Consider the following 243793-nt stretch of genomic DNA (forward strand, 5'->3'; position numbering starts at 1 on the left):
ACTGAAAACCTGCTCAGGTGGGTCTCACCTATTGCTCCTTTTGCAACATAATTAAGCAGTTAAACGAAATGGACTGACAGATGGATGAACAGACAGATGCATTCGGCAGTTCACATTTCACCTTCTTAGTTATTATGCACTGCACTAAAGAAGCGAAGATTTTCAGAATTACCTGGTAATTTCCTGAAAGTAGGCAGATTTGGATGAGAACTGGGAGATGCTTTGAATACACACAAGTTTTATAATGAGATACAAGAAAGCCGGAGAATGTTTGGTTAAATGTGAAGACTGACAGACCGACATTCAGAAAGCCGGATAGCTGTACTGGATTTCCAAACTGCCATCCTAACAGGGCTGTATGGATATTTTAAAGTAACATTTCTGGAACTCAGATAAGCATCAGGTTCAAGGATTCTTCATAAAATGACCCTTAGCATCCTTTTTATGAGACTGTCATACAACAACAGATTGTTTTTAGTCAGAGGCTTCTTCAGATCCACTGTAAAACTGACCGCTAGAGCCCACAGCCATCACCATCTGCAACGACTCTTGAAACCTGTATTATATAACTTACAGCAACATTTTACTTCCCTTTGGGATTAATATAGTATTTCTGAACTGAATTAAACTGAACTGAATTGAATTAAAGGCCAGTATCCTAATGAGGTTCACATCCAGATTTGATTTATTTGCTTTAATCCAGTTAGAGCAATTAAGTCAGGTTTTCAATGACACAAGGTTTTAAACATTTGCTTGTTTCTTTATACTCCTTTAAACATTCTAGTGACTTCGCCAAGGTGTTTTTAGCACCTGATTACGGTACATAAAGAAAACAAACCAGGCCAAGAAACAGTTGACTAAAATTAACAAAGATGTTTTGTACAAGGTAATATGTAATTTCCTGTTAATCACAAGGATCTGAAAGCACAAACCATTGTCCAATAAACTTTAGTGTGTGAACTGTCAGAAGCACACAAACTGATAGTAAATAACAGGATGGGGATGAAGGCTTGAAACTCACTTATCCATCTTCAATATTTCTTTATGGCTCTTATGGGACAGCATGTGGTCTGCTAGAATACGCTTCAGGGTAAACTTATATATATTTCTCAGTTGCTTTTGTTTATTATTTGGAACAGATTTATTATCATCTAATGAGGAGTTTTGACTGCTGGAGCCATTTCCCGGAACCCGATTCTTCAGGAGAAACAGCCCTGTGGTGGAGGCAGTAACATTGGGATTCTTTGGGCTTTCAGTGATTAATATTTCTGACTGATACAGATTTACAAACTAATTGTGGGCCAAGAAAGTATTGAAAAGGTAAATGTTAATGTTTGATTTTTTTTCACTTCAAAACTATCCATACAAGCGTATACAAGTATCATCAGGTTTTCAGTTATGCTAGTGTAAGCTACTTTTATGAGACTCTTATTTTGATGAGTGCTACTTTTGTGAGACTCTTATTTTGATGAGTGCAGTAAGACAGGAAAGGGGAAAAGAGTAAAAATAAAAAGAGGTTCTCTGCAGTTCACAGTTGTAGTCCCTCCTTCATGTAAGCTTTATAATGTCAGTGGTCATCATCCTAAGACCCTCAATTACACTAGCTAGATCAATTTCCTTGTTTGGACGTTTTGAAGGGTGCTTTTCAAACAACTGCATCTCTGATGAACATAAGGAAGAAGCAAACATACCGGAATATTAAATTTCTTAAATGGCACAGGGTAAATTCATAAAAAGGTGTTACCAGTGATAAATATATATGTGCAAGCTACCAGGAACCTTTTATTGCCACTGTTGCCATCTTGCTGGAAGAAAATACCTCATTGTTGGAGAAACTTATGTTATGATGGCTATTAATCACCCATTTTAATCTGCCATCTTTTGTAACAGCATACTTGATAAAGAAGTATGTAATACTTGTATACCTAAAAGATTCCCATATGCAATAAATAAACAATTTAATAATATTTAAACATTTTAAAGCTTATCAGAGCTTTAAGCTCCAATTTTTCTAACTTCCTGTGGCAGCTAGCTGCACAGCAGTGCCAAAACTCTTTTGTGCATAAACAAGAACATGTTCTGGTTCAGCTGTTGCTTTATTCCTTTTCTCCCGTTGAACTACATTACACTTGACAATGTTCATGTTACCTTCTCCACAGTGAAAAATTTAAAATCTATACAGCTGCTTGTGTCAGGTTTATGTTCAGTTAACTTGCAATTTCTTTTAACCACCACAGGAGGGGGCTGCAACCGTGGTAGACCCCCTACTTCACGCACTGATAGCTAAAGTTGATACACTTCAGAGAATATAATTTTACTAGTATCCACCTCAGCTCTACAATCCAAGCTTTGGATGAACTATGAAAACAACTTCCTGTCATTAAACCAGAACTGCATGCACTTGAACAAACTGCCTTTCACAGAGCAAATATGTGTGATAAAAATCTGGGAACATTTGCTTTTACACCTTAAAGAGTATTATATAATCATATTAGTCCTTTCACCTTTCAAAACTTGGAAGGTCTTCTTATGTACGCTAGAATATTAGGTTGCTTTATTGATCCACTGCCCCAAACAGAAAGGCTATGAACAACATAAAACATTCTGAGGCATATTGGTACTTACACAGTAATAAGGTTGATTGCAAAGTAGACATTGAACCCACTCAGAGCCCTAATACAACACATCACCAGGTTTTGGTTTTAATGTCAATGTCAGGAGAAACAGACTGTGGCTGTTCATGTATTTCGGGACCTTGGAAATTTACCCAATCTGAATGCCAGTTACTTCAAAAATATGATTATCAATTGAAACAGTCCGATTTGCTGCAACTTCTGCTGCTAGCTCCTTAACCAGTAATCGCATAGCAGCAGGCTCCAGTAAGTCCAATGTTTTTAAACTGTTTTGTTTACAGTTTCTTTTAAGCCTTACCCTCCAATGAGTGGGTTCTGTCGGGTCATACTAGCTAAACAAATCGTGGGGTATTGGAAAATACGCTTCACAACAAAAGATTTTTGAAGTAACTTTCTAGATTGTAATCTGTAACATAACAGGTAGCTGTCATAAACTAATACACAAGGAATATTAAGTGAAATAAATTACAAACTTACATTTCCAGATTTTAGTTAGTATCCAAACTCAAAACACCACTTTTCTCCTGATGCCAGATTTTGTCCAAGTAAAAGGAAAAAAAACAGAGTCTTATCTAAATTGTTTTGCCGGAATGAACTGCTTTTCACTGCACACAGCAAGGTCATCTTCGCTCTGTTCTAAGGTGGAAATTCCTAAATCACCCTTGTCCAAAGCAGAAAACTTTATTATAATTTTAGAACTAACACAACTGCTTCTGTACACGGCAATAGTACACAAGAGTTTATCTTACAGGATGAGTTGAAACTATCACCAATGCATTATACTGATGACAATTGCAAAGATTTTGGAAAGGATTTTGACCCTCATAATCATTATTTTCTCCACCACGGACACCAACTGCTGCTATTATACCAATGAAAAGTTTAATCAGAAATGTACATCCAAGGACAATCAGTCAATAATCCACAGCAGATGTTTTTATGCAAATGTTGATCATATTGGAGAATATTTACTTACATTGTCAAAACCATTCAATATCATTAGTATCTGAAACCTGGATACAGATTCGGGATATTCACCTTGATGGTTATTAATTTATATTTATGAACAGAAACAAGAAAAATGGAGAAGTGGGGATATGTGTTGATAAGTCCTTGGAATTCAGACTGTTGGGAAAAGTGACAATTGCCATTGATAATGTATAACAATAGAAATATGCACAAAGAAAAATTTGAAAATCTTTTAAGTTGTAGATACTGATCACCTGGGTCAGTGCAGATCATTTCAGGGACTGCATGGAGAACATGTTTACTGCAGCATAAAACAAGGTGTTATTTATATGTGGAGACTATAATACAGATTTGCTCACTATCAATAACCATAGGCCAGTCATTCTCAAACTGCAAGGAACAGCCTTGGCTTTTTTTTGTCCAGAAAATACTGCGTACGTGCAGAACTCATGTGAATGTCAGAGGATTTGACTCATTTGGGGGTAACACAATACATGTAATGACCAGGGGAAACACAAACCCATCCAGAGAGAGTCTTTTGACTGTAACATAGAGAAATATATTATAAGGGCAAAAGGAAAAATACACACGTCAGAGTCCTTCAGTAAGGACTTGCTGTTTTGTAAGTACGTTGTAAGCAGAGCAAGAGCTGAACATTTATTTGGCCTTACAATAATTACCTGACAACACATGACTAAAATGATAAAACTGAGTGGTGTTTGCGCTGGTTGAGCACAGACCATGGGAGGAAAACGCAAAGGGCTGCAGACACTGATTAAGGGGGTTTGCCAAATGCACAATGGACTCACTGTGTAATACACAGAGAATCACTAACAGTGCAGCAGATGAGTCCTGCACTTAATGAGGTTTTCGACAATATTATTCATGCGGTCAGTTTCATCATAACAAGACCCCTTGTTGGCTCGGGTGAGGGAAAGTCTTAACGAGGGTGTTTGAGCTCCAACAGTATATTTGCATGTTTCTGGAGGGGAAGCGCATGTATAAAGTTGCAGCCAAGTTCACTGACGAATATTTTTTTTAAAGAAGCTGGCCATATTTGGAAAGCTGAATTAAATCTCCCGCTTCAGGGAGAGACAAGTACTTCCTCACCTGGCAGACAAGATTAGCACCTTCACTGGAAAGATGGAAATGTGGGGCAAACGCCTTGAAAGGGGAAATATTAAATTCCTTGAGATACTGACTGAATTTATTGAAAGCAATGATCTGAATGCCACCACAGTGATCCCCAGTCTCAAGGATCTCATCTCCTCATTGAGAAGATTCTTTAAAAAACACTTCCCACTCAACAGTGCTCAGTATGACTGGGTTTCAGATCTCTTCTTGGCACCAGTACCTGCTGTTGAAGAGGACCAGTTCATAGAAATGACGTCTGACTCCTCCCTTAGACTCAAGTCCATATTACAGACATTGGGTAACTTCTGGATTGGTGTGGACAAGAAGCATCCACTCATTGGGTTGTGGAAGTATTCTACTTCCTTTTGCCACTTCCTGTCTCTGTGAGGTTGACTTTTCTGCTGTTGCATCTCTGAAACCAAAGTACCAATCTGAGCTTTTAAACAGGATGTAAGGTGCAAATGTGAGTTTAAAACCCACAAAGTCAGAAGTACAAGAAATAACTTTTGTATAGTGGTAAGTTTAAATGTGGAGATCAAGCATTATCCAAACATAAAACAGTTAAAAGCATTATTCAGGAATGTGGTCATCACAGCATATAAACATGGGAAATAGTTATTCATCTTTTATCATTGGTTATCGCTTATTATTGTTACTATCATTGCCACTGCATATTGACACAGATAATTTTGAGTGAAACTACTGATGCTTGCTTATACTGGCATACAAATATGATTTATAGATATTTTTGCTGAAACTTTTTTATGGAAGTAGAATGTTATAATTAGGCCTACAGTTTAGGACTAGGTAATCGGAATAATGTTGTTGCTGGAAAAGCAATGGATTAAACATAAGTTCATACTTATACCAGCTCTGTCATGATTCCAGCCCTTCAGCTCTACCTTGACTGTGCTGATTACTCATTGCCTTCACCTGCACTGGCCTGCTCCTATTTAAACAGCTGCTCGTCACCAGCTCAGTGCGAGATCGTCTGTTGCCTCAGTCATAGCTTTCAAGCCTTGATTCATGTTCCAATAGAGTTTTTCTGGTTTTCTGATCCTGCCTGTTTTTGACCACAGATTTTTGCCAAGTCCTTCTGCTGTTTGGAAGAGTTCTGACCTGCCTGTCTCTGACTCTGTCTTCGGATTACTGGACTACCTTTGCCTGAAACCCTCCAGTGCTTTACCCCGGATTGTCTCACGACTCTGCATCTTGTTGGACCACTTGTTGCTGAATATTGGACTATTTGCACAGACACCAGGCCTCCTGCTGCTTTCGGCCATTTTGTATCCAGGACATGGCGGCTGATATGACACGCCCCAAGTCTGACGTCACAGGACGCTATATATGGAGGCCTCCATGTTGAAGACCCCGCTTTCCAGCTGGCAATCTTGACGGGTCGCCACGCAACTGGAGCGTCCTTGGAAGTAACAGAGATCCCACATGGAGTTTTCAGTTATTTCTCTCTCTCGTTGGCCAACGAACAATTCATAACTGAGGTTTCTGGACTAGGAAGGCCAGGAATTTCACTTTGCCGATCGAAGACGTGAGTTTAACACGTAACTAAAACACGGAGTTCGAGGAAACAAACCGCCATCGTGTTTCACCCCTAGTCGACGGCTGATGGTCAGATCCTATTTATTCCTTTTCGTCAAGAAGACCAAAGGACAGGACTAACCGCTCTCTTGGAGTGTAACTGCGGACGCGCACAACACTCAGCCCCCCTTTTTCCTCCCACTCGCGGACCCAGAAGGAAACTTCACCAAGTAAAACCCATCTTTTATTTAATCTTTTATTTCTTTATTAGAAGGCCTGGGCAGGGTCAGAGGTTGTAGAAGCGTTCAGAATCGCTGGTTAGGATCTCATGTGTTCTGAATGATATGTGCATGTAACCTTGCTTATTGAAACTTTGATGTGTTATTTTGATATCGGGATCCGCCGCGGTCCTAGAGCTGCTTGTGTTTACTATCTGAGAGTCAACGCGGGTGCGTTGTAAGACTGGACTGTTAAACGACCTCATGGTAAAATTCTCCCATTTCCCCTTTGTCTTCAATCTCACTGTGCTAGCTTGCCGCCAAAAGTTAGAATCCTTTGTGCTCAGGAGTTGGGGGGAAGTTTTATGATCAGAAGATCATTGAGTACAGTCGGAGCTGCGCTCCAACCCCCCACCACTCGCCACCACACCACTTTCCATATTCTCATTTCCTTCTTCTGTTTTTGCCATAAACTGCTGGTTGATTCAATACATACCCACTGCTGTTTGTTGAATTTTGCTTAGTTAGATGTGTTACCCCTGTGTTTGTAGAATTTTGCATGTTAAGTAAGTGGAGATTAATAAATATTCACATAGATAAAGAGAGAGCGTTTTGTGTTCATTGTGTGCGAAAGTGATTCGTCGGTCAAAATAAGGTTAACGTTCCACACGTTTCGGCAGAAACGGTCGATTAAACAGTGACATCTGCGGCAATAGTTATTAATTATTACGGAGTATTTAACGGTTGTAATTGTCAAAGGCGTTGAGCTGCAATCACAACACCAGAAACATCTCTGGTCTCGATTCATAAATGAGGATTTTGGTTAGGAAGTTGATTTTGTCAGATTATGATTTGTAATTATAATCATTGATCAAGATTAATCAATCAATAATCATAAACCCAACAATCTGGTTGGTGGAAATTGTCCCTGTCCCCTGTTTGTTCCCAGAACACCCAAGACCTCCCGTTGTCCACTCCCCCTTCCTCCCCGGCTGGATTCCGGTCCCCTGTGGAACCTCCATTCCTGTCCTCCCAGTCTGACCACTTCCTGTGGAACCCCATCAACCCAATTATTTTAATAATAAATCTTTTGGTGAACCGTTCTCTTGTCTGGCTGCGTTTTGGGTTCTGGCTGATTTGCTTCATCGTTACAAGCTCCTTGGATTGTGTAAATATTCTTTGTTCTTTGCTGTTTTTCTGCATTTGTAATATTTTGTTTTTTTGTTGTTTTCTTCTGCAATTTTGTTTTTCCTTTTATTATGCATTCAATAAATTCAAAATTCAAGCTTTTGGTGTACTGAAACTAACAAACAAATGCAATGTTAAACCTGACTATCAAGAATTTACAAATTTCATTCTACATTCTGTGGTGATAATGGAGGCTTTGTATTTTGTTCTAATGCTCTGGTAGTTACAGATATGCTGAAGCCACAGAAACTGTAAAATAAATATGTTGTCTTTTCTTTGAGAGAGTTCTTGGAGACAAAATGTGCTTGACTCCTCTGTTATTTAGTTGTGGAAGGATAGTGATTTAAAATCAAAACAGAATTTAAAATTGTGCCTGTTCAGATAATTTTATTCCTCTGCAGGATTAGGAAGGTGTCTGATGCATTGGGTAGTTGCAGTTTTTCAGACCTAAACAGTGTTAGACCCATCCTGAAAAATTCCCATCCACGTACACAACAGACTCCTTTTCTTTCCTCCCACCTGCTGCCTTTCTTTACTGTTTTCAATCACTGAGATGAACGTTATGGTAGAGCTCCTTTTTCATGGCTACCCAGCAGTAATGCACAACTTTATTACAATAGTACGAAGATTAAACTAGGTTTTATCAATCCCAGGCCCACTAAGGCCAACAGATGCAGATTACCAGTTGAGAAATATAGACTCTTCTAAGACTCTAAATAAAAGCTGACAAATAGGGTGGAGGGATCAGACATCTGCTGAAATCTGTAAATATTTGTAATAGTCTTGAATATTTAGAACTGGGTACAAGTCAGTCTATATTGTATGAGGAAAAAGAGCTATGTTTCTTTTGTTTAAGCATGTTATTCACGTGTAAAATTGTTTTTTGAAATAAACAACATTCCTCCTACATGATTTCTTGGCCTCTTTTGTTGTGTGCCCACTGAAAAACACCCACATGTCAGGATCGTGTGTGGCTGATCCATTCAAGACAAACCAATTTGTGCACGCTCACCAGCCAAAGGAGTCATCTTCACTGACAGCATGCCGTATCATAAATACAGTGCATTGCAGAAGTATTTGTACTCCCTAAATATTTTTACATTTTGTCAGTGTGCTTTATCAGGATTTTAAGAAACAGACCAACACAAATTATTGCATGTTTATGAACTGTAAGGAGATTGGTATGCTATTGCATGATTATCTGTAAAGAGATTAGTAGATGTTTTTCAATTTTTTTGTAATTAAAATCCTAATAATTCACCTGTGTGTAATTTAACAAATTTGACAAATCCAGCTGTTCTGTTAAGGCTCTGAGTTTGTTAAAGAACACTTGTAAACAAACCAGGAAACATACTTGAAAGGTCATAAAGGTCAGAGGAGAAGCTGAAGGCAGGGTTATATTCCAAGCTTTGAACATCACACAGAAAACTGTTCAATAAATTATTTTAAAATGAAAAGAGTACAGCACAGCTGCAAACCTACCAAGGTATTAACTTCCAAATAAAGTGAGAAGCCAGGCTGGGCGAGCCAAGATCTGTGCTGAGCAGCAGCACAGATCAACAGCTCAGGTGGAAGAATCTGTCGTTTGGACAACTATTGGATGATCCTGCCTTCACAAAAAGCCAGTGTTGAAAGAAAGCCATAAGACATTTTAACTTACATGCCTACATAAGTGTAGGATAAATTAGTTCTGCAAAATAAAATAAACACACCAACCCTATGGTGAAACATCGGGGTGACAGCATAATGTCATAGGGATGCATTTCTTCAGCAGGGCAGGGAAGCTGGTCAGAGTTGATTGGAAGATGGATGGAGCCAAATTCAGGGTCATCCTGGAAAAAAACCTGCAAGAGGCAGCAAAAGACTTGAGACCGGGGCACGGTGTCACCTTCAAGTCAGACAATGACCCTAAACATGGAGCCAGAGCTACAATGGATTGGTGTAGATCATAGTACATTCATGCGTTAAAATGGCCCAGTCAAAGTGCAAACCAAACAAACCAAATTAGTATCTGAAGCAAAACTCTAATATTGCTGTTCACAGACATCATTGATCCAAATTGAAAGAGCTTAAGCTATTTTGAAATGAAGAATATTTCAGTCTCCAGATGTGTGTGGTTCAAATATGCCCCAAAAGACTTGCACCTGTAGCTGCAGCAAAAGGCAGTTCTCCAAAGTGTTATCTCAGGTCTGATGTATAAAAGCACACTCCAGACATGTTCTCTTTCTATTTCATGAAATTTTACTTCCACTTTACAATTAAGAACTACTTTGTGTTGCTGTACCACATAAAACGTTTGCAAGGCACTGTAAGGCAATAAAAAAACAAAACAAAACATGTAGCAAGACATCACTACTTTTTCAACAGCCACCACACATTATTAGTTTTTATCATCAGTCTGTCTGTGGCGGTGTGCATCCTGTAACACTATTATGTGAACAAAGTACGACTCACATTGAATCGAAAGTCAATAAGAAGTCAATGACTGGTCTTAATACTAGGAAGAATGAAAAATGTCTTTAATAAGTTCAATTAACCGGATTTTCTAAAAGGTGTCTTTTTTTAATAGAAATCAATTGTTTATTCTAGGTGACAGTGAAACACAATCAAAAGTGGCATACAACATTGAAAGAACATGCGGGAAGGAAGAGAGACAGTAACACTGCTCTGTGTGACTGCTGAAAAGCCAGGGTATGACAGTCCCTCCCAGTGTTTTGATAATCAGCATCCTCCGAGGTGATATTGTCTGCCACTCTCAAATGCAGAACTCTTCTGATGCATTCATAAGCTACCATTGAAGAATGGGATGTAATGTTCCTTAGTTAACAGAAGAACCTTGACTTGAGGGGAACCCTGATGCCCACTCGCATCTTTATCTGAATTAGAGAATTTGTCCTGATCATATGGTGCTGATAAACATTGCAGCTCTAAAGTAGGTCAATAAGACAATGTAAATAAGGGGTTCCAGGTAAAGAAAATCGAAGGTGGCCTGTTAGGTTTCTGCTTAGCATTGAAATTAGCATTGAATTGTATACTTCTTCCCATATTCTGCAAAAGGATTTTATATATATACAGTAGTGTGCCAAAGTCTTAATCAGGTGTGAAAAAATGCTGTAAACAAAGAATGCTGTCAGAAATATATATGATGATTGTTTATTTTTATCAATTTACAGAATGCTAAGTGAGCGAACCCAAGCATACAGCCAAAGTTATGAAGAACTATCTTCAGCGTAAAGAAGAACAAGACTTAGTGGAATTGATGGTATGGCCCTCACGGAGCCGTGACCAAAATGATTAAGACTTCCATTTTTGAAAGCATTCTTTGTTTACACTGTTTTTTCAAACCTGCCTAAAACTTTTGCACAGTACTGTACATCTTTTTATTCAAAACAAATTATACTACAATACACTCAAATCCAAAAAAAAAAAAAATCTGCTTGCAGAACCTGGATCAGCTTGAAATAAGATCAGTGGCAGTTGTAGGAATGGGGCACTGGATGAGTCCCTCCTTCTGCCATCCCATAATCATTCAAAATGCATGAAATCATCTCAATTTTTAGGTGGGAATTAATGGAGTGCAGTCCTGCGCAACGCACATGAAGTAGTCTTTCTATTCATAGCAGCAAGCAGGGGGCACCAACTCCATAGTGACTGCACATACATAAACTAATAGAAAAATTGTTCAAGGCACACAAGCATATAACGTATATTTGTTATCTGGTGCCTGTGCACCTCTTTCTTTTCTAATCCCACCCTGGGCAACTGCCTATGTAGCCATTTCAAAAACTGCCACCGGTGGCAATCTTCCACATCATCTGACTGGGTGTTGAGAGGACAGAAAAGAAAACATTAAGCACTTACACACAACCAAGAGTAAGTTCTTCTGGAAGCAAAACAAAAAGTACACAGAGGTATTGGCAGCAACAGTTCTGTCAAAGACTCCAGACAGAAAAGAGGATCATCTAACCACAGAAATCAGAGACAAAACGAATGCTTGCAGCAATAGTGTTGTCATTTTCTCTGTCCAGAAAAGCAACATCTAAACACAGAAGCACAAAGTCAGGCATGCCTTCCGATTCTTAGTTTTTATTTAGCCTTTATTTACCCTGGGTTAATACAAATGAGATAAAAATATCTCTTTTACAAGAGAGACCTGAACAAGGGGGCAAAAGCACAGTTATAACTATGAAGAAATGCAATTTATAATAAAACATTTCTCATATAAAACACTTGACTGCAATGATTTCAGCAGAGCTTTATTGGCATCTAAAAACTGGAATGATTTCTTGCCTAGTTTAGTTTGAACTTTGGGAACAATAAACTGTAGAACATCCATTGGTCAGAGATTGTGGCATTCATTTTTCATTGTTGAAAGACAAGACATAAGATGAGGCTGATTCCTAAAATGGTTTTGGAAACAAATAAATACAAATAACTGTGACTTTGGGCAAAAAGGAACATCCAGTTAACTTTAGCATACAGCGAAGAGTACGGGGGCCAGAGTTAGTAATGAATCTCAGTGACCTATGATACACACAAGCTGACTTTTATTTTTGCTGAAATGACATCAATTGAGAATGACTTTCCACGGTTTTCCTTTTGAAGACTTATACATTTTTTGCTGACATACTTTTTTAAAACTCTCTATTTAATGTTGGATTTAATCTAACATATTAGTTTACTATTTATTGCAATCCCTCATTTTACTCGAACGAAACATGTCGAAACAACACTTGTTTTCTCTGTAATTTGTGAACAGACCACAGAGGACAAAGTAAACAGCCAAGCCAATGATTTATGGAGACAGCAGACAATAGAGAAATAATGACATGACTTCTGTCTTGAGCACGCCTGATGGATGAATCTGAACCAGCTGTTCATGGTTGAAATGTTGGTGACTGAATTTTTTGAGAATGACATTGCTAAAGAAGAAATAAATTCTGTGTATGTATTTAATGCTGTTTGTTTGGAGCTCTCCCACACATTTATGATGTGCTTCAAGTGATGTGATATACTATTGATCCTGAGAGGATCAGAGACAGTAAAGAGGTGCAATTGAATTTATCGGATCACTCCACTCCTTCAAACTGAATACTAAAGAAATTAGAAATTCTGTTAAATTTTGTCATGCTTAAAACAAAAGCTGATTGTTTAAATTTATTTCAACCATAACATTTTATTAAATATTATCAGGACAGAAAAAACTGCATAAACTTGTCTGAATATTAAATGTCCAGATATACTGACATTTTGTGTTTCAAACTGAGAGGAAATTAATTTCCATTTTGGTTTGGGTCTTGATTGTTTTCTTCCATAGTAATACAGAAAGATTTATGCAGAGAGGACTTCGATATAACCACGTTGTCACATATTAAATGACCTCACTGACTGATGCACACTGCTATCATTTTGAACACATATCTTTACACAAATGATTCAATTATGCAGAATAAGCAACATGCGTACAATCACTGTTGGGTCTTTTGGCTTCCTATTACGCTGCAACACCTACAAGTAAACTATTTGCCATGTAGAAATGTAATTTCTTCTAAAATCAGTGTTTCATTGGTTAGTGATGCTGGGCTGGTTTTGTTTTGAACACAACTGCACGTGTTATTTCCTCCTGTTTCTCTGGTCTGCTGGATTGACTGAGCGTGAGGACCGGAGCATGTAAAGGTTTACCTCTCAGTGGCAATCGCTGATGCCAGAAGGAACAAACACAGATATTTTTGAAAAAAAAAGCCATGTTTATGTGCATATTGATGATGTATTATGAGTCTTACTAATTTTAATTTAAAATATCCAAAATGAAAATTGATGTCCTGATGCTGCTGTTTACAAAATTATTACTGACGGCATGATTTTCATCTATTATCTACGCAGTTAAGCTTTTAACTGGAAAAATCTGTTGCTTAATATTATCATACATATTAACCTTTCCTCTTAAAATGTCTGCCTCCTAAATCACCAGAGCACCTCCCTGTAGCTTGTTACAGACGCATAATGTTGATGTTTTCCCTGAAAAGTTACAGTGCAGCGTGGTCTGTATAAGGAACACAGATCTGTTAAACAGCCTTGATACCATTTGTCTTTCAGGTAAACTGTCAGCCCACTTGAAAGCAGGTTTGCTCTGGCTATCATTGTTTAATTTAAATGTTTGGCTATGACTCTTTACAGAAGAATAAGATAGAGCATCACTTTAAACAGCAAATAAGTCCTCTTTCAAAAGAAAATGGAAAAAACCATTGATTATACTCCAATATATTGTGATTTGATGGAGAATGCTCTTGGGTTAGATAGGATCCTTACAAATAACATTAAGCAAAACATCTCTGGTGATATATATCTCAATTTTAAAACCAAAGTTGACAAAGAGAGAAGTTATCAAAACATTTTAAAATCTTTACAATAAGGTGGAGTGTAGTAGTGTCACATTTAAAGCATAATAGGTTGTATATTTGGATGGATTCTATATAAAATACATCATTACTCTGACACTGCCCCTGGTTTGTGCATCTGCCATTTCAGTGACATTCATGTATTACTGCAGCCCAATTTCTGAATGTCACTATCTGTTTTGCAAGATTGAATTTTTTCAGGCCTGAAAAATCTAATACCCTCCTCGTTAATGACAAAAGACTTAGAAGAGATGATTGGATTCTTTCAATGAGCTCTGTCTGTTGCAAAAAATCAAATTGAATTTGAAGAAAATTTGGTCTCCAACCAGTTGGACTTTATAGCAAACCTGATTTGAAGTGGTCTTTCTTATAAAATTCAAAAACAGTAAACTAAAGAGGTTATAAGTGTTGGCAGTGAAGATCTGATGAGGAGCAAAGTCCAACTATTAAAGAAAAGCTGGACAGTTATCATGGTGAAATATCTTTTTAAAGGCTAGCACATGGTTTAGTCCTGCTGGCTCATAGCAATATGCATGTGAAGTATGAAGGTTCTCCTCCTGCATGTGTGCTCCCAGCAGGTACACTGGTTTTCTCTTACAGTCCAATAACACTCATTTGAGGTTAACAGTAGATTTTAATTTGCCCTTTGGTGTAGATGAATGGTTATTTGTTCTGTGTTGTTCCTGTGATGGACTGGCAAACTTTCCAGAGTGTGCCACACCTCCCACAAACTGACCTGTGAAGATAAATACCTTTTTTAAAGCTACATGTTGAGTTTGAGGTTTTTGAAATGGAACAGGGTTTTTACCCAGATTCAATTTGCTTCAGTTTTGTTCATCTAATTTGTGTAGTACTGCACAAGACAAACTTTTCAAGTTCAAAACCAGAAATATACAATCAAAACAATCCTTTACAATAATTTAGATGGATTCAAAGTGACTAACATGGATTCCTGTTCAATCAAACTTATAATACAATGCAGTCAAATACAACTTATAATGGCAACTGGTAAAATGTGTCTATCTAAGGAAGCGCCAATGATTGCATTGAGTCATTGACTTTGCTGCAAACACTCCTCCTAAGCATGCATGTGGTGACAGAGGAAAGGAACGACTCTCTTTTAACAGGGAAATACCTAAGACAACATAGATACACAAAAACATTAAAGCATTAGTCCAAGAGGGTTTAAAGCTGTAGTAGATAACTTTAGTAGAAATGTATTTTTTACATATTTGTTAAAACTGTCACTAAGTCCTGACAGGGGAATATGAAACAGATAATAAGTTTAAAAAAAAATCAAACCCTTCTGGCTCCTCCCAGTGGTCCTACCGTTATTTGCAGAAATACACCGCTCCCGTTCAGAAACAACCAATCACAGCCAGGAGGAATGTCTTAGCAGTGTCAATCACGCTTGTGTATAGGCACACACCCCTCCCCCTTTCAACACAACATCCTTCAAGATTGCCAGTCTGCTGTAGCTGTGCGAATTGCACTGTGCCAATGATTTCAGGACCAGGTTTGTAGTCAAACTATGGGCAGGCCATAGTCATTGTAAATTGTTCAAATGCATATCGTTAATGTTTCAGCCCTACCACTGTTATTGGTGGCACTGCTTACTAGCCTGCACATTCACGGCAGGCTCCACTACGATGAAGGAGCTATGGAGGGAGGGCTGTAGCACAGCAGAGAGCAAGGGGGAGGGACCTGTAAGGTGTGCTTGTTCAAATTTTCAGGCTCCACAATTTTTCAGAACTCCCTATTGCATCTTTAAATATATTCTTTTAATGAAATTGTTAGGTGATACTTGTATCAGCAAAGTGGTTTAATTCTGATAGAAAATGACTCAGACATCTCCCAAAAGATACTAAGACATTTTACAAGAGGTATCATTTAAAAAAAATTGTTTTGATTTACGTTTTAACAAATATGGCATGTTAAAAATTATATACAACCTCCCTAATCTTCAAGGGAATAGTCTAAATTGGCATTAGAGCAATCAAACTCTCCTAAAAATTGCTGACAAGGATTTTGCATGTATTTTTGTTCATTCACCTTTGGTGATGAGCTTTAAGTCTTTGAGGTTGGAAGGTCTCTTTGGCATCACCCTGATGGGAGGGGCACTCTGAAATGTTAACCAAACCTCCAGGCAGAAGAAACTTGTTGGTAAAATTAAAAGACTTCTTTAAATAAAAAATCTGCCAGAAATATGAATAGTTTTGGGGTATACCATGTGTGAATAGCTTTTCAAATAAAAATAGAGTGCTTGCCTCTTTATCATTTACCGAATATGAAATATTTGTCATACTATGTCATTACAAAAGAACTTTAGTTTTCATTGTAAAAACAGTGAAAGACAGACAGGACAAACAACCACACACACACTCATTCGCGCCTAAGGGCAATTTAGAGAAACCAATTAACCTAATAGTCATGTTTACCAATTTTTTGTCATTTTGTCCGATAATTATTATTGTGAATGCATTCAGTATTCAGTCCTGGTGTTGTTAAAGATGTTGCTTTAATATTGGCAACTGGTAGCTAGCTTCTTTGATAGTGTCCTTTAATGGTGGAGTTTGGGGCTGCCATTGTTCGTGTGACTACAAGACTGTGAAAACAACAGCTTCCTGAGCATTCATCCAATGGAAGGGGTTTGTAAAGTAAATTATGTGCATTTGATCAGTACTTTACTCCCCACCAGCACCCCTCTATTTACAATAATGAGCCCGCAGATACTACAAAAATTTTTTTTGTAATTTACCAAAGATTTTTGCACATCTTAAGTGAGGGAAAAAAAACAAAAATCCTATTATGTACTCTGTACTCGTTTTTGTGCGATGCTCTTTGTTCTGCTTGACACTTTAGCCTTCTTCTTTGCCAGATTTGATTTGTGTTACCACAAATCTAGGGTCCTTTTCAAAGCGATGCACTTTTAATTGTTTTTATATTTAAAACATGTCTTAGTGACAATTGTTATTCTAAATATTATATTTATGCACATGCTGTGTACAGTCTGGCCTTTCTTCTGTAAGACAAATTTATCTAGACCTCCCCCAGCATTAAAAACACAAGACCTTGGTGAAGTTGTCCCTAGTTCAGGAGGGATATGTAGGAAACCATAATGATAGAAAAACATAATTTGACTTGATTTAAATGTAGAAAATAATGAAACTACATATGATCAACTTGACTAAAACTACTGAAGCAACAAGTTCTAAGGAAACTGCAACACTATTAAATCTGAGACATGACAGCAGGCTTTCTGTTGATTGATGTGTCATTCATATTTCGTTTTAAACAATACACTCAAACCATGTGTGACAGCCTTAGTCATGAAATCTTAAAAGCTGGAAATAACAAATAACAACTTTTCATAAAATTGACAAAAATGATTAGCTGACTGAACGGCTGCAGAGTTATTTGTCTGTCATTTAACACAAACATCTCTTTGAATTCAAAATTTCAAAGGGATACAGTGATTAATTAGTTCTACGTTTCAAATTCTTCTGGTAATGGTGCTTCTTTTGCATAGTTTTTATAACTGAAATGTACTGAAGGCTTGAGAAAAGATTAAAGTGCCAAAGAATTATGAAAGTATGGGAGGTGAGGACTGTAAGACCAGTTGAGGCAGAAAAAAGAATTATGTGTACCTCCCTTTGTTTTTTGCAATATTATTTCTTAAAAAGGTCAAGGAGATCATTAATTAGAAGAGAGAAAGTTAATGAATTGAATTTCTAAAAGTGTTGAGAAAATGAGGAAGTTTGAGCCTGAAATGAAGCTGATGATGTGGACAGAAAATACCAGGAAAGGGCATGGAGCAAAAATGAAACTCCCATTTATACAGAAGGTCATGTGTCTGCACCATCATTAAATTTTGGCTACTGATCAACTCAATTTCTGCAGCCTTTTACAACATGGAAAGAATCCCATCCCATTCACTCTTTGCAGAGATTTGGAGGCAACAATATGAAGCTGACAGCCTTCCATCTTCACACTGAACAGCAAAGCAATCACTTTCCTAAAACCATTTAGGATTTTGTAGAAAAGGCCTTCAGTCTTTGAGGCAACAGACATGGGACCATAATATTTGGATTTGAGGGTTGAGGTAAATTGCTCTTCATTAAAACACATTAAAATAACACACTTACACAAGAGAAACACAGCATGCATTTCTGGTTGTTTTTCATGTATTATTGAGGAGACAAACATCTTCACATTTCCATTTCTGCATGTAAATTTATGTTTAAAAGTAAAAACAGATGACAGGTTTTACTGAAAATGAAAACAGCTGTTTTTGGCAGTGTCCTTCACTGTTACAGATACATTCTTCCTTTAGTGTTATTCAAAGCAGATTTTATATAAATTTCTTTTTTTTTTTTTACGAAATCAACCTGAAATCTACAGTTGAAAATCAAATAGAGAAGGGCTATTTATGTAATTAAAACATAAACAAATAAAGAAATATATAGACTTTATCGATCTCATAGTGGAGAAATTGTCCTCTGCATTTAACCCATACACTGTATGTAATACATTATTGATAAAATTAATCAAGAAAACATCATGGAAGAATGTTTTGGATAAGTTTCACCCACATAAAGTTTCTAAAAATATGAATTCTCCTCATAGAAGGATACCTTTTCAATTCAATTTGCACAAAATATCTTGTAATCCTTTAATCTCAAGTGACATTACTGTTGGGACCCACAGCCATGGATTGCAACAATAAAATCCGGTACACCAGACACCAGATGCCACTGCCCGTATAAAATCCCCACCTTCCCAAGGAACCGATCTCTTCTACGCGGGTCACACAGGGACTTGGACAGAGAGACCCAGCGCGCTAATGTCTCTTTCCTGGCAAAAGACATAACTCTTCAACTTGATCCGAGAGTGTCATACGATCATCGATCATATGCATTAAGTTAAGTACGAATGAATCACTGTATGTGTATCCGGTATTCATTCATAAATGGGAGAATTAAGCTACAATCGTGGCTTGACTTTTCTCTCTGAGATTTACAGAGATGAACTGTTTCTAGAGAGTTCCCAGCATGACGCCGAGTGGAGCAGTTTCCCAAAGCAAGAACAATGGAACGCGTCACTGTGGTAACGTGCAGTGTGGTCAGCGGACAGAACGGGCGGCCCAGCCACTGCTCCGGAGGTTAGCTGGAAGCTAACCCTTTGTTCACAGAGCTCTCTTCAAACTTTGTCGTCGCTCGGACAACTCCTCAGCATGGTTCATACGAGGTTAGGGTTTGGGCAGAGAGAGAGATATTTAGGATGAAATGATTTACACGTTTTTCATTTTATGAAGTTTGGTTTTGTTTGTGTGAAACTCAGCTATCTCAGTGCTAGCAGACTATCTGCAGCACACGTACTCAGTTTTTGGTGTTCTGTGTTTGTGTGTTTTTAAAGTTAAGACAAACTTTACTTGAAGGGTGATTTTAAACACAGAAGATTGATCATAATGCGCCGTCGCGCTTATACATTTTAACCCTTTTATTAACGGTATTTTAAAGGTGTGTGTTTGAGTCTGACGCTAAGCTATCAGGTTCTTTTGTTAGCTTTAACTGCTAACAGCTAAGAACACGTGCTTGCATACTTAAGCCCATTTCTCCAGAAAGATTTGGTTCTTTTCCAAAATACCTCCCTAAATATTTACTATTTCCTTAATATTTTTTCAGATATTATTTTAATAAATAAAGGCAGCTAATTAAACACCGTTGAGAATTAGTCATCCAGAAGGTTGGTTTTATTCAGCAGATCATTCTTTAAAATATTATTTTATTAAAATAATTTATCTGATCTTGCATTGTGAATGATTGTCTAAAGGTGTATTGATTATTGCCTAAGTTAGTATTGGAACTAACTTAACTTCTTTCCAGATTCTTCAAGATAATCATTGGTTCTCAAACATAAACATTGCATGGTAATATTGCATCACTCTTTTGGTCATGATTTTCAATCATCTTTAATCAACTTGTTTATATTGTACATAGCCTATTAGTCTTCCTTATTCTTTTATTCTGCTTGGTAGTTTAGTTGGATTGTTTTAACATAGTGAAGAGTTTGATTGAAATATGTTTGACTTTGAGTTGACTTATTTTTGTTAAATTCTTGTATTTTAAGAAATTGTGTGAATTCATTCCATGTGTGTGCAGAGTTTTGCTGTTCAATAATGTCAGAGCTTGGCTCATCCCTTTTGATTTTGTCCTATTACCACTGCCTTACTGGGCTGGTATTCACAGGACAACCCTTAACAGGCCAAAATATTATTTGATAAAATATTAATATTAAATAATCAGATTCATAATATTACCATGAAGTCACCTGACCTAAACAGTCGATGGAAGATCTATTTTTGGTTCATTTTTAACCAAAAAATTTTTTTCTGGGAAGAAACCCCATATTTTTGGAGTATGTGCTTTAAACTTGCAGAGCTAACCCAAATTATCTCTCACCTACACTGTTTGCACAACAGTAAATACTTCCCTAACAAAGTTAGAGGAAAACCGAGCAAGAGCATTTAAACAGGTTTAACCTGCATAATATTAAGCTTATCAGTGAGGCACTCCCTGAAACTGGGCTGGTACTTTTTATTTCTGCAGACATATTTTCCCAATTCATTAAGAAACATGTTTCTATGTAATGTTTTAAGTTTGGAAAGTATCCTTATCACAATATGCAATACACCAGAAGTGAATAATCTAATCAAATTATACGTGAAATTTAACTGGATTTACCAGTTTATGGGATGAAACTGGATTTATAAAATAATTTAGATGATGTGATGTGCATAAAGTTTTATGAATTAGGCAATTTAAACAGGAGGTGCAATAAAGGGTGACAAAATATTAGAAATATTGCAACATGGCGTTTGTTTTGTGGTTTCTGAGGTATTAACAATGCTGGGTCAGTTATGTGGCTCCGTTTTAGAATATAGGAGAGAAGAAGTACACAATTCGTTCTTCATTGGTTTTCCTAATGATTGTATATGACAACACCATTAAGAAATGAGTCCTCCCCAGTTCTCACTAAGACCTTAATGAGGATACACAGTGGCTTCTCAAAATCCTTCGACCAGCTTACACAGAAAGACTTTCTTAGATAACATTCAAGTTTGTTGTGAAAAATATAAAGTAAATACTTGGTTATGCAAGCAAGCCATTGCAGACTGCTGATAGGTGAATGTTGGTATATGTCCTGTTCAACCCAAATGTTTGATTAAAAAGTTACCCAAGATATCTCTTAAAATGTACCTCACATGGAAACATAGTTATACAGTGTAAAGGAAAACGGATTTTGCCATTGTATCATTTGAGCAAACCTGTTTGTGAATTTTCTTTCTTTTTGTCCGTGAGAGCAGGAGCATATCTATGAAATATTGAGCAAATGCAAAGAAACTGGCATGTTTTGGAATAGCATAAAAAAGCTCACCTAAAGCTGTGTTAATGTGACAATTTCCATTTCAGCTTCGTTGAAGTCCTCCCTGCATGTGCATGTAGGTATGAGGTCTTTATGTAGATGCTTACTGTTGTCCTCCAACCAGAACGTCTGAATGGAACAGCTGTAGGCCAATAGGAATATCCGTCTTTTGTGAGATTGTCTGTAGAAAAGAAAAACACTCAGTGAAAACTCTCAGTGAAAAGAATTTCTGTCTACATCAATATTTTTTCCTTAGCTATAAATGTGTCAGCAACCACTTATCGGTGTTGCCTTAAAAAAGGCTTTACATATTAAACACTGAAGCTGTCCTGGTCCAGCTAATATCATTATCCTGCAGAATCTGGGTTTGTTGTGTACTCAATGCAGGGTTCTGCAAAGATTCTGGAAGCCATACCTGCTGACAGAATTATATTGACCATGAATGCAAACTTAGGGGCTTGAGATATTATGCAAAAGCAGAAAACTAAACTTTATGGATGGTTTAACTTTATATTAAAGGTAGTTATTATCCAATTATTATGTAAGCACAGAGTAGACATGATGCGTTTATTAGACTGATAGGTAGTACATTTGTTTTGCAAGTTGAAGTTTGGATATAATGAGAGCGGGGGTTTCTTAAAATTAAAATGCTTCTTTCTTGGAGCACACTGAAAGTCGGGAGTTTGCCAGCAATCCCACACAGAGCTTTTGAAATAGTTCAGCAGCTAGTAAAACACTTGATCCAACACCTGCTGAAAAGAAAGCCACATCATGTTAATTTGGTGGTTCAAATGCAACACGGCATTCTTTTAGTATTTGCAATTTCTCAGACTGGATTTATGTGACTTTATGCACCCACAGACATTCATTCTCTGACGCTGGGAGCCTCTGAAGGGAAAATAATATCAACACAAGACAAAAAGAATGACAGAAAAGATGGATGAGGCTTTGAAACGGCTTGGTGGCTGGAAGGCAGGTGGGTTACATCGAGTAGACGTGCTGAGCTGAATTTTAATGCCTTAATCAAAGGTTAGACTTGGACACTATGAACTGACCCAGATTTGTTTTGATAGCCCTATGTCTCATGAAGACCCAAGACCATTACACATTAAAATTCAATTCTGCACCAAGCTTCTAAAATGCTATCAGAATTGCATGTTTATATGGAAAACAAGCAGATTTTTTTGCATTTCTTTTGTTTCATGCAATGAGTGTCCACTATTACCCGTCTTCAGTGATTTTTTTCAGAGTACCTTAACTCAGTAGTGGTGATTATTGGAAGTTTTTTTCCATAGGCCAGATCATTTTAGCTAAGACTGGTGGAGGAGAAAAAGTTATCTCCTTTTGCTGCAACGACGGCAGAGCTGAGCTGCTTCCCCCACAAAGTCAGGATTTAATACAGTTTGTTTCATTATCTAAGACGTTTTTGTCATCCACGATTAAAAAACGTAAATTTTAAAAAGTCCTAAAACAAGTAAAATCCATCCATACATTGTTTGTGCCCCCTTATTATTGACAGTCAGCAACAGGAAAAACAACCATGCATGCACACAACATATATAGGGGGAATTTAGAGAGACCACTTAACAAGTCATGTGGGAGGAAGTCAGAGTACCTGGAGAGAATCCACGTATACAATGGAGAGCACTCACAAATTTATCTGTATTTATGAAACTGAGTAACCAGTTTCTCTCAGTTTAACAGCAACCTTTGCCAGACTGAATGAAAAACTTAGATTGAAATTTTCGTTTTGTAAATGTAACAAATATTTATTAATTTAGCAAAATCTAGCCAATAGAAATAGAAATAAACCACCAAGTAAAAACACATTTCACATTTTTTGAATAAGTGAAATTAAAAAACCCAGCCACCAGCGAACTGATTATTATATTTAATTTCCATTTGGGATTAATGACTTATTTGAAATTGAATTGATATGAGGTTAAAAAGTGTAAAAAGATGGGAAAACAGTGCTTTCAATAAAACCTTGGTTTTTCCTATACTATATTTCAATGAATGTTAAAAGAAAAATATGCCTTTTACCTTTAAAATTTCACCCTCCTGGTTTCACTTGCATTGAGTGTTCAATAAACATTTAACATTATTTGGAAAGTGTGCATTGGTAAAAGTGTCCCACCCCCTCGCCCCCCAGCTGCGTGGAGCTGCATGGTAAACTGCAGCATCGGTTAAAGCGTGTGCACAGAGTAGCGTAGGAGGACGCGCATTGGACGGCACGGAATGGTCACATGACAGTGACAACATGTGCGCTTTAAAAGAAAGGAAAAGAGAGTTGAGCATCAGATGAGGGTCGGGAACAACGTCTGCAAACATAACTGCGCCTCATTTTTCAGCAGGCTGCTGCGCCTCTTACCTGCTTTTTAAATACGCATACTTTTTTACAAGCACGGCAGAAATACGTAAATTATAGAGTTTCTGCAGAATTAAGCCACAGCCCTTTATTGCGCTCATCTTCATCACAATAGAGGGAAAGCTCGTCCTCTCGGAGATTCACTCTCATCAAAGGTAAGACGTTTTAACTTTTTACTGCAATTTTATGGTACATTTAACGCTTTTTTCTGTAATTCCTATGAATTGTTTGAGGTCATGTTGAAGAATTAATGAACAACCAATTTCACATAGTATTCTTAAATATGAATCTGGTGTGCTGTGGCTCAATGTGTGCCTCTGTCAAAAACATTACAACAGAGTATCATTACTTGGAAAGTGCTGCAGACTGAGAGGTATTTTGACGCACTAGGACGACCCAGTTAAGATTACTGCAGTAGCATCTGAAATATTAGATACTGATATCTAATTAATTCTGCTTTTTAGACGTCAGATTAACATGCCCTCGGAGAAATCAGGAAAAAACTGGTTCCATTTAGGAAATTATGTTTTAAACTCTTGAACATGTTGCTGGTCAGGAATCCCTATTAAACATACACTATATTGCCAAAAGTATTGGGCCACACCACCAAATCAGTGAATTCTGGTGTTCCAGTCTCTTCCATGGCTGCAGGTGTATAGAGTTTGGTGTGGAGAAACTGTCCTGCACAGAGTCCTGACCACAACCTTCCTGAACACCTTCAGGATGTATTAGACAAGGCTGCAGTTCTGGTTCTCTCATCAAATTATGAACACACTCCTAAACCTTGTCGAAGATTTTTACAGAATAGTTAAAGTTGCTATTGCTGGCAACAGTGGGTCCATCAACAAATTGGACCTTAGAGATTAAGAATGGGATGTCATCAAAGTTAATTCAAGGAAAAGTACACAAACAAATACTTTTGGCAACATAGTGTACATTAACTTGTCTTATTGGTTTGAGGTTGGAGTTTGGACCAAATTTGAAGAGATTGTGATAGAATTGAAGACTGAGAAGATTAAAACCTTTCATATTTTATTTTTCTTGTGAATGGTTCCCCTAAAAACATTTTTTTTATCTCAGAAGTGCTTGTTGTAGTTGTTATAAAAGTATACATTGTGTGAAGGTTCAATTAGCAGGGTAAGAGCACAGTTTTGCTCAAAATATTGAAATGCACACAACATTATTGGTGACATACCAGAGTTCAAAAGAGGACAAATTGTTGATGCACATCTTCCTGGCGCACCTGTGACCAAGACAGCAAGTCTTTGTGATGTATCAAGAGCCACGGTATCCAGGGTAATGTCAGCATACCACCAAGAAGGACGAACCACATCCAACAGGATTAACTGTGGATGCAAGAGGAAGCTGTCTGAAAGGGATGTTCGGGTGCTAACCTGGATTGTATCCAAAAAACATAAAACCACGGTTGCCCAAATCACGGCAGAATTAAATGTGCACCTCAACTCTCCTGTTTCCACCAGAACTGTCCATCGGGAGCTCCACAGGGTCAATATACACGGCCGGGCTGCTATAGCCAAACCTTTGGTCACTCATGCCAATGCCAAACGTCGATTTCAATGGTGCAAGGAGCGCAAATCTTGGTCTGTGGACAATGTGAAACATGTATTGTTCTCTGATGAGTCCACCTTTACTGTTTTCTCCACATCCGGGAGAGTTACGGTGTGGAAAAGCCCCAAAGAAGCGTACCATCCAGACTGTTGCATGCCCAGAGTGAAGCATGGGGCTGGATCAGTGATGGTTTGGGCTGCCATATCATGGCATTCCCTTGGCCCAGTACGTGTGCTAGATGGGCGCGTCACTGCCAAGGACTATCGAACCCTTCTTGAGGACCATGTGCATCCAATGGTTCAAACATTGTATCCTGAAGGCGGTGCCGTGTATCAGGATGACAACGCACCAATACACACAGCAAGACTGGTGAAAGATTGGTTTGATGAACATGAAAGTGAAGTTGAACATCTCCCATGGCCTGCACAGTCACCAGATCTAAATATTATTGAGCCACTTTGGGGTGTTTTGGAGGAGCGAGTCAGGAAACGTTTTCCTCCACCAGTATCACGTAGTGACCTGGCCACTATCCTGCAAGAAGAATGGCTTAAAATCCCTCTGACCACTGTGCAGGACTTGTATATGTCATTCCCAAGACGAATTGACGCTGTATTGGCCGCAAAAGGAGGCCCTACACCATACTAATAAATTATTGTGGTCTAAAATCAGGTGTTTCAGGTGTTTCCTGTATGTGGATACAACAAATAAATGTCACTCTCATTTGGTGGCACTTTTTGAGGGATGAACAACTGGAAACAGAAAAAGTGAAAATCACTGTGAAAATATTTGCAGGACTTGACTGTTGAAACCGGTTACAATGGCTGGTTATAAACTTTTTAGTTAACTATGTTTCATTTATTTTCAACTTAATTTTCCCTGAATCATTAAGCTGTTTAACCTGCACAAACTGTTGAGGCAGAAGTTAAACACTGTTGACTTGTTAGACCTATTGCACTGGTGCCTTTATTCAGTGGAATGAAAAAGTATTTACTGACTTGCAAATGTAGGTTCCCTCTGCTTTTTTGTCACTTAAAAATTTTAATATTAACAAATTCAAATATCAGACATAAATAACCTCATTAAATCCAAAAGTCAGTTTTAAATAATATCTGTATTAATTACCAGCAATAAAAATTCCAAACACATAGGTCTATATGTGAAAAAAATATTCTCCCTCTTGTTAAATCTTAAATTAACCGTAATTAACCACATTTCTGTTGGTTTTACTAGTTACAGCCAGGCATAATTACTGCCACATATGTACCTCTGACAGAAAAGCTAAAACAAATCTGTAAAGGGAGCAAACACTTTTCGTGGTATTCGTGGGCACACTTTATTGCATTAGGGCTGTTTTAGCAATTGTCTAGCCATGATATTGTCCCAAATTGTGTCTTTAAGGAAGAGTTGGTGAATTGGTGTATTTGTTTAAGTTGATAATCAGTGGAACATGCTTCTGATGGTATTCTAATGACATGTTCGCCTGATGTACTGTAGACTGCTAGGTCAAACTAAAACCTGGCTATAATGCAGGAGGTTCTAGTTCTAGTTCAATGTGTTCTAAAATCTTTTCGGTCTAATTTTATAATGGCTTTAAATAGGTCTTTCTCCTTTTTATTGTAACAGCTTGTGTAGTAGAAGAATGAACTCCAAATAATGATTCAAAATCCAAACTTTATTATTGAATTGTGCAGTTAGATAATACGTCTAATATTACTGTCATCTTAATTTGAAAGTCAGGTAAAATAGTGGGTTTGGAACCGACTGGCAACATAGCTCATGATTCATAATACGAGTCAGAAGGAGAGCTCTTTGGCTAATTCACAATTCAGTTGTTTCTCTCAGTCTAGACTTTGTCTTATGAGTGGCCAGCTAAACATTTGATTAAAGAAAAACATTTTTATAACATAGGCTGATACAGAGCTTTGCATTTAATATTTAATAAAAAATAGTAACTGGACAAGACTCAATTTTCATCATCTCATATGGAAGCTTGATTAACAACATCTTGGTCTATGTAGTCATATATTACTGTTTTCTTAGACAAGACAGCACTATTCACTTTTCTAAAATCAGAATGTTTAAGAGTCTACCATAAAGACATACCAGTACTTATTGATGACATTTCTTGCACTAAAGGTAATTTTTTACACTTTGAGACTTGCTTTACTCAAGGTTTTTTTTTGAAGGTTTTTACTTAAGGGGTCTTTCACAGAACTATTGTTGCCATTAACACTGTGTACCGTGTACTATTTCTACAATAACTGCCACTGATCTTATTTCAAGCTGATCCTGGTTCTGCAAGCAGATTTTTTTTTAAATGGCAGCCGTTTCTCCCCACGGTCTCATGCCTAGTCAGGATGAGTTTTGCTACAAAGTCAATGAATCAGCTTGGGTTGATTAGATGGATAACTTTTTTACCATCATTTGCATTATATGTTCAACTGAATTTTAGTGTATTGTACTATAATTTGTTTTGAATAGGAGATGTACAGTACTGTGCAAAAGTTTTAGGCAGGTTTGGAAAAATGGTGTAAACAAAGAATGCTTTTAAAAATGGAAGTGTTAATCATTTATTTGTATCAATCAATAAAATGCAGTGAATGAACAAAAGAGAAATCTAAATCAAATCAGTATTTGGTATGACCACCCTTTGCCTTCACAACAGCATCAATTCTTCTAGGTACACTTGCACATAGTTTTGAAGGAACTCGGCTGGTAGGTTGTTTTAAACATCTTGGAGAACTAACCGCAGATCTTCTGTGGATATAGGCTTTCTCACATCCTTCTGTTTCTTCATGTAATCCCATACACACTCCATGATGTTGAGATCAGGGCTCTGTGGGGCCACACCATCACTTCCAGTAAGTTTTGTTCTTCTTTACACTGAAGATAGTTCTTAATGACTTTGGCTGTTTTCGTTGTCCAATGAGCTTACCCCTTCCTCCTACCTCCCTATTTCTAAGGAGATTGCTCAATCCAGCTCTCCATCCAATAGGTCTGGACCTCCGTGAAGCTGAAAGGTCTTACTAAGCAGGTTTACTGAAAGTTCTGTTTAAGCTGGTGTCGGGAGATGATACGTCTAACCTCTAACAGCCTGCATCCAGAAGACTCACCCTTCTGCAACTGGAGGTCAGAACGACCGGGTAGCCCACAGCAGTCATCCACTCCTCGACAGTCACTTCAATTAATGGCTGCTCATTCCCTAATCACAACTGGCTCTTGGTATATGGGTTAGGTTAATTTTAGTGACTCGGCATGAGCCCCAAGGGCACTGTTTTAACAAGCTTGGCTAAGGCAACCTATAAAAACCTCCTAAAATCTCTTAGAACCAGGCAACAAGACATTTTACCACCAATGATGAGCCAACAATAAGGTGACTCAAATAATTGAATGATAATTGAATGATTTATCTAGAATTTTATATGCTTTCTTTAATTGGTAATGCTTTTGCAGGGGTCAGTAACAGCTTAAATTCGGCAACACAAAATAATTTCAATAATAGAAATGAATCAATCAACTCAACCTGTCTTACCCTGATGCTGAAACTAGTGAGTTTGGAGAGGCTTTGAAGACGGAGGCTCATCCATGCACCCGATGGGGATGTTTCTTCTGGTAACAACGAGCGATTTCTTGAAGAAAAGATGGCTTAATCTTCAGTTTTCTTCCTCTAAGTGGACAGGCACTGATGTTCCAGGTTTTGAGGGTCAAACAGGAACTTTGTTGTCATATGTCTCAGAAGACAGTAGTTTCCAGAAGCTGAAGAGTTGAAGGAAACCCGGAGACATGAATGAGGTTAATTCAGGACTTCCAGAAGCCTGAAACTTAGAGCAATCAGTTGTTCACCGATCAAGTTCACTTCTGTTGTCTGGATAAAAAGACTGTAGATGAAATCAGATTTTTAATTTTGAGGCACGGTTCTTCCAGGGCACACGGGTTGATCCTCTTTTCTAATGCAGTCAATCAGCTGGGCTGTGTCTCTGGTCCTTTTCCATCTGAGCTTCTTTTCTCCATCCGATCTTGTTCGCTGGTCTTCTGCGAGGAAACAACCGCAGTTCCCTTTTTTGGCATTGCTTTTATAGTGCAGATGCTCTTACTGGTCAGCCCTTTGTTAGGCTTCTCCATTATTGCGCAACATGCTATTGCCCAATACTTAGTCATGGTCATTGTGACTTTCTGGTGCTGTTTTTCGGCCTTGAAGATATCAGTAATAGCCACGCAGCTGGCTTCTTGTTGGTCTTCAAAAGATTTGCTGTCAGCATGCAGCTGGTTTTATCCTGTTCCTCCCTTCTTCGTGTTGTTTGTTGGTCTTCAAAAGATTTGCTGTCAGCATGCAGCTGGTTTTATCCTGTTCCTCCCTTCTTCGTGTTGTTTGTTGGTCTTCAAAAGGTTCGCTGTCAGCATGCAGGTGCCTCTCGTCACTCCTAGTCATCCTACAGTTCTCTCCCTAATCTGCTCAGTCTTAAACTTTACACAGTATTATACATTCCATTCTCATCTTTCTGCATTTACACAGTTACAAAATCATCACTTCATTCTTTTTATTCATACATCACAACTGATCAACATTATCTCTCTTTCATATATAGCTGATTGAGAATTTTAAACCTTAATGTTTTTTATTTTAATTATCAGTTCTCCATCATATTTCAATCATACATCTTTTAACTTGTTGTTTAACTTGATAATCAAAGATTTACTCATTTTATTTAATACTTGTAGAAAATGGAAAATCATTATACATCATTTCCTTGGATACACTTGTTCATACTTTTGCAAAAGATAAGACAGTTAATATGTGACTCCATACAGGCCTCTCCAGTCTCTCAGTCCCAGAATATGAGGACATGCTTGTTTCATTCAACTGTGTATTTTAATAATTGTTGCATGGATTACACAAAAGGGTATTTATTGTACTTTTTATGGATTTAACTGTGAGCAGTTAATGAATGTTGCATGGGTATGTTTGGGTTCGCTCACTCAGCATTTTGTAAATTGATAAAAATAAACAATCATCATTTATATTTCTGATAGCATTCTTTGTTTACAGCCTTTTTTCACACCTGCCTAAAACCTTTGCACAGTACTGTATATGTAAACAATGCTGATCATCCATGCCATAAACATTTCTTACCTTGAGAGGATATAAGTGTAATAATATAAGTGCTTCCCGTATATATGACTAAAACATTCTGGATGAACAGATGATGTTTACAAAATATTATAAATTAGGAACATAACCGAAAGCTTACATAAAGTTAAAATGATCTTTTCAGTCAAAGGCACAATCAGAATACTAAGCAAATAAATGTCACTCTCATTTGGTGGCACTTTTTAAAGGGTGAACAAAAGTAAAAGCACAGATTCTAATGGCTTTCCACAATAAAAGCAAATCTATTTCTCAAAACACCATGTTGAGAACTTGATAGATTTAGTCAACCCCCCCTCCGTTGACATGAATTTTATTTAATGTCTGTGATGATGCAGTTATGCTAATCATTAAAGTTTTAACACTAAGTCAACCCTTTGCATCAATCAGTATATTATGCAGATACTTTTTGGATAAACGTGGAGGGCTGAAGGATGTACAGGTCCTTCTCAAAATATTAGCATATTGTGATAAAGTTCATTATTTTCCATAATGTCATGATGAAAATTTAACATTCATATATTTTAGATTCATTGCACACTAATTGAAATATTTCAGGTCTTTTATTGTCTTAATACGGATGATTTTGGCATACAGCTCATGAAAACCCAAAATTCCTATCTCACAAAATTAGCATATCATTAAAAGGGTCTCTAAACGAGCTATGAACCTAATCATCTGAATCAACGAGTTAACTCTAAACACCTGCAAAAGATTCCTGAGGCCTTTAAAACTCCCAGCCTGGTTCATCACTCAAAACAGAAGAGGGTAAGACACAGAAAGACATTTCTGAATGAATAGGCTGTTCTCAGAGTGCTGTATCAAGGCACCTCAGTGGGAAGTCTGTGGGAAGGAAAAAGTGTGGCAGAAAACGCTGCACAACGAGAAGAGGTGACCGGACCCTGAGGAAGATTGTGGAGAAGGGCCGATTCCAGACCTTGGGGGACCTGCGGAAGCAGTGGACTGAGTCTGGAGTAGAAACATCCAGAGCCACTGTGCACAGGCGTGTGCAGGAAATGGGCTACAGGTGCCGCATTCCCCAGGTCAAGCCACTTTTGAACCAGAAACAGCGACAGAAGCGCCTGACCTGGGCTACAGAGAAGCAGCACTGGACTGTTGCTCAGTGGTCCAAAGTACTTTTTTCGGATGAAAGCAAATTCTGCATGTCATTCGGAAATCAAGGTGCCAGAGTCTGGAGGAAGACTGGGGAGAAGGAAATGCCAGAAGTCCAGTGTCAAGTACCCACAGTCAGTGATGGTCTGGGGTGCCGTGTCAGCTGCTGGTGTTGGTCCACTGTGTTTTATCAAGGGCAGGGGTCAATGCAGCTAGCTATCAGGAGATTTTGGAGCACTTCATGCTTCCATCTGCTGAAAAGCTTTATGGAGATGAAGATTTCATTTTTCAGCACGACCTTAAGACAATAAAAGACCTGAAATAGTTCAGTTAGTGTGCAATGAATCTAAAATATATGAATGTTAAATTTTCATCATGACATTATGGAAAATAATGAACTTTATCACAATATGCTAATATTTTGAGAAAGACCTGAAGGGTCAAAGCTTTTGCATTTAAGGACCATAGTTTGTCAAATCAAATCTGTTAAAATAACACATAACTTTATGCTCCAATGTTTAAAACTAACCCAGACTGGAAGGTTAAAAATATATTTGACGACACCCAGAGGCCATAACTGACACACCCGGAGTATAATTTTGATCAATTGGGGTGGAAGGGTGCCAGTTGTTACTGAGTGACTGGAGGGCTTCCTGAAATATTCATGAACAATGCCTTTTTTCTCTTGGCTTTTGCTTTTCAATGACAATTGTGATGACACAGTAAGCTTTGAACATGCCCGAAGCTATAGCAAAGCCTGTCTGGAAATTAAATAACCAAATTTGATTTTAATTATTGAACAAACAGATAATGCATAAAAACAAATGTAAATCTAGAGCTTGTTTTGATTTCCATTTCCTATTTATTTTATGCCTTTAAAACAATATCTTTATAAAAATCTAGATATTGCTTGTAAATCAATATTGTCTAGTTTACCTAGACAATATTGTAAGAACTCCAGCTATTCAATTTATATGTAAAAATCATATGTTGCGTGCACTGGGGGCTGTGAACACATTATCGTGTTAGGCACAGCCTGTCAGATGCAGTAAATGTCTCTGACCATGGGTCTGTTCTTATGACCAACAAGCGACCTACCTCGATTCACACATCCACACACAAATCGCACATGCACATCTGTGCTCCCGTACCTCCCTTAAAATGTCACTTTGAATCCCAGTTTTATTTATGCTCCACCGAATCAAACAAATCTCTCTGTCTCAGAAACTTAGCTGACATTGATTTGCACAACGAATGAAGCAACAAGAAGGACATTTTAGTATCTAAGCAGATAATCCATTATGAAAGAAACTTCAATTCCAATGAATCAAATGTAATGCTATGAATGTATTTCTGTTTAAAACTGTCCTCTATTTTGCTTTCCCTGATGAAATTACAGAGCAACCATGTGACAAATTGCTGCTTAATTTATAGTAATGACTAAATGGTTCACCCGTGGTTACAGTAAGAACCTCCTGCTGCTGCAATGAGGCAGGATCGATGCCGCTGTCTAACAGCAGGACATCCATTTCCTCAAAGCAAGCTGAAAAAAATAAACTGGCTAGTATAGCTAGTGCATTATGTTGAGAAATATATCAGGATTACCTGTATGAGAACAATGCATCTGTCAAAAAACCTTTGAAACAGCAATAAAATTAGTCCCTCAAGCTGACAGTTTAAAATCAGGCTGCAAATCTCTACTTGCATATATTGGATATTTAAAAATTGGCATTTTATGCTGACTGGTATTTCATGTAGATCATCTGTGGCACCACGAAGATAAAAAAGTCAAAAAGGTATATTAGAATTCATCCTGTTGAAGCCGATTTCTTATGAATGATTCACTTTATAGACAGATGGAAGCACAGGACAAATCTGGATTTTTGGATCTTCCAGTAATGGAGAGGATTCTGAGTGTATACAATAAATACCTACCAGACAACTTTTAAACACTTCTAAGGAACGTGTTTGAGATTCTTCTCAGATTTCTTTTTTTAGCTTCTTTGCTACTTAGGTGTTCTTTGATTACTGTTGCAACTGCAGTTCAGTGACCAGGAGTCTATTTTCCTCCAGATATCAGCATTTGAGCAAGGACACATCGCTTTATCAGAATTCTCTTCTGCTCACTCATTTGCCTGTACAAAGCATTGTTATCACCCAGACATTTTTCTGACTTCAACAAATTCCCTTGTATTTACATTCTCAGAAAAAAAATAAATAGAATGGAGGACATGATCTGTTTTATCTTGATTACTTGCAGCCAACTCTTCCATTGTCTGTTCTCTTGAGGAGCAGCACTGCCTGGTTTTAAATTATATGAGGCAATGTGTGAAGAGTTACAGGCGAGCAACTCTTGAGTATCTGTGAAGTATGTCCAGCAGTAGGTAATTTTAACAGCTCAGATATACAATCATGAGTGCAGCCCTTATTAATGTGCACGGATGACCAACTATGCACGTTTACGTCAGGTTAACACACATGAGTATTTTATAGAAGTTAAGGGTGACTGAATTTTTTTTAGAACATAAAGATGCAAAGAAGATGCTTGGACATAGATTACTTTAGTATTTGCGAGTCTCACTAAGAGTGCAAAAAGTAATTAACCTGCTGTTAACCATTTTAGGGATTTCAAAGAGGGGTTGCCTGTCTGACTTCTTTACCTAAAGCTGAGTCACACTGCAGCTCTATTGAGTTTCTCAAGGGCTTTTTTTGTTTCTAAATGGCTGCTGACTTACATAATACCAATTTGTTATGTAGTGAGACAATAAAAACTTGCTTAACTGTTATGGCTGTACTGATCCTTATTTAACCCAATAATATGGCATCAAAACAAATCCTTGTGGTATCAAAAATGGCATAGAGTATCGAGTTTAAAATTTTTTGTATTGTATGAAATCCTATTCTTAATCTATGAGGTCCAGTGTGTTGATAGACCCGTGTATATTCACCCCAAGGTGTCATTATGTTCAAAATAGCTCAGACCCACATACAGAGAACACTCAGGAGGAGGAAGTAAAATAAAGATTGTTTATTGAAGATACAGTCAGGAACGGAACGGACGAAATATTTCACTGTAAGGAGAGAAGTGAAGAGAATGGATGAGTACGGGTAACAGAGGGAAAAACGAAACTAAGAGTAAACCGTTATTTTGATACTGAGATCGGCTTACTGAGTTATGATGGTCAGGTCGCCAGGGGGAATGATATTCAGGATCCAGGTCTTAAGCAGGTATATCCATAGAGAGTTCACTTGGTGCTGTTCTGTGGAGCTCAGGTTACAGTAAACAAGTTCGATGTGCGGTGGCTTACGTTGGAGAGTGGACAGTGTATGCTTGTGGCTTGGCTCAGGAGACAAAGAGGACAGGAAGCTGCTAGCTTGGTGCGAATCCAAACGAAGGTAGATCACAGGATAGGAATCCTCAGAATGAAGACAGGCTTGATCATCCTGAGTAACTTTGAAACGTAGTCCAGAAAACTCAGTGACATAGATCCAAAGCTTAGGCTTTCAAAATCTGCAGATCTGCAGCAAAGAACAATGTTAAACGAGGTTGAAGTACGAAGCATAACTTGGAGTGTGGCTAGAGTTTGTACCACTGTGGCAAAACACTCTCGCATTGAAGTGCTGGCAGCCTCCTGCTTAAGTACTCCTCCTGTCAGTGGAATAAGTCGCACCTGTCACCCAGCACACCTGAGAGCTCCAGCACCACCTGAGAATGAGCACATGTAGCAAGCACAAAAAACCCAAACACAAACCCAGATCTTGACACAAGGTAATTATATAAAAAGAAGCTTAAGAGACTGTACAGGAAGGGCAAATTTGCAGCATAAGAAAATAATCCAATACAGTATAGCATACTCAGATTCAAAGAAATGTGCCACTGAGTAGGGTAATTAAAAAAATTACAAAAAGTGAATGTATATTTGTGCATTAAACATCAACAACAGATTACTGACAAGAAATGGAAAAACTACAAAAAGCAAATAACAAATGTTTGCAGCCTTGGGTTTGTGCTGGCCAGAATGACACATTCTGGATGGACTAAATGTGTAACGCCTGATCCACATGCTGTTCCAGACCTCCAGTTGATTATAGGGTTGCCTGGTATTGTTTGAAAATAGCCCAGGTCTATTCAAATGGTACTGCTGGAGGCATCTATTTGTAGCTTGAGTGGCATATAGTTGCAATTTTCAAGTTCTTATTTCCGATATGTGTATATCATAAAATGTCCAGTACTATAGAGACACTTTCAACGCATGCAGTGACTACAGCACTACAACATCTTTTTTTATATACCAACTGAAGCAGCCATGATTTGCTTTCCGCATACAGTGCTAGGAATATTAAGTCCTGTTGTATTGAAGCACAAACTAGATCAGGTTATAGTGTTCATAAATTGATCAGTCGCATAACGTATCAAGATAACTCTGAACTGTGAAAAGTTTTCCTTTCCAGGGGGATGCATATGCACAAAAAGAAATCACATAGATTTCTGCCCATTTCACAACATCCATAATTTATTTAAAAGCAACAAAAAATTGGACACTTCAATAAAAATTAACATATTGGTGAGAAAACAAATCTAAATTTAAAGTTATCACTGAAGCAATATCTACTCACTTCTGATTAAAAGTAAAGAAACTGCGTAAAACACACTTAGAAACTAACAACCTTGATCAAAATAACAACTTCTAAGGCAAACTCTACAGATTAAAAAAATAACAAAATTAAAACCAGGGACCAAACTCTTAAATAAACAATAATTAAAACTGTTTAAAACCTAAATATTACCAGGAACTGGTTGGTTAAAAAAATCTTCAGCTTTGGCATAATAATCATAAATAATAATAAAACCTTCTTCTTGTTCTTTTTGTACAACTTTACTCTATACACTATATGTACACTATATTTGTTTAGCTTCTGCAAATTACTTGGCACTAAGTTGAAAAGAATAGAAGTTCTCATGATGTTCCTTAGTTTGTCCAACAAGTTTTATTCCAGAAAAAGCTATTTTTTTTAAGTCATCTGCTGGAATTTGTGCAAACACCAACAACAGCATAATGAGAAACGATATAACAATGAACTTGGTGATAGGCAGATCATAAGTGCTAAAAGGTTCTGTTTAACTTGTCATCTACATTACAATTGATGATGCAGCTGCTGCAATGCTAAAAAACCAACTATATGTTTAAATCCAGAAGTAAGTAACTGATTCTTAAGGTTTGTTTCAGTAGAAAACAGGTCCTTATTCTCTTTATTTCAATTTCAGATTTTTGTTTTTTACTGGAAGTATTCCTTATGGCATTCATACCAGATGGTCACTAAACCACCCTCCCCTGCCTGGTGATGGGCAAGCAGTGTAGCTAATCATGCCAAAAGTGATGTTAATGAGGGCAAAATTTAATTTAAATGTTGCAGAAATCTTTAGAAACACTCTGCAGAACTGCAAGAGAATCTGATGATAATCCTCATCAATCCCAGATCGATCCCGTCTGTCATGCTGAGAGCTGTTTATCTGCTTGGCAGGATCTACTAGTGGAAATGATTTGCAGTTTTTACCTGTTATAAAAAATAGAACACAGAACGGTTACTTGTGCTGTGATTCCCTGGAAGACACGATGGGGTAATGGATGGCTCTGGAACCCGTTGAAAGGTCGGAAGCCTGGAAAGAGCTCACTGATACGAGTCATCAGAATCTCTGGGGCTGCTGGGCAATCCTGGCAGCTCGGTTCCTCCCATTATCCATGCAGCATGAAGGCCCTGGCTGTCTCCCAATTGTAATTAAGTGCTGTAATGAGAGTCACCTCCAATTCCACAAATAGACCGAGAGAAAAAAACATTAAGTTCTTGTTGAGCCTCTCTCAGTTACACTATCTCATCATTTCTATTACTTTTATAGATTTTATAAGTTTATGTACAAATACCTGGAATATAAATATTAAGCTTAGTAAACCCATCTAGAAAACTAAGGGAGATGGGATTTTGCTCAAAAACAATCCTACTAAATGAACTTGGAAATATTTTGGTATTTTGTTTTAATTAAACATCAATAAAATAATTCTTTTTACTTTTACATTTTTTAACATCTTCAAAATATTGCACAGCATTTCCTACAGCCTTTAACAGAAAACTGCAAACCACATTGCATTTAGAGATCAGCAGTTTGCTTTAAACAATGAAAATAAGACACAGTAACTAAATTTATTGCTGTTACTTTTAAATTTAACTGTACATACACGGAACGTTGGCTTCCAATCATGATAAATATCAATTTCACACTGTAAAGACAACTTTAAATGACACTTTTGGCTTTTAAAATTAGTTTAGCTTGGTTCCCATGGACTTAAAAGGATTTTATTTAAATTGAAAGGGCAAAGAACAAGCAAGATCTAATTAGTCTGTCTAAAAATTCCTCCAACCTCTAAGGTCTTTGGAAAGCTGGTATAGACTGATGCAGAGATTCCACATTAGAGTGATTAATGTACAATAATGACAATAGGACCAGTGGTTCAACATCTAAACCATCTGAAAAAACCTCCTTCTGTCAGCTGTAATAAAATTAACCAATGCTAAATCCAGGCCAGGGTTAGAGTAGTGAAGTGAAGCTGAATTATTATGGCATAATGAGAGAAATTCTGGGATGGGGGAGTCTCAACCCCTGTACATCGCATACAAGCCTGCAGGAGACATGAGTCAGAACCCACAACTGTGATGACCTGTTTTCCTGCATTTCACTTCATTGCCACAAGGATTTCTAACTCTATAATTTTTTCCTCTACTGTAATAAAGCTGTATGTTTTGGAACTCTGTTTATGTTGGCACTCTTTTAAAAAACGGTTTATATGCCTGCTTTAGAGCTAATTTATCAATGATCTTTTACTGTTTTGTAATAAACTAAAGTAAAAAACAAATAACAATTAAGGATTTGTTGCTTACAGAAAATTTTTTGCAGCAATTTATAAGTCCATTTTCACATTAAAACATGGCCCAGGTAGGAAATGTGTTTGCAAATTTGTTTTTAGCAAACTACAAATCTACATGCTATGATCCATCAGTTATAACTGCATTTTTTTTCTATCAGTCAATTGAAAGTCTTGCTTTTTCTCATCTATGCACACCTCACAAAAAGCAACATAATCATTCATTTTTAAAGAAACTGTAATGCCTCATGCAGGGTGCTAATTTCTGTCTCTACACACATTCTGACAGTTGTACACTCCCCAACGCATCATGCAGAGAGCATGCTATTGTGAAATGTCACTAAGATAAGCAACACTGCCTTGCTTCTCCCCAGAAAGGAAAGAGAGGAGGAAAACACAGCTATAGTGAGAAGGAATGAAGGCTTTCTGCACTGCAGATTTCCTGCAGAAGGTAACTTATCGGGTAAGAGTTACATCAGTAGGAAGCTAGTTAAGAGACCAGAGCACAGTTTATTTCATCTTCATGCACTTCCTGCCATGACAGTGACAACAAAGTTGGCCCTGAGGCTGTGATGGATTCCTTAGGCAAAGATGTATTTTAACTTCAGCCTGTCATGCATAAACATGAGAAGATGAGAAATGGCTGTTTCAGTCAGGAATATAAATGTGCATCTGAATTAATTAGAATATTATCAAACATACATTTATTTTAGTACTTAAATACAAAAAATGAAAGTCATTACCCATATAATTTATTTCTGTTTATATTGATGAATACGGTTTACAGCTAATGAAAACACAAAATTCAGTTTCTCGGAAAATTAGAATTTTAGATGAGACCAACAGGGGAAAATACTAATACAGAAATGTTATGCTATGGCTCACATGATCATTTAGGAGATCTACTGACTTGACAGTTATTCAACAGACACCAAAAACCTCCACAAGGAAGAAAGGCCACAAAAGGCCACTGCTAAAGTTCGCTTTTCACAGTGTGCTGTATATGCTTATATTAATGTACGTTGAGAGAAAGGAGAAGTATGATAGAAAAAGATACAGAATTTTCATTTTACTTGGAACTCAAGGTCCAAGAGTCCAAATGAAGAGAGGAGAGGCACAGAATTTAGTCTGTTTTTTTCCAGCAGAACCTGGCACTTGCTCAGACTGCCAAAAGCACAAATAACTCCTCTAATGACCACGATATCACTGTTTTTTAATTGGCCAGCAAACTCACTTAAAAAATAACTCACATAAAACCCATTGGCAATCCATGGAGTATTTGGAGGCAAAAAATAATAGAAATGTTTAATGATGATTCGAATATGCTTATTTTTTCTAAGAGCGATCTATGTAACTATGGTCAAATTCTAAAATTTTATTGAACACCACAGTAAGCTAAAACATTGTGAGAAAGATGATATGTCTTATTTTGATCGTGTATTACCTCCTTCAATAATAACTGTATTAACATTTATATTTGCATAAAGAAAAAAATGTGTTTGGTTCCCTATGTTTTATGCAGCTTCAAAGGTGCCACTACAGTTTGAAATGTTGGTGTTGTGCAGAGAAAGAAATTACACCAAAGGTGTAATGTTTGTTTTAAGGTGCTCAGGTATTGGTATTGCAGTTATATAAGGCTTTCTTTACTATTTTCATTATCGTGTCTTAGCATATCGTTGTTGGCAGAAAAATCTCAGTTTGGAGAATAAGGGAAGAATTTAACTATGGAAGCAAATCGTTACCATATTTCAAATGAAAAAGCATTTTCAGAAATGCTTTTTCATTTTAAGAATGTGGCTGCATTGTTTGACTCATAAATGAAATTAGTTATCTATAATCCTATTTGCATTTTAATTTTCTTCTTCAAGACTGCTCATTCCTTCACTAAATTAAAATGAAAAAGAAAAAGACATTTGAGATTTATTTTTTAAAATATGCCCCAGCAAATAGATACCAAAATTCAATTTGAAATGTAAAATTTGAAAATGAAAAAGCATTTCCAGAAATGCTTTTTCATTTTAAGAATGCGGCTGCGTTATTTGACCCATAAATAAAATTAGTAATCAATCATCCTATTTGCATTTGCATTTTCTTCTTCACAACTGCACATTTTATGCCATAATCAAAAAGAAAACAAAGCAGACATTGCTTTTTCGTTTTCGTGGTCTGCCCGCAAAGTACTGCCCAGAACTCGAAAACGAAAAAGCATTCCGAGCTGCGAGCGCAGAAGAGTGACGTCAGCAGCCGCTCTTCCTCAGCTCCCTGCTGACCGAGCTACCCATCTTGTTCGGTGGGAGGCGCTGTGCACGTCTGCAGTGCATTACATTGCAAACGTGTCGAGAAATTGATTGAATTGCAGCAGGGCCGAGCTCAATTAGTGGCAGTGGCAGGCAGAACTGGTAGTTCCGGTGGCAGGCTGTGGCGGAATTGCCACACGGGATTCCGCGAGGATCCCAGAAGGTGCCAGACCTGCCGTAAAAGCTTGCCAATGCGGTTGCCGCTGTTTTTGTGGAAGCTGATGCTGATTATCGGCAAATGGGATGTCATTATTGTTATAGCCTGTTACCTTTACATAATGATTTCATTATTGATTATTATTTAATAAACAGCTTCAAACCCATAACATAAGGTGATTGTATTTACTTGACATGGAAAATAAATAGCACTATGTGTATGTGTGACATTTCTGGAAATGCTTTTTCATTTTCAAATTTTACATTTCAAATTGAATTTTGGTATCTATTTGCTGGGGCATATTTTAAAAAATAAATCTCAAATGTCTTTTTCTTTTTCATTTTAATTTAGTGAAGGAATGAGCAGTCTTGAAGAAGAAAATGCAAATAGGATGATTGATTACTAATTTCATTTATGAGTCAAACAATGCAGCCACATTCTTAAAATGAAAAAGCATTTCTGAAAATGCTTTTTCATTTGAAATATGGTAACGATTTGCTTCCATATTTAACAGGAGTCAAGATGAGATTGTAAATGTGTGAAATCTGGTACTCTGTTGTGCTTGTCTGATGGCCATTTCTTGCCAGTTTCCTCCATTTGCATGAGAGATTATAATAACCATAGCCCTCAGTGGGTGCAGCAGGACATGTAGGAGGTCACACAGACACAATCCATTTAATTATTGCCCCTGGCTAGATTGCAAGGCTAAGTATGCCTGCTAAATTTAGGCTCTGGCTGATAATTACAGATAATTGCAGAAATGGTTTCATTGCCTTTGAAAAATAATAATAAAATATTGGAAGTAAAATATGTACAATATTAGGTGTAAAAAGGACATATGTACATATTGTTCTTTTTTTCATTTCTTTTAGTTCCTCTAAAGTTAATATTTTTATGCTTAATGTCTGTACGCTTGCAAAATCAATAAAGCCGATACTGGTTCTACTGATTGTAGTAAAACAATATAGTATTTCCAGTATTCTTAATTCTCTCAAGATTCTCTCAAATCCTTCATATTGAATCTGCATTATTGTTTTATTTAAGTTGTTTTGACCAAATTTGATGTTTTCTCAGAAAGGTAAAAACCGATTAGATTGTTTGATCTTTGGTGATTCTGTCTTCTCCTTAGTGCACAAACATTGACATCTTGTTCTCCGTTTCTGCTACAATGTTTGTGCAGCGACAAGAGGACTTTGTATGATGAAGCTTAACATGCATTACATGTTTTGCATGTTTTTCTCTTCCCTTGATGACAGGAATACAGTTTGTTGGTCAAACATTTGCTAAACTAGAGTTCTGAATTTATAAAAAATAGTACCTAAATCGTCAGGAACTATGAGTTACAGCAATGAAAAGAAATCGCTCACATTCGGCATTTTATTTTTGATACCTACCTGAAGGTCTGTTCTGGACGATGCTTCCTACGTTTGCTTAATTTGAATGTGGATCCCTAATGCCGTGTATTTTGTGAATTTTAACACTTAAAGATTTTGTTTACCTTAGCATGTGTTGTATTGTACACCTCCACCCTCTGGCTGCTCGTTGTATCTTCCACTCATCCCCCAAATGTTTTCAGTCCCTGCAGCTCTCAGAGGCATCTGTCCTTGCCATCTGCATCTTCATGTTAACTTTACTTTATTGTTGCATTCTATCCATTCTCAGGGGGTGTTAAACAGGGCATACAATCATAATTTCATTGCCAAACACTTATTTATTGAAATTCTAACTTTTGTTATATCATATATTCAGAAATCCAAACTTCATTAACACATTGCATGTTTGTCATTTTGTTTCCAGCTTTGTTAAACCAAAAGCTGCACACAAACAATTGTTTAAATGTGCAGTTTTAGCTCAGGTTGGAGTGTTTGGGATGATCTCCTGATCCTCATCCTCCGCCCTGATTCGATCCGTGTTGATTTTTTGGTTTGAGAGGGATAAAAGCCGCCCTCAACAAAGCGAGACTTTGCAAGTGTTGCTCTTTGTGCTTCAGTGTAGGAGGTACTCTTATCAGGAGGGTTTTTATTTGTGGCATAACTTTATAAACAGCATTGACCACAGTTGCTAGTCACAGCAGGCATGGTAAGTTATTTTCTATTATAAGCAATGGGGCTGAATGAAATGACCTGCCCAGTATTTGCGCTCAGATCTTGCAGTGGGTAATACCAGAGATAATCTGCAGAATCAGTGGTTTTCCTCCAACACTTGACAGAGACAGTCTCCATCCTCATTTATCCCATAATTCCTAAGGCTTAAGTGGCACTATTCTCCAATGTGCCAGAATATTTTTTTATAGGCAGAGAGCTCCCTGTGAGTATGACTTCCCTTCCTTTGTGAACCTTCCCACACATTCTCCCTGACTGACTTTTAAATATGGAGAAAAATATTTCATTGTTTAAATGTTTCCATTTAACCTGTCACTGACATTAGTTGAAGGAGGTTAGCAAAAGGACATAGCAAGCAAGCACAATGTAGAAAGCAAGAAAATATATTTAGTAAATGATAACTAACACGCTCAGGTGTTTTGATGGTGGAAATGTCTTCGGCATGTTTGTATGCCGAGGGTGAAATCAAATACAACAAAGCTATTTCAGCAAACGCTGGAGGTGAGCTGTTAATTCACACAGAGTAACTCTACGCCGGAGCTATACTGAGATGCAGGTAGGCAGATTTTTTATGTTTATTGATCAATCCAGTTTGTCTTTTTAATTTGGTAGTTGAGCAGTTCTAACACAAAGTGAACAAAATATTATTCAGGGGAGCCGTTTTAATATTTTTAATGAAGCTTCTGTGCTTTTTTCCCCTCGTAAACCTGGTTTACTCTGTGTTTGTGTCCTTTTTTCACGTCGTATTTTTTATTTGCTGTGGTATTTTGTAGTTTCTCCTGATAGGCGGGTTATTTATATACATTTCTTTTCCTGTTTTGATAATTTCCCCTGAGGGACAAGGTTTTTATTAATATAGGCCATGCTGTTTTTTTATTCATAAGGGTTGTCAAAATAATATTTTAATATAATCTATACTAAAACAAATTATGCAAAGAAACTCATTGGCATCAAAATCAATATAAACTGACCCATTTGCCCTAGCTGTCCCGCTTCTTAACAGGGACAGTCAGCCTCTCCACTCCCTGCAGCCTCACCTGACCAAAACAATGAGTAGCTGGAAGTTTTAAACTCTGCTTACATGGCGAGAATATCCAGAAAAAAATAAGGTCACAAAAAAAGCACCTGCAGTCCTTTTCAGGTTTGATAAATCGCATTGCGGGTGGTAGGTAATTGTATTTGCATATCCTTCACCCATACATTTGCGCATTTTGGTCATTAACTGATGTTTTGCAGATTTATGAAGGCAAACACGCTAAAAACTTTGCAGCCACTGTTTGGTGGATTTTACACACGCAATTTGATTTGCACCTGGTTTGTAGATCAGCTTTGCGCATGCATGCAAACCAGTTTGCAAGTGTATTTGTACATGCAAACCATTTGAGGATCAGGCCCTATGTGTTTAAATATTAGCTTCATGGACAGAATCCAGTGACAGTTCTAAGTCAGTCTGAGTTCCCCCATTGAGAGGGGCTTCAAATGGTGAGAGTACAGTCCCCTGTGGTGCTTCTGTGCTGCTGACTACTAACAGGTGTATGTAGCACAGAAATTATTCTTCTATACTAATAACACACTGGTAAGCAGAGTGATTCACTGGTTAAATAGAGTCTGTACTCAATTTTACCTTGTGTATCAGGTATGCCAGGCAATCCGTTCAGATTTAGAGACTGGAGGCAACCAACTTTGACTAAGTATTTCATATAAGCATAACGATGTTGTGTAGATGCCAAGATTGAAATGTTGTTTTGAATCAATGCATAAAGTTGGGGAAGCTGTTGCTGTGTGGGTAACAAGACTGTGACAGGTTGTCATTGATTTAGGGGGACTCCTACAATTGCTTTCCCATTTCAGAGGGAAGCTCTTCCTTGAATGTCTGTCAGGGTTTTGATAGATGAACATAGATACGTTGATTGAAGCAGCAGTCTTTTTTTACCTGGGGTGAAAAGTTTGCCAAATTCTTTGGGTATAAAGTATATTTGTTATGGTAGGCTAAAATGAGGTAGCTGACACTTCCCTCCTCCTTTGTGCCTCCAGTGAACTGGTTGTGGAGACACCACCAGGGGACTCAAATACATCATGTTAACTGCTCTACCTCGCACACAGCCTCAGAGATTTCCCTCTAGAGATGAAAATATTAGAGCTATCTTGCCCTGGGATCTGTTCCTGTCCTGAATTTATTGCTCACTAAACTGCAGCTGACTGAAGGTTAGCTGTTAATCCAGCAGTGCACAGAATGCATTACTGACTGTTTTCTGGAGTCCGCCTGTGCCTGTTGGATTGACAGGAAGATGTACTTTCAATACACAGCACACATGCAATCTTTCACAGTAACCAGCTGAGCATGCTCGGGCGTGGCCGATAGCCAATACAAAAAAAAAGAGCAAGATGGCTGATATACAGGTCCTTCTCAAAATATTAGCATATTGTGATAAAGTTCATTATGTTCCATAATGTAATGATGAAAATGTAACATTCATATATTTTAGATTCATTGCACAATAACTGAAATATTTCAGGTCTTTTATTGTCTTAATACGGATGATTTTGGCATACAGCTCATGAAAACCCAAAATTCCTATCTCACAAAATTAGCATATCATTAAAAGGGTCTCTAAATGAGCTATGAACCTAATCATCTGAATCTACGAGTTAACTCTAAACACCTGCAAAAGATTCCTGAGGCCTTTAAAACTCCCAGCCTGGTTCATCACTCAAAACCCCAATCATGGGTAAGACTGCCGACCTGACTGCTGTCCAGAAGGCCATTATCGACACCCTCAAGCAAGAGGGTAAGACACAGAAAGACATTTCTGAACGAATAGGCTGTTCCCAGAGTGCTGTATCAAGGCACCTCAGTGGGAAGTCTGTGGGAAGGAAAAAGTGTGGCAGAAAACGCTGCACAACGAGAAGAGGTGACCGGACCCTGAGGAAGATTGTGGAGAAGGGCCGATTCCAGACCTTGGGGGACCTGCGGAAGCAGTGGACTGAGTCTGGAGTAGAAACATCCACAGCCACCGTGCACAGGCGTGTGCAGGAAATGGGCTACAGGTGCCGCATTCCCCAGACCTGGGCTACAGAGAAGCAGCACTGGACTGTTGCTCAGTGGTCCAAAGTACTTTTTTCGGATGAAAGCAAATTCTGCATGTCATTCGGAAATCAAGGTGCCAGAGTCTGGAGGAAGACTGGGGAGAAGGAAATGCCAAAATGCCAGAAGTCCAGTGTTTGTACCCACAGTCAGTGATGGTCTGGGGTGCCGTGTCAGCTGCTGGTGTTGGTCCACTGTGTTTTATCAAGGGCAGGGTCAATGCAGCTAGCTATCAGGAGATTTTGGAGCACTTCATGCTTCCATCTGCTTAAAAGCTTTATGGAGATGAAGATTACATTTTTCAGCACGACCTGGCACCTGCTCACAGTGCCAAAACCACTGGTAAATGGTTTACTGACCATGGTATCACTGTGCTCAATTGGCCAGCCAACTCTCCTGACCTGAACCCCATAGAGAATCTGTGGGATATTGTGAAGAGAACGTTGAGAGACTCAAGACCCAACACTCTGGATGAGCTAAAGTCCGCTATCGAAGGATCCTGGGCCTCCATAAGACCTCAGCAGTGCCACAGACTGATTGCCTCCATGCCACGCTGCATGGAGGCAGTCATTTCTGCCAAAGGATTCCCGACCAAGTATTGAGTGCATAACTGTACATGATTATTTGAAGGTTGATGTTTTTTGTATTAAAAACACTTTTCATTTATTGGTCGGATAAAATATGCTAATTTTGTGAGATAGGAATTTTGGGTTTTCATGAGCTGTATGCCACAATCATCCATATTAAGACAATAAAAGACCTGAAATATTTCAGTTAGTGTGCAATGAATCTAAAATATATGAATGTTAAATTTTCATCATGACATTATGGAAAATAATGAACTTTATCACAATATGCTAATATTTTGAGAAGGACCTGTATTGGCTTACCAGTGGTTTTCACTCCTAGCTGGGTGTTGTTCATTGTCTAAATTCCTTTGTTCTACAGTAAACGGGACTATTTTACATCTATTATGAAATTTGGACCTTGACAGTGCACTTCTATCTGTCTGTCTGTCCGTCCGTCCGTCCGTACATATCAGAATCAGAATATATACTGTAACTCAGGCAGCTGTAAATCCAATTTGTGATCATCTTTCCCACCCTGAAGAGTTTTCTCAATCAAACAGGTTTTGTTTTGTTCATTTTAGTTGACACCACATCAACCAGGCCAAAAATGTCAGGGACAAATTAGACAAAATAATCTTTTTTCTGAGCTGCTTTTTACATTTAGGACCTGATCTTCAAAAGGTTTGCGTGTACAAAACCACGCGCAAACCTCTTTGGGTCAGCAAAGCTGATCTACAAACGAGGTGGTAATTGGATTGCGTGTCCAAAATCTGCAGAATTGCGGGCAGAAACCTTTTAGCGTGTCTGCCTTCATGAATATGCAAAACACATGATAATGACCCAAAATTCATGGGAGGAATATATGCAAATGTCCTCCCTTACCATCTGCAATGCGATGTTCAAACCCTGAAACGGTTTGCGGGCTCAATTTTTGCGTGTGGATTTAGCACGATTGAAATACAGGTGCTAACTTGGATGCAAAAATGTCTGCTGTCACTTTGGCCAAAAGGAGGCATAGATAGAATGACAGATGAGAATCTTCTGTACATGTGCCAACAGACTTCAGTCAGTCAGTCATTTTCTACCGCTTATTTCCATAGTGGGTCGCGGGGGAAGCTGGTGCCTATCTCCAGCAGTCTATGGGCGAGAGGCGGGGTTCACCCTGGATGGGCCAAAAGACTTGGGTTGTCAAAAATAAAAATATAAAAAATAGATGAGAATAGAGGTTTACATGTAGGATTATCTAAGCTCTGATTTGGAGCCAGTCACAAGCAAAGGCTGTACAATTTCTCCTATGGTAAAACTCCTTGCAACACTTCATTCAACATCATTCCAGCGTAACATGCCATGACATACTTTTGAGAATATACAGGGGAAGATTCTCAGTCATCCAGGATGGCCTCATTCATGGTAAATAAAAAAAAAGGTTGAAAACAAAACAACTGGACTTCAGCTGTTTGGAATGAGCTGTTTTGCACATCTAAATTCCCTTTGGATGAAGGGCTTTCTCATCTAAATTCAGCTCTTTAATTAAGAAAGTCCTTTGCATGAAGAGCGAAATGTCTTCAGCTACAAGAACTCAAGTCCAGTTGTTTTGGTTTTTTTACATTTTTGAGGGTTTTGAGAAAACAATTTTACATGTACCACTTTTTTTATATTTTCTGTTAATAAATGTATTGATTTAAGAATATTACCAACCAATCATGAGGGCACAGACACATTTGCATTTTGTTATTGAAACTCAATGACAAAATTGTCATGGTGGCTTAGTACTGGTATTAACTCCACAGTGAAACACCTTCTGAGTTTCCATTAACCTCCACAATAGGACTGCCTGCTAATTTTCACAGCTCCACTTTGGCAATAATTGATATTCAAGATGTGTGTTCTTGCAGCTTCCAGTTGAATTCAGTATAAACAAACTCAGAGGTTTTGGGTGTTTTAATCTGCTCTGGGATATGTGCCACATTAACCAACTCAGTCAATCCACAGGCAAAAATCGCATACTATTATTTTGTATGAAACACGCAAAATGTGATTCAACAAGGGCTGAGTCAATAAATGTTTCAAAATGAGAAATTTTAGCCAATAAACAGGTGACATTAAGCAAAGGTGTCCTTTCTCCAACAGATGGCTTGCTCATTTCTTAGTGATGCAACACATCGCTCTGATGACTCCTGCTCCTGAAAGGAAAACAACATATAGTGAAAGCTTTTTATGCATTTGATTTCTAGAGATATATTTTATTGTTTTCTATAGGAACAGCTGAAAAGAAAAGGACATTTTGCAGCTTGCAGATAAATTAGAATCTAGCAATTTACATAAATCAAACCGGAACATGTTACTGACAGCAAAAATAATGTAATCTCTGCTTTTGTTACACATGTTGAATGATGGTGCTGAAATACAGTCTATTTTTTATTTTATTTTATTTTTGCATGTCATTGCAGGTGTATCTGGGAATATGAAACTGAATCTGCAAACTGTCCAATTCAAAATTCAAGGAGTTAGCAATACCACATGTTAAGATATCCTTACCTAATCACTGTTAGAGCAAAGAACTTTGTTGTACATTTCATGTGAACCATTTTCAGATGTGTTCTGTTTTAGCAAGTGGTTGTGACCTCTGGAAGTCATGTGCTCTCAACCTTAGGTCAAGGGAAAACAAGAGAAATAGATAGTAGAGAATGTCCAGCTCATAGCTAGAGATGACAGATGAGCCTGTCAAGATAGGCATAGTCGGGGCAACATCTTTCAGTGTCATGCTGTGTTAATTCCCGTGTGCAGCAGGTAGAACCGATAAAGATATAGTACATTTTATCTGCAGGTAGAAAAAAAGATTACATTCCAAGGACATTTTTTATTTTCATCTCCAGAACAAAAAGATGTGAGAGATTTTTTATCATGCAGTATCTAGGTTTAATAACCTTGCTAGCGTGGCCCACCAGTGTTCTTTCTATTCTTCGAAAACATGAAAGAAAAACATAATGTTTGGAAGATGTGTGCTTTAGCTGCAATTAACACATCTTTGTGAAGTCTAAACAGTAAACATGCCCAAGCCAGGTTGTAGAGTAAAAATGAAAAGCAATATCTTAATAACCAGGTTGTATTGTAGGGCAGCAGAAAACTGCCCCAGTAGGGAGATAGGGCTGTTAGTTTAAAGACTCCTTTCAACGTCCAGGGTTGGGCTTTGTGCTGAAAGGACACAAATCATTTCTACTTGCTGCAGTTTTTCCAAAGTTCTTTTTTCTGTCAACTCAGTTTAATGTCTACCACAGTTCATTATTTCTGTTATCTTTAGTTTGTATAAGAAGAATCATTATTGCTATTGTTCAAACTTATCGATTCACGTTGTACCTGTTAAGCTGTATGTGGTGTGTTTAATTTTTTGTTTTGTCTGATCACAAATAAATCAGATATAGTTACAGTTGGTATAGTACGGAGCCCGCGAGGGGACATGGGGGAATTTTTTTCTTTTGCGTTCCCACGCAATACTTTTGCATTCGCTCGCAATACTGAACTCTGGACAATAATACTGCACGAAACCACATCTGTGACACTTTATTTGCTTATTACTGCTGCATGATGTGTACATTTTTTGCATGCCACATTTGTTTTTATAGTGAGTTGAACAGTTCTTTTTATCCTATCTTTTAATCTTATTGTTGACTGTGTGTTAACCTGCATATGACAAATAAACCATATCAATGCCATTTCAGTGCTGTTTGTTTTATGAGCTGTTTGTCAAATGTGCTGCTGTTCCAAAATGCACAGCTTTCTCAAGATGATTAACAACTTTTGTCAGCGAACGCAAAAGTATTGCGTGGGGACGCAAAAGAAAAAAAAATCACCCATGTCCCCTCGCGGGCTCCGTACAATAGTGCTTCCACTTGAAAAATATTCTTTCATGTCTTACCTTAACACAGGTACCAAACGTTTGCATGTAGACCTTGTAACTGTGGAGCTATTCTTGATTTATTTCAGGTATGAAATTTCGGGTGGAAATCTGTAACTGTTAAGAGATTTTAAAGGATTTATATGTTTTGCTATTTGTGTTTATTAAAACTTTATTTTAGGGTATTTAACTGTTCATGTTAGAATGTTTTATGCATTAATGTTTTGAGGTACAAATTAAATCAACCAAAATCCACCTGAAATAATTCCCAAATAGATTCTGCTAATGTCACCGGTCAAAAGTTTTAGAACGCCTTTCTCATTTAATGGTTTTCTTTATGTTTATGACTATTTACATTGTACGTAGATTCTCAATAAAGGCATCAAAACAGTGAATGAACACATGCAATTATGTAGTACACCAAAAATTGTAAAATAACTTTAAATATGTATGTTAAGGACATTCTTAAAGTAGCTGCCCTTTGCTGTAATGACTGAAATATTAAACTCTGGCCGTTTCTTGATGAACGTCTGGGAAGTTCTTTCAAGACTTTGGAAAACCATTTCAGGTGACCACCTCATGAAGCTCATGGAGAGAATGCCAAGAGAGCAAAGCAGTCATCAAAGCAAGGGTGGCTATTTTGTAATAATCTAAAATATAAAAATGTTTAGAGTTATTTCACACTTTTTGTTTATTACATAACTCCATGTGTGTTCATTCACAGGTTTGTTGTCTGGTGAGAATTCCAATTAAAATAGTCATGAAAATAAAGAGACCCATTAAGTGAGAAAGGCATTCTAAAACATTTGACTGGTAGTGTATGTAATCTTAGCTTCAATCTAGGGGTATTTACAGTACAGGAATCAGATGTTCATGTTGTAATGTCGACTGAAGCTCTCTGAAAGCGGAGCCTTTGTTAAACTAAATTGAGAGCAATTGCAAGTATGTTTTAGAAAAGATCGTTATCAAGCAATGTAAAAGTAACACTTTTTTTTGGCCTGATTTATAACCATTTTCGTGCCACATCCTGGAATTGTTGATAGACCTGCAGGTGGCTGTGGTGATTGAAGCTGATTGAACTCAGCTGATTGAAGCTACATGAATGACCAAGTCTAATGAAAAATAAGTATTCCTCTTTGCACAAAGGGAAGTTTTCAAGTTAAGTTGTGGTGGACTTAAAGTGGCCGTAGTACACTTCCTGGTTTACCTGCTTTAAAGCCACTGTCCAAGGCAGCAGCACTAATCCAGGTATTGACAAGGAGTAATTCTCCTGTGATTATAACAATAAACTTTAACTGACAACGTTCATGAACCCTAAAAAGGGAAAGTATTGTTGGAATTGTTACTTTTGCTTGTCTTTCCACTTTTTCCCATGTGAGCAAATGCTGCATTTCTGTTTAAAAATTTAATTAAGTGCAGTTATAGTCTACTGTTGAGCTGTGCAAATGTACAACTATGCAATTAGTGTAGTGAAGTGGACAGTTTAATAATAGGCAAGTTTATTTTTAGAGCACTATTTGTGTTTGTAAGACTCAGACTAAATAAGGTGATAGATTTATAGTCAAAACACTATGATGGATTTGTAATAGTTTTCTGGTGACCTTTATTATCATCACAATAAACACTGCAAAATATTGGGATAAAATCTTAAATCCATAATACCAATGCCTACCTCAGACCGCAGTGGAAATGCAAATATTGCGACTGAATTAAAAGTTGTATTATAATTCCAACCTCTACATAATAATATTAATATTTCTTCTTGTAAAAATGTGCGTGTTTACTTTTTTGTACCAATCAGTAAAACAGTAGAAAGATATTTTATTTTGTAAGACTTTCTTGTCCTTAGAAACCTGTGTTGCTGTGTGAGTCAGATAAAAATAGTTCAGAAGAAATAATTTTTCTGTTTTATCTTGTTGTCACTTCTGATTTTATCTCACCGTCCACACAAACTCCTTAATGCTTGTACAGGCACATCAACATTTAGATGGAAATATTGATTGCACAAATATACAAACATAACATTTAAAATCCCTGCTCTGAATACAGTTTAATTTAGCATTTTTATATCACCACTGTAATTGACATCCTGCCAACGATCCAATCATAAGCAAGGTTATCAAAATAAAATCATAAAACACACAAAAAGAAGCTGCTGGACAATTTTTCTTTACAGTTTTACTCTAATCAGAATATAGTCATTGTTCCCATGTAAAGAAACAGTTCATTTATGCAGTCAGTAATTCCTTGTATCCATGAATGGAATCAATCTGGTATTTTACAGCATTGCCTGCAGCCCAAGGGCCTTGCATGGTTCTCTGTTAAACTCATTACAGGCTTCAATATTTAATGGTATGGTTTCTCTGGGGAATATTGGCTGCTCCAAAATATCCTGATCCTACCATTGTTTAATGGATTGCAATCTTTAAGTGCTTTCCTGATTGGCAAGTTCCAGAACCTTACATCACCAGACTGTCTGCATATAAATAAATAAATAGATATTCATGGTTCATATTCTGATATCACATTTGTTTTATTTGAAACAAATAATTGGTGATTTATTTGAACATAACAATTGCCCAGCTATCCATCCTAAATGAGCTCAAGGAATCGAAGAAAGGTCTTTCTACTGGCATTATCCCTCGTGAGCAGTAGTGAACTATACTGTATGAAGTAAATCAAAAGTTTTATTCTTATCAGTTTCAGAAGTGGTGTTTCTGAAATAATATCTTCAATCAATGTAACTTAAAAAAAAGCTGTTATGAAAGTCTGTCTGATGTTCCTGCCTGAAATTTGATTATTTCTTGGGGGGGTTCTGTTATGATTTGTGGGTGTTTTTGGGTGTTGTTGGTCTGTTTCACAGTTAAGGTTTTGAATCGTTCTTCTGTTTATTATTTCCCTGGTTATGAAACATTTTCTGGATCATGCTCATGTCTTGTTTTCTCGATCATGCCATGCCTGTCTTGCTTGCCTCGTCTGCCTGTTTTGTTCCTCCCTCTTCTGTAGTGAGTTTTTTTATTAATAAAATCATTTTGCACTTACCATCATGCTGCCTGCTTGTCTGCATTCCGGGGTCCTTCGTTGTACCACGCCTAACAGTAGTATTAAATGTGTAGATAGGATTCCCTGGATGGCAAGGTTTTTATTATTTATTTTATCAAAATAAAATGATGAAAATAAACTAAATTACAGTTATGAAGTGCAAGTCTGACATAGCTGGGGAGGAAGAATTAATTGCATGGATGGAGAGGTCTTTATTATTCAAGATACACTCACCGGCCACTTTATTAGGTACACCTGTCCAACTGCTCGTTAACACAAATTTCTAATCAGCCAATCACAAGGCAGCAGCTCAATGAATTTAGGCATGTAGACATGGTCAAGACGATCTGCTCCAGTTCAAACTGAGCATCAGAACGGGGAAGAAAGGTGATTTAAGTGACTTTGAACATGGCATGGTTGTTGGTGCCAGACAGGTTATTCTGAATATTTCAGAAACTGGTGATCTACTGGGATTTTCACGCTCTACCATTTCTAGGGTTTACAGAGAATGGTCCAAAAAAGAGAAAATATCCACTGAGCGGGCGCAAATGCCTTGTTGATGCCAGAGGTCAGAGGAGATTGGCCAGGCTGGTTTGAGCTGATAGAAAGGCAACAGCAACTCAAATAACCACTCATTCCAACCAACGCATGCAGAAGAGCATCTTTGAATGCACAACATTTCGAACCTTGAGGCGGATGGGCTACAGCAGCAGAAGACCACACCGGGTGCTACTCTTGTAAGCTAAGAACAGGAAACTGAGGCTACAATTTGCACAGGCTCACCAAAATTGGACAATAGAAGATTGGAAAAACGTTGCCGGGTCTGATGAGTCTCGATTTCTGCTGTGACATTTGGATAGTAGGGTCAGAATTTGGCGTCAACATGAAAGCATGGATCCATCCTGCCTTGTATCAACAGTTCAGGCTGGTGGTGGTGGTGTAATGGTGTGGGGGATATTTTCTTGGCACACTTTGGGCCCCTTAGTACCAACTGAGCATCGTGTCAACGCCACAGACTGAGTATTGTTGCTGACCATGTCCATCCCTTTATGACCACAGTGTACCCATCTTCTGATGGTTACTTCCAGCAGGATAACGCACCGTGTCATAAAGCACGAATCATCTCAGACTGGTTTCTTGAACATGACAATGAGTTCACTGTACTCAAATGGCCGCCATAGTCACCAGATCTCAGTCCAATAGAGCACCTTTGGGATGTGGTGGAACAGGAGATTTGCATCATGGATATGCAGCCAACAAATCTGCAGCATCTGTGTGATGCTATCATGTCAACATGGACCAAACCCTCTGAAGAATGTTTCCAGTACCTTGTTGAATCTATGCCACGAAGGATTAAGGCAGTTCTGAAGGCAAAAGGGGGTCCAACCTGGTACTAGCAAGGTGTACCTAATAAAGTGGCCAGTGAGTGTATATATCTATAACCCAGTTGAGCTTGACAACTATTGTAAAATAGTAATTCATTGATTAAAATGTTGATTTAAATTAAAGTGCTTCTGGTTAAAACCATGAGTGTGTGCCAATTGTGCAAAAACATTTTATTGTACAATCTTATGTAAAATGTTAAACAAGTTTTAATAAAGAAGTACTTTAACTACAATTTATACTGTTTAGTCATTACATCCCCACCAATATCTGATAAAACTCAGACAATATGCTGAAGTCCTTCTGAGGGTTCATCCTTGGCATCATTGACAGCAGCAACCACCACATCTGCTGACTTCCCTGAAAACAACAATAGAGCAACAGTTCAGATGTCTCAGAAACAATCCGTCACAGCTGCAGTCATACTGAAAAAAAGTGATAAAATGTGTTGCTTTGAAGGAAATAATAGGAAGAAAATTAAAAATGCTAATTAAGATGTTGAGGGTATAACAAGAGAAAGGTTTACAGTCTAATTATACATATCACTGTATTTTTGGTTTATACAGAATTTTATATATTTAAAAATGTATATGTAAATAAACCCTTTATAGGTTGATTGCCTTACCATGGTTGGTTATGCTGCATTTGGATGCACCAGTCGATCTGAGAAAGGGATCAGAATGTATGGCTTCGCTAAAAAATTAAACACAACATGCATTGCTGAGCAACTAAGTGCAACGTTCAGCTTGGATACTGGACAGGTGAAATTTGAAATTGTGACAAAATGACCTCCACCTCAAAGCTTATCACGCTGCACCAAACCTTTGGTGCCTTGTTGACACAGAAAAATATAGTGGTGTACGCACAGCAGCTATGAAGGTTGCTAGCCTGTTTGGTTCAACCTATCTTTGTGAATCAGCCTTTTCTGACATGAACTTCATCAAGAACAAACACAGAACATGCCTCACTGATGCACATCTGCAAGACTTACTCAGAGTTGCAGTGTCAAGTTACGCCTCAGATTACAAAACACTGGTGATCAGCATGCAATGCCAGGCTTCCCACTCACAGACAAAGTAACAGATACCAGATGTTCTCAGTGGTAACATGGCAGTGCCATGGCAAAGTTGAATTAAATTATTAAAAAATCGTGACAAATATGTTTGTTAAATGTTTTTAAATATGGTAATTTTGTAAAAAAAACAAATGCTGTAGATTTGGTGATAAATTTGGGAAAATCTGTAAGTTGATTTTTGTATGTTACATACATAATTGATCATCTGTACAAACATGGTGCAATGTAGTTCATGATTTGTTAAAAATTGTTAATGGCTCGTGAAAATGTAGAAGTGGTTATTTGAAAATGTAAATACTTGAAGAGATTTATAGAAATAAAGTGTTTGTATGGATATTTATTTTTTCCTACCTTGTTAAATTATTGTTAATTATTGTGAAAAATCATTAACACGATCAGTGTCTTCACATAGTTGAATATGATTAATTAATAAGGTTAACATATAATTAAAGGTAAATTTAGCAAATTTTGATTTCACAAGTGTGTATCAAACTGGTAGCCCTTCGCATCAATTGGTACCCAAGAAGTTCTCAATTTCAGAAAGGTCGGTGACCCCTAATCTAAAGCATTCTAGACCGCAGTTTATTTTTCCTTTCCTTTCTTTCTAAAATCATTAGTAAACCTGAGTCTTTGATAACATGCCAACAGTTGAACTTCAGAGGTTGGATTTTAATTGGTCAAAATATTCTAAATTGTTTACAGGGTCCAGGTGGAAACTGTAGTTATGAATTGTTTAACATTTCCCACATACAGGTCCTTCTCAAAAAATTTGCATATTGTGATAAAGTTAATTATTTTCCATAATGTAATGATGAAAATTTCACATTCATATATTTTAGATTCATTGCACATTAACTGAAATATTTGAGGTCTTTTATTGTCTTAATACGGATGATTTTGGCATACAGCTCATGAAAACCCAAAATTCCTATCTCACAGAATTAGCATATCATTAAAAGGGTCTCTAAACGAGCTATGAACCTAATCATCTGAATCAACGAGTTAACTCTAATTATGTGTTTTTTCATACACATAATTAAATTTAGCAAGAAATATATATTTTCTTTGGGCAATTTTCTTCAGACAGAATTGTCTCTTTAAAGAATCAGATGTAGAAATTCCCTATTGAATTCTAGAGAACCTCAAAGGGTCAGAGTGAGCACTAATGGGACACCACCTTCACCATCAGATTTAGTGAAATGCCACATGGGGAACAAAGGCAAAACAAAGACTGGCTTCACCCTTTGATGTCACATCTGAAGTTCAGGACCATTGGCAAGGGATATAAATCAACGTGACACAGTGATCACACTACTGCGACAGACAGTGTGACACAAAAGACAAATTTTCTTTCAGGTATGGTTTCACCAGGCTATTCACTTCACTGCAGTTGTTACAGGTATGGTTTCTGCATGGGTCTGATAGAGCACAAACCTTTTAAGTTCAGAAACATTTTAAAATGCTTTAGCAATTTGGTACAATGGAGTGTAGTGGGAAAGTCTGCTGTGAACAATTAGTAAAATTGCTGTTTATCAGTTCCTACATTTACATGCAGTGATGTAAAGATAATATGGAGATGTATTTTTGTGCTTGTGTTTTAGAAATTAGCTCTAAATTCTAATCGAATTAAAAAAAAAAAATCTAACTGAATCTATCAATGATATTTAAAAAAAAAAGCAATTTCATTTGTTGATGATATGCAGGAATATTAGGATAGTTACACAGTTAAAATACATTTGTTTAACTACATTACAATTGTTTTATGCATTAGTTTTAGTTTTATTTGCAATGCACTATAAAGCATACTTATAAAGCATACTATGTATTTAATACTACCTTTTTGACTAGGTTTTTGATAGCGAGTAATTTTAACAATCTCACAGGGCTTGACATGTTTTTACAGCAACAATTGCAGGAATTCTCCATCAGAGCCTATTACTGGTGCTGTCAACCATTCAGCTGCTCTCAGTGCCATGGACAGCAACACTGACTTCTTAGTTTTCAAGTTCAGTGTTGCTTTGGAGAGAGCAGAATCTTTTCTTTTGACACATCTGTGATTGGATGTTTTGTCAAGCTCAATGGCTCCATGTCCACAATTTCTTTTATAAAAAAAAAGTTTCTTCATTGACTATTTAAGATGTCTGTTCGATACAGGCCATCAAGTTGTTCATCTTACATGATTCAAGTAGAGTAGACGAGAAACTGTTATCACGTTTGCAGACAATATCAAAGTCCTAAATTGTGATGGTGTGTGTTCTAACCTTGGAGGCATCTGTAGGTACTTAAAGAGTTCAACCGCCTCCCTCCACTCTTCAGAGCTGTAACTGTCATAGTGATGAAAAAGCCACGAAGCCATGACGATGTCTGCTTTACATGCCTTAAATACATATTCCAAAAAGCAATTAGAAGAGATTTTTTTCAAGGTTTATTACTTCTTAAACTAACATTTTTGTCACTAAGCTACACCATGTTCTAGAGTCATGGCCAAATGTTTTTGTATTTATTTTTTCAATATAATTTCTGTTATTACTTCGTAATGTTGAAGTGTCTGTATCTCCCTCCTGGCCCCACCAGTATCCTGGTGCTAGGATTTTAAAAACCCGGTTCATTAAACTTTGCAGCAGCTAAATAAAACATTTGCTGACCTGTCAAATCAGTGTATTTTTGTTGTATGTAGGTACTAGAAAACACAAATTTACTGAGTAAAAGGTTGTTTAAAACTTAAATCCTTAAGAAGGATTTGTTGTTAATCTTAACCTAAATTTTAAGTTCTGCCATGGCAACATACCTAAATATTAAATTAAATCTGAATCAGATGGGGGCCAGTTGCACGCTTAGCTTACCTTAGCTTAGCTTAGCTTAGCTTAGTGACAACTGCACTGATGACATCACATGCAGTGTCAGCAACAGCTAAAGGTGGAACGTAAACTGTTGCCAAAATAACAATGGTGAACTCTTTGGGTAGATGAAAACTTAATGCTGACAGTTCAATATCTGGACTGCAGAGATGACACTTCGCAGTAACATGTCTAGGATTACACCATCTGTTGTTCACAAGTACTGCCAGTCCACATCCTTTACGTTTGCTGCTCCTCTTTAAATCTCTGTCTGCTTGTATGGTCAGAAAGCCTGGCAGAGAGACACTGGAGTCATGGATATGATCTTGCAACCATGTCTTAGTGAAACATAATATATATACAACATAATACTGCATTCCCGATAGGCTGGGTCCTTTGTACGGCTTAGAGTTCATCTAACGTGTTTCCCAACGACACATTCCCCATCATGGTGAATGGAAGAGATGGTTTGAAGTTCCTCCTTCTCGCTCCTCTCTTTGCTCCTGCTCTGCATCCTGCATTCCTTTTCAACTCTTCAGGGAATTGGGGGTTGTAGTTGAAGTATTATTTTAGCAACCCCGTTGCCGTGGTGACACATCATAACAAATGTCCAAAAGTTAAAAAGTATCAGCAAAAATTGTTCCAGCCGGACAGCATCCGATACCAGAGAGGATAGTCGTCCAGAAAAAAACCCATTTTATCAACTGCAAGAGGAATTTAAATTCTTAAAAAGAATATATGACAATGAAAAGTAATAGAGCTACTCCAACCTGCTGCCACCTTGAGCGGTACAATTCTAGAATTCGGCTTAAAGGGATTAGACATCAACCTGAAAGTATTCCTAACTCTCAAGTGAAGGTCATTTTTTGCTGTAGACTGACACCTAAATATGTGGGATTTGTTAAGAACAACTACATTAAAAATACTGAATATTCAAATAGACTTAATCTGGAAAGCTCCAAATATGTTTTCAGTTGTTAAAGTCAATATGTTTTTAGCGTAAAAGGTATTGTCCTTATTTTTTTTTCATTTATATTACTTTAGTATTGTCAAAACTAATATTAACCATCCATATGCCCAAATATGTTGGAAAATGCAGACTGTTGCAAATGTCCTAATTATTTTCATATAAATGAAAATAACACTTTGAAAACTGATGACACATCTCTAACACAGTATCATTTAACCTTGTGCACAGAATGTTTGATCATGCTTGAACTGGAACAGTTTTAAAATGACAACACTACAGAAGCTGGACTTCCAGACAACAAGCTCATGTGTTCACTGAAGGATTGTTTTGATGAAAAATTAAAGATCTCCCTGTTTGTTTCTGACCCTCTGGAGTTGATTAATCAAAGTCAAACCCTTACTGAGTATCTGTTGCTTCTGTGTGTGAAAAGTCATTAAATCCAGGATGTTGCCTACAGGCAGGCTGCTCTCCTCCCGCTAGACTCGGGCGTTGTTACATGAAAAATAAGCTTGGTTTTTCTATCCCGCTGTGTCTTTCTATTCTTTGTTCTAATGGGCTCTTGCTCTTGGTTTACACCCTGAGGATGACTCTGATGTCCTGCTGGGCTTCTTCAGTAACATTAAAACGTTAAAATTGATGCATTTTGCCCTTACTCCACATTTTTCTAAGGGAACATTCACAAATTCTCCCTCTCTTGTGGTCTGATTTCTGTGTTCATATTACATCTTCTGTCTGTCTGTCTGTCTGTCCTGGTCTGGTCTGGTCTGGTCTGGTCGTCTCGTCTCATGGCTTCCTACCTCCTTGCCCTGCGCTCTCCCACATTCCTCTGTTATCATTGCCTGGAGAGGAGTTGTGAAATTTATGACATTTAAGACCTGCAGGGGCTGGGTGATGGTACACAAGAAAAGTCTTCAGAGTTTCTACGAGAATCCATCTCTCTTTGATGAGCGAGTTATACAACGTCAGCATCCCCCGATGATCTTGCCTTTGCAATTTGTGGAAAAGAGAAATAATTTTCATTTCCTGCGTTTGGTACTAGAGCAGTAGCTACCTCTGCAATATAACCCACTCTTTCTAATGATTTGCTTAACCTGGAATGGGATATTGAACAGTTTCATAAAGATGAGAGGAAATGAAACCAGAATCTTTGTTTTTGAACTTGTACGCCTCCCATTACTCCCTGTAAGAATTATGATTATTGATTAATTGATATTTATCAGGAATTATAATTTAAAATCATAATTTGAAAAAAATTTATTTCTTAACCCAAAACCATTACTTACAAATATAAATCAGAGATGTCCTCTGGTGTTGTGATTATGGGCTCAAAGCTCTTTAATAATTACAATTAGCTATTCATCATTAATAATTGATAAATTATTAACCAAAACCACAAAATGTCACTGTTTATTCAACCGCTTCACCAAAGGTGGGGGAACTTCGACCTTGTTTTGACAGATAAATCATTCTTGCACAAAATAAACACAAACACTTCTCTTACTTAAATATATGAAGATTTATTGAAGCCAAATAATTCTGATATACCATTATTCTGGTCCAAAAACCTTCACCTAACTAACAAGCACTATTCTACACAAAGGGGATAAAAATGACTACCTAACAATAATAACAAAAGAAAAATATATATGCATTTAGGGTCTATGAAGGTCAAACCAGCAGTTTTATGGACAAAATGTGCAATTTGGGTTAAATGGAAAGAGAAATCCTCCTGGTGCTGATGTCTCGATTGCAGCGATCAGCTGATAAAACAGTGGGGCCACGCTCCTTTAGCCGTACAGCTGATTGCTCCAAATCTCAAACAAAGAGTCATAAAACTCTGAGGCGGGAACTCCGTGGAAAACAAACTCCAGTAATAAAACTGGATCAAAGGAATGGTCAAGCGAGGCCCAGACCGCACTTGCTTTGAATGAAAAAACTTATAAAAGTCCAACTTCTAACTCCTGGCTGGGGATCAGCCGGACAAAAACATGAACACGCACGATTGAGCAGCGCTTGCTCAGCAAATCAAAACACAGCTCAGCATAAAACACTTAAATCAGTATTGCATGCAACAAAGTGATACCTTGGATTAACTACTGGTGATTCTAAATCACCTTAACTATGCCTCATCCTGCCCAGACCCCTAAATGCACCTATCCAATTTAATATGAAAAGAACGAAATTACTTTGACGCTGATTTCTTCTCTCCACCAGTTGAGGATGGGTCAGGTCTGAAGAAAAATGAGGGGGGATCACGTGTCTGTGATCACCTCAAAGGGAAAAAAAACTGTAAACTTCTCATCCATCCAGGAGGGGAAAATATGAAGAACCGTTTAGCAAAAGTTCACCTGCGAGCTTTTGTCTCTCCAGATATGCGCCTCCATTGCGTCGTCCTGTGAGACACGCGGGAAATGGCAACAAAACTTTTTTTTTTTGCCGGATTTATAATCCCGGTGACGTCAGAGCTGCGATGTCTGTTGAGCTGCGCATGCTCCACTGTGCGGCCAAAATGGATGACTCCAACACTCCCCCAATTACTCTTTGCTGAGAAAACTCATCATCATCTCTGGTTTGAAGTAGGAAGTAGATTATTTTTTCCTTTAAAATGAAAGTTGTCCTACAGAGCTCTAAAACAGTCCATCAGGCATGAAGCAGCCTGAGAGCATGGTTAAAAGGGAAGAGTCGTTCACTCTAAGGCAACTTTTTGAGTATTCTGGTTTTTCCATTATTTTACTCTAGTTTTTTTTTCTTTCACATTTAATTCTGCATTAAACATACAGGTTAATAAGAAGCTGTGAATCTGAAATATTATATCTTCCTCCAAAATTGTATTTATTTAGTCATTGGAGCAGAAAAACAAAATAAATAGACAAGTTAAGCAAAATGTATTTATGTATTTTGCTTAAAAACAGTATTAAAAAAATAACTGCCATCATTTTAAGCTACAGAGATAGAGCATGCTGTCCTTACAGTGCAGTCAGGGATGTTGTTTGGTGCGATGATGGTAAATATTTAATGTTTCTGTGTCCTGCTTTGCGGTTCCCAGTTGGGATGAACTCTGTAACTGTGCAATAGCTCCTTTTGCCTTTAGGGCAACATATAATAGCTTTAGTTCCACTTGGAGGTGTGCTAACTATAACCTGGGGGAAAAGTGGATGTTTGGACAGCTTTTCTTAAAAATAATGTTTTTATCATATTTGTATTAGGCTGCGGTATTAAATGACTTGTCTAAAGAGAGCAAAGAAATAGTTTAACATTTTTTATGCAAATGAGATTTACAGGTCCTTCTCAAAATATTAGCATATTGTGATAAAGTTAATTATTTTCCATAATGTAATGATGAAAATTTAACATTCATATATTTTAGATTCATTGCACACTAACTGAAATATTTCAGGTCTTTTATTGTCTTAATACGGATGATTTTGGCATACAGCTCATGAAAACCCAAAATTCCTATCTCACAAAATTAGCATATCATTAAAAGGGTCTCTAAACGAGCTATAAACCTAATCATCTGAATCAACGAGTTAACTCTAAACACCTGCAAAAGATTCATGAGGCCTTTAAAACTCCCAGCCTGGTTCATCACTCAAAACCCCAATCATGGGTAAGACTGCCGACATGACTGCTGTCCAGAAGGCCACTATTGACACCCTCAAGCAAGAGGGTAAGACACAGAAAGACATTTCTGAACGAATAGGCTGTTCCCAGAGTGCTGTATCAAGGCACCTCAGTGGGAAGTCTGTGGGAAGGAAAAAGTGTGGCAGAAAACGCTGCACAACGAGAAGAGGTGACCGGACCCTGAAGAAGATTGTGGAGAAGGGCCGATTCCAGACCTTGGGGGACCTGCGGAAGCAGTGGACTGAGTCTGGAGTAGAAACATCCAGAGCCACCGTGCACAGGCGTGTGCAGGAAATGGGCTACAGGTGCCGCATTCCCCAGGTCAAGCCACTTTTGAACCAGAAACAGCGGCAGAAGCGCCTGACCTGGGCTACAGAGAAGCAGCACTGGACTGTTGCTCAGTGGTCCAAAGTACTTTTTTCGGATGAAAGCAAATTCTGCATGTCATTCGGAAATCAAGGTGCCAGAGTCTGGAGGAAGACTGGGGAGAAGGAAATGCCAAAATGCCAGAAGTCCAGTGTCAAGTACCCACAGTCAGTGATGGTCTGGGGTGCCGTGTCAGCTGCTGGTGTTGGTCCACTGTGTTTTATCAAGGGCAGGGTCAATGCAGCTAGCTATCAGGAGATTTTGGAGCACTTCATGCTTCCATCTGCTGAAAACCTTTATGGAGATGAAGATTTCATTTTTCAGCACGACCTGGCACCTGCTCACAGTGCCAAAACCACTGATAAATGGTTTACTGACCATGGTATCACTGTGCTCAATTGGCCTGTCAACTCTCCTGACCTGAACCCCATAGAGAATCTGTGGGATATTGTGAAGAGAACGTTGAGAGACTCAAGACCCAACACTCTGGATGAGCTAAAGGCCGCAATCGAAGCATCCTGGGCCTCCATAAGACCTCAGCAGTGCCACAGGCTGATTGCCTCCATGCCACGCCGCATTGAATCAGTCATTTCTGCAAAAGGATTCCCGACCAAGTATTGAGTGCATAACTGTACATGATTATTTGAAGGTTGACGTTTTTTGTATTAAAAACACTTTTCTTTTATTGGTCGGATTAAATATGCTAATTTTGTGAGATAGGAATTTTGGGTTTTCATGAGCTGTATGCCAAAATCATCCGTATTAAGACAATAAAAGACCTGAAATATTTCAGTTAGTGTGCAATGAATCTAAAATATATGAATGTTAAATTTTCATCATGATATTATGGAAAATAATAAACTTTATCACAATATGCTAATATTTTGAGAAGGACCTGTATTATCCCATTTTCAGACTTTATTGACTGATTTTTAGACCATTTCCAGTTTTATTTATTTATTTAAAACTCATCTTCAAATTGGTTATGTCACCCTGTTATAATTAATGTTATGATTGCTATTGTTATACGAGGAGTCAGCTGTGAAGCAACAGTAAAGTAAAATATTATTGTGTTTTATTTCTATTGCTCAGAGGTTTTTCGCAGTTTTCCCAACTCTGCTGAGATGTCTGTTTCTGGGTCTCTCCAGAGATTTTCTACGGATCTGGAAGAGGGATGCATAAATCATGTTTACACACAGAAACCACAAATAGGGTTTTCCCACTACACATCTGTTTGAACGGATTCAATGTGAGGTGACAATAAGCACATTTTACATATTTGTAGGGTTTGTGTTATAGACTTCTTTAAATTGCCTTATCGGATCTGATCTGCTAAAGAGAAATTAGGACAAAAGAGCAAAACAAAACATTTGTTTATTCATTATGGGGGGTTTTTTGGGGAGGGGGGGTCACCTTTCATTAATTTATGTTAAAATGTAATTAAGTCACTGCTCTAGCAGTGTTGAATGATTTTGCAATATAAAAAAAGAACAAATATTTAGTTTTATTGACACAATATGGTAGTTATCTTTGGCAATGTTTGAGGCTTTCAAAGACCATTGAAAAATAAAAAATCCAGGGGATTTTCTTTTGCTTGTCATTCTGGAATGAGACCTTTAAAAAAACCTAATTTGGATTTCATATACTTTTGCATCACTGTTACTTCACTTTTTCTTTTAGTTGCAGTGAATACATCTATTTTATGCAGACACAGAGAAATTCCAGTGCCAGTTAATGGTTATAGATGGAAATGATTTGTGCACAGGCTTAAATGTTCACTGTTGTCCTGGTTCGCCTGGGTGAATCATATTCACAGATTGCTAAACTGAGTGTGCAGAATCCTGCCTTTTACTTTGCACACTATTTAGTTTTAAAATCACAGATATTTATACATTTGGCCCTTGGGCCTGCAGAGAGTTTTCCCCTGATACAGCTATGTGATTTTTTGTTTGTATGGTAGGAGTTGTTGTGTGGTTGAAACGTAACCTTTCACACCATCCGTAGCCTCTGGGCATTCTCACTGAGAAGACCGCAGATAGTGGTTCCAACCTTTCATCATTTCAGAACAACATTACACCACTGTGCTTTAGGGCTCTTTAGATGGCGGACAAATCTGATTTTGTGCTGTAATAAAATGCTGCCTCGAATGTCAATAAAAAAGTCAGTTGAACACATGGTTTGGTTTCACTGTACTTGCTTGTCATTTATTTATAGATTTAAATCAATATAGGTTGCGCTCCTGCATGGGTTATTATTTGAATTTTTGTCTTTGTAGGGAGTTAGTTTAAACCATATTTATGTATTTTTCACTGATGCAAATATTAAGATAATTTAATTACAGTCATGCAATCATCCAATTGGTTGAAGGATTTCTGAGTTTATGGTCATGGTACCAACAAATGTGTGAATACAGTGTGGCCCACACAACATTCCAGTGCATTTTCTCTAAGGCACACTGATCTTGTGAGCTGAGAAATGAAACACTTATTATTCAATGAAAATCGCAAAATAACAGTCTGCAAAACAGTTTCTTTTGTTGTTTTAAGATGAACAGGAACTCAAAGCTTGTGATGTGTCAGAAGTTGCAGTCATCGATCATTGCAGGTTTCTTTGCCTTTTAATGAGCGTATCCATAATGCCCCTACCAAATGTTTATACCACATCCGTAATTAAAGAAATGTTTTAATAAACTACCCTAAACTTTTATCCCATTCCGCATCCCCTTAGTTGCCCGTGGGCTGTTATATGCTTTTCCACTGGTGGTGCTGTTTATGTAAACTGTCTCTGCGGACAGTGAACAGGTTGCTCACCTTTGTTCTTCCTCACCTCACTGCCTTTAAAAGGGGACCAAGAGTGTATGAGAGAGAAGAGAAAGAGGTTTCATCTCTAAAAACAAAAAAACTAAAAGCTGGGATTTTGCAATAAACCCTCAACTGAGGATTATTTCGCAATGCCTTAACTGTATTGCTTATAGTCATTGTTGCAGCTGTAATTTTACATGTTTTACATGTATTTCACAGCCTTCAATTTCAATTCCAACTCCAGATTTTTTAAACTGTGGTTGCACTCAGATACAAAATTAAAAACTCTCTAAACTGTGAGGAAATACATAACATTAGCATACAGTACAGACCAAAGGTTTGGACACACCTTCTCATTCAAAACGTTTTCTTTATTTTCATGACTATGAATAATGTAGCTTCACACTGAAAGGGATCAAACTATGAATTAACACATGTGGAATTATATACTGAACAAAAAAGTGTGAAACAACTGAAAATATGTCTTATATTCTAGGTTCTTCAAAGTAGCCACCTTTTGCTTTGATTACTGCTCCACACACTCTTGGCATTCTGTTGATGAGCTTCAAGAGGTAGTCACCTGAAATGGTTTTCAAACTTCTTGAAGGAGTTCCCAGAGATGCTTAACACTTGTTGGCCCTTTTGCCTTCACTCTGCAGTCCAGCTCACCCCAAACCATCTCGATTGGGTTCAGGTCCGGTGACTGTGGAGGCCAGGCCATCTGGCGCAGCAACCCATCACTCTCCTTCTTGGTCAAATAGCCCTTACACAGCCTGGAGGTGGGTTTGGGGTCATTGTCCTGTTGAAAAATAAATGATGGTCCAACTAAACGCAAACCGGACGGAATAGCATGCCGCTGCAAGATGCTGTGGTAGAATCCCCAACAGTGTCACCAGCAAATCACCCCCACACCATCACACCTCCTCCTCCCTGCTTCACAGTGGGAACCAGGCATGTAGAGTCCATCCGTTCACCTCTTCTGCGCCGCACAAAGACACGGTGGTTGGAACCGAAGATCTCAAACTTGGACTCATCAGACCAAAGCACAGATTTCCACTGGTCTAATGTCCATTCCTTGTGTTCTTTAGCCCAAACAAGTCTCTTCTGCTTGTTGCCTGTCCTCAGCAACGGTTTCCTAGCAGCTATTTTACTATGAAGGCCTGATTCACACAGTATCCTTTTAACAGTTGTTCTAGAGATGTTTCTGCTGCTAGAACTCTGTGTGGCATTGACCTGTTCTCTAATCTGAGCTGCTGTTAACCTGCAATTTCTGAGGCTGGTGACTTGGATGAACTTATCGTCCACAGCAGAGGTGACTCTTGGTCTTCCTTTCCTGGGGCAGTCCTCATGTGAGCCAGTTTCTTTGTAGCGCTTGATGGTTTTTGCGACTGCACTTGGGGACACTATCAAAGTTTTCCCAATTGTTCGGACTGACTGACCTTCATTTCTTAAAGTAATGATGGCCACTCATTTTTCTTTACTTAGCTTCTTTTTTCTTGCCATAATACAAATTCTAACAGTCTATTCAGTAGGACTATCAGCTGTGTACTGTATCCACCTCCTGCACAACACAACTGATGGTCCCAACCCCATTTATAAGGCTTGAAATCCCACTTATTAAACCTGACAGGGCACACCAGTGAAGTGAAAACCATTTCAGGTGACTACCTCTTGAAGCTCATCAACAGAATGCCAAGAGTGTGCGGAGCAGTAATCAAAGCAAAAGGTGACTACTTTGAAGAACCTAAAATATAAGACATATTTTCAGTTGTTTCACACTTTTTTGTTCAGTATATAATTCCACGTGTTAATTCATAGTTTTTACACCTTCAGTGTGAAGCTACAATATTCATAGTCATGAAAATAAAGAAAACTTTTTGAATGAGAAGGTGTGTCCAAACTTTAGGTCTGTACTGTATATTTATTATATTAGGCAGGCCATGTCCGAGAAGAGGGCTGCACAGTGCAACAGTTCATAGCACAGTTGCTGTGCAGCAAGACGCATGCTCGCAGTGCATGCATGGGATCTTTCCAGGTATTCAAGCTTCCTCCTACAGTCCAAAAACATGACTGTTAGGTTAATTGGTCTCTCTAAATTGCCCTTAGGTATGAGTGTGTGTTTGAATGACTCAGCAGGAGCTCTGTATTTTTCTTTGCAAACTCAACATTTCATCCTAGCCATCCATTCTGAATATCCCATTGTTTTAGAGTTTGGATCCAAAAAGGTTTACGTCATTGTTGAGGAGATCTGTGTCCCCAGATCACAGCAGCACCCCTGCAGAAGGCGGACCTGCTCAACATCAGGGGATATGACATACAGAAACGGCCTCCGTTAGGAGCTTCAAAGTGCAATTACACACAAAACAATTTCTAGGTAGATAAAAGTTCTGTGAAGTTATATACTGGAGAGAACATTTTTCAGGATTGCACAGTCAAAACATGCCTAAATGTGCTTTACAGGAAAATAAAAGGAACAAAGGTAAAGAAAGACACATTAAAGACTAGAAATACATTAAAAAAAACTGTGAAATTTAAGCATTACGTAAAAAGAATTATAAAATGTGCATTTAAAACGAGTTAAGTAGGCAAGACATAAGAATGAACTTACATATTACTGTATGTGACCTGAAAGCTTCACTAAGCAGTAATGTTTTCTTTCCTGATTTAAAAGAGTCTACAGTTTCTACACATCTTAGGTTTTCAGAAAGTTGGTTCCAGAACTAAGGAGTTTAGAAAGTAAATACTCTAGGGCACAGGGAACAGGTCAGCTGACAGCCTTGTCTGTGCCCGGGACAAGATAATCTTAGAAAATTAATATTTACCATTTAAGAACGAAGTTAATACCTTCTACACTTTCTTTCTCCTTTCATTTTCTCCCTTACTCTGCTCTTCCCTTCTCCCCCTTTTGAATCAAATATCTGGTAAATCATACTTAAAATTTCATTACTTTTTTGTTTCATAAACTATGGTACATCATGAAATAAATTAAACTGCAGCAGTGTCTCACTAAATAAACCTTAACACCTGATTTACCTGTAAAGGAACTCAGCTGAAGACCTTTCCTACAGAAGTTTTAGCCCCTCTGAGTGATTTTTGTTGTAAGGCACAGATATCAAATGCATTCATGATGTGCTGCAGACCATGAAGTTAAATATTTATGAAATAATGAATATTTCAAATGAAAAATAATAAATTCTACATTTACTTATTCAAGAAAAAAATATATTAAGAGATACATTTTGGCTTTCATACATCCTGGGTAGTCCAAATCGCCTGTATTTTAGGCTTTTGCTTGTGTGAGATGTTTAGATTTCAGATCCAAACGCCATGGGTAAAAACCTTCCTTAAGCAGTTGAGGTTCTACGGGACTATCCTCTGTATCCTCATTTCATTCAGCTATAAATACTGTGTGCATGTGCAGCAGTGAGGACATGCCTAGTAGTAGCGTGAATCTAGAGCAAGTTAGGAAACCACACAGCCATTAATGTTTACCAGCCTCCAAACATTACTTATCGGACCTGATCTAATTATAACTTCCACTGGTAAAAATACACAACAGGTCTCTGCCAGAAACTGCTGAGTTTCTTAGCACCATTAGAGCAGAGGGCACACAGATGAGGGATCCAGTTGTTGCCTGTCGGTGACAGTTGAACCAAAGATAGGCTTTACCTGCAGTTTGAGGCGTTTTCCTCATGTGACAGTTGTGGTAGCACTTCGTTAAAGGGATGCAGTGGCTGCCTGACCCGGGGTGGACAGACAGATTTACGCTGCGTATTGTCCTCTTCCTGCCAGTAGCACAGCGAACATTTTACGCTTTACAGAGCGGTTTAATGAACTCTGTAAAGTGTCAGCGGCAAGTCAGAAGTTGCATCAGCAGCCAAACCATCCTCGTGTTTGGGATGGGATGGGAGGGGTTTCTTGACTGCTATAGAAAGGACAATTAGGAAGGATAAATGAGCTTATACGTAACTTAATAATAGGCGTCTGTTTTTCTTTCCAAATATTTAGAAAAAAATATTCTTTATCATAATTTCATAGTTAGAAGGCCCCAGTTCTGCAACCCCCTCTTCATGTCATGCTCCAAGATCAGGATCAGCCACAGCTCCCAGCACAGTTACAAATTGATTTTTTCCTAAACTATCTGATGAACCAGTCATCATCTTGGCTCAAAAATCTTCTCTCTCTATAAATACACATTCTATTCGCACTGTGCTATTTACAGTATCACCTTATAAGGCTAAATATATTGTCCATGGTATTGCCTACAACAGTTTGCACACTCTTTAAGGTCCATTCAGGTAATTGCAAACACCTGGAAGTAATAGTTGTTCATCATGTGTCTCTGGTATGTACTATAATTGTTTCTACATCATTAACAGTTTCCCAGCATACCTTGTAAGTGTCGCCCACTGGCAAATAGCTGTAGAAACATGCCTGTGCCAGTCATCAGGTTGGTGGTGAGGTGCTGTACACATTTCTGCTTTCTGTTGTTATTAATAGATGTAAAGCTTTGAGTGGAAAAGGGCACACACCTTGTTTTTGTGTAAAAACATTCTTTAAATTAAGTTCCAAAATAGGCAGGTTTTAACTGTCACTATACATTGTCACTTTCTGTTTCTTGCTCTTTACTGGACTTGATTTAATAGTTTTGTATTTATCTACCGCTTCAACGGTAAATATCACAGGGGGCAACCTTTTATTACTCTCTGTTGACAGTCAAGCTCTCAAAGTCAAGGCCGACTTGCCTTAGACAGACCTTTCAGCATTGCCACCACGTCTCCTGGAGCCCGCAGACGTACAGTAATTACATCAAGCTGCCCTTTTATTTTCACTTCACTCAAACAGATATCTGAGTAAATGGCTTTTTTTTTTTTCCTCCGCTGTTCTTGTATTCTTTAAAAGGTGTCTTCTGAAAGACATGAGGGAAAAATAATAGCAAACAAAGACCCTGAAACTACACCAATGTAGAGACAATAACCCACTTTGTCACTAGATGACTGGCTCTGGAGAATTAGCTTGCTGCCGACATGACATGTAAGCTTTGGTCTCAGTTGAGACAAGGAGATCTGATTGTAAAAGGAGAGCATCAATGCCTCCCTTTCTCCAACTTTTTTTTCAGAACATATCTTCAAAAATGAATCATTGTGATTAATATGGAAAAGCCCAAACAGAAGAGATGACATCTGAGCTTTGAAAAATAAAACAAGTTATCCTGTAGGTTTCCTAAAGCTATCTATTCAAAACAAATAAATCCTGCCTTACTAAAAGGCTACTGCATCCAGACTTAAATGTATGTGACATAAGCCCTTAAATCTTAATCTTTATACAAAATGAAGGTTTGTTTGATGTAAGCAGCTGAATTTGCTTCAAACATTCGCCATAACTGCATGATTGTTTTTAAATGGGAATATCCCTATGGCAAGCATCACTGAAGGACAGTTAGTCTCTATGACAATTCATAAAGAATCTGAAGGAGCTTGGTAGGGACACAGTGGATTTAAGTAGCACAATCCCATCATGATTTGATTTAAGGTCCATGCCTTTGCCAGTGTCCAGTCAGAGCTAATCAAATTCAAAAAGGTTGACTGGCGAGTTGTCAGGGCACCCCTGCATTTGAAGTCATTTGCAATATGTGATGGAAAGAATCCTGTGTGTGTGTGTGATGGGGGTGACGGCATTGGGGTTGAGGTGGGTATAGGACAGTGACTGCACTTGAATATGACAAGGCAAGATTAGGCTAAATGACATTGAGCATGTAACTATTTTCTGTTGGAAGAAATTTAATACTTGCAAGATGGGAATCTATAAAAAGATTTTCTGGGTGAAATTCAAGCTAAATTATTTGTCAGGTTACCTTTTAACCAAGGGCATCTTTCAAAGGATTAACTTATGAAGATGTAATTTCTAATGTGAACCTAAAACTTTATTTCTAAACTAAAATATCTAATGTTGCAAATTTCCGATGTTTTGTAACAAAAGTAACAGTGTTTTGTATGTTACTTTATACCTAAATCAAACTCAGATATTAGTTGTTCTATTTTGTCTTGTCCCTTCTGTTTTAATTTGCTGAACTGACCTCATTCTTTGTTCAACCGGCACCTTTAGCTGATGTCATAATGGATCATCTGCCACCATTTCACCTGAACCCTAAGATCCCCTTCTGTCACACTACACGTTTTTATATCCTTCTTTACTGCATCCATGAACCATCTCTGTGGTCTTCATTTGTCCCTCCATATCCAGCATCCTTTATCTAATATATCCACTATCCTTCCTCTGAAAATGAACAAGTTTCTCTGCACCCTGAGTTGTCCTCCAATGTATTAATTTCAACAGACCAATAATATTCTAATTTTCTCTATTTATGCATTAAAACGCTAAGGAATATTTAAATAAAAACAGAATTTACCATAATATGCAGGCCACTTGCTTAATGAGTTTTTTTAATGTGAGATAACCAATATCTCCCCCTGGTATCTGGGCTCTCTTAAAAAATTCAGGTATGTGTCACAGAAAACAGCTTTAATTATTGTTCTCACTGTGTTATGTGTCCTGATGGAGATTAGATAGAGAATATCCAGACATGAGAGAGAAAAAAATGAACTGCAATCAATCTGGTAAAAAACAGAACATAGAGGAACCAGAATAGAGTGCTGGGTAGCTCATCTGGTGCAGCCAGTGTAAAATCTACAGATGCTTGTTGCAGTAGGCTGAGCTCAGACTTGTGACCTGACCTTTCTCCTTACTCTCCTCTCGCAGAACTTTTAAATATATGCATAACTTTTCTATAAGAAATGTGTATATACACTGCTCAAAAAAATAAAGGAAACACTCAAATAACACTTCCTAGATCTGAATGAATGAAATATTCTCATTGAATACTTTGTTCTGTACAAAGTTGAATGTGCTAACAACATCAAACAAAAATCATCAATGGAAATCAAATTTATTAACTAATGGAGGCCTGGATTTGGAGTCACACACAAAATTAAAGTGGAAAAACACACTACAGGCTGATCCAACTCAGTATTGTGTGTGGCCTCCATGTGCCTGTATGACCTCCCTACAACGCCTGGGCATGCTCCTGATGAGATGGCGGATGGTCTCCTGAGGGATCTCTTCCCAGACCTGGACTGAAGCATCCGCCAACTCCTGGACAGTCTGTGGTGCAACGTGATGTTGGTGGACGGAGCGAGACATGATGTCCCAGATGTGCTCAATCGGATTCAGGTCTGGGGAACGGGCGGGCCAGTCCATAGCTTCAATGTCTTCATCTTGCAAGAACTGCTGACACACTCCAGCCACATGAGGTCTAGCATTGTCCTGCATTAGGAGGAACCCAGGGCCAACTGCACCAGCATATGGTCTCACAAGGGGTCTGAGGATCTCATCTCGGTACCTAATGGCAGTCAGGCTACCTCTGGGGAGCACATGGAGGGCCATGCGACCCTCCAAAGAAATGCCACCCCACACCATTACTGACCCACTGCCAAACTGGTCATGCTGAAGGATGTTGCAGGCAGCAGATCGCTCTCCACGGTGTCTCCAGACTCTGTCACGTCTGTCACATGTGCTCAGTGTGAACCTGCTTTCATCTGTGAAGAGCACAGGGCGCCAGTGGCGAATTTGCCATTGCTCGTGTTCTCTGGCAAATCCCAAGCGTCCTACACGGTGTTGGGTTGTGAGCACAACCCCCATTTGTGGACGTCGGTCCTTCATACCATCCTCATGGAGTCTGTTTCTAACTGTTTGTGCAGACACATGAACATTTGTGGCCTGCTGGAGGTCATTTTGCAGGGCTCTGGCAGTGCTCCTCCTGTTCCTCCTTGCACAAAGGCGGAGGTAACGATCCTGCTGCTGGGTTGTTGCCCTCCTACGGCCTCCTCCACGTCTCCTGGTGTACTGGCCTGTCTCCTGGTAGCGCCTCCAGGCTCTGGACACTACGCTGACAGACACAGCAAACCTTCTTGCCACAGCTCGCATTGATGTGCCGTCCTGGATGAGCTGCACTACCTGAGCCACTTGTGTGGGTTGTAGAGTCCGTCTCATGCTACCACGAGTGTGAAAGCACCACCAACATTCAAAAGTGACCAAAACATCAGCCAGAAAGAATAGGTACTGAGAGGTGGTCTGTGGTCCCCACCTGCAGAACCACTCCTTTATTGAGTGTGTCTTGCTAATCGCCAAAGATTTCCCCCTGTTTTCTATTCCATTTGCACAACATCATGTGAAATTGTCAATCAGTGTTGCTTCCTAAGTGGACAGCTTGATTTCACAGAAGTTTGATTTACTTGGAGTTATATGGTGTTGTTTAAGTGTTCCCTTCATTTTTTTGAGCAGTGTATATTCCATACATTACAGTAAAAAAGGAAAATTTGTCACGATGTGGTTTGGTATTGGACCAAAGCGCAGACAAGAGCTTGGCAGCAGCATTTCAAAAGCAGTCTTCAGCTTTATTCAAAAATGTCAAAAACGTAACAAAAACACTGCAAGTACTAACCAGAGTTAGATCCAAACACTTACATAAATACTGCAGGAAATCATGGCATGGACAAGGGCAGAACATGTAGACGTGAACGAGTTGTAATGCAAGGAACCCCCAAAGCATAGCGAAACAAACCAACTAATATACAGAGAGAGACAAAGGCAAGTAATCAAGGAATCAAGAACAGGTGAGACAAGGAGGCAGAAGGAACAGATGAGACAAATACAAAGATTGAGCATGAGTGAAGTGACTAACAATAAAGAGAAACATAGGCCAAGATAAATAATCAAAAGCATAAGAAAACTAGAATAACCATGAACTAAAGTAAACAGAGAAACTAGAGGGAACATAGGAACAACAACAACCTAAGAACAAACAAAGAGCCCATAAAGAAACCCTAAGTACGAAAGTAACAAAACTAAAACACTGACTGAAATAAACAGGGAATGAAGCAGGGAATGTGAGGACTAAATAAATACAAACCAAGATGTAAGGATAACTAAAGCTGGCCTAACAGGAGGAGAACTAGAACTATAGAAACTAAACATAAGGGAACTATGCTACAAAGAATAGTATGAAGGGAACAAACACAGAATATAAGTAAACCATAGAAGAGGAACCAGGACGAGGAAGAACAGAGAAAAAAAAACTAATAAACAAGAAGAGTGCACAGTGAACAAATACCTAACCATAAATAAACACTAGGAGGCAGTAGAAGGAAATAAACAATCAGGGGCAAGAGGAAATAAACAAACAACCATGACTACAAAATCAAAACAAAATCCAAAATGTCCAAACCCTGACAAAGTTACACACTTTCTCAGAATAAGTAAAGAAATGTGACCCTCCCAACTGTTACCTTAGTGACTCTTTCTTAAAGTTTGTAAGTATAGTAATAAATTGAGAGCTCATCAACAAAGAAAAAAAATCCAGTTTCAGAAAATATGACCAGCCTGGTCTTTAACCTTGAAGTGCATTTGTGCTGTTTGCATAACGTCTCTCTTTTTTCCACCAGGGACATTCATGGATAAAGGACACTTATGATTCACATCAGGGGGATTGCTCAATAAAATAAAAAAGCAGAGGAAATATCAATATTGGAGACTTGTTGAAAATGTTAAAATCTGTACGCTCTTGCTGGCACAAATAAAAAGGTAAACTATTTAATTGATTTCTAGAAATCATCATCTTTGTTCCCAGGACGACAAAATTACAGGCAGACTTGCCACGTCTTTAATTGGCTAGATAATGAAACTACATAGAGTTAAAGAGGATGGCTTGGCAATAGTGCACACACAAATACACACACACACATAATAAGGGCTGAGTCAAGGAGGGAGGGGGAAGGTAACAGTTAAAGGTGTTGGGAAGTGACGTTAAACAAAAAGAAACAAACACGTATGACTGTCTGTAGCTTTGCGTGCTGATCTGCACAGCTCCGTGAAGCCTCATTAGCTGCGCAGCAGGATGTCTCAGAGGAAAAGGAGTTTTACGTTTGGAGCTTATGGAGGGTAAGATAATAGAGGACTTATCTGTGTAATGGTCATTTGATTTGGGATGCTTTACTGTTTGCCTTGCTTTACAATGACACTAGTGTGTGACACACTAAAGAACTTGTGTCTGATTGCCATCTCAGGAGAACTGAGAAAGTGTGAGACAGCTGCTCAGGGAGCTGTTCTGCACCTGCCCAGCAACCGCAGAGTCAGATTGCAAGGTCATCCACAGTCAGTGTTGGGTCCTTCAAATTAACAGCTTTAACTATTCATAGTGAAAAACAGCAGAAATACTAAACTAATACGATGAGTTTATTTATGTGCAACACCAACAAAGGGAGAATTGAGAGGGATTCTATGGATGCCTCAAAAGGAGGGCAGTTTGGAAAGTTGGCTGCTCTCAAGAATATCTCATAGTAACTTTAAGTAATGAGCGGGTTTTAACGGCTTTTTCTTTGAATTTTTTACTCGGGAAACCAAGTGCTACCTAGGTTCAGAAGATTTAATAACAAAAGATCATAAGTTAATTTCTAATCAATAAAAGACATGATCTTGAACTGTTCAATTTAAGCCACTGAATAAAGAACATGTTGTGGCATGTAACAATGGTTCTGTATTTATGTTACTACTTCATGGGAGTAATACTTTGATTTAGATGCAGTGTATAAGAATTCATAAGGTATTAAATATACTATCACTGATGTAGACTACAACTATTAGGTTCTTCTTGATTATGAAGAGAACACCCATTAGAATCAGTTGCCATTTCTGGAGCAGAGATCAACTTGGATGGTAACCTGACTGGACAAGCCAGAGAAAAGCAGACACAGATTTTAACAATTGGAAACAAAAACACTTTGGGAAAGTAACAACTTCTCCCCACTTCAGTCAGAGTCTGTAGCTCTGGATGCGGAAATGCTTTTTATATTGGAATGAATATTAGGTGTTAGAGGCGCAGAGTCCTTTCTTCTACTGGTCGGCTAATTATTCATTTATCTGCATGGTGGCATAGTTGCTAGCACTGAGAGTGTATGTGTGTACGCATAGTTGGCCTCTTGCCCAAAGATCATCAGACATGCCACCCCTGCCCGACCTTTTAAGGACAAGCAGGCATAGGCTATGGATGAATGGATGAACATCTGCTAACCTATAATAGAAATTACTTGCTTCTCTCCAACCAATAGCTTTCATGCCAAATGTTTTAATAAATAAAGAATCATTTTGTTGGGATGCTTATTACTTTTTAGTTTTGTTCACATAGCTACACAGTGGATTCTATATTTATTTTTAATATTTTTAAATCTTGAGCAAAAATGTTGGAGTCAAGAAACTGCTATAGTTCAAGACTGTAGGCAATATCGAGTAATCTACAAATAAAATGGAAGCCAGTTTTGAATAGAAAACAATATATGCTATATTGTTATGGTTTTGCTGCATTGAGATAAAAATATCTTTTTTTGTTGATTTACAGTATATTTGCCTTGCTTACCATCCTCTTCAGTCTACATGGTGGCAGATAAACATGGGTTCTTGTCCAGCCTTGTTTGTTACAGCTCACGATGTTGTAAACTTTTAATTATTACTTTAAATGTAGATATGGGCAAGTTAAAGTCACATATCTGCTTTACTTGAATGCCATTTTGAAGAGTGGCTAAGATAAATGAAATGAGCCTCTATTTTTGGACCCTGAAAGTGCTTATACCTCATTTTGCTGGGCTAATTATGATCAGGATGAATATATCATATGTATATCAAAGGAAATTTACCCATGTGTATCATAAGGCCCCTTATTTTCTATGGAATTCATATTTTCCATATTTGTTCCAAGTATTTTAATATTAAGGTTTTAACTTGCAGCGATATGTTTACAGACAAAAGAACAGAGAAGTACTTGTGCTTTCTGCTACATTCATTCACATTATCATTCTTGTTCATTAATATTTATTGGTATTATTTTCTTTTCTCTTCTGTTTAAAGGTTTTTAGAGATGCATCAATCAGAATCTTCTTTCCAATTTTTATTCTCCGTCTTTTGTAAGGCTTTGAGCTGCGGATACAGACTTTAGATGATTCTGATTTCTCTTGAAGAGCTTTTGACTTTGAATGCAATTAGCAGTGTTAGTTCAGCTAACATATCTAAAACAGTGGTCTTGGAGGGTATTCCCTAGAGAATGTGGATCTTTACCTTAACTCTGATATTCCCAAAGGACTCGCAACATTTTTAAATCCAGCAGGATCCACGACGGACAGGTTTAAAGCTCAAGAGGATAAAGCAAAGCATCTTTGGTTGATGCTTTATGTCAATTTATTCTGAAACACCTCACTGATAAAGAAAATAGTTGTTTGCATTTTCCTCTTGCAGTAACAGCTTCTACATTAAAGAATGTTGTGGTCATTGAGACCTGGTAAGATTTAGTGTGAAATGGAAAAAAGCCGGTTAGTTACATTTCCATCCAACCAGTCACCAGTCAGAGAATATTAAGGTGAAAAAGCTCTAATTTTGGTCGCCAATCAATTTTCTTGGTGCCTCTTTAAGGATTATACTTTTGTCAAATTTGACAGCAAGTTATTATATTTTTCCAAAGTAGATGGGCAGAGTTTAAAATATCTGTTGATTACAGAAATACAGTAAATATAAAACAATAGGGACAGATAATTTAAATGTAGGCAGCTGTCAGGCATGAATTAGCATGTTTGTCATAAAAAAATTAATTACTTTTTCCACTTTGCATTTTAATACATCTTGGTGCTTTACTTTGCTTCCAAATTCAAGAGAATTTGCCCCTGCTGCTAAAAGCCTTGTTGCTGAAAACGAGTCCCTCTGAGGAAATAATTGCTTAATAAATAACCGGGAAAGAATTGTCAAACAGAAATGGATCGAGCTGAGGCCTGAAGCATGACATTTCTTTCAGGCACTGTCTTTGAAGATGCTATTTGGTGGCAGGGTAATTTCCATGTGAAATTGAATTCTAATTGCTGTTAGAAGATAAAGCTGTTCACGTGTCGTGTTCGAAGCAAGGAGAACGGATGTACAAAATAATAATTAGAAATTGCATCCTATATCTGCTAGTTTTGTTGTTTACAAAAGCCACCTTTAGTTGAAGACAAACTTCAGAGCAAACAAAGTGGTGAACGAAAGATGATATTGGCATGGATGATAACCTGCAGTTCTAATCAAAGGTACACCAACACTCACTATAGGCCTAAATTACATTATTCTGGGTCTTTTAAGGATTCATTTGAGCCATTCATTTTCATAGACGACTAAAATAATTTTTCAAAACAAGAATTGGATGCACATGTTTCAATTTCATTTGTGGATTTTATATCATAAATATATATGCAAACATCCCCATTAATCCACTTTGTGTAATGCAACAATACATATGCACCAAAACAGACCCCTAGAATGATTTAATCACCAGTAGGTCTGCAGCTAAGTGTTGTATGAATATGAATATATTATTTAATATTAATACTTTAATATTTTATTAAATAATATTTTGGTCTGTTAGGGTTGTCCTGTGAATACCAACCCAATAAGGTGGTGGTATTAGGACTAAATTGAAAGGGATGAGCCAAGCTCTGACATTATTGAACAGCAAAACTCTGTCTACACACAGAATTAATCCACACAATTTCTTAAAATACAAGAATTTATTAACAAAAATAAGTCAACTCAAAGTCAAACATTTTTCAATCAACAAATTCTTTACTATATTAGAACAATCCAACTAAACTACCAAGCATAATGAAAGAATAAGGAAGACTAATGGGCTATGTACAATAAAACAAGTGAATCAAAGATGGTTGAAAACCATGATCAAAAGAGTGTTGGAAGTATGATTATTGATTAAGTAATCTTGATTGATAATTATAATTAAAAATCATAACCTGACAAAATCAACTTCTTAACCAAAATCCTCATTTATGTTGTAATTGTGGCTCAACGCCTTTGACAATTACAACCGTTAAATACTCCGTAATAAATAATAACTATTGCCGGAGTTGTCACTGTTTAATCGACCGTTTCTGCCGAAACGTGGGGAACTTTTAACCTTATCTTGACTGACGAATCACGTTTACACACAATAAACACAAAACGCTTTCTCTTTATCTATGTGAATATTTAATAATCTTCACCTACTCAACATGCAAAGTTTTACAAAAAGGGGTAACACATCTAACTAAGCAAAATTAAAGCAAACAGCAGTGGGTATGTATTGAATCAACCAGCAGTTATGGCAAGAATGAGAATATGGAAAAGGGGTGTGGTGGTGATTGGAGAGTGGGGCGCAGCTACACTGTAACTTCTGCTCAGTTCATAAAAACTCCCCCAAACTCCTGAGCACACAAAGGGTTATACACTTTTGGCGGCAAGCTGGCCAACAGTGAGGTTGAGGACAAAGAGAATGGGATTTCACCATGAGGTTATTTTAACAGTCCAGTCTTACAGCGCACCTCTCAGGTGTTCAGTACTTCACAAAACACGCACAGAGCTGGGAGCGCCGTTGCTTCCAAGTAACACGCAGCACATCAAAGTTTCAATTACATGTACATACCATTCAGAACACATTAGATTCTAACTAGCGATTCTCATCGCTCTACAACCTCTGACCCTGCCCAGGCCTTCTAATAAAGAAATAAAAATAAAGGATGGGTTTTACTTGCGGTCGTCTTCCTTATGAGCGGTGGGGGGGGTTGAGCGAGGAAAGGTGGGGAGTAAGTTAACCGTGCGTCCACAATTAACTTTAGGAAAAGCAGTCAGTCTTCGTCTTCTGGGCTTCTTGGCGAAAAGGAAAAATATGATCTGACCTTCAAAGTCGACTTGGGATGAAACATGGTAGCGGTTCGACTCCTCGAAACTCCGTGTTCTTAGTTATGTATTCAGCTCACGTCTTCGATCGGCAAAGTGAAATTTCTGGCCTTCCTAGTCCAGAAACCTCAGTTAGGAATTGTTTGTTGGCCAACGAGAGAGAATAAAGGAGCTCCGCCAGGAACTCTTCTCTTGAAGTGATGCGCTTCAGTTGCTAGTCCGGTTTCCAGCAGAAGGCGGCGTGTTCAACATGGATGCCTCCATATATAGCGCCCTGTGACGTCAGACTTGGGCGTGTCATGTCAGCCGCCATGTCCTGGATACAAAATGGCCGAAAGCACCAGGAGGCCTGGTGTCTGTGCAAGTAGTCCAATATTCAGCAACAAGTGGTCCAACAAGAGTGATGCAACATTACATTGCAATGTTAATTAGGTTGAGACACTTATTTCAGTTTTACCTGATGACCTTTGTTTTTGGGCGGCATGGTGGCGCAGTTGGTAGCACAATTGCCTTGCAGCAAGAAGGTCCTGGGTTTGATTCCTGACCAGGAGTCTTTCTGCATGGAGTTTGCTTGTTCTCCCAGTGTATGCGTGGGTTCTCACTGGGTACTCCGGCTTCCTCCCACAGTCCAAAGACATGCCTGTTAGGTTAATTGGTCTCTCTAAATTGCCCTTAGGTGTATTAATGAGTGTGTGCATGGTTGTTTGTGTGTTGCCCTGCGATGGACTGGCACCCTGTCCAGGGTGTACCCCGCCTCTCGCCCATAGACTGCTGGAGATAGGCACCAGCTCCCCCGCAACCCACTATGGAATAAGCGGTAGAAAATGACTGACTGACCTTTGTTTTTGCTGAAACAATTCCTTACTTTGATGTTTACATTTTGGCTGAAGCAATAAATTTAAACATAAATAAATTCAAGAAAACATACAAAGTTGTACACTTTTTAAGGCATCTCTTTCTGATGGCTTCTGAGGCAAACTAACCTGGCAGTTATATGCAACTATAAAATTAGTGAAGGGCATGGCTGCAGGTTGTGCTTTTGTGGGGAACATAAGACACTTTGCAGAACTGTACATACTCAAAAGAGCAAGGTTTTTCATTTTTGCTTTGTGTAGCTCTTTTTAGGCTTAAAAAACTCAGGGAAATATTGCTAGTGGCCACGATAACAGCTGGGTAACTTCAGAAAATGTTTCAGAACTGTCCTCAGTGGCTTCTCTCTTATCTTTTTAACAAAGGACACACTGAGAAAAAAATTAGATAATGCTGTCATGGATTTTTTTGTGAATAGATTTAGGTTATCAAAATATATATAATCAAAATATTAAATCCTGATTGTAGATTTAGCATAGGTGCTTGAAGGACTAAGAGTTTCCAATACCAGATGAATAATGTTATCTGGAGCACGCACAAGGATTTCAGTCTTTTCACAGTTAACAGAAGAACGTTTTCAGCTATCCAACTTTTTTTTGTTGTGCAAGCACTTATGTAAAACATACAACCTAAAAACCTGTTGAAGCTTAAATGAAATGTGTAATTGAACATTGGACATGTTCAAAATGTGCCCAAAAAGTATCATGAACATAGAAAACAATAGCAGCACCGATAATGACACTTGAGGTGCCCCATAGTGGAATGTTTTGTGACCTGTAATTTGTGACATATTTATTGGACCAACAGGACAGGTCCAATAAATATGAAGTAAACTATTTCAAAGCAGATCCCAACACACCAATCAATCCCTCAGCCTGTTGATCGTGATCTGATAAACCGGTCCCGCACAAGCAGAACAGTACAATTTCCCAAATCACACTACATAAAATTCTCATTTGAGACTCTAAGGCTAAGTTCACACAGAAATGCTGCCCAAATTCAATTTTTGTATGTGATCCATATCCAACGTTTTGATGGCAATCTGAAGAGCCCAATTCCAATTTCTTCACCTTCAAAAAAATACAAATTGTGCCAGCTATCTTTTAGTTGAGTCATCTCTGCAGAGAATATTTTGAATTTCCAGACTCATTTATTGTGGCACAAATAAATATAATCTCCCCAACACCTTTGCACTACTGCAGACCAATATCTTTGCTCTGTTTCTTTAGTGACTTAGCATTTAGTGTGCTCATCCCAAGCTCACTCTGGCATATCAAGTGGGTTCAAGGGCGTAACTTTGGGTCTAGCATTGGGGGACTTAAGCTCTCTGCCTAGTTATTTATTTATTGAGTCACTTACTTTTGTAAAAGGAGTCAGGCTAATTTGGCGTTCCTGTTTTAGAAATTCATTCAAATACTTTTACAGTTTTTACTTAACTTTTCTGTTCTCTTTGTATTTACTCTGCAATTTTTCTGCTCCACATCAGTTTAACGTTTAAAAGGCTTACTTTTACTTCATCTTTTTCTAACACAGAACCAAATATTTAACATTTTTAGAGTACCCTCATATTCATGAATACTGCATTGTGGTGTTTTGGGGTCTCGAATTGATTATTTGTATTTCAATTCATTTCCATGATTCCACATATGATTAATTTCAGTTAAGAGCTCCATCGTGGTATTATAAGTAGAGGCACCACCAGGAGCATTTTCAGGGTCTGAACCATTGGGGTCTTTAGCCCAGGCACTAAATTATTTAATTTTCATCAGACAGCGTCCCAGTTTATAAATCACTTAACGTTAAAGTAACACAGGACATGTTGTTGCAGCTCTCTGCCTTGACTGGGTTTTCATTGAATGTAAATTCTTGTGAATCAAACAAAAATGCTTCACAATGAGTTGACTAGGTTTTAATTTTGTGTTAGTAGTTGACATGAAGGATAAAGAGAAACAGTTTACAACTGATGAAAAAAACATTTGGCTGAAGCAGATAATGACACATTTTGTGATATTTAGAAAAAACTTTCTGCTCAGTCCATCGGACTAAAGTTGTTCTTTAACTCACTCAAACTATGTTCACTGTGGCTCAAATAAATGTACTTATTTTCTCATCTATGTAAATGACTTTTTAAAATTTCACTCTCTCACTCCCTCCCACCCCTGAGGCTCCATTGTCATAATTTCTTACTTTTCCAAAAAAGAAAACTGGTATAAAATTAAATTTTCTTAGATTGTAATGGAATGGTAAGACCCTTAACACATTTATTTATTTTAATTATGCTGTAAGCTATCCCAACATTTCATTAAAATATGTTCCTTCTTTCATGAAACCTGCTGATTTACTGCCATCTCTCCAGCCCTTCATCCACTTAGTCTGTTGTTCTCCATTGAGCCATTAGTTCAGTCTTTACTATTAAACACTATCTGTTGAGAAATACAGGTCCTTCTCAAAATATTAGCATATTGTGATAAAGTTCATTATTTTCCATAATGTCATGATGAAAATTTAAAATTCATATATTTTAGATTCATTGCACACTAACTGAAATATTTGAGGTCTTTTATTGTCTTAATACGGATGATTTTGGCATACAGCTCATGAAAACCCAAAATTCCTATCTCACAAAATTAGCATATCATTAAAAGGGTCTCTAAACGAGCTATGAACCTAATCATCTGAATCAACGAGTTAACTCTAAACACCTGCAAAAGATTCCTGAGGCCTTTAAAACTCCCAGCCTGGTTCATCACTCAAAACCCCAATCATGGGTAAGACTGCCGACCTGACTGCTGTCCAGAAGGCCACTATTGACACCCTCAAGCAAGAGGGTAAGACACAGAAAGACATTTCTGAACGAATAGGCTGTTCCCAGAGTGCTGTATCAAGGCACCTCAGTGGGAAGTCTGTGGGAAGGAAAAAGTGTGGCAGAAAACGCTGCACAATGAGAAGAGGTGACCGGACCCTGAGGAAGATTGTGGAGAAGGGCCGATTCCAGACCTTGGGGGACCTGCGGAAGCAGTGGACTGAGTCTGGAGTAGAAACATCCAGAGCAACCGTGCACAGGTGTGTTCAGGAAATGGGCTACAGGTGCCGCATTCCCCAGGTCAAGCCACTTTTGAACCAGAAACAGCGGCAGAAGCGCCTGACCTGGGCTACAGAGAAGCAGCACTGGACTGTTGCTCAGTGGTCCAAAGTACTTTTTTCGGATGAAAGCAAATTCTGCATGTCATTCGGAAATCAAGGTGCCAGAGTCTGGAGGAAGACTGGGGAGAAGGAAATGCCAAAATGCCAGAAGTCCAGTGTCAAGTACCCACAGTCAGTGATGGTCTGGGGTGCCGTGTCAGCTGCTGGTGTTGGTCCACTGTGTTTTATCAAGGGCAGGGGTCAATGCAGCTAGCTATCAGGAGATTTTGGAGCACTTCATGCTTCCATCTGCTGAAAAGCTTTATGGAGATGAAGATTTCATTTTTCAGCACGACCTGGCACCTGCTCACAGTGCCAAAACCACTGGTAAATGGTTTACTGACCATGGTATCACTGTGCTCAATTGGCCTGCCAACTCTCCTGACCTGAACCCCATAGAGAATCTGTGGGATATTGTGAAGAGAACGTTGAGAAACTCAAGACCCAACACTCTGGATGAGCTAAAGGCCGCTATCGAAGCATCCTGGGCCTCCATAAGACCTCAGCAGTGCCACAGGCTGATTGCCTCCATGCCACGCCGCATTGAAGCAGTCATTTCTGCAAAAGGATTCCCGACCAAGTATTGAGTGCATAACTGTACATGATTATTTGAAGGTTGACGTTTTTTGTATTAAAAACACTTTTGTTTTATTGGTCGGATGAAATATGCTAATTTTGTGAGATAGGAATTTTGGGTTTTCATGAGCTGTATGCCAAAATCATCTGTATTAAGACAATAAAAGACCTGAAATATTTCAGTTAGTGTGCAATGAATCTAAAATATATGAATGTTAAATTTTCATCATGACATTATGGAAAATAATGAACTTTATCACAATATGCTAATATTTTGAGAAGGACCTGTATATGTTGGAGAACATGGAGCCTCATTCTGTACCTTTCTTGGACTCCCATCTTTTGTTCTGTTGTCAGTACAAATATTACAGTGATTAATTAATGAATACATAAAGTGGTGTGTATGTATTACATTGAGTAAAACTGTATCCTTCTTTAATGAGTTTAGTTTATATATTACATATTACACATATTATTCAGAAAATAAAGCAGTGAACTAATTAATGGTCCACCTGTGATTAACTCTGATTTATTTCTCATTAATTCTGCACCTTTAAACAACCCAGAGCTGAATGTTTGGGATCAGAAGATATGAAAGAGAAGAGGCAGACTTACTTTTGCTCTTTATACTATGTCTTACTGGCACCAGGAGATATTTTTCTGATTTATGGAGCAACACCGGTTTCTGTCTACATGTAGAACTGAACTACAGGACCGGCTGCAGCCATGAGATGCAATGTGGTGATCTGAAGGACCTTTTAATGTGTTCAGTAACTTTAAGGTTAAATGCTTTGATTTTGACGATTTTGACTAAGGTAAAGGATCAGATATTTTTCACATGACAATGCAGATCCAGCTGGAAGCTCACAGAGAGGGTTCCTACTGTTTTCAATCACGGCCAGAACCTTTAACTTCACCTGTAGCTCAGGTGAAAGTCTCTCATTATCACTCTGATGATGCTCATTAGTGAACCTCCACCTCATATCTTGCTGGGTGAATAACTGATTAGTGCTAGCTTACAATTAGCCCATTCTGAGACAGCTCTCAGATATAACGCTAACTTTAGTCTGGGTTAAGCAGCTCTTCTACCACCTGTTCCTGGGTGCACACACCTACCAGGCTCCCACTCTCTGGTTGGCTCTGCGGCTGCTCTGAAATGAGCAGTCTCCACTATTGTGGCCCTGTTTGATGCGCTCAGTGTATCTTTTTGGGTAATTAATGAGGCAGGTCAATGGTACTGGACTTTTATTTGCGTGGGGGGCGGGGGATAGAGTATCCAAGCTATTAGAATCTGAATATTCTTAAAAATTTTACATATAAGCACTTTTTTCTAGAATTATAAGAATTGTACATATACAATTTACATACTAAAGTTGGTACGAATTATATATAATGCAGTTAGTTCTATACCTATTAGCAATGGTGCAATAGTTGGATGCATTGAATCAGGAAGATGTTTATTTTCTAGTTTAATGAGACACAAGTAAGTAGCCAGGAAAGCAAACATGCAGAAGTATATACAATTTGCTGCTAAAGAGTTTGCGTCTTTTTTATGTTTTAAATTTGATCATCTTTTGATGCACTGAAATTTAGAATTTGTGATCTTATCCTAATCCCAGAAAACACTTTAATGCCTTCTTCAAGGTATCCTGATCATCAAGGTTATCCACCTGCCTTAGTCCGTCTTTATGTCTGAATTCATTTTAGATTTGACTCACTGAAATATTTTTCTAAAAGAACACAAATATAATTAAAGCATGCTTTATTAAGTAATACACAAATTTTATAGTGAAACTGTAATTTTGTACTGCATTCTTTGCAGTCAAATTTAGCCTGGATATCACTGTGATAACACATCTATCCATGGTCAGTAGTAGTCCGTAATAAAGGCCAGTAAGTTTTTGTTTGCTTTGAACAACACAGGGACATGGGTCTCAGCAATGTATCCTGGCTGGAGTGGATGGACAGCAGCCATCTATTTATCCTCTCTTACCTTCATCACTTCTTTGTCTTTTCATCACACTCTCCCCCTCGAAGCTGAGCTTTGAAAAAAAAAATGGTGTCTTAATTTATTGGACGGAAACTTTAGCACTTGCAATATAAACTTCATTAGTCTGTCACAGCTGCTCACAAACAATGCGCCAACACAAATCAAACAATGTTGTCAATGGTCGGTAACTATTCTAACTAAACTCGTTACTAACTAAACAGTGTTATGAAGGGTGAAACTAGTGAACTGTTATTTGTAGAAGAACGGAATTGAAGTAGAATATTTTTTGCAAGTTACCGCTGTTACATCTCACCGTCAGCAGCACTCTTCTTCTGGTCTTTATTTTAGTGGTAGGGTATGCAAAGCTGCACTCTTCTTTGTAGACATCGAGTTTGGCTGCCTCACACAATTGTAGTACCTCCTACAGTACCCTGGTGGAGCTACTGAGAGAACCACGTGGTTCAAAGGTATTGTTTTGATTATTTTTTTATTTTATACTTAGCAGAAAAATACTGAGGTTCGGGCCTCGGTGTCCTCAATGGTAGCTATGGCCCTGAATGTGAGCAGCCATCTGCAATGACCGACTGGGAGTTTGAGAGAACACACAGAAGCACTGATCCAGGAGTACCTCTATGGGAAAGAAAAGTAAAAAAGTAATGGTAGTAGCTTCTTTAGTGGCTTCATCTAGGAGAGAAAGACAGCTAAGCAGATAAACTCTGAGCCAGTTTTCAAGTCCAAAGTATGAAAGAGAGCACATAAAGTTAGTCACAGCAAAAGTTCAGCCAGTAGCTATGTCTAAGAGAGAAACAGGGTTAAACACTGAACACTCATCTGTAGAAGAAGAACATTAAGTTGTTGGCAGCAGCAGCTCAGCCGATGTCCCCCTCCAGGAAGGTGCCAAAGCCACACACAGAGCTAGGTTAGATGTAGCTTCTAGAAAGAGAAAAAACAGAGAGAGAGAGAACATAGAGTTAAAAGCTGAAATAACAGCAAATAACACAAAATTTGAGAGTAGCATGAGAATGTAGCAGAGTGAGGGTAAGTGGTCATTATGTCCTCCAGCAGCCTAAGCCTATAGTAGCATAACTACAGAGATAGCTCAGGATGACTTAAGCTACTCTAACTATAAGCTTTAAAAAAAAGGAAAGTTTTAAGCCAAGCCTTATTAGTATACAGGTTGTTCCCCTTTTAAACTTTCAAACAAGTTAGAACAGCACAAAAATGTAAAACGTCATAATGTGACTTTATTTCCTTCATTCCTTATTTCAGTGTATGATATTAGTTGTTTGCAATTCAAGGTTATTTTTTTATGACAATACAATGTAACAATTTGCAAGAATAACAAGGAGGTGCTAACCATGACATGTAAAAGTGGATGATGTGCATTGTTTTATTTTGCACACCTGGCACATGGCTGATTAACAGAAAATATGTCCCCTACAGGAGAGCTGTCTGTTGAAGCAAAACAGATTGCAAACCCATTTAACATCAGTCCAACATGTGTAGCATAAGATCCAAGTGGCTACCACCACTATAACATTAAAAGAAAATGTGTATAATATTTAAAGAAAATCAAGGGAAACTGGGGATAATTTAAAAGGAAAACACAGAGGTAGACCAAGGAAAACGTCAAAGCAAGCTGAAAGCAAGAAGAAGTGCAAGCTGCCCTTAAAATAGAATATGCTCAACAAAAAAATAAATGGTGGTGAACAAGGAGGCAGTCTTTGATTTATGCAGTTCCAACAACACACGTATTAGGAGTTAGCAGCTCCTTGACATCTATTTTGTCTATTGCATTAGAAACACTTTATATATTTACAAAAATATATTTGTATTTCCCCTTCTGTATATTTATATTTTAAATTTCTTCAATGACAGCAAAGTGGTGCTGGAGTCAAAGTCCTTGTTTATGTGCACAGCCTTGGCGAATAAAGCTGATTTTGATTCTGAATCTGACTGCAATTAAAAGTAGATTCATTGAAACATTTTTGGTATCCTTCTACAAGCCTCTCATATAGTTTGCTAGGATTTTGGCCCATTCCTTCTCACAGAACTGGTGTATTCAGGTTTGTAGGCCGCCTTGCTTAAACACCTCACTCTTTCCGCTAATCTTCTCTGGGACTCAAATAATGGCTTTGAGATGGCCACTCCAAAACACTGGCGTTGTTGCCCTTAAGCTGAGATTGGTGGTACTCTTAGGGATATAGTACATTTTAAAGGCCCATTTTCACCCAAGTTTTACCCTTCTGACTGGTGCTTTGAGATGTTGCTTAAATGTTTCCTCATGATCCCATCTATTTTGTCCAGTGCTCCAGTTCTTTCTGCATCACTTCTTCACTGTAAAATTTGGGATGGTGTTCTCAGGCTTGCAAGCCTTCCCTTTTTCATTACGCCCAAACATTTAAATTTTTGTTTCATCACACCACAGGACATGTCATCAAAATTAAGGTCTTTGTCCATGAGTGCATTTACAAACTGTAAACTGACTTTTTATGTTGCTTTTTGAGTAATGGCTTTTTCCTCCCTCAGTGGCGTTTCAGCCTGTGTTGAGCCCACTTGATTCAATGTGGAAAATTACACTTTTTCACCAGCTTCAGACACCATGTTCACAAGGTCTTTTGCTTTTGTTTTGGGGTTGCTTCGAAGCATGTTTATCTGTGGGACCCATCTCTTTCCTCAACAGTATAATGACAGGACATTCCTATGGTGTTTACACTTGTATATAATTTTTTGAACAAATTAAAGTAGCTCCTTGAGCTATCTCAGTGCACTGTGTAACCTTCTAAGTGTTAAGTTATAATAACAGACTTAAAGCAGAAAATATTTAGTTTGTTTTACTCAAAGAAAATGTTATGTGTCTTTAAACTGCATTTACATTGCAATTGTAGAAAGATTGACCTTAAGAGACTAATTGCGACATCTTATTCCCTTCCCTTGCTAAATAAGAATGATGCGTTAATGTTTCCCCCTTGTTTTGTTCTTGTTTCATCAAGATATATTTCATAAGAATTCATCTATGCACATATTTTAAAAAAAGAATACAACTAAGACCATTTTTAATATCGGATTCTAACGTGTTGCAGGCCTTCTCAGCATCGGTCTTTCCCTCAAAGGTTTTTCTTGTCACTTTTCGTGTACTACATTCTAGTTTAAATATTCCCCAAAGTTTGATGTGTTGGAATTATGATTATTGATTAATTAATATTTATCAATAATTATAATAAAAAATTATAATTTGAGAAAATTAATTTCTTAACCAAAAATCTTCATTTATGAATCGAAACCAGAGATGTCTTCTGGTGTTGTAATTGTGGCTCATCGCCTTTGATAATTACAACCGTTAAATACTCAGTAATAATTGATAACTATTACCAGAGATGTCACTGTTTAATCAACCGTTTCTGCCAAAACGCTTGGAACTTTAACCTTATTTTGACTGACAAATCACTCTTGCACAACATAAACACAAACGACTTTTCTTTATCTACGTTAATATTTATTAAATCAACAGCCTGATACAATCCGCTATCTGATTCAATAATCTTCACCTAATCAAACATGCAAAGTTCTACACAAAAGGGTAAAATATGTAACTAAAACAAATAAACAAAACAGCAGTGGTGTGTATGATATCAAACCAGCAGTTATGGCAGTTATGGCAAAATAAAAGGGGAATATGGTTGAACGAAGCTTTGGGAGCGCAGCCCGCCAGAAAGTGTAGCTCAGTGAGATACAGGCAGTTATAAACCTTCCCCCACCACTGGGGATGTTCGAGAACACAAAGGGTTATAAAACTTTTGGCAGCAACTCATAAAACATGAAGTTGAAGACAAAGAAAATGGTTGATTTTCACCATAAGGTTATTGTAGCAGTTCAGTTTCACTGCGCACCTGCTCTCAGGTGTTTGCACAGTAAAAGCACAATCTTGTGAGACTCGGCGGCCTCAGAAAACAACAGTAATCACGTTTGAAAAGAACAATGGCATGCACATACAATTCAGAACACATTAGACTTTAAGCGGCGATTCTACATCGCACTAAATCTCCTTTACCCTGCCCAAGCTATTCCTAATAAAGAAATAAAAATAAAAGGTGGATTTTACTTGTTGAAGTCTTCCTTCTGAGGCAGCGAGTGAGAGAGAGAAAGGGGTTGAAGAGTTCCATGCGTCCACGGATACTCAACCAAGCAGTCCGTTTTTTTCCTTGGTGGATTCCGTGGCAGAAAAGTAGAAACATTATGACGGACCGTCACTAGTCGACTGGTACAAAACAAGGAGGGAAAATTGCGTCTCCTTGAAACTCCGTGGTTTTTTGGTTACGTGTTAAACCCACGTCTTCGATTGGTAAAGTTACAAAACTTACAAACCTTCTTATTCCAGTAAGTTTATTCGCTTAGTTTCACGTTGGCCAACGAAGCAGAATAAATTAAATCCACGCGGGACCTCGTCTCCAGAATGATGCGCTTCAGTTGCTGGTCCGGTTTCCAGTGTAAAAAGCAAAGTGTGGGCCGTCTCATAGTCCGTTTATATAGTTCAGTGGACCATTGGAACTGGGATGCCCCGTCTTATCGGCCGCAGTGGCCGCTAGGATTTGTAGGACAGACTATCCTGCGGTACAAAATGGCCGATGACGTTGGAAAGGCATAGTGGCATCCAGCAACGTGCAAGTGGTCCAATATTCAGCAGGCAAGTGGTCCAACAGATGGCTGCAAGAAAGTGAAATGTATTTGAGGAAATTCTAGCTCACTTCAATCTCTGTAAAATTTTGCAATGTTGCACAGTTAAATAAACTGACAGAAAACAGGGAGTTTAAACAAAAATTCAGGATGAAAGAGTCACTTTCACCGCCTCCACCTTCCAATGACTCTTCTGTGCGTCTCCCGGCCTTCCAATCAGCATCCTGTCCATCTGATTCTCCATCCAATCACCTTCCAATGCCTTGCTTTTAAAGGACCTTCAGCTGTGTTCATCCTCGCCTGTCAGCTGAGCTCATCCCTCCTCCACCCCACCTCCACCATCTTCCTTCACATCTACTCCCGGCTAACTCGCTCCCTGGCCACCAATCCACCACCAGTGTCGGAAAAATTTTTTGATTGACTTCACACATTTTATCAGGTTTTACCAAACTTAATCAGAGCTGTAATACCTCATTACAACATACCTCATGAGAACATATTTATTGCAATACAAAACACAAAATATGTACCGGTAGTATTTTTTTAGGCGAAATGTCTTCAGGTTTGCTAAATTTGGTTTATGTTTCATGCTATGTCACATTTTGGAAGAGTGTCATGCCATCCATTAGTAGATGGAGGTGTGGTTGTTTATGCTGTGTCCTATTTCTCTCTCCTGTCTGGTAACATCAAAACATCGTGCAGTCTGTGTCAGCAGCGGGGACAAAAAGCATGCCTAATGTTGACTGGCAAACAAATGTTTCCACTGATAACAAAGTTCAAGAAATGCAGCAAAAGAACAGAGCCCTCAGCAGCACCTGACATCATGATTGTGTTTTCATATGAAATAGATTTTAGTCATGCAGAAAACTGAGTCAGATCAGATGATTATGGAATTCCTGTCATTTCATTATCTAAGATTTTATTAAATATTTTTGAAAACCAGACAAAGATGTTGATGTTTGGCAACAACTCTTTTACCCTTTAGCTCTTGTCTGCCATTCAGTGGAGTGGGTATGTTTACTCAGGAGTTACTGATCTCTACATCTATACATAGATCTATTATACATAGACTATAGTTATTATAATTAGACTAATTATTATTATTATTCATCATCATCTTCTATACCACTTATTCCATAGTGGGTCACAAGGGAGCTGGTGCCTATCTCCGGCAGTTTCCGGGCGAGAGGCGGAGTACACCGTGGACAGGTCACCAATCCATTGCAGGGCAACACAGAGACATACAGGACAACCAACTTTTCTCACACTCATTCACACCTAAGGGCAATTTAGAGAGACCAACCTAACAGTCATGTTTTTGGACTGTGGGAGGAAGCCAAAATACCCAGTGAGAACCCACACATGCACAGGGAGAACATGCAAACTCCATGCAGAAAGACCCCCGGCCAGGAGTCGAACCCAGGACTTTCTTGCTGTAAGGCAACAGTGCTACCAACTGCGCCACCGTGCAGCCCCTATTTTATTTGTGTATTTATTTATTTATGTGTGTCCTGTTTTTTTTTTTTTTTACTTATTATTATTACTTATTATTAATGTGAAATTTATTTTGAGAAACTGAATATGTAAAACCTTTAGATTTTCACCTTGGCCAACTAGGATAGATAATGTAATGACTCATTTCATGGACCATTAAAAAAATCGAAGAAACGCAAACCATTTATGGAGTCAAATGTATTGATTACTTCAAACAATTGCCATCGGTTCTGCGGAAGCCAGGATCAGAAATAAATAAAGTAAACAGTATTCCAATTGTGAAAAATAGTGGAAATTCATCATGTGGGACAGTTACAGACAGACAGACAGACAGACAGACAGACAGAACTGAATCTGTATACTGCATTGATGTAGCATGAAAAAGCTAGAGTTGGAATACCAGATATTTTGGAAATGGTCTAACACATTCTGTATACATTCCAAAAGTTGAGCAGTGTGTTTTCTCCTACTGTATAGCCCTGGCACACATCTCTGTATGTGATGCCTCAGTCTAGATAATTAGGACACTTGTCTTTTGAGCGGCAGATTCTCAGTTAAAATCTCACAGAGCAGGTGCATTTATACGGAGACTTGATTACACACAGGTGGATTCTATTTATCATCATCAGTCATTTGGGACAACATTGGAGTGAGTTTGCTGCACTGAAAGTAAAGGGGCCAAATAATATTGCACGCCCCACTTTTCAGTTTGTTATTTGTTAAAACATTTTGACACATCCAATAAATTTCATTAAACGTCACGATTGTGTCCCACTTGTTGTTGATTCTTCACAAAAAATTAGAATTTCATATCTTTATGTTTGAAGCCTGAAATGTGGCAAAAGGTTGAAAAGTTCAAGGGCGCCGAATACTTTCACAAGGCACTGTAACATTGTCTGAGTTTATGTTGAGATTAATCAACTTGTATTTCCAAATCTGACCGTAGCTCACAGGATAACCTGGATTAAACCAATTTAGAGGTTCATCTTCTTTTTATATTCATATTTAGGTTGGTAGTTAATGAAAATGTAAAATGAGAATCAACTGAAACGTTATAGATTTTTGTGACTGAAAGGCCTGTGGGTCAAAATACTGCAACTGTGTAACTGGATGTTTGGTAAGAAACATGTAATAACCTTTAATGGTTAAAAGTGGTCAAAAAGTTACTTCATTTCAGTTATTGAATAAAAAGTGAAACTTGTATTTTAAAGATTCATTGCAAGTATTTTAGAAGTTTCAGAAGCTAGCTGTGTACACTGCTGCTTCAAGTCCCCTTAATTGGAAAGTTGAATGGAAGAAAAGTGTGCTAGAAAAAGGTTGCAAGAGCTTTCTCAACACCTCAGCAGTGTCAGAAGCTGATCATCCTAATGCCACTACACACTGACGCAGTAATTTATGCAAAGTATACTCGGTACAGAGTAGTACAAACACTGTACAGTACATGGACTGTACAGTACATTTCAGTAGGCATTTCCGTATTACAAAAAGTTTTTTTATTGGTCTTATGTTATATACAATTAAATGTTGGGTTTTCATAATCTTTAATCATAAAAAAGTAAAAATACTTATATCGCTCTCTGTAAAGTTTCTATAGCTGTTTTCAAATTAGTGAAATAAATGATATTCCAATTTATTGAGATGTATCCATTTTCTTACAACTCCAGCTGTTTTCATCTTGCAGTAGAGCCCAGGCACAGATGTGTAAAAACGCCAAGAAAAGTAACATCATTTGAAAAACATTCCCAACCAAAAAGATTACAAAGTCCGATACCTCAGACGAGGGAGTTTATTTCTGTTTATCCTGCTGAATGTTATTTGTGCAACACATAGCCATCAACATTAGGAAGTACATCTAAAGTACATCTGAACTCAAGTTTCATTTGAAATGCAAACACCGGTGGCTACCTGTATTTACTCCACTTTATAGTAAACACAATGTGACCAACAATCTTAAACACATATGATGCCAGCAGAAACAGAAGGTAAAAAAAGAGCTGCAGGGCAAAGTCTAACAGCTAATATAAAACACTCCAGAGGGTGACTGAGAGATGCTCCCATTTGGGCTGATTAGTTCTGCCCATCAGGACCTAAAAGGTAGCACAAATTATCCAAGAAAGCAAGAGACATCTCTCTATGCAACAACGCTAGTTCAGCTAAGTATAGGTTTATTTAGGAAATCTAAGCTAAATAGTCTATGAAGTGTTTAGCGGTACTGGTGGAGTTGAAATATTAGAACCAGTAATGATGAAGATGTAGGAAGGAAACTTGTAGGGGAAAAAGCAATCAAACAATTTATATGATAATATCACAGCCATATTATTAAAGCAGTCAGATCTGACACTTCCATGTTTCATTGAACTGCAGGTGTCGTCTGTTATTGAGATCTGACAAGTTTCAGGCTTCGTGTTTGAAATATAATCCCTTCAGGAATTACTAATGTTCTTTTGCATTAACAGGCTAAAACGATAATAATTATTTCTGGCAGCAGGGACATTTGCTCTAAATGTCTAAGCTCCGTTTTTGTTCTCTAGGCTCCATAATGTCCTGCTGAATGTATTGGTGGAAAATGATATTAAACAGACTTCAACATTTTTCTTAAGATTATTGCGAACAAAGAGAGAGATCTGAAGCTGTTTTGGGTGGCAGAAGGTGCTATAATCTGTTATGGATAATGGTTGGAGACAGGAGCAAATGTTACATGATCAGTCTCCAGTGTAACATTTAAATTTGGAAACAAGGAGACACTGTTGACACATCCGTCTTTTTTATTTTTTAGGTCCAATCAATGTGTTGATCTGTGTTCTAGAAACCTAAACAACTAGTCAGTAACTTGTTGGTCACCAGAAACTATACAGGTCCTTCTCAAAATATTAGCATATCGTGATAAAGTTCATTATTTTCCATAATGTCATGATGAAAATTTAACATTCATATATTTTAGATTCATTGCACACTAACTGAAATATTTCAGGTCTTTTATTGTCTTAATACGGATGATTTTGGCATACAGCTCATGAAAACCCAAAATTCCTATCTCACAAAATTAGCATATTTCATCCGACCAATAAAAGAAAAGTGTTTTTAATACAAAAAACGTCAACCTTCAATTAATCATGTACAGTTATGCACTCAATACTTGGTTGGGAATCCTTTGGCAGAAATGACTGCTTCAATGCGGCGTGGCATGGAGGCAATCAGCCTGTGGCACTGCTGAGGTCTTATGGAGGCCCAGGATGCTTCGATAGCGGCCTTTAGGTCATCCAGAGTGTTGGGTCTTGAGTCTCTCAACGTTCTCTTCACAATATCCCACAGATTCTCTATGGGGTTCAGGTCAGGAGAGTTGGCAGGACAATTGAGCACAGTGATACCATGGTCAGTAAACCAGTGGTTTTGGCACTGTGAGCAGGTGCCAGGTCGTGCTGAAAAATGAAATCTTCATCTCCATAAAGCTTTTCAGCAGATGGAAGCATGAAGTGCTCCAAAATCTCCTGATAGCTAGCTGCATTGACCCTGCCCTTGATAAAACACAGTGGACCAACACCAGCAGCTGACACGGCACCCCAGACCATCACTGACTGTGGGTACTTGACACTGGACTTCTGGCATTTTGGCATTTCCTTCTCCCCAGTCTTCCTCCAGACTCTGGCACCTTGATTTCCGAATGACATGCAGAATTTGCTTTCATCCGAAAAAAGTACTTTGGACCACTGAGCAACAGTCCAGTGCTGCTTCTCTGTAGCCCAGGTCAGGCGCTTCTGCCGCGGTTTCTGGTTCAAAAGTGGCTTGACCTGGGGAATGCGGCACCTGTAGCCCATTTCCTGCACACGCCTGTGCACGGTTGCTCTGGATGTTTCTACTCCAGACTCAGTCCACTGCTTCCGCAGGTCCCCCAAGGTCTGGAATCGGCCCTTCTCCACAATCTTCCTCAGGGTCCGGTCACCTCTTCTCATTGTGCTGCGTTTTCTGCCACACTTTTTCCTTCCCACAGACTTCCCACTAAGGTGCCTTGATACAGCACTCTGGGAACAGCCTATTCGTTCAGAAATTTCTTTCTGTGTCTTACCCTCTTGCTTGAGGGTGTCAATAGTGGCCTTCTGGACAGCAGTCAGGTCGGCAGTCTTACCCATGATTAGGGTTTTGAGTGATGAACCAGGCTGGGAGTTTTAAAGGCCTCGGGAATCTTTTGCAGGTGTTTAGAGTTAACTCGTTGATTCAGATGATTAGGTTCATAGCTCATTTAGAGACCCTTTTAATGATATGCTAATTTTGTGAGATAGGAATTTTGGGTTTTCATGAGCTGTATGCCAAAATCATCCGTATTAAGACAATAAAAGACCTGAAATATTTCAGTTAGTGTGCAATGAATCTAAAATATATGAATGTTAAATTTTCATCATGACATTATGGAAAATAATGAACTTTTTCACAATATGCTAATATTTTGAGAAGGACCTGTATAAGACTCCTGCTTTACTTGCACAATGATCACCTGCACTGTTGTATTGCTCTTGCATCTTATACTGCTCTATATTTACTCTCACTCACTTAAAACTGTGCACATATATTTATATTATATTGTAGATATGTTTATACTGTTTAATTTGTACTGTATTGCACCGACTACGCCAAAACAAATTCCTTGTATGTCCAAAAACTTACTTGGCAATAAAGCTTTTTTGATTCTGATTCTGATAATGATTTAAACTAATGTATTTGTAGAAGTGACTTTCAAATGTGAAATATAAAACTGTACATTTCAGAATATTCTTAGCTAAAAGCAATGAAATTAAGCATGTGTAACATTTGTTTTTTATATGTTAATAGTTAGGAAGCAAACAAAAGCTGTTCAATGAACAGCATTTAAGTTCTGTCTATTCATCAGCTGAAACAAGATTGTTAGGAGAATTGCTCTAATTAGCCAGATGGTATTTGATTTTACTACTTTGTCAATAAATAGCGTGTGTGCCTTTGTGAGTGTTGTCGCATGATCTTTGTAATTATTTGAATTGGTTATCCCCAGGGGGGATGGCAGTGGCAGTGTTTTTTAGTAGATTTATTATTCACAGCCAGTGTCTGTTTTTGTGCAGTTTTAAAGATCATTCCTCCCAAACACAGAAATATTGTAAGAGAGTGCCAACCCTTCAAAAGAGAGACTTGTTGGGGAAGTGTGGTGGAGAAAAATAGTCACTCTTTGTTTTGTCTGGCATCCTTGTATTTCCCATTGACTTTATTTCCTTCATTTGATTTCAATATTATCTTTCTTCATTGCGCATTTTAGTCCATCTTACAATGTAAGAGCAAAGTTGTGCAATTTCTATAAATAATATTTCTTATTATTTGTCAGATGTATATCACTTATTTATGCATGCTCTACTTTTATTCTCTAATCTTGATGCTATTTTAAAGAAAACTGTTGCATGTTCTTCCGTTTAACCATATCTACACTCCAGCAGTCTGCCTGCCTGCAGCTGTCAGGCACCACTTCCCGTGTTTGAAACAATCCCACTCCAACTCCACTAAGCTTGTAGCTGGCAGGCAGAGGATTGTTGGAGGGAGGTAATAGGATAGATGGAAAGCATATTCCTCTGGCTTTAAGTCACATTCCGAGATCCTAAATCTGCTGGTTTCAAAATTATGATGTTTTTTGCAAAATTGTGTGGAAAAATTAGTCCTTATGATTATATGCTCACACTTGAATGACATATCAAAAGCAGAAGACTGCCTTTTTTGTCCTCTTGCTGCATTGCACTGCAGTTTTCCTACAGAAGGTGTGATGAGACTAAATAAACACGGATCCAGAGTTTGAAGGGTGGAGGTACTTAGTCAAAGGTATAATTTCTAATTTTTTACTTTCTCTCTAGAGTTGACACGACCTTCTCCAGGACCAGGACCTTACGGTGAGTCTTTCTTGTCTATAAAAAGCACTAAAACACATCACAGAAATGAGTTTTCCGCTTCATTAGCTACAGAGTTTCTTTGCAGATTTTTGAGAATAAAATGTTTCAATTTTTACATGGTTGTCATTCAATTTGATAAAGTCATAAGTAATTTTACAGCTTTTCACAACATTATCTTTTGTTCTGTGCACCTTTATGTTGCTGACATCTCTCTTCGCTGTACCAGAACAAAGTTTTACTTTCATACAACCAAAGTGCATTTTAATTGTACGGTCATGTGAACTAGCTAGAAATAAACTATATATCTCTCATATATGTCATGTAAACTGTAGCATGTCATGTTAGACTGTAATAATGTTGATAACCTAAAAATATTATAAAATGAATGAAAATTGTGACCTCCTTATTGAATGATCATTATCACATAAAAACAACCCCAAGGGGATGTCTGAAGTCTGAATGTTCCTCAGGATTAGATTTAGTTAGAATAGAAAATATGTATAAAAAATTAAAACTAACATTATAAAACTATAATAAGAATCACAAGAGCTTGTAATCAGTGGAAAATGTGTTTTCGTTTTTATGCCCACCCCCGCAAAAAGTGTTCCATAAATCATTTGACATTGCATTTGACATTGCAATTCCAAGCGGCGCAGGAGAGTGACGTCAGTGGCAACTCTTCTTCTCCTGCCCCGGACCACACCATTTCGCAACTTGTTCGTTAGGGAGTGGTGCGTGTTGTCCCCGAGACAAAATGAGAGCGCGAAGATTGTGTTCAGAGACAGCGGGAAATCACGATTTCTAAATCTGTACCAGAGCTGCTAAGGGAAGCCGCAGCTGCCTTGGAACAGCAACAAAATCTAATAGTATGTCTCTGCAGACCAGAAACCACACCGGAATATGTATTATGTAAGAGCTACTGTATACATAAAAACATTCACGTGCTTCAACTGATAGCAGGAAAGTCAAGTCCTGAGAAATGTCAGAAATTCAGCAAACGATTATAATAATACACATCTATTATTACTATTAATACTATCCACTAATAATGCTAGTAATGATACTATCTATTAATATTATTATCTATTACATGTACACACATCCACAGCTAATACAAGTCCTGATGAATTTTGTATAATAATAACATCATGACTTCTTTAAATTCAAACATGACTTCAGATGTGTGACCCTGATGGATTCAGAGGGATGTGGTGGAGAGATTGAGCAATCTCAGATCATCTGCCTCATGGCACCTTGATGGGTCGGAACATAGTGGTGGACGGCTCCTTTCGGTTCAATGCAGGACAGAGATATTTTGAAGATCGTTCATTCCTGCAGCCATCTGGCTTCCTTCTTATCCTTGTCCTCTTTTAACCTTTTTAAAAGCAAAATGTAAAATGCAAATGAAGTTTGTTGGGTGCCTCAAAACTTTGAAAACACTAGCTTAGACCAGAACTTTAACAATTTCTGGTCTGCTTACTTGTTTATGCCCAGCTCCTGTTCAGACCCAGCTGTGTGGGATTAAATCAAGTTGTGGGTTGCCCGTTCGAACCCCCATTCCACCTGTCTCAGTCGTTGGGTCCCTGAGCAAGACCCTTAGCTCCAGAATGCTCCCTAAAGTGATGGGTTAAAATGTAGTTGTCTATTTCTCCATTGTGAGATCAATAAAGTCTAAATTATTATTATTATTGCTATTAATTAAAGCAAAGGTGGCTATTTTGAATAATCTAAAATATAAAAATGTTATTTCACACTTTTTGTTTACTATATAATTCCATGTGTGTTCATTCAGTTTTGTTGCCTGTGGTGAGAATCTGCAATCATGTAAATAGTCTTGAAAATAAAGAGAACCATTAAGTGAGAAAGCGTTTCTAAAACGTTTGACCGGTTGTGTGTGTGGGTGTGTATGTGTGTGTGTGTGTATCTGTCTATCTATATATATATATATATATATATATAAAACAATACACAACAATAGTTTGACGGTGTTAAATAAGCAATTTGTTTCACGTTTAATTCTTACTTTCCGATCGCCTTCCATGTTGACTCGGACAAGGAAATAGATGGCGCTGTCGAGAAGAGATCTAGAACTGCAGGTCAGAAACTGCAGTCTTTGGGCCTGCAGACACTTGTTTCTCACAAAATCAGCTGCAAACACAAGGAATGTGCGATGGTATGTGGGAGCTTCATGTTGCCTGCAGGTAAGCCTAATCATGGAAACAAAATGTGTGTCTACCTGTGACACCTTTCTGGAGAGGGGAATTGTCCGAGCTTCTTCGGGCAACAACTTAATGCTCACCCTCTACCGATGATCCACATAGCCCTGTCTTTAGTTTAACTCTTTCTCTCTCCTAGACATGACGATTGACTGAGCTTAACTGTAACTAATTATATGTGCTCTCTTTCAGACTCTAACCTTAAAAACGTGCTCAGAGTTTATCTGTTCATTCTTTCTAGGTGAAACAACTAAAGGAGCTACGTCCATTAACATTTACTTTTCCTTCCCATAGAACGTACTCCTGGATCAGTGCTTCTTTGTTCTCTTTGTGTCTCTGCTCTGTACTCTAAAACTCCCAGTCGGTCGTGGCAGATGGCCGCTCACACTGAGCCTGGTTCTGCTGGAGGTTTCTTCCTGTTAAAAGGGAGTTTTTCCTCTCCGCTGTCGCTACATGCATGCTCAGTATGAGGGATTGCTGCAAAGTCAACGCCAGTGACTGTCCACTGTCTCTACATGCTCATCTGGGAGGAGTGAATGCTGCAAGTCACTGACTGGATGCAATCTGCTGGGTTTCCTTGGATAGAAAAACTTTTTATTCAATTTGAATAAATAACTAACTCTGACTGCACTGTTCAATGGTTAGGATTAATTGGAATGTATGTACCTGACTTTTGTGAATTGAATTGAATTGAAATGAATTGAGGGCTGCACGGTGGTGCAGTTGGTAGCACTGTTGCCTTGCAGCAAGAAGGTCCTGGGTTTGATTCCTGGCCTGGGGTCTTTCTGCATGGAGTTTGCATGTTCTCCCCGTGCATGCGTGGGTTCTCACCGGGTACTCCGGCTTCCTCCCACAGTCCAAAGACATGCCTGTTAGGTTAATTGGTAACTCTAAATTGCTCTTAGGTGTATGAATGAGTGTGTGCGTGGTTGTTTGTGTGTTGTCCTGTGATGGACTGGCGATCTGTCCAGGGTGTACCCTGCCTCTCGCCCATAGACTGCTGGAGATAGGCACCAGCTTCCCTGTGACCCACTATGGAATAAGTGGTAGAAAATGACTGACTGAATTGAATTGAATTGAAAATGATTGGGCTTTCCTCCTCCTCTCTGCCACCTAATGTACAAGATGCTTAATATGAAGGGTTAAAGTAACAAAAATTTACTTAATGAATTAAAGGTATAGGGCTGCACAGTGGCGCACTTGGTAGCACTGTTGCCTTGCAGCAAGAAGGTCTTAGGTTCAACTCCCGGCCCGGGGTCTTAAGTTAAGGTTATTAAATGTATTGTTGCATGTTTTCATTCACTCCCTTGATTTTAGCGGCTCCATTTTAACCACTTCAATTTTATTATTCATCGCATTCACTGTGTAATTTTTGTTACCTCCGGTAGATCGGAATACGGCATCAGCCCCGGCGCGACAGCGACGTTTTGTAGTCCGTGACCCACAGTTTCCCCTGACTCATTTCAGGTCTAATTGGTTGAGCTTGGGCAGCAATCGAGGATGATGGTGGCAAAAATTGTGAATAAAAATTTAAATAATACGCTTTTTGTGCCCTCAAATAAACTTTTAAGATGTTGATAGGCGAGAATGTAGGTTTGTTGAACTCAAATATCTACTCGTTTTATTAAGATTTCACTTCATTTAAAAAATGAGGTCTTCGCTTGTGACTCCCACCCGTGGCGAACGACATCACTGGTGTACTATTGAAAATGCATGCGAACGGCGGTGTACTACAAGTACCTCGCTGTCGCGTCGGGGCTGCTGCCGTCTTTTGATCTACCGGAGGGGACAAAAATAACACTGTAAACGTGATGAATGATTAAACTGAAGTGATAAAAAGGGAGGCACTAAAATCAAGGCAGTGAATGAAAACAAGCATCGTTAAATTTGATAACCTTAAAATGTATAACATTAATATTTACCATGTTATCAATTTAATGACCTCCAAATTCATGGATTTTAATTTTCACAGAGGTGATATTAATCATGTGTTGGTTTTTACAGCACTTAATTTTAACTCGTTCAGTATTTCACACCTTCATTTTATTTCAAGTTAATTTTTGTTACCTTGACCCCTCATAGCTTAATGGTGCGGTCTGGGACAGGAGAAGAAGAGTTGCCATTGATGTCACTTTCTTGCGCCGCTTGGAATTGCGAAGTCATATCGATTTAAGGAACATTTTTGCGGGAGATGAAAAAGCATTTTCCTCATTGTTTTCTCTTTAGTTGTGTCACACAGTGAGCAGTCTTGAAGAAGAAAATGAAAACGCAGTTTGAAAGATCTATTAGCAATTTCATTTATGAGTCACAAAATGCAGCTATGACTTTAAAACAAAAAAAGCATTTCTGTTAATACATTTTAATTTTCAAATTTAACATTTCCAAATGACTTTTGGTCACTTTTGTTGAGACATATTTTGAAAATGAAATGTTAAAAGTTATTTTATTTATCATTTTAATTAAATAACAGAATAAGCAGTCTTGAAGAAGAAAATGAAAATGCAGTTTGGATTATCTATCAGTCATTTTATTCATGAGTCAAAAAATGCAGCTATGACTTTAAAATGAAAAAGCATTTCTGTTAATACATTTTAATTTTCTAATTTGACATTTCAACATAAATTTTGGTCACTTTTTGCTGAGACATCTTTTGAAAATGAAATGTTAAAGATTACTTAATAAAGCATGCTTTATTTATATTTGTGTTCTTTCAGAAAAATATATTATTGAGTCAAATCTAAAATGAATTCAGACATAAAGACAGACTAAGGCAGGTGGACAATTTTAGTCACACAGATATCAATACATGTCACATTCAAGGCACTTATGTTTAAATAAATGTTTCCATTTTAATTACGTTTTGGTCTTCATTGTAACTGATGTGCAGGGGGATAATGAGTGGTGGACCTCAGAAGTCCTGCTACAGCTCTGGTTGTGATAGGTAATAGAATATTCAGTAGTCGGGTGTTTTATCCCTATCAGGATTCAGTGATGACATTACGTATTGAGTTAGTTAAATTGACATAAATTAATTAGCAAAGCATTTACTGGGGGGCTTTTGAAATGAAAAATCAAATGAAATTATATTCATTGTCACTGTTTGATTAAGCAAAAGTAGCATAGGGATAAGACTTGTTCATCTTTTTAATGGTTCGTCTGCTACTTTAGGGATAAGCTATTTAATTGTAAGCTAAAATATTCTTCGTCAAAATGATGGATAAATGACCTAGGTAATAATGTAGCTACTAAAGTAAGGTAAAGGATAAGAAAGTTTTATATGTTCAGTTGTAAGACCTGAAAACTGCCAGGCTTCTACCACAAAAAAGCTTTGTTTCTGCTAGGCAATGAGATTTTCAACTGAGCAAAACTAATGTATGTTTGAAAAACGTTTTATTCTGACAGGTTTACCTCTTTAAGGTGTGTTTTTAGAAAAAGGAGACAGAGGAGCTTGTAATATTTCTGACACAGCAGGTAGTCTACCAGCCTGGAGAGCATGTGCAAGTGCAGAAACAGATGGATCGAGACAGGGAACAGAAGAATGTGTGTGATACCAGCTGGTTATATAAATGAAATGCCTTTTAAGATCTCAATCTTCACACGGATTCACAGCACGGGATTAATACACTGCTTTCTATATTCTTTAGCACTGTTAACATAATATTTCATCAATGTTTATGTAATGTTCTGTCATCTGCAAGTGTCATCAAACATGATTTATGAAAATGTAAATTGTCATCATGTACAACACATATGGATGACATCATCTCTCTTCAGGCATGGCCTGTCAGAGCAATTTGTGTCAACAATTGACAACATGAAAGTACAATAGATAATAATCAACTAATCCTCCACTGTAAAAATCACGGCCTGCAATTCATCATATTTAGCAGATTTATTGACTTTCATTAATATAATTATAAAAACATGTCAAACTGGACTTGAACGCAACCATTTTATGGTCATAATGGATGTATGCCCTCTTGCCTTTGGATCTCATCAGCAAATCTGCTAAATGAACCGTCAGTTGAATTGGAGTGCAGAATATTTATATTTTGTATGCTGCTACATGTTTTGGCATGTAGATGGCATACAACGTTCGACAAAACAAAATAGGATTTACATATATTTGCTCAATATTAGTGTGCCTTGCAAAATAATTTAAGTTTTCCACATTTTGTCACACTCCAACCACAAACTTCAGTACTTCTTATTGAGACGTTATGTGATAGACCAATGATGGGTTTCAAGATTTTTTACGCAAAAAAAAAAAATCAGAAAACTGTTGCATGCATTTACAATCAGTGCTCTTTACTTGGATCCCCCTAAATAGAACCCAGTTCAACCAACTCTCCTCAGAAGTCAAATACCTAAATAGAGTCCCCCTGTGTTTTATACAATGGTATAAGTAGTTCTGTGGAGTCCTCAGTGGTTTGTTAGAGAACCTTATGAAAAACATCATAAAAACCAAGGAACACACCAGACAGGGCAAGGATACATTTCTAAAGAAGTTTGAAGATAAGGTTTAGGTTATAAAACAATATTCTAGGCCTTGAATATTTCATTGAGCACAGTTCAATCTCTCATCTCAAGATAGAGACAGAATGGCACAAATTCAAACCATCCAAGAACGGGGCCTCTTCTAACCAACAGGAAAAGCAAAAAGAGCGTTGTTCAGAGAAGCCGCCAAGAGGTCTGAAATAATCTTGGAGGATCTGTAGCGATCCACAGCTCAGGAGGGAGAATCTCTTGACAGCTATTAGTCATGCATTTTGCAAACCTTACCTATATAGAAAAACTCCAAGGAGAAAAATGCTGTTACATGTAGTAGACATAGCATATATTTAGAATAAAGTCTCCTCTGACCAGAGAACCAACACTAATCCTTTTTTAAACATACAAAGTTATGTGGTAGAACTCTGACACCTGAAAGGACAATCTTCATGAATACAGCAGTATCATGGTGTGGAGATGCTTTTCTTTAGCAGAGAGAGAGTTGTTTGGAAGATGGATTGGGCTAAATCCTGCAAAGAAACTTGTTTGAGGGCAGAGGTTTCCTCTTCCAGCAGGATAACAATCCAAAACATACACCCAGAACTAGAATAGCATGGTTTAAATCTAAGTATAGTATATATATATATATATATATGTTAAAATGCCTCAGTAAAACTCAAAACCTAAATACAATTGAGAATCTTTGGCAAGACTTAAAAATAAAATTTTTCAAATTTGTATTTTGCACAAGAAGAATGGAGAAAAAATTATATACCCATTATATTATAGACTAATAAACAATGAGCCACCTGTCAATGTTGTAAGGTTTCCATTTGAAGCCTTACAACATTGTTGCTTTGTGAATTTAATGATTAAATATAATATATGATTTGAATGTTAAATAAAATAAAACACCAGTATTTATAAAATGAGACTTTAGTATCAAAATAGTTATCATTAGAGTAGCCAAATGTGTTTTATGTTTAGTTGCTCCCACACACTGATAGAATAAAGCTCATAACCTAAACTGTCTACAGCTCTTTCTGGAGATGGATTTGATACATTTATCTACTTTATTGTTACTTGGCAGGAAGTAAAGTAGTCTACAGAGGGATTTTGCCTTTTTGTTTACAAGTTTGTCATCCAGCTTGCCACAGCTGAAAAATTGTGCCTTGCTGTTATTATACATCAAATGGACCATAAAATTAGACAAAAATGGACTCCTAATGAGTCTGAAAAGGACAATGGGAGGGCTTATTGGAAAGAGGAAATTGAAGGTTCAAGGATGATTCATATTCATCATGAGAATACACCCTCGCACACTAGCTGTATTTTATTATGAGGATTTCAGTTTCTCCATATTGCAAAAAGGACTGCTGCAGATGTTAACAGTATCTCAAGGCAGGGTCTAGCCATTGTTATCAATCCACAGCACAAATTGTAATCACTGTAGATTATAATCATTGAGTTATGATGCTAGTAACGTATTGCAGCAGTTTCTTGGCTGTATTGAAATTAAAATAAGAATTTAATAATGTATTTTTTAGCTGGTAATTTATCTTCAAGCTGTAGCACTCTAGAAAAAACTTTTTGTTTTGAATCTCTCCAAAGTAGTTACCTTCCCTGTCTCATATCTGATATCTTGTGGACAGCATCACATGGGCAAGATTTATGGTAGCAGCAACAAAGCACACCATGTGTCATTGAAAGTTGCTTTGCTGAATGCTTTGTCGTGTGCCACTGCTTTCCATTGCAAGTTTATTAAGCTGGCCAAGTGTACTATAGTTGTTGTTTGGTGTTTGTAAGCACACTCTTTGCCACTTCCATCACCACATTCTGGCATTTGGTTTGGGCTGATGTAACTTCAGCTCCCCTGACTCATTTGAGTAAAGAGATGCTGTTTGTGAAAGGTGAGAAAACACATCTTTGACTGTGCTAAACTGCTCACAGCACAGTGTTGCCAATTAAATGTAATTGCTCTAATTTGTCCCACTAATGGTGGTTCTTATCAGTCTCACTCCAAAGCTACTGCTGCATAAAGGCCTCTCGATAAAGACATTTTTGTTTATATCATGAAGGAGAAAAAGTATTACAATAGTTTATTATTTTTAAAGCTGTGTTGTGACTATGAATCTGAGAATATTATTTAATATTTAATATTTTATTTTTTATGAAATAATATTTCGGTCTGTTAAGGGTTGTCCTGTAAATACCAGCCCAGTAAGGCGATGGTATTAGGACAAAATAGAAAGGTGTGAGACGAGCTCTGACATTATTGAACAGCATAAACTCTGCACACACATGGAATGAATTCACACAATTTCTTAAAATACAAAAATGTATTAACAAAAATAAGTCAACTCAAAGTCAAACATATTTCAATCAACAAACTCTTTACTATGCTAAAACAATCCAACTAAACTACCAAGCAGAATTAAAGAATAACCAAGACTTATGGGCTATGTACAATATAAACAAGTTGATTAAAGATGATTGAAAACCATGATCGAAAGACTGATGCAATATTACCATGCAATGTTATTTATGTTTAAGAACCAAGGATTATCTTGAAGAATCTGGAGGTGACATGAAGTTAGTCTTGGAACTAACTTAGACAACCATTCACAATGCAAGATCAGATAAAATATTATTTTAATGAAATAATGTTTTAAAGAATGATCTGCTGAGTAAAACCAACCTTCTGGATGACTAATTCTCAATGATGTCTCATTAGCTGCCTTTATTTATTGAAATACTATTTAAAGAAATATTATTAAAGGAAATGGTAAAATATTTAAGGGAATATTTTGGAAAAGAGCCAAATCTTTCTGGAGAAATGGGGCTTAATGGTGTTTACTTATCAAATTTAGTAAAATTATGTTAGGGACACATTATTTACTGGAATGAAAACTAAACCTTTCTGGGTAAATATTATTTGGCAGCAAGAACGTGTCCTTACTTGTTGAAGCTAACAAAGGAGGCTGATAGCTTAACACCAGAATCAAAACACACACCTTTAAAAATACCGTCAATAAAAGGGTTAAAATGCATCAGCGCAGACGGTGCATTATGATCAATCTTCTGTTTAAAATCACCCTTCAAGTAAAGTTTGTCTTAACTTTAAAAACATAGAAACAAAGAACACAAAACTGAACACGTGTGCTGCAGATATTCTGCTGCACCAAGATAGCTGAGTTCAACCCAAACAAAACCAAACTTCATAAAATGAAAAACGTTTAGATTATTTCAATCTAAATCCTTCTATTTCTGTTCTGCCCAAACCTAACCTCTTATGAACGTGTTGAGGAGTTGTCCGGGCGACGATGAAGTTTGAAGAAACGTCCACAGTCAACAAAAGGGTTAGCTTCCAGCTAATCTCCGGAGCAGTGGCTGGAAGACGGCTCGTTCTGTCTGCTGACCAACTGCACGTTACCGTAACCACGGTGATGCAGGGCCGTTGTCCTTCCTTCAGACTCGGCTTCGTAGAGACAGCGTCTCTGCAGGGAACTCTGGAACACAGTTTGCTTCTGCAGGCCTCAGAGAGAAAGTAAAGCAATGCTTATACCTTAATCTCCCTTTTATGAATGAATACTGGATTCTTTGAACAGTAATTCATCAGTACTTAACTTGTGCATATGATCGCGTGATCTTATGACACCCTTGGATCCAGTTTGAAGAGTTTGTCTTTTTGCCAGCAAAGAGACATTAAAGTGCTGTCTCATCGGCCAGCCTCGCACAGAGTCCGGATGGTAGAGAAAGGACCATTGGAAGGGTGGGGGTTTTATACGCCCAGTGGCATCATGGGAAGTCCGCTGCTACCCCCCAATTCCTAAGTTGTGCCAGAAGTAGGTTAATGCAATTTATTTTGAAAGTTCCAGAAAAGTCTGTACCGCATTTCCTGTTGTAACCCATGGCTGTGGGTCCCAACAGCTGCTGTCAGTGAAGCAATGAGCAAAGTTCTGGATCGCCACATTTCATTGATGTTCAAGGACATCGACACCGACTTCCAAGAGGCTCCGCTTTGGCGATATGCAGGGGCACAGCTGGAGGTGAATCTGTTCCTTTGCAGCCAACAGCCAGCATTTTGACAGACATGAGCACTGGGTGTTAATGAAGTGCTCCTCTGCCTTTTAAAGAAGAGGGAGTTAGCTGGAGAGGCATCTAATTGGGTGTGTGTGCTTCAAATGCTGTTAATGGCCATTTCAATCCTAATGTAAGAGAGTTAGTGTCATGAATAGAAAGTAAATGAAGAAATTGCAGCCACCTGTTGCTTAGTGTGCAGACTAGATTTTTGTGTGTCAGGTTTCTTGGCTTTACTGTAATTGGGACAAACTTTGTCATATCAATCAAGGGCTAACGTGTCATATTTGACATAATAGCAAAACGAAAATAGTCACAGTCAGAGGGGTATTTAATATTGTATTTAATACTTGCCCCTGCCTGGATAGCTTGGATCTCGTCTCACAGATGTTCTCTTGGGTGGACATCTAATGGCTTGGCAGACCACTTGAACTGAATAATATTAATGTTCTATTCATGTCTCATGGAGAATCTTACCTCAAACCACAGTTTCAGTTTGCAGCAGATTTTCTATAGCATTATTTTTATTTGTGTGTATGCAGTTCATTTATGCTGCATACTGCACCATCCAGTCATTGACACCCTCTCATGGTGTGGCTCTTGTCCAAGTCCTTTATTGAGTTGATGAATGATTTTTTCATTAATGTTTCTTCGTGTATAATAGATCCACCATCCAGGATAGTTGTTTCGGTGGTGCCCTTCATAATAACAATTCATTAGTGTGTGAAGGCAAAAAGAGGGTTTTCTTTTTATATATATTGTTCATTTTTTTAAGTAACTTTTTGAGCAGCTCTATATTGGGGTGTTGTATTTTGCAAACTATTTGGTTGTGTCTCATAATTCCTGAAATAAAATCTACCTAAAGGATTAATCCTCTTCCTTCCTTAGAGTGATCTATATTACACACTTAACGAAGAATCATGATATTTCTGCATATTCCAAGACAACTGATTGAACTGGTTAAAAACCTACAAAATATTGAAAGCTTATAACAAAAATAGTTGTGTTTTTTTGCCTGTACTTTATCAAGTCCCCAGAGACTCCAAAGTGCTTTACACTACATCCAGTCATCCACCCATTCACACACAAATTCACACACCCACCCATTCACACACAAATTCACACACCCACCGAGCCCTCTGACCACCATCAGTAGGCAGGGCAGGTGAAGTGTCTTGCCCAAGGACACAACGACTGAGACAGACAAAGCGGGGGATCGAACCGGCAACCCACCGGTTACAAGACAAACCCCTGCCACCATCGCCCCAGTAGTAGTTATGTAGTAAAAACTAGTTCCATGATTTTACATGGGTTCTCAGGGGTTTTATTGACTAATTCTGACTTTTAACATGACTGTAATCTAAGAGGAGACACTTGATATTTCCAGTTTTCTGTTCTATCATCAGTCATAGCTTCATCAGGACACAACAGTGTTCCTCAACTGGTCCAAAACCAAGCTGTTTCACCTCTGAAGCAACCAAGTTTGTTTCTTCTCATACATAGTCCCAAACCATTCTCTGTCAGCTTGACTAAGTGGGAAATCTTGGCACACAGCTGTTCGAATCAGCCTTGCATTGCTCCACATATGGAAGGATCTTATTTTGGCTGGCACAGGAGTTGGACAGATGAATGCTCCCCACTTTGGATCAAACCAGGACCAAACTCTTAATATGACAAAGCAAAAACACCCTCAGGCCATTTGTTGGCTTAAGCTGAAGGAGTCTTCATAATGCAGGTGGAAAAACGAAACAAAGTTTTGCAGGATCTGTATAAAAAAATGAAAGATATGGTGCTGACAAACAGAACTTGAACACACAGCCAAACTAATAATAAGTGACCAAGTCAAATGTCTAAATCAGTTGGCCACAGCTTTCTGACCGAAATCCACATATCTCCTTTTCTTTAAAAGGGCATTTTCTGTAGGCATCAGAAAAACTGATATAAGCTCCACTTATATCTTGGCCAAAATTACTTATTTATGATAGATGTATTCATAGAATCAACAATCAAGATAATTTACTGAGTGCTATGAAGAACACAGATAAACAACTTCATCATCATAATCGTCAACGTCGAATAATCATGTTTGGAGACTTCTGGCGGCCACCTGCACGGCTCAGGAATTTGCCCTGACTAGCCCAGTACCCTCACAAAGCTGCTTGGAGTGACCTGGAAAAAAGACAACTTTGACATGGGTCAAAGTTTATATACACCAAAGCTTGCCTTTGCCATATTCTGCTGCACATATTCTGCTGTGTTGATAGGTTTTTAAATGACAACATTAATCTTTTTATTGTGTTTTGTACTGTTCGGCATAATCTATTTTAATGGTGCAAGCTGATGAGGATCAGGTATGCATTCAGTTCTCTGTAAAACTAATAAGACTTTGGCCTTCAGTGATTTAACGTAGAAATAGTGAGAGACAAAAATACCTTCTTTCCTTGTTGATGAAACTGACAGTAATAGCATATAGAAATCCATCTAATGACACTGAAAATGTTTGCTGATGCTGTTTACCATGAACTGTTTGGGAGGTGCACTTACCTGCACCAATTTCCAGCTTTCCACCGTTCCTCAAAATCAATTATTATGAATGTCGATATTAGCATCGGGATCGATTTTGCATAGATTTTATCACCCACGCTTAATGATTATCATAATTACATTTGGAGAAAAAAGGAGGAAGCATTCAAGTCTGAGAACACCTTCCCAACTGTAAAGCATGGGGTTGGTAGCATTAATTAAAGCTTAGGTGCAAACGGGTCTTTGAAATGGAACTGGTCCTAACCACATAGTTAGATTACTTTCAAACTGGCATAGAGAAAGCAAAATCAATATTTTAAAGTGACATTGATCCCTGATCTTCATCATATAGAAAATTTGAGCAGGGCAGCCAACAAACCCGAGTTAATTACACTCTCATTGTCCGATGAGCTAACCCCTCCCTCCTACTTCCCTATGTCTAAAGGGATTGCTCAGTCCAGCTCTCCATCTAACGGGTCCGGACTTCCCTAAACCTGAAAGATCTTACTAAGCAGGTTTACTGAAAGTTCTGTTTAAGCTGGTGTCGGGAAATGACTCGCCTAGCCTCTAAGAGCCTTCATACAAAAGTCTCACCCTTCTTGAACTGGAGGTCCGGGCGACCGAGTAGCCTATCGCAGTCATTCACACATCAACAGTCACTTTTGTTCACGGCTGCTCATTCCCTAATTTACAACTGGCTCTTGGTATATGGGCTAAGTTAATTTCAGTAGCTCAGCACGAGCCCCAAGGGCACTGTTTTAACAAACTTGACTAAGGCAACCTATAAAAACCTCCTAAAATATCTTAGAACCAGGCAACAGGACTTTTTACCACCAATGAAAAACCAAAAATAAGGTGACTCAAATAATTGAATGTCCACGATTTAGCTAGAATTTTATATGCTTTCTTTAATTAGTAATGCTTTTGCAGGGGTCAGTAACAGCTTAAATTCGGCAACACAAAATAATTTCAATAATAGAAATGAATCAATCAACTCAACCTGTCTTTCGATGATGCTGAAACTAGTGGGTTTGGAGAGGCTTTGAAGACACATCCATGCACCTGATGGAGACGTTTCTTCTGGTAACAACTAGTAATTTCTTGAAGGGAACACGACTTAATCTTCAGTTTCCTCCCTTTAAGTGGCAGGAACTGATGCTCCAGACTTTGATGGTTAAACAGAAACTTTGTTGTTATATGTCTCCGAAGACAGTAGTTTCCAGAGGCTGAAGAGTTGAAGGAAACCCGGAGACATAAATGAGGTTGATTCAGGACTTCCAGAAGCCTGAAACTTAGAGCAATCAGCTGTTCACCGATCAAGTTCACTTCTGTTGTCTGGATAAAAAGGCTTTAGATGAAATCGGATTCTTAATCTTGAGCCACAGTCCTTCTTGGGCCCACAAGTTGATCCTCTTTTTAATGCTGTCGATCAGCTGGGCTGTGTCTCTGTTCCTTTTCCGTCTGAGCTTCTTTTCTCCATCCGATCTTGTTCGCTGGTCTTTTGCGAGGAAACAACAGTTCCCTTTTTTAGCACTGCTCTTATAGGGCAGATGCCCTCACTGGTCAGCCCATTGTCAGTCTTCTTAGTTATTGCAACATACTTTTGTCCAGTACAGTATTGCTCAACACTTAGTCATGGTCATCGTGACTTTCTGGTGCTGTTTTTCGGCCTTGGAGATGCCGGTAATAGCCACGCAGCTGGCTGTAGACTCATCCTCCCTTCCTTGCGCTGGTCTTCTAAAGATTCGCTGTCAGCATGCAGCAGGCTCTCGTCACTCCTAGTCATCCTACAGTTCTTTCCCTAATCTGCTCAGTCTTAAACTTTACACAGTATTACACATTCCATTCTCAGATATCTGCATTTACTTTAAAACACAGTTGCAAAACCATCACTTCATTCTTTTTATTCATGCTTCACAAATGATCAACGTTATATCTCTTTCATATATAGCTGATTGAGAATGTCAAACCTTAATGTTTTTTACTTTAATTATCAGTTCTTAACCATATTTCCATCATACATCTTTTAACTTGATAATCAAAGATTACTAATTTCATTTAATACATGTAAAAGAATGGAAAATCATTATACATCATTTCTTTGGAAACACTTGTTTATATTTCTGCAAAAGACAAGACAGTTAATATGTGACTCCACACAGGCCTCTACAGTCTCTCAATCCCAGAATATAAGAATATACTTGTTTCACTCTCCACAGCTTCAACTGGGTATTTTAATAATTGTTGTATGGATTACACATAAGGATATAAGGATATTTATTGTAACCTTTATGGATTTAACTGTGAGCAGTTAATGAATGTTGCATGGATAACCAAAATGTTTTACTCATATCAAACAGTTTGAAGGCAATGTTATTATATATTAATAAAATATATTTAAACTTCCAACTTTAAAGAAAGTAACAAACATTACCAATTGCTTTTGACAAATAAAACAGGACAAGTTTGGTTTGAATTAATGTCAGACAATGAGGAAAGAAAAACATAATATGTCTTTTTATACAGTGTATGTAAACATCTGGCTTTAAACTTATACCTAATATACCTGCAAAACGAGTTATGTGTTTAAAGTATATCTGATTAAAATGCCTTAAATATGATCGATTTTAAAATGGAAATTTTGAATTGTAGTAAAGATGGCAGCACTTGTTTTCTTTTTTTTGTTTTCTTTTATAAAGACAACTGAGTTTGACGTTTTGTCCCTTCATTTTGTTTTGAGGAGAACTCTATTCTATTCTGACTGTATACAAACAAGGAAATAAACCTGTCTGCAAGCCTTTGGAGTATTTCTCACACCCAGTGTGTTCAGCTAGGAAATCAGTGTGCATCTGGGGTGAGGTCAGAGCCAGAAAGTTACAAAGGTCCTTCTGGCCAACCACGTCTTTAGCAGATGGAGATGTCCTGCTCAGTTGAATACGAAAACACACAGTCACAACATTAGTTTGGAAAATAATACTTTGTGAAACAATTTGTGATGAAAACATTGTTGGAAATACTAATTATGATCCTACACAAGCACTTACATTCTACGTTTCGTCTTTGGTATTTAAAAAAAAACTTTATCAAGTAGCTTTCTCACCATTAAGGATAAGAGCAAAGGGAAATAGCAGTGGTGATAATGACATCTCACACTCATAATGTTTTTGTTTAGTGTTGCTTGCCTGTCATTCATATGAACTGCTAACCAAAAGATCTTTAGAATGTCAATCTGTATTTGCTGTAGTTAGCATCTGTAGTTTTTTGTGAGCTTATATATAAAGCTTAACTTTTTTATTTGCGATGGATATTCCGTCTTCATTAAATGTTTCTAGCACAGAAATTAGAGACTGTTTATGTTTTTGTAGATTATCAAACTCACAACATATAGCAAACAATTTCGATAATTGTTGCTTTCTCACTATATGTTTCCACTAGAGATAAATGTAGTGCAGTATTTAACAGGTAGGTAATGTGGTTAAAGTGTGGTGTTTAGATTTTCAATAGAATATACAGTACAGATCAAAAGTTTGGACACACCTTCTCATTCAAAGAGTTTTCTTTATTTTCATGACTATGAATATTGTAGCTTCACACTGAAGGCATAAAAACTATGAATTAACACATGTGGAATTATATACTGAACAAAAAAGTGTGAAACAACTGAAAATATGTCTTATATTCTAGGTTCTTCAAAGTAGCCACCTTTTGCTTTGATTACTGCTCCGCACACTCTTGGCATTCTGTTGATGAGCTTCAAGAGGTAGTCACCTGAAATGGTTTTCCAACAGTCTTGAAGGAGTTCCCAGAGATGCTTAGCACTTGTTGGCACTTTTGCCTTCACTATGCGATCCAGCTCACCCCAAACCATCTCGATTGGGTTCAGGTCCGGTGACTGTGGAGGCCAGGTCATCTGGTGCAGCACCCCATCACTCTCCTTTTTGGTCAAATAGCCCTTACACAGCTTGGAGGTGTGTTTGGGGTCATTGTCCTGTTGAAAAATAAATGATGGTCCAACTAAACGCACACCGGATGGAATTGCATGACACTGCAAGATGCTGTGGTAGCCATGCTGGTTCAGTATGCCTTCAATTTTGAATAAATCCCCAACAGTGTCACCAGCAAAGCACCATCACACCTCCTCCTCCATGCTTCACAGTGGGAACCAGGCATGTAGAGTCCATCCGTCCACCTCTTCTGCGCCGCACAAAGACACGGTGGTTGGAACCGAAGATCTCAAACTTGGACTCATCAGACCAAAGCACAGATTTCCACTGGTCTAATGTCCATTCCTTGTGTTCTTTAGCCCAAACAAGTCTCTTCTGCTTGTTGCCTGTCCTCAGCAGTGGTTTCCTAGCAGCTATTTTACTATGAAGGCCTGATTCACACAGTCTCCACTTAACAGTTGTTCTAGAGATGTGTCTGCTGCTAGAACTCTGTGTGGCATTGACCTGTTCTCTAATCTGAGCTGCTGTTAACCTGTGATTTCTGAGGCTGGTGACACGGATGAACTTATTGTCTGCAGCAGAGGTGACTCTTGGTCTACCTTTCCTGGGGCGGTCCTCATGTGAGCCAGTTTCTTTGTAGCGCTTGATCGTTTTTGCGACTGCACTTGGGGACACTTTCAAAGTTTTCCCAATTGTTTGGACTGACTGACCTTCATTTCTTAAAGTAATGATGGCCACTCGTTTTTCTTTACTTAGCTGCTTTTTTCTTGCCATAATACAAATTTTAACAGTCTATTCAGGACTATCAGCTGTGTACTGTATCCACCTCCTGCACAACACAACTGATGGTCCCAACCCCATTTATAAGGCTGAAATCCCACTTATTAAACCTGACAGGGCACACCTGTGAAGTGAAAACCATTTCAGGTGACTACCTCTTGAAGCTCATCAACAGAATGCCAAGAGTGTGCGGAGCAGTAATCAAAGCAAAAGGTGGCTACTTTGAAGAACCTAGAATATAAGACATATTTTCAGTTGTTTCACACTTTTTTGTTCAGTATATAATTCCACATGTGTTAATTCATAGTTTTTATGCCTTCAGTGTGAAGCTACAATATTCATAGTCATGAAAATAAAGACAACTATTTGAATGAGGTGTGTCCAAACTTTTGGTCTGTAATGTACAACTTGTCTGAAGATGCAGCTAATTATCTTCTCATTTCTCTCTCAAAAGACATAATATATTTTTTAGTATGAAAATTTAGGTCACAATTAAATATTTGTCTTCAACCCTCGTTTTCTGCCTGCATGTCAATGAGCCTCTCTTTCACAGCTTCATTCCCTGCTTGTTATGGGTTTTGCACCCAGCAGTTGCTGTTGCCACTTGAGACAGCTGGAGACCACACTATATCAAGCCACATAATAACTTTAATCAGCTAAATAGTCACAGGGGCTCTCAGAAATGGAGCACAGAGGGGTTTCATTCAATCAACCCACTAATGAGTCATACAGGCTTGTCTCCATTTACGAAATAAAAAGTACGTTTAAAGGACATAGATTTCCTTCTATCACTTCCTAAGGTATATCAAGCAGAAAGCTTCAGATAATAATACAAATCTAGAAATGGCAACATGTTTGTTGTTTTTTCTCTCTGAGATATGGAAAAGTTGTGCTTCAATGATTTATTTTTTTAGAAAGTTGTATTGTAGCGCTGAGCAAGTCGATTGGGCCTTGTGAGAAGCTCTCGAGCAAATTCATACTATTTTCAGCTTAGTTTGAGTATTTGGTTCCACTCAAAGATCTTCAGTTTTTATAACTGCCTCATGGGGGGCAGTTATGTGCTTGTTTGTCCACTCAGACAAAAGAAAAGAACCGAAAGGTAACACTATAATGATTTTTCACCAGGTTATCGATCCATTTTCTGTATCCTTGTTGTCCCTTAGAAATGCATTATCCAAAAGGGGAAAGCAGCAGATCTCATTTACTTTTCTTTCCCATAGAAAGTACTCCTGGATCAGTACTTCTGTGTTCTTTTTGTGTCTCTGCTCTGTTCTCTCAAACCCCCAGTTGGTCGTGGTAGATGGCCGCTCACACTGAGCCTGGTTCTGCTGGAGGTTTCTTCCTGTTAAAAGGGAGTTTTTCCTCTCCACTGTTGCTACATGCGTACTAGGTATGAGGGATTGCTTCAAAGTCAATGCCAGTGACTGTCCACTGTCCTACATGCTCACCCAGGAGGAGTGACTTCTACAAGTCTCTGACTCGATGCAATCTGCTGGGTTTCCTAGAAAAACTTTTTATCCAATTTGAATAAATAACTGAATCTGACTGCAGTGTTCAATTGTTAGGATTAATTAGAATGTATGTACCTGACTTTGTGAAGTGCCTTGAGACAACATGTGTTGTGAATTGGCGCTATATAAATAAAACTGAATTGAATTGAATTGAACAATATTTGAGTTTCACTTTCTGAAATGAGTGACAAGAAATATTAAACCTTTTCAGGATATTCTATTTATTTTTAGATGTACCTTTATGTAAAGTCAAAGACTGATTGGAGGAGACATGTGTTGTGAATTGGCGCTATATAAATAAAGCAGAATTGAATTGAATTGAATTAAATTGAATCTCCTCTCACTGTATTTCTTAAAATTAAGTGGTGTTGTCATTTTATCCTTCTTCTGCTTCTGACTCCATGTTTTATTTAACTGCTGTCTGTTCGGCACCACCCGATGACTGGGAGTGATATTGTCGCTGTCAGCAGGCACAGTCAACATGGTCACAAAAATCTGTGGAAACATCCATGAAGAGTTCAGACGATAGTGGCCAGATATGAATCACAAAATTTACGTAGAGCAGACAAGCGAGCAGACTGGGGGGTATGAACTCTACTGTGAACTCTAGTTTTTACAGTAAAACTTTATACTTGTTGGGCCAAGTGCAGTTGGTTTACACTAATGATAGCTTTGTTGCCATAACTGCCCCATTCAACTACGAGTCATGAACCACGACAGAGCATACCTCCTCATGACAGAGATACCTCCAATAAACACAATACAAACATGATGAACAGTGATAATTTCCTGCTGACAGTTAAAATGTCATTTTTATTTATGGTGATCAACATTCTGCTGCTCAAAGATCATTCTTACTGTGAACCTGAAACCTGGCTTAATGTTTTAAGATCCAGTGAGGTTTTGTGACTGCTGAGGACACTGTATTACAAATGGCCTCCTTACCTATTTTTTAGACCATGATTAGAATGGAAGACCTAGGCCAAGTCTCCCACCTGAAGACTTCTTATGTTAGTCTTTGCTGGAAAGTCATCTGATGCTGATCTGCTTGTATTTCTCTTTTTTGTCTGTATTTACAGACTTTTCTGTCAGATACAATTGAGCTTGCGTGTATTTATTGTTAATCAACTAAAAACATTAAATTAAATACATAAATTGAATGAAATATCAGCTGGAGGAATAGCATTTAACTGTTCTTTCAAAACTCCAGTGTGTCATAGTGTTGCTCTGGTGGATGTGCGATTTTATAACTATGCTTTATTGCTGTAGTTATATGATATAGGAATTTTAAGCTACATTAAGTCATTTTAATATTCATAAACCAACCAGTCTCATAATTCCTGAAAAAAATTCTACCAAAAGGATTTGTCCTCATCCTTCCTTTGAGTGATCTATATTACACACTGAACGAAGAATCACAATATTTCTGTATATTCCAAGACAACTGATTGAACTGGTTCAAAACCTAAAAAAAAAAAATGAAAGCTTATAACAAAAATTTCTTTTTTTTTTTTTGCCTTTACTTTATCAAGTCCCCAGAGACTCCAAAGTGCTTTACACTACATTCAGTCATCCACCCATTCACACACCCACCGAGCCCTCTGACCACCATCAGTAGGCAGGGCAGGTGAAGTGTCTTGCCCAAGGACACAACGACTGAGACAGACAAAGCAGGGGATCGAACCGGCAACCCACCGGTTACAAGACAAACCCCTGCCACCATCGCCCCAGTAGTAGTTATGTGGTAAAAACTAGTTCCATGATTTTACATGGGTTCTCAGGGGTTTATTGACTAATTCTGACTTTTAACATGACTGTAATCTAAGAGGAGACACTTGATATTTCCAGTTTTCTGTTCTATCATCAGTCATAGCTTCATCAGGACACAACAGTGTTCCTCAACTGGTCCAAAACCAAGCTGTTTCACCTCTGTAGCAACCAAGTTTGTTTCTTCTCATACATAGTCAAAAACCATTCTCTGTCAGCTTGACTAAGTGGGAAATCTTGGCACACAGCTGTTCGAATCAGCCTTGCATTGTTCCACATATGGAAGGATCTTATTTTGGCGTGCACAGGAGTTGGACAGATGAATGCTCCCCACTTTGGATCAAACCAGGACCAAACTCTTAATATGACAAAGCAAAAACACCCTCAGGCCATTTGTTGGCTTAAGCTGAAGGAGTTTTCACAATGCAGGTGGAAAAACAAAACAATGTTTTGCAGGATCTGTATAAAAAAATGAAAGATATGGTGCTGACAAACAGAACTTGAACACACAGCCAAACTAATAATAAGTGACCAAGTCAAATGTCTAAATCAGATGGCCACAGCTTTCTGACCGAAATCCACATATCTCCTTTTCTTTAAAAGGGCATTTTCTGTAGGCATCAGAAAAACTTATCTAAGCTCCACTTAAATCTTGGCCAAAATTACTTATTTAGGATAGATGTATTCATAGAATCAACAATCAAGATAATTTACTGAGTGCTATGAAGAACACAGATAAACAACTTCATCATCATAATCGTCAATGTCGAATACTCATGTTTGGAGACTTCTGGCGGCCACCTGCACGGCTCAGGAATTTGCCCTGACTAGCCCAGTGCCCCCTCAAAGCTGCTTGGAGTGACCTGGAAAAAAGACAACTTTGACATGGGTCAAAGTTCATATACACCAAAGCTTGGCCTTTGCCATATTCTGCTGCATTTTAATGTTATATAGCGGTCTAGAGGGGACAAAAACTGAAAAATCTAGTTTGAGCATTGGCTTTTGGAGATTCTGTAGCCTTCCTAGTTTCAGGGTAGGTGGTTTTAGTTTGCCTTTTTGCTTCTACGGTGCTCTACATCCCACACACATTTGTACCAACACTTTTTGAGTGTTTTGGAACTTTATAAAGTAGTTTAAGCAGTGAAAGGTCCTCCACTGTGTTGCAGTCTATGTGGTTTTGTTGGAACTTTGTTTCAGGAATTGTGTCAGTTTTATTTCTAGTCAGGTCAAGAGTTTGTTTGCTTGTGCATCTTGTCTTGTGTTTCCTCACTTCCTGCTATTCAGACATATTCTGTGTTTGTTTCTAAACCTTTTAGCTTATTTTTGCTCTCTGCCATTAAGTTTCAATCTTATGCACTGTCATACACTCATCTTCTGTTTTTCTTTGATAGTTGTCCTGTAAAACTCTCTTACTTAGTATTTGGCACTAATGTTTTGCACTATGGTTTTGTTTTACATGTCCAGTCGGTTGTGTGTAAATGTGAAATGCAGTCAGTTTGTCTCAGGAAAGGAGTGTGAATAGAAAGGAAGCTGACAATCACAGTGAAAGAGGTGGGCAGAGACAGAAGCTAACTAAATGAGAAATGAAAATTCAAAGAACTCTCAGCCTAATCCACATTTGCTCTTCCAGTTACACACTGTGTTACATATGGTAGTTCAGACATGAAATATACCAATCTTAAACATTGCAGATGATCTTTTCATTAGCATTCTCCTGTTCTGGTTTGACAAACATTTGCCCTACCCTGGATAGCCAAGATTTGTCCCTTCATAATCTGCTCCTTCCCATTGGCAGGAAAGAGTTGAAACAACCAGAGAGAGAGATGTTGACTGTATTTAACCTGTGTTTCATGCTCTCTCTTTCTCTGGATCATTTAGGTGTAACAAAAAAAAAAAGACTTTCTGTATTGACTGGTTGACCAGCTTATCTGGAACCTGTGTGCTGGGAAACCACACAAAGGATTAAAGGCTAGCAAGCTCTGTGTGTTTCCTTCACTGTTACTAAAATGTGGTTATGTTCATTTGTGTGATTCAAGTTGCTTCATACACATTTGTGTCAATTGCCAACAGAAATCCACATACATTGTTTGGCTTGTTCCAAGCCAGCAGCTTGACTGATCAATTAGCATTAATAATAGAGAGAGTCAAATATCATTTATCGGCATCATGAAAAACGAGTTATAAAAGATAAGTAAATGCAAAATGCAGTTTTTATTTATTTATTAGGAGGAAAAAAGCTATTCAAACCAACATGGTCCTATGTGAAAAAGTAATTACACCCCTTGATAGCTTATTACTTAATAGTGAATTGTTATGATCCTTAGATTTTGGTTTTCATTTTGTTTGTGTTCTCTTTATTTATCTGTTCTTTATAATGTTGTGTGGTCTTGCCATATTCATTTATTCCTGTAGGTTTAGTCTCTTACTTATTTCGTGGCTTCTGTTTTCTTTGTGTTATAGTTTATTCCCCTTAGGTTAGTATTTGTTTCCCCCCCTTGGTTTAGGGTTTCCTTGTGTCTTAGTTCAGCTCCCCTGTGTTTATTAGTCTGTGTTCACACTGCAGGCAAATTCAGGCCAAATCTGACTTTTTTGCCTATATGCGACCCATATCGAACTTTCTCATGGCAGTCAGAACGACCAAAGTCTTTTCACCTCCTAAAAAATCTGAATTGTGCCACTTCCATATGTGGTACTATATCTGATATGTATAGTTTTCAAAGTGTCCGCAGTCAGAACAGTCATTGTTCTGGCTCCAACTATGCATTCACATCCACTTCTCTACAGAGGTAGCAGTCACTGCTCCATAAAAGGCCATTCAAACCTTTCTTCATCTTGTTATAATGTGGTCATAATATTCTCTGCTTCCATTGGTCAACCTCCTAATAACACAGAGATGCCGACATTCATAATTACTTCTGCACATGCGGGTCACTTTAGGGTGAACCGTTCAGACTGAAATCTGATGCTGGTCACATTTAATTAGTAGTTTGAATAACCTCACAAAAAAAAAAAATCTGATTCCTGCAAAAAATTGGAATTGAGCATCATAAAAGCAATGCGAACTTAACCTTAGACTCCCTCCTATAAGTCTCCCTGCTTACCTTCTGCCTCAGCTGTTGCATATCATCTCCTAATTAACACACCCGCATCCAATCTCAGTTTCCAAACCTCCCTCAGCATTTAGTGCTCTGGTTCTTGTTGTTCTCTGCTGGATCCTCCCATTGCACTCATTGTTACACTGCCCGTTATTTCCTGTTGTTTTGCCTGTGACCCTGCATGCATTCATTGTCCTGTGCCCTCCTATAACGTCTCTATTTCAATATCAATGAATTATTGGTATGTTCATCCCTCACTTCTGTCCTACTCCAAACACGTTTCATGACATGATAAGCTAAGATTAATTTCACCTGGCACAACCAGGTCTGATTTCTGCCAGACCCGTAGAATAAGGAAATCACTTAAATAGAACTTGTCTGACAACATGAAATGGTTAAATGGTCTCAAAAAATCAATACGTCATGCCCCAATCTAAAGAAATTCATGAAAAAAGATAAGGAGCAAATTCACTAGTGAAGGGATTAAAGGCTATTTCTCAGAATCTGGGATTCCATCAGTCCATAATAAGAGCCATTATTTAGAAATGAAGAAAGCAATGAACAGTTATGAATCCTGCGATGACTGGCCAACCTACCAAAATTACTCCAAGAGTTGTTCAACAACTCATCCAACCGCTCACAAAATTTAAATAACCACAGGACTGCCTAAGTCCTGCCTAACAACAACTGGTCTTGTACAACGAGTCTTCCTAGTCCCCACAGTTCAATGAGGTTAGTCCACCACAATAACCATTGCTGAACTTCCTCTTTCTTCTAGATTTTCACAGCAAGTGGTAGTGTAATAATCTGGGTCTGCATTGCTGCTTCAGGTCCTGACAGTTTGAAATTATTGGTGAAACCTTCAATTCTGCTCTCTAGCAGAAAATTGCAAGGGGGTCCACCTCTGAAATAATAAAGGTTTTAGCGTGGCCAAGTCAAAGACTTAAACCAAACCGAGTCGCTGTGACATGTTAATATTCAAAAACCCTTTAATGTGGACAAATTAAAACAATTCCGCAAAGAGTGGTCCAAAATTTCTAAAATATTGTGACACATTTTTAATTCTGTATTCCACATGTGCTCTTTATTGACTGCAAATTTGTACAAATCTGAACTGCACAAAAAAGGAAAGCTTTGTATCACAACATGAGAGGATAATCCTTCAGTAAACAGACATTGGAGGAGAAAATATATGACTAGAATATAAACAGAATTCCTCTGTCACAGTTCTTCTAATCTACATATGGTTTTGGTGCAGGTCTGTTTTTACCAGAGCATGAGAGGATAGCGTTAAGACAAAGGCTTTATGAAGTTGAGTCAGACTTTCAGCTTGGATGACGCATTCTGAATAATCACTTCATCCGGGAGCATCAACTCCTCTCCTGCTTGTAACTTCCATTTGTACCAAATTAAACTGGATCTAGCAAAATAAACAGATTTAACATGCAGCCATGTACTAGTAAATACTGTTGTGTTTGAAGTGGATTCAGAGAATGCTTGTTATAACTTGTTACAACTCCTTTATGATTGGATTGTATGCATAATGCATAGTAATGTATTTGACACTTTTCTATGTGTTTGCACAAAGATCAAGCATCTCACCAAAGAGGAAAATGTGATTACTATGTAATAAACTGCACAACTCCGACCTATGTTCATTCCTTTGTAAGCTGAGCAGGTCATTTTGACCATTATGTGAGAGTGTGCTACAGAATCTGCAAAATTCTAGTGCTTCTCAGCTCGCTGCCTGCCACTAATGTGTCAAATGGACAATGGGGTGTTTAGGCTCATTTTAGCAGAAGGGGTTTTATGATGTTGAAACAAGCTGTCAGAATGAGGCAGATAACAGGAAAGAGAAATCCTCATTGCAAATGAGGTTGTGTTCTGTTTTGGGTTTTTTTAAACTTTGTTTCCAAGCGTGGATTTGTCTGTGGTTTTGTTCTACTGAATGAGCAAAATCTGCAATCAACAACCAGGCTCACTGAGGCAGTGCAACAGCTCGAGCTTGGATGTGCATCTCTTTGTCACAAACAGATCAAAAGAAAAGACAGGAGGTGCAGATTGAAGTATAAGAGATACAGAGAAGAAAGCGTTTGTGCTTGCTTTAGATTTAAAGGCGGCAGCAGTGTGAATGCAAGCATGCAAGAGAGGTTGAGAGAGGGAGAGAGGAAAACAAGGAGGGGAAGACAGAGAGGGGAGGGCTGCTCTCAGCATCATCTGACAGGCGAGAGGCTGATCTCGACAGCAGGTGTTGGAGGATAGAGAGTCCGATCCAGACGCATTGGGAGCGAGCGATACGTAGACGAGCACCAAGTTATTGACGAGGGGAGGCTGAACTGTGATTGAGGTAGCTCTAAAGACAGGTGAGCATGGTGAAATATATGATATAGAGTACTGCCTTGGTGGGATAAACTGCTGATGATGGAAGATGGATGAACTGAGCTTAACTTATGACAAGTCTTGACAGATAAAGGAGGAACTGACAGAATAGATGCAGCTCTAAAGACTGTGCCTCTTGTACAACTCTGCTGATCAGCTCTGATCTCTTCATCCTACTGTGTGGCACTCTGAATGCTGAAGTTTCTCTATATGCCTGCCTCCTCCTCCTCTGTTGTCCACACAGGAAGTAAACGTCTGTTATCTCCAGTAAATGACTCTGCTTTCATTGTACATTAGCTGCTAGACTTGATTAGATTAGTTGCTCTCTACTAAGTGGAAGCAAAGCATAGGGGTTTATGTGTACCTTCCTTACTCAGACAGTGTGCGTGTGTTTGTGTGTGTGTGTGTGTGTGTGTGTGTGTGTGTGTGTGTGTGTGTGTGTGTGTGTGTGTGTGTGTGTGTGTGTGTGTGTGTGTGTGTGTGTGTGGGACTGGGTGAAGAAAAAGATGAATCCAGGGAAAATAGGCTCCCTAAAGCAAAACTGTGAACTAATTATTATTTGTGCTCTGTATAGATAATGAATCCTAGATGTTCAAGCCCAGGGTAACAATGTCAACAATGCAGTGAAACCTGATGTTGCTACAGAGAGAATAACCTCGAGAAACACATGCTTTCTTGTGAGCAGTCGCACATATATTCGAGCCTCATTTGCCTCATATATAGATAATTAGCAAGTCGAAAATGTGCCAGCATGCCTACAAAGTTTGTGCTTTGCCAAAGTAAAGCCTCCCGTCAGTCATTCTGGAGAAACTCCAGGATCTTTCTTTTGGTGGCATTGACAACAGAACTGGATGATGATAACACACAGGCAGCAATCATGTTCTCAAATTAAGAGAGGAAACAAATTACTGTTGCTTCCTGTGGGGCTGGTGATAAGTGAATTGATTTGGTGTAATCTGCATTGGAACCCAATCTCATAAAATTACTTTGTAAGGGATTATGATTATTTATTATAATTATATTAATATTATTCATTATAATTCAAACCAAAAATCATTTCTTGCAAATAGAAATCGGAGATACCCTTTTGTGTTGTGATTATTGGGCTCACAGCACTTAATAAATACAATTAGTTAATTGTCATTAATAATTTATAATTATTAACCAAACCCATGCTAAATGTCACTCTTATCAACCGTTTTACCAAAGGGTGGGGAACACTAACCTTAATTGACAGACACAAAATAATCAATAATCACTCTTGCACAAAATAAACACAAACGCTGTCTCTTTATCTATGTCTCTTTTTTTTTTAATTAACAAAGTAAATAAAAGATCTAAGTATTTCTACCTCTAACTACCACAGCCGATATTTTGACGGCCCTATTATTTACATTGATATTTTTTTTCCCGTGGCTGAGTATACATGCGAGAGTTGCCTAGCAACTGCCACTCTAGAACGAAGTATAAGGAGATCGCTGGCATCCTACAAATGGCTTCTTGGAGGAGATTTTCTGCTCAAGAGGCATTGGAAATGCTTAAAAAATTAGATGATTGTGATTCTGGGGGCGAGAGGGATTCTGACCGCTCTTGGTCAGTAATCAGTTCCAGTGACAGCGGGTCAGAGAGTGAGCCTCCCCTGGCTAAAAAAAGACGAGTCGCCCAATTAGCAGGAGGTTGTGGCGCATTATTTCAAGGTAGTAAAAGACTAGTCTATGTAACGATTTTATGATTTTAGGCTATAGTTTACAGATTAGTAAACTAAGGATCTATAAACTATTTATATAGCAACGGTGCCACAATCAGCGCAGGTTCAGAGACAGGGAGACTAGCCAGGTGCCCAGTCCCCAGCTATAAACCCAGCAATCCAGCTCACTGGCAGGAGAACTACAAATCAAGGTACTGATAATGGACAAAGAAATAAACAATAAGTTAGGTCATAGATAGGTATAGTAGCCTAGTAACAACGATCTATTCTGCGCTTTATAGCGTTTTCATCGCAAGACGAGCGCACACCTGAAAAAGAGGAGGAGATAGGAAAGGATGGCACTGTGTGAACAGTGGTAGGGGAGGAAGAAAGAAGAGGGAGGCGTCAGAGCCAAAACGCATTGACAGAGGCAGAGGGACCCACCACGTACGCAAAGCGCCAAATCCAAGATGCCCAGACCACATTCCTGTGCTTGGTGGATGCCGAAATGCTCATCCACGTTCAGGGCTCCACTGTGGCTGAGGCCCACAGAGTTTTAGGGGATGATTCCTCCTCGGACATGAGTGTGGATGAGCTGAAGGCATTTTTAGCAATAGTTTATGCCCGCGAAGTGAAAGGGGGGCGTAACATGGAGCTGTCTAGTTTTTGGTCAGATCAGTAAAGCTTTTTTTTTTAAATGTAACCGCTACTCTGTATTATTTCTCAGTACTATTTATAAATAATAATAAAACATAATAGGTTTTGATTAAATACTATTATTAATTCTTGTCAAAACCATAATTTTATAGCGTGCAAGAAAACCTGTAGCGTTCTGACCAATGGAATGCAATGACATCATCACTGCCCTCCCATTCAGAATGCTTGCCGTCAAATTGACGGGCTTGGGAGTTCTAGAAGTGTTACAATTCTCGAAGTCCTAATGTTAACTAAAAGTGATCCCAGATTACCTTAACTATATGCCTCACCATGCCCAGACTAGAGACCAAAAATGTCCCAAAATAGGAAACAAAACAAGTTTACTTGGTGGTGAATATACTGAGAAGAGGGGTGCAGGCAAGTGGGCCTCTTTCTAGGAAGGGATGAAGTTGTGAGTGGCAAGTGTTGCTCATCCGCAAACTCTCTAAACGGTCACTTTCCTCTTTTGTCCCAAACTGGGAAAATATGATACACCGTTGCAGTCACCTGAAACAACAAGGAGGAAATCTGTCCTATTGGGGAACCCTCTATGGGTTTTCACCTTCGCCGAGGTATCAGCTGACGATCTTCGATTGAGATATGGATCTTCTGATCTTATGTCAGACAGATTTCCAGCTTTTCAAGCTCTTTCGGGAATGGCCAGTGTGGAGGAAAAGTAAACCCACCTGCGAGTTTTTATTACTTCAGAGATCGCCTCTGAGCAAAGTATTAGAGCACTATGGATGGAAATGGCAGCTCAACATTCGCTTCAATGGGTTTTTAGAAACTCCGGTGACGTCAGAGCTGCGACGCCTGTTGAGCTGCGTAGTAACAGTCGTTTACCTGACCAAAATGGCAGTGACCCAACAACTTCCTTTATCAGATCTCACAATCAGATTTCACAATCTCCGTAGTCCAGATATGTGGAGAATACAGGAAATTGTTGTCACATGTAGATTACAGCGAGTCCTTGATGGAAATTCCTTCAGCTCTCTCTGTGTTGCTGGCAGCCTATCTATAAGTTTCCACCCAAACTTTTCAATAATTCTGAAAAACATTTAATAAAAGACATTCAAGTACAGTAAATATTTTTGCATGAAAATACAAAACTACACAAAAGCATAAAATCAAATCTCAACAGTTGTCTTGAGAATGTGGGGGGGCTGAAGTGTTGGTCATTTTTCTCATCCCATACGTTACATACGAGGACATCGAACTAACTAGTTGGAGACAACCCAGAGATTACTGAAAAAGGTGTTTCAATAAAGTATTTGTTTAAGGCTGTGCACAATTATGCAACACAGTTATTGTACTTTCTTTTGTTTTGTTGAACTGTGCAGAGTGGCACTTCATATGTAGAAAACATTGTTTTATTATTTGTAATTGTCTAATTTTTCACATCACAAAAACCTGTCATTTTAACATGGTTGTGAAAACATAATTAGAGTTTTGATTTGGAGATGTTTCTAAGGAGTTGGCCAGAAAAAACACAGCAGCCTTTTTCTTGCAGCTATACATGCTGTTCATCTAGTTTGAAGCGTAAATAGTCCATACTTTTACCCAGGGGACAAACATTGGGAGAACAAGCAGTAGTTGTTTCCTGCAGATTAGCTCAAACTTGTGTTGGGCTATGGATTCTGCAGTCCAGCTTCTGTCTTCAAGCAGTCCATGCATCTTCACTTTTGTCAGCTTTGTTAGTTGGCTGGCCTTCTCAGCAGATATTCAACTCTTTTCATTTTCCCATCAGCTCTGACTTTCCATCATTTCTATCCCTGCTGGGAAAAAATTATTCCCACAGCATGATGCTGACACCTCCATATTTCACCTTGAAGCTGGTGTGTTCAGGTTGATATGCAGCGTTAGCTTCTTATATACAATACTTTGCATGTAGGCCAGAAAGCTCAGTTTGGTCTTATCTGACCAGAGCAACTGCATCCACATGTTTGCTGTCCGCTCAAAACAACAGGACTTCCTTTAGCTTTCTTTGTGTCTCTCTCCCATAAAGGCAAGATGTGAGGAGCGCATGACTAATAGTTGTTGTGTTAACATATTCTACTAAATGAGCTCTGTAGCCCCCCCGCCCGAGTTACCATCAACCTCTTGGCTACTTCTTTAAATAATATTTGTCTTCTCACCCGCCCTGTCAGTATTAGTTGATGACGATGTCTTGGTAGGTTTAGATTTGTGTTGTACTCATTGTATTTTATGATTATGGACTGAGAAGTGTTTTATTACATGTTCAAAGCTTAAGATATTGTTTTTTCCCAACATGTCTGCAGTGTTTTGGTTCCCAGTGATACTGTTTGTTCCCAGATTCTCAGACACTTCATTAAATTGGGGTCTTTACACAACTAATTTATTTATACTGAGATTAAATTACACAGAGGTGAACAGTATTTACCAATACGACATCTTCAGAAGGTAGTTGCTTGCACTAGAATGTATTTGGGGTATTTAATACAAATGCACGCAACACCTTTTAGGTTTTATTTGTAACTAATTTTGCATGTATCATTGTCCTTCCACATCGAAATATGTTATACTCTTTAAGCTATCTCTTAAAACCTCAAACACCTTAACGTTTGTAGATGTAATGTGACAAAATGTGGAAAGCTTGTCAAAAAACACATCCCGTGGTCGTGGAAAAGATGTCAGTCTGTTTCAGAAGGGTCAAATCATTGGCATGCATCAAGCAGAGAAAACATCTAAGGAGAATGCAAAAACTACCAAAATTGGGTTAAGAACTGTCCAACGCATTATTAAAAACTGGAAGGATAGTGGGGACCCATCGTCTTCAAGGAGGAAATGTGGCTGGAAAAAAATCCTTAATGATCGTGATCAGCGATTACTTAAACCTTTGGTGAAATCAAATTCGAAGAAAAACAACAGTAGAACTCCGGGCTATGTTTAATAATGAAAGTAAGAGCATTTCCACACGCACAATGTGAAGGGAACACAAGGGATTGGGACTGAACAGCTGTGTAGCCTTAAGAAAACAACTAATCAGTGAGGCTAACCAGAAAAAAGGCTTCAATTTTCTATGGATCATAAAGATTGGACTCTGTAGCATATGGAAGAAGGTCATATGGTCTGATGAGTCCAGGTGAAGTGATACACCCATCATGCCTAGTGCCTACTGTACAAGCCTGTGGGCGCAGTGCTTTGATCTGGGGTTGCTGCAGTTGGTCAGGTCTGGGTTCAGCAACAGTATGTGTTCAAAGAAGGATGTCAGCTGACTCCCTGAATATATTGAATGACCAGGTTATTCCATAAATGGATTTTTCCTTCCTTGATGGCACAGGCATATTCCAAGATGACAATGCCAGGATTAATCGGGCTCAAATTGTGAAAGAGTGGATCAGGGAGCATGAGACATTCTCACACATTGGATTGGTCCAGACCTTAACCCCATTGAGAATCTTTGGGATGTGCTGGAGAAAGCTTTGTGCAGCGGTCAGACTCTAGCATCATCAATGCAAGATCTTGGTGAAAAATTAATCCAACACTGGGTGGAAATAAAACTTGTGACATTGCAGAAGCTTATCGAAACAATGCCACAGCGAATACGTGCCGTAATCAAAGCTAAAGACGGTCCAAAGAAATATTAGACTTCTTTTTTGGCCAGGCAGTGTATCTTTGCAAGGGATTGTAAATACAGAACAAATAATCATTTTTCTTATCTCATTATTAATACAAGTTTCCCAAGGTCTTCAGGCTAATGGGAGCAGTCTTATAACCCTGTTAGATACGCTGGGCAAGCCCATAATAGTGGCACTTGATGACTCTGTCTGACTGTGCCAAAAGTGTTTATGCCTATCTTTTGTTTGACAAAGTAAGCAATGCATCGTTCACCTGGATAAACATCCAACATTAAGCTTGAGGTCGGAAGAATTTTCTGAACAGTAATTGTGTAAGTGCAAAAGAGCCTCCAGGATGTGCCTTAAGCATTCATTTTACATTTTTATTATTATTTTTAAATATTTCTTTTGCAGCACTAATAGCATTTATTTCTTTTATTTTTCCCAAGTAGGTACACATGCAGCACAGGTCTGCTGTGTCGGTACTTGAACCCGGTGCAGCTGTGTCGAGGACTGAGGCCTTTGTACATGGGTCACATGCTCCACCGCGTTCCCTATTTTCAATTTTTAATGAATAACAAACATTCTGTTTAAGTCTACGTGTGATTAGCTCCAATGCTCAACTGACTAAAAGACTTACAACACACAGATAAACATAATGATAACCTTTTTTAATTATTAGTACTTGTTCTGTGTATTTCAGATCAGCTGTAGTCTAAACATGACAGTCGTGGATATGCATATTAAAAGTTCTAGTCGTTAGTTCAAAGATTAAATATAGTGCATGCCCTCAGGGAAAATAGGTATTTTATTGGACAGTAGATTATGTTGTTGACCTATCTGGATTTATCTGTTTCTATTGACTCTGATCTTCTGCGTACACTGCAGCCTTCTGTAAGTTTAAATCCAGTTTGTTGAAGCCTATTGGTATTTAGAGTTACAACCTGGCCTTCAACATGATTGGACTGCATAAATTCTTGTCAGAGCTCATGAACCCCACAGTCTGTGGAGACTGCTGCTGGTAAACACATGATTAATTGGTGGATTTAGTTTTAGACTGCCTTGTGTCCATCTGAGAAACATTCTAGCGGACATGAATGAGCAGAGAATCAGGAGATTATCTAAAAAAGCATTGTAATCCATCAAATAAAAAGCTTGAAGGTCTCTAGCACTCTAAATTTTGCCTGGACTTTCTCTAGAGAATTTGCACTTTTATTCGCACTGGGTCTTATCAGCATTGAACAAACGAAAGCTGATGTGGTCTCTTTATAGACAAGCAGTTGTGACCTGTTTTTGATTTTTTTTAACTAGTATTGCTATGTCCTAATAGTATGTGGTTTAATAACCAACTATTATATCAGTTTTGCTAATTGACTAAAATGCAAAGGTTTGAGTCCCCCAGTGGGCCCACCACCTGCAGGGGGAACCGTGAGGGACCGGTGCAAAGAGGATTGGGTGGCGGACGAAGGTGGCGGACGAAGGTGGAGACCTCAGCGGCCCCGGATGCTTAAGCTGGCTCTAGGGACGTGGAATGTCACCTCGCTGGGGGGGAAGGAGCCTGAGCTTGTGCGGGAGGTCGAGAGATATCGACTAGAAATAGTCGGGCTCGCCTCCACGCACAGCGTGGGCTCTGGAACCCATCTCCTTGAGAGGGGTTGGACTCTCTTCTACTCTGGAGTGGCCCATGGGGAGAGGCGGCGGGCTGGTTTGGGTTTGCTTGTTGCCCCCCAGCTCAGCCGTCTCGTGTTGGGGTTTACCCCAGTGGATGAGAGGGTCGTATCCCTGCGCCTTCGGGTTGGGGAGAGGTCTCTGACTATCATTTCAGCCTACGGGCCGAGTGGTAGTGCAGAGTACCCGGCCTTCTTGGCGTCCCTGTCGGGGGTGCTGGATAGTGCCCCTCCCGGGGACTCCATTATTCTGCTGGGGGACTTCAACGCCCACCTGGGGAACGACAGTGACACCTGGAGAGGCGTGATCGGGAGGTGGTCCCCCTTCATAAGAAGAGGGACCGGGGGGTGTGTTCCAACTACAGGGGGATCACACTCCTCAGTCTCCCTGGTAAGGCCTACGCCAGGGTATTGGAGAGGAGAGTCCGACCGATAGTCGAACCTCGGCTTCAGGAGGAGCAGTGTGGTTTTTGCCCCAGCCGTGGAACACTGGACCAGCTCTATACCCTCTACAGGGTGCTCGAGTGTTCATGGGAGTTTGCCCAACCGGTTTACATGTGTTTTGTGGACCTGGAGAAGGCATTCGACTGTGTCCCTCGTGATGCCCTGTGGGGGGTGCTCCACTAATAAAGGGGGGCCCTTTATTAGGGGCCATCTGGTCCCTGTACGAGCAGAGCAGGAGTTTGGTTCGCATTGCCGACACTAAATCGGACCTGTTCCCGGTGCATGTTGGACTCCGGCAGGGCTGCCCTTTGTCACCGGTCCTGTTCATAACTTTTATCGACAGGATTTCTAGACGCAGCCAAGGGCCGGAGGGGGTCTGGTTTGGGGACATGTGGATTTCGTCTCTTCTTTTTGCGGATGACGTGGTCCTGCTGGCCCCCTCTAGCCAAGACCTACAGCATGCGCTGTGGCGGTTCGCAGCCGAGTGTGAAGCGGCTGGGATGAGGATCAGCTCCTCCAAGTCTGAGGCCATGGTACTTGACCGGAAAAGGGTGGCTTGTCCTCTTCAGGTTGGAGGGGAGTTCCTGCCTCAAGTGGAAGAGTTTAAGTATCTCGGGGTCTTGTTCACGAGTGAGGGAAGAATGGACAGATGGATCGGTGCGGCTGCCACAGTAATGGGGGCGCTGTGCCGGTCCGTTGTGGTGAAGAGAGAGCTGAGCCGAAAAGCAAAGCTCTCAAGTTACCGGTCGGTCTACGTTCCTACCCTCACCTATGGCCATGAACTTAGGGTCATGACCGAAAGAACGAGATCCCGGATACCAGCGGCTGAAATGAGCTTCCTCCGTAGGGTGGCCGGGCACTCCCTTAGAGATAGGGTGAGGAGCTCGGCCATCCGGGAGGGGCTCGGAGTAGAGCTGCTGCTCCTCCACATCGAGAGGAGCCAGTTGAGGTGGCTCGGGCATCTATACCGGATGCCTCCTGGACGCCTTACTTGGTAGTTGTTCCAGGCACATCCCACCGGGAGGAGGCCCAGGGGATGGCCCAGGACACACTGGAGGGACTATGTGTTTCTCAGCTGGCCTGGGAACGCCTTGGGCTCCCCCTGGAGGAACTGGAGGAGGTGTCTGGAGAGAGGGACGTCTGGGCATCTCTGCTGAGTCTGCTGCCCCCGCGACCCGGTTCCGGATAAGCGGAAGATGACAAGTACGAGTACGAGCAAAGGTTTGAGCGTTCCGAATGTTTAATGAAACAGTCTTTTGCTATTTGTGAAGTGAAAGAAAAATGAGACATGACTTTCAGATCAACAAATCAAAATTGAAAAGTGTGCCATGCATTTGTATTCATGCCCCTGTACTCTGAAACACATAGATAAAATCCCGTGCAACAAAGTGTAATAAGAAAGCTGTTGTTAAAAGAACAACATAAGAAATGTTTGGATTTTGCCTAAAGCCATGTAGGGGGATGATCTCTAGATTATCTAACAATGATAGAAGCAAAGCCCAAAGACTGTGTTGGTCTATTACATAAAATCCCAATTAAAACTGAGGTTTAAAGTTGCAACTTCACAAAATGTGAAAACATTGAATGAGTGTGAATACTTTTACAAGGTACTTAATAGATAAAAAAGATTCCTGTTTCATAATATTCTTGGCTCATCTTGCATGCAGCTCCATTTTAGGTTGGAGCACAAATTGTAGTTAGAGATGCCTATTTATAAACCTATGCTGCTCTTTCTAAACTTACTTCTGCTCTTTAAAGCTACAATTTTGTATTTTTCATCCTCAGTATCAAAAAAGAGAGGATCAGTATATTTAATTTTCCTTTAACATGACACATTGATTGTATAATAGCTCAGATATTTTGTCTAATTTCATGCAAGCAATCATGCCGCAATTTGTGATTTTAGGATTATTTCTGTTTGATTTAGGGGCTTCATCATGTTGCTAGGAGACAAATACATTATCACAACTGCAGCTGTAAAAAGGAATAAACCTCATTGTGGAGAAAAGGCTGTAAACCAGGTGTGTAGCAGAGTGTCTCATTGGAAAATGAACGTAAAAGTAAAGTAAACACTAGTGGTACAAATTATGCACTCAGTCCATACAGCAGGACATTCACTGCTCTTTATTAACGTTAGGATATAAAGTGCATTTTGTTCGGCAGAGAAGAAAACATTTTGGCATGTTGTATCTCTTGTAGTACTAAATTTGCTCTTTTACTGCTCAAGTCAGCAAAGAGTTAATCCACTGCAACTGGCAAAGAAACTTTTCACCTTAGAGAATGAGCAGGAAGTTTGGTAATGGACAGGGCAACGCTTTTTCTTTCATTCTGTAAATAAGTGTTGCTGGGGTTTGCGCCTTCAATGACCACTCTTTTTTATGCTCTTATCCACACTCTTCTCATGCTAATAGTTAATTTGCCGCCCCACTGAACTTCAGGGCCTCCAGAGAGCCAGAGAAATCATAGAATCTATTCGATTTCCTTTTCTTCCCATAACACTACCACTGCAGGATTTGTGAGGATGATGGTATTTTGCTCTCTACGATTCTCAAAATGTGGCTGTTTGCTCCAGGTCCTTATCGGTTTCATCCTACTTCCTGAAGCACTGTGCACAGGACATTGTCCCTGCTTGGATGATACTCTATGTTGAGGCCTGAAATAAATTTTAACTTTCAACTACAGCAGCAAAGCTCAAATTTATAAATTAGTCATAATTTAAGCAGATACAAGGCAGAGAAAAAAAGGAAGACTGTCTAAAAGACACCCTGTAGATGAATGAGCCCAAAGGTTTAGCTTCCCCATTAGAAAGTTGCAAACATCTCAGTCACATCAGATCTGACGCTAAGTGTAGTCAGTCTTGGCATGTAGTATTTGACATGTTTTCTTTGTTGTAATGTATGAAAATGTCTGAGAACAAAACGACACAATATAAATCTATGATTTCAGAATCCAATGCAGCTCCAGGAGCAATCTGTTGACCTTTTTCAGTCATTTCCCTGAATTCAGCAGAGATCAGAGCCAACAAAGAGCTTTGTTTGTAATAGATTTTCTAACCTCAGTCCAGGTCAGTGGTCTGATGTCAGGGTAGTAAAGCTCTCTTTACTCAGACTTATAGATTTTCCTCAAGTGTAATAGGGAGAGCTCTGATATCTATTAATGGACTGTGTTGCAGACAAGGGATTGTGTATAATGGATCTTACTTCATCTTTGCGGCCTTTAAACCGCAATGGTTTCGGCCAAAATGGCAGAGTGAGGAAAATATGTGATGGTGAGAGCACACTTCTCCCTCTTCAATTCTCACTCTATTCTCACTAAGAAATCAGATTGTCCCATTATTCCCAGTTTCTTTTGTTCCTGCGCAGTGCTTAGAAATGCCCACTGCTAAAGGTTTGTGAACAGGGAGGAAGCACAGAAGGGCTGTCACCCCCATCATCTGACTGTTGTGTGAGACGAAGTGTGAAGTCATAAAATGTGACCAGAATCTTAGTCAGACTGATAATTCAGTCCAATCAAACAGAGCAGAGTGTGGACTTAGGAGAGCAGAGGAAAAATGGTGAGGGCAGCAGATGAGGAGATGAGAGCTGAGAGTACTTTCATCTTCTATTTTCTATCAATTTTTTCTTTGTCCTTCAATGTGTCTGTACTTTATTGCAATCCTCTCGATCGTAGGGGTTTCACAGCATTGACTTAATTGTGCTCATCACCTTAAGACAAGATGGAGTTATGCCAAACACTATGTACAACAGAAATAATTGTTTTGTAATAGTTCTGAGTAAAGAAGCCTTGTTTCACAACACCGGCACTGTTCAGAGACCTAGGAATTTCTACTTTAGGTGACATAACTCGTTTGGATTACATTGTTCTTTTTTCCCACTCTCTTATTGCATAAATTAAACTTTCATCTTTAGCTTTTTCTCATGTCTCTTTCCCTCTTCTCATCCCCACCCCTTCATACTCTCTGACTCACAGGAAACAAGATGGAACGATTCCCCGAATATCTGATGAAATAAATCCCTTTCTGCCACAGTCCCACCCTCTGTCTCCTCGTTTCTCTTTTGCAAAGGTAACACACTTCTTTAACCTGCTGTTATCTTTTTACCCTCCTAACAACTTGCTCAGTCGAATCAAGCCACTGAAAAGCACTGACTTAGGCATTTAGCGTGTTAAGTGACTGCTTTAATTTGGGGTTAGGTTTGAGCTACTGCATTCATTTGTTTATATGAATATAGGATTAATGACATCATGTTCTGATAAGTTCAATGACATTTAAAGGCCTTAATTAATAATTTTGCAGGGTGAGTCAGACATGCATCAGGTTGAGGGAAGATGGTTATAATGTGGAGCAGGGTGAGTGAACCCTGTTGCCTTGTGAAAGGACAGCCGGCTCTGATGACATCAGAGATCGACAGGGTGGATCCGCCCGCATCATTCTGACATGGCAGTGACAGCTGACGGCAGTAGACAGCTTTTGAGTTTGACAGCAGCTACGACGATTGGCTCACAGTAATTACAGCAAAGTCTGATAGGCTGAACTGCTAAGAGTTAAGTCCCTCAGAGAGGAATCTGAATGTGCATGAAGACGGTGATCCACAAAAGACTTATATGAAGGTTCCTGAGGAAACTTTCTCAAAACATCATACTTGCTTTTATACAGGTACATTTCAATTCAATGGAATATCATTGTAAAGGTAATTTCTGTCCATAACTGCATTAAAAAAATGAAAGTCGTGTTTTATTTAGACTCACCACACATAGTGACATAAGAGTTTATTTGTGTTAATTCCAACATGTTTGCTTACAGCTAATGAATATCCCAAATTTAGTTTCTCAGAAAACTAAGCCATTTCATAAGACCAATAAATTATTGATTTTACTACTGAAATGATTTGTTTTGCTCATGTTATGACTTACAGAATCATGGAGGAGACTACTTGATTTGTCAATGACACTCTCCACAAGGAGGGTGAGCCAACAATGGTCATTGGTAAAGAAGTTGGCTGTCAGATTAAAGTCAGCTTTAATCTGGACATGTTAATAGAAAGTTGAGTGGAGGGAAAAATGTTACAGGTCCTTCTCAAAATATTAGCATATTGTGATAAAGTTAATTATTTTCCATAATGTCATGAGGAAAATTTAACATTCATATATTTTAGATTCATTGCACACTAACTGAAATATTTCAGGTCTTTTATTGTCTTAATACGGATGATTTTGGCATACAGCTCATGAAAACCCAAAATTCCTATCTCACAAAATTAGCATATCATTAAAAGGGTCTCTAAACGAGCTATGAACCTAATCATCTGAATCAACGAGTTAACTCTAAACACCTGCAAAAGATTCCTGAGGCCTTTAAAACTCCCAGCCTGGTTCATCACTCAAAACCCCAATCATGGGTAAGACTGCCGACCTGACTGCAGTCCAGAAGGCCACTATTGACACCCTCAAGCAAGAGGGTAAGACACAGAAAGAAATTTCTGAACGAACAGGCTGTTCCCAGAGTGCTGTATCAAGGCACCTCAGTGGGAAGTCTGGGGGAAGGAAAAAGTGTGGCAGAAAACGCTGCACAACGAGAAGAGGTGACCGGACCCTGAGGAAGATTGTGGAGAAGGGCCGATTCCAGACCTCGGGGGACCTGCGGAAGCAGTGGACCGAGTCTGGAGTAGAAACATCCAGAGCCACCGTGCACAGGCGTGTGCAGGAAATGGGCTACAGGTGCCGCATTCCCCAGGTCAAGCCACTTTTGAACCAGAAACAGCGGCAGAAGCGCCTGACCTGGGCTACAGAGAAGCAGCACTGGACTGTTGCTCAGTGGTCCAAAGTACTTTTTTCGGATGAAAGCAAATTCTGCATGTCATTCGGAAATCAAGGTGCCAGAGTCTGGAGGAAGACTGGGGAGAAGGAAATGCCAAAATGCCAGAAGTCCAGTGTCAAGTACCCACAGTCAGTGATGGTCTGGGGTGCCGTGTCAGCTGCTGGTGTTGGTCCACTGTGTTTTATCAAGGGCAGGGTCAATGCAGCTAGCTATCAGAAGATTTTGGAGCACTTCATGCTTCCATCTGCTGAAAAGCTTTATGGAGATGAAGATTTCATTTTTCAGCATGACCTGGCACCTGCTCACAGTGCCAAAACCACTGGGAAATGGTTTACTGACCATGGTATCACTGTGCTCAATTGGCCTGCCAACTCTCCTGACCTGAACCCCATAGAGAATCTGTGGGATATTGTGAAGAGAACGTTGAGAGACTCAAGACCCAACACTCTGGATGAGCTAAAGGCCGCTATCGAAGCATCCTGGGCCTCCATAAGACCTCAGCAGTGCCACAGGCTGATTGCCTCCATGCCACGCCGCATTGAAGCAGTCATTTCTGCAAAAGGATTCCAGACCAAGTATTGAGTGCATAACTGTACATGATTATTTGAAGGTTGACGTTTTTTGTATTAAAAACACTTTTCTTTTATTGGTCGGATGAAATATGCTAATTTTGTGAGATAGGAATTTTGGGTTTTCATGAGCTCTATGCCAAAATCATCCGTATTAAGACAATAAAAGACCTGAAATATTTCAGTTAGTGTGCAATGAATCTAAAATATATGAATGTTAAATTTTCATCATTACATTATGGAAAATAATGAACTTTATCACAATATGCTAATATTTTGAGAAGGACCTGTACAACAGTAGGCAGTGATCATTACCCCATTAAAATCATAACAGGAATATTAATAAATAACAGGAATACAGGATTATATAAAAGATAGAACTTTAATAAGGCTGATTGGGAAAAATTAAAATATTTAAGTCAAAAGAAATTGGAAGAAATAGATGAGTCAATTGATATAAATAGTTTATATCGATTAAAAATTGTGCCATGGTGGACAAAAGAATGTAGTGAAGTAATAAAATTAAAAAATAAAGCATTTAAAATGTTAAAAAGTAACCCAATTTATCAGAACCTAATTGAGTACAAAAGAAAGCAAGTAAAAGTGAGAAAGATCATTAAGAATGCAAAAAGAGAATATTGGAGAAACTTTTGTAATACCGTAGGGAGAGAAATAAAAATTGATCAAATTTGGAAAACAATTAAAAGAATGAATGGTATTAGAAAAGAATATGGATATCCTATTTTAAAAATAGATAATACAACTATAACGGAAGATAAAGAAAAAGCAAAAATATTAGCTAAAACATTTAGTAAAATTCATAGTTCAAATAATATTAGTGAAGAGGGAAAGAAAGGTAGGGAAATCACAAAGATGAAATTTAGATTTAATGCGAAATAATGTAGGTACGAATAAATTAATAAAGGAACCATTTACAAAAGGAGAATTTAACTTTGAAACCAGGAAAACAAAAAATACATCACCTGGAAAAGATCCAATTTACTATACAATGATAGAACATCTCAATGACAAAGCAAAAGAAAAAATATTAGAATTATACAATAAAGTCTGGGAGGAGGGAGAGCTGCCACAGAGCTGGAAGGAAGCAATAATTATTCCAATAGCTAAACCAGGAAAAGATAACACAAAACAAGAAAATTATAGACCGATCGCATTAACATCAAATATTTGTAAAATAATGGAAAAAATGATTAATAATAGATTAACATATTATTTAAATATTAATGGATATATATCTAGAAATCAAAATGGGTTTCGAAAAGGGAGAAGCACAAATGACTCTGCATTATGTTTAGAATATGAAATAAGGAGAGCACAAATAAACAAAGAAAATGTAGTAGCTGTATTTTTCGACATAGAAAAAGCATATGACATGATGTGGGTAGAAGGATTATTAATTAAATGAAATAAAATGGGTATTACTGGAAAAATGTTTAACTGGATTAAATATTTTTTTATCAAATAGAACAATACAAGTAAGAATTGGTCAAGAATTGTCAGGTAAATATATAATAGATAATGGTACTCCTCAAGGAAGTATTATAAGTCCGTTATTGTTTTCTATAATGATAAATGATGTATTTAAAAATATTGGTAAGGAAGTCGGTTGTTCACTATTTGCAGATGATGGAGCTATATGGAAAAGGGGTCGTAATATCAAACTTATTGAAAAGAAAATACAGGATGAGATTATTAGAATAGAACAATGGGCAAATCAATGGGGATTTAAATTCTCAGTAGAAAAAACAAAAGTAATGGTGTTTACACAGAAAAGAGAAAATATAAAACTAAAATTATACAATCAAGTTTTAGAACAAGTAAACAATATAAAAGCTTTAGGTATATGGTTTGATGAAAAAATTATATGGAAAGTACATATAGAAACAATCATAGATAAATGCAAAACAATATTAAACATTATGAGATGTATGGCTGGTATTGATTGGGGAGCAGATCGAACATCATTAAAAATAATTTATACAGGATTAATTAGATCAAATATCGATTATGGAAGTATAATTTATGGATCAGCAGCAAACACTCATCTTATAAAATTAGACAATATACAACATCAAGCTTTAAGAATTTGTACTGGAGCAATCAGAACCAGTCCAATAGCAGCACTTCAGGTAGAGATGGGAGAGATGCCATTAGATCTAAGAAGGAAACAGTTAGCATTAAATTACTGGATAAATTTACAAGGCAATAATCCGGATCATCCCACATGTGATATTTTAAAACCATGCAGGGAAAAAGAAAAAAAACAAGTTAAGAGTTTTGGTTGGATTATCAATAGTATAGCAGAAGAATTTCAAATATATGGAAAAGAAATAAGTTCAATGTTGCCTTTGCCAATAGTGCCACCGTGGCTGTTACCAGAAGCAGTGGTGGATATGGCATTGATGGAAAAGAAAAAGGATACGAAATGTAGATTAGATTCATGTATAATACAGGAATATATAAACAATTACTATCATTATGTCCAAATTTACACAGACGCATCAAAAACAGATGAAAAATAGGAGTGGCATTTGTAATACCAGAATTTTAAATAAAAGTAGGAAAAAGAATTACAGATGGATTATCGATATATTCAGGAGAATTATTAGCCATATTGCTAGCAGTGCAGTGGGTGGAGGATATAAAACCATTAAAAACAATAATTTGTTCAGACTCAAGTTCAGCATTATTAAGTTTAAAACATAATCATTCAGAGGGTAGACCAGACATTTTACTTTATTTAGAATACAAAGGATGGGATTAATATTAGTGTTTTTATGGGTACCAGCACATGTAGGAGTTGGAGGGAATGAGATGGACAGGATAGCAAAGAAGGCACCACAAAACAACATTAGCTTTATAATTAATATTAGTAGGTCAGAGGCAAGAAATATAATTAAACAGAGAATCAGGAAAGAGTGGCAAAAAAGGTGGGATGAAGAGAGGAAAGGAAGATGGTTTTACAGAATCAATAAGGTAGTAGGAGAAGTAAGAACTGGAAGACGGAGCAGAAAAGAGGAAAGATTAATACAAGATTAAGAATAGGACATACAGGACTTAATTATACATTGTTCAAGATAAAGAAACATAATACAGGAAAATGTGATCATTGTGGAGAGGAGGAAACAATAGAACATGTAATATTGAAGTGTCAGAAATATGAACAAGAAAGAACAATTTTAAGGAGAGAATTTGTAGGCATTAAAGAAAGTTTTATTTTGAGAGATACTTTGCAAAGAAGTTTGGGTAGCAAACATATTCAAATTATAATTAGATTTTTCAAAAAAACTAAATTAATAAATAGAATTTGATTGTTGTAATAGTAAATAAGATTTAAAACCATGAAGAACCACACTCCATACCAGTCGGTGGCGGTAATGCACATCATAAAGTTATTTGCCAACTGCCAAAAATAATACAAGAAGAAGAAGAAGGTCTTCGCTGGAACATAACCTCAGTTATGTCGACTGCCTACCTGCCCGGCTACCTACCTGCCTGTCTACTTGCCTGCACCTTGTAAATACTCACCTAAGGACTGCACTGTAAATATACTCACCATCAGCACTCTCACCTTGGATTCCTGGATCCTGTCCTCCTCCCCTGGTTCCTGGACAACACCAACCTATTATCCTGGGCAAGCCTACACTAAGAATAAACTTCACTTACCATCTACATCTTGTGTTTTGAGTCTGTTTTCATCCTCTGGTTTGTTCTACTACGACTACTTTAGTGATTCATGATATTATGTTCCAGCCATCTAACATGTCGAAGAACAATTCAGATGATGAACAAACTTCCATTAAAGAACGTTTAAAATCTAATGAAACCATGCTCCAACAGCTACTGCAACAACAAAAGACTACAGACTCCCATCTCACAGAACTTGGTGGTATGGTTCATGCTCTAAGAGAAATGTTAACCAAACTCTCACCTGCTTCTCCAACTCCTCCAGTTCAAAAAGAGAATCCTCCAACGTCCTTAACCCTCTCTTCTGGGATCCGTGAGCCTGACTTCCGTCCATCTGACCTTTTTGATGGTAATCCTAATAACTTTGTTGGCTTTTCTCTCCAATGTGAGTTAGCAATCAGTCGTTCCCCCTCTCTTTTTCCTACCGCTGCCTCCAAAATTACCTATATTGTAACCTCGCTAAGGGGACTTGCTCTGCGCTGGACGCACGCCTATTTGGCATCTAACCCTGTTGAGTCTCTTAGTTATGCTACTTTTTTCAGTCACTTTTAGAGGGTCTTTGACCAACCACTCCAGCAGGATCCAGCGGCTAAGAGAACACTCACCCTCAAACAGGGAAGGAGAACGTTGGCGGAGTTCGCCATCGACTTCCGGGTGGCAGCGCAGGAGGTGGGTTGTGATGAAGCGGCACACAAGGGTATTTTTGTTAATTCCCTTGCAGATCAAATAAAGGACTAGCTGGTTATGAGAAATGAACCCGAAAGACTGGGTGAATTAATCAACCTATCGATCCGCATTGACAACCGTCTAAGAGAGACGAACAGAAAGAAACTACAATTCCCAGTGGCATCACTCTCTGGCACCTCTTTCCTCGACGCACCCACTTCTGTTCAAGCTACAGAGGGGTCTACGGAACCGGAGCCGATGCAGATTGGCCACACTCGACTCTCCCCAGAGGAACAGCAACGACGCTTTGAAGCTGGTCTTTGTTTATTTTGTGGACAAAGAGGACATTACATCGCAAGATTCCCTTACAAGGGAAAAGAGAGAGCTCGTCAATAAAACAGGGAACGTTGAAGAGCATATCCCATTCTTCCCCTGTCTCCCATCTGTGTTTTCCGGCCTCTATTATTGTCAGCCAAGAGAAGTTTCCTGTTGACGCCTTTATTGATTCTGGTGCTGAACAAAATCTTATTTCCTCGGACCTGGTTAATAAACTTCAAATACCCTCTCAGCCTCTCAACCATTCCATCTCTGTCACTGGCATCACTGGTCAGCCCATGTCTCAAGTGAGATTTAAAGTTCCTCAGCTTCACATCATTACCTCTGGTAATCATCATGAAAAGGGTGAGTTCTTTATTATCCCTTCCATCTCTCCACAATTAGTTTTGGGGTATCTTTGATTGCAGAAACATAATCCCACTATTAATTGGGTGGAGGGCAGAGTAGAGAGATGGAGTAAGTTCTGTCTCCAGAATTGTTTAAGAACTGCCATCTCTCACTATACTAAAGAACTCAAACCTCCTGAGCCTGTTGATTTATCCAAAGTTCCACCTGAATACCATAATCTCGTACCTGTGTTTAGTAAATAAGGGGCTCTTTCTCTACCTCCGCATCGCCCCTATGACTGTTCCATTGATCTCCTCCCAGGCGCTCCACTACCAACCAGCAGACTCTATAATCTCTCCAGACCCGAGAAAGAGGCCATGAAAGAATACATTGAGGATTCTTTGGCATCTGGGATCAGTCGTCTGTCCACCTCCCCTGTTGGCGCCGGATTTTTCTTCATGGGTAAGAAAGACGGCACATTAAGACCTTGCATTGATTATAGATGGTTGAATCAAATTACTATTAAAAATAAATACCCACTACCACTTATTGACTCAGTACATGAACAACTACATTCTGCCAAGATCTTCACTAAGCTCGACCTGTGCAACGCATACCATTTGGTCCGGATCCGTGAGGGCGATGAGTGGAAAACAGCTTTCAAAACCCCCCTAGGACATTTTGAGTATCTAGTCATGCCTTTCGGTTTAACTAATGCACCCACTGTTTTTCAGGCTCTCATTAATGATGTTCTTCGCAATTTCCTCAACCTCTTTGTTTTCGTTTATCTCGATGACATTTTGATTTTTTCCCAGGACATAGAACAACATCACCAACACGTCAGAACAGTTCTCCAAAGGCTTTACAAAAATCAATTCTTCAGCGTCACATCAGTGTCTTTTTTGGGTTTCATTTTTGAAGCAGGCAAATACAGAACTGATCCCGAGAAGACCAAGGCAGTGGCAGAGTGGCCTACTCCAACTGATTGCAGGCAACTCCAAAGGTTCTTGGGATTTGCAAATTTCTACAGGAGGTTTATAAGGAACTACAGTCAGGCCACTGCACCCCTCACTCAACTCATCTCCTCTCGGAGAACATTCAATTGGACCCCTGAGGCAGAAAGGGCATTTGGTGAGTTAAAGACTTCATTTTCTTCGGCCCCCATATTGACCCATCCTGATCCATCTAAACAATTTATTGTAGAGGTTGATGCTTCCGACATTGGAGTAGGGACCATTTTATCTCAACGGTCCCCTGTGGACAATAAAATACATCCATGTGCCTATTTTTGTCGTTGCTTGTCTCCAGCAGAGCAAAATTATGATGTGGACAATTGTGAACTTTTAGCCATAAAGTTGGCCATTGAGGAATGGCGGCATTGGTTAGGGCGTACTGAAATCCCTTTTCTCATTTGGACTGATCACAAGAACCTCGCCTACATTCAAAATGCCAAGAGACTTAACCCCAGACCAGCCCGTTGGTCTATGTTTTTTTGCTCGCTTTCATTTCTCTATCTCCTACAGACCCGGTTCCAAGAACACTAAGCCTGACGCTCTCTCTCTTGCCAGTTTTCTCATTCTAACCAACCCAAGACTGAAACCTCCATCCTCCCGAACTCTTGTATTGTGGGCGTCCTCACCTGGGCCATTGAGAAGGACATCAGAGAGGCACAGAGGCCCGAACCTGACCCAGGTAGTGGCCCAGTGGGCAAGATGTTTGTTCCCATCTCTGTCGTCAATAAAGTTCTGGATTGGGTGCACAACAATAAGCTGACTTGTCATCCTGGGGCGACTCGCATGACCACATTTACCAAGAGGTATTTCTGGTGGCCGACTATGAATCTCAACATTAAAGACTTTGTTGCAGCTTGTCCCACATGTGCTCGGAACAAAAACACCAATCAACCCCCTGCTGGTCTTCTTCAATCTCTGCCCACCCCTAGCTGCCCCTGGTCCCACATTTCCATTGATTTCATTACTGGTCTCCCTCCATCTGACGGTAACACCGTCATCCTTACTGTTGTTGATAGATTTTCTAAAGCAGGCCATTTTCTTCCATTATCCAAGCTCCCGTCTGCATTTCAGACTGCCCAACTCCTGGTTTTCCACGTTTTTCGCATCCATGGTATTCCTCTGGATATTGTTTCTGACCGAGGCCCGCAGTTCATCTCGCAAGTCTGGAAGGAGTTCTGCAAGGCTCTAGGTGCCTCCGTAAGTCTTTCATCAGGATACCACCCACGATCTAATGGGCAGACAGAAAGATGTAACCAGGAACTTGAAGTCGCTTTAACGTGCGTAATAAATGACAACCCCTCTTCTTGGTGCACACCTCACATGGATTGAATATGCTCATAACGTACATACTTTCTCTGCTTCCGGTTTGTCCCCCTTTGAGGTTTCCCTTGGCTATCTACCACCGCTGTTTCCCAGTATTGAGTCTGACATCCTGGTCCCCTCTGTTCAGCATCATGTTTCCAGGTGTCGTAGGATTTTGCAGCAGACCAAGAGGACCTTCCTACGCACTCTGGAACAAAATAAGAGGTTCGCCAACCGTCGCCGTTCTGCTGCACCTATCTACCAAATCAATCAGAGGTTCTGGCTATCTACCAGGAATGTTAAATTAAAGGATATTCCCAGAAAGTTGGTACCCCATTACATTGGTCCTTTCCTCATTGAGAGGATCATCAACCCATCTTCGGTGAGACTCAAACTACCATCTTCCATGCGCATTCATCCTACTTTCCATGTTTCTCAGATCAAGCCAGTCTCTGAAAGCCCTGTTGTAATTATGAATCTGATAATATTATTTAATATTTAATATTAATATTTTAATATTTTATCAAATAATATTTCGGTCTGTTAAGGGTTGTCCTGTGAATACCAGCCCAGTAAGGCGATGGTATTAGGACAAAATAGAAAGGTGTGAGACAAACTCTGACATTATTGAACAGCATAAACTCTGCACATATATGGAATGAATTCACACAATTTCTTAAAATACAAGAATTTATTAACAAAAATAAGTCAACTCAAAGTCAAACATATTTCAATCAACAAACTCTTTACTATGCTAAAACAATCCAACTAAACTACCAAGCAGAATTAAAGAATAACGAAGACTAATGGACTATGTACAATATAAACACGTTGATTAAAGATGATTGGAAATCATGACCAAAAGAGTGATGCAACATTACCATGCAATATTTATGTTTGAGAACCAAGGATTATCTTGAAGAATCTGGAAATGAAGTTAAGTTAGTTTTGGAACTAACTTAGAAAATAATATGCAACATTTAGACAACCATTCATAATGCAAGATCGGATAAAATATTATTTTAATAAAATAATGTTTTAAATAATGATCTGCTGAATAAAACCAACCTTCTGGATAACTAATTCTCAACGGTGTCTAATTAGCTGCCTTTATTTATTGAAATAATATTTGAAGAAATATTATTAAGGGAGTGTTTTGGAAAAGAGCCAAATCTTTCTGGAGAAATGGGGCTTAATGGTGTTTACTTAGTTATCAAATCTAGTAAATGATGCTCAGGGACTATTATTCACTAGCTTGAAAACTAACAACCTTTCTGTTCACTACTCTTTAGTAGCAACCACATGTTCTCTACCGGTTAGCCGTTAAGCTAACAAAGAAGCGGATAGCTTAGCACCAGAATCAACACATACTTTTAAAATACCAGGATTAATAAAAGGGTTAAAATGCATAAGCGCGGACAGCGCGTTATGAACAATGTTCTGTTTAAAACCACCCTTCAAATAAAGTTTATCTTAACTTTAAAACATACAAAGAACACGAACCGGCATGTGCTGTAGCTAGCCTACTAGCACTAAGATAGCCGGGTTTCACAAAAACAAAACTTCATAGAATGAAAACGTTCAGATTATTTCATCCTAACTGTTAATCTCTATATTATTCTGCCCAAACACTTAACCTCAAGAATTGTGGTGAGGAATGTTGTCCAAGCGACAAAGTTTGAATAAACGTCCACAGTCAACAAGCGGTTAGCTTTCAGCTAACCTGACCTCCGGAGCTGTAGCTTGAAAGACGGCTCTTCTGTCCGTCAACCAGCTGTTCGTTACCGTAACACGGTGGTGCAAGCCGTGGTCCTTCCTTCAGACTCAGCTTGTAGAAACAGCTACTCTACCGGGGGATTCTCTGCGACACAGTTTTGCTTCTGCGGGGCTTCGGAGAGAAAAGGTAAGCAACTCTTAAACCTTAATTTTCCCGTTCATGAATGAAAATACCGGATACACACACAGTATTTCATTCTACTTAACTTTGCATATGATCGATGATCGTATGGCTTTGGATCCAGTTGAATTTATGTCTCTTGCCAGCAAAAGACATCAGCGCGCTTTGTTTCCCTCCTATCCCGATGGTCACCGGTGTGGAAGAGAAAGACTTGTGGGAAGGTGGGGGTCTTATGCGGGCAGTGGCATCATGGGAAGTCCTCTGTTAGCCCCCCCCTTCTCCCTTCTGAAGTTGTACTGAAGTCTGTTAAAAGCATATACGGTCAATCGTATCCTGGATGGTCGGCGTAGGGGACATGGATTTCAATATCTCGTGGATTGGGAAGGATAAGGACATGAAGAAAGATCCTGGGTTTCCCGTTCTCACATCCTTGATCCTGCTCTCATCACGACCTTCTGCACACGCCATCCTGAAAAACATCCTGGATTGCCTGGAGGCAATCATTGAGAGGAGAGTACTGTAGGATCTCAGCTCCTCTCCTCCTGGTTGGTTCTGCCAGTTCGTTATCAGCAGCTGCAGCTCATCTCCTGATGTGCTCACTGGGCTTCTTAAGGCAGCTGCTGGAAAAGGTCTTCGCTGGAACATAACCTCAGTTATGTGGACTGCCTGTCTGCCCGGCTACCCACCTGCCTGTCTACCTGTCTACCTGCCTGCCTGCCTGCCTGCACCTTGTGAATACTCACCTAAGGACTGCACTGTAAATATACTCACCATCAGCACTCTCACTTTGGATTCCTGGATTCCGTCCTCCTCCCCTGGTTCCTGGACAACACCAACCTATTATCCTGGGCAAGCCTACACTAAGAATAAACTTCACTTACCGTCTACATCCTGTGTTTTGAGTCTGTTTTCATCCTCTGGTTTGTTCTACTTCGACTACTTTAGTGATTCATGTTAATATTCAATTAAATTCAGTTTTATTTATGTAGCGCCAATTCACAACACATGTTGTCTCAAGGCACTTCACAACAGTCAGGTACATACATTTCAATTAATCCTAACCATTGAACAGTGCAGTCGGAGTTAGCTTTTTATTCAAATTGTACAGGTCCTTCTCAAAATATTAGCATATTGTGATAAAGTTCATTATTTTCCATAATGTCATGATGAAAATTTAACATTCATATATTTTAGATTCATTGCACACTAACTGAAATATTTCAGGTCTTTTATTGTCTTAATACGGATGATTTTGGCATACAGCTCATGAAAACCCAAAATTCCTGTCTCACAAAATTAGCATATTTCATCCGACCAATAAAAGAAAAGTATTTTTAATACAAAAAACGTCAACCTTCAAATAATCATGTACAGTTATGCACTCAATACTTGGTCGGGAATCCTTTTGCAGAAATGACTGCTTCAATGCGGCGTGGCATGGAGGCAATCAGCCTGTGGCACTGCTGAGGTCTTATGGAGGCCCAGGATGCTTCGATAGCGGCCTTTAGCTCATCCAGAGTGTTGGGTCTTGAGTCTCTCAACGTTCTCTTCACAATATCCCACAGATTCTCTATGGGGTTCAGGTTAGGAAAGTTGGCAGGCCAATTGAGCACATTGATACCATGGTCAGTAAACCATTTACCAGTGGTTTTGGCACTGTGAGCAGGTGCCAGGTCATGCTGAAAAATGAAATCTTCATCTCCATAAAGCTTTTCAGCAGATGGAAGCATGAAGTGCTCCAAAATCTCCTGATAGCTAGCTGCATTGACCCTGCCCTTCATAAAACACAGTGGACCAACACCAGCAGCTGACACGGCACCCCAGACCATCACTGACTGTGGGTACTTGACACTGGACTTCTGGCATTTTGGCATTTCCTTCTCCCCAGTCTTCCTCCAGACTCTGGCACCTTGATTTCTGAATGACATGCAGAATTTGCTTTCATCCGAAAAAAGTACTTTGGACCACTGAGCAACAGTCCAGTGCTGCTTCTCTGTAGCCCAGGTCAGGCGCTTCTGCCGCTGTTTCTGGTTCAAAAGTGGCTTGACCTGGGGAATGCGGCACCTGTAGCCCATTTCCTGCACACGCCTGTGCACGGTGGCTCTGGATGTTTCTACTCCAGACTCAGTCCACTGCTTCCGCAGGTCCCCCAAGATCTGGAATCGGCCCTTCTCCACAATCTTCCTCAGGGTCCGGTCACCTCTTCTCGTTGTGCAGCGTTTTCTGCCACACCTTTTCCTTCCCACAGACTTCCCACTGAGGTGCCTTGATACAGCACTCTGGGAACAGCCTATTTGTTCAGAAATTTCTTTCTGTGTCTTACCCTCTTGCTTGAGGGTGTCAATAGTGGCCTTCTGGACAGCAGTCAGGTCGGCAGTCTTTCCCATGATTGGGGTTTTGAGTGATGAACCAGGCTGGGAGTTTTAAAGGCCTCAAGAATCTTTTGCAGGTGTTTAGAGTTAACTTGTTGATTCAGATGATTAGGTTCATAACTCGTTTAGAGACCCTTTTAATGATATGCTAATTTTGTGAGATAGGAGTTTTGGGTTTTCATGAGCTGTATGCCAAAATCATCCGTATTAAGACAATAAAAGACCTGAAATATTTCAGTTAGTGTGCAATGAATCTAAAATATATGAATGTTACATTTTCATCATTACATTATGGAAAATAATGAACTTTATCACAATATGCTAATATTTTGAGATGGACCTGTATTAAAACTTTTTAATTCTAAGGAAACCCAGCAGATTGCATCCAGTCAGTGACTTGCAGCATTCCCTCCTCCCGGATGAGCATGTAGAGACAGTGGACAGTCACTGGCGTTGACTTTGCAGCAATCACTCATACTGAGCATGCATGTAGCGACAGTTGAGAGGAAAAACTCCCTTTTAACAGGAAGAAACCTCCAGCAGAACCAGGCTCGGTGTGAGCGGCCATCTGCCACAACCGACTGGGGGTTTGAGAGAACAGAGCAGACACAAAAAGAACACAGAAGCACTGATCCAGGAGTACTTTCTATGGGAAGGAAAAGTAAATGTTAATGGATGTAGCTCCTTTAGTCGTTTCACCTAGAAAGAAAGAACAGATAAACTCTGAGCCAGTTTTCAAGGTTAGAGTCTGAAAGAGAACACATAGAGTTTGTTACAGTTAAGCTCAGTCAATCGCCATGTCTAGGAGAGAGAAAGGGTTAAACACTAAAATATAGGGCTATGTGGATCAGCGGTAGAGGGTGAGCATTAAGTTGTTGCCAGCAGAAGCTCGGACAATTTCCCTCTCCAGAAAGGTGTCACAGGTAGACACAGAGCCACGCCAGGTGTAGCTTCTAGGAAGAGAATAGAGATAACAAGGATAAAAGCTGAAATAACAGCAAATAATGCAAAATTGGAGAGTAGTGTGAGAATGTAGCAAAGAGGGTGAAAGTGGTCGTTATGTCCTCCAGCAGCCTAAGCCTATAGCAGCATAACTACACAGATAGTTTCAGTTCAGATTATTTAGTTAAACGGCGCTTATTTACAACAATGTCTCAAGGAACCCCACAAAGGGTCCCACTGATGGTCATTGTTATACTAAAAACCACAAGGATTGGGATACCTCTCTCTGTCAGACTGATTATAACCATTGGAAAAGAGAAGGGGTCATACAGGTAGCAGAAATGGAGGGTGTGTAATATACAGCTTCAAATATTACAGTTATGGTTTCCAAGCCCTAACTCTTGTATCTTTTGCAATTTAAACTTCTCTTAACTGGACACACTGCAGGGTTTGTTCAGTCATAGGGAGCCTAGTGTAGGCTTCTTCTCATTACCTGTTGCTGCATAGCCAGACAGAAGGGTATGTTTGCCATGAAATGGGAGGAAAAAACCTAAACATTCCTCTTCCTTAAAAAAACATTGGCTGTTTGGAAAGAGCAAAAACACAGACAGTAATGGCTTGGCTACCTTAGAAAGCAAAGTCCATCCTTCTTTTAAAAGGAATAGTGATTTTAAATAGATTTTGGTGGCAGATAGTACACATAAATAAATAAATACACAAATAAAATAGGGGCTGCACGGTGGCGCAGTTGGTAGCACTGTTGCCTTGCAGCAAGAAGGTCCTGGGTTAAATTCCCAGCCAGGGGTCTTTCTGCATGGAGTTTGCATGTTCTCCCCGTGCATGCGTGGGTTCTCACTGGGTACTCCGGTTTCCTCCCACAGTCCAAAGACATGCCAGTTAGGTTAATTGGTCACTCTAAATTGCCCTTAGGTGTATGAATGAGTTTGTGCATGGTTGTTTGTGTGTTGCCCTGTGATGGACTGGCGACCTGTCCAGGGTGAACCCCGCCTCTCGCCCATAGACTGCTGGAGATAGGCACCAGCTCCCCCGTGACCCACTATGGAATAAGCGGTAGAAAATGACTGACTGACTGACAAATAAAATACACAAATAGATAAATAAGTGTTACATGTGACTGTAGTTTATTTTCTTCTCTTGAAAGCATATTCTTAAAAAAATGCCACCCAGCTCGCATATTTGATCATTTGTGCGTGTGTTTTCGGTTGTGTAGAAAAGTATGTAAGAACTTTTTTTAAATGTTGCAAATGCTTGGAAGAAATAAAAAGTTTCATGCAGCATTTAAATCCTTACCAGAACTGCACAATGTATTCCTTATCTTGACATCTCATAATACATGACATGCTATAGAGTGTGTTCAAATTGTTGGCATATCTGTAGTAATTTTAGATGTTTCAGAAATACCCACACTGGTATTTTTTCTGAGGACAAATATTTCTGTAAAAGAGACTTGAGAAATCTGAAAGGAAAGAAAAGAGGAACAGAATAAGTCACATAATGTAATATAAGAAAAAGAGAACTAGGAAGTTTTTTTCAGTTCACATGTAGGTTTGTGTGTATGATTGCACTAAAAAGAGAAGATATTTGCAGAGTACACAGGGAGGGGAGCAACTTCCTCCTCTGTCCTACTTCCTAAAGAACAGCTGTGTGTGTGTGTTTCACCAGGAGGGTGGTGGCAGACCGGGGTTATTTGAAAAGAGGAAGGGTAGAGAAATTATATTCTCACATTGCATCACAAGCTCTCTACTCAAACATAAATGTAAGGATTCTGATGGACAGCTGTCAAGTTTTCTCTCCAAGTTTACTTGTTAAAAGATCTTGAGTGTCAAGTGTCATTGTCAATCTTGCCTTTTTTTATGTGGCTGACTGTGATATTAACACCAGCACTCTTGTAAGCTCGCCTGCATCTTTACTTGTGGAATGATGACTGAGCTCAGGATAGCAAAGAGTGCCTTATTGGAGGGGCTTCTGAACAGGCCCTATAGTAAGCCTTTTCTCAAGAGACGATGCCTCAGTGATGTGAGTAATGTAATTTTTTCTTGTTAGTTTGAGACTCTTTTCACTGTAGTTATCGTAGCTTCCAAAATTAATTTCAGTTTCTCTTTTTTCTCTGACAAAAATGATTTAGTAGAACAGTTGATCTTATATTTTTTTGACTAATAAATTTAATCCTTTACATTTGTACATAGAAATATGAGCTTGTTTACATGTAATCTGATGACCTGTGTTTGCAGTGCAGGAAGCATGATTTGCCTGAATATCATATGGCACCGTTTATTTTTACATGCAACAATAGTTTAGAGCTACACCTTTGGCACCATGAGATCAGAATCAGATGAACGAGTGCATTCCTGTTTGCTGGTGGTGACAGGTGTGTGCATGAGTCAGAAGAGTACGTTTTGGTTTGTGCTCATGTAAAAAGATGGATGTGCTCCTCAGTACTTTCGTGTGCATGTGTTTTGGAGGGCCTGCAGCATCCTTCCATAAATTTAAGCTGTCAGGTGGAAACATCAGCTTGGCACTGCAGTCCAGTTGTATTACATGGTGAACTGACAATGCACCCTTACAGCAAGTGCTGTTTGTCAGGGCTGTTGCAGCGTGCCTTCTGCACAGGCTGGAATTGCTTTAAGCCCTTAATGTGGACTCTGCAGATGAAAGGTGAATGCCTCAGGGTATTTTCTTTGACTTCAGCTTCCACCAGTGCCTCAGCTAACTGGACAAAACACGGAGCAAAACGCAAAGCTCTGTAGAAGTAAAGGGTTCAGGTGTAATTAAAACCCTGTAGCTGAACTAACCTGAACTGTCTTAGGAGCAGAATAAGCACACTAAATGGACACAGCTTAAAAACAGATTATGCCATGACTGAAATGAAACTGAGTCCTGGTGTGTCTTAATTGTTGATTCCTTTCTGCTTGCTACATGATAAACTGCATAAATGTGTCTCAGTCACAGATTAATGTGACTTTGTGCTTCTGACTGCAGAACATGTACCAGCTAATTTGCTAATTTGGCTGTTGCACAAAGTCAGATGAGGTGTTGGCTTTAGCAACACAGAGAAGCACCCTGGTGCTTTGAGGCTCATTTCCCCCCCAAGAGTTGCTTGTTTACAGCATGTTTGTCTTAAAGCGTAAAGGAACAATTTCAAGGGTTATGCTAGCAGTTAATGTAGAGAGCCGTGTCAAGTAGGGTAGGGAGTGCTCTGAGAAGTGCAGACAACGTAAAAATGTTATTTGAGGTGATGAAACTTTCCAAAATGGAGCTTCATCTCTTTAAAATGTACCATCAGGCTATTTAGCGGCAGAAAAAATGTAAGACATGAGTCCAGAATGATGGCATAGTGACACATCTCTACAGAGTATAAAACCCATGTGCCTTTTTGGTTCTCAACTCTCTCCCCCAGACCTCAGACCTGTTTGCCATGATCGAGCGAATGCAGGTACAGTAACAGGTCTCCATGCTCACCTATTAACTTGTCTGCTTCCCTCCTCACAAGCTTTATTCAAACTGCAAACTACAAATTTTACTCACTTTGGACATACATTTTCCTGCTACTTCTGTATCAAGACCCTATTTTGTTCTTTTGCTTTTCTCTGCGTTCTCAGCCCTGCAGCCCAGCGAGAGCAGCTCTTGTATGGATTTGTCCTTGCATCCATCTGTAATATCTGCAGCCTGTGTGCAGAAGCCTTCTGCTTTTGGATGTGCTGAACAGAGCCTCCTTTGTGTTTTCCTTCACATCTGGGTAGTTTTGTCTGTCATCAGATGTGTGAAAATGTAAAGCTTTTCATTTTGCTGAGGTGGTTTCTTATGCATCTAGTTTGTCTTGTCAGTGCAGCAGCACTACAGACTTGTCTGAATTATGTTTGATATTGATGGGAGAACTAAAGTTGGACTTTGATCAAACAGCTTTTTTGACTTCATAGGCATCCTCATAACTTTATTTCGCACTAGATTCTTGCACATTCACCTGTTTTCTTTCAGTTGTGAGTCTGTAGTTTGTTTGTGTAAATATTGTTTAGGATTTTAGAAATCCAGTAGAGACTGAAGCAGTTGTATATTGTTGAGGAGGTAGTGCTAAAATAAAGAATTATTTATGTGACATGTTTCTTTGAAGCTGCCTATTGTTTTTCATTCTTATTTTCCACCACTTTAATTTGCTTTACCAAAAGATCAAGACTCTAAAACAGATTATGCTGTATGAATTCAATCAAAGTGTTCTTATTTCAGTTTGTTTATATTTCATTGTCCAAATTTGAGTTTCAGCTACTGATCAGAAATCCTTTATTATTTATCTTCCTATGTACACTGGAAACTGCAGGGTATGATGTGACAGAATCACTCAAAAGAATTAGAGATAAGACCATTTGCATTATGGCTGTTCTCATGGACATGCCCTACTTGTCTTTTTTTATCCCTTATAGCTGCTAAGATGTCACTCCTTTTCACTTCCTGTTTCTGTAACACATCTGGCTATTGAGCTTGCATATGTGAACATGAGTGTGTTTCTTTGTATGTACAACTGTGAACACGTTTTGGAGATATTGCACCATTTCCATCACTACTTTCTCTTTTTTTCCTTTTACTCTGCAGGGGTGCAGAATGGATGAGCAAAGATGCCCCTTCCCACCTCCCCTTAAAGTAAGTCAGAAATTCACAAATCTTATTGTAGAGCACAGTCTGGTAAAGCATCTGGAATGGCAGAGTTATAAAACCTCTCCTTATCAGCTGCCAGGCAGGCTTTAGGGTGCTCACCGACTGAGTTATGAGCTCAGCATGGACAGGGACGGCAACATGTTCTGCTGTCCTACTATCTAGGCTGGCTGATGAAGTCCTTGCTGAAGACCGGACTCAGCGAAAAGACTGGAGTCAAGTCGGAAAGGCCAAATGTTACGTATGTTGGCGGGGTTATTGGATAAAATGGGATTTGGAATTTTAAAATGCCAACTTCTCAGTTCTTGTTTTAGTAAAGTACATCATACAACTACTTGCCATGTGTGCTGTTGTTGAATATTATAGTACAACTGGCCTGGATACAATGCTGGAACAACATCACTGTTTCTTGTAGGCATTCCAAAACACTGTTTGAAGCACTTTTTGTTGTAACAACAGTCAGGCACTATTAGGCAGTGGTGAGGACTGCCTCTGTAGAACATGTATGAATGAAATTAAGAGCATTTACATATATACGCATCTATCAGGTTTTGTACTTTGATTGTAATCATAAGGCTTTGAAGAAGACATCAATATTTATCATTGTCCAGATTAACAATATTGTTATTACTTCTGTAATGATGCACTGTAGGAGTCATATTTTACCTCAGTTAGTCACAGGTAGGAAGTCCAATAACACATTAGATGTTTAAACATGTATGTCAGACTAGGTTTTACTTTTGCTTCACTTGCTTGTTGTCATCAAATGTTGACCAATGGTGGGAAACTACACTGCAGAAAACTAAATAATAAACTAATAAACCATATTAACCTGGCATCAGTTTTGGGTCCCAATGTTGGTCCACTTTGAGTGTAAGTACGCAATGGTCACCAAACACACAATGTTTAAACTTTATGTTTGTCTTCTACTCTGCTTAAAGTCCTCTCTCAGTACTAATTACTGTGACAAAGCAACAAGAAATGTTGGATGTTGTGTAAGAAACAAGGCTTTTTAATTTAACTTTATTAAAAGGTGACACTTTCTCCTGCACTTTTAGTTGAGTAGTTTTGCTCTGGTAGGACTGTGCAAAAGCATTTTTGTGAGAAGGGGAAAACACTGCAGGAATTAATACCACACAAAGCGAATACAACTTCCATAAGCCAAAATGAGAGAAAATGTTTTTACCACTTCACACATTACCAGTAAAGTAAGATAAATTAGACTTGTTATGCACACACTCAGCTGGATTATTATTGGCCTTTTCTCACAAGGAAAAGTTTTACCACCCTGTCACTGGAGGTTACAAAATACAGGAAGAAAGGTTTTACCAATTCCCTCTCAAGTTCAAAATAGGTTCTCAAACCTAACTTTAACATGACAGACTTTCAAAGATTAGATTAGCTTTTAGTAGGACTTTTCTGTAAAACATGTCATAGTCAGTTTTGTTATTTTGTTGTAAAGTTTTGTTAATTCAAGATGAAATCTTCCCTCCTAAAAATCCCATGCCTGTGATGACATCACATAAGGCATAAGGCTCGTCATTATTTTTAGTAACTCCATCTAGAATTATCAAGTTGTTTTTCATATTCTCTTTGCCTTTTCAAATTAAATTCCCACCTTAAAGGTGTTAGCTTTAATTGTGTCTATATTGTTTGTTAATGCCAGCTGATAAGCTCAGTTCGTCTGTCTCTTGTGATGACATCAGTCCAAATACACACTGTACCTACTGCTCCTTGCGAGAGAGGAGTGGGGGGTTAAAATACATATTGACATATGTATACTGACATATTGAATATTGGATCACATCATCTACTTTGTTGTTGATTAGAAATATGTCTAATGTAGACTTCTTCCTTTTTTTGCAGACAGAAGAAGACTACATTCCGTATCCAAGTGTTCATGAGGTACATTTGTATTCGTACCTATGACTGCATATAATTTAAAAAAAGGAGAACCTGATTTTTGATTCAATGACTCCACTTGAAAACACACAGGAGCTGTTACTACTCAGAATTACCTTTAAGATTATTTTTCTCCATCTGCCTCAGGTTCTGGGGCGCAGTAGCCCTTTTCCCCTTATCCTACTGCCCCAGTTTGGAGGATACTGGATCGAAGGAACTAATCATGAGCCTAAAGACCCACCAGAGGCCAATCATCCTCCATGTTCAACCTCCCACATTAAATTGGAGACAAACAGCACTGCCAAGATCTACAGGAAGCATTTCATGGGCAAGGTGAGAATGGTGGTTTTGTGATTTATTTAAGCAATTTTATCTTAAACTAACACCAGCCTCGTTTTATTAAATTTCTGTTGTACCGTAGTTTTATCCATTTACACATACTCTTGTTAAAATGCTGGTAGACTGGTGAGGACACATCTTTCTTTTGAATTAAATTTACTTGACTAACAAGTATATTCTTTCTCTGTAAATTATAATTCTGAAAAAGGTTTCACAGTACAGTGAAAACAAATATTGACATATGTTGGTTCATCAGTAATCATAGGGCAGATTTTTTATAAACAAGGTCTACAAAGTCTGTTTAAAACACCAAATTTAAGAAGAGCACATTGTAAATTAATCCCTTGTAGATCATCATATGTATTGTTTGTATGCATCATATCTATTGTATTGTTTGTGCGGTTAGAGTAAAATTGTGTTAATGTTCAGTAAAACCTTTTGTATGATAATAGGATTGTTGCTCTTTTCTCTTCTCTTTATTGTGAATTTATTGCAGCATTGCCTTTTTGTCACCCACTTACAGTTGCTTGAGGAGTTGCATCATCCTCAAAATAATATTTCCTTCACTTTTCTGCTGCCAGGAACACTTTAATTACTACACAGTGGATGCTGCCCTTGGCCACTTGGTCTTCTCAATGAAGTATGAAGTAATCGGGGATCAAGAGCATCTGCGCTTGATGCTGCGGTACCATTATATTCCATTATTTTTCTCTAACTCTGACCTGTTTTGTCTCCTATGAATGTTTTTTTTCTCCTATGTTCTAAGTTCATCATAGCACCCATGTTTGCTATATTTGTTTCATTACTTGTTTTACTTCATTTTTCGCCCTGTTCTTGTTCCTCTTATGCTAAGTATGTTTTTTCAAGGGCCTCTCTAACACAAAAAATTGAATAAACAGAGAGAAGCTGTAGTTATTTATTTTTTATTTAAAGAAATATAGCCTATATTTGTATGGAGTGGTAAACATATTCAAGCTTCTTGGTATAAATAGTGACTTTTTTAAGAGTGGTGATAAAATATTCAGCAATCAACCTACTATTCACCTCTGCTGAAAAAGGTGCAATGCCTCCCACCCACCATTGCACAAAGTTATGTTTATTCACTAAAATCCTCCACTCCATCACATTTACTGAGAGAGAGGAGGGTGTGAGAGGCAGAACTCAGCCTGTGGTGTAACCTGTGAATTAAATTTAGCACCTGAGAGACTCCTCTTAAGATTTTAATAGCAACGCTTCTTCCTTGTTAATGGATCTTCAGAGTGGATAAGTGTTTGGTGTTGTAGCAGTAACACAGCTCACAACGTTTTTCACATTGTGCTGTTTTCTGGTGGGCGAACACCACCCACAGCCACCCCAGTGAGTATAATCACAGGCACTGGAACATAGTCAGATTTAACAGACCTGAAAGACCAGCAGAGTAACTCATACTGTATTTTTATTTTACTCAAATACTATATACTGCTGCTCATCATCAATATGTACACTGACAGATTATAAATTAAGTAAACTTGTTTAAGTGACCCCAACTGATGTACAATTACTATCATCAATAAATCTAATCCAGTAAATAGTGAGGCAGTAGGCTGTGTGGAAAAGTGCATTATGCAGCACCTCACAAAAGCACTCCTACCCTTTTTCCACATACTGTTACTCTACAGCCACACATGTCTGTGTATTATTGGGATTTTATGTGATAAATCTACTATAATTGTGAAGTTGAAGAAAAATGATGCACAGTTTTCAAATTTTTTCATAAATAGAAATCTGAAAAGTCCTTTGATTTTTGCTCCCTCCGAGTCAGTACTTTGTAGAACCATCCTTTGCTGCAATTCTTTCTGGATACATCTCTACCAGCTTTGAACTTCTGGAAACTTATATATTTTTGCAAATCCTTCCTTGTAAAATAGCAAAAGCCCAGTCAGATTGTTCAAAAAGTGTTGATGAACATCAGCTATTACGTTTTGCCACACATTCTCAATTTGTTTTAGGTCTGGACTTTGACTGGCCATTCTGTCACATGAATATGCTTTAATCTAAACCGTTCCATTGTAGCTCTGGGTTTGTGTGTCTGAACTTCTGAACGACTGACTATCCTCCTTCCAGACTCAAGTCTTTTGCTTTTTCTAACAGGTTTTCTTCATTAACAAGTAGGTGATTTCTCAAGACAGTTGAAACACACCATTGTTAAGCTGTTCTTAATCTTTTACTATCAAACTTATTCATTCAGCTTCAGGCAGGCCCAGTAGTTTACTTAATTATACTTGCTAAGTTAGAAAATTGCTGTTCTTGAGATGGGTTTGATTAGTCTAAGCTATATATTTTCTGGGTAATTAGCTGTCAGTGTGCTGCAAGTATATTTTTAGAAAGAGAAATCTTGTTTGTGCTAAGTTAAACCCATCGCCTTTAGCATTATTGATATTTTTTGATTGACATGAAAGAGGTACGTTTTAATTTATTACAACTCCTTTTGAAGAAACTAAACACTTTTCACAAAATTTTGATCTTAAGATTGTCTCTCTTGACATTTTTTGTTTAAGAATAACTTTTTAGCATTCTGTGGGTGAACAGTTTTTCTTTTTGTTTAATTTCTCCCCTAAAATTCTGCATCACTGTTTACCTTTCAGCACAAAGTACAAAACCCATCATGATGTGATTCCCATTTCCTGCCTTACTGAGTTTCCCAATGTGGTCCAGATGGCAAAGGTAGATAATTACTATCTGCATTAACAGTTAAGTTGTATTCAACCTCTGATTCGAAATGGATGAAACAAATTGTTGTTTCAATTATTTTGCAGCTTGTTTGTGAAGAGGTCAACGTGGATAGGTTTTACCCCGTCCTCTATCCAAAGGTAGACTGCTGTGATTTTTCCTCCTGGTTTCTGTCATCCATCAACACTATATCATCATGTCTGCAACTCCCTGTTTATTTTATCTCCAGGCATCAAGGCTCATTGTCACCTTTGATGAGCATGTAATCAGCAACAACTTCAAGTTTGGAGTCATTTATCAAAAGTTTGGCCAGGTGCGTGTTTTTTAGAGATACTCCAGCTAATCTCTTCTTTCAGACACATGTCAGACTCCTAGAAAATGCTTTCGGCTTCCTGTTTGCAGACATCAGAGGAGGAGCTGTTTGGGAATATGGAAGAAAGTTCAGGCTTTGTTGAGTTCCTGGAATTCTTGGGCATGAAGATTGAGCTTCATGACTTTAAAGGGTTTGATATTTTCAAGTTAATTTCTTTAAACATTACATTTTTCATTAGAGTGCTCTACTTAATGCCAGTGAAAGTAAGGCTATCAGTCGCTCAGCAGCTAATCAGAGATTTCTTTAAATAAATCCGAGAAAAAAAGATTTTCAGTCCTGATATTTTCAGTCTTGCTGAGACTGTGATTAAGTAGGGAAATTAAGTACTCTTTGTATAAATGTTTTAATGATTATTGTAGATCAGGACCTATGATAATGTCGGCCCTTTCAATTCCTTTACCCTTTTACTCCAAATATTCTTTCTCTTCTATCTTGTTTCCTGTTAAATTTAATTCCCATACTTCTCTGATTCTCCAGTTTTAGAGGTGGCCTCGATGTCACACACGGGCAGACGGGGATGGAATCGGTCTACACAAATTTCCATAATAAGGAGATTATGTTTCATGTGTCCACCAAACTGCCTTATACGGAAGGAGACTCACAGCAGGTAGAGACAAATTTCAGTTACTCATAAGTGTTGTTTTCTCACGGCCTTCTAGTTTTTCTGTTGATCTGCTCTGGGTTGCAAGTTTAGGTAATTTCAATTAATTTGAACAAAATAGATCAAATATTTTTCCTTAGTTTTTTCTATGCATCTAATGATTAAAATAAGAAATAAGCAAAATAGTGACAGATCCACCACTTCAGGAAGTTTTCCTTTTTCAATTTCCTGTAAGTCATTGAGTATGTAAATCAACCTTAATGTTTTGCTGGAATAGTCTTAAGACCATTTTAGAAATTTTCAGTTTCCTTCAGCTACAAACCAAAGTAAGGGAAATATATTGAATATAAAAGAATGATAGATGGACTGCATTGCTATAAAACGTTTCACCTGTACTGGTCACTAACATCACATCTGTGCTTACAGACAGACCTACAGTGTTAGTTGTTCTAATTCTTTCAGTTCTTCTTCACAGCTCTCACTCTCTTCTCACCAGCTCTTCACTGGTTCACATTCAGTTTGAGACCCTAAGTTTAATTGGGTCATAACATTACTATACCTGTTTTATTTTCACACAGTTATGTTAATTCATTTGTGTTAACCAGATCACTAACCTAGTGCATGATCTGGGTTTGATATGTAATGACCTGAAGGTATCTAATTTCTTTGGCTGTGGCTGAAAAACTTTTCCACATCATTAACCTTCCACCACTGTGCCTGACAGTTGGTGGACCTGTCTTGATCTCTCTAAATATGGTCTGTTTAAATATGTTGTACTTTGCTCTGTCTCGGGTCTGTTTAATTATTAGCATTTGCATTTCAGTTTGACTTCAAACAAGCTCAAAAAGAATATCACAGAGAAGAAAATTAATCACAGTTTTACTATTTTTCACTGTCTGGCAAGTATAGTCTTATTTTGTATGGATTTGTATTGATTTTTATGGTTTCAAACTCAGTGAGCAATCATGCTCAATAAATTCAAGGCTGTCAATATTTGTCAAAGTAAGTCCAATAATTTATTTTTCTATCATCAAGAAGCTCTGCTTCAGGGTCTGCTTTGTGATTCTTTGAGATGAAGTGGGCAAATTTGAGCCATGTTATATTGAGACAGTGGTTCCTTTCTCTGATTTCCCTTTCAAACAGGCCATAATTGTCTTCTTCTAATCTTTGTTCTGTGATCTTTAACATGCTAACTGAGGTCAAAGATTGTGCTTAGTGTTTGTTTTTGTCTTCTAAGCGTGTCATAGGGCTGACCTTGGGATGAGCATACTGGTATGTTCATTCCTGTAACAGCTGCCAACAGAGAGACATGTGTGTTGAACGTTGTGGACATTTTAGTCATTGAAGAATGCTGAGCTGCAGTCATTTTTAGTCAGCCTTACAACCATTTGCAGATTGATAGCAACAATTGCATATCCATAAGATCATTGCTGGTGTCGTTCGTTCTTGACAATGTGTGAACAGAAACCTGAATACTCCATCTCAGCAAACTACCCAAGCCTTTATGTATGTGCTCACACATGCTAATAATTTAAATGAGTGCCTTTGATTTGCAGCACCCGCAAATTAACCCAGTTAATTCCCAAAGATAGTAGTAAGGCTGTGCTTCACACAGTGCTGCTAGACTGAGGTCGTAATAGGAACATTTTTGGACCCTTGAAATGTGATGTCCTATTTATTACTGATTGTGTATCAGGGTTAATTTGGTGTTCAGAAAGCTGTCTTAAGACTTGTACAAGTAATAACTAACCTTCCAGTTTGTGAGCCACAGCAGTGGCAAGAATAATTGCAGGGCCCTAGATCATACATGACTGAAAAAGGAATACAAGTTAGCAGTTGGAAAGAAACAACTGTATCGTACTTTAGGAGGACTCCCCTGCCACTGTGGTCTGCGCACCATCATAATCGCTCATTGATAAAGTCTAAAACAAGCTCTAGTTAATATTTAGAACTAAGACCTTATTAAAAGTGTTAATAAATAAATATATGACACCTCTTTAAACTGTGCCAAAATAAACACATCCTTCAAACATTTCCCAGATTTCTTACTGATTTGTATGTGTTCCTTCACCTCAGAGCTTGCACCAAAAGTTTGGACATCATGATGATACTTGGCTAATAATTTAGTCATGCAATCGTTAGTAGATTCAAATGGGGATGTTGACTACGTGTTTCCACTACACCAACTATTTCCAGGAATCAGGAAAGTTTTCTGGGGCCATTATCATCAACGCACATTTTTACTGCATTCACCAGGATAAAATGAAATTACTAGGCTAAACATTTACCCCAGGAAATGGCCCTTATAGGGGGCTAGTACTTTATCATTTAGGATGGAGTGGTGGGGAGGAAAAGTGCTATTTTTTTTTTTTATTGGTTTACAAAAAAATGATTTTAGTCATATCAATTTTAAATCATCTGAAGCAAAGACTTTCTGTAAAGTTTCAATTTGATACATTGGAAAACATCAACATTGTTTGTAGCCATATTTGGCAAAAGGGGTAGTTAATCCTTCAATCAAAGTAATATTTTAGGGTTTTAAACTATTTATATTCTGAGGCACAAATAAAAAAACCGCAGCCTTTGTGGATCCTAAACAGATTTCTAAAGAATGATGCACTACTACAGCTACTGCTGTTTGTGTGTGCTTTATGCTCCTTCAGTATGTGATTCTCAGGCTTTATTTGTTATATATATATATATGTGGCTGTTATAAATTTCCTCTGACTGTGAAGTCATTATAATACAGTATCACAGTGTAATCACTGAGAAATTGTCACAAATGTTTGTCTAGAAAAGAAGCTTTTAATCCTGACCAGAGCTGTCTCTTGTCTTGCCTCAGAGACAGAAAAGCTGGACTCATAGCTTAAACATCTCAGACACCTGCCTCTAGTTACAGATGTTACAGACCCTCTAATGTCAGCTCTCCAGGTCTCCTACAGTTTTGTTCGGTTAATAATCTTTGAACTTGCTTTATTTGTTATGATGATGGAGACAGTTCAGTACAAAGGTGCAGCTAAATCTATCAATCTGTACTTTTAACCCTCCTTAATTAATACGGTGTGTCTCATTTGTTTATTCTGTATTGCAACTAAATGCCTCCTGTCAGAGTTGTTTCTAACCATTTATCATACTTAGACTAGCAAAGAAACTCACATTCCCAAATTTTGACAGACAATATGAAAAAAAGGACTCCACAAAAATCTTAAGATTGATGAAGACATTGCTGCTTAATAAAAGGCAATGCAAATGTTTTATTTTAGGGATTTATTTTGTCTCAGTATTTCCTGTTGCTGTTATTGAGAAAAATCACCGCAGTGCTCTGTTTCTGCATTGAAATTGTTCCTCTATTGGTTTCTGGCTAAAGATTCTCATCTCTTTGATAATGTTTTTTGTAAGATGCAGCATTCGTTCTCAGTAGATCGTTTAGTGCCATGAGTGGTTTGAACTTTGTTACCAAAGTAACCCTGCACAGTTGGTTCATGAAGCCAGTACATGGAGACAAACAGAGGCAGGGGGATGATCCATCAGGGAACAGAGAAAAGGAGGCAGGGTGCACACTTAAAACAACCTTTATTCTGGAAGGAAAATAGGCTGAATTTATCCAAAGTAATGATCTGATCTGGCAGTGAATCTGCATGGTGAAAATGAACTGAATGTTTTTCAACTGTCCGAATGTGTGTGGGAAGAACCATTAAAACTGTCATCTATAAAGTTAAGGGATGACACAGCAGTAATCTGACCGCCCCGAATTTACATCAATAGTCTTCTGGTTAAGGTCTACTCTGGATCCGCAGGATTAGAACCAAACATGGAGAAGCAGCATTCAGTTTTTATGCTTAACTAATTGAGAACAAACTGCCAGAAAACTGCAAAAATGCTGAAACAGAGTTCTTTTAAATCGAGGTTAAAGACTCATTTGTTTTGACTGTTAAACATCATTAATTGTAGCCTGTTCATTTTCATATGTTTTCATTATCTAAAGCAGTTTGAAATCTCTTGTTACTGAAATGTGTTAGATGAATAAACTTGCCTTGCCTTGTATATAGAAAACAGTTTTATACTTTTTTTTATTTATTTGTGAAATGACTTAAGCTTCCTTTACTTTGAACTAAGCATGATATTTACCAAATATTACAGTGAACATCTTACTGTGTTCAAGTACAGTCAGTCAGACTCAATTTCTGCCTTACAAATGTCTGTAATGACTTCAGCACATTGTGGAAACTTTCCAGGTTTAGAGCCAGATGGTGGATTGTTTACAGCATAACAAACAGGCTGGCCGTAACACAGGGAGGCTATAAAATAAGGGGACAGTTTCTGGAAAAACAAATGCCATGATCATCTCTTAATCACAGAGTAAATATTGGCTCTGTTGGGCTGTGTATACAACTGGTCTTCTTGTGAGACATGTTTTAAGAGTATACACCAACATTACAGCCACTATTTTTAATCTAAATTTGCAAGCCACATTTTTTAGGTACATTTCACTCGTACCAGGTTGGACTCCCCTTTAGAATGGCAGTATTTCTATGGGGTGTTGATTCAGCAAGGTGTCTGAAACAGTCCTCAGAGATATTAGAACATATTGCTATGACGGCATCATGCAGTTGTAGCAGATTTATCAGTTCCACATCCATTATGCAAATGTTCTGTTCCACCGTATCCCAAAGGTGCTGTATTGAATTAAGATCTGGTGACTGAGGATGCCATTGGAGTATAGATGTTTGTATATGGCCAGCAGCAATAATCAGGCAGGCTGTGGCTTTTCAACAATGCTCAGTTGGTACAAATGGGGCCAAAGTGGGCCAAGAAAATATTCCCCACACCATTACGCTACTAGTAGGCTAATCTGTTTATAAGATGGATGCAAGAGCCATCAGACAGATACCGGTGCATGAAAATCCCAGTAGATCAGCAGTTTCTGAAATACTCAGAGCAGCCGTCTTGCACCAACCAACATGCTATGTTCAAAGCCACCTAAATCTCTCTTTCTAAGCCATTCTGAGGCACCATTTGAACTTCAGCAAGTCATCTTAAACACATCTATATGCGTAATTGCATTAAATTGCTGAGATCTGATAGGCAGAGTTTATCTCAGTATGCACAAGGAATTGGACAGGTGTACTCAATAAAGTGGCTAGTGAGTGTATGTAATACAGCCTCTTTTAATGATTGTATTTTAGTGTTCAATAGCCCTAGGGATGATGGAAGGTTACTGTTTTCTGTGGAGTGTCAGAGTATGAGAGTTTTCTTTAAGGGTCAAGGCCTGTGCTTAAAAATATTTTTGAATTCTCCTTTTTCTGTATCTGTTTTCAGCATCTGCTGTTACCTCTTCCCACAAACATGCATCTGATCGATTTAGGTTAAAATTTTCTCGATAAGAATTTCATTGTGGTTGCTTAAAATGTGAACATATAAAATGTGAACATTCTGATCTGCACTCACACCCAAGATTCTGCTACCTGATTTGAAAGTCTACATTAATTTTAGATAGAAAGGGATGAAGTTATCTCCTCATATATTTATGTAAGCTTGCAAGCCCACTACATTAGAATACCTTACAAAAGGCAATAAGGTGACAACATGCATTCATATTTCAGCACATAAAGAAGGAGATTGCCAGGATGAAAAATTAATAATACTTCAGCACTGGCATTGTGTCCTTCAAGTGCATGTGTGTCCTTTTTAGCAACTTAAAGGTCTTTGGCAGCAAAGAAAATGCAGGACAACATCAGCAGTGATGAGAGTCATCCATCTGTGTGGCCACCGCCCATTCAGTGTTTGGCTTTGACTTTGCCTTGCCTTCTCTGCTATTCCAATTGATTAATTCCTATAATGTCATTGTTACACAAACACATTTAAGGATCAAAAATGGGAAATGTATATGTAGTAAATATATTATCCATACATTCCTAGTACCATTCATACTTTTTTTCTTTTTTGAATGTAAATATTTCCCATATTTCAGACAGAAAAGTTACAATATGTTTAACTGTAAAACTGAACTATCTCTAAGACAGGACTTTGTGTTGTAGGATTACTCTTATCTCCTTTGGGACCTGGACATATTTTTCAGACAATCTTTGAGCACAAGTTCTGGGAAGGATTTTGTAATAAATCTGTATTTTTAAGGCTGTGGTTGGTTTTTTATATGTATCGGTTGGTAACTTTCTTTATCTGTGACTCCCCCCTCAGCTGCAGAGGAAGAGGCACATAGGCAACGACATTGTGGGCATCGTGTTTCAGGAGGAAAACACTCCTTTTGTACCGGACATGATCCAATCCAACTTCTTGCATGCGTATGTGGTGGTGCAGGTGGAGAATGCATGCACAGACAATGTAACATACAAGGTTTGTTCCACAGATTGACTGTATTCTACTATAAAACTTTGACAGGCGTCTGGTAAACACATTTTAGATTCACTTGAAGTTAGTTTAGAGGCCAACTACTAGCGTTATCCCTAACCTTGTGCTGATGTTCTGGGGCAGTTATTTGAAGTCATGAGTGGCAATGGTCAAAATATTTTTCTATAAAATAGAAATAAAAGGAAACCCTCTCAATAACCCATTAAACCACCGGGGTGTTATGTAAGCAGGCACAACATGTATTTGCTATAGTTGTAATATGCTGTGTAACCTGATTTCTATCCTGCAACAGATTCAGATGTACTGTGTTGTAAAAAAATATTTGCGCCTTATATATTTCTTCTACTTTTGCTTTTTTCTCACACTTACATGTATTAGATCATCTAACAAATTCCAGATCAGAGAACGATAACCATAGCAAATAGAAATAACTGTTTTTTATTAAGGAATCTAGATATCTAGCTTGTAGAAGAAACAGGCATAAAACTGTATTTTTTTCGTATCATACTTGGATAAATCAAAATAAAACATTCCAGTTTTATTGGGACTACAGAATACTTAGAGCAAAGTGTTGGTTATTTTTCTCCAGTATGCCCTGTCCTGATAGCTTAGGCAAATGGACTGATGTGTATTGTAGTCCTGCAGTGTCAGAGCCCATTTGTGAAACAAAAATGTGGAAATGGGATACTTGATTTAAGTCAAAACAGTTTCTGTTTGGCTTTTGTGGCCCAGGTGTCAGTCACAGCAAGAGATGATGTACCTTTTTTTGGACCTGCTCTACCTGACCCTGCCATCTTTAAAAAGGTCAGCAGCCACACAAATATATCTGTTTCCTAGTGAGACGCCATAAATTCAAATGTTCCGTATTTCGCTTCTTCAGGGCCCAGAGTTCCATGAGTTCCTGTTCACCAAGCTTATCAATGCAGAGTACGCCTGCTACAAGGCGGAGAAGTTTGCAAAGCTGGAGGTGAGAAGCACATTATAGAAAATATTGTCATTGTATTTTAATTTATTATAATGTATTTACGCATGTTGTAACAATCTAGCACCCAACTGTTTTACGTCAATCTGCAACCTACTGGCTTCATCCATCATAAAAGTGAATTTTTAGATGTTCTATCACTAAAAAGATATTTGTTTGTTGTCAGGAGCGTACGCGTTCGGCTCTGCTGGAAACATTGTACGAAGAGCTGCACATCAACAGTCAGTCCATGATGGGTCTGGGTGGGGAAGAAGATAAGCTGGAGAACGGAGGTGGAGCAGGAGGGGGCGGCTTTTTTGAGTCCTTTAAGGTACAGCATTGGTAATTGATTAGGTGCCCTGGTAATCTGCAACTGCACAAGCATGAGCAAGAATGGTGATGAGTGGAGAAACTTTTCGGTTGTTTTTCTTTTTTCTCTTTGTCCTCTCCTGTCTCTTGGCTGGGATTCTGGGTATTCACACATGAGAAAACAAAGCATAGAAAATGTGCTGTATCTCAAAGGACCAGTCCTTTGGCATTTGCTGTCCTCACTTGGCTGTGAGTGCTGAACTCAGTGGTTTTTCACATGGCGTTGTGGTTTTGAAGGCTGCGGAGTGTCCTCTTGTGTATGAAAAGCACGTTGCTCTGACTGAGAGTCATCCATCGCTGACCGTGATGAAGCAACACTCGGCTGCTGAGGCATGGCAGTTGGAGCTGCAAAGGTCTGTAGCTGATGAGTGATTTAATGACCCTTCATTATGGAGCTTATGATGCAGTTTGCACATCTCCCCTTGGGCAGCATTCCATTACTATTTTTCTTAAGTCAGCCTTTTTTTCTTCAGTTTCAGTCTCAGCTGCTCTCACTTTTTCTGACAACCATTTTTAAAAATGCTTTCTTACTATAGACTACCTTAAATGTGCTCTTCCCCTTTTTGCCAAGTTGTCAAGGACCAACTTGGTGTCTTTCTACTTCTCTTGCCCACTTCTGGGGGTTACATCTGTAAAGACTTTCCGCTCTTCTTTGTCTGTGTACAGCTGGGTAGATTGTATTGTCTTGCTGTATCTTAATTTTTGCTGTCCTTGTCGTCTTCATGTTGTGTCCCATGATACAAGACCTAACTCCAGACTCATCAATGTTCAATAGATAATAGATAATTTTGTTGAAGGTGTTCTGATCTTTCTCCAAAAGAACATTCTCCATTGCCTATTGACCTACACTGCCCCTAAGTGTTAGGAAGCAGTCCTGCATACACACATACACAACATACCCGTCTGTGAACACATGTACAGGTCCTTCTCAAAATATTAGCATATTGCATATTAGCATATTAGCATATTAATAGATTTTTAATATTAGCATATTAATAGATTTTATTTTTATATATACCTTTTTATTTTTTAATGTTGCAGAAGAAGGGGTGGGTCCTCACTAAATCTGTGAAACTAGAGCACATCACCCCAGTTCTGAAGCCCTTACACTGGCTCCCTGTATCACAGAGAATAGACTTTAAAATACAGGTCCTTCTCAAAATATTAGCATATTGTGATAAAGTTCATTATTTTCCATAATGTCATGATGAAAATTTAACATTCATATATTTTAGATTCATTGCACACTAACTGAAATATTTCAGGTCTTTTATTGTCTTAATACGGATTATTTTGGCATACAGCTCATGAAAACCCAAAATTCCTATCTCACAAAATTAGCATATCATTAAAAGGGTCTCTAAACGAGCTATGAACCTAATCATCTGAATCAATGAGTTAACTCTAAACACCTGCAAAAGATTCCTGAGGCCTTTAAAACTCCCAGCCTGGTTCATCACTCAAAACCCCAATCATGGGTAAGACTGCCGACCTGACTGCTGTCCAGAAGGCCACTATTGACACCCTCAAGCAAGAGGGTAAGACACAGAAAGAAATTTCTGAACGAATAGGCTGTTCCCAGAGTGCTGTATCAAGGCACCTCAGTGGGAAGTCTGTAGGAAGGAAAAAGTGTGGCAGAAAACGCTGCACAACGAGAAGAGGTGACCGGACCCTGAGGAAGATTGTGGAGAAGGGCCGATTCCAGACCTTGGGGAACCTGCGGAAGCAGTGGACTGAGTCTGGAGTAGAAACATCCAGAGCCACCGTGCACAGGCGTGTGAAGGAAATGGGCTACAGGTGCCGCATTCCCCAGGTCAAGACACTTTTGAACCAGAAACAGCGGCAGAAGCGCCTGACCTGGGCTACAGAGAAGCAGCACTGGACTGTTGCTCAGTGGTCCAAAGTACTTTTTTCGGATGAAAGCAAATTCTGCATGTCATTCGGAAATCAAGGTGCCAGAGACTGGAGGAAGACTGGGGAGAAGGAAATGCCAAAATGCCAGAAGTCCAGTGTCAAGTACCCACAGTCAGTGATGGTCCGGGGTGCCGTGTCAGCTGCTGGTGTTGGTCCACTGTGTTTTATCAAGGGCAGAGTCAATGCAGCTAGCTATCAGGAGATTTTGGAGCACTTCATGCTTCCATCTGCTGAAAAGCTTTATGGAGATGAAGATTTCATTTTTCAGCACGACCTGGCACCTGCTCACAGTGCCAAAACCACTGGTAAATGGTTTACTGACCATGGTATCACTGTGCTCAATTGGCCTGCCAACTCTCCTGACCTGAACCTCATAGAGAATCTGTGGGATATTGTGAAGAGAACGTTGAGAGACTCAAGACCCAACACTCTGGATGAGCTAAAGGCCGCTATCGAAGCATCCTGGGCCTCCATAAGACCTCAGCAGTGCCACAGGCTGATTGCCTCCATGCCACGCCGCATTGAAGCAGTCATTTCTGCCAAAGGATTCCCGACCAAGTATTGAGTGCATAACTGTACATGATTATTTGAAGGTTGACGTTTTTTGTATTAAAAACACTTTTCTTTTATTGGTCGGATTAAATATGCTAATTTTGTGAGATAGGAATTTTGGGTTTTCATGAGCTGTATGCCACAATCATCCGTATTAAGACAATAAAAGACCTGAAATATTTCAGTTAGTGTGCAATGAATCTAAAATATATAAATGTTAAATTTTCATCATGACATTATGGAAAATAATGAACTTTATCACAATATGCTAATATTTTGAGAAGGACCTGTATTACAAAAAACAACATTTCCTAAAACACTATATCACTTATTGATATACTTTTATATTATTATAACATTCATATTTAGTCCCATTTGGCAACAGATCCAATAGACCACACTCTATCAATAATAGAACAAACTTACAAATTAAATAGTTTATTAGATCCAGTCTGATCCAATCCCATTTTGAAGAGAAATGGGTCTCTGTGTCATGCCATATTTGCACCCCAGGCAAACAAGAAGTCATAGATTATCAATAAAAGCCCCAAGACAGTCTGATCATCTTGTTTTCGAACATGCTGGGTTTAAAGGTTGGATTTGTCTCATTTTTCCACTGGGAGATTATCCTACAGCCATATAAAATTAATCTATGTTAGAGTATTTTTACACATCTTTAGAAGGGATGCCTATAATTGTAGAGGGCACTTTATGATTAAGTTATATTGGAGCATAATGTGATGCAAATTCCCATTTTTTTCTTGGGAATAGTAGTCAGTGTGTTGGGTTTCCACGTGATATCAAAGTGGATCCACTGACTATGGATATCTCCTCGTTCTCTCGGCAGCGGGTCATCCGCAGCAGAAGCCAGTCTATGGACGCCATGGGTCTCAGTAACAAGAAGGCACACACAGTCTCCACTAGTCACAGTGGCAGCTTTACCCATAATCCCGCAGAGAGTCCCAAAACCCCAGGGATTGTAAGTAGCCCATTTTGGTTCACATGTTGCCCATCTGAACACATACAGCGCATTCAGGACGCTGTGTTTTCACAGCACGGTGGATAAACACAGAGTGCAGATGATTTAAACTCAGAGCAGAGTGATAAAATAGCATTTCCTCTGTATGTTGTCAACAGTTAACCACGTACCTTTATTCCTGACATTTTACTTTGACTCTTGCTTTGTACTCACCTTCACTAACTGACTTTCAATTTATGACTCATACTGTTCACGTTAATCATTTTTTGTTTTGGGGAGAAAAAAACATAAAACAACATTTTAAGCATTTTAGTCATTGTCCTTTATTAGAAGAAGTGATGTTGCTGAACAGATTGTCAGGCTTTTAGTTAGTGAAAAACTGTGTCTATTTTGGAATGAAACAAGTGATTGTTTTTTGACTCCCTCTCTCAGGGTTTCAAGTGAACTCAGGCTAGCAGTTGTATGACTACCCAGACTCCCTCCCTCGTTGCTAAGCTTTCATAATGAGTGTCTCCCCATTGCCAACACTTTATGGAACTTTGTGGATGTGTGGCTGGAGAATATGCATGGCACAAGTCATAAACCTCAGGAGCACCCTGTCCTGTTTGTGGCTCATTTTAATGATGTTGTATGTCCCAACCTTTTGGGATTTTTTTTACCCCATTTCTGAAAAGCTTTTTGACATTACAGTACCTGTTTGGAATGTCTCTTTGTCTCCTCTTTCCCCTCTTCATGCATTAGTAAACAAACTTCAGGACAGTATCTGCCAGCATGCCTGCTGTGTTGATGCTCCTGCCATACCCTCCTATGTTTGACCTCAAGGTTCTGCAGTCCTGTGAAGCTTTTCACTATTTCCTCTATCTCATGTTTGCTTTAGCTCCCTTTAAAGCTGTTTAGCTCCCTGCGGTTAAAATTCTTTGTGTTCTGCGCATGACATCTTATACTGTGTTCCTTTCTTTTCCTTCCCTCTCTTGCTTCTTCCATCTTTTATCTTCCTTCTTTTTTCTCTCTGCTTCCCTTTGCCCCGTCTTGTGTGGCTCAGTCATTGCTTGTCGCGGGGAAAAGTCCCAGTAAATATGGACGCCGAGGCAGTGCCATAGGGATAGGAACAATAGAAGAGGTTCATGTATATTCTCTCTTGTTTATCATATTTGTTTGCTTTTCTGATGTATTTTCCTAATGGAACAATTAGACATGCCTGTGTTGTTTAGATGAGAATGTGTTTTACTTTATGTTGCTGTGGGAGCTTTTTTTATTATTACACATAGTGAGTTGCAACAACACATTGTTCAGTTATGGTTCTGATCATAATTTAAGTTATATCATTCATTCATATAGGAAAAAAGGCTGTTGTGTTGTGTGACTGATAGACAATTATTAATAACGAATTGAGGGAAGGTGTCACTCAGTTGTAGTATTAATTAGAAAATATATTTGATGAAAGCTAAAGGGATAAATATAAAATATCAACAGGGCTATCAATTTATTTTGCTTGGATATTTTTAGTTATTCTTTTATGTTTTTAGTTATTTTTTAGTTTTGTATTTGTCTCCCTTGCTCTGACTTTAATATATAAGAAAATGAAGAAAAATACGTTTCCACTTTTGTAAAGGATACGATTCTGACCAAGAGAGCATTCAGTGAATCCTTACATTGAACACGCCCCTGTTGTAAGTATAGGAATTTTAGACAAATTCGAAAAATTTGCCATTTCTAAACTTTTAAAGTGACATTTACAGTATCCTGTACAATTCAACTGAAAAACAAAAAACCTGAATGAGAAGTATAAAAAACAAAGAAGTTGCAATAATCTGGCTGCATAAGTGTGTGCACTTCTAGATTAATTCCTTGTTTAAACACCTTTTGATTCAATTACAGCATTCAGTTTTTTTTCAGCTCACACCTCCTAACAATTTTTGTGAATCTGATGAACCTGGAATGAAGTTCAGCTGTCCTAGATTAATCATTCGCATCCTTTAGCTGAAGCCTTTTTTTTGGGCCACAATTCCGAGAAAACGTTTTGCACAAAAACAGCACAAAATATCACCAAAAGAACTCAATGGCCACATGGTGCTGGCATCATTCTCTACACTTGCTTATCTTTTTATTCAATATTGACCCAAAACCTTCAGATGTCTGCTTGAAAGCTGAATATGAAGAGGGATTGTTTTTCCAGCATCATGGTAAGTCTAAGTATACATCTAAATGAACAAAACTTCATCTGTGAGAAACGTAAGTTGAAATGGCCCACCCAGAGTCCAGAACTAAGTTCAACAGAACATCCTGACTATGACCTAAAGAGTGTTGTTGACATGCGATGTCCTCACAATTTGATTAGATTTGGAGAACTTTTGCAGGGTAGCACGCGGAAAAATAGACTCCTGCAAAAATAGACTCCTGCAAAAGAAGACTAAATGCTAAAATAAAATAAAACGGTTTTTTGACAAAGTACTAGTTTTAAGGGTGTGTGCACCTATGCAAACAGATTTTCTTGTCTCAAAACAGTTATGTTTATTATGTTTATTGTACAGAATAAATGGCACGTATAGATGGAGAAGTTTTTTAAATGATTATCATGGTCTGAAAAACCTAGAATTTTAACAGTACTGAGTACATTTTGAGAGCCATTGTAGTACATGAAATACACTTTTGTCTGACGTCTGGTGTGTTTTTTAAAAACAGATTCTGTGAACATTTATTTAACCATCAGTTAATGAATTGTCAGCTGCATATAACTAAATATAGATTTTATATAAAAAAATATAACATTTTAGTTCACTACAGTCCTCTGCTATGCACCACAGGACATACAGTATGATGATTACTGTGCACCAATTCCTTTCCCCAAAATGTGAGTCTAACTTATTTGTCTCTCTTGCACCCTGTTAGTCATTGATCATTCCTGGGAAAAGCCCAACCAGAAAGAAGTCTGGACCTTTTAGCTCCCGCCGCAGCAGTGCTATTGGCATTGAGAACATCCAGGAGGTCCAAGAGAGGAGGTGAGAGGACAGCAGGGAGTGGGTTGTGAGGACAGAACAGTGTTGCAACAGATGGAAGGCAGGACATTAAAACAGATTAATTCATCTCTTAGAGGATGCATTGTGTTATAGTTTTAATGACTTGTAGTACCTTACAAAAGTATTTATACACCTTAAACCTATTCATATTTTGTTACATATTACATACTTAGTGAAGAATTTTGAAGTGGAAGACAATGATGCATTGTTTTCCCAAATAAAGATCTGAAAAGTGTGGTGTGCATTTGTAAATGGCCTGAACTGATATAGCACCTTTCCAGTCATACTGACCACTACAGCGCTTTTCAGTAGAGCCACATTCACCCAGACACACACACTGGGAGGCATTTTGAGGTTAAGTGCCTTGCCCAGGTGCACATCGACATGTGGCAGGAAGAAGCTGGAATCAAACCCACAACCCTCTGATTGCAAGACAACCACTCTTCTCACTGAGCCACATGTGCCTCTTATATACAGAATGAAGAGTTAATGTTTTTAAACATGCGATGGACTGGCGACCTGTCCAGGGTGAACCCCGCCTCTCGCCCATAGACTGCTGGAGATAGGCACCAGCTCCCCCGTGACCCACTATGGAATAAGCGGTAGAAAATGACTGACTGACTGACAAATAAAATACACAAATAGATAAATAAGTGTTACATGTGACTGTAGTTTATTTTCTTCTCTTGAAAGCATATTCTTAAAAAAATGCCACCCAGCCCACATGCTAGCTTTAGCTAATGTCCCTAGGAGGTTTCATGCAATATATGCATAGCATTTCCACAAAGAATGACACTAATAGTGTAAGGAATATTCTATTTTTATGAAGTAAAAGTTTAGGTTTTTTTTTTTTGGTTGTGAAATACTTACTTTTTTGACATAACATTCTGTGAAAAAAATGTAATGTTCCTTTGAAGAAATTTTATTCATATGTTTTAGGTTAATGTTTGATGATTTTCTTTATTTTAAAACATAAATAGAATTGTTGCCCTTTAATTTAAAAGGCTAAATGAATTTCCTGTGGTAGATATTTTTAAAATAAGCTAATTTGTTTTATGTGGCTTTTGTGGCTATGAACAAATTTAGTTTCACTGGACCAACGGCAGAAATGGCTATGAGAGTTTAGGTGAATGGTCATGTCTATGTAGGTTTACAGTTGCTCCATACTCTACTCGTTGTGTTCAAAACCTGGGGCATTGTTTTGTAACTTGACAGCATTGCTTTAGACCTGATGTGTCTTTTGGCTTCCTTGGTCTTCATAATATTTGCTCACTAATATTTTCTAACAAACCTCTGAGGCCTTTTAAAATCCTTTGCATTTGCACCGAGAATAAATTATACACAGACTCTGTACTAGATAGGTGATCTCTGAGGGTAATTGATAGCTTTGAATATGTCTTTGGGGGGGGGGGGGGGGGGGGGGAGTAACAGGAGCTAAATACAGAGGCACACCTCTGGCACAGATCAGTACTTTTATTTTAAGGATTTGGTAATCATGTATTATTTTCCTTCCATTTCATTTTGCGTTGGTTTATCACCTAGAGATCTCCATAAAATACATGGAGGTTTGTGGTTTTAGGTCGACAAAATGTGAAAAGGTTCGAGGGGTATAATTTTTTTGCAAGGCAATGTATTAGTTTTTGTCAGTCTGCTCTGTGTTTGCTAATCTGAAAAAGGCTACATTTTGTGATTAAATAAAGTTTAATCTAGCTGCTTATCTGTTGATTTTTATTAGTGATTGGTCTTTAAACCCTGATTTTACAAGATGACTATATTTTTAATAACTTGGAAAACCTAAACAAATAAAATCCGTTTTCACCTCCTGCTTTCCCTCTCTGTGCATCAGCCGAGAGGTCTCTCCCAACACGCAAAAAACACCAGACTGCAGCCACTTGTCACAAGAAAACAGATCAGGCAACTCCTCCGCCCACAGTTCTCCAGAGTTTGCAGCTACAAAGAACAGGTTACCATCTTCTTTAGTTCTGTAGTTACACATCGAAGGATTATATGTTGTATGAGAAATATGTGAAAAGAGACAGGTGTTGATATGATCAAAGTAACCCAGATGTGTAGTCTGGCGATGTGTTGCAGGGCGCCTTCCATCCCCGAGGCTCAGGACCTGTCTCGCTCCTCCTCCAATGCCAGCAGTTTCACCAGCGTTGTGGAGGAGCACGAGGCCGAGGAAGAATATGAAACTGGACTGGTGGGTATACGCAGGCAGACTAAAAAACACATTATGAAATGCATAAATTATTAAAGTCACTTCAGCAAAACAAAGAGGCTTAAATTCCCCCCTCTAATTATAGTGCTTCCATTAACTTTTAATATTTCCTGTGGAGGAAAATATAATAACTAAAATTTAAATCTGCACCTGTTATCTACACAGTAAAAACAAAGGGCATGAAAAGGCTCAATGGACTCCATCACATCCCGATAATGACAAGTCATACTGCACAGTCATACATATTAATGTGTTTATTTTTGTCTTCTGTTTAGGTCCATTTGCATTTAAAAAGGTTTAAAAGTAAAACAAATATTAGCCTGGAGTTCATCTGTAGTAGGGTTTAAGCTACCTGTCAATGTATTGTTGATTAAAATTAAAATGAAGTATTACAACCTAATTGTGAATGTTTTCACAGGAAAGCGTGTCATGTGTTACCCCAGTTAAAAAAGACTCATTTGTTTATGGTTCTGCGGCAGAGGACAGCTCGTGCAGCCAAGGCGGTTTTTCAGGTGAGCTTGGGAGATGATGGCTTACATTACTAGGCCAGTGATAGCCTGGAGGTGTGAGAACCTGGCTGACTGTTTCATGTATCTGGGAAAATCATCATTGGGCAGATGAAAGTAGGACACTTTCTGCTTCCTGGATAAATCATCAGTACTGCAATTCACCTCATCTGATGCATTTTAGCAAACTGTTTAGATGAAGAAAGTTTACTTTGTTTCAAATATTTAGCAGTACAAAGATATTCATGATTCCACAATACCTCTTTTAATGCTTAACTCTGTCCCATCAATCTTTTGATTTTTCACAAATCTCTTTTTGTTCCCAGCTTGAACAGCTGGCAGCATTGTACACTTGAGTTTATTATTCATGACAGCCACACATCTGTCCCCTTCCTCCCAGTAGCTTCTCGTCTTCAGCAGCAGATGGACGTAGTGAAGACATCAGAGTCAAAAGGGACGGACAGTCAGACCAAGACAGAGCGCCCCCAGCAGGAGCAGAGGCTCTAATCGGTGAGAGAAAGGACTGAACAACGGTCGTTAAATACCACTATAATGGCTTCACCCTTCAACAGGATAAATGTGCCCACTCATTCATTCTTTAAGTCATCATCTTCATTAGAAACATCCTATATTCCCAGTTTTAAGCTCTAAAATAGAAGGTCTTTGGGAGGACCATAGCAATCCTGCAGCAACTTACAGATAAAATCACAAATGTTAAGCTTATATTCTGTTTACTATATTCACATTCTCACCCTCAAATTGTTTCAGTATAAGTGGACATGTCTTTGGCAAGTATTTTGTTAAGTACAATATATTACAGCTTAAAGAGATGACAGTTCCATGTGAACTACCAAACCTCTCGACTATTCATCCACATGAAAGATATTCCACACCAGAAGGTGGGTCTTGCACTGTTAATGTTCTTTGAGGAAACAATAAGGGTTAGCAAGTGGAAGTTAGAATGGATATCTCTACATAATTTGTTGATTTCCACTTAAATCAAACAGGTTAAGCAATTATTAGAAGTCTGGCTGTGATGTGGCAGAATGAAACCCGTGTAGCTCCACAGCTCACATGGCTAAAAAACAAAGTCAAGGCTGCTTAATAAAAAACAATGACTTGCATTTGGTAACTTGGTTAGCTCCCCCTGTTTGTTGTGTTTTTTGGTTTTAACTTTGCTACATTTTGTGTTGACTTGCAGAACTGTTAGCTGCTCTGGTCTGATCACCACACTGGCATCCATTTTCAGGTTAGACAAGTTGACATAATCTCTGGCTAATTTACAGTACTGTGCAATAACTTTAACATTTATTTCTAAAGAGACAGATGTTCAAATCTGGCTGCCTGGGCTTTTTTGAAAGTCTTGTCAAGTTTTTTTTTTTTTTTTTGGATTCTGGCTGTTGTTTCAATAATTTCTATTCAGTTCTCATATTCCACTTAGAGAGTATATTGTGCAGTGTGTGCTCAAATAATAACGAAATAAGTCAGTCAGTCATTTTCTATACCGCTTCTTCCAAAGTGGGCCACAAGAGGGCTGGAGCCTATCTCCAGCGGTCTACACCCTCCTCTACACACAAGAGGCAGGGTACACCCTGGCCAGGTTGCCAGTCCATCACAGAGACACACAGGACAAAAAACCATGCACACACTCATTCACACCTAAAGGCAATTTAGAGAGACCAATTAAGTCATGTTTTTGGACTGTGGGAGGAAGCCAGAGTACCCACAGAGAACCCATGCATGCACGGAGAGAACATGCAAACTCCATGTAGAAAGACCCCCGGCCGTCAGTCGGACCTAGGAACCTTCTTGCTGCAAGGCAACAGTGCCACCAACTGCACAATCGTGCAGCCTGCGATTTAAGATGTTTTTGCTAATTTCTCTTATTTGTTGGTTTCATCATTTAAGCTTAGCATCCTTCATATAGCTTAATTATTCAGAAGTCAGAGTAAGGTGGCTTAACAAATCTATCTATCTATCTATCTATCTATCTATCTATCTATCTATCTATCTATCTATCTATCTATCTATCTATCTATCTGGCCATTATTGTGTTACTTTATTGATGTCATTAATTGTCTCATTTATTTTATCTCTTCCTAACACCTGTACCCCTTCTCTTAGCGATGTCATTAAATATACAAGGAGAAATAAAGACAACTCAAGGAGGGCAAGTGAAGTAAAAGACTGATGCAGAGAAGAAACAGTTGGGCCTGACCAAGAGACTGACAGATCCTCCCTTGAATGTTCAACAAACATCGTCTGTTTGCCACGACAGACATCCAGCTCTCCGGACATGTATTGACCTCTCGCCCTCATTCTGTCCTCCATGTGGAAAACCTTGTGTTCAAGTTAAGGCAGCACCATCGAAACTGACAGTCATCTGGCAGCTGGTTTAACACAGTAAATCTGCTCACCTGCTCATTCTTCAGGCCAGTAAGCATTGATTGTTACTGTAAACAAACTGAGACACTGTGGCTCTTCTTTAAATGATCTACATTTGAACTGGGATTTTTCTTTTGTCAATAAGAACATAGTATAACAAAACTCACAATGATTCAACTGATTGTTTTTGTCTAGCTAGTGAAGAATTGCACAAACTACAGTGCTGTATAATAGTTTCTTCTTTACAGATTTCTCCTGTTTTTTTGTCACACATCTTTAGATTATTGAAGATACATCATATCAAACAAAGGTAACCTGGTTAGATGCAAGTTGTAGTTTTAAAATAATTTCAGTTACTGAAGGATAAAATTCAATAAAATCTTATTTAAACTAACTTGGTCCTATGTAAAAAAAAAAAAATGCTTGCAGCAACAAATTGCCATCAAGCATTTGCAACAGCTGGCTTTGAGTCTTTTATGGCACTGTGGTGGAATTTCGGCCTTTGTAGGGTTTTTGAACATAAGCGGCCTGTTTAAGTTCAGACTCTGACTAGGTCACTCCAGAATCTGGATAGTTGTTTCTATATGCCATTCAGAAAGGGAATTGTGTGCTTATCATCACTGTCCTGCTGCAGAGCCTAAGTACTCTACTTTCATCACTCTGTTCCATGTTTTCTCCATTTGTGAATAATGGTTCTCACTTTGGTTTGCTGAAATCCCAAAGCCTTAGAAATGGCTTTGTAGCCCTTTCCTGGCATAGATGTTAATAACTTGGTGTCTCATCTGTTCTTGAATTATTTTTATATTGGGGAATGATGTGTTACTTTTTGAGACCTTTAGGCCTACTTAATGTTGTCAGTATGTTTTTATTCAGGTTATTTTATGGGAGTAATTGGGTCTAGGTGTGGCTGGTAAACCTGAATCAAAAATGGGACAATCACTGTTAAATTGTGATTTAACAAAATGGCAGCTGGTTTGGATAGCTTTTTCCCCTAAAATTAAATCATAATTTAAGAATTGCTTTATATATTTACCCAGGTTATCTTTGTTGTATATTAACAGGCAGAAAAATGTTTAAGAGGGACACTGTATGTTTTTTCAATGTCTAATTCACATCCCACTGTGACAATGTACATAAGTGTAACGTTGATGTACCAAGTGAGTGTGGCTTTATGTCAGCCCAAGTTCTGTTTTCATGATATTTGTTTTGGAGGTTCTCTGCTGTGGATATTTGTTGTGCTGTACAAAGATGTTGGCATATTTGTTTTCTGCAGGAGGTTGACGCTGTTGCTAATGGCTCTGTAAACGTCCTTGCCCTCGTTTTATACACCATAAAGTTAGACCTACGGCGAAATTGTAAGAGAAAAGTAAAGATCCTTTTCGATCCACATGTTAGGACTGTTCCGATGCTCTTTGTTACACACCACCTGTTGATGTCTGTGTACAAGTGTGTATTCAACAGTACTGTGCATGGTGAAACTTTGCTTGCCAAAACCCTCTTTCTACTCTGCACACCAACACAATGCTTTACATAGAGGGGTTGTCCTTGTGATCTGTGTCTTATCCTAAACCAGCCAACATCTCTAGATGCAGCGCACATGGCCAATAGGGAGCCAAATGTCAGAGTTTCCGTTTTGATTTGTAAAGTGTAATACTGTATATAGAAATAACTGACCTATAAGCACTACATTTACCGTTATTTTAAAAATACTGACCTTTTTGAAAAGCCTTGGTTTGTTGAGAATCGATCACACTGTGACCTGTCTTAAAATTGCCTTTTAAATTGTCACAGGAGCTGCTTAGAGGGAGGGTCATATTTACAGGCACCGTGTTGCCAGATGAATGTAAAACTAAATAGAAATTGGTTTATTAAAAATGAAGGGAGAGACATGTTGACTCATTTTATTTCAGTAAATTCACAGAAGATATTTATTATGTATTTAGCAGTTGACAACATTTATATTGCATACAAAGTAAAAAAAAAAAAAAAGTTTAAGACACTGATGCAAAGACAGACCTCCCCAAAAGTGTAAATGGTATTCATTGAAGCTCTTTATAGTGACAAAATAAAGTGGCACAGAAAAATAAATGAGAAACCTATAAGATGTAATGCAAAACTTTCCTTTCGATGGATTTTTAGAGAAAAAAAAACAATGTTGGCTATTAAAAAGACATGAGTAGATAAAGTCTACCCTCTTGTGGTTCTATGTTATTATTGCACATTACTATGTGGTACCTTCAATCTACATGTGTTTGCACTCCATACCAGTGTCTATCAGCAACTTTAACACTGGGAGAAAACTTTTGCTGTGCTTAATTCAGATGATTGTACTTCTGTTTTTGTCAACGGTTTGCTTAAACCCTTAAAAAAAGACTCGTTTGTAAATATTGCTTTTCATCTTTTTTTGTAAATTACATTTAAAAAAAGGTTTATTAAATATGAATATAAACACCACTATCCCTAGACTGATTTATTTCCAATAAATGATGGTTGTTACTATGCAAAGAATGATAGAATTCAGAATATATCTGATAAGAGAAGAACCAACCATGAAGTAACTGATGTTCTACTGCTTTAAAAAAAAAAGGAAAGGATTCCTCCAACTGGTTATTGAAAGTTAAAAAAAATATAGAAGGCCAAAAGTGCTACAATCCTAATACATATGTCATATGTCTTTTATACTAGATGTGATGATTTCAATTAAACTGTCAAATACCTACCAAATGTTTCAGTATTTATTTAAATCATTAAAATGTTATTATAGGCCTATGCAAAAATCATATATAACCATTTCAGTACTAATTTCATATTTCATGTGCCACAATCATGAAATGATTTAAACTGACACCTCAACTCATTAAACAGACCTGGGGTACAAACTCCAGTCCTCGAATGAATGGTTAATAACCAGGCCCTGCAAAGCCTGCTGATAGACCAGAAAGGTAAATCAGCCTTTTGATTCAGGTGTGTTGGAGCAGGGATGCATCAAAATATTAGGGGACACTGGTACTTAAGGACTGTAGGTAGAACCCTTGAAATAGACCCTAACATTTGATTGGCTAACCTACACTGCTTTCGTGCATGGTCGATTTTAGCCTTAAAGGTGGAATCTAGTTATGGATCTCTGGTTGTAAATTTACATCACAGATATGAGAGATTGACAGGAAAAGCATGAATGCTGTGTAATTTAGCTGATTGCTGTGTACTCTTTTAAAACCACACCAGAGTTGCAGTGAGATGCTTTCACTGCACATTTGATTGTTTGATTTGATTAAAGCAATGCTACAAAGAAGAATACAAGTTAGACATTAATATTGGCAGACGCCATCACTACAAAAACAACCAGAACTGAATCCCTTGCTACTTTAATTTCCCTCAGTTTCAGTTTTTAACTCACAGCTCAAGGTTCCACCATTTGAAGTCAAATGGCTTTCTACGGACATTGGAACCACAGTGCACCTCTCCCAGCAGTTTGTGGTAGGTGGCAAAGTCGTCAATGAACGTACAGTTGAGGCCCAGAGCCTCCATCAGGGAGCACATCTCTGCCTCGAGGACACAGCGTCCATTCACCTTGGGGCCAAATGGTTTTGGAATGCCAAGATTTTTCCCCAAAACAATCATGTTGACCTGAAAGTAATTTCACAAGCCATGGAATTAGCTTATTTTTATAGTATGTAAAAAAGTAAATGTTACCCTTGGTCAAATCGTGAACTAACAGGGATTAAATATGTTTTTTTGAAAAACTGGGTTAAATTTCGTCAAACCCAAGTGTTACACCCAGAACTGTAGGATCAAAACATATTAAACAGAACCTTCTTGCAACACCAAACAGGCTAAAATATGTCAAACAGCAACACAAGAAATTCAAGATCAGATGAAAACTATTGTCATTGTAAATTATCAGTCCAGCCAATCTAAGATTAGGGGGGAATTACCTCTTTTCATAGGGCAATGCTGGTTTGGATATTTTACAATTAGTAAATTAAGTCTTCGTTTGTTAAAAAGAAGAAATTGTAAAGGGACAAATATCTTTTCACAACACAGTAGCTCCACCTGTGCATTTTAACATAAAAACAAAATGAATAATTAAAACAAACCATATCAGGGTAGTAGGCCACAGCTCTGTATTCAGCATCCTTATTCTCCAGCTTGAAAAGAATTGGCAGGTCAATAATGTCATCATCATCCAGGCCCAGCTCTCTCTTCAATACATCCCTGTTCCAGTCAATGCAGCTCTGTTACAAGCAGGTGGCAAAAAAGAGAATTTTATTTGAAGATAATATTATTTGATGCTCACTATGGGGCATAATGAACAGATGTGAACAGTATAATTGCATTATGTTTCATGTTTAGCACAATGTAAACAGCCTCATAAATCATACTTACAACTGTGAATCTACTGTAAATAATAATAATATTTTAAATAAATGAGTCTACCCAAATAAATGAACTTCAACCTCATTTCCATCTATAGAAAGCCACCCCAGAGCATGATGCTGCCATCACCATGTTTCAATATGGGCATGGTGTCCTTTCACTGATGGTCAGTGTTGTATTGGTGACCATCATAGCTTAAAAAAAAACTTGTTTATAAATTCCTGCAGCTGTCGTACTAGGTACTAGGACAGCTGAAATTTATTTCAGATTCATCAGATTTACTGTAATTTATGGTGGGTGTGATCAAAAGCAGACTGAATGCAGAAACTGAATCAGAAGGTGCTGCAGCAAAGTATTAGTTGAACATGTGTACATGTATGCAACCAGGTTATTGCATATTTTCATTTATTATATTTTTTTCTCCAGTAAATTTTGGTTGTTTTACCACTTTGGCATTACATTACATTATATGCGGAAAAGGCTTTGAAGTGGTTGATTAAAGTCTTCAATACAAACATTAAAAAAAAACTTGTACTTTAACAGGGATGCGTTTAGTTTCGAGAGCCCCAGTATGCAGCTTACATTCCCACTCACCTGTACATAGTTATTTTCAGCTTGCAGATTTTCATCACTCAGGATCTCATCCACTGTCACTGGCTTTTCATCATTCACACCTTTTGAAAGAATTGCACTTTTGAGTTCTGTAAGTTCTTAATATTTCCCATCATTGTTTTAAGGTATCAGCTATCAACAGGCCAAATGTACCGTCAAACATCTTGGCTTGTCCATGTCCGTCATTGTGGAGTCTTCTGAATATTTTGTAGCCCGCATCTGGGCTGGCCAGCAGCAGTCGAAAGCCCTGTAAGCAGGCACACAAAAGACAAAGATAACACGTGTTCTCGTATCCGGAGGGCTCACACAATCCCTCAGTGAAAGTAAGGGCTTTGTAGCATGAACCAATAATGGTGGCAAATTAAAGGAAGAATCTGAACTCTGGAACCCCAGGGACAGTACATCTGATGGATCTGTATGCAGCGGTAAGCATTTTGCAACTATGGGTTTCATCATCTATAAAGTTTGAACAGAAGTATTACACAGCAGTATTTATACAACCATCTTCATTAACACAAAATATTTCTTTAATCTCAGAGTTTCAGAGACTTCTAAAACTGATGACAGGATGAAGCATAGCTTTTCTGGCAGACAGCAGTATAAACACTATTTATATATTTTCTTGTTATCTGTATGACAGCAGTTTGGGTTTGTTCTTTTTAAGTAGCATGTCTACCTTTCTGTCAGGAGCAGGAACAAAACTCATGAATTCATCGATATGGCCAACCAAGAGCCAGTCAGAAAACAAGGCAACAGGCTCCTGAACCTTCTGAGCCCACAAGAAGTCTTGAACCACTTTGGTCATGTTTCGTCCCTTCGTTGCCCTTATAGAAAGAAAGAGAAAAACAACTATTGACACATACTCTTTTTATTCCTCCGAAGAGGGTGTGGATGTGCGTGAATGTTGTAGTCTAACATTTACGACAGACATTTTTATGTAAAAAGAAAGGTGTTTCAGCCTGGTTGAGGTGAAGGTTAAATTATATATGCTTCATTATCAAATGTGTAGAAAAGAAAAGCTGGAGCGTTATTTACTTAAAGTTCCATATAGTAATATGCCACTAAACACAAATCAGATATGCAATAGTTTAACAGGCGCATAAAGATCATAGAGAGAAATCTGAAAACAAGTCAGAACCCTGGGAAGAAAATGAAGCAAAATAAGCCACGAACTAAGACTTGCCCTTTTATAATTTGCTTAATAACCTACCTAGCCTTAAAACTGTTCTGTGGTGCTGTTACTTACGTTGGGAAGGCAACCCCAATGAGGATTCTGCCCAGAGGGTATTTTTTTCCATTCACCGTGACAGGAGGGCTAACCTCCAGGTTACCGAACGAGTCCAGACTGCTCACATCTTTTCTGTGAGCCACCCTGGTCACATACCCAAAGTCAGGCCCCTGAGGATGAAAATCGGTTTAAAGAGCTGCTCGACCAAGGCAAGACAATTTTTCTACAAATGGCAAATTAGCTGATTTTAGAAATGGAAATATCCTTTATTGTCCCTCAGTGGGAAAATTCAGGTGTCCCAGCAGCAAGGTCACAAAGGGAAGTATGCAGATTCACACAAATTTAGGAATAACAAAAAATAAGAAATAACAGACTGTACAGTAAGGGCAGATTAGCAACACAAGAAAATACTGTACAGTTATTAAATATAACATACTTGGGTTCTCAGAAATGTATTAGTTACAATAATTTAACAAATATACAAACCATGACTGTAATTATTTGGGTATTATATCCTAAAAAATACAAACTATGCCTTCCTATGAGAAATAACATTTTTCCTGTACACAGTTCTGAGATTTACCTAAGCTCCATAAGAGTGGCATTTGATCATCATCTGCACAGTTTACATTTGATTTACTGCAGCCTTTATTACAAGCTAACAAGCGTGTAGATCTTCAAACTCCTTTCTACATTACGTTATCGTGTCACAAATAATACATATTTCAATATTTGGCACCGATACAAATACAATCGCAATTAGCTTAACTGCTGGTGGTGATCATTTATATTTTTTGAACGAATTGAAAGCTTTACAAAAATCAAACTGTCTACTGATGATCTCTGATGTTCAAAACAGAAAACATCAAGATAGTCAAGATGCCCTGGAGACCTATTAAGTGGCTACGGATGTGATAAGATGTTAAACATTTTCCAAAGCATTTCGTTTCTGTAAACAGAGACTCTTACCAGAAGTTCATCATAGGGAAAGTCATCAAGAGTTCCATCTCTAGGGGAATCCAGAACCACAGGAAAACTGTGATGGGGTGAATCAATGTAACCAAATTCCAGTTCATCCTGAAAAACAGATATTTAATCTTCCTTCTTGTGCTTCAGTTTTTTACAGATGACTGGTTTCCTCTGTTTTGTTAATGCTGTCTAAATCCCTCACATATCAAACTATACGTTAGTCAAAAAGCACTAATAAACGTAATGAAATTATTAATACAAAAGCAGACAATTGAAGGAAAATGTTCATGAAAATCAAGTAAAGAAAATGCTTGAGGTATGTCAAGCGAAAATGTTTCGGATTTGGACTCATTACGTGTTCTTACTTGCATCCAGCGGTCTCCTCTGTTCATATACTCATGGCAGATTTTCAGCTTGGACCCACTCTTTGTAACAAGGTTCCTCATTCCTTTGAGGAACTGGTAGTTATCAGATGTACTGAAACCACAGACAGACATGTGTTTTGTTGTTAAGAAATAGCTTTTACATTTTGAAATTATGACTTTTGGCATTCTAAAATGTTGTAACAGTTGATTACTTAATGTCGAACAAAAACGTGATAGATTATTAGAAAAATAGATCAAACAAAAAGCATCAAAAGTTGGTAGAAATGACATAAGTTAACAGTCAGGCATACACTGCATCAGCAGCTGCAAGAAAACTAAAAGAGGAAGATGTGATGCAACCTGCTAAAATATTTACATTTCACAAACATCTTTATTATTCATTAGCTAACTTTTACCTGCAGACAAACACCTCCACAGGCTGGAGGGTGTTGGGTGTCATGATCCATGGCGACACTCTAAACACCACTTTGTCGGTGAAAATGGGCGTCTCAGGAATTCCCTTTAGAAAACAATTTAGTATACATACAACTGTTCTGTTAAGGCCTCAGCAGGTTTGTCAGACAACATCAGTAAACAAATAGCATTACGAAGATCAAGGAACACAGGTCAGGAATGATGTTGTGGAGAATTTTAAAGCCTGATTAGGTTACAAAGCAATATCCCAGAGCGCCATTCAGTCCGTTATCAGAGAATAAAATGAGTACGGCACAACTGCAAACATACCGACACCATACCGTCATCCACATAAACTGACAGGCTGGGCAAGGAGAGCATTAATTAGAGAGGCAGCTAATGTATCTCTGGAGGAGCTGCAGAGATCCACAGCACAGGTGAGAAATCTGTCAACTGGACAACTATTGGTCATGGACTCCACAAATCTGACTTTTATGGAAAAGTAGCAAGAAGAAAGTTGCTGGAAAAAAAAAAAAAAGAAAATAGGGGGATCCGATAGAAAGCCACGAGGCATGTAGGGGAAATGCAAACATGTGGAAGAAGGTATTCTAGTGATATGAGACTAAAATGTACTTTCTGACCCACATAAAACACACCTTTCTAGCAGGACAATTATACTAAACACACAACCAGAGCTACAATTGAATGGTTTAAAATCAAATAATGTTTATGTGTTAGAATGGCCCAGTCAAAGATGTGCAAAGCTTCCTGAAGGACTTACAGCTCCAGCTGTAATGAACCTTTGTCCTACAAAGTATCAAGGGGCTTAACATAAATGCATCCCACAGTTTTCACACATTTGTAAAATAAATAAATCATTGTACACCATTTTCCTTCCACTTTACAGTAGTGATGGGTCTATGGAGTCTATTACATAAAATCACAATAAATGCAATGTAATTTGTTGTTGTAAAATAAAAATAAAAGGAAAAAGTGCAACCTCACAGATTGGCTCCAGTAAGCTGAGGCTGATGGTTATGAGCCCATCAAAGTCCTTGTCAGGAAACCTCAGGCCTTCCACATAAAAGTTCATCTCTGCTGAGCCTCCAAGGTAAGGCACTTCCTTGGACAGCACCTCACTGCTAAGCACCAGTGGAAAGTCCTTGACAAAGGCACTAAATATTTTCCCTGCAGAAGCAGAAATATTAATAATCACTACCAGCTGCTTGACTTAGAAAAATACATGTGCCTAATGAGTGATTAACTTAAACTATAAACCACTGCAGCCAAAGGACACTAGCTGAATTGCACCTGCATTACATCATCTGTTGTCATTTATGTTTTTTTTAAACCCTCGTTTTTACTCACGCAGGCTGTTCTTAACCACATCAGGGGATTCAGCTCTAAAAACTCGAACACCCTCTGCATCTCCCTGAGAGATGTGCATGGTGAGTTTATAGCCTTTTGGGAGTTGGGCAGGGCCTCTGGTCCGCAGCACCATGAGCGACATGTCCTTAAGATCTGTATTAAAAACAAAAAAAATACACCTCACACAATTTACTTCTCCCTCAAGTATTAAACATGACTTGCAGTTTTGGTCCTCAGACTGTAAGGTTTTAGCTCTAAAGACAAAATGCAAAGACGTTTGATTTTTGTTGTCTCCAACTTAGCAACATGTAATCATCTTTTAGAAATAATCTTGTTTCAAGTCTTGCATTGCACTGGCTCAGATTATTACAACACAGTTGCTGCATAAAGTAACTCCCAGCTAACTAGGAGCACTCGGTCTCAATTTCTGTCACAAACTTCTCCACAAACCCCCAAGTTCACGATTACTACCGTATTCCAAAACAATTGAATCCAACAATAGCAATTGTTGCAGATCTTTTTATTCTCAGAGTGTCACTTCTGGCAATAATGAATAAAAATTGGAACTGATCAATTCTGGCTTAGAAAAAATGGTTAACAGTAACTTTTTTAGCTGGGATAAAAAATGACTTCATTTATTGTTCAATTTAAACCTTTAATGATATTTTAGGTACCGTAATATAATAACTATAAGTCCTAACTTTAGATACAATACAAAGCACAGATATTGTAATATTTCCTCTTTCAGCTGTCTTCTAAAACCTTAAAACTGTTTCAAATACACAGATCTGCAACACTAAAACTTGCATCAGAGAATGCAAAAACTACCCATTTATCAAAAAAAGCAATTATTACACAGTGGAAAAAAATAAAGTGAAAAATACTGCTCTGCACTGATATTTTACCTGTCACTTTGGAGATGCGGGCCTCCTCACAGTCTGGTTTCTTGTTGTAGGACTTTTCTGAGTCACAGTTAACCAGAAGGATAGCTCCGTGCCCATTAGGACCCCATTTCCAGGATTCCTAAGAGATTTTCAACAGACCAAAAATGGCAAAGAGAGTCTGCTGAAATGTCTACACAGCAATTCTGTAAAACTACCTTAAAATTTGTGTTTTTTTAACACAAGGACTCAGCATTATGCAAGAACATGTGTCCATAAGTGGTGTTATTTTGTTGAACTGTGAACCTGAAGATGCAGTTTTTTTCATGACAAACTAACTGTGTGCCACTTTCCCTGATGCTATTAAACAATGTTCTATCTGGGACTAAATGAAAGATGTCAGCGAAAGAACTCAAGTCATGACCCTTAAAGGTAAGAGTTTGGTGACTGCTGTGTTTTTATGCATGTATGAAGGTTTGTCTGTGCACAGTTCAAGCCACCATACACATATGCCCACCTCTGTGGGAACCTGTTAATGATAATGTATCTCTTTCACTTGCTTTAGATTTTCTTGCTATAGATTGCTATACATACTTATTTTGCACTCTGATAATAACAGCAGTTTTTTTAAGGGTTTGGCCAGAATAAAACACAGTTTTGGCTAGCAGAGATAACAGGAGAAAATTAAACGGATGTAAATGAGGTGACAAAGTCCAGCTTGCAAATGCTAGGTGATGGCATCTTGAAATTAGAACTACTTCCTGACGGTGAATTGAGAGAATACAGTGTGGAATGTAGAGCAAAAAACATTTTTGGACAGCAAAAGTTGGACAGCTGAATTCAAAACAAAATGTGGAGAATAAAAAAAGACCATGCAGAGGTGAAAAAATATAACCGTCCCTGCCTCAGCATGTTCAAGCTTGTACAAAGAAAAGCACCTTAACACCCTTAACTCATCAATAGGTACCACGGTAATTTATTTCCTGACAAGAATTCTTATGGACAAGTGGGTAGTGTTACTGTAATCAACGTTTCAGGTTTTACCTTGTCTGGGTTGTTCTTCTCCACAATACCATCTCTGTCAGCATCCACATCAAGAGAGATCTCTGTGGGACAGACACGTTTATCGCATACTGCTTTTGCATTACCTTATCCTTTCACTCAGAAGGCTCAAACACAGTGCAGCTATTGTTTCACTGCTCCCTGTTCCAGTACAGAATAATGTTTAGACTTTAATCTATTTTCAAACAATAATTGATTAAAATCAAATAATTTAGTTGCAAATTTCTTTATGTTGTTTAATGAAATAAAACTTACCAATGGCTGTCAGGTACATAATTGCTGTCCCCAAGACCTCTTTGTTCTTCCCATAGTAGCAGACAGACAGCTTATAAAAAAGCAAGTATGCCAAGTATGTGTCAATTAAAGGATAATAGTTTAATAGCAAAAGCTGTAAAATATTTGAGAATGTTGCAATGATAGCAAGAGTCTATGATCTCAATCGGTATGAAATAATTTAAAGGCTATGAATTAAAATTAAACTACCATTAACTGAAGCTAGATCTGCTAAAGGGCATGGTGGGATTGAAATTAATTCTTCTTTCAAGAAAATTGATGTGCTTTATTTTTTTTTACATGAACTTAAACAATAAACGTGTATTTTATCAAACCTGAAGCTCTTAATTTTCATGGCTGTCCAAATTACCTTTTCATCTCTTTTGGACTGACTGGCATGGTTAATGCTGATGAGAAGCACTGAGTTTCCAGTGAGGAGTATAGGAGACAGGTGGGATGTCTCCGCAGGTGGAGGGCTTATGTTGTATTGAACATTGGCAGTGCACTTCACAGAGAAGAACTTGGAACCAGGAGGGGCACTCCTGAAAACCAGAACAACACATTTTGATTTTAGGTGTTATAGCTAATACAGAGATTGTGTTCATTTTCCACTACACATAGCATTTTGCATGCAGGCCCATAAGTAGAACTGTATCTCGTTTGACCAGATCACCTTCTTCTAAATGTTTGCTGTGTGTCATGGCTTCTGGCAAACAGTAGAGGAAACCTGTTATGCATTTTTATAAATAATCTTGCCACTTTCCATTGCAACCAGATTGGTGGAGTGCACAACTCATAGTTGTACTGTCAGAAGAGTCCTCTATCTGTGATTTTCTACAGCTTCTCCAAAGTTACCAAAGCCTTTTGCCTGCTTCTCTAAATAATGCTCACCTTGCCCATCCTGTCAATTTAGATGCATGGTGTTTGTCTTAATAAGTCTGCAGATTTTGCCATAGTCTTTCCATTTACTGATGACAGATTGAACAGTGCCAGGGAAATGTTCAAAACTTGGCTCTATCCATCTTCCTATCAACTGTGACCCTTCCACATCTCTGCCAAAGAATTCCAGTATTCCCACAGCAGGATGCTGGAATTTGCATTTTTTTTAAAGTGGGGATTTTTTTGGCCTAGTCTTTGTATACACACACACGTCTAACTTCTTCCAAATTTGCTGTCCTCCCACATGGCTTGAGGCAAAATGCACACATTGCTTCTTATGGTGTTCTTTTGGGATTGTAAAATGACAACATACGCTTAAGTTCAAGTTAAGTAGAAGTAAGAATACTGCTGCAAGGTGATGTAAATAACTGTAAAAGATGTACAATGCAGTGCTTCCAAGAGCACTGATGTGTGGAGTAAATGTAGGGCAGTGGCATAAATATGCCAGAGTCTAATATCCCTTTAGAGAAAGACATACTAGAATATGATGAATGACAATACGTTTACCCCAATTAGGCGGATGTCCCCTGCAACATCAGGCCAATCACTTACCCCTGAACTTCTACAGAGCCACAGACTTAACTCCCAAGGGGTGGTACACGCACCTACCTGGAGGAGGAGCAACAGCTGGTGTTAGCAACCAACAGCCAGCAGTGAGGCCAAAACTAACCAACCAATCCACAGGGCTTCATGACCAGCAGCTACAGTACCGCACCCCAGCTCCCCAGCCCCATGATGGAGGTGTGAACACACAGCACCCCCCTGCACCCCCAATTCTGTCACCTTACAAAGATCACTATGCTGCTCCACCTCTGACTGGCATGCTGGTGGAGGATTGGATTCGGGACATGCAATATCTCCTGGAAGCAATAGAGCTCCCACCACACCTGCGGTTTTCCACTGTGGTGCGTCATCTGAGTGGTGAGGCCAGGAAATTAGTTCTGAACCTACCCCTTTATGACCAAACCCCTGAGATGGCTTTTGAAGAACTGAGGGCTGAGTATGGCGACACACAGAGCTCTCTAGACCCACTGGCTGACTTCTACGAATGGAGCCAGAGACCAGAAGAATCTGCCTGCTCATGTGCGATATCGCTTGAAGCAAATTTGAGAGCGGTAGAAGATAGCCAAAGTGGAGGCAAGCCATTCCCAGAAAAAGTTCCAATCACTCCACAAGTTGAAGCGAGCTCACACCCAGATTCAGACTGCACCTGCCAGTAGCCCAATGGTGAAGATGGAGGAGACCAGCCACACATCAGAGTTGTCAGAGCTCACAGAACTGGTTAACAAGTTAGCTATTCGCCAAGCAGAGCAAATGGATAAATTGAACTACCTTGAATCAAGAGTTGCTGCTCCACCTGCTCCATCCCCTGTACCACCACCACGAGTCCAGGCACCCATAGGACCTCCAACCCAAACGGCAACTGTGTCATGCTACAGATGCAGGAAACAAGGACACATTGGGATCTGGTAACACAGCTCTGCATACTCTGGCAGTCAGGTGGATGGGAACACACCCCATCCAGCTCAGCCTTTAAACGGGTAGAGCCCGTGGTCACAGGGGCAACCATGGGCGAGCAGCCAGATCCCCATCCACAAGACATAAAGACAACTGATGGAGGAGAAAACAGCCCATTAGTGGGTCCTAGAAACAAAGGTGAGGTGGAAATCAATGGAATGAAGTGCAGAGCACTCATTGACTCTGGCTCTCAAATCACCAGTATTACCCACAGCTACTGGTGCAGCCACCCTATCCTTCAGAAACAGAGGTTACAGCCCTCTTCGATACTGATAGAAAGTGCAGCTGGTCAGAGTGTAACCCACCATGGTATTCTCTGCATTAACTTGAAAGTGTTGGAAAAAAAGAGTTTAAGAATGTGCCAGCTATTGTGGTTGAGGACTCGGAATATCGCCTGTCTGTCCCTCTGCTGATAGGAACTAATGTTCTCCGTGCCTCCAGGGCCCATCTCCAAGCAGCTTATGGCCAACAATTTCTCCAGCATGTCAGAGAGAGCCATCCACAATGGTACACCTCTCTTTTGGAGATGGGTGATACAGGACATTATAATGTGGAGGACAGGGTGGGTCGGGCTGAATATACAGGCCACAAAATACACATCCCTGGGGGAAAAGAAATGGATCTAATGTGCAAGGTGACAGCTGGCCCACGGAGAAAGACATACACTGCACTGATTGAAGGTCAATGCTCCCTGCAGCTTCCTCAAGACCTGCTGGTTGCCAAGGTCCTCGCTGATGTGAAAGGGGGATGCACCCCTGTGAAAGTGATGAACCTGTCTCAACATCTAGTTACATCAAGCCACACATCCACCTAGCCAATGTGTCCCTAGTGGATGGTGTTCTGGACTTCTCAGACAAAAAGCAGGGCAAAAGCCATGGAAGCAGGTCCAAAGAGACATGTCTGAGTCTGACTCAGGTAATATCAAGTTGTGGTGTGGATTTAAGTGAAGCTGCAGTTGAGGATGAACACCAGCGCTCCGTTCTTAAAGAGCTGGTGGATAAGAATGTCGATGTGTTCTCCCGCCATCCTATGGATTATGGTCACAAAGACTGTGCAACACGAAATTCCACTGGTGGATTCTAAGCCATTCCGGCTCCCCCATCACAGTGGCAAGATGTCAGGAAGATGTTGATCGAGATGGAGGCAGCAGGGGTCATAAGGCCCAGTAAGAGCCCTTACGCTTCACCTGTGGTGGCTGTGACAAAAAAGGATGGCTCGCTACGGTGGTGTATCGACTACCGTAAATTGAACTCCTGCAGCACAAGAGATGCATTTCCCCTGCCAAGAATAGAAGAGGCTCACTGGGGCAGGCCAGGTTCTTCTCCACGCTTGACCTCACATCAGGTTATTGGCAGGTGGAGGTGGCGGACCACGACAAGCACAAAACAGCATTCAGCACACCGATGGGTCTGTTTGTGGCCAATCAAATGCCTTTTGGGTTACAGAATGCTCCATCAACCTTCCAGAGACTCATGATTTGCTGTTTTGGAGACCTGAATTTCACCCACCTCCTTATCTATCTGGATGACCTAATTATCTTTTCTAAAACCTTTGATGAACATCTCAACAGACTGCAGCTGTTGTTCGATCGACTTCGGGAGCATGGACTGAAGCTTAAACCTTTTAAATGCCAGCTGATGAGAAAAGAAGTGCAGTACCTGGGTCACCTGGTATCTGCTGAGGGAATCCGGACTGACCCAGAGAAGATTCGTAGAATCAAAGACTGGACCAGGCCAACAAACCGCAGGGAGGTCCTGCAATTTCTGGGGTTTTCTAGCTACAACAGGCGGTATGTCAGTGGGTACTCTTTCCTGGCGGCTCCCCTATACCGGCTCACAGGTGGTGACCAAAGAGTGAAGAAAAGAAGGGGGAAAAAAAAAGGCTTGGCACCTGACCCACCCTTCTTACGGACAGGTGAATGTGAGGAGGCATTCCTGACCTTAAAACGCAGACTCACAACCACTCCGGTGCTGGGTTACCCGAACTACAACCTACCGTTTGTCCTACAGACAGAAGCCTCAGGGGAGGGGCTAGGTGCTGTCCTGGTCCAGGTTCAAGATGGCACAGAGAGCCATATCTTACGCCAACCGAGGGCTGAGTCCAGCAAACACGAGGTATTCCACCCACGAGCTGGAGTTCCTTGCCCTGAAGTGGGCGATAACAGACAAATTCTATGACCATCTCTATGGTCGTAGAATCTCAGTCCAGACAGACAACAACCCCCTCAAGTACATCATGAGCTCTGCAAAGTTGGATGCCACGGGGGAACGGTGGGTGTCCCATTTGGCTGCTTTTGACTTTGATGTCCAGTACCGGAGAGGACAGAACAATGCTAATGCTGATGCCCTTTCGCATATGTCAAAGCAGGACGTCAACGAGACCCTGCAATCATGCCCTCTGCGGGTGTCCAGAAAGCTCAAACTGAGTGCAGAACAGTACATGGAAGATTCCGAGACCTCCTCAGCCCAGACCACACCAGCCTCAGGTAAACCATTTAGATGCGGCAGGTAAAGCATTTAGATGCAATGACCCATACATACAACTGTTCACGCCATAACTCTACCAGGTATTCGCCATACTTCTTGATGTTCAGCAGACATCCTAGACTCCCAGTTGACCTCATCTTTGGGCTCCAGACTACTAATGAACCAGGTGAATACAGTGAATATGTTCAGAGACTGTGTAACTGTCTATCACAGGCGTATGCCCAAGCAAACCAAACCTCTCACCAGGTCAAAAGTCAGCAGAAAAAAATACTATGACCAAAAGGCAAAGAGTCAGATTTTCAACCCAGGGGACAGAGTCTTAGTCAAAGTCTGTCATGTAGAGGGACGGCAAAAACTAGGCGACAAGTGGGAGCCTCAGCCATACATTGTGGTGAAAAAGCAACCAGACATACCTGTGTATGTGGTGTGGCCAGAAAACAGTGATACTGAGAGGGTGGTCCACCAGAAACTTCCGACCCAATGTATGTTTCTCCCAGTAGAGCAGGCAGAGGTCGCGACAGCAGGGGAGATTGAAGCTGACACAGCAGAAGAGGAGATAATGGAGGACACAGAGGATATGACAAGACAAGCCTGTTGGGTGACCATGCAGGGAATGGAGGACTTGGAACCCGATGAGTTGGAGGAAAATGTGGAGGAAATTACAGGTGAGACGACAAATAAGCAGGTTGAACGGCCTGGAATGGAAGGAGTGCATATGTCAGACAGAAAATCCGAAGGAAGGACGGAACATGTAATGGATGGGGGTATCACTTCGGCCCCTGGACCCAGTGCTCTGAGAAGGAACTTGCCAAGGAATCGGCACCCCCAAGGAGATTTTCCTGTGAGTCACAAATAGTGGAAACTGAGGACATTCGACAAAAGATCAAAAGAGGATGGAAGCTGTGGGAGTGAGTGAGATGTTTGCGAATGCCTGACGGTTTTGAGTGTTTAAGACTGTTTTATACAAGCTGTAAGCTTGCTAGTCATTCGTTCCATTGAATACACTTACCAAGTTATGCGCGTGACTTAATTACCTCGGTAATCTCTTTTTCGTTTAATGACTGAGTATTTGATTCTGTATAGGTTTTTTTTTTTATATATATACTGTATTTGGGAAACTGCTTTAATGTGAGGTATGTTGATACTCAGTGTTTGTTTATGCCTCGGAAGGTTTGGAAGTGTGCCGAATAAACTTAACGGTCTCAACCACGACTTTGACAACCCGTGCCTGATTCTCACCTCCACCCACACTCCGACAACAACCCTTAGAACACAACGCAGAGTCTTCGGAAGTAGCGAGGTGCCATCTGACATGGACAGGGTTACATAAACATAACTTAGGATGAACACTGACGGTATTCTGATTTGCTTATTGCTATCTTTACTCGCCAGGCTGGTCATTTTCCTACTTCATCTATTTAATATTTATGTAGACACTCACCTGTCACCATTTTACTGTGATTTCTTGTATGAATCAGGTTGATTTGGCAAAAAAAAAAAAATGGGAAAAAAGGTGGAGTAAACCGAAATGGACAAAGGAGCAGTGCCTGCTGCACACCTGGTGAAGAGTGTTGAAACAGGCATACTTGCGAGCGCACTCTCGAGAAGACCAATGTGTCGTTCCCTCTGCTTTCTGCACCAGCCTGCAATGTGAGCAGCACTGGTGCCTGCTGCAATTAAGAGCTACAAAGGAGATTGCAGCACACAAGCGAACTTCTCTGCAGACAAGTGGGTATTATCATGTAAGATACAACATGATCCAAGATGGCGCCGCAGATGGTCGCCTCGGTGTGTTGGTGCGCATTGTTTTGTTTTGTTTTTTGCTTGAAAACGGTCTTCTGTGATGGTACCCGGAGCTCTTTCACCAGAGAAGAACTCATGAACATCAGGGCTACTACACCAGAGGAGTTATTTCCAACTTTTCTGCCTACTGCTCTGGAATTTGTGGACATTCTGGTCAAAGGTGCGCTCACCTTTGTTCACGCGGTGAAACGCCGGAAGAGAGGGAAACGGGCTGGGGTGCTGGTACGACTTCACCAGCATGGACTACGAACACCGTTACCTGGAATATTTCTCTCTAACGTGCGCTCACTTCCCAACAAAATGGTGGAACTACAACTGCTGTTGGGGAAAAACAGGGACTTTTATTCATCGGCAGTTTTGTGCTTCACAGAGACGTGGCTGTGTGGATTAATACAGGACTCTGCGCTGCAGCTGGCAGGATTCCAGCTCTACAGAGCGGACAGAGACACGGACCTCTCCGGCAAAGCAAAAGGTGGAGGAATCTGTTTTTACTTCAACAGTGGTTGGTGCAACTACGTGACAGTGATTCAGCAGCACTGTTCTCCAGACCTGGAAGCCTTCATCATAAACTGTAAGCCTTTCTATTCCCCCCGTGAGTTCGCTTCGTTCATCCTGGTCGGTGTTTACATCCCGCCGCAAGCTAACATGCAGGTCGCACAGCGCATGCTCGCCGACCAGATACTGAGTGTGGAGCGGACCAACCCGGACTCCTTAGTAATCGTCGTTGGTGACTTTAACAAAGATAATCTGACCCACGAACTCCCCAAATATAGACAGTTTATAAAATGTCCGACCAGAGAGGACAACATTCTGGATCACTGTTACACCACCATCAGAGACGCTTATCATGCCGTCCCACGTGCTGCACTGGGCCAATCCGACCACATCATGGTCCACCTGATTCCTGCATACAGGCAGAAACTAAAGCTCTGCAAACCTGTTTTGAGGACGACAAGGAAGTGGAGCAGTGAGGCTGTGGAGAATCTCCAGGCGTGTTTAGGCTGTACAGACTGGGATGTGTTCAGGACTACTACCAACAGTCTGGACGAGTACACAGAGGCTGTGACTTCCTACATCAACTTCTGTGAGGACAGCTGTGTACCATCATGCACCAGGGTGAGTTACAACAACGACAAACCCTGGTTCACAGCTAAACTCAGAAGGTTAAGACTGGATAAGGACGAGGCCTTCAGGAGTGGGGACAAAGACATATACAGAGAGGCAAAGTACAAGTTTGGCAAGGCAGTGAAAGAGGCCAAACGACTGTACTCTGAGAAGCTCCAAAACCAGTTCTCAGCCAACGACTCTGCGTCTGTCTGGAAAGGGCTCAAGCAAATCACCAACTACAAGCCGAAAGCCCCCCCTCCATCAACGACCGACGCCTCGCCAACGACCTGAACGAGTTCTACTGCCGCTTTGAAAGACAAAGGGACAGTCCTGCAACCATCCCCCACGACGCCCCCCAACAGCTGCAGCCACAATCCACCACCCCCACCTCCAACCCCCACCGTGAAGTTCCCCCCCACCAGCCCCCTACCCACGTCGAGGACGGCTCTGTCCATCCAGGAGAGGGACGTAAACAAACTCTTCAGGAGACAGAACCCCCGGAAAGCTGCTGGTCCGGATTCTGTCTCACCAGCCAGCCTGAAGCACTGCGCTGATCAGCTGTCTCCAGTCTTCACAGACATTTTTAACACCTCACTAGAGACATTTCATGTGCCAGCCTGCTTCAAGTCCTCCACCATCGTCCCTGTCCCCAAGAAGCCAAGGACCACAGGGCTTAATGACTTCAGACCCGTCGCCCTGACCTCTGTGGTGATGAAGTCCTTTGAACGCCTTGTGCTCTCACACCTAAAAGACATCACCGACCCCCTCCTGGACCCCCTGCAGTTTGCCTACAGAGCCAACAGGTCTGTAGATGATACAGTCAACCTAGCCCTTCACTTCATCCTCCGGCACCTGGACTCCACAGGAACCTATGCCAGGATCCTGTTTGTGGATTTCAGCTCTGCCTTCAACACCATCGTCCCAGTTCTGCTACAGGAGAAGCTCTCCCAGCTGAGTGTGCCCGACTCCACCTGCAGGTTGATCACTGACTTCCTGTCTGACAGGAAGCAGCGCGTGAGGCTGGGGAAGCACGTCTCTGACTCCCTGACCATCAGCACTGGTTCCCCCCAAGGCTGTGTTCTCTCTCCTCTGCTCTTCTCCCTGTACACCAACAGCTGCACCTCCAGTCACCAGTCTGTCAAGCTTCTGAAGTTTGCGGACGACACCACCCTGATCGGACTCATCTCTGATGGTGACGAGTCCGCGTACAGATGGGAGGTGGACCATCTGTTGGACTGGTGCAGCCAGAACAACCTTGAGCTCAACGCTCTAAAGACAGTGGAGATGGTTGTGGACTTCAGGCAGAACCCAGCCCCACCTGCCCCCATCACCCTCTGTGACTCCACAATTGACACTGTGGAATCTTTCCGCTTCCTGGGAACCATCATCTCCCAGGATCTCAAGTGGGAGCCAAACATCAGCTCCCTCATCAAGAAAGCCCAGCAGAGGATGTTCTTCCTGCGGCAGCTGAAGAAATTCAACCTGCCAAAGACTATGATGGTGCACTTCTACACAGCCATCATTGAGTCCATCCTCACCTCCTCCATCACCATCTGGTACGCCGCTGCTACAGCCAAGGATAAGGGCAGGCTGCAGCGTGTCATTCGGTCTGCTGAGAAGGTGATTGGCTGCAGTCTACTGTCGCTCCAGGAACTGTACACCTCCAGGACCCTGAAGCGGGCAGGGAAGATTCTGGCTGATCCCTCCCACCCCGGTCACAGACTCTTTGAAACTCTCCCCTCTGGCAGGAGGCTGCGGTCCATCCGGACCAAAACCTCACGCCACAAGAACAGTTTTTTCCCCATCTGCCAGCAGCCTGGTTAACAAAGCCCGGAAACCACCCTGACACTCTCCCTTTCCCCCACAACCCCCCCTTTTTTGCTGACAGGACACCTGTAACCTGTAACTCTATGCGTTACATTAACGCTCAGCTTGGACTCCTGCTTTACTTGCACAATGATCACCTGCACTGTTGTATTGCTCTTGCATCTTATACTGCTCTATACTTACTCTCACTCACTTAAAACTGTGCACATATATTTATATTATATTGTAGATATGTTTATACTGTTTAATTTGTATTGTATTGCACTGACTACGCCAAAACAAATTCCTTGTATGTCCAAAAACATACTTGGCAATAAAGCTCTTCTGATTCTGATTCTGAAAAATACTTATTCACCTCCTTTACATCTTCCTTCTGCGTATATAGTGCTTAGATTGTACTTCATCTTGTCTAGCGTATTTTACAGTCTGTAAATAATGCTGAAATCTGTCTGTACTATATTTGTACATTGTTTCACTCTTTATTCACGGGTATTCATTATTGTTTCTATTACTCATTTATCCTTCCTAATATTACCTCATTAGAGGTGCACCTTATCTCTATAATAATAACTGTATGATTGTTATAGAAGCTTATGTTCTCATTTACTCAAGAGTTTAGGGTGTGGATCCCCGCACAATCGAGCCAGTATCGTTTTATTACTTCACTGTCATCGTTCAAAGAATATCTTTCTCTCGGTCTTTCCGCCATCTTCTCTGCTTAAGACACTCTTAGGCTCATTAAAAAGTCCTCCTCATTACTCTTAACATTTGTTCACTTTAGGAGATCTCTTAAGGATTAGTGAATAACTTTATCTTACCAAAATAAAATTCTAAGAAAAATCTTTAAATTCAAAAAAATGTTCTTAAAATCTCATCACTAGGAGCTACTTTTAGTCTTAGGATTCTTTGTGAATACGGGCCCAGATCACAAACCAAATTGGCAGCAGAGGTCATAATGAGGTTATTTTAAACCTTCGCTGGCTTAAAAAGTAAACCAATCTTAAGAAATTATGTTTTATTTAAAAAAGTGACATAAAAGTGACATAAGAAGCAACACTGTTACTGTACAATCAACTATATCACCTGATGCATGAGTGTCCGATGAAATCATGCCTACATACAGAAACCACCTAAAACTCCCATGTTATAAGAACTACCAGTTTATATTAGTGTTTACGTTTATCACTTACTTCAGTTTGGGACGTTTTAAAAGACAGGTAAACAGTTTTCAACTCTGAATTTATTTTAAGCATAAAAAGATTCAATATTTGTTTTTGTTCAATATTAGCTCTAGTTTAATACCATAATAGATTTTTATGACCCAGTGTCAAAGTTCTTCTAAACATGCACATACTTATCAATTCTCTGATAGAGGAATTTATATGCTTAAACCAGGAGTTTCACCCTTCTTTTTCTACTTCTACAACTGTGCATATAATTGTTCTGACTACATAAAAGCCAGCCTATTACTTAAGATGTTCTAAATATAGTGGAATCTGTGCTATTTACACCTTGTGGCCTGTGTACAGTTGAGTCAGTAAAATTAGGATCTGGAGATTATAAGAATCACAGCAAAGATATGTGAGTTTAAACATTCACCACCTCAAAGACATGAAAGTTACTGTAAAAAAGAAAAACCTTATCCTGAGATAAAAATAGTCTGACTTTGAAAGTGGAAATTGCCCAGACCATGAGTATAATTACTCATTGGTCATGCAAAGGCAGTAATAAGTCACTTTCCAGTAAGCAAAACATCAACAAGTGTCATGTGCCTAGAGTTCTGGTATAAGATGGTATTGAGTTGCATTTGAAACACTTAGAGCCCTGGCCAGACAATGCCATGTGGCAGTCCCATCAGTAATCTAGCTGGTTGTTATGCAGAGTATGCTGGCATTACTCAGAACGTAGGCCCATTTCAACGGAGAAAGACAAAGTCTTTTCTGTTGGCTCCAACAAAAGAGGACTGTTGTGTCCGTACCGTCCAAAGTAAAGAAAGTGTCCAAAGTAAAGAAAAATACACATAATTTCTGCTTCTAAGATACAACTGTCATTCAGTGATTTAACGATGACTTCCTTATTTTGCGATAACTCTACTATAACAATACAGTTGTGTAACTAACGTGACAATCCTTCAGTCAATAGTAAAAAAAGTAAGTTTAAGAAGTTTTTGTTGAAACTTTTAGCGCCTCTCAAAGTGAAAACTGAAGGCCTGTTCTGCATCTAAAAACGCCGCTCATGTTTTTGCATAATAAAAAGGGCTCAATCTAAAGTTTAAATCCATTTTGGCACTATGTTTATACGTTTAACAGGTTAACACAAAAATTCGGCCTACAATGAGGCTGAATTTACTAAAAAACTATATTTTGTTTTATTATCTAACATAAATTTCCAATAGCCTCTGTCATATTCAAACATAGAAAATTATTAGCCTTTCTGAAATGTATTCAAACACCGGATCTTTGATAAACAGAGCGCCCCAGTGTAGGCGGCACAGATAAACCTACCTGTCTAGGTTGACGTTGAGTTCAGAGCCGACCACGCACACTATGCTGGTGGGTTTATCATAATCTACTCTGAGAGTCCGCCGATGACCCATGGCTGCAGTCTTCTAAGCAGTGACCTACTCTCCAAGGCTCTGTCACAGTTACCAGTAGGCGAAGGCGCAACCCGGTTAGCAGGTTTGAAACAAGTGTTGAGAGCAACGAGCAACTGCTGTCCGCAGGGACCTTTGGAACTACTGCGCGGTGATTGGTCAGCAAATAAATAGCCACCCTCCCCTGTTCATCTCTTTTCCGCATGTTTGTTTAGAGCCAAACTGCTTTTATGTCTCGGTGCAAGATGGCCAATAAACGCCATTCAGCTACAAAAACATAATATTGACACATTTTCTTAAAATAAACTTTTACTACATCCGTCATTGGCCATTGCCCACCGGGTTAAGGTCTGTTTTCTCACTTTTCATGTCAAGTTCTGTTGCGTTGGATGGCACACGAACTAACAATTAAGTACCGCACTTTCAAACAAATTATCCGGACACGTCAAGCAAATTAAGCCAGGCAGCTAAAAGCAAAGCTGATAATCACTTTGTCCACAGTCACTTCATTTTTTTTCCGCTGAGTCAGTTTACCTGTTCAGGTTCGCCTTTAAAGAGGTGCCAACAACATGCAGGAGACTCTGCGGATTGTTTGTATCCAGACGGCAAGTTCGGTGATATTCTGCCCCCCCTTTCCTCTTCTGGGGGAAAACAGGTAAATGGGACCGTGAAGCCGTTTGGGAAATCTCCTGAAACATGTTTGGTCTGTTGTGGTCTGTGCCTCAAAAAGATAGGAGTGTTTAAAAAGCAGTGTCTACTCTGCTTATAAGTCTTGGGAAGTGCATCTGTCGTGTAGGAGGAGGAACCAAATTGTCTTTGAAGCCTGTAGCTCAATTGTTTTGGCAGTTTGCTTGGACTAGAATTCTTGGAACACATTTTTCCAGGTAGTGTTGAGACTGCTGATTGGTTTATGTTCCTGTACCGTTTTGTTGAGAGCTTCCTTGTTCTTAAGGTGTGTCCTGCTTTAACAATGTTAACTACAGTTTTTAAACACGTAGCCCATGAAACTAATTAAACATATTTGAAATATTTACTTATAATGCTGAGTCTGCTTAAATCTTTATTGGCATCTTCCACTATTTGGGTTTTACTTAATTAAATTCTGGTATGTAGTCTCTTTCTCTCTCTCTCTGTAAACGGCAATTGGACCATGTGCCTCTTTCAGTGCAGCAGAGTTGACCAAGATGAAAGCAGACAGCTGGGCTATACCAAACTTTATCGGTGCTGTTTGGCCAGCAGGGCCGACCTCAATTCGTGGCAGTGCCAGGTAGTAATGGCACTTCCGGTGGCAGCTGCCACTACCACAGCTGAGCGTAGTAGTGGCAGCTGCCACTAGGATGACAGTCTTGCTGAGTTGCTACTAGGGTGACAGATCGTCTCCTACGTCTACTTCCGCCGTTTTGGGGGATTCAAAAGCCGGTTTTCGGCAAAACAATTGAATTATATTGCCTATTAGTAAATTTTTGTCGTCAAATGATGTTATTGCTTATTAAACCGTGTCAAACTTGTAATAAAGTGACATACCTGATGAAAATAAGTGGTTGACCACTTTAGTGACACCTGCCAATAAGTGTCCAGTGAAATATACTATCAGTAATTCCTGATATATTTCAAATGTTCATTTCTTTTCATTTTGATGATTATAACTGATAACTAATGAAAACCCCAAATTCAGTATCTCAGAAAATTTGAATATTGTGAAAAGGTTAAATATTGAAGACACCTGGTGCTGCACTCCAGGGCACAGAATCCATGTTGCTTGAGGTCCAGTGTACAGTTTCCACAGTCAGTGATGGTTTGGGGTGCCATGCCATCTGCTGGTGTTGGTCCACTGTGTTTTCTGGGGTCCAAAGTCAATGCAGGGAGTTTTAGAGCACTCCATACTCCATCAATAATATAGCAGAAGAATTTCAAATATATGGAAAAGAAATAAGTTCAATGTTGCCTTTGCCAATAGTGCCACCGTGGCTGTTACCAGAAGCAGTGGTGGATATGGCATTGATGGAAAAGAAAAAGGATAAGAAATGGATTATCGATATATTCAGGAGAATTATTAGCCATATTGTTAGCAGTGCAGTGGGTGGAGGATATAAAACCATTAAAAACAATAATTTGTTCAGACTCAAGTTCAGCATTATTAAGTTTAAAACATAATCATTCAGAGGGTAGACCAGACATTTTACTTTATTTAGAATACAAAGGATGGGATTAATATTAGTGTTTTTATGGGTACCAGCACATGTAGGAGTTGGAGGGAATGAGATGGACAAGATAGCAAAGAAGGCAACACAAAACAACATTAGCTTTATAATTAATATTAGTAGGTCAGAGACAAGAAATATAATTAAACAGAGAATCAGGAAAGAGTGGCAAAAAAGGTGGGATGAAGAGAGGAAAGGAAGATGGTTTTACAGAATCAATAAGATAGTAGGAGAAGTAAGAACTGGAAGAAGGAGCAGAAAAGAGGAAAGGTTAATTACAAGATTAAGATTTGGACATACAGGACTTAATTATACATTGTTCAAGATAAAGAAACATAATACAGGAAAATTGTGGAGAGGAGGAAACAATAGAACATGTAATATTGAAGTGTCAGAAATATGAACAAGAAAGAACAATTTTAAGGAGAAAATTTGTAGGTATTAAAGGAACTTTTTATTTGATAGATACTTTGCAAAGAAGTTTAGGTAGCAAACATATTCAAATTATAATTAGATTTTTCAAAAAAACAAAATTAATTAATAGAATTTGATTGTTGAAATAGTAAATAAGATTTAAAACCATGAAGAACCACACTCCATACCAGTCGGTGGCGGTAATGCACATCATAAAGTTATTTGCCAACTGCCAAAAATAATACAAGAAGAAGAAGAACATTTGAAATATATCAGTCTGTGTCTAATGAATGAATATACAAGTTTCACTTTTTAAATAGAATTACTGAAATAAATAATTTTTTTTCATGATATTCTAACTTTATGACCAGCAGTTGTGTGTGTGTGTGTGTGTGTGTATAAATTATAGAGCTATCAGACCAGTATTTGTTCAGAGGTGAGCAGAGTTAACATTTCAATTAAATTCCACAAACATCTTTCAGATCACAAAATGCTGTCATTCAGTATATCCCATTATAAACAACAACAACAAAAATAATTGACGTCAGCATCTGTGGTGAGGTGGAAGTGAGGCATGATTCAGCTCCAGCCCAGATGCTTCCCAGAACACCTGACCTTGGCAGCTCATATATCATTGCTTTTGTTGATATGAGTGAAGGATATGTTACGCCAGAACTGAACGATTAGGGTTGGAGAAGTCCTTTATGTAAAAAGTTAAGGTCTTTCAAATAACTGCTGAACTATCCTTTGTTTGTTTTTTTGTTTTTATTGATCTTATTTTTTATTGCAATTATTTTGCTGATATAATCGACCAAAGCCTTGTCTCTTCATCCCTTTGATTGTAAACGTAAAAATCACACAAAACATGTGTAGGTTCAAACTTTTTAAAACATTGCACCTAAACATTATAATATTATTAAAGTCCCTTGAAAAAAGGAATTGTCCCATATTTTACGCGTCCCGTATTATTAGGTGGATCAAAAATCTTCACTAAAATGTCAATAGAATTAATAAATGATGGGTTGCTTTATATTTAACATTACGGTAAATTCATTACCAGCCATATCCTGCTCTGTGACCAATGAGCTGACAGAATATTTCGGCTCATCTCATTGACCAGCAGGTACCGTTGCTAAGGGTAGATACACGTGTTAGGTTGATTCGCAAAAAGATAGATAGATAGATAGATAGATAGATAGATAGATGATAGATAGATAGATAGATAGATAGATAGATAGATAGATAGATAGATAGATAGATAGATAGATAGATAGATAGATAGATAGATAGATAGATAGATAGATAGGCTATTGTACCCTTTGTCCTCAGCATCCCTTCTTCTAGTGGGTTTGTGGAAAATATTTTCTCCATCATGAAAAATAAGTGGACTGATGTGAGGAACAAATGTTCTACTGAATTAATGAGAAGTGAGCTAATTGTCAGTCTAATTAATGAAATGTCCTGCTCAGAGTTTTACTCGGTAGTCCTGAAAAGCAAACAACTCCTTGCAGCAGCAAGAGCTCAAATGAAATATAAATAATAGGTTGTTTCCACATAATTCAGCACTGCATTTTTTAGTTCACTAGTTCAATATTTTTTTCACTACACCTGTACAGTCATGGCCTTTAGGGCACAAGTGTTTATGTTTACAACTTTTCTACAGACTTTGTGTTTGCACTAAATGCACTATTACGAAAATGTTTTGCATTATACTGTTATGCTTTTTTATATTGTTTTAAGTTAAGCAGGACGGAGGTCTTTTCAATAGTAGTTTATTTATTTTAGAAGGATATTTGTTTTTGTCTAGTCATTTTATTTTGCAAAAAGAATAAATTATTTTATAAATTGCTGAATAATTGTTTTTCCATGGATATTTGTATCAGTCAAAAACATGCATCGAATTAAACTTGGGTTTGAGTCCAATGTTTCCAAAGTTATTTCACACAAAGAAAAAGGGTGAAAAAAATCACCAGGCCGGTAGAGGTGCAGACAGTGGAGTTGGACGGCCCTACCAGGAGGTGTCCCTTATTTATTTATCAAGGAGTTGGCAACCCTACTCATGACCCTTTTTTAAAAATTCATGGAGCCTGTCTCCTCGGAAGTAAAAAAAAAACAAAGGTCACTCCAAACGTTGGAACAATACGGACCTCTTTTAGGTGTCGTTATTGATGGTTTTAGCTACTTGGGTTTATTGTTTTAGCTAAGTCACTTCCTGTAAGTTGTCGACGTTATTGGAGAAAACTCAAACCTTGTTGTGTTTGATATAATTCAGAGTCCACAATCGGATCTCGGAACTGTTGATGCATCAACTACAACCTTACGTTTCTCTGGAAACACTGGACCTAACGTCTAATTCTATCTCTGAGCTCAGAGTGGGATCCTTTCCATCCATGCAGCTCAAATATCTGTAAGTAATATAAAAACGCATCACTGAAGTTGGCAGCATTTACTTTTCCCCTCTTGAATATGAGTCCTCATTAAACATTATCAACAATTTTTACTTTTACTCATCTGCTACAATTTCACTGGGTTAGTTGTATAATCAGTTTTATGGAATATAAAACACTACTGCCAGCTTATATTAAATAGTAGCAGTTCTGTGGGTAGTTTAAAGCATTTTAAATATTATAATGAAGCTACATGCGTTGATGCTTTTATTATTAAAGAAAACATCTGTTCATCTACCAGAGCTCAAGAAGGTGAAACATTTTTATCCTTTTAAATTTTTTTGCGTCAGTGTTTTTCTGCTTTTATTTTATCGTTTAGGAATTTAAGTAACAATAGGATCAGCCTCCTGGAGCCTGGGTGCTTTGAGAACATCTCCAGCTCACTGCTGGTGCTTCGGCTGAACAGGAACAGATTAGTTGCGCTGCCGTCAAAAGTCTTCAAACTTCCCCATCTTCAGCTACTGTGAGTATTTAAATTTAATTCATTTTATTTAAATTTTATCATAGCTTGATCGTTTATTCAGGCCAGTCAAACAAACTGATGCGCCTACTTTAGACAGTCCACTCATTTTATGAGCCTTTTTTACTGTTTTATGAATAGTTGACTAAATAAAACTTTGATTTACTTTCCTGACAGAGAAATGAAGCGTAATAAGATCAAAATAGTGGATAGTCTGACATTCAAAGGGCTGGAGTCGCTGAAGTCACTAAAGATGCAACGAAATGGCATTACAAAGCTCATGGATGGTGCCTTTTTTGGACTGAACAATATTGAAGAGCTGTGAGTATCATGTTCATTTTGGATTTTAAAATCACATTCTCCAGTTTATTTACTATTTGTGGATGCATTGCTTTAAAAGTAGCTGCTTAGTTTTAATTGGAAATGTTTTCCAATCAAGGTTTCTCATGGTATGTGAATTGTCAGCCAGGAGTTTTCCAGAATAAATGTCGTTTCCATGCCCTTCTGTTATTTTCCCATCTTTCAGAGAGCTGGAACACAACAACCTAACGGAGGTTAATAAAGTTTGGCTGTATGGCCTCCGCATGCTGCGCATCCTGCAAATCAGCCACAACGCTATAGGCATCATCCGTCCTGATGCCTGGGAGTTTTGCCAAAAACTGGAGGAACTGTGAGTGTGTTGCTATTAAAAACTAAAATCACTATGCAGCTGAGTGGTTCCACATGGTTTCATCAGCCTCTGCTGTATCATTTATATCATGTTTACCATCATACTTACCTAACCTCGTTAAAGCTGTCCAGAGCTCATTTAGCATATATTATCAGCTTTGTTAAAATGTCCTATTTTTTGAACATCTTTTTGTTATCTAACAATATTAGGTACAACTAAAAGCAAATGGGTTAGAGTTGCATTTTATTATATTTGTGGTTATCTGTGCAGAGACTTGTCCCACAATCACTTGACGAGACTTGAGGAGACAGCTTTTGTTGGATTGGGATTCCTGGAGACTCTGAACCTGGGAGAAAACTCTATCAGCCATTTGGGAGAGGGTGTGTTCAGCGACTTGGCAAATCTGCGCACCTTGTAAGTACAAGCCCTTCAGTGATATCTCTCTAAGATAAGTTGGATTATTTGCTTGAAAAAATGCAATGTAGCTGAGTTTGCCCGATAAAATTGAGTATTGGCTTGTTCTTGACTTGCATTCTGGCAAAGATTGCTGACGGGAGTAGGTTTGTGTGCTCGTTTTCCTTCCCAGAAATCCGTGTTCATGACAGGACTGGAAGTCCTGTCATGAACATACATCATTTCCCAGAGAATCCTTATTAGTTAGGAAAACAGTAGAAGCTGCTTTCTCTTTATCCGCTGATTAAGTTTCTGTTGTGTGGTAATCCTGCGTTAGTCATTTCATTTTAAATCAAATCACACAGTGTGTAATTTTTCCCAGATTTCTACTTTAGTTCTGTATTATCGGTCCTCCAAGTGGAGAAGAAAGTGTTTTTGACAGCCTGAAGAGGTGCTTTAATAATTAGCTTGTATTAACATTTAATGAATGTGGTTCTCTCCTAAGTAGACTCTGATGGATTCAAACTGCATATGCAATCATAATCAGTGTTACTAATGGAATATTTGCGTTGCCTTGTAAGAGCCCTGTACGTGTCATACATGTGGGATGTGAGAGGGTTCTGTACTTTAGCTGTGCTAGCGGCAAACTTAATGGGGAACATTAGCATTACAACAAAGGCTCTTAAAATCCTATACATTAATATGCTAGCCTAATAAAGCAAGTATATAATTTGCATATAAACCTTGTTCTGTAACTTATGAAGTATTGAGAGAGTGTTTAAGGCGTTGAACTGAAAAAAAAAAGAGAGTTTATGTTTGGGAATGTTTATTATCCTGTAAGAGCGGCATTTTATAGAGCCAAACATCTTTCAGGGGTGGCCAGGCATGAGGAAAGTGAAACAAAAGACTCTCTGACCCATCCTGCGAACACAAGGCTGGGTTTCCTCTAGACCCACAAACTGCGATAAACAGAGCCGATCATTAACCCTCATCAGAAGCAGGACCACCAAACTTTCACACAGCTTAGAAGTTTTGGGGTCTCAGATTGTTTGGTTCCTAATTTAGATTTGCTCTTACTGGCAACCACAGTCCTGGGGGAAATGATGAGTTTATGCACTAACAGAAGACATTTTCAGTTGTTTGGTCCCTATACCATGTCTAATGTTTAATATGAGTCTCTCTTTTTTTGTTCTTCAGAGATATTCGCAATAATGAAATATCATGGGCCATTGAAGACTCCATCGCTGTATTTGATGGAATGAAGAAGCTGAACACATTGTGAGAATGGATATAAATATTACTGTTACATTTTAAACTACTGCTTGCTTGCATGCATTCATGTTGTTGAATGTCTTCATTTAGACAAGCATCCTTATTACATCTTATGTCTTACTGCTTCAGACTTATCATCAGAGTTTTAATGATGAATGGTATGACTAATACACAGCTGTTTATTTACAGTGCTGCAAAAAAGCATTTGTCTCTTATAAATTCCTTCTGTCGTTGCTTTTTTCTCACACTTAAGTGTTTCTGATCATAAACTAATTTTGATATAGAAAAAAGACAAGCATATTAAATAAAAAATCCTGTTTTTAAATCATTATTTTATTTATTAAGGGACAGGGCTATCCAATCAACCTGGCTCCATGTGGAAAAGTAGTTGGTCTTTCTCAGTATCACTAGGCTTACATGGACATAAGTATTTAGAATAAGGAGCAAATTGGAATAAAAATAAAAATCGGAGTCAGCTCAGTCAGAAAAAAATTGTATTGTGAATGAGAGGGGTAGTTCATGCACTTGTCCCAATCATCTCATTCTGATTGGGGCAAACTGTCTTGAATGCACGTGTGCCCTATGTCAACGTGACGCATTCATCTACTCCTTTCTGGTCTTTGGTGGAGGAAGGCGCATCAGCACAGAACTTGGAGGGATGTTAATTTCCTCCCACTCTCTCATCTTGTAACACAGGAACACTAACATCATGTGTTGCAGAGCCTGTAGCTTAATTATGGAAAGCAATAATGCCTTAACCGCTCCCAGAACCTGGCATGGGTCCATTCAGGGCACTCGACCACTCAAAAACCAACAGACTTCTGCGCCCGTTCATTATTTGTTTCAGCACAGGTGGAAGTACAGCTTCTTCTGCAGTTCCTTTGGGAAATTTGACAAGTCTCTACATTTCAATGTGCTTCTATTTTGAATGAAGCGTGGGAGGAAGCCGGAGTACCCAGAGAGAACCCACGCATGCACAGGGAGAACATGCAAACTCCATGCAGAAAGACCCCCGGCCAGGAATCGAACCCAGGACCTTCTTGCTGCAAGGCAACAGTGCTACCAACTGCACCACTGTGTAGCCCTAAATTTAATTCATTTTATTTAAATTTTATCATAGCTTGATCGTTTATTCAGGCCAGTCAAACAAACTGATGCGCCTACTTTAGACAGTCCACTCATTTTATGAGCCTTTTTTACTGTTTTATGAATAGTTGACTAAATAAAACTTTGATTTACTTTCCTGACAGAGAAATGAAGCGTAATAAGATCAAAATAGTGGATAGTCTGACATTCAAAGGGCTGGAGTCGCTGAAGTCACTAAAGATGCAACGAAATGGCATTACAAAGCTCATGGATGGTGCCTTTTTTGGACTGAACAATATTGAAGAGCTGTGGGTATCATGTTCATTTTGGATTTTAAAATCACATTCTCCAGTTTACTTACTATTTGTGGATGCATTGCTTTAAAAGTAGCTGCTTAGTTTTAATTGGAAATGTTTTCCAATCAAGGTTTCTCTTGGTATGTGAATTGTCAGCCAGGAGTTTTCCAGAATAAATGTCGTTTCCATGCCCTTCTGTTATTTTCCCATCTTTCAGAGAGCTGGAACACAACAACCTAACGGAGGTTAATAAAGTTTGGCTGTATGGCCTCCGCATGCTGCGCATCCTGCAAATCAGCCACAACGCTATAGGCATCATCCGTCCTGATGCCTGAGAGTTTTGCCAAAAACTGGAGGAACTGTGAGTGTGTTGCTATTAAAAACTAAAATCACTATGCAGCTGAGTGGTTCCACATGGTTTCATCAGCCTCTGCTGTATCATTTATATCATGTTTACCATCATACTTACCTAACCTCGTTAAAGCTGTCCAGAGCTCATTTAGCATATATTATCAGCTTTGTTAAAATGTCCTATTTTTTGAACATCTTTTTGTTATCTAACAATATTAGGTACAACTAAAAGCAAATGGGTTAGAGTTGGATTTTATTATATTTGTGGTTATCTGTGCAGAGACTTGTCCCACAATCACCTGACGAGACTTGAGGAGACAGCTTTTGTTGGATTGGGATTCCTGGAGACTCTGAACCTGGGAGAAAACTCTATCAGCCATTTGGGAGAGGGTGTGTTCAGCGACTTGGCAAATCTGCACACCTTGTAAGTACAAGCCCTTCAGTGAAAATCTCTCTAAGATAAGTTGGATTATTTGCTTGACAAAATGCAATGTAGCTGAGTTTGCCCGATAAAATTGAGTATTGGCTTGTTCTTGACTTGCATTCTGGCAAAGATTGCTGACGGGAGTAGGTTTGTGTGCTCGTTTTCCTTCCCAGAAGTCCGTGTTCATGACAGGACTGGAAGTCCGTGTTCACGACTGTATCATTCTCTGGGAAATGATACATCATTTCCCAGAGAATGATACAGTCGTGAACACGGACTTCCAGTCCACTCGTTGTTACCAGAAGAATTCTTCTCCATCAGGTGCATGGATGAGCCTCCGTCTTCAAAGCCTCTCCAAACTCACTAGTTTCAGCATCAGGGAAAGACAGGTTGAGTTGATTGATTCATTTCTATTATTGAAATTGGATATGGGATAAATCTTGGAGAATGTTGTTCGCTCGGATCTGGCAGAAAGACCATGAATTTGGCTGTTTGGATTTGCCTTTGAGAAGCACCAGTGAGACTCTCAAGGCTGACGGAAAATTAAGAGTCAGCCTAACCCAAATAATTATTGTTTTTCTGAATCTGGCTCCCCTGCGCGGCCTTGATGGCTGGCTATCTTCATCTTCTCCTGGAAGTTATGTAAACATGACGCTCTGCTCCCTCTGCCCCCTCCCTTCCCTGAGGACACCTGTGGACCTGCTCAGAACTTGGCCGGTTTATGTACATTCCAACAAACCATCAAGGACAATGGCCTCTGTGACAGTGCTTCATGGACTTACTTGCACACACTCACTTGCACACACACACATGATCAAGATAAACATTTGCACTCCTCACACAACCTTCACCGTTCCCGGCATGATGTTGTTTTTTGTAAATTTGTTGCTTCTTTGTGCTGAGGTTTTTTGCAATCTCAAACTGTATCCTGCTAAGGATAAAGTGTGAAATATGATTTTTTTCCCTCTACTTACCTAATGTGGCCTCTTTTCTCATCTAGCAAGGGCAGCGCCTGTGAGTGGGCAGCAAAGCCTCGGTGACCCGTCCCCCCTTGTCTTGTGTCATGATGTATGTTTGGATGGGTTGTACTGGAATTCTAATTTCCCCTCGGGGATCAATAAAGTATCTTTGAATTGAATTGAATTGAATTGAAATTATTTTGTGTGCTGAATTTAAGCTGTTACTGACCCCTGCAAAAGCATTACTAATTAAAGAAAGCATATACAATTCTAGTTAAATCGTGGACATTCAATTATTCGAGTCACCGTATTGTTGGTTTTTCTTTGGTGGTAAAAAGTCTTGTTGCCTGGTTCTAAGATATTTTAGGAGGTTTTTATAGGTTGCCTTAGTCAAGTTTGTTAAAACAGCGCCCTTGGGGCTCGTGCTGAGCTACTAAAATTAACCTAGCCCGTATACCAAGAGCCAGTTTTAAAATTAGGGAATGAGCAGCCGTGAACAAAAGTGACTGTCAAAGGTGTGAATGACTGCGATAGACTACTCGGTCGCCCGGACCGCCAGGTGAAGAAGGGTGAGACTTTTGGATGAAGTCTGTCAGAGGCTAGGCGAGTCATTTCCCGACACCAGCTTAAACAGAACTTTCAGTAAACCTGCTTAGTAAGACCTTTCAGGTTTAGGGAAGTCCGGACCCGTTAGATGGAGAGCTGGATTGAGCAATCCCTTTAGACATAGGGAAGTAGGAGGAGGGGTTAGCTCATCGGACAACAAAAAACCTCTCGACTATTCATCCACATGAAAGATATTCCACACCAGAAGGTGGGTCTTGCACTGTTAATGTTCTTTGAGGAAACAATAAGGGTTAGCAAGTGGAAGTTAGAATGGATATCTCTACATAATTTGTTGATTTCCACTTAAATCAAACAGGTTAAGCAATTATTAGAAGTCTGGCTGTGATGTGGCAGAATGAAACCCGTGTAGCTCCACAGCTCACATGGCTAAAAAACAAAGTCAAGGCTGCTTAATAAAAAACAATGACTTGCATTTGGTAACTTGGTTAGCTCCCCCTGTTTGTTGTGTTTTTTGGTTTTAACTTTGCTACATTTTGTGTTGACTTGCAGAACTGTTAGCTGCTCTGGTCTGATCACCACACTGGCATCCATTTTCAGGTTAGACAAGTTGACATAATCTCTGGCTAATTTACAGTACTGTGCAATAACTTTAACATTTAATTCTAAAGAGACAGATGTTCAAATCTGGCTGCCTGGGCTTTTTGAAAGTCTTGTCAAGTTTTTTTTTTTTTTTTTTATTGGATTCTGGCTGTTGTTTCAATAATTTCTATTCAGTTCTCATATTCCACTTAGAGAGTATATTGTGCAGTGTGTGCTCAAATAATAACGAAATAAGTCAGTCAGTCATTTTCTATACCGCTTCTTCCAAAGTGGGCCACAAGAGGGCTGGAGCCTATCTCCAGCGGTCTACACCCTCCTCTACACACAAGAGGCAGGGTACACCCTGGCCAGGTTGCCAGTCCATCACAGAGACACACAGGACAAAAAACCATGCACACACTCATTCACACCTAAAGGCAATTTAGAGAGACCAATTAAGTCATGTTTTTGGACTGTGGGAGGAAGCCAGAGTACCCACAGAGAACCCATGCATGCACGGAGAGAACATGCAAACTCCATGTAGAAAGACCCCCGGCCGTCAGTCAGACCTAGGAACCTTCTTGCTGCAAGGCAACAGTGCCACCAACTGCACAATCGTGCAGCCTGCGATTTAAGATGTTTTTGCTAATTTCTCTTATTTGTTGGTTTCATCATTTAAGCTTAGCATCCTTCATATAGCTTAATTATTCAGAAGTCAGAGTAAGGTGGCTTAACAAATCTATCTATCTATCTATCTATCTATCTATCTATCTATCTATCTATCTATCTATCTATCTATCTATCTATCTATCTATCTATCTATCTATCTATCTATCTATCTATCTATCTATCTATCTATCTATCTATCTATCTATCTATCTATCTATCTATCTATCTATCTATCTATCTATCTATCTATCTATCTATCTATCTATCTATCTATCTATCTATCTATCTATCTATCTATCTATCTATCTATCTATCTATCTGGCCATTATTGTGTTACTTTATTGATGTCATTAATTGTCTCATTTATTTTATCTCTTCCTAACACCTGTACCCCTTCTCTTAGCGATGTCATTAAATATACAAGGAGAAATAAAGACAACTCAAGGAGGGCAAGTGAAGTAAAAGACTGATGCAGAGAAGAAACAGTTGGGCCTGACCAAGAGACTGACAGATCCTCCCTTGAATGTTCAACAAACATCGTCTGTTTGCCACGACAGACATCCGGCTCTCTGGACATGTATCGACCTCTCGCCCTCATTCTGTCCTCCATGTGGAAAACCTTGTGCTCAAGTGAAGGCAGCACCATCGAAACTGACAGTCATCTGGCAGCTGGTTTAACACAGTAAATCTGCTCACCTGCTCATTCTTCAGGCCAGTAAGCATTGATTGTTACTGTAAACAAACTGAGACACTGTGGCTCTTCTTTAAATGATCTACATTTGAACTGGGATTTTTCTTTTGTCAATAAGAACATAGTATAACAAAACTCACAATGATTCAACTGATTGTTTTTGTCTAGCTAGTGAAGAATTGCACAAACTACAGTGCTGTATAATAGTTTCGTCTTTACAGATTTCTCCTGTTTTTTTGTCACACATCTTTAGATCATTGAAGATACATCATATCAAACAAAGGTAACCTGGTTAGATGCAAGTTGTAGTTTTAAAATAATTTCAGTTACTGAAGGATAAAGTTCAATAAAATCTTATTTAAACTAACTTGGTCCTATGTAAAAAAAAAAAAATGCTTGCAGCAACAAACTGCCATCAAGCATTTGCAACAGCTGGCTTTGAGTCTTTTATGGCACTGTGGTGGAATTTCGGCCTTTGTAGGGTTTTTGAACATACAGGTCCTTCTCAAAATATTAGCATATTGTAATAAAGTTCATTATTTTCCATAATGTCATGATGAAAATTTAACATTCATATATTTTAGATTCATTGCACACTAACTGAAATATTTCAGGTCTTTTATTGTCTTAATACGGATGATTGTGGCATACAGCTCATGAAAACCCAAAATTCCTATCTCACAAAATTAGCATATTTCATCCGACCAATAAAAGAAAAGTGTTTTTAATACAAAAAACGTCAACCTTCAAATAATCATGTACAGTTATGCACTCAATACTTGGTTGGGAATCCTTTTGCAGAAATGACTGCTTCAATGCGGCGTGGCATGGAGGCAATCAGCCTGTGGCACTGCTGAGGTCTTATGGAGGCCCAGGATGCTTCGATAGCGGCCTTTAGCTCATCCAGAGTGTTGGGTCTTGAGTCTCTCAACGTTCTCTTCACAATATCCCACAGATTCTCTATGGGGTTCAGGTCAGGAGAGTTGGCAGGCCAATTGAGCACAGTGATGTCTTTCTGTGTCTTACCCTCTTGCTTGAGGGTGTCAATAGTGGCCTTCTGGACAGCAGTCAGGTCGGCAGTCTTACCCATGATTGGGGTTTTGAGTGATGAACCAGGCTGGGAATTTTAAAGGCCTCAGGAATCTTTTGCAGGTGTTTAGAGTTAACTCGTTGATTCAGATGATTAGGTTCATAGCTCGTTTAGAGACCCTTTTAATGATATGCTAATTTTGTGAGATAGGAATTTTGGGTTTTCATGAGCTGTATGCCAAAATCATCTGTATTAAGACAATAAAAGACCTGAAATATTTCAGTTAGTGTGCAATGAATCTAAAATATATGAATGTTAAATTTTCATCATGACATTATGGAAAATAATGAACTTTATCACAATATGCTAATATTTTGAGAAGGACCTGTAAGCGGCCTGTTTAGGGACATGCCACCCCATCTGAAATAAATTTAAGTTCAGACTCTGACTAGGTCACTCCAGAATCTGGATAGTTGTTTCTATATGCCATTCAGAAAGGGAATTGTGTGCTTATCATCACTGTCCTGCTGCAGAGCCTAAGTACTCTACTTTCATCACTCTGTTCCATGTTTTCTCCATTTGTGAATAATGGTTCTCACTTTGGTTTGCTGAAATCCCAAAGCCTTAGAAATGGCTTTGTAGCCCTTTCCTGGCATAGATGTTAATAACTTGGTGTCTCATCTGTTCTTGAATTATTTTTATATTGGGGAATGATGTGTTACTTTTTGAGACCTTTAGGCCTACTTAATGTTGTCAGTATGTTTTTATTCAGGTTATTTTATGGGAGTAATTGGGTCTAGGTGTGGCTGGTAAACCTGAATCAAAAATGGGACAATCACTGTTAAATTGTGATTTAACAAAATGGCAGCTGGTTTGGATAGCTTTTTCCCCTAAAATTAAATCATAATTTAAGAATTGCTTTATATATTTACCCAGGTTATCTTTGTCTTATATTAACAGGCAGAAAAATGTCTAAGAGGGACACTGTATGTTTTTTCAATGTCTAATTCACATCCCACTGTGACAATGTACATAAGTGTAACGTTGATGTACCAAGTGAGTGTGGCTTTATGTCAGCCCAAGTTCTGTTTTCATGATATTTGTTTTGGAGGTTCTCTGCTGTGGATATTTGTTGTGCTGTACAAAGATGTTGGCATATTTGTTTTCTGCAGGAGGTTGACGCTGTTGCTAATGGCTCTGTAAACGTCCTTGCCCTCGTTTTATACACCATAAAGTTAGACCTACAGCGAAATTGTAAGAAAAAAGTAAAGATCCTTTTCGATCCACATGTTAGGACTGTTCCGATGCTCTTTGTTACACACCACCTGTTGATGTCTGTGTACAAGTGTGTATTCAACAGTACTGTGCATGGTGAAACTTTGCTTGCCAAAACCCTCTTTCTACTCTGCACACCAACACAATGCTTTACATAGAGGGGTTGTCCTTGTGATCTGTGTCTTATCCTAAACCAGCCAACATCTCTAGATGCAGCGCACATGGCCAATAGGGAGCCAAATGTCAGAGTTTCTGTTTTGATTTGTAAAGTGTAATACTGTATATAGAAATAACTGACCTATAAGCACTACATTTACCGTTATTTTAAAAATACTGACCTTTTTGAAAAGCGTTGGTTTGTTGAGAATCGATCACACTGTGACCTGTCTTAAAATTGCCTTTTAAATTGTCACAGGAGCTGCTTAGAGGGAGGGTCATATTTACAGGCACCGTGTTGCCAGATGAATGTAAAACTAAATAGAAATTGGTTTATTAAAAATGAAGGGAGAGACATGTTGACTCATTTTATTTCAGTAAATTCACAGAAGATATTTATTATGTATTTAGCAGTTGACAACATTTATATTGCATACAAAGTAAAAAAAAAAAAAAAGTTTAAGACACTGATGCAAAGACAGACCTCCCCAAAAGTGTAAATGGTATTCATTGAAGCTCTTTATAGTGACAAAATAAAGTGGCACAGAAAAATAAATGAGAAACCTATAAGATGTAATGCAAAACTTTCCTTTCGATGGATTTTTAGAGAAAAAAAAACAATGTTGGCTATTAAAAAGACATGAGTAGATAAAGTCTACCCTCTTGTGGCTCTATGTTATTATTGCACATTACTATGTGGTACCTTCAATCTACATGTGTTTGCACTCCATACCAGTGTCTATCAGCAACTTTAACACTGGGAGAAAACTTTTGCTGTGCTTAATTCAGATGATTGTACTTCTGTTTTTGTCAACGGTTTGCTTAAACCCTTAAAAAAAGACTCGTTTGTAAATATTGCTTTTCATCTTTTTTTGTAAATTACATTTAAAAAAAGGTTTATTAAATATGAATATAAACACCACTATCCCTAGACTGATTTATTTCCAATAAATGATGGTTGTTACTATGCAAAGAATGATAGAATTCAGAATATATCTGATAAGAGAAGAACCAACCATGAAGTAACTGATGTTCTACTGTTTCAGTATTTATTTAAATCATTAAAATGTTATTATAGGCCTTTGCAAAAATCATATATAACCATTTCAGTACTAATTTCATCTTTCATGTGCCACAATCATGAAATGATTTAAACTGACACCTCAACTCATTAAACAGACCTGGGGTACAAACTCCAGTCCTCGAATGAATGGTTAATAACCAGGCCCTGCAAAGCCTGCTGATAGACCAGAAAGGTAAATCAGCCTTTTGATTCAGGTGTGTTGGAGCAGGGATGCATCAAAATATTAGGGGACACTGGTACTTAAGGACTGTAGGTAGAACCCTTGAAATAGACCCTAACATTTGATTGGCTAACCTACACTGCTTTCGTGCATGGTCGATTTTAGCCTTAAAGGTGGAATCTAGTTATGGATCTCTGGTTGTAAATTTACATCACAGATATAAGAGATTGACAGGAAAAGCATGAATGCTGTGTAATTTAGCTGATTGCTGTGTACTCTTTTAAAACCACACCAGAGTTGCAGTGAGATGCTTTCACTGCACATTTGATTGTTTGATTTGATTAAAGCAATGATACAAAGAAGAATACAAGTTAGACATTAATATTGGCAGATGCCATCACTACAAAAACAACCAGAACTGAATCCCTTGCTACTTTAATTTCTCTCAGTTTCAGTTTTTAACTCACAGCTCAAGGTTCCACCATTTGAAGTCAAATGGCTTTCTACGGACATTGGAACCACAATGCACCTCTCCCAGCAGTTTGTGGTAGGTGGCAAAGTCGTCAATAAACGTACAGTTGAGGCCCAGAGCCTCCATCAGGGAGCACATCTCTGCCTCGAGGACACAGCGTCCATTCACCTTGGGGCCAAATGGTTTTGGAATGCCAAGATTTTTCCCCAAAACAATCATGTTGACCTGAAAGTAATTTCACAAGCCATGGAATTAGCTTATTTTTATAGTATGTAAAAAAGTAAATGTTACCCTTGGTCAAATCGTGAACTAACAGGGATTAAATATGTTTTTTTGAAAAACTGGGTTAAATTTCGTCAAACCCAAGTGTTACACCCAGAACTGTAGGATCAAAACATATTAAACAGAACCTTCTTGCAACACCAAACAGGCTAAAATATGTCAAACAGCAACACAAGAAATTCAAGATCAGATGAAAACTATTGTCATTGTAAATTATCAGTCCAGCCAATCTAAGATTAGGGGGGAATTACCTCTTTTCATAGGGCAATGCTGGTTTGGATATTTTACAATTAGTAAATTAAGTCTTCGTTTGTTAAAAAGAAGAAATTGTAAAGGGACAAATATCTTTTCACAACACAGTAGCTCCACCTGTGCATTTTAACATAAAAACAAAATGAATAATTAAAACAAACCATATCAGGGTAGTAGGCCACAACTCTGTTCAACCACTTCATCTTGAAAAGAACTGGCAGGTCAATAATGTCATCATCATCCAGGCCCAGCTCTCTCTTCAATACATCCCTGTTCCAGTCAATGCAGCTCTGTTACAAGCAGGTGGCAAAAAAGAGAATTTTATTTGAAGATAATATTATTTGATGCTCACTATGGGGCATAATGAACAGATGTGAACAGTATAATTGCATTATGTTTCATGTTTAGCACAATGTAAACAGCCTCATAAATCATACTTACAACTGTGAATCTACTGTAAATAATAATAATGTTTTAAATAAATGAGTCTACCCAAATAAATGAACTTCAACCTCATTTCCATCTATAGAAAGCCACCCCAGAGCATGATGCTGCCATCACCATGTTTCAATATGGGCATGGTGTCCTTTCACTGATGGTCAGTGTTGTATTGGTGACCATCATAGCTTAAAAAAAAACTTGTTTATAAATTCCTGCAGCTGTCGTACTAGGTACAAGGACAGCTGAAATTTATTTCAGATTCATCAGATTTACTGTAATTTATGGTGGGTGTGATCAAAAGCAGACTGAATGCAGAAACTGAATCAGAAGGTCTTCAATACAAACATTAAAAAAAAACTTGTACTTTAACAGGGATGCGTTTAGTTTCGAGAGCCCCAGTATGCAGCTTACATTCCCACTCACCTGTACATAGTTATTTTCAGCTCGCAGATTTTCATCACTCAGGATCTCATCCACTGTCACTGGCTTTTCATCATTCAAACCTTTTGAAAGAATTGCACTTTTGAGTTCTGTAAGTTCTTAATATTTCCCATCATTGTTTTAAGGTATCAGCTATCAACAGGCCAAATGTACCGTCAAACATCTTGGCTTGTCCATGTCCGTCATTGTGGAGTCTTCTGAATATTTTGTAGCCCACATCTGGGCTGGCCAGCAGCAGTCGAAAGCCCTGTAAGCAGGCACACAAAAGACAAAGATAACACGTGTTCTCGTATCCGGAGGGCTCACACAATCCCTCAGTGAAAGTAAGGGCTTTGTAGCATGAACCAATAATGGTGGCAAATTAAAGGAAGAATCTGAACTCTGGAACCCCAGGGACAGTACATCTGATGGATCTGTATGCAGCGGTAAGCATTTTGCAACTATGGGTTTCATCATCTATAAAGTTTGAACAGAAGTATTACACAGCAGTATTTATACAACCATCTTCATTAACACAAAATATTTCTTTAATCTCAGAGTTTCAGAGACTTCTAAAACTGATGACAGGATGAAGCATAGCTTTTCTGGCAGACAGCAGTATAAACACTATTTATATATTTTCTTGTCATCCGTTTGTTCTTTTTAAGTAGCATGTCTACCTTTCTGTCAGGAGCAGGAACAAAACTCATGAATTCATCGATATGGCCAACCAAGAGCCAGTCAGAAAACAAGGCAACAGGCTCCTGAACCTTCTGAGCCCACAAGAAGTCTTGAACCACTTTGGTCATGTTTCGTCCCTCCATTGCCCTTATAGAAAGAAAGAGAAAAATAACTATTGACACATACTCTTTTTATTCCTCCGAAGAGGGTGTGGATGTGCGTGAATGTTGTAGTCTAACATTTACGACAGACATTTTTATGTAAAAAGAAAGGTGTTTCAGCCTGGTTGAGGTGAAGGTTAAATTATATATGCTTCATTATCAAATGTGTAGAAAAGAAAAGCTGGAGCGTTATTTACTTAAAGTTCCATATAGTCATATGACACTAAACACGAATCAGATATGCAATAGTTTAACAGGCGCATAAAGATCATAGAGAGAAATCTGAAAACAAGTCAGAACTGTCAAAATAAGGTGAGATCTTTCCATGTAATCCATGCAACATTTAGTAACTGCTCACAGTTAACTCCATAAAAGTTACAATAAATATCCTTATATCCTTATTTGTAATCCATGCAATAATTATTAAAACACACAGTTGAAGCAGTGAGGAGTGAAACAAGCATGTTCTCATATTCTGGAGCTGAGAGACTGGAGAGGCCTGTGTGGAGCCACGTATTATCTGCCACATGTTATCTGTCTTATCTTTTGCAAAAATATAAAGTATATCCAAAGAAATTATGTATGATGATTTTATATTCTTTCACATGTATTGAATAAAATTAGTAGTCTTTGATTAACAAGTTAAAAGATGTATGATTGAAATGTGGATAAGAACTGAGAATTAGAGGAAAAACATTCAAGTTTGACATTCTCAATCAGCTATATATGAAAGAAATATAACATTAAAGCATGAATAAAGAGAATGAAGTGATGGTTTTGCAACTGTGTTTTAAAGTAAATGCTGGAAGCTGAAGAATGAAATGTGTAATACTGTGTAAAGTTTAAAACTGAGCAGATTAGGGAAAGAACTGTAGGGTGACAAGGAGTGACGAGAGCCAGCTGCATGCTGACAGCAACGGGAGGATATGACTACAGACCAGCGTAGCTATTATTAGCATCTCCAAGGCTGAGAAGCAGAATCAGTAGGTCACAATAACCATGACTAAAGTATTGAGCAATAATCAAGAAGCTGAGCTGAATAGGTTGCGCAATAACTAAGAAGCCTAATAAGGGCCTGACCGGTGAAGGCATCAAGCGCTATAAAAACAATGATGAGAGCAGAAACGGTGTTGTTTCCTTGCAGAAGACCAGCGAACAAATTCGGATGGAGAAAATAAGCTTGGATGGAAAAGGAACAGAGACACAGCCCAACTGATCAACTGCATTAAAAAAGAGGATCAACCCGTGAGCCCAAAAAGGACTGTGCCTCAAAATTAAGAATCTGATTTCATCTAAAGCCTTTTTATCCAGACAGAACCCTGGGAAGAAAATGAAGCAAAATAAGCCACGAACTAAGACTTGCCCTTTTATAATTTGCTTAATAACCTACCTAGCCTTAAAACTGTTCTGTGGTGCTGTTACTTACGTTGGGAAGGCAACCCCAATGAGGATTCTGCCCAGAGGGTATTTTTTTCCATTCACCGTGACAGGAGGGCTAACCTCCAGGTTACCGAATGAGTCCAGACTGCTCACATCTTTTCTGTGAGCCACCCTGGTCACATACCCAAAGTCAGGCCCCTGAGGATGAAAATCGGTTTAAAGAGCTGCTCGACCAAGGCAAGACAATTTTTCTACAAATGGCAAATTAGCTGAATTTAGAAATGGAAATATCCTTTATTGTCCCTCAGTGGGGAAATTCAGGTGTCCCAGCAGCAAGGTCACAAAGGGAAGTATGCAGATTCACACAAATTTAGGAATAACAAAAAATAAGAAATAACAGACTGTACAGTAAGGGCAGATTAGCAACACAAGAAAATACTGTACAGTTATTAAATATAACATACTTGGGTTCTCAGAAATGTATTAGTTACAATAATTTAACAAATATACAAACTATGACTGTAATTATTTGGGTATTATATCCTAAAAAATACAAACTATGCCTTCCTATGAGAAATAACATTTTTCCTGTACACAGTTCTGAGATTTACCTAAGCTCCATAAGAGTGGCATTTGATCATCATCTGCACAGTTTACATTTGATTTACTGCAGCCTTTATTACAAGCTAACAAGCGTGTAGATCTTCAAACTCCTTTCTACATTACGTTATCGTGTCACAAATAATACATATTTCAATATTTGGCACCGATACAAATACAATCGCAATTAGCTTAACTGCTGGTGGTGATCATTTATATTTTTTGAACGAATTGAAAGCTTTACAAAAATCAAACTGTCTACTGATGATCTCTGATGTTCAAAACAGAAAACATCAAGATAGTCAAGATGCCCTGGAGACCTATTAAGTGGCTACGGATGTGATAAGATGTTAAACATTTTCCAAAGCATTTCGTTTCTGTAAACAGAGACTCTTACCAGAAGTTCATCATAGGGAAAGTCATCAAGAGTTCCATCTCTAGGGGAATCCAGAACCACAGGAAAACTGTGATGGGGTGAATCAATGTAACCAAATTCCAGTTCATCCTGAAAAACAGATATTTAATCTTCCTTCTTGTGCTTCAGTTTTTTACAGATGACTGGTTTCCTCTGTTTTGTTAATGCTGTCTAAATCCCTCACATATCAAACTATACGTTAGTCAAAAAGCACTAATAAACGTAATGAAATTATTAATACAAAAGCAGACAATTGTAGGAAAATGTTCATGAAAATCAAGTAAAGAAAATGCTTGAGGTATGTCAAGCGAAAATGTTTCGGATTTGGACTCATTACGTGTTCTTACTTGCATCCAGCGGTCTCCTCTGTTCATATACTCATGGCAGATTTTCAGCTTGGACCCACTCTTTGTAACAAGGTTCCTCATTCCTTTGAGGAACTGGTAGTTATCAGATGTACTGAAACCACAGACAGACATGTGTTTTGTTGTTAAGAAATAGCTTTTACATTTTGAAATTATGACTTTTGGCATTCTAAAATGTTGTAACAGTTGATTACTTGATGTCGAACAAAAACGTGATAGATTATTAGAAAAATAGATATAAGTTAAGACATAAGTTAACAGTCAGGCATACACTGCATCAGCAGCTGCAAGAAAACTAAAAGAGGAAGATGTGATGCAACCTGCTAAAATATTTACATTTCACAAACATCTTTGTTATTCATTAGCTAACTTTTACCTGCAGACAAACACCTCCACAGGCTGGAGGGTGTTGGGTGTCATGATCCATGGCGACACTCTAAACACCACTTTGTCGGTGAAAATGGGCGTCTCAGGAATTCCCTTTAGAAAACAATTTAGTATACATACAACTGTTCTGTTAAGGCCTCAGCAGGTTTGTCAGACAACATCAGTAAACAAATAGCATTACGAAGACCAAGGAACACAGGTCAGGAATGATGTTGTGGAGAATTTTAAAGCCTGATTAGGTTACAAAGCAATATCCCAGAGCGCCATTCAGTCCGTTATCAGAGAATAAAATGAGTACGGCACAACTGCAAACATACCGACACCATACCGTCATCCACATAAACTGACAGGCTGGGCAAGGAGAGCATTAATTAGAGAGGCAGCTAATGTATCTCTGGAGGAGCTGCAGAGATCCACAGCACAGGTGAGAAATCTGTCAACTGGACAACTATTGGTCATGGACTCCACAAATCTGACTTTTATGGAAAAGTAGCAAGAAGAAAGTTGCTGGAAAAAAAAAAAAAGAAAATAGGGGGATCCGATAGAAAGCCACGAGGCATGTAGGGGAAATGCAAACATGTGGAAGAAGGTATTCTAGTGATATGAGACTAAAATGTACTTTCTGACCCACATAAAACACACCTTTCTAGCAGGACAATTATACTAAACACACAACCAGAGCTACAATTGAATGGTTTAAAATCAAAGAATGTTTATGTGTTAGAATGGCCCAGTCAAAGATGTGCAAAGCTTCCTGAAGGACTAACAGCTCCAGCTGTAATGAACCTTTGTCCTACAAAGTATCAAGGGGCTTAACATAAATGCATCCCACAGTTTTCACACATTTGTAAAATAAATAAATCATTGTACACCATTTTCCTTCCACTTTACAGTAGTGATGGGTCTATGGAGTCTATTACATAAAATCACAATAAATGCAATGTAATTTGTTGTTGTAAAATAAAAATAAAAGGAAAAAGTGCAACCTCACGGATTGGCTCCAGTAAGCTGAGGCTGATGGTTATGAGCCCATCAAAGTCCTTGTCAGGAAACCTCAGGCCTTCCACATAAAAGTTCATCTCTGCTGAGCCTCCAAGGTAAGGCACTTCCTTGGACAGCACCTCACTGCTAAGCACCAGTGGAAAGTCCTTGACAAAGGCACTAAATATTTTCCCTGCAGAAGCAGAAATATTAATAATCACTACCAGCTGCTTGACTTAGAAAAATACATGTGCCTAATGAGTGATTAACTTAAACTATAAACCACTGCAGCCAAAGGACACTAGCTGAATTGCACCTGCATTACATCATCTGTTGTCATTTATGTTTTTTTTAAACCCTCGTTTTTACTCACGCAGGCTGTTCTTAACCACATCAGGGGATTCAGCTCTAAAAACTCGAACACCCTCTGCATCTCCCTGAGAGATGTGCATGGTGAGTTTATAGCCTTTTGGGAGTTGGGCAGGGCCTCTGGTCCGCAGCACCATGAGCGACATGTCCTTAAGATCTGTATTAAAAACAAAAAAAATACACCTCACACAATTTACTTCTCCCTCAAGTATTAAACATGACTTGCAGTTTTGGTCCTCAGACTGTAAGGTTTTAGCTCTAAAGACAAAATGCAAAGACGTTTGATTTTTGTTGTCTCCAACTTAGCAACATGTAATCATCTTTTAGAAATAATCTTGTTTCAAGTCTTGCATTGCACTGGCTCAGATTATTACAACACAGTTGCTGCATAAAGTAACTCCCAGCTAACTAGGAGCACTCGGTCTCAATTTCTGTCACAAACTTCTCCACAAACCCCCAAGTTCACGATTACTACCGTATTCCAAAACAATTTAATCCAACAATAGCAATTGTTGCAGATCTTTTTATTCTCAGAGTGTCACTTCTGGCAATAATGAATAAAAATTGGAACTGATCGATTCTGGCTGAGAAAAAATGGTTAACAGTAACTTTTTTAGCTGGGATAAAAAATGACTTCATTTATTGTTAAATTTAAGCCTTTGATTATATTTTAGGTACCGTAATATAATAACTATAAGTCCTAACTTTAGATACAATACAAAGCACAGATATTGTAATATTTCCTCTTTAGGCTGTCTTCTAAAACCTTAAAACTGTTTCAAATACACAGATCTGCAACACTAAAACTTGCATCAGAGAATGCAAAAATTACCCATTTATCAAAAAAAGCAATTATTACACAGTGGAAAAAAATTAAGTGAAAAATACTGCTCTGCACTGATATTTTACCTGTCACTTTGGAGATGCGGGCCTCCTCACAGTCTGGTTTCTTGTTGTAGAACTTTTCTGAGTCACAGTTAACCAGAAGGATAGCTCCGTGCCCATTAGGACCCCATTTCCAGGATTCCTAAGAGATTTTCAACAGACCAAAAATGGCAAAGAGAGTCTGCTGAGATGTCTACACAGCAATTCTGTAAAACTACCTTAGAATTTGTGTTTTTTTAACACAAGGAATCAACTTTATGCAAGAACATGTGTCCATAAGTGGTGTTATTTTGTTGAACTGTGAACCTGAAAATGCAGTTTTTTTCATGACAAACTAACTATGTGCCACTTTCCCTGATGCTATTAAACAATGTTCTATCTGGGACTAAATGAAAGATGTCAGCGAAAGAACTCAAGTCATGACCCTTAAAGGTAAGAGTTTGGTGACTGCTGTGTTTTTATGTATGTATGAAGGTTTGTCTGTGCACAGTTCAAGCCACCATACACATATGCCCACCTCTGTGGGAACCTGTTAATGATAATGTATCTCTTTCACTTGCTTTAGATTTTCTTGCTATAGATTGCTATACATACTTATTTTGCACTCTGATAATTAACAGCAGTTTTTTTAAGGGTTTGGCCAGAATAAAACACAGTTTTGGCTAGCAGAGATAACAGGAGAAAATTAAACAGATGTAAATGAGGTGACAAAGTCCAGCTTGCAAATGCTAGGTGATGGCATCTTGAAATTAGAACTACTTCCTGACGGTGAATTGAGAGAATACAGTGTGGAATGTAGAGCAAAAAACATTTTTGGACAGCAAAAGTTGGACAGCTGAATTCAAAACAAAATGTGGAGAATAAAAAAAGACCATGCAGAGGTGAAAAAATATAACCGTTCCTTCCTCAGCATGTTCAAGCTTGTACAAAGAAAAGCACCTTAACACCCTTAACTCATCAATAGGTACCACGGTAATTTATTTCCTGACAAGAATTCTTATGGACAAGTGGGTAGTGTTACTGTAATCAACGTTTCAGGTTTTACCTTGTCTGGGTTGTTCTTCTCCACAATACCATCTCTGTCAGCATCCACATCAAGAGAGATCTCTGTGGGACAGACACGTTTATCGCATACTGCTTTTGCATTACCTTATCCTTTCACTCAGAAGGCTCAAACACAGTGCAGCTATTGTTTCACTGCTCCCTGTTCCAGTACAGAATAATGTTTAGACTTTAATCTATTTTCAAACAATAATTGATTAAAATCAAATAATTTAGTTGCAAATTTCTTTATGTTGTTTAATGAAATAAAACTTACCAATGGCTGTCAGGTACAGAATTGCTGTCCCCAAGACCTCTTTGTTCTTCCCATAGTAGCAGACAGACAGCTTATAAAAAAGCAAGTATGCCAAGTATGTGTCAATTAAAGGATAATAGTTTAATAGCAAAAGCTGTAAAATATTTGAGAATGTTGCAATGATAGCAAGAGTCTATGATCTCAATCGGTATGAAATAATTTAAAGGCTATGAATTAAAATTAAACTACCATTAACTGAAGCTAGATCTGCTAAAGGGCATGGTGGGATTGAAATTAATTCTTCTTTCAAGAAAATTGATGTGCTTTATTTTTTTTTACATGAACTTAAACAATAAACGTGTATTTTATCAAACCTGAAGCTCTTAATTTTCATGGCTGTCCAAATTACCTTTTCATTCTCTTCGGACTGACTGGCATGGCTAATGCTGATGAGAAGCACTGAGTTTCCAGTGAGGAGTATAGGAGACAGGTGGGATGTCTCCGCAGGTGGAGGGCTTATGTTGTATTGAACATTGGCAGTGCACTTCACAGAGAAGAACTTGGAACCAGGAGGGGCACTCCTGAAAACCAGAACAACACATTTTGATTTTAGGTGTTATAGCTAATACAGAGATTGTGTTCATTTTCCACTACACATAGCATTTTGCATGCAGGCCCATAAGTAGAACTGTATCTCGTTTGACCAGATCACCTTCTTCTAAATGTTTGCTGTGTGTCATGGCTTCTGGCAAACAGTAGAGGAAACCTGTTATGCATTTTTATAAATAATCTTGACACTTTCCATTGCAACCAGATTGGTGGAGTGCACAACTCATAGTTGTACTGTCAGAAGAGTCCTCTATCTGTGATTTTCTACAGCTTCTCCAAAGTTAACAAAGCCTTTTGCCTGCTTCTCTAAATAATGCTCACCTTACCCCTGAACTTCTACAGAGCCACAGACTTAACTCCCCAGGGGTGGTACACGCACCTACCTGGAGGAGGAGCAACATCTGGTGTTAAAAACCAACAGCCAGCAGTGAGGCCAAAACTAACCAACCAATCCACTGGGGTTCATGACCAGCAGCTACAGTACCGCACCTCAGCCGCATGATGGAGGTGTGGACGCACAGCACACCCCTGCACCCCCAATTCTGTCACCCTATAGAGATCACTATGCTGCTCCACCTCTGACTGGCGTGCTGGTGGATGATTGGATTCGGGACATGCAATATCTCCTGGAAGCAATAGAGCTCCCACCACACCTGCGGTTTTCCACTGTGGTGCGTCATCTGAGTGGTGAGGCCAGGAAATTAGTTCTGAACCTACCCCTTTATGACCAAACCCCTGAGATGGCTTTTGAAGAACTGAGGGCTGAGTATGGCGACACACAGAGCTCTCTAGACCCACTGGCTGACTTCTACGAATGGAGCCAGAGACCAGAAGAATCTACCTGCTCGATATCGCTTGAAGCAAATTTGAGAGCGGTAGAAGATAGCCAAAGTGGAGGCAAGCCATTCCCAGACCGGGATGGCAAACTCACCTGGCAGTTTTTAAGGGGTCTTAATGATGAAGAGGTATAAAATATATATATATATAAACAAATATATATATATACACAGTTGTATACATTAGATCAATTACACATTAAGTTAGGTAATCAAACGGGTAGAGCCCGTGGTCACCGGGGCAACCATGGGCGAGCAGCCAGACCCCCATCCACGAGACATAAAGACAACTGATGGAGGAGAAAACACCCTATTAGTGGGTCCTAGAAACAAAGGTGAGGTGGAAATCAATGGAATGAAGTGCAGAGCACTCATTGACTCTGGCTCTCAAATCACCAGTATTACCCACAGCTACTGGTGAAGCCACCCTATCCTTCAGAAACAGAGGTTACAGCCCTCTTCGATACCAATAGAAGGTGCAGCTGGTCAGAATGTAACCCACAAAGGTGTTCTCTGCATTAACTTGAAAGTGTTGGAAAAAAAGAGTTTAAGAATGTGCCAGCTATTGTGGTCGAGGACTCGGAATATCGCCTGTCTGTCCCTCTGCTGATAGGAACTAACGTTCTCCGTGCCTCCAGGGCCCATCTCCAAGCAGCTTATGTCCAACAATTTCTCCAGCATGTCGGAGAGAGCCATCCACAATGGTACACCTCTCTTTTGGAGGTGGGCGATACAGGACATTATAATGTGGAGGACAGGGTGGGTCCGGCTGTGTATACAGGTCACAAAATACACATCCCTGGGGAAAAAGAAATGGATCTAATGTGCAAGGTGACAGCTGGCCCACGGAGAAAGACATACACTGCACTGATTGAAGGTCAACGCTCCCTGCAGCTTCCTCAAGACTTCCTGGTCGCCAAGGTCCTCGCTGATGTGAAAGGGGGATGCACCCCTGTGAAAGTGATGAACCTGTCTCAACATCTAGTTACATCAAGCCACACATCCACCTAGCCAATGTGTCCCTAGTGGATGGTGTTCTGGACTTCTCAGACAAAAAGCAGGGCAAAAGCCATGGAAGCAGGTCCAAAGAGACATGTCTGAGTCTGACTCAGGTAATATCAAGTTGTGGTGTGGATTTAAGCGAAGCTGCAGTTGAGGATGAACACCAGCGCTCCGTTCTTAAAGAGCTGGTGGATAAGAATGTTGATGTGTTCTCCCACCATCCTATGGATTATGGTCACAAAGACTGTGCAACACAAAATTCCACTGGTGAATTCTAAGCCATTCCGGCTCCCCCATCACAGTGGCAAGATGTCAGGAAGATGTTGATCGAGATGGAGGCAGCAGGGGTCATAAGGCCCAGTAAGAGTCCTTACACTTCACCTGTGGTGGCTGTGACAAAAAAGGATGGCTCGCTACGGTGGTGTATCGACTACTGTAAATTGAACTCCTGCAGCACAAGAGATGCATTTCCCCTGCCAAGAATAGAAGAGGCTCACTGGGGCAGGCCAGGTTCTTCTCCACGCTTGACCTCACATCAGGTTATTGGCAGGTGGAGGTGGCGGACCTTTGACAAGCACAAAACAGCATTCAGCACACCGATGGGTCTGTTTGAGGCCAATCAAATGCCTTTTGGGTTACAGAATGCTCCATCAACCTTCCAGAGACTCATGATTTGCTGTTTTGGAGACCTGAATTTCACCCACCTCCTTATCTATCTGGATGACCTAATCATCTTTTCTAAAACCTTTGATGAACATCTCAACAGACTGCAGCTGTTGTTCGATCGACTTCGGGAGCATGGACTGAAGCTTAAACCTTTAAATGCCAGCTGATGAGAAAAGAAGTGCAGTACCTGGGTCACCTGGTATCTGCTGAGGGAATCCGGACTGACCCAGAGAAGATTCGTAGAATCAAAGACTGGACCAGGCCAACAAACCGCAGGGAGGTCCTGCAATTTCTGGGGTTTTCTAGCTACAACAGGCGGTATGTCAGTGGGTACTCTTTCTTGGCGGCTCCCTTATACCGGCTCACAGGTGGTGACCCAAGAGTGAAGAAAAGAAGGGGGGAAAAAAAAGGCTTGGCACCTGACCCACCCTTCTTACGGACAGGTGAATGTGAGGATGCATTCCTGACCTTAAAACGCAGACTCACGACCACTCCGGTGCTGGGTTACCCGAACTACAACCTACCGTTTGTCCTACAGACAGAAGCCTCAGGGGAAGGGCTAGGTGCTGTCCTGGTCCAGGTTCAAGATGGCACAGAGAGCCATATCTTACGCCAACCGAGGGCTGAGTCCAGCAAACACGAGGTATTCCACCCACGAGCTGGAGTTCCTTGCCCTGAAGTGGGCGATAACTGACAAATTCTATGACCATCTCTATGGTCGTAGATTCTCAGTCCAGACAGACAACAACCCCCTCAAGCACATCATGAGCTCTGCAAAGTTGGATGCCACGGGGGAACGGTGGGTGTCCCATTTGGCTGCTTTTGACTTTGATATCCAGTACCGGAGAGGACAGAACAATGCTAATGCTGATGCCCTTTGGCATATGTCAAAGCAGGACGTCAACGAGACCCTGCAATCATGCCCTCTGCGGGTGTCCAGAAAGCTCAAACTGAGTGCAGAACAGTCCATGGAAGATTCGGAGAACTCCTCAGCCCAGACCACACCAGCCTCAAGTAAACCATTTAGATGCGGCAGGTAAAGCATTTAGATGCAATGACCCATACATACAACTGTTCACGCCATAACTCTACCAGGTATTTGCCATACTTCTTGATGTTCAGCAGACATCCTAGACTCCCAGTTGACCTCATCTTTGGGCTCTAATGAACCAGGTGAATACAATGAATATGTTCAGAGACTGCATGACTGTCTATGACAGGCGTATGCCCAAGCAAACCAAACCTCTCACCAGGCCAAAAGTCAGCAGAAAGAAATACTACTACCATGTGGAGGGACGGCAAAAACTAGGCAACAAGTGGGAGCCTCAGCCATACATTGTGGTGAAAAAGCAACCAGACATACTTGTGTATGTGGTGTGGACAGAAAACAGTGATACTGAGAGGGTGGTCCACCAGAACCTTCTGACCCAATGTATGTTTCTCCCAGTAGAGCAGGCAGAGGTGGTGACAGCAGGGGAGATTGAAGCTGACACAGCAGAAGAGGAGATAATGGAGGACACAGAGGATATGACAAGACAAGCCTGTGGGGTGACCATACAGGGAATGGAGGACTTGGAACCCGATGAGTTGGAGGAAAATGTGGAGGAAATTGCAGGTGAGACGACAAATAAGCAGGTTGAACAGCCTGGAATGGAAGGAGTGCATATGCCAGACAGAAAATCTGAAGGAAGGACGGAACATGTAACGGATGGGGGTATCACTTCGGCCCCTGGACCCAGTGCTCTGAGAAGGAACTTGCCAAGGAATCGGCATCCCCCAAGGAGATTTTCCTGTGAGTCACAAATAGTGGAAACTGAGGACATTTGACAAAAGATCAAAAGAGGATGGAAGCTGTGGGAGTTAGTGAGATGTTTGCAAATGCCTGACGGTTTTGAGTGTTTAAGACTGTTTTATACAAGCTGCAAGCTTGCTAGTCATTCGTTCCATTGAATACACTTACCGGGTTATGCGCGTGACTTAATTACCTCGATAATCTCTTTTTAGTTTAATGACTGAGTATTTGATTCTGTATAGGTTTTTTTTTTATATATATATACTGTATTTGGGAAACTGCTTTAATGTGAGGTATGTTGATACTCAGTGTTTGTTTATGCCTCGGAAGGTTTGGAAGTGTGCCGAATAAACTTAACGGTCTCAACCACGACTTTGACAACCCGTGCCTGATTCTCACCTCCACCCACACTCCGACAACAACCCTTAGAACACAACGCAGAGTCTTCGGAAGTAGCGAGGTGCCATCTGACATGGACAGGGTTACATAAACATTACTTAGGATGAACACTGACGGTATTCTGATTTGCTTATTGCTATCTTTACTCGCCAGGCTGGTCATTTTCCTACTTCATCTATTTAATATTTATGTAGACACTCACCTGTCACCATTTTACTGTGAGTGATTTCTTGTATGAATCAGGTTGATTTGGCAAAAAAACCAAAACAAAATGGGAAAAAAGGTGGAGTAAACCGAAATGGACAAAGGAGCAGTGCCTGCTGTTGGCACACCTGGTGAAGAGTGTTGAAACAGGCACACCAGACCAATGGTCTCGAGCAGACCAATGTGTCGTTCCCTCTGCTTTCTGCACCAGCCTGCAATGTGAGCAGCACTGGTGCCTGCTGCAATTAAGAGCTACAAAGGAGATTGCAGCACACAAGCGAACTTCTCTGCAGACAAGTGGGTATTATCATGTAAGATACAACAAATACTTATTCACCTCCTTTACATCTTCCTTCTGCGTATATAGTGCTTAGATTGTACTTCATCTTGTCTAGCGTATTTTACAGTCTGTAAATAATGCTGAAATCTGTCTGTACTATATTTGTACATTGTTTCACTCTTTATTCACGGGTATTCATTATTGTTTCTATTACTCATTTATCCTTCCTAATATTACCTCATTAGAGGTGCACCTTATCTCTATAATAATAACTGTATGATTGTTATAGAAGCTTATGTTCTCATTTACTCAAGAGTTTAGGGTGTGGATCCCCGCACAATCGAGCCAGTATCGTTTTATTACTTCACTGTCATCGTTCAAAGAATATCTTTCTCTCGGTCTTTCCGCCATCTTCTCTGCTTAAGACACTCTTAGGCTCATTAAAAAGTCCTCCTCATTACTCTTAACATTTGTTCACTTTAGGAGCTCTCTTAAGGATTAGTGAATAACTTTATCTTACCAAAATAAAATTCTAAGAAAAATCTTTAAATTCAAAAAAAAATTCTTAAAATCTCATCACTAGGAGCTACTTTTAGTCTTAGGATTCTTTGTGAATACGGGCCCAGATCACAAACCAAATTGGCAGCAGAGGTCATAATGAGGTTATTTTAAACCTTCGCTGGCTTAAAAAGTAAACCAATCTTAAGAAATTATGTTTTATTTAAAAAAGTGACATAAAAGTGACATAAGAAGCAACACTGTTACTGTACAATCAACTATATCACCTGATGCATGAGTGTCCGGTGAAATCATGCCTACATACAGAAACCACCTAAAACTCCCATGTTATAAGAACTACCAGTTTATATTAGTGTTTACGTTTATCACTTACTTCAGTTTGGGACGTTTTAAAAGACAGGTAAACGGTTTTCAACTCTGAATTCATTTGAACCATAAAAAGATTCAATATTTGTTTTTGTTTAATATTAGCTCTAGTTTAATACCATAATAGATTTTTATGACCCAGTGTCAAAGTTCTTCTAAACATGCACATACTTATCAATTCTCTGATAGAGGAATTTATATGCTTAAACCAGGAGTTTCACCCTTCTTTTTCTACTTCTACAACTGTGCATATAATTATTCTGACTACATAAAAGCCAGCCTATTACTTAAGATGTTCTAAATATAGTGGAATCTGTGCTATTTACACCTTGTGGCCTGTGTACAGTTGAGTCAGTAAAATTAGGATGTGGAGATTATAAGAATCACAGCAAAGATATGTGAGTTTAAACATTCACCACCTCAAAGACATGAAAGTTACTGTAAAAAAAAAAAACCTTATCCTGAGATAAAAATAGTCTGACTTTGAAAGTGGAAATTGCCCAGACCATGAGTATAATTACTCATTGGTCATGCAAAGGCAGTAATAAGTCACTTTCCAGTAAGCAAAACATCAACAAGTGTCATGTGCCTAGAGTTCTGGTATAAGATGGTATTGAGTTGCATTTGAAACACTTAGAGCCCTGGCCAGACAATGCCATGTGGCAGTCCCATCAGTAATCTAGCTGGTTGTTATGCAGAGTATGCTGGCATTACTCAGAACGTAGGCCCATTTCAACGGAGAAAGACAAAGTCTTTTCTGTTGGCTCCAACAAAAGAGGACTGTTGTGTCCGTACCGTCCAAAGTAAAGAAAGTGTCCAAAGTAAAGAAAAATACACATAATTTCTGCTTCTAAGATACAACTGTCATTCAGTGATTTAACGATGACTTCCTTATTTTGCGATAACTCTACTATAACAATACAGTTGTGTAACTAACGTGACAATCATTCAGTCAATAGTAAAAAAAGTAAGTTTAAGAAGTTTTTGTTGAAACTTTTAGCGCCTCTCAAAGTGAAAACTGAAGGCCTGTTCTGCATCTAAAAACGCCGCTCATGTTTTTGCATAATAAAAAGGGCTCAATCTAAAGTTTAAATCCATTTTGGCACTATGTTTATACGTTTAACAGGTTAACACAAAAAGTCGACCTACAATGAGGCTGAATTTACTAAAAAACTATATTTTGTTTTATTGTCTAACATAAATTTCCAATAGCCTCTGTCATATTCAAACAGAAAATTATTAGCCTTTCTGAAATGTATTCAAACACCGGATCTTTGATAAACAGAGCGCCCCAGTGTAGGCTGCACAGATAAACCTACCTGTCTAGGTTGACGTTGAGTTCAGAGCCGACCACGCACACTATGCTGGTGGGTTTATCATAATCTACTCCGAGAGTCCGCCGATGACCCATGGCTGCAGTCTTCTAAGCAGTGACCTACTCTCCAAGGCTCTGTCACAGTTACCAGTAGGCGAAGGCGCAACCCGGTTAGCAGGTTTGAAACAAGTGTTGAGAGCAACGAGCAACTGCTGTCCGCAGGGACCTTAAGAACTACTGCGCGGTGATTGGTCAGCAAATAAATAGCCACCCTCCCCTGTTCATCTCTTTTCCGCATGTTTGTTTAGAGCCAAACTGCTTTTATGTCTCGGTGCAAGATGGCCAATAAACGCCATTCAGCTACAAAAACATAATATTGACACATTTTCTTAAAATAAACTTTTACTACATCCGTCATTGGCCATTGCCCACCGGGTTAAGGTCTGTTTTCTCACTTTTCATGTCAAGTTCTGTTGCGTTGGATGGCACACGAACTAACAATTAAGTACCGCACTTTCAAACAAATTATCCGGACACGTGAAGAAAATTAAGCCAGGCAGCTAAAAGCAAAGCTGATAAAAACTTTGTCCACTAAACATATTTGAAATATTTACTTATAATGCTGAGTCTGCTTAAATCTTTATTGGCATCTTCCACTATTTGGGTTTTACTTAATTAAATTCTGGTATGTAGTCTCTTTCTCTCTCTCTCTGTAAACGGCAATTGGACCATGTGCCTCTTTCAGTGCAGCAGAGTTGACCAAGATGAAAGCAGACAGCTGGGCTATACCAAACTTTATCGGTGCTGTTTGGCCAGCAGGGCCGACCTCAATTCGTGGCAGTGCCAGGTAGTAATGGCACTTCCGGTGGCAGCTGCCACTACCACAGCTGAGCGTAGTAGTGGCAGCTGCCACTAGGATGACAGTCTTGCTGAGTTGCTACTAGGGTGACAGATCGTCTCCTACGTCTACTTCCGCCGTTTTGGGGGATTCAAAAGCCGGTTTTCGGCAAAACAATTGAATTATATTGCCTATTAGTAAATTTTTGTCGTCAAATGATGATGTTATTGCTTATTAAACCGTGTCAAACTTGTAATAAAGTGACATACCTGATGAAAATAAGTGGTTGACCACTTTAGTGACACCTGCCAATAAGTGTCCAGTGAAATATACTATCAGTAATTCCTGATATATTTCAAATGTTCATTTCTTTTCATTTTGATGATTATAACTGATAACTAATGAAAACCCCAAATTCAGTATCTCAGAAAATGTGAATATTGTGAAAAGGTTCAATATTGAAGACACCTGGTGCTGCACTCCAGGGCACAGAATCCATGTTGCTTGAGGTCCAGTGTACAGTTTCCACAGTCAGTGATGGTTTGGGGTGCCATGCCATCTGCTGGTGTTGGTCCACTGTGTTTTCTGAGGTCCAAAGTCAATGCAGGGAGT

General features: G+C 39.0%; 4 protein-coding genes across 18 annotated transcripts; 2 read left to right on the forward strand and 2 right to left on the reverse strand.

The window, feature by feature from the left end:
• The first annotated feature begins 23751 nt into the window (after positions 1 to 23751).
• On the forward strand, positions 23752 to 184123 carry rap1gapb (RAP1 GTPase activating protein b). 12 transcript variants are annotated; one of them, XR_007035494.1, is made up of 26 exons: positions 23752 to 24024; positions 100259 to 100294; positions 139122 to 139215; positions 146895 to 147035; positions 158705 to 158752; positions 160631 to 160669; positions 160814 to 160999; positions 161587 to 161690; positions 163630 to 163708; positions 163801 to 163854; positions 163944 to 164027; positions 164117 to 164217; positions 164565 to 164694; positions 170887 to 171042; positions 171790 to 171861; positions 171938 to 172024; positions 172206 to 172349; positions 175701 to 175832; positions 176875 to 176952; positions 178722 to 178831; positions 180696 to 180812; positions 180923 to 181052; positions 181489 to 181582; positions 181977 to 182086; positions 182778 to 182825; positions 183701 to 184123. XR_007035494.1 is itself a non-coding variant. In XM_047348161.1 (23 exons), the coding sequence occupies exons 1-22, from the start codon at positions 156038 to 156040 to the stop codon at positions 182081 to 182083; spliced, it is 2187 nt and encodes a 728-aa protein (XP_047204117.1). In that variant the 5' UTR covers positions 155878 to 156037; the 3' UTR covers positions 182084 to 182086; positions 183701 to 184123. The 12 variants fall into 12 exon arrangements, 2 of the variants coding, with proteins under 2 accessions (XP_047204117.1, XP_047204118.1); XR_007035491.1 differs by lacking the exon at positions 146895 to 147035 and having other exon boundaries at positions 23753 to 24024; XR_007035495.1 differs by lacking the exons at positions 23752 to 24024; positions 100259 to 100294 and adding an exon at positions 126932 to 127064.
• A 1724-nt stretch (positions 184124 to 185847) lies between these two features.
• Positions 185848 to 208576, reverse strand: padi2 (peptidyl arginine deiminase, type II). 2 transcript variants are annotated; one of them, XM_047347437.1, is made up of 16 exons: positions 208318 to 208576; positions 195881 to 196052; positions 195493 to 195562; positions 195220 to 195281; positions 194200 to 194317; positions 193295 to 193447; positions 192927 to 193114; positions 191929 to 192032; positions 191513 to 191624; positions 191148 to 191255; positions 190197 to 190348; positions 189627 to 189774; positions 189104 to 189197; positions 188933 to 189012; positions 188059 to 188196; positions 185848 to 187588 (listed from the first exon to the last, which is right to left on the reverse strand). In XM_047347437.1, exons 1-16 carry the CDS (start codon positions 208479 to 208481, stop codon positions 187355 to 187357), a joined length of 2097 nt encoding a protein of 698 aa, XP_047203393.1. In that variant the 5' UTR covers positions 208482 to 208576; the 3' UTR covers positions 185848 to 187354. The 2 variants fall into 2 exon arrangements, with proteins under 2 accessions (XP_047203393.1, XP_047203394.1); XM_047347438.1 differs by lacking the exon at positions 208318 to 208576 and adding an exon at positions 207695 to 207902.
• LOC124856693 (leucine-rich repeats and immunoglobulin-like domains protein 2) lies at positions 208536 to 221397 on the forward strand. 3 transcript variants are annotated; one of them, XM_047347439.1, is made up of 12 exons: positions 208536 to 208667; positions 212671 to 212805; positions 213165 to 213308; positions 213483 to 213626; positions 213832 to 213975; positions 214246 to 214389; positions 215566 to 215646; positions 216891 to 217034; positions 217240 to 217383; positions 217654 to 217797; positions 219873 to 219920; positions 220975 to 221397. In XM_047347439.1, the coding sequence occupies exons 2-9, from the start codon at positions 212699 to 212701 to the stop codon at positions 217355 to 217357; spliced, it is 1026 nt and encodes a 341-aa protein (XP_047203395.1). In that variant the 5' UTR covers positions 208536 to 208667; positions 212671 to 212698; the 3' UTR covers positions 217358 to 217383; positions 217654 to 217797; positions 219873 to 219920; positions 220975 to 221397. The 3 variants fall into 3 exon arrangements, with proteins under 3 accessions (XP_047203395.1, XP_047203396.1, XP_047203398.1); XM_047347440.1 differs by lacking the exons at positions 219873 to 219920; positions 220975 to 221397 and adding an exon at positions 218798 to 218854; XM_047347442.1 differs by lacking the exon at positions 212671 to 212805 and having other exon boundaries at positions 208537 to 208667.
• Positions 221398 to 224077: 2680 nt separating this feature from the next.
• Positions 224078 to 242629, reverse strand: LOC124856828 (protein-arginine deiminase type-2-like). Its single transcript, XM_047347713.1, has 16 exons — positions 242348 to 242629; positions 234765 to 234936; positions 234377 to 234446; positions 234104 to 234165; positions 233083 to 233200; positions 232178 to 232330; positions 231810 to 231997; positions 230813 to 230916; positions 230419 to 230530; positions 230054 to 230161; positions 229103 to 229254; positions 227515 to 227662; positions 227009 to 227102; positions 226838 to 226917; positions 226135 to 226263; positions 224078 to 225664 (listed from the first exon to the last, which is right to left on the reverse strand). The coding sequence occupies exons 1-16, from the start codon at positions 242437 to 242439 to the stop codon at positions 225431 to 225433; spliced, it is 2016 nt and encodes a 671-aa protein (XP_047203669.1). The 5' UTR covers positions 242440 to 242629; the 3' UTR covers positions 224078 to 225430.
• Positions 242630 to 243793: the final 1164 nt, after the last annotated feature.

The sequence above is a fragment of the Girardinichthys multiradiatus genome, chromosome 20 (genome assembly GCF_021462225.1).
Source record: "Girardinichthys multiradiatus isolate DD_20200921_A chromosome 20, DD_fGirMul_XY1, whole genome shotgun sequence".
In the NCBI taxonomy this organism is placed as follows: Eukaryota; Metazoa; Chordata; class Actinopteri; order Cyprinodontiformes; family Goodeidae; genus Girardinichthys; species Girardinichthys multiradiatus.

What these genes read in the sequence shown, in the direction of transcription:
- LOC124856693 (XM_047347439.1), top strand. Translation starts at nt 212,699, where the DNA reads ATGCATCAACTACAACCTTACGTTTCTCTGGAAACACTGGACCTAACG. An exon ending in TCCATGCAGCTCAAATATCT is followed by an intron (nt 212,806 to 213,164) that starts GTAAGTAATATA and finishes TTTATCGTTTAG; the next exon opens with GAATTTAAGTAACAATAGGA. An exon ending in CTGAACAATATTGAAGAGCT is followed by an intron (nt 213,627 to 213,831) that starts GTGAGTATCATG and finishes CCCATCTTTCAG; the next exon opens with AGAGCTGGAACACAACAACC.
- rap1gapb (XM_047348161.1), top strand. Translation starts at nt 156,038, where the DNA reads ATGATGACTGAGCTCAGGATAGCAAAGAGTGCCTTATTGGAGGGGCTT. An exon ending in CCATGATCGAGCGAATGCAG is followed by an intron (nt 157,554 to 158,704) that starts GTACAGTAACAG and finishes TTTACTCTGCAG; the next exon opens with GGGTGCAGAATGGATGAGCA. An exon ending in CATCTGCGCTTGATGCTGCG is followed by an intron (nt 161,691 to 163,629) that starts GTACCATTATAT and finishes TTTACCTTTCAG; the next exon opens with CACAAAGTACAAAACCCATC.
- padi2 (XM_047347437.1), bottom strand. Translation starts at nt 208,481, where the DNA reads ATGTTTCAGGAGATTTCCCAAACGGCTTCACGGTCCCATTTACCTGTT. An exon ending in GTGGAGGTGTTTGTCTGCAG is followed by an intron (nt 191,625 to 191,928) that starts GTAAAAGTTAGC and finishes CTGTGGTTTCAG; the next exon opens with TACATCTGATAACTACCAGT. An exon ending in CTGAAAATAACTATGTACAG is followed by an intron (nt 188,197 to 188,932) that starts GTGAGTGGGAAT and finishes TGCTTGTAACAG; the next exon opens with AGCTGCATTGACTGGAACAG.
- LOC124856828 (XM_047347713.1), bottom strand. Translation starts at nt 242,439, where the DNA reads ATGGGTCATCGGCGGACTCTCGGAGTAGATTATGATAAACCCACCAGC. An exon ending in TTCCTGCTCCTGACAGAAAG is followed by an intron (nt 227,103 to 227,514) that starts GTAGACATGCTA and finishes GCCTGCTTACAG; the next exon opens with GGCTTTCGACTGCTGCTGGC. An exon ending in TGGCCTACTACCCTGATATG is followed by an intron (nt 225,665 to 226,134) that starts GTTTGTTTTAAT and finishes AATTACTTTCAG; the next exon opens with GTCAACATGATTGTTTTGGG.